Source organism: Neltuma alba, unplaced genomic scaffold (assembly GCF_004799145.2).
Source record: "Neltuma alba isolate B1F8T4 unplaced genomic scaffold, ASM479914v2 tig00003893_pilon, whole genome shotgun sequence".
Lineage (NCBI taxonomy): Eukaryota > Viridiplantae > Streptophyta > Magnoliopsida > Fabales > Fabaceae > Neltuma > Neltuma alba.
This window is the reverse complement of record NW_021633470.1, coordinates 599,714-853,197: the sequence shown is the minus strand read 5'-3', so window position 1 is coordinate 853,197 and position 253,484 is coordinate 599,714. Positions and strand designations below refer to the sequence as shown.

Below are 253,484 nucleotides of genomic sequence, written 5' to 3'. Positions count from 1 at the left end.
TTTCTTTATTTAAGGGCATAAGTTATCATCAAAGTTTCACTATTAGATCTTAATGTGTTTATTCTTAAATTTAATTTTTTAGAACAATTTTCCAAACATACTTTTGTATTTTTTTTCAAAACTTGTTTTGAAAAACAATTTTATAAAATGTTCTGAGAAAAAAATTAAAAAAAACAGAAACAAGCATGCCCAATATTTTTCTTGTTTCCCTTCTGTCTACTTCACCCGACAGGATTTATTTGGTGATTGCGGAACGTAAAATTAGCGCCAATAACTCGCGAGAGGAGCATGATTTTATTATTCAGTTAATGGGGAAAAAAAATAATGCGCGGATATTGGCGTGCTAGAAAATGAAGGGGTTGCCTAATATTGTGTATTTCTTATTGATCAAGACAGTATAGGAATTTACATAATTTAATTTGGCGGCCAATATGAGAAAGGAGGAGGGCGGAGGGGTTGGGCAGAGTCTGTATATATACGGTGGCCGGCATGGGCTTCAGCGTGCGGATGAACTGCGGCCGCCATCATCCTCACAACCAAAGACTTTCTAGCGTCACCTACCGACAGCCACGGCCCTGCCTGCTTCCCGCAGTTTGTGTCTATTGGTTTGTACTTGGAGGAGGAGGGTTGTGTTTCAAAAAATAGGAATTCTTGAAGAATGAAGTCGCGACTATATATTAATTTAAGATAACTAGAAAATGAGCTATATTTTAAATTTAATACCTTATCTATAATTATGGAAAAGTCATTTGTTAGGAATCTAGGTATCATGGAATTGATTTTTCAGAGTTGAGTGTCGTTGTTGGGGTAGCGGATAATGAAGAGAAGCGAAGAGTGAATAAATAGATATTTGAAGGGTGGGTGCCTCCTGCCTCGTCATGCAGACGTGGATTTTTAGATAGGAGTAGTAAAGAAGAAGATGAGGTGAGAGGTAAAGGTAAAGAAAGGCTCTCGTGATTGGCAGCTTTGGCCTTTATTGTCAGAGAAGACTCCTTGTCAGTTGCTCCCAAGTCCCAACCTTCCCGTGGTGGTTCCTCTGTTCTTTTCAGTTTTCACTCTCTCTCTCTCTAATTAAATATTGGCAAGATGCAGTGCAGTGCTGATTGTCGATGAGTTCGTGTTGAGGATAGTGCCGTCGTCAAGCATTACCTGAAATATATATATATATAATCCGAATTAGACGCACATATGTTGTGTTGATCCACTTGTTGATTATATTCAACTCATTAACCTTAGCTTGTTCGTACTTCAATCATTTGTATTCCACCAGCACTGTTTATGAGAGGCGCAAGTGCCTGGGCAGCATCCTTCTGCTCAGGCTTTTGAATACTGCGACCTCTACCTATGGATGCTTTATTTGTAGATTATATTGTAGAAGTAGAATGGGACGGGGCTTGCAGAGAAAGATGCAATGCAATGCAGTAATCAACACCGGGGCTTTGATTCTATGATCATCTGATTTATAAAACTGAACCCAACGATTTGGTGAACCTTGTGGGCCGGGCTCTGAACTGTACGTGTGGTGTGGAGTCACATGGGATTAATTCAAATTAAGCAGCGGATAAAAATATCTAGGCTTTTTTTCGGGGGTAGGGGTCTAGGGGACCGAGGTCAGGTCAGGTCAGGTAATGAAGGCGCGCACGTGATGTGGGCTAGGGACACGGCCTTTCTTCTTCTCGGAACTTTTTTTTTCCCATTACTAAAACAAAGTTAAAATCACGTGTTAGGCCAGCAGGAAGGAAGAGCTTGCCTTGCCCTGTCCTGGGAATTGGGATCAGAAACAAGCACAGCCTCAGGCATCTCTAGCATTCCCTCTATCTGGACTTCACTCCTTCGTGTATTCAAACACAAGCGCTTGCATTCTCTATTTCTCCATCAAGCTCCTCACACTATTGTCTCTGCCTACGTCAAAGGTTTCGAGCGCTACAATGCTTAATTAAGCAGAACCAAAACTTGAAACAATGGGCAGGTCCGCGTACGAATCAAGCAATGGGAAGCAAGATATATTATTTATGTTAAAGGGGGGAAAAACGGGGAAAGGTGGGGTGATTCTAAAGGTGTGTTTGGTTAGCCAAAAATACTTTTCAGAAACACCTTTTTGTAAATTGAGACAAATTTCTACACATATTTACTTCATATACTATAAAAGTACTTTTAAAAGTATGGTTTTCTTTCTATCCAAACCACTCCAAGTAATAAATGGAGAATACACATATATGTATGGATTTGGGGGGTGGGTGGGCTCATTGCAATAATATGGCAAGTAATTTGATATTTGATTGGGCAGAATAGACTTGTCTTGCACTCAAAGCGTGGCTGCCTCATACTCTGTTAGGAGCTGAGTTGGATTAGATTGGATGCCTCACCCCACCCATCCCACTGATTTTCACTTGCTCACAAATCAACTCTCACATGAGACAAAGTCACGTGATGTTAAATATCTCGAATCCAAGGTGCTCCCTCCCCTTTCTTTTCCTCACCATTCCCACATCCATCTGCTTCTCTCTCCGCGTTCCGTCTCCTCCTTTTCCAGATATTTTCCTGAGCAGTCTGATGAACAACCATTCTTTTTATATTTACTGCTGGGACAATCAAACCTCCCTGTCCCCGCACACACTCCTTTATTTCAGTCACTTAAGACGCAGAGCTTACAATCTCATCTACAAAAGATGGATGTATGTGTCGTGTGATTTGAGCTCTAAGCTGTTGGCGTGTCTGTCTGAATCACCCCTCAGGTTTAAATATCTTGTCATGCAGCAATACCCCGTATGAGTAAGTCTGATGCATGTCGTACGTTTTAAATAGTTAATTATAATGATGGCCTTATGGGACGGATGTAGAATACTTGTATAATTGAATGTTGACGTACACGTGTGTCTTGTAATACTGGTTTGATACGCAGATGGGCATCGCATGAGGCGTAAAGTTTAATTATATATAGAGGTGAGCAGATGAGAATGAAAAGCAGGTAGTGGATAAGTGAGAAATGATGTTGCGTTTAAGAAGAGGGGTCGATGGATAATGACAGTGAGTGATAAGGCAGTGTCATATTCAACCAGGTTTGCTGCGCTTCATTATCAACAGAGCTACCTTTTCCTTTATTTCTTATTTCTGGGAATCTGCAGGCATCCCATTTATGAGCCTCCCTTCCTCGTCAGTATATACAATTAATGGCTCCCATCCGTCCTCCCCCTCCCCCCCCCCCCAAACAAAAAAAAAAAGTCTTTAATGCGACCAAACAAATCATGCATCACAAAGGGCCTCCTCATCTACCCATCACGATATTAAAACGTGCGATATGTGGCCTGCCTGGCTATGACCCTAAAGGCCTAAGCCGCCTTGGGATACTATAAATAATGTCTACTCCGGAGCGCCAAACCCATCCAGATTAATAAACGGACGCGCGTTTGCTATCCTCGTAGTGATGGATGGGTTGGTGTTTGTCTACGTACTTTCAGCCTCTCTTGCACCCGTGGGTTGGCGGCTGATCCTTTTTCGTATTTCCCGGCCGGCGGGCACAACCAAAGCGTAATTAATCATTACTAAGCTCCTTCTTCATCATTTAAAAACACGTTCGTTGTGTTCTGGGGGAATCAAAACATACTGATAGAGGCAACATAACCACCACCTAGAAATCAGATATTCAAGCGCGACATCACACAACAACTTCAATTCACAAAGCAAACTACTATTAGTAAATAAGCTTGATTCTCACAAATCAATCAATCCGCCAACAGATATGGCAAGTAGTTTAAAAATGATACTGAACTGATAGAAGCAAATATCATACAGGACAAATATAACGGGAAAATATCGGGAAGAAAGCATTGCAGCACATGATAACATGAACACTAATCAGATTTACCTGTTTAAAAGAGCCATACAGTAGTGCAACCGTCCAAAGAGTATTTTGAATTGGTGAGTCAATAGCTCATTCCACACAGACATGGCCTCATCTCATAAAGGACGTGACCAAGTCCATTGTGAGGCTGACCATCGACCACAGGAGCTTCTTGTGTCACAAAGAAAATTGCTTTGACAATATGATACTCATCCGGTCCTTAATATAAGACCCATTTAACTAATTTGATTAGATTAAGGAAGTTAGGTAAGTTAGTTAATTATAAGAAAAGTAACACATTTTTCCTAAAACACCATAATCATTTTTCTTAATACCCCCTCTCCCTCTTCTACTTGATTATGGTTGAGGGAGTATCTATAGGGGTAATTTAGAGAAAATTGATAAATATGAGAAATGAGTCTTATATTTAGGACCAAAACCAACTCAATAATTAGATCCTATATTAAAGATCGGAAGAGTATTTTTTTTCAGATTTTTCTTTGTTAATTTAGCTACGTGCAAAGTTAACTCTGTTATACTATAGGTGAAAACGTTCTTCATAATTCCCCTGAATTTTATGTTTTCCACAATCCAGTAACAAATTAAGCTTTGGTTGGTTATGAGCAATACACGTTACGCGGGGCTGAGCCTCACGTATTAAATTCAATGGATTTATGAAAGAGTAGAAGGACACCAGCGGAAACAATGGCCACTGTATATTTAGGCCCGTTTTATTTACAGTTTTCCATAGATTTTTTCGGAAATTATTTTTTTATAATTTTTTAAAAATGATCAGAATATAAACAAATGTATTTTTAGTTATTTTGAAAAAACTACTTTAAGTAGCTTCTAAAAGTTCTCATAAGAGACAATATTTATAAAAATACATAAATATACAGAGATATCATATCAATTTAAAATTATTAGATAATAAATCACTGTTTATAATACAATATATGAAAATATCATAAAATCTGGCGATGATATATTATTAGAGTAAAATACATCAATCTCGCTTCTATTTAATCTAAATTACAGAGATTTCTCTTTGACTTTGAAAACTCATATGGATCTTTCTTAAAATCAAAATACATGTTGCATAAAGTTATAAACTTCTTTCACAAAAAAAAAAGGTTCTAAACCTCTCTTCTAATTTTAAGATTTAACTTTCATCCACTCAATCGTTAGTTGACTGTTAAATCATAATATTGGTCCATTATTTTGACCAAAATACCTCTCCATACATACAGATATTACTTAATACTTAATAATTATCATTTAATTAATTACATATGACATATCTTTATGTAAAATTAAAAAATATTTTTAATACATATTTAAAATTTTTTTGTTATACTATTAAATCGACTCCATATTACAAATTTAATTAATTTTATAAATACAAATTCTTATTTGACAGTAATTTTAAATGTTTAATTTCGTTTATTTATTAAAACTTACTTGCGATGCAATTTTTTAAAATATATATTTTACCTGCAATCGTATACATAGTTTTTCAATTAAATTATAAAGTTATATCTTAATTTAGTAAATTTAGTAAAAATATTAAATAGGTTATTAATCAATATTAATGTTAAAAAATAAATTAAAGGTTAATATAATGAAAAGTAAATTAGTAAACAATGTATTTTTCTGATATAGTTTTTAATTAAAAAAATGTATTTAAAGAATTTTCAAAATATTTTTTAACGGTAATAATAGTTTAGGCTAAAATATATATTTTCAAAATGAAGAGAGAACTATGTAATTAAAATAGAATAGAAGGGTGTTCGGAGTATTTTACTCAAATTATTATTTTTATAATTACAACTAAATACAAAATAATATACACTTATAAATTTTCTACACAATAGACCACTTTAACTAGCCTTTAAGTTTTCCTATTAGACATTAATGGATTTTTATAAAATCATTTCAAATTAAAGAAATTAATAATTATTTTAGAATTTTATCTTTTAAATGAGCACGTATTACTTGCTAAAGTATTTCCTTTTTCACACTCTCTCTTTTCGTGATTACCTTTTTTTTTTTACCTGACTTTTCGTGATTACTTGATAGAGTATGCATAATATAGGATTATAAGAGTATTAATAACTCTTCATCCTACGCTGAGTTTTCCCCCCATAAAAGAAGGAAAATCTTTGCGGGCGCAGAGAAAAGAATTTTCCTATAATATCATCTAAATATTTTTCTTATGAATTAGATAAACATTCTAATTCTAACCAAATTGTGGCTAGAGAAAATTATTTATTTATGTCATGTCAGTTTAAGATTAATTAATTCGTCCATCAAGTTATTTTATTCAGCGGGAATCCTATTTGATCATGATTGGTTTTGAGTTTTTTTTTTCGGTTTAGCCAAGCTATTTATTTCACTTAGATTGATCTAATCATATTTATTATTATGGTTATTATAACATAATATTACAATTACTATTTTTAATGTATTAGAGTTCTGTTGGAGAAAAAAATGTTACAATTTTCTACTATCACCGAGGGTGCGTCAGGTGAGCCGACTGTTGCGTGCCAGTGAAGGAATAAGGCCCCCTTAAGAATATAAATGCATCACGCCCTGAACATCTTATTCGGATTTCTTTCTTTTTATTTTCTCTTCTTTCTTTTTGTTTTTTTTTTTTGGCCAACGTTTTATTCGGATTTCGGATCATGCCTTACGGACACTTGGAGCTGACTAAACTTGCATCTAAAACGTTAAACAAGCGAAGTGGAAAGAGCAGAAGATACCTGCTTCTCGTCCTCTGTCAAAGAAGGGGCGAGAGAGTGACCTACTTCGAAAAAATTAGAACGTTGAAACCGATTCTCTGGAATTCCAGTGCATGATCATATCGCGAAATTTTGGGATTTTAATTTAATGGTGGACGATCAACAAAAATAGTCGCTTTCCTTTCTCAAGAATCAGACGGTCCAGACTTCGAAGCGCCAACAACTGGGAATTTATAAGATCATCCCTCCGATGAATTTTGAGGCCCCAGTCAGTCGCGGAAGAAGATCCAGCAAGAAGCCAAAATTGGTGGAGAATATGGCAATCCCTTTGATTGAAGCAGTGGACGTGGAAGCTTTCAATTGCACACCCATCTGGGATAAGGGCACAAGCAAATCCAATGCAATCTCTGTCGAGCAGTACACCCACGATCGAGACCTCCACCTCTCGATCACGGCTTCTCTAGGTAAAGCAAAGCCTTCCCTGAAAACCTTCATCGACCTTTCCGACGGCGATGACGATGACGAGGTGAGAATTCTTAGGTTTCAGCCTAAAAACACTCCTTTCGGGAAACGAAGGAAGTCCAGGGATCCAACTGTTCCCACTTTTGAAACAGGGGAATCTTCCAGTTCTCAACCATTTGTTTGCGAAATCTGTGCTGATGCCAAGACTGCCAACGAGTCGTTTAGCATCAGTGGTTGCTCTCACGCTTACTGTATAGGCTGTGTGATTATGTATGTCGCAACAAAGCTACAAGAAAATGTTGTGAACATAAGATGTCCAGTGCCAGCGTGTGGAGGACTGTTGGAGCCTGAGGATTGCCGCGGGATTCTTCCTCCGGAAGTGTTCAATAGGTGGGGTGATGCCTTGTGTGAGGCTGTCATACCGGCGGAAGAGAAGTTTTACTGCCCATATAAAGACTGTTCTGCGCTGCTCATTGATGATGGAGGAGAAAGGACTATCACAGAGTCGGAGTGTCCGAACTGTGGGAGACTCTTCTGTGCCAAGTGTATGGTGCCGTGGCATTCAGGAATTGATTGCGATGAGTTTCAGAAATTGGGCAAGGACGAGAGAGAGGAGGAAGATATAATGCTGATGCAACTTGCTCAGAACCATAAGTGGAGGAGGTGTCCCCACTGTAGGTTCTACGTCGAAAAGTCCTCTGGGTGTCTCTATATGAAATGCAGGTTAGCTTTTCTTTCGAGTAACCACGTTTCCTTGTTGTTCAATTCAGTTCTTGCGACTTCAGTTGTTGCAGATGAATGATGCAGGTTTCTTATAAATTTTATAATATATATAGATAGATATCGATGTACATATCATGCGGTTTGGAATCACTGCCCTCATTTCTTTATAAATATCTCGTTGCAGATCAGGATGTGTTTGTATCTTCATCTCTGTGACATAAACTGAATTCTTTTAGTTATGCTGTGATCTAGCGAGAAGCTGGTTCTGTTTTAAAGTTATAGACAGGGCAAGAAGGCTTTAGTTTACTCCATTATCATTTTAGCGTGGCCTAATTTGCCTGTCAGAAATTTCAGCTAGCGAGATCTCCTAAAAAAGCGTCTGTATTTACAAGTTAGATTATTACTTACCTCAATGCTTGGGAATCGGGGGGTTCTATTATTGTTATTATGGTTTCATATCTATGCCATACGAATTCCTCTATGACTCTTTTGTATATTTGTAAAATCGTGTTGCAGGTGTGGAATTGCCTTCTGCTATAACTGCGGGACGATTTCAAGAGATAATTCCCATTATTGCCATACTTGTAGACGCTAGCGACGCTTGGAGCAAGCTATGCTATGCAGTAATCTGTGATTTTGCCTGTGAGGAGTTCATATGTAAATATAGAAGACTGCTAGCTAGTTTACTACCTCCTCTCCCATCCTTCATGGATGGAATTTATGCCTGCTTTGACACCAAAATAGCTACTCTAATAACAGTTGAGGTGATCTTGGGTATAGTGTCTACAATGTTGTGGCTTAAGGTTGCTTGTTTCTATATACTTCTGTTCAACTGTTGCCCGCCACTTCTCCTAGGGAGAAAAAGGTAATCACACATTGACAGGCTAGGTTGGGTCAAACAGTATCTAACTCTGGCTGCGGTATGTTTTCTCATTGCTGGAACACTAGGTGAGGTTTGGGTGGTGGTGTTCTGTGATAAAGTTATTATATTTTTTTTAAAGGATTAAGTTGGAATTTTTGACAGTAAAGTTTACCTCTCAAGGGGATACTAAGTACCATAGAGTTTACTGGATACAAAAATATACATAAAGTTATCAAAAGGAATATTTGGCATAACGCAGTTAACATCTGTTATTTTACTGTTAAGGTTCACAAAGTCAGTTTTAAAATATATTTTTAACAACGAAATTTATATTAAAAGATACTAGACGTTGACTCTAATAATAGAGTAATGTGATGAATTTTCATGATCCCATTAAAATTTCATATTGAAATTCGGCCAAGAAAACTGAAATGCCATTAATATATTTTTTTTTCAGATAAAAGAATTCACAGCTTATTGTCAAGCTATCGATCCTGTTGAGGTGTCCTTGACAATACATATTAATATATTATTTTCTGTTTTTTATTATAAGAACTACCTAATATAAAAACTACCTAATTAATTTAAATTTAAATAGATTTAAAAAATTAGTAAATTTAGTTATTTGTAACAAATAGTAGAGTAATGTGATGAATTTTCATGATCTCAGTAAAATTTGATATTAAAATTGAGTCAAGAAAACTGAAATGACATTAATATATTTTTTTTTCAAGTAAAAGAATTCACATCTCTTCTTGTCAAGCTGCCAGTCCCATTGAGGTGTCCTTAACAATACATATTAATATATTTTTTTCTGTCTTTAACATGAGAACTACTTAACTAATTTAAATAGATTAAAAAAATTAGTAAATTTAGTTATCCGTAATAAATATAGTTGATTTTTCTAAATTATTTTTTTAATCATGATCATTGTGGATAAAAACTCTTTTAATATATGCAATCAATATTCAATAAGAATACTTTAAAGAATGAATTATATATTAGAGAGATAAAATAAATTGATACGTTATATTTAAGACCAGATCTACTTCCCTACTATTATGCCTTAACTACATGTTATTTGTATTTTTTGTTTAGCTATTCGTTGTACCTTTTTAATTATTTACGGTAAAAGTTAAACAAAAAGTATAAATAGGGCGAAGGAGAAGTTTCATTTGTTTTAATAAGTTTGAAATTTCAAAAATGTAATATCCTAAATTTTTTATTTTATGATTTGTGCAAAAAAAATATTTTAATAGTATTTTATTATTAAATAATTAAAAAAAATCCCACCCAACTTTTTCCACCGACCGTGGAAAAGGGGGGATTAAATGATGAAGAAGAAAATTGGGGAGAGAGGCGTATTAATTGCACAAGAAGAAAAAATGAGGAGGAGGCAGTTGAAGAAAAGTGTATAAATGAGGAGGGGATAGGATAAGAAAGAGAGCGAGGCAGAGAAAGAGAGAGGGAAAGAGAGGAAGAGAGCGAGAGAGGAAGAGAACGAGCAGAGCTGCGGTCCTTGTAAAGCAGAGGATAAGTTTTGGGAATCATTTAGGTACACAAAATTATTTCTTTTTATCAAACTTTCTTCATGAATATTTCCTATATATTCTAAGCTTTGTAATGATAGTACTACTATAGCAATTAGAGAAAATTTTAAGACTTATATATGGGATAAGTTTTGAGTTTTGATGAGTGTTAACCATAATATTATAGATCTATTATAGTAGATCATTTCTATCTGTTTAAATTTGTTCATTTGTCGGTTTTTAGTATTTAAATTAATTTATTTAGTTGAAAAATTTGTTATTTATGAGATATATCATATTTGTACAGATTAAAATTATGTTAAATAATTTATTTGAGTTGTTTGACATATTATTAAGATTTTAAGCGGTTTAATTTTATTTATTGGATGACTGGAGGTTTTAAAATAATTATTTCAGCTAAGAGAGTTTATTATTTGTGAAGAAAAAGAAATATAATAGTTATACTATTAGAAATTTTGAGTATATTATTTATTTATAAATATTTGAGTTACTATTGAATTTTTGATAATTTTATTTTGAGGTTTAAACTTTAAATAGAATTTTTTTGAATTTAAAATATAATAATTTCATATTTGAGAATTTGGAGAATTCTTTTTATTAAAGTGAATAATCTAGAGAATGGAAATGAATATTTTAGCTTGTTAGGAAAATTTATAAGTTAATTCTAAAATACTTAATTTTGGGTTACAATAGTTGTGGGATTTTAGAATAAAAATTATTAAATTAGAAATTTAACTATATATATAAGCTTAATTAATTAGCTTATATTAATATGTGATTATATTAATTTGTGGTTATATTAATTGTGTAAATTAATTATTGAATTATTGGTTTGAGCACGGGGTTGACCTTGTGGTAATTCTTTTTATAGCCTTGGCAAAAGATAACCACTTTCCACTTGTTATGTATGTTTGTATGATGTTTGTGAGTGATATCGAATTATATGAGATTCTTGAAATGCCATTTGATTATGATTTGAGCAGTGAAAGGCATTATTATTGAAATTGCCTTGAGATACTTTATGTTATTGAAAAATAGTTATGAAATTATGAATTTATAAATTTGTCATGTAGAATAAGAATTTATTGAGAAATGGTTTTCAAGGTTGATGTTGATTATTGAAATTTTGAAATCTCGATTTTGATAGATGTGAAAGTTATTATGTTATTAGTAAATGATTATTTTATAAATCTCATGAGTATAAATATGAAAGGGGATGTTGAACGTTGATTGGTGGGAGACATATTATAGGGAGGATAAGGGGGTGAATTTTGTACATATTATAGAGGTAATAAGGTAGGAGGACGCCAGATGTACACTGGTTGATCATTTGGCCCTTCATGCGTTGTAGGGCGTATGACACCCTGCCAGTGGACCAGAAGGGGAACCCATGGTCCGATCTTGTGCTTTGTGGATTTTGGCCTGTTCACATCACTTGATCGGTGAGCTTATTATGTTGAACTACCAGTTACATGGGACAGCACTAGCCCATGGGTTCAGTCAGAAGAAATAAGGTGTGAGAAAATAAGGTGGAATTGAGAGTGAGATATTATATTTTGATATGCATATATATATATATATATATATAACCATGTGACAATTATGAATGTTATGATTTTAGTAACTGTTCGACTTGACACTTCTCAAACACTTACTTGTATGCCTAATGAGTAGGATTGTTGGTTACTGAGACTTTTGTCTCACTCCGTGATTTAACATTTTCAGATAATAGCTCTAGGGTTGGTCCATCAAGGAAGGCAGCGAAGGCTTAACTATCAAGTTTATCTTGTATAGCCTCCTTTTTGTCATGTGATGAGTATTGTATATTGTCACATATAGCTCTTTTTGCATACTCTGATTTAATTGAGACTTATGGTCCTAGTTACTTTTGTTGCTGGGTTGCCTGGGTCTGTAAGTTGTGAACCCACAATAACTTTTGAAAGTAGTTGATTACTATTGGTTTGGACAAATTTTATTTAAAAAATATCATGTTATGGGCTTAGAGATGAATTGTGACGTGCTGGGCTTTGCAAAGCCCAAGGCCCAGTTATTATGAAATATTATTAATTACGGTTTTCATACAATCTGCTTAGTAAAACTCTTATAATCACGATAGACATTTTGAATAATTAGTTCAAGTCTTTTCTATCATGATTAACATTTTTGACGAATCAAATTTCTTTTTATAACCATGGTAGCCTTTTCAAATATTATACTAAGATTCTTTTCTACCATGGTTAGTATTATTAAATTTGGAGTTTAAAAATGTTACTAACAGGTTGGAAATAACTGATGTTACAAAAAACATAAGTATTGATAGTAAATTATTATAGCAAATAGTTAATAAAATCAGAAAAGGATGTCTTCGTTTAGCTTTCTCTCCACTCTCCTCCATTTATTAGCTCTACTATTGAATTAATATTCAATGGTTGAGATTTAATATATTACATTATAAAAATATTATTATGATATTAAACAATAAAATATATATAAATAACTTTAACCTATATATAAATAAATACTATGATATTATTATTATTATTGTTATTATTAAAAGGCACGAAATAAAAAATAACAAAATATAAAATATTTTAATAAAAATATATAGAAGTAATGCATGGATATTAATTTCTGACTACTTATACATATTTTTTATTTAATTAATATTATAATAATATTTTTATAATATATTAAATCTTAACCATTAGATGTTAATCTAATAGTAAAAAAAATAAATGGAGAAGAAATGAGGAAGGAATTAAATAGTGACATTCTTCTTCAAAATGAAATGTAATTAATAGATAAATAAAAGTGGTAAATAATCTGCAGTCAAAACTTAACTTATAGAGTGTTATAAATATTATAACATGTGGATGTCCATCTTCTCTTATTCCTCTTCCTCTTCCTCTCAAATTCATCATCAACTCCCACTACTTTCACTAGGCATTAATCTTCCACTACTCCATTACCTTTCCACCATGCCTTTAATCTTGTAACTCCTCCCACTCATATTCGTGTGGTTTATTGTCCACTATTTATCATTTAAGTACAAATGTAACTTATGTAAGACTATGCCTATAAATAAAGCATGCCATTGTATTGTGATGCAAGTAAAGCAAGTGAAAGCATACAATATCATTCTCTCATTTTCTTGTCTACTTCTCTTCTCCAATCTACTTTTATTGTTGGTTAATTTCATAACACGTTATTAGCACGATACTCTACCATCAGAGTTCATGGCTCCTAGTTGATACACGTTGAGGTTTTGTTCGTTGAATGAAGATAGTTTGATCTAAACAGTTTGGTAAGATTTCTCCAATTTATTTAGAGGAAATGGTGGTTTTGCATATTAACCGTATTGATTTATTGGTAGCCGAATATTTTATTTATCATATTTTTTTTATTTCTTACTTTTCTTATATTTGTATGATTCTACTATCCTTATACTCATTGATTTGCTATGAGGTTTATTTTCATCATATCATCTCTGATATTAGTTAATTGTTATCTTAGAAAGAAAATATTAAACATATAAATGAATGGCTAATAGCCATTATATTCTTGATTTTGTGATTAGATGGCCAGAAGCCACATCACGTTTTGATGATTATTTGATAACAGACCATCTTGTGGTTGTAACAGATGGCATGGCAAAATTGTCTCACAATTTGATAATCTATATCATTTGCTGTTAACTTATTGGTAAGATATAGTTATTCACCAAAGACATTGGAATAGAATTTTAGATTCTTTTCTGATTCACATAATGGTAATTCCAAATAGAGTATTTATCTCACAATATCCAAAAGATGATTAAATATATATCTAGCAAATTTGTTCAAATAAAAATCTAGCAGATTTGTTCACCAAGTCACTTCCTATTACAATATTTGAAAAGTTTGTTTATGATATCGGATGTCACAAACTCAGGGATATCAATTGATGTTATCAAGAGGGAGAGTTAATACACGATGTACTCTTTTTCCTATGGTTTTTTTTCCACTGGGTTTTCTAGCAAGGTTTTTAATGAGGCAGCATCGAATAGTCTATCAGTGAATGTGTACTCTTTTTCTTCAACTAGGTTTTTATCCCACAGGGTTTTTTCTAGTTGAAGTATTTTAATAATGCACATATCTTATATAATGGATATCCAAGGGGGAGTGTTATAAATATTATAACATGTGGATGTCCATCTCCTCTTCTTCCTCTTCCTCTCAACTTCATCATCAACTCCCACTACTTTCACTACGCATTAATCTTCCACTACTCCATTACCTTTCCACCATGCCTTTAATCTTGTAACTCCTCCCACTCATATTCGTGTGGTTTATTGTCCACTATCTATCATTTAAGTACAAATGTAACTTATGTGTAAGACTATGCCTATAAATAAGGCATGCCATTGTATTGTGATGCAAGTGAAGGAATACAATATCATTCTCTCATTTTCTTGTCTACTTCTCTTCTCCAATTTACTTTCATTGTTAGTTAATTTCATAACATAGAGTATATTATTTTGCATTATTTTATCAAGAAATATATGTTTGACTATGCAGTCAAAACTTTTTTGTGTTATTTTTTCTAAAGTATACAAATTTATCACATCATTATGTCATTCTTCAATTTTAAAGTCTTATTTTTTGGTTAAAAAAAAAGTTTAAAGTTTTATTTGACACTTTTCCTAAAATATAAGAACATTATTGCATTTTAATCTACTACCTCTGGTCCTTAATATAAAACCTTATTTGACTTTTATTTTGGTTCTAAATATAAGAACCCAATCTACTTTGTCTCTCATATTTACTCAATTTTTTCTAAGATAATCCTTCTAATAATTATAGTTCTAGTTAATATATTTGATTAGTAAGGATATTTTAGAAAAGATAACACCTATTTAGGATAAATAACTAACTCAACTTACTTTCTTAGTCTTTTCAAATTAATCAACTGGCTCTTATAATTAGGACCGGAGTAGTATTTAACTTTATTATATTTGACATGAATAAAGTTTATATGATGTCACAATAACATCAGTGTACTACCATTCTTTTTAATGTTTATTGTGCAATTATTTACAATTGAAGAAATTATTTATCTATACAACACTACTATATTAATTAATTAATAAGAACAAGAAGGGTAATAAAGATATAATTTTTTATTCTCATTAAAAAGGAAAACCCTAAAAAAAAAAAAAGGAAATAATTTAACCCACGAACGACGAAGAGCTTTTATATCTCCATCAATTGGCAGAACTGAAGGCAAGCTTCGGTTCCCGGCAGTCTCTACTCGTTTTCTGCGATCTGACTTCCGAGACGAGTGAGGTGATGGCTTCCTTTTCCTCAGATTCCTCTCTATTTTCTGAACTGCATGCAACCACCTCCATCTAACCTTACTGTTAATTCATAAGCGTTCTATTAGCTTTAGCTCTATAGAATGCTGATATTTCCTGACACCGAATTCTTGGCACAAATCTATTTATCTCCTTTGTACCGGCTTATTCGCAATTTCGCTCTTCACTGCTTTGTTTTGAGGGTTCTGATTTGGCATAATCTGGATCTCCTTTTCGGGTTTCATTGATTTATTTGAACTTCTTTCTGTTGAATTTTATGGTCTAAAAGTGATTGTGGTTCAGATTGTGTTGTGTTTGTCGTTCTTTGTGTATCTTCATGAAATTTTTTCGAAGTTTAATGAGGTCATGGCCTTCGTTGCTTCTGATTCTAACATTTTCTTCTGGCACAAATGAATGAAATTCCACGGTTGACTTTCTCAACCTTATGGCAAAAGGAATTGGTGGTGACATTTCGATTTAAAGTTGATGATTTTCTATTCTCTTTTACAATATTTTTTATATGTTTGCATGGAAACTGTTTTCCATTCCCATGGGGGACACCGGACACGGATTAAACATATACCCCTTACCCCTGCATCGAGAAAAGGGATACAATTCAAGTTCTTGCAATTCCTATTGCCACCATGTACAGGCGCATGGTGATTCCAATCCTCGTATTTCTTTATTTCATTATCCCACTCCAAATGTTAAAGCTTTTGATCTTTCAAGTGGATGATAAAAATCAGATTTAAAACACAACCTTCTAACAAGAGTATTCGTTGCAGGCCTAATAACTGTATACGAGTTGTTGAACTCAGAAGGTCGAAATGGCAGCATCAGAGGAGAACAGTGCATTGTTCCCAATATTCATATTGACAATAATGGCCCTTCCCATTGTGCCTTATACAATTACAAAGTTATGTCGTGCTGCTACTAAGAAATCAAAAAGTATCCACTGTCAGTGTTCTGAGTGCTCGCGATCAGGAAAATACCGGAGATCAATATTTAAGCGGGTGGGTTTATACTTTATGATTACATAATTTCCTGTGGTTTCAACAGTAATCTTAACAATGGTCCATCTTACTCTTCTTTCTTTACCCTTCAATTTTGCAGATTTCAAATGTCTCTACATGTAGTAACCTGACATTACTACTTCTCTGGGTGGTCATGATTGTTCTGGTTTATTACATAAAAAATATAAGTGGAGAGGTAAACAATTAACATTTGAGATGAAGTAGGCCACATTCTGGTCTGTTGCGTGATATAATATCATGGTCTATTATTTTTTATTCACAATATTGTTACTATTGAGTGAGTGTTCAAACGTTGCACACCCTGAGATTTCTCCCCTCTTTTATGGGTTTTTTTGGCAGATTCAAGTTTTTGATCCATTTAGTATTCTTGAATTAGAGCCTGGAGCCGCGGAGTCAGAAATAAAGAAAAAGTATAGGAGGCTTTCTATTCAGTATCACCCTGATAAAAACCCAGATCCAGGTTGAAGGTGTTTCAGTTGTTTAATACATGTTTCTGGCTTTAATGTTTGCAAGATAATGTACTTTTTGTTATTATTACCGCTGAGTTTTGTATTGCACTCCTTTTACTTCAGAGGCCCACAAGTACTTTGTAGAGTACATCGCCAAGGCTTATCAAGCTTTGACGGATCCTATAGCACGTGAAAATTATGAAAAATATGGCCATCCTGATGGCAGACAGGTAATGAAACCAGATGTCAGAGGTGAAATGCTTGGTGGTTTCCCTTGTTTGTTTCCTTGGTGGAATAGAATTATCTTGTAACCTTGCTCTGGAAATATGGATGATAATTTTGTTGCAGGGATTTCAAATGGGTATAGCTCTCCCTCAGTTCCTGCTAAATATTGATGGGGCATCTGGTGGAATACTGCTACTTTGGATTGTTGGTGTTTGCATTCTCTTGCCTTTGGTTATTGCTGTTATATACCTCTCTAGATCATCAAAATATACCGGAAACTATGTAATGCATCAGACACTGTCCACTTACTATTATCTTATGAAGCCTTCTTTGGCTCCAAGGTAGATTGATGGTTTATCTTTGTTCTAGCTGATTTTTTTTTCTTTTTTAATAATCTTTCCGCCCTTCCCTTGGTGATTCATTGAGGACATGTAAAGGACCAAGACACTTTCAGTTATCCTAAGAATATCGTGATTTAAAAGCATAGAATATTGGCGTATGTTTAACATGATCTTGTTTCAATTTGAAGTTCAATGAGGAAATTTACCATGTGATATTTAGGGAAATTGGGTTTATGCATCTCCAAATGGGATTTCGCACCCTCTTTATCCTAGACACATTTAATTTAGTCTTAAGAATGCAAGTGATGTCAACATTCTTGGGATTTAAATATTTTCTTGTTGGAATTAGAACGAGGTAAATAATCAATCATCTTATTATTTTATAGATCTTATAGATTACTGGTCAAAATGGCTTTATTAGGGGTGCCTTGCTGTATAGTGCAATAAATCAGATACCACTCCCCACACCCACCCAAAAAAAAAATAAAAAATAAAAAAATCATTTGATATCAACGTGGATCTAATATCCGAAAACTAATTTTAAATTCTTGTGGCTTCTATATCATACAGCAAAGTCATGGATGTCTTCATAAAGGCAGCTGAATATATGGAAATTCCAGTTCGTAGGACTGATGATGAACCGCTTCAGAAGCTTTTTATGTTGGTAAGAAGTGAGTTGAATCTCGACCTAAAGAACATTAAGCAGGAGCAGGCTAAGTTTTGGAAGCAGCATCCTGCACTGGTTAAGGTATTACCTTATATGGAAGCCATCCAGTTAAAGCATCCTATTCTAATTCGTTATGTACTCACAACTATGCCATTTTCTTTTTCGCAGACTGAGCTGTTGATTCAAGCTCAGTTGACTCGTGAATTTGCAATGTTGTCTCCATCTTTGCAAGGTGATTTCAGGCGAATTTTAGAAATGGCACCTCGTCTTCTTGAAGAGTTAATGAAGGTGACTTGGCTAACTAATTTTAATCTTTGAGAAGACCTAGAGCTCTCTTGCTTTATTTACCTTGCTTTTCACTTTGAATCTGAGCTTTCCTCGTTAATCATTATCCACTGGTTCCGTGACTAAAGAACTGTGGAAACATTAAATCCTTACTTGTTACATGGCGAATCAAGATCTTCTGCATAACATTTGTGCCCGGTGTCCAATGGTGCTTTCTTTAATATCTTTGTTAAGTCCAGGGCACATGTCAAACGTGCACTTATGCATTGTTTAAAATGGAAAATATAATAGAACCCGTCTTGCGGACCATAAAGCATATGAAAATCCAGCTTTTCTTATAGACTAGATATGGACTGTGGATATGTTTCCTGTGTGCAACTTCAGGAAAAATATGCAGTCATGCAAAAATGTTCGATTTTACATGAGCCAATCGTAATTAATAACTGAACTGATCCCAGTGGATTTCCTGGATGCTTGGTTTTAACATTAGCATACTTGAGTTAACTTGGAGCAAATTTTTGTTGTCTTGTTTGCATCATGCTGATTGCGATAGATTGATGCTAAATTGCAAATGTAAAGATTTTAGAGAACTAAGACAAGAGAATCTTAGATATTTACAATATAACACCTCTAATAAAAGGTGGAGTAATTCATATCGTATGTGTAAGTTGTGTAACATGTGTTAGACATCAGAAAGTTTTGATTGCCTGCCGCCATTCTCATATGAAGAATGTGATAATGACATCTTGCTGTTATTTTATTCATACTTGTGAACCTGTGATCTTTCCATTTAACACTACATTAATCAATGTTCTACTTTCTGTAAAAGATGGCAGTTATACCACGCAATGCTCAGGGGCATGGATGGCTGAGGCCTGCAATTGGTGTTGTTGAGCTTTCTCAAAGTATTATTCAGGTGATAAATCTAAGTTCAAGCTAATGATAATTACTATGGTGCCAGGATTTTTCTGCTAGCCTGGCACTGATTAGTCTCACTGTGGCTCATTGTGTGGGTTATTCTCAGGCTTAAATCCTATTGTTCTGTGGATGTGACCTTTCAATCTCTATTCCATGCTTATGTGTGCATGCTGACAAACTGATGACCTCTTCTAAACAACCTGTTCACATGGTCATGTTTCATGATTCCCTATTGGCAATATAATTTCTTGAGTTCCTGGTGAGAATGTTCGTCTGTCGCATTTGTCAGATGGATATAATGTTGTTCCCTTCAGAATGTGTGAATTCAACTTCTCTGTTATCTATTATCATGGATCTTGGATTACTGAACTCAACTTTGGACTCACTTATGCTGATGCCTATGGGCGTGATGGCTTCTCTTTAAAAGAGATGGCAGTGAAAAGCATTCTGGTTTTTCTTGAGAAGAGTTTGTACGTATTGATATGTCCTTGGCTGTGGATGTCTTTGTGGTTTAAACTTCTGATATAGGGGATAAAATTGTGCTCATTCTTGTTCTTGTGTAAGCTTTTAATTGTTTTCCCTGTTTGATGTATCATTTCAATATAGATATCCCCAATCCCCAATTATTATTTTCCTTCTCCTTTGTATATTTAAAAAGCCATTGAAATAAATAGTTCTTCCTGCCTTATGATCTCTTATGTAGGCTGTTCCCCTCAGTGCGAGAAAGGCTACTGGTGGATTCCCTGAAGGCATGGCACCCTTTCTGCAGTTGCCACATATAAGTGAGACTGTTATTAAGAAGGTAGCCCGCAAGGTAAGTCAAAATAATCTGCATGCCTTTTCAGCCTAATGCAGTTCCCAATTATCATTAGTTGCGCTCAATGACGTCCAAATTCTGAAAATTTTCCTGAGTGGAAATGAAAATTATTTGCATGGGTTTGGCTAGCCCTTATCAAGTATTGGATAGGGTTTTAATTGTTGAGTAGAGTGATCAATCTCATAAAATTACAGGAATATGCCTCCCACCACCAGAAAAACAAACGCAAAAAAAGAAGGAAAGAGGGGACTTAAAAAAAAAAGAGGGAGTAATAGAACTGTCTTTTGCTCTGGAAAAATGGCACGCAACTACACTAAATTTCCCATTCTACTGGATGAAAGAGTAGAAATGTTGTTGAAGAGTGACTATTGAACATTTTGAATTTCCCATTTGTTCCAGTTATCTTGTCCTAAACATTTTCCTTCCTGACCTGCAGAAGGTGAGAACATTTCAGGAACTTCGGGACATGAACTCACAGGAGCGAGCTGACCTGCTTATTCAGTCAGCTGGGTTAGCTTCTGCTGAAGTGCAGGACATTGAGGTGGTGTTGGGCATGATGCCTTACTTAACTATTGAGGCAACTTGTGAGACTGAAGGTGAAGAGGGTATACAAGAGGGTGACATTGTTACAATCCATGCATGGGTAAATATTAAACGGGGTAATGGTCTGATTGGTGCTCTCCCGCATGCCCCTTACTACCCATTCCACAAGGAGGAAAACTTCTGGTTTTTGCTTGCAGATTCTGTTTCAAATAATGTGTGGTTTTCTCAGAGGGTCAGTTTTATGGATGAAGTTGCAGCCATTACTGGTGCATCCAAGGCAATCGAGGAATCAATGGAGGGTTCGGGAGCAAATGTGAAGGAGACTAGTAGGGCGGTTTCAGAAGCTATTGAGAAGGTGAAGGGAGGGTCTAGATTGGTAATGGGCAAGTTCCAGGCCCCATCAGAGGGTAACTATGGTTTAACTTGCTATTGTTTGTGCGACTCTTGGTTAGGATGTGACAGAAGGACAAATATAAAGCTCAAAATTTTGAAACGAACTCGGGCTGGCACCAGGGGTTTGGCTGTGGCGGATGAAGGGCCTGCGGTGGAGGATGGGGTTGAGGAGGATGAGGAGGACCAGGATGGAGAATACGATGATGACTATGAGAGTGAGTATAGTGAAGATGAAGATGATCAAGACACAAAAAATAAGCATGGAACTGCAAATGGCACTGGCGATAAACATGGTCAAAGGGCATATAACTCAAACAGTGATGAAGAATGAGAACGTCAGGTTTATGTTGTTGATGCAACTGTATGCGGTCTTTTTCCCTCCTGATTGTTAGAGGAACAATCAACACAGTAATAAGCCATATATACTGCCCTCTTCAGTCTGTCCCAGATTGGAAGTTTTGATATTTAGGCTTCTGTGTTATCCTCAGTCCAACTCATGTCATGGTTAAATTGTCATTTTATAAATACTGAGAATCATTAACTTATTTATCCTGCGGCATTAATTTTGTTACGGGGCACGGGCAATGATAGCTTTCAAGTCACGGGGCCGTTCCGGAGGGATGATCACGGATAAACTACCAAGCGGTTGCGTGACCTGGTTTATGAGCGCTGGGTGCTTTACCCTTCCACCCGGAAATCTGAATGGGGCAATCTTTTATTTCTTCCATGTAAAATTAATCTACCTATTTCACACAACAAATTTCGTCTCTTTTATCTTTTTCTTAAAAAAAAGAAAGTAAAATGATGATTTATATTTCCTCAAAAAATATTATTATTTGTTGTCGTGGTGCTTTAAAAAGTATGATTTTTCACGCTTCACTTTTTTCGACTTCTCTCTCCTCTGTGAAATGAGATTTTGCAATGAACATTTATGATGGCATGCGATTTCAGTGAAAGTAGGTTATTTTCTCGTGACAAGAAGAGGAAAGTATAATCGCTATTGTAACACGGCGGATAAAAAATAAAACCATTTTGATGTTAATAGTAATCACAGAAGTCCAGATGTGGTGGTGAAACTGGTAGATTTACGGGTACTCGATGCGTGGCCATGGACAGTTCCCCTCATTTATCGCTCCAGAAATTAAATATATAACAAAATACTAATGGAAAAATATGCATAATGACCAGAATGATCGGGTATTTGCAGACCATGACATTATTATTTTTTTCCCAGATTATTATGCAGATCAATTTTTCTCCAAAAAGATTATAATGTGTAATAATTGAAATGTTCCTTTTTGACCAGATGATTGGAATGTTCCTGAGATAAATAGTTACTTCTTTAGTATATTACACACATGAAATTTAATAATCATACAAATAAAATTCAGCATTAAGACGAACACGATTATGTTTCCAAATAGAGCATTTTTTGAGAATTAAGTTTCAAATTCTCATCTATATAAAACTATTGAATATATCACTGTGAATGGTATAATAAGCGTGCGTGTTGTGGTTAAAAAAAATATTTATCTTATATTTTTTTTAAAAATTTTTTTAAGAAAATCTTGATCCAGCATAATAATTTTAAAAATGTAAGATCTTTACCTATATATAATTTATTATTTTAGTCTTTAACCGCAATCCTCCCAAACATAAATAGTTTGCAAACAAAGAAAATAAAAATAATGATAACATGAGGTGGGCAGTGTCGGATGAACACGTGATAAGGTGTGGCGCCAAGCAACACGAGATTTTTTTAATAAGGGCTCGCAGTGTATTTTATCATTCAAAATTATTATATTCTTGTTGTTATTATTGTGAGTGTGGGGGGTGAGGGGAGGTGGGAGATCTGGTTGCGGCTGTGTGTACTTGGGATTTGAGAATTAGAATTGACTGCTTATGCCTTGAAGTACTTTTCTTGTCATGCATGCTTTGAGCTTACGGTTAATTTGGTGTGAGGGGAATTCGGCGACGAGCTTCGGGTGAAGGCTCTGTGCTTCTATGGTTTGTGGGATCCTTTCTGGCATCTGACATCAAAAGAAAATTTTTACTCTCTTTCTGATTATGCTAGAAGTTGAGGCATTCAGCTCACTAAGACCACGCATACTGGGAGTTCTCTGAACTGAGTGGAGGTTTTTCCGCGGCGGTGGGCCGGTGGCCCCTGGCCTCTGGCCCGTGGTCCTATATTACATCTTCGAAGGCCCTTTGCGCTAATTGTAGTGATTGGAAGACAGGTATTCGAATAAATATTATCTGTTCATTTTGATTTCAGGTACTTTAAATCTTGGGTTTGATCAATTAAGGAAGTTCGGGGATTTGAATAATTCACGAAATCACCCGCCTGGGTTCCTAGCTATTTTCAGCTTCTCAGTTTCAAATGGTGCTGTCGTGGCTGCTCATTCTGAAGTTGCTGCTTGTCTATAAAAGTATAAAACTGCCATAGGAACATCACTTCAATGACTTTAATCGTTATATTTTGATTACCGTCACAATTTTCTTCGTGAACGTTAGATTTTGAGCTACTAGAGTTGGATATAGTAATATCAGTGCTACTATTAATTCAGCCTTAATTTGTGGTCTGGTTCTACATGAAGCATATTGACGTCTGTGAAGTGGTTATTCTTTCATTAAATTTTAGGGCTGCATCCGTTTTAGTATCAGGTGGAGGTTTCCCCTGCTTTTGAATTTCTGTAATAACAAAGTGTAATTTTATTGGTTCTTCTGCATATAAACAGCTTCTTGGCTCGAGATATATGGAGTTTTAGAAAAGAATGGGTGATGAGTAACTCAGGATGAATGGACTCGGGTGGAATCAGATTCAATGGGCACCCCTGACAAAAAAATATCTGAGCTTGTTGAAGTAGTGAGATCCTGGATCCCACGGAGGGCTGAGCCACCAAATGTGTCTAGGGACTTCTGGATGCCCGACCAGAGCTGTAGGGTATGCTATGAGTGTGATTCCCAGTTCACAATATTCAACCGCAGGCATCATTGCCGAATCTGTGGAAGAGTTTTCTGTGCAAAATGTACTGCTAATTTTATTCCTGCACCTTCAGATGAGCCAAAGACTGGCCGTGAAGATTGGGAGAGGATTAGAGTTTGTAACTATTGCTTTAAGCAGTGGGAACGGGGGGAAGCAACTGTTGATAATGTGACTCCTTCACCAACCCCTTGTCTTAGCCCATCACCGTCTGCAACAAGCTTAGTTAGCACCAAGTCCAGTTGCACCTGTCACAGCAGCAGTAGCACTGCTGGTTCAGTTCCTTATGCAACCGGTCCTTATCAGCGTGTGCCTTATAGTCCTCATCAACCTTCTCAAATGGATCTAATAGCAGATGACCAAGAAAACGTAACTTCTGGGAAGAGTATGAATCCTGGTAGTACTGTAGGGAATTTGGCGTCTAATCAGTATGGCTATTGCTTCAACAGGTACGTCTTGCTTTGGTGGTCTACTTATTGGGATTGAAAGTGATGTTTCATTTCCTAAATATGAAGTCTTTTTTTCTTGTGCTTGCATTTTAGATTCTGATGTGCTCATCAACATTAAGTAAATCTAAGTTAGAATAGAAAGTGATCTAGAATTCTTATCCGCTTGTATAATTCTGCTCCTCCAGTACAAAATGGGTCTTACATTTAGGACTTGAGGAGTAGTTCATCTGTACAGAATGGGTTTTACATCTAGGACCGGAGGAGTAGTTCATTAACTTTCAGATGGTATAAATGTCTTGTACTTCAAACAATGGTGGCTAAATCTTCAGTATATGATCAGATGCTTTATAAACTTTGTTCTTAATGTTATTTTATGTTTGTTCTTGTGAACCAGCAGGAGTGATGATGAGGATGAAGACTACCGTGACTATCACTCTGATACAGAATCAAGACATTTTTCTCATGTTAATGACTATGATGATTCTGTTAACGTTCATGGGATTGACCTTGTTTATGGACCACTTGAAATGCATCATTACAGAGATGACACTGAAGCAAAAAGTGTGAGTTCTTTAATGCCTGCTCAGAATGTTGATCTAGAAGGTGTAGATGGAATTCAAGCGCCTGTCAAAGATGCTGATGAGAATGATCATGTTGACAGATGTGACACATCTCATTACATTGAGGAAAGCACTAATTCTGAACCTGTGGATTTTGAGAATAATGGGCTACTGTGGCTCCCTCCTGAGCCAGAAGATGAGGAGGATGAAAGAGAAGCTGTTCTTTTTGATGAAGAAGATGATGATGAGGGTGCTGCTGGAGAGTGGGGATATCTTCGATCCTCTACCAGCTTTGGCTCTGGTGAATACCGTGGCAGGGAAAAAACAAGCAAGGAGCACCGGAAAGCCATGAAGGATGTAGTGGAAGGGCATTTTAGAGCTTTGGTAGCTCAACTTTTGCAGGTTGAGGGTTTAGCTGTTTGTGACGAAGATAAAAAAGAGAGTTGGTTGGATATAATTACAGCATTGTCCTGGGAAGCTGCCACCCTTTTGAAGCCTGATATGAGCAAGGGTGGAGGTATGGACCCTGGTGGGTATGTAAAGGTCAAATGCATAGCCTGTGGGCACCGAAGTGAAAGGTAATTTTACTGGATCTTTCATCCAAAGAAGTTATTGAACTGTTATATAACTAGGCGAGAGCATTCCCCCCCCCCCTCCGATACCCTGTATTCATGTTTCATTTTGAGCTCTCATGTGCATCTAGAACCTGTGATGATGGACATGCTTCAACGTTAGTTGACTTGTACATTTAATTTAACTTTTTCTGGTGTGTTGGCTTCTGCAGGAATGGTGTTTCTATCCGGTTTAATTAATAAAATTTGCATGACATCGCCTCTGGTCTTTAATTTGCTTTGCATTTGTTACATTTTAACAAATCATTTCATTCTAGTTACATTATCTGTTATCTGAAGTTTGAGTCAATTGTATTGTGTTGTAGTTGATCAACTTTTAAGTGCATAAATTTATTCCAAGAATTTGCTATCTGATACAACATTTTTGTTTTGGCTTTAGACAAAAACATTTATCTTACTCTTTTTGGGGTCAAATTGTGCACTTAATCTATTTTCCTTTCAATTTCTGAGACATAACAACTGATGCGTGTGAATTGCACTGATGATCACAATTACCTGCACAAAATCATTGGCATCTTTAACATAACATAGCTGTTTTTAGGAATATCACTAAGAAATTTCTGAAGTTTTTATTATAATTATTTTATGCCATCCACTACTGAACTACTTTACATCCAAAAGATGTGACTTTCTATTGTGTCAAAGGACTGTTGGTTGATTAATATGATCTTCTTCCAATCTTCTTCCAATCTTTCTTTTCTTTTCTGTTTGGGTATTAATTCTACTGGAAATGAGCTCAAGCTCTTCTTAGTTGTTCTTGCAGTGTGAGTGTTTGATTATATACATATTTTTCTACTGTCTGATTTCAAAGGGCTTGGTGGGGGAAGGGTCTGTTTTCTTGATGATAAAAGAATCAGCTTGGCAAAATAGGCTGGTAAATTCAATTATTTGGCACAGCTTTATATGTTTCTCTTGGGGAGGGCTTTATAAATTTATTCTTATGTCGTCTATGTCTGTATACTTCTGATATTTTAGTTTTCTTTTTCCAGCAAGGTGGTTAGAGGAGTTGTTTGTAAGAAGAATGTGGCTCATCGGCGAATGACATCAAAATACGATAAACCACGTTTCTTAATTCTTGGAGGAGCATTGGAGTATCACCGTGTTTCGAACCAGTTATCTAGTGTTGATACTTTGCTGCAGCAGGTTTCCCTTGCATTCCATGCAACCATCCCTTAATTTGATTGTTATACCTGAAGCTTGTGTTGTGATTAGTGGATACCACTGAAAAAATTTTCCGCAATTTATATTGCCATTACAATACTTCTCAATTTTATTATCTTTCACTCTTCTCTAGGAGATGGACCATTTGAAGATGGCAGTTGCAAAGATTGGTTCTCACTATCCCAATGTTCTCCTGGTAGAGAAATCAGTGTCTAGGTATGCTCAAGAATGCCTTCTCGCTAAAGACATATCACTTGTTCTGAATATCAAGAGGCCACTTTTAGAACGTATTGCCCGATGTACTGGTGCACAAATTGTCCCTTCAATAGATCATATGAACCCCCAAAAGCTGGGCACCTGTGAAACATTTCACGTGGATAAATGCTTTGAGGAGCATGGCAGTGCGGGGCAAGGTGGGAAGAAATTGACGAAGACACTGATGTTCTTTGAAGGTTGCCCAAGGCCTTTGGGTTTCACTGTAAGTCCTATAAACTTGCATGTTTTGGAAGTTCAAAAGCAATGTCATTAAGGATGCATGTTTATGGTCTCGGGTTTTTAATCTCTCCATGGGTCTGTTGGAGGGCTCTTATCTTCGATTCATTTCTTCTATTCTAGTCAACTATCTTGTGACTTGAAATTGCAATATGTAGGTTTGCTGTAATTTCTATTTTATATTGCCACTTTAAATTCAACATCATCAGTTTCAAGAAATCATTAGTGAACAGATTTGAAATTAATATGTTGCTCTGTTTTTTGTTCAATCTTTTCATCACTTATTTATCTGTTTTGTGTTTCAAGATCTTGCTTAAGGGTGCCAATGGAGATGAGTTGAAGAAGGTAAAACATGTGGTACAATATGGAGTTTTTGCAGCCTATCACCTGGCCCTTGAAACATCATTTCTGGCCGATGAGGGTGCTTCACTTCCAGAACTTCCCTTGAAATCTCCCATTACAGTTGCATTACCTGACAAACCATCTATCATTGAGAGGTCCATTTCCACTGTTCCCGGATTTTTGGTTGTGGGTGCTCAAGAGCATCAAGGAACTGAGCCTATTAAGGAATTGCTAAAATCTAATGATGGCCACAAGAAAGAAAGAAACTCAACCTGTTGCATTGACTCCATTGCTGAATCATTGGTGGGTAGCTTGGCCCACATGCAAGCACTCTCTAGAGATTTCATTCCATCAGGACAGGATGCATCATCTTCCCAAAACCAAGGCTTCCTCCCAAATGATGATTGTAAGGAGGACCATCAAAAAAGTCACAAGGAATTTTTTCAATGCACACGAGATGTGCAGAGAGAGTCTATGTTGAATAATGATCTCATTTCTGATTCTTTATACGCCTTGGAGCCTTCTAGACAAGTTGATAGTACTTGTGGTGCTGTGTTGTCTGCAAATCATGGAGAATGCCTTGAGCCACATGACGTAAAACACGAGAATAATAATATTCAAGCTGAGATCATAAATTCAAAAGAAGATTTTCCACCCTCAACTTCAGACCATCAAAGTATTTTGGTTTTCTTATCAACACGTTGTGTCTGGAAAGGGACTGTTTGTGAAAGATCCCACCTTGTACGAATTAAATATTATGGAAGTTCTGATAAGCCTTTAGGACGATTTTTGCGCGATCAACTATTTGATCAGGTACTTTTTTGTTCACTTGATAATTGTGGTTTTATTTAATTGATTTTATCACCAATGGTCGATGGCAATTTCATGAACCCAAAACTCAAACAAAATGGACTTTTCCTTACTAGAGTTACCGCTGCCACTCATGTGAGATGCCATCAGAAGCTCATGTTCATTGTTACACTCACCGGCAAGGGAGCCTTACAATTTCTGTTAAGAAATTACCTGAGTTTTTGCCAGGGGAACGAGAAGGTAAAATCTGGATGTGGCACCGGTGCCTGAAGTGTCCTCGTGTAACTGGTTTTCCTCCAGCCACTCGGAGAATAGTTATGTCTGATGCTGCCTGGGGCCTATCTTTTGGTAAATTTTTGGAGTTAAGCTTTTCAAATCATGCAGCGGCTAGCAGGGTTGCAAGCTGTGGACATTCTCTACACAGAGACTGTTTAAGATTCTATGGGTATGCTTTTTTCTTCTCATATTGAATTTAGAGTGAACATGTAAATGAGCTAAAGGAAAACTGAACATGGCATGAATATAGCATTGGTGCTTTTGTCTCATTGGCTATCTCTATTTCTGTAACAAAGCAGGAATTTATTTGTCTGACAAGTCTGGAAACATCATAAAGCTTGATTTGATAATCATTCCAGTTGACCTACTACTGCTGTGCTCAAATAAATTGGGTGATACCTGAAACTAAATATAGTTCAGATTGATATTTCTTTGAAGTTAGTTTATAATGAAGATATAACTCAAATGTTTTAAGATTTATGTGGTGCACACAAAATTGCAATATTTTTCCTTACTCTCCTTATTTGAACAACATTTGTGCAATGATGTAATGCTCTTTAGTTTGCGATATCCTGTGAAAGTAGAAACAAACAGCACTTAAGTAAGTTAGTAGTGCTACCATGAATTAAGATGATAGTAGAGCATCATACTCAACAATCGAATTCGTATGTAATAATTTTTTTCTTTTCTGATGCATGGTAACCAAGAAAAAGGCTGCCATGGTCTGCATCTGCAGAAATATTATCATCACTGTTTTCTACATGCAGCTTTGGGAAGATGGTTGCCTGTTTCCGCTATGCTTCAATTGATCTTCATTCTGTTTATCTTCCACCACCTAAACTTGAGTTCAACTATGATAATCAGGATTGGCTACAGAAAGAAGAAGATGAGGTTTATAACTGATCTTAGTGGAGATATACTGTCCAGTTTTGAGTGTTTTAGTATTTATGTGAATATGGATCTTATCCAACAGGTGCACAACAGGGCCAACATGCTCTTTGCTGAAGTTGGCAATGCTCTGAATCAAATGTCGGATAAGTTTGCCGGTTATGTACTGCAGGAGGGAGGAAATAAAGCATCTGATTTTAAGCACCTAATTGCTGAACTTGAAGAGATGCTGCAGAAAGAGAAAGAAGAATTCGGGGTAGGTTACTTGGAATTGATTTCTCCCTCTAAATTCTCTCCTCTCATCCTCCCCCTTCATGAGAAATAATTAAAGCATAATGTGCCCATATAATGAGTATAAATGAATATCAATTACATCTTAGCTTTCTCTTGAACATTTGGTCGTCTACTCACTTCCCAGGATAATGAATAATATATTAGGGTCACTTTAATTTTTGTTATTTGACTTTGCTTCAGGAGGTAGTACATTGTTTTTCGTTTGTGTAGGAATTGCTACGAAAAGCGCTGAATCGAGAGGTCAAATTTGGCCCTCCTGTGGTTGATATTCTAGAGCTCAATAAATTGCTCAGGCAGATCATGATTCATTCTTACGTCTGGGACCAACGCCTGATATTTGTCTCCAATCAAAGTAGAATTATTCTCAAAGAAGAATCGAGGACTTCGCTTCCAAATGTCAAGGAGAAGCCAATAGGCTCCAGGGAGAAGGTTGCTGAGGTGAACGTGGCCTCCAGACTGGGGAGAGACCATGGTAGTTGTGCTTCCTTTCTTTTGGAAGCAAATCCTGATGGAAGTCTTACTCAAGGAAGCTCTGAACTTAGCCAACCTGGCGAAGCACAGAAATGCGAAGACAAGGATATAAGCAAAAGTCATGGAAAGGCTGACCTTTCTCTCTCTGATGGTGCAAATATTGGTGATAAATGTGAACCTCTAGAGTTTGGAGGAGCTATTCAAGGGGCTCAGTCAGGTGGGGAGTCTCCCATTGTGGCTAATTTATCTGATACCCTTGATGCTGCTTGGACTGGTGAAAGTCACCCAACAAATTTGACGCCAAAAGAAAATAACTATGTGTCACCAGATTCATCTGCAACAGATCGTCCATCTATGGGAGATTTGGTTGCAGCAAAATCAGATTTTGGAAGTTATACTGGCAATATGGGTGGGGATGAGACGGGAAGTAAGCATGACTCTAAATTGACTCTCAAAGGCCTTGATACAAGATGGAGTGGGATGCCTTTTCCAAACTTATTTAGTTCATTAAAGAAAACATCGTCCTTGAATACTCAGAAACTTGGTGAGTACAATCCTGTCTACATTTCTTCATTTCGAGAATTGGAGCGCCACACTGGTGCCAGACTGCTTCTGCCTGCTGGTATTAACGATGTCGTAGTGCCTGTCTATGATGACGAGCCCACAAGTGCAATAGCATATGTGCTTATGTCATTGGATTATCATGTGCAGATGGCAGAATCTGAAAGAGCTAAAGACAGTGGAGATTGTTCAGTTTCATTTCCACTTTTTGATTCCGCAAGTCTACTTTCTCTTGGCTCTTTTGATGAGACAATTACTAATACATACAGAAGTTTTGGTTCTTCTGATGAGAGCATCTCTTCATCCTCTGCTTCTCGAAGTGCTCAGGGTGGGGATCCACACTTGGACACAAAGGATTTGCATGCAAGGGTTTCTTTTACAGATGATAGCTCCCTCGGAAAGGTCAAGTATACTGTGACTTGTTACTTTGCTAAGAGGTTTGAGGCTCTTAGAAGAATTTGTTGTCCTTCAGAGTTAGATTTTATGCGGTCTCTTAGTCGTTGTAAGAAGTGGGGGGCCCAGGGAGGAAAGAGCAATGTTTTCTTTGCTAAAACTTTGGACGATAGATTTATAATCAAACAAGTTACAAAGACAGAGCTTGAGTCATTCATCAAATTTGCACCAGCTTATTTTAAATATTTGTCTGAATCAATCAGCTCGGGAAGCCCTACATGTCTGGCTAAGATCTTGGGCATTTATCAGGTACTTAATGTAAATTCCAAAAGACCCATTTTTATATGTCTCATTCCTAGTGATGGAATGCCTGTCTAAGTGCATAACTGCCTTCACTTTTGGTTGTAAACAAACCTATATACTACCTCTACTCCTTAATATAAAAGCTAGTTGACTAATTTGAGTAGATTGAAAAAAATTAGTTAAGTTATTTGTAATAAATAGGTATTGTCTTTTCTAAAATACCTTTACTAATTGTATGTATTAGCTAGAATTACTATTTGATGGAACTTTTAACATGTGCAACTACTACAAGGAGTACCTTGGAAAAAATGAATAAATATGAGGGATGAAATATATTATGGTCTTATATTTAAGACCAAATTGAATGTCAAATTAGCTTTTATACTAAAAATTGGAATTAGTATTATATTTACCTATTTGGGATCAGAAGTTGGACTTAAGCACCCTTACTCTGTTAATGCAATGCTGAACACTACTGCCATGCATGCGCGCGCGCGTGTGCGTGTTTTTTTTTTTTTTTTTGGGCTAATATGCTGGCATATTAATTATCAAATATCAATATCTTGCTTATAAATAAGCGCTCTATTTTCCTCGTGCAAACTATGACATTTTAGTTCTCACTCTGACTCTATAATTTGAAGGTGACATCAAAACACCTCAAAGGGGGGAAGGAAACAAAGATGGACGTGTTGGTAATGGAAAATCTTCTGTTTAGGCGTAACATCAGACTGCTTTATGATCTCAAAGGGTCATCTCGATCACGTTATAACCCAGATACAAGTGGGAGTAATAAAGTTCTCCTGGATCAGAATCTCATAGAAGCAATGCCTACCTCTCCGATATTTGTTGGGAACAAGGCAAAGCGATTGCTTGAGAGGGCTGTGTGGAATGATACTTCATTTCTTGCTGTGAGTTGAATCTGACTGCCCTTCTTGATTCCATACTTAATTTCCTCATGTTTATGTTTTCATTTCTTGGTGATATGATGTTACTAATGTTGGTCCAGTCGATTTATGTGATGGACTATTCGCTGCTGGTTGGTGTGGATGAGGAAAAGCATGAGCTGGTTTTAGGGATAATTGATTTTATGAGGCAATACACATGGGATAAGCACCTTGAAACTTGGGTGAAGACGTCAGGTATCCTTGGCGGACCAAAAAACACTGCTCCAACGGTAATATCACCTCAACAGTACAAGAAACGGTTCAGGAAAGCTATGAGTGCATATTTTCTTATGGTGCCTGATCAGTGGTCTCCTCCAGTTTTACATCCTAGTGGCTCCCAGTCTGACCTCTGTGATGAACATTCATGATACTGTCTCTCCTGTCTTATAGTTAAAAAAACATTGTATTTTGTCGTCTCTCAATTTTTGCTTCTTTTTCCATAGTATGCAAGGGCTCCTCCAATTCCCGGAGATCCTTAAACGGAATGGAAGACGTTATCCCATGAAATGGTAAATGTACAGCCTATTATTTGTAATTATTTTTTTCCTTGTTGGTTGTAAAATAAATGTATTTCATCTTTTCCATGTGTTGATTTTCCTTCTCTTGGAAGGCAAATACTGATGATGATGTATCACGCTTTTGACTAAGCCTTTCGCGTGTATGGGGCAAAATGCATTTCGATTATCCAAAATGTGAGGTCAGGATCCAAATCTAATACAAAGCGAGAGTAACATTTTGTATGTAGTCTATGTTTAGGATTTCGAGAGCCTGAATAATGTAGGTACTAGGTAGGTTTATATTTCCTCTTATTTCTTACGAGCAAGGTGATTATTTTAATGAGTGAACTTACAGAGAAAGCATTATTTTGGGAAAGCAGACATTTGACGATTGCTTTTGTTGGCGGGAAAAAAAAAATAGTAACATAGGCGAATTGAATTTGGTTGGAACTTGCTGGGTAAAGGAGAAGGCAGGGTGGAAGAAGGACGTGGGTACCTGTTTTTGGGGAGCGCTCGCGGTGGCTAATAACATCAATACAGTGGGATGATGCATTGTTTGAAATCTTTTGTGGCCTTGCTTGCCAACCCGGTCGTGGGTGATTCATTCGCATGATCACGAAAAACCAGATATTGTGTGTTAGTTCTTGTTGGTGGCAATGGTCCTTTCAAACCACTGTTTTTGACTTGCGAGACACAGAATTGTTTAGGGTCTTAAAATGCCACTTTCAAATGAAGGCGTTGGTTCTGTTGAATGCGAATAAATGCCTTTTCCATGGTAGATTCTGACAACATCTTGAGAACCCAATTTCTTTTCCAATGTATGGGATAGTCTGGAAATGGAAAAGAGATGTTGCTAGCTCTTGAAAATGCCTTCTGGATTGAATGGACGATTTTGGGTGGAAGACATGGCATTCACTGGTTTCCCTGAAGATTGAGGACTGTTCGACACTCAACTAGAGTTTTCTGGTTTTTCTCCTTCTAACCGGCGTCGAGCCTTCTTGCTTTCAGGTTCATATCTTTCTGTTTCACATTCTTCTGAAATCCCACCTTCTGATGATCGTTACTCTTGATGACTTCGGTGGTTCGCTCGCTTCTTTATCAATTTCTAGATTGGCTAAGATCGAAAGACCCACGGTCATGAAATTTGTTCTGCTAATCGACTTATTTTTAGCCTGTTGATGTGGTTTAATGCTTGCATTGCCCTCAATCGTGGATGTGATCTGGGATGGAGATGCTTTTTGGAACTGGAGCATTTTTGCAAGTTTTGGTTTAACCCTGGAGAGAATGTCTCAATGAAATTCCGGAAATGTTCTATTTTGGGGATCTCTTTTCTGACGCCTTCAGATGTCTGACGGGGAAGACTTTTTCTTTTTCTTTTGTTTTTTTTAATGGTTGTCTGTTGTTAATTTTATGAGAAAATGACACTAGGATTTCATGAAACATAAAATACTACAAAAAGGTCTCAGAAAATTCAATAATAAATCTGAAGTCCCAAAGGGACCTAAGAGCAATTTAATGAAAGGTTGAAAAGACATCTCTACTCTTGTAAGAAGCACCTAAAGCTGCTGAAAATTTACTCTGTTTCAACCTGAAAATCGACACCTTGTTTGCAGAAGGGAAGAAGAAAAAATACTCAAACTTCATCATGTTTTTTCCTTACTCCATCTGAAAATCTTGCCCACTCTACCAACATCAACCATTAGCAAAAACTGCTTGTGTTTTTTGTTTGATATGTGTTAGTCATGAACAAGGATGAGCAGTCACATGAGGCAAAAGAAGAACATGGGCAAAAAGAAAGGCCTCTTTGAATTTTTTTTTTGTAAATGTCACTAATCAGCTGCCTCTATTAGTTTAAGGGAATTTGTAATATTATATGATGTTGTTTAGTAGTATGTAACTTAAAATCACATTTTTTTAAAACTTATATCAGCATATAAATTGACAACTGATAGTGCAACGAGTGATAAGTGATGAAAGGTGTATTGACAATGAAAGGTGCAGATAATGACAACTGATTATGCATCAAAATATAATATATAGCCAGCTTTCTTTCACAACTTCATATAAATGTAATTACACCAATTTTACAACTCATTGAAAATAAAACATAAAATTACATGTATCTAATATCAAATGAACTATTTGTGTATATCATGATATTTACCAAAAAAAAAAATCAAAGAGCTTTTCTTTTTGCCCATGTTCTTCTTTTGCGTCATGTGACTGCTCACCCTTGTTCATAGCCTCTTTTTCCTCCTTTTATAAACTTTGCCAATGAGCTAAGGGTATAGAAGCTCACCATCATTGTGTCAAAAGCGTGACAAAACCAATTAATATACACTTGCACGACACAGTGATCAGTGACAAGTTAAGGAGCTGTATTGATAACTGTCGCGGCCTCTATTGACAATTTATTCTCCTATTTTGCAGTAAGGGTTTCTACCCACATCAAACTTTATCTTTTTCATCAATTCCTGTTGAATCATACCGAAACAGAGCAAAATCATCTTCAACCAACCCACAATACATCTAGAAATAGAGCACCCATCATCATCCTACCCACCTATAATAAAACCCCAACTTAGATGACCAACATACATCAAATAAAAGAACACAAGTAGTTTTTGCCAATGGTTGATGTTAGTGGAGTGGGCAAGATTTTCAGATGGAAGTAAGGAAGAAACATGATGAATTTTGAGTATTTTTTCTTCTTCCCTTCTGCAAACAGGATGTCGATTTTCAAGTTAAAACAGAGCAAATTTTCAACAGCTTTGGGTGCTTCTTACAAGGACAAAGATGTCTTTTTAGCCTTTCATTAAATTACACTCAAGTCTCTTTGGGACTTCAGATTTATTACTGGATTTTCTAGGACTTTTTTGTAATATTTTATGTCCTATGGGACCCTAGTATCATTTTCCCTAATTTTCTACTCACGTGCTTTGCGTCATGATGTTTATGATAAAAGGCGAATTTTTTCACTTGAATATTTTGAAATATCCAAACACTAATATATTTTTTATGAAATCCAAGCACTAAAAAATTTAACATACTCCTTTCGGTTTTATTTATAAGTTTTCAAGTTCAAAAAGTAGTGTGATTTTTTTTATGAGTTTTAATTTGAGTTTGTAATTTATAAATTAGTTATTTAAAATTTATACTAAGAACTGTAAGTAGTATTAGTCTCTACTCATGTACAAAAGTCGAACGGTCGAAGACATTATTTAACACAATTTTGACACTAGATATTATGTTACGACTCCCTAGTCTCCAACTCATTTGTAACACACTTAATGCCTATTTTACAATCCTACTCTTATCTAATTTTTATTAGACAAGGAGAAAAAGGAGAGGAAGGCGTGAAAATGATTTATAAATATAAAAAATTAAGAAATATTGTTAATTTAATATATTTTTTGATATGCGATAATGTATTTTAAGTCACTTTTGTCAATCATGTAAGATGGCCCATAAAGTGGAAGAGGCTTTGATCTTGGACTGTACATGATTGTCTCTACGGTGTGATATTGAAAAATGGATCACATTGGACGCTTCAACTGGAGGACCAAGAACCAGCCAGAATTCACAAACTGGCTCTCCAGAAAGCCCGTCCAAAGATTGAACTAATCTAAATTATGTGCACCGTCCCAAGATGCTTTTGTCTTCACAGAAAATAGAAGGGTGAACGCTGATTGAAATGTACTACTTTTTGTTCTTAATATAAATTTCAAATATAAAATTTTAATTTATGTTATTTTTCATATTTATTTATTTATTTAAAATAGTTTTTATAATAATTATATATGTTAAAGTTTTCATCAAATAGTAGTTTTAACTAATACACATTATTAACAAAGATATTTTAAAAAATAATATTTATTTATTACAAATAGTTAATTTAGTAATTTTTTAATCCACGTTAGTGAATTAGTTGTTATATTAAGCAAAGAACACAGTACAATTTTGGGCAATCAGATGCGGTTTCCTCGAAATTTCTCCTCAGCCTCGAGGTCAGCAAGACCCACTCTTCTTCGCGCCTTCCTACCTCTTTTCAGATTGACCATTTTAAACTTTTTATTATGCATCCATATTATGATTTTCCTGGCACCTTTCTCAATTTCCAAATATAAAGGCATTATTCATAAATATCAATGATAGATTATATTGTCGAACATAAATATAATTTTTTCTTGAAAAAGAAATACTCCTCCTGTCCTAATTATAAGACCCAATTGATTTATTTGAGGAGATTAAAGAAGTAAATTAAGTTGGTTATTTATAATAAATAAGTGTTGTCATTCCTAAAATATCCTTGCTAATTAAGTATATTGGCTAAAACTATCATTATTAGAAGGATTATCTTAGAAAAAAATACATAAATATAAGAGACAAAATGAATTTGGATCTTATAATTAGGACCAAATAAAAAGTCAAATGAGATCTTATAATAAGGACCGGAGGAGTATATTTTTACTTTCTATTATATTATCACACACAAAATAAAAATATATTAAAATCGTCAATTGTGTAGAATTTTTTTTTTAAAAAAAAAAATACTACACCACACTATTTACGAGTTCGTTTTCTCGCGCTTTTACGGGAGAGAATTAAGATAAAAAAATGACAAAAAGCGAAGAGGATGCAAAGTCTGGGGCCCTGGTGGCGAATGTTACTGAGAGATATTTTGCAGGTGGAAAGTGAAGAATAATAGTAGGAGTAGTAGGCTACAACCAGATAGAGTTCGTAAATCGCATGGCTTGAGACAAGAGGAATGAAATTAAACCCCTAAGCCGGCGGTGTAAGTGACGCCCGTTGAAGGTAACCAAAGATTGCCCTCAATAAACTGAGCCACCGTGAAGTTGCTGGCCTGCCTCGAATCATTCAGCGCTCTGTACCCTCCCCATTTGACTCGCTTCTCCAGTGCCGCTCCTGCCCCGTAATTCTGGAACTCCGCGTAGAACAACGTGTCCAGCGCGAAGTCCCCGTTCCACTCCAGCCACCCTTCCGGCCTCAGCGCTTCACTCATGTACGATTGCATGAACACCGTTCTTGAGTAGGTCTTCCACGGCCTCCCCAGGTACGTCTGGGTCGAGTTCACTGAGGGTAGCAGGTCCCAATCTGCGGACACGTTGCAGAACTGGAACGAGAACCCTGAGGGCTCGTTGGGGTCTTTTCGACCTTGAGCCGTGATCGTGTTCTTCTGGCTCGCCAGGCCCTTCTTTGCCAGCAGCTGGCAGTTTTGGAAGACGGCGGTGGCGTCGCCGAATATGAAGTCCACTGTGCCGGTGATCTTGCATTCTCTGTAGAACTGGCGCATGGTGTGGGTGTAGAGGCTGTCTTGGTATCCATAGATGCCGCATCGGTAGTACACAGAGAGGTCGGAGTCGGATCTCAGTGCCACTGCCTGGTGCTTCTCGGGGCCTGCAGTGTTCTGGAACGCTATGTCTCGTGCTATAAACCCTCTCCCGCTGACAGCTGCACATGCCAAATTGGAAAATGGGTCAGATACTCATCCCCTGACATTCGTTTCCAGCCACGCTTCAATTCGTTTTTAAGTTTTCATTGCCAACCCTCCCATGCTCATTTATTTCTCTGGATCATTTTGTACTGCCTGTGTGTTCCATCAATCAGGCCCCATTTATGGTTGAAATTGCTTTCTTTGCCTCTTCTTTTGCGAGCCTCTGCTCCATGTTAGAGCTGCTTCACTCCATTTTCCATCCCTTTTGATCGTGCGTGTCCCCCCTTTCTAACAGTTCGGTAGCACTAATTTCATGGCACTTCCTGTCTTTGTCTCCTCATTTACGAAGCACGACACTCAGTACGCAAGCAGTTTACTTTAGCCCTCTCCCGGAACTCACCATGTCACATAGCCACTGTTTACCTTGACCCACCAAAGTCCGTATGTTCTTTCTTAACTCAAAACATCTTTTCCTTGTAATTAAACAAAGTACGTCATCATACGTCACTACATGGCTATATGCAGTCCATACATAATTACTCACCTTAAGAAACACACGATCCTATCCATAGACATGATTATCTGAATAAATTAAAGTTCCTATTCATTCGTGCTTTAATCAGACAGCTCCACTGTTTTTACTATATAATTAGGTCCAAGAAATTTTCCAGCTTGATGGCATGTGTTTTTAATAAAATCAGTCGACCCATTGCTAGTTAACACCAAGATAAACAAAGATTAGATTAGCATGAACGGAGAAGAAAAAGAGTATTGGAAAGTGCGGTGGTTACCAAAGGTAGCAGTGCGGAAGGTGGTCCAACCATCGACGAAACTACGGTTGCCGGAGATAATGGTGGCATCCATACCGTCACCAATCATCATGAGGTTCCACTTCTTCTTCTTGATCTCCACGTTCTCCGTGTACAAACCCCTCTTCACGTATATGACATAGCGTTTCATGCTATAGTCGGGAGCTGCAAGCACTGCATCCATCACCTTTGTGTAATTTCCAGTCCCATCCGCGGCCACCACCACGTCCACTGGCAACTGATTGGTCTGCAGGAGCTTGCGGTCCCCAGGTTTAATCCACGAAGGAAACCGGTTCTTGCCGCTCCAGGAACGGTCCGAAACAGGGTGCACCTGCGCCAGCAGATCCTGCAGCAGCGAGCTCACCTGTCCCAGCCCACTGGATATGAGACCGCTCACAATGCTGTTGGTGCCTTCAAAACCGTCCATGCATGTCTCTGGATTGGCCAGTGCGGCGCTCAACCATGTCCGCAAATCGGAGCTCAGGTTCCCGGTGCCGTTATGCTTGCCTGAAAGAATTGCGACCGTTATATTACTTTTGGTGCAAAGTGCTAAGTGATGTGCATTTTTGTGAAAATGAGTTACGGCTGTGATGAGTGAGTTATCATCAACTGGGGAATCGAAGGAAGATCCCCTGTTTTCAGTTATGAGGGGAAGTCAAATCGGAGCAAGTTAGGTCCACAATGGAGAAATAGGGAGCAGGTGGGGAACGATAGGGGAGGCGAGGAAGGGGAAGAGTACCTCGGGGAGATTGAGAAGCGGAGGCGGAGAAGGAAAGGTCGTCAGAAGACAAGTCGAGCAAGTCGAGGCAGTCGGAAATTGCATGGGAGAGGCGAGAATCTCCGGAGAAATCAGCGAAGCGGGACAGGATGGAGACGACCTGGTTCAAGACGCGGAGGACTTGGGAGACGGAGGAAACGAACTGGGAGGAGGAAGGCTGGAAGGTGGGGCGGGAAGAAACAGGAGAGAGATGCAGGAGGAGGAGAGAGATGAGGAAGAAAGAGAGGGCGGGGGCGGAAGAGGGAGCCATGAGAAGGGGAGAAGAGCCAGAGGAAGAGAGAATATATAAATAGGGAAGTGAGAGTGGAGAAATAAAAGAGGGAGAGGAGAGGGGTATTAAAGACGAGAATGAGGGGGTTGGATGGGGAGGCGAGGGAATTTAATGGGAGGGAGAGAGGCGGGAGGCAGTGACTGTGTTGCGGGTTGCCTAATGATGATTGCCCCAAAGCTGTTGCTAATTTGAGGAAGGGAGGGACCCATTAAGTGCAGGGCCACGTTGTTTGACTGTTTCCCGTTGTCATTGGCTGGGGCCGCCTCCTTTGATACGTATTGAATACCGAGTCATTCACAACCCAAGTTCATACGGTTGCTCAGTCGAGGAGGCAACCGCCCCTTGGACTCAAAGATCGTATGAAAGGAACACGCGTTGCATACGGGAGACGTGAGACCAGAATCAATGTGACCACAGTTTACTAAAGTCGGCATGTCTGTGAGTGACTCTAGTTTGCAAAATTGTATGCGGCAACCCGTCCGCTTCATGTTTTGAACTCACCATGCTACAATTGGTGGCTGACATGTGCTTCATATGCTGGTCATTATTCTACGCACTTACTTTTCCTAAAACGCTGTCCCCTCTTTGTAATCAACTGGCTTTTTCCTAATCTGTCCTGTAGTTTCTCTTTCATTTATCATTTATTTATTTGAATCTTAAATTTTAACTGGGAGTAAAGATTACCCGAAGAAAGACTCGATCAAGGAACCGGGCAAACCGGAAGCTAAGCCCAAGGGTTTCTTGTACAGGTTCAGAACGAACATTTTTTTTCCAAAAAAAGAAAAACATATTTTGTATTTGAGATCGAAAGAAGAACCTAAGACATATCAATCATTAAAAATTAACTTGCTTTTGACTTTTCACATGTGATAGTGCAACGTTGATGTAAATTTAGGTTTCATGTGATGGAGCAATTAATGCTAACCATTTTTATTTTGTTTCATCATAACGTTACTTATCATAAAATGGTTTAACTAAATGACGCATATGGTTAAAAAAAAAAAGTCAATTACATGGTTTAAATTGTTTAGAAGTAGCCAAACATTTTTTTTAAAGCAAAGACAAATATTTTCTTTTGGTCCCACTAATTAAATGAACAAAAACATATTCTAACATTTACGAAAGACTCAATAAATGGTACAAAATTTTTCCCCTTATAAATTTTTTTTAAAAACTTTTAGAGGATATGCCGTCAATAAAATAAGATGAGACACGAGCTGGTACTAACACTGCAATAACCGAATTCATGAACAGGTGGCACATTGTGTTATATGCGTTGGTGGCTATATTGGGAGGAGCCGAAAGGAGGAGAACATTGGATTGCGAGAGATTGGGAGAGTTGGGAGAGGGAGAGAGAGATGAATTTTACTAAGTAGAGATGAAGACAGGGGAAAACAAGCAGCGGGATGCCGATTGTAGGATAGGACACTGCAGAATCATTATCATTAATGAAGAATAAGCTCAATTTCCAAAAGCAGCATCTAACCTTCATCCTTCCTTTTCAAAGGCCAATCAGATTATTGCATCCTCATCAAAGTTACACCTCTCCAACTTTAAAGCTACCTTTCAACATCAACGCGCTTCCAGCTCCCTCTCCCTTTCCCCTTTTTTCTTTTTAATAACATCTTTTTCTTTGGGAGGGAAAAAAAAAGAATATATGTACACAAAATCAAATCTGAAAAAGATAAGAACGCGGAATCTGTCAAATCCTTCCGGCTGGCTTGATTTCCTTCATGTGATGTGCCCCCTGCTCCTCCCTTTATCCCCTGCCTCCGTCAACTTTTATTTATTCTTTTAAACTTTTTAAATTCATACATATTCCGGAACAACAAGAGGAAAAAAAAAAAAACGAAACGAAGGTTCGCTCATCTTATTGATCTTTTCGTGCTTCAGCATTATGCCTGAAATTTGGTTGCCAGCAGCTAATTAATGAATTGGCATATAATTAATATTTTTTGTTTACTGCGCACTTGTTCTTTTTCATTCCGTGGACATCTTAAAAAGCATCCATTCCTGAAACGAGTTTGGATATGCTTGTAAGAAGAAAGTTTGGCGAGAAATGGAAAGACTCCTAAAGGAAGCTTCATTTGAACAGTTAAATTCTTGGGCCGCGAGCAACAGACACCTCAACGTGAAATTTAATTGGGCTGGTTATAAACAGGAAACCAATGCATTGATTGCCTGCGATGTTGATACTATTATATACTAAAGGGTAGAGACAACTAGATTGAGTCTGTTTTCAGTTGTTGCAATTTCCTTGTTGCTGGTAACTTTATTACTATTAGTGCTGGTTCCGTTAGGGCCAATGAAAGGGAAGGTTTGGTGATAGAGTTGCTATACTTCAAATATTGGATTGCTGAGCATGGTGGCAGCTCTAAGACGTCGCCATCTCTGCTCATCCTTCACTTTTCATCATCAACTATCACGGCAGGTTTGACAACTTAGGATGTGATATGCTGAGAAAATATGTTGTCAAACCAGCCGTGACAGTTGTCAACCTCTGCACCTTAAGTTGTCAACCACTACTCTTTCAGTTGTCAATACAAACTTTAAAAAAAAAAAGATAATTTAATAATTAAACAAATAAAATTTATTACAAAAAAGTTCCTTGGGGCTTTAGAATAATTTTATGATTTCAAGAGACATTTTTGTATTTAATTTCCTTGAATGGGACCTAATTGCAATTTTCTCTAAAAAAACGAAAACCCAAAGGTTGTTGGGTGTCGTTTTACGATTTGGAGATCCTTGAATGAGATAAATGGGCTGTTTGGTGAGCTACGTAAGATGGTGATCATGTGGCTTCCTTGAGGAAGTTTAGACGCAAGAATGAGGATACATACTATGAAGCTAACAATGACACAAATTGCTGCTGCACTTGTTGCCAGTTAGTGACTCTGGTGATGAGGGGATGCCCATCAGCCACATCAGTGTTACACCAAGGATATGAATTCTGGTAATCAAAAAGCAGCACCCGAATTCCAGCTTCAGCGCACTCCACAGCATATCTTGGGTTGTCATCAATCAGAACCTTAGCCCCTAAACTCCTGCTCCTACCACTACTTGTGAGCCAAGTCATAGAAATGAAGCGAGTGAACCATGTTAGGAGGCAATGGCATACCTACAAATCTCTGACTTGGGTCTGGACAAGCCATCCAGAGCAAAATGATTCCCAAAGTGAATCTCCTGAAAGAGTCCCGGATAATACTCCTCTATCCACTCAATTGTGTGATCCTTGATTGCATTCTGCCGAGACCTAACATATATATAAACAGCCCCAGTTAGCTGCTGCCAACCGGATTGCATTACCTGCTAAATAAAACCCCACACCACAAGCATACGTTACAACTGAGAGGCTACAAGATGTTGATAACTCCTCAAGGGCCTTCCGAGCACCTGGGATAGGCTGGATTCCTGACATGAAATATTGCGTCTTAAAAAACTCATGAACACGGACATCCGCTGCACCACAACAATGTATTGACTTTCAATCACCATAACTGAGTCTAATTTGGCACAAACATACCATCTCTTTACTGTTAGTGAGCAGTTTCGAATTTTGTTACCAAGGAGTACATTCCCAAGTCACTGCGAGAATATGTTTCACATTTACTACCCTATAACCAAGAGATCTTTGACATGTTCACCCTCTAGCAAACTGCAGGGGGGGATTCTATTCCATGATTACCCTTCCTCCCCATTGGCATCATACTGTTTTGGGACTCTGAAAGCTAATTCACGGGGCACTTAATCTCAAGAATGTTAGCATCCGGATTTGAAAGCACAAGACACTTCATTGAATTCCATAAGGATTAATGAGAAGGAACAAAAATGAAAAGTAGACTCAGAAGTTACCTACCTTCATCTCGTGAACAGTTCCATATCTGTACCGGAAATAAAGGAGACATCAGATTCCACATAAAAACATTAAAAAATGATAATAAAAAAAATTGGTTGTTTTCAATACAACTCATTACCCAATCATTACTAAGGCGACATTCATTTTGTAGAAATAATGGGGGCAAAAAAATGCAGAAATGAACTTCGAAAAATAACATGCAAGTGATATCATCCAAATTGAAAATCAACAATTGTAAGCTCCAATCAATCATCACAAAAAATATAGAATTATTTAGCAATACCTTGAAAAACTCATACACGTGATACTCAGAAACTGAATAATTAGATGAGTATCGATCTGCAATGAACCGGTTGAGAGCTGACAGGAAGTTGCCTAATACTGCTTATGAAAAATGCAGGTGAAATGTATACGCATTAGAACACAATAGGGTTATACTGGTCTGCTAGACATTCAAGAAAGGCATAATTTATTCACAGTTCGTGCTATATGATCACACGCCAGCTGTGAACTGTAGGGCATTCTTCGTACATATAAAAATTTATTCACAAGTGTATTTAACATACAAGACGAATGTGTTACATTTTTAGCATGCTCTGAGGTCTGAGCAAGCTAAGCAGGGCGCAGATTGTCATCAACCATCACAACCAAATAAAAGGAGGGTTCTTATTTAAGTGATGCAATAAAATATGCTTTCCATAAATTCCATATAAGAACCCTCTACACATATATGCAAATCTTTAAGGCCGTTAAATTTAGAAGAACCAACGGAAGTTTTAAGAGCTCTCATCTCCCCAGTTGAAATACTACCTCGAAACCCATTCTACAGGTAAGGCAATTACGTTTCAGACTGGGCGCAGAATATTTGATCGTATTTAATCAGCACAGGGAGGGAATTTAATAATTTTTCTCTTCCATCTTTTTTTCTTGTGAAAGATAAAATCACAAGAAGAATACAGTCAACAGAGCATGACAGAGAGCGTAATCGAAATCGAAGTAAACGAAAAAAATTGCTAACAATACATGATGTGAGATTAAAAAATGATACAAAATCAAACATACCCTCATCAACGTCAACGGCAACAACAAATTTTTGGGACAAACGGTGATCCTGGAAACTAAGAGGTTTAGCAGGACTTGCAGACGACGATCTATTGTCAACATCAATAACAGCTGCGTCAAGACCATCACTCCGACTAGAAATATCCTCTAAATCAGCTAACAAAGGCGAGTGAGGGAGAGATGTGTAGCCGCGAGCTTTCGTCTTGAGGAAAACACTGTTACTGTACACATTGGAGTCGAAGCAACCTTTAACAGTGTAAATGCTTCTGTTAACTCGACAAACTTTAGAATAGACTAGCTTCTGAAGAAATGGGGATGAACTGTAGTCAGAGGAAAGACCCGGGATTTTAGAAAAGGCCTTGTTGAAGAAGGAGGAAGGTTCATAGCGCATCAAATAGGCCATGAGTTGACGATGGTGGTGGCGATTCAGAGCTTGCCAATACAAGAAGCCTGCAGGGCCTTGCCTATCCCTTAATTTAAGCATAATACTATCAACAGTAGACCCTTACTCTCACATTCCAGCATCACCATCAACCCAAAAAAGTGAATATATTTGATAGAGAAGTGATATTCGCTTCGAAAAGTGAAGAGCTTTCTTGTCTCTGTGGATAACTAATCAACCCAATCAAATCCTGAACCAGCTGCGTAGAAACAGCAAACACGGACTACCTTTCCTCAGAAAGTCTCAAAAGGAGACAATGAGGATCCTCCAGACAGAAACTTAATTGAAAGAAGCACTACAAATAAAATAAAGGACAATCCAATTCCACTAGGGGATAATGTCAAGTCTCCGATTTTAATACGATCATGTCCCTGTTGGGGGAAATCACCTCTTGTTAGTGGTCACACCTCAGATCCTATCAAGTAAGTACCCAGGCGAGGAAGGTTTCGTATGGAGCGTCCGCCTCCACCAATTTGACGGAAAAATCTGACAAAATGCGTTCAGCTTGAGAAGAATTTTCAGAAGAGCCCGTAAATCTAACCTAATATGCGTCAAAACAGAACAATCCAAACCAAAGAAGGGGCTTCGCACTTTTCTCATATCCAACAGTCATGCCTATGATTTACCGGGCAAAATTGTGAACTAGCGACTATTCCCCGGTTAGTTTTTGACTTTTTTGTTTTCGAGTATAGATCCGTCCGTAATATAGAATTTTACATGCGGCCACCGTATGCAAAGAATATATTGAGATGCAGATCTGGAAAATGGCTACGAAAGAAAAGATACCAACCTAGATTCCTATAATCTTGGTTTGACGAATTTTAAATAATAAATAAAAAAATCCGGGCTGTATTTTTCGACTGTCAGTTTCTCTCTCCTTCGAACTTTGCGGCACATTGTCTTTTCTGTGAATTACAATATTGCCATTCCAAAATGTCATGATTCGCAATTTCGCACCGCCGCACGCACAGTGCCGCCCGCATAATTTGCTTTTAAATGTTGGGCCCATCTCTACTCAATTACAAGGCAGTCCGGGAGTTGTTGATTTTTTGGGCCTGACACTATAAGAAGGTCGATTGATATTACTCCGGACATACTTAGAGAGCTAATATTAATTTTAAATATAAAATCTATTTTATATAATTATTAAAAAATTTAAAATTAATTCTATTGATATTTCCTCAACAATAGTCAAGTAAGAGAAAGAGGAATAGAATTAAAAAGATGTTCAGGGTATTTTTTTAAAAAAATTATATTAACTAATTCAACTAACATCTTTAATCTATTCGAATTTGCTAATTAGGTTTTATATTAAAAACTGGAGAAGTTTTTTTTTTGTTACATAAGAGGATCCATTGATACTGTTTGCTAGTCCCACTAATATGGTGAACCAAGATTCGAATGCTCATTGTGAGAGATGATCACATTTAGTGCCCAACAATGCCTTGAACAGTACTACCCTCCAATAGAAGGATATCTGTGCTTACAAAAAGAAAAGTAATTATTTTGCCAACAAATGCTGTGCATTTTTTTTTTTGCATAATTATACTCCTATTAGAACTAAATTTATTCGAGACACTGACGTGCATTACATGTCAATATTTCTCCTAATAAAAATTTGAATATGGATTCGCTTTGTTTTGAGAGAATAACTTATTTCATTGTATCCAAGCCCGTTGATATTGTTCATTAAGTTGAAATTGGGATTTAAGCATTTGATTTGAATAATTATGGAGACTCCATCAACACTGTAACAGGCATGCATCTCAGGCTGGTAGTAGTTTAAGGTGGCCAAGAGCCTTTGATTCGATCTTTTACAGGGGAACGATCCCCTCAGAGCCTCGCCTTGCTCGCCATATTTATGCACCATTTCTTTATATATGTGTGTGTGTGTTTAAACTAGAAACGGGGAACGATGCACATCCCATAAGTGTGAAGAATAAGTCTTATTATCTTTAAAATTTCATATAAACTCAAATGCATGACCAACAAAACCAAGTTTCGTCCTACTTACTGATCACCTCACATGTACGAGTATTTCAACTTTAAACTGCGGAATGAAGGGGAGATTGTGTGCATGACTTTTCGATGCGATACACATCTCAATACTCTCATGCATCATTCACAAATTATTATTCTTAAACACAAATAAAGAATTAAACCATCCCATTTCTTCACATAGTTTCATCCCAGATGGCGTTCAGAATCTAACTTAGAGAGCGCTATAACAGTAAACGATGAAGAGGATGAAGCCTGATGCCAGCACGAGCAAGGGCTGCTCTGTTGGTGCAGACGCAGGAGGGGAGCGAGAGGAGGGTGTGGTGGGGATGGTCCTATTTTGATGCTTCCTTGTGTCGATCATGATCTTGAATCTGCAGCTACCTTGGCGTGGCGAAGGATCTACATTGGTGATGATTCCCAGGTTGTTGAACCGACAAGCATCTCTACTTTGATTCATGGTCTGGAAATAGGAGTTGAATGCATATGAAGCGTTGGTCCTGGGGTCCAATCCTGCACAAGACGAGCCAGGAGCAAGACTGGTGCAATCAGCACGCGCACAGGCTTCGTTTATACTCTGTCCCAAACTGTTGGGGTCGGACACGCCTGCTTGAGGTGATAGCACGCACCATCTCTTTGGCAGATACCTCACTCCTTTGGCACCCACCAGTGCTTTCCCATTCCCCATTCTCAGCGGGTATTTTACGGATCCGTCGTAGTTGAATATGCCCCAGTGTCTCTCAAAATTGCCCGGATCAATACTCTTGGCATCCTCGTCAGCAAGTGCAAATATGTATATATCTGGCGGGGCAGCTCTCCTGGGACTTCCCTCCTTCTTCACTATGCGATCCACAAGGCCCTGATTGAACCTCTGCGCATTTCTTAAGTTGGCATTGGAGCTTCCGTCGCTGGGCCATCCCACCTCTCCGATCATGACTGGCATGGAACCAAAACCATTCTTCTCCAGAGCTGCAATGAGGGTGTCGAAGTTGGCATCCAACACATTGGTATAAGTAACGGAGCCATCCACCACGGGGGGAGCGGAGCCATCGAAGAAGGCGAATTCTTTGGGGAAGTTGGGATCGGCGTCGAGGCTGAGGAAGGGGTAGATGTTAATGGAAAGAGGAGAAGCGTTTTGGGAGAGAAACTTGATGATGGAGATCATGAGGCCGTGAATGTCAGGCCTGAAGTTGCCGCCGGAAGGAAGGCCAGAATCACTCTGATACACATCTGCGTTGAGAGGGATGGTGGCCTTCACTCGACGGCCTAACCCTGCATTTGTCAGAGCCGCCTGAATGTTTCGGAGTGCTGGGAAGGTGGAGTTGACGAACATGCCGTTGTAGCTTTTCAGGAATGGTTCATTGCCCACAGCAACATACCTGCAGCGCAATTGACTCGCAACTTTAACTTCCCCTACTACAACAGAAAGCATAATATGAATGGTTGGATTACACAAAGTTATACCTGATATCGACACGATATCTGGAAACGTAAGAGGAGACATTCTGGGAGACCCAGGCGGCGGCGGCGTTGGCGTCGCTTGCGAGGGATGCTAGGAGGTCATTGGGGATGCCGACCATAACTTGGATGCCAGAATTGCCGAGGGCCTTGAGAGGACCAGGATCAGCTTCAAACAGCTTCACCTTGTCGAATCCGTTGTCCTTCAACAGCCGCACAACTATGTTGGGGGGGAGGGGATGAGTTGAACGTGTTCCCCAGTTGCAGGCGAAGCCGTCCACCCCCTTCCCAAGTTCATTGCTCACTATGGTTACTGCTAATACCACCAAGTATAGGAATCCCATCTTTGCTTTTGCTTTCGGATGGGCCCCTGATCCTCCCCTACAAGTACGATCCGGGCGTCCAATCTCATGTCCCTTTATTCACAACAAAGCTACGTAAAGAATTGCATATTTTTTTTGAAAGAGAACTCGATTCCAAAGCTAACCGTAGGAAAGGGACAACAGCGTTGCAAAGAAAGGAAGAATCAGACGTAAGGAGCGTTGTAATGTTTTTATACTCGGCATTCATTATTCTATGTTACGGCAAATTCATGACCCGACAACCTTGTAGGCTTATACTGAAGCAACGCACTTCCCGCATTCTTCCTAGAGTGGCAACAAGTCCCCTTTTTCCATATTCCTTTCCCTGTTATTAATTAACAGAAATTAGGCTTCGACTCCGAAGCATTGCTCGATCTTGTTATGGGATTTCATAAACCACTGTAATATCAACAGAAAACTCCAAAACAATGATGTGTTCAAGAATTTCTTTCAAGAGCGCCAACAAAAAATTAAAAAAAGCCAGGGCGAAGTACAATTTTCAAGGCCCAACGAAAGCAGGAGGCGGAACAAGAACCCTGTATAACTCACCATTTGTGCTCAAAGGCGGCAAGGAACAGTTGGCTATACAGTCGAGACGTGGGGAGGGTGCATGGTCAATTGGTCAAGAATAATGAGACAATGCACTCAAACCCATCAACGGGGTTCTTCTCAACAAAATAATGGTGCCGCGCAGCTCGGCAAGTAAACAAAATAGAAATGAAAGGTTCCTATCCCTAATCCGTCAATATGGATATATATATATATATATATATATATATATTAATAAAAGAATATTAAATTCACATGAAAAGACATGATAAAAATAAACTCTTTCAACGAAAATATACTAATTTTTAAAGGTAATATTAGAATGGCTATTTTTTGTGTTTTTTTTTTGGGGAAATTATTAGCATGCTCGTCACCGGCCACGGCTGAAAAGCAACATTCATGTGGGATTGTGGGCTATAAAGCAAAATAGACGGATATGCAAGATCTTAAGAATGATTAGCATATAAAATCCATAATATATATTAGTATCATCAGTATTTAAAAGAAAACCGTGTCATATAAAGAACGAATTAAAAAGAGAAACGCTCAATGCTTAAATAACAATTGAAATTAAATCAAACATAAAAATATGCACAAGTCTTTTGAAAAAAGTTCTCTCCTTTTATTGTATGCATTATGGAACAACACCTTTCCTAATTCCCTTACACAGAAATTATCATACAAAAAATAAGATTTAATTGGTAATCATGAATTGGCCATATGCTGAATTTATATGGGAAAATTATACTCAGGTCCCATACAAGACAATTAATTCACAAAAAGTCCCTTGAAATCCCAAAATCACTCCCAAGTTCCCATGAACCTGTGTGTAATAAATTGTAATTATGAAATTACCTATTTATCCCCATTCATTTACAACCAGGGGCACTACCGAGGTTGTTAACCACTTCTCCTCGGGTTGTCAACAGCCACTGTTGAGGTTGTAAATAAATTACTGCAATAAAATTAATGGGGGTAAATAGGTAATTTCATAATTTCAATTTATTACACACAGGTCTCTAGGGGCTTAGGAATCATTTTAGAATTTTTAAGAATTTTTTATGAATTAATTATCTTGTATGGGACCTATGTGTAATTTTCCCAATTTATATAGCGCGAGAAACTGAAGAATTCCATCACGTTTCTATTTGGCCGGCCTTTAATGTTGGGGAAAGCACAAAATCGATCGCCGTAACAACTAACAAGGATGAAGAAGTTGATATTTAGAATACATAAATGATTCCTATTCCTATTATTATTTCAGGTGACTGAAAATGGCGATGGAAGAATGGCACCTCCAGTATCCAGAGATTATACGTACATGGGCGGGCTAGAAGGGTAAAAGTGCCGTCAACTGTTCTTGGAACACCTCACCCAGAGCTCCCCGAACGTCCATCTGATCCAAACCAAGGGATTATCATTTTAGCAAATCACAACTGTTTCGAAATATACAAGAAACTATCCGTACGTGCCACAGAAGAATGTGAGCATATTAAAGGCCCGTCAAGGGATTCCATTATTGTTCTAGGAAATATTTCGATTCTCTCTCTCTCTCATGCAAAAAGCGCATTTGTTTAAAGATTGAAATTCAATCCTCTTTTCCTTGCAAATATTTTCATCAAGAAAAAATTAATGTTTACAGGAGTAACTTCGGTTCATTGAAAAAGATAGTAATCTTTCCAGAGCTGTGATCTTTATATTATTTATAAATATAAAATAAATAAGTGTGTGCGTACGTACTTGCCTCGGCCTGCATGCATGCTGTCTTTTTAATTTTTTTTTTCAAAAGAGAAATTTATATCCTTTTTACTCTGAAATATGGGCATGCATAACTATAGTTTGGTCCCTAATCTGTAGAGCAGAAAGCTAGAAGAACAGTTCTCAATTACTGCAAAAACAAGAAATTACCTGGTCACAGCATACGAGTTTTGTTAGCAAGGGATAGAATTCTCTGATGTGACTTCTGAAGATATTCTTGTTCATAGAACACATGCTTCTAAGCACCTGAATGGACGGGGTTAACAGATTTATCTATATAAATGGAAAAGCAGCAGTATTCAACCTAAGTAGCTATTTAATCAATTCTGGCATTTCCAGAACGGTAGGTTATTAGCATTCTGAATCTGAATCGGGATACATTCATGTGTGTGTGTGTGCGTGTGTGCATATATTGCACTTACCATAACAATGAGGGGGGCACGCAGCTCCAAGACACGGTGAATATCCATGTTTGTGGCTTCTCCAGCACTAGACTGGAGATTTGTTGCATCCCCGAGTACCTGTTCTAAGAAAGCTACCATTTTTCCCTCAGCTATTTTTCCAAATTCAGTCTCTCGGTCCGAATGTGGAGAAACGGTTAAATCATTATCTGATATAGGATCAGAATTTTGAAACTCATAAGTTGATTTCTGTAAGATGTCCAAATATATGCTCATAGCTGCTGACTCCTGGCGGAGAAGATTCACTGGCGGCCTATCCAACATAAGTTTACCAATGACTGAATGCTATTCCATTTTGCATAATTAATTAATAAACGAAATGCCATGGATTTGCCACTACCTTTCACCCAGAACTTGGTGCATGCGAGTCCTAAGGTTAGTGGGTGAGTTATATGATGCAGCAAAATCTAACGAAGACAGCAGAATATCCATTATAGCAATCTTGTGTTGTGCCTTTAATCTGTCCCAATATTTCTTCTGCAAGTTGCAGCAAAAGCTTAAAGGGAGAATTATATTAGGCCACTGAATTGAAACTTTGCAGCCAACAGGCATTGTTATATGCTGTATTGTTAATTTGATGGTGTAGTCCGTCCACGGGTACATTACAAACCTGAATACCATCGATTGCACCAAGAAGCAATAGCTGAGTAACGCACTTGCTCCTAAGAGCTACTAGCCAAGGAGTCTCCAGAATCTTGTCTTCAGATTCTGCAGCATCAGCGACCTCAGCCTGAATGCCATATAAGAGACACGCTCACATGTTCGTCTAGACCAAAAACCAGAAAAAGGTTTGCAGGATTCACAATACCTACCTTATTTGGAGAAGATGGCTGAGAAGCATCTGACGTGGGGATTTTAGGTTTGGAAGAAAAATTTCTGAGGAACAGATTATCCATCATATTTTCCACAATCCGCTGACCCAATGTTTGACTTCGCTGGAGACCACCGGCATCAGCTGGTTTGGGAGTTTTACCAGATGGAGATGGCGGTGGAAGGCCTACAGTAACAAACAAATCATTCATCAGCATGAAACATGCATAAGCATGCAATCATAAGTTTTGAAAATCAAACCTTCAGAAGTATCGACATTCATTTGCGCCCCTAGACCTTCAACTCCAGGAAAAGTATTTGAGCGTGCCAGTGGGGATAACTTTCCACTGTCACTAGCACCAAGCTGATGCTGCGCCTCATGGTCATTATTATCACCTGCAATGGTGTCGGAATTTCTAACGATGCCGCCGTGGTTCCTCAGATTCTCATGATTTAAATCATTGAGCAGCTCTGCTGGTTGCGTTGCGTGTGAAGCATCACTGGAGGACCAAGGACAAAATTTGAATACATCTAAACGTCAGAGTAATTACATGGGATCTTCGTAAGATAAGATGAAATGAACCTTATGCTTTTAAGTAACTGGTCCCAGTCAGTGTCACTGAACTGATGGCCCCCAACTTCAATGAGATGCACCAAAGCTCCCAAAGATATCGAGACCACTGTTTGATCTGTCTTTTTGGCACAATCTAACAGCAAACCCAGCAGTGACGGCAACATAAAAGAGACCTCCTGGAAGGAAGTTTCGTCCCATTTGTTTTTTAAGATCGAGAAAGAATTTATTGATGAGAATAGACAATAATACAAACGGATCCAAAACCAGATGACATAAAAATTGTTGATGAGAATAGAAGGAAAAAATCTAATACTAGGCTTTACCTAATTACCTTGTAGAAAGTGTTGAAGAGGTTGCAAAGCAGCTGAAGCGAATGGATGTTTGTTTTACGAAACCAAGCATCATCGGTAGAAGCAAAGCCTTCCGTTCCAGCGTGTCTCACGAGATCAAAAATAGGAAACAGAACTCGATGGAAGATACTCTCCCAAAAGGACTCAGAGAATCTTCTACCTCTTTCATTCAGTAAATCAAATAAGACCTCAATTGCACAACTTCTGACCTCAGGTCTCTTAGCTGATGTTAGATCAGATAAGCCAGCCAGCATCGGGAACCAATATTGTTCAGCCTCCTCCAACTTTGCAACCCCCACATCAGCATCAATGGCCTTTAGATCACCTCCAGTAATAAGACCCTTGAGTTGGAAAACAGATGAGGACGTTTTCAGTAGAGGACTTGATACATTACCAGGCGGAGAAACGAATTCACGTTAGACCAAAAAAAAAAAAAAAAGATTCCTTTTGCCATAGTGGTATCATGACAACCGAGAGAGGCTGAGCTCGCAATCTATTATGAAAGAAGGATCAAGAGAATAAAGGCACTTATAATATAAAATTGCAATTCTCAACGGGCGGCACCCAACAAACCTCTGCCAAACGGTCTTCGCAAATACGAAGCAGTCCGATTGCCTTCAAACTTATACGATACAAACTTTTATTGTTGGCAAACCTGATCAGACAATTCACGCAATCCATGAAACAATCTCCCACTGCTTGATTAAAGTGTTCTAAGATGACTGCAAAATTTCCCAGTGTTAGATACAGTGAATTTCCCAGAAGATTGCATCGATAAGACCAAAGGACATTATTCCTACCCTGCTCAACATTTTCAAATGCACTCTCAACGATTGTTTCCAATTCATCATCCGCCACAGCTGTGAAAACCATGAATACACTATGCCACCCAGATTTTATGCTTCCAACCTTAGATTTTGTCATCTGAAATAAGCACCAGCACCTACTAATTCTCAGTAAATATGTCCAGTTGTTAACCAAAAAATGAAAATCTATGCACTAATTAAAGAGAATCAACTAAAGGAAGAAGGAAAAACCAAAGCTAAAGGGGATAGGTGTAGGCAGTGAAAAGACACCTGAACAATGCAGTCAAGGATTAATCTTCTTATTGATTCCTTTGGACTATTCCGCATTAGAACAACAAATGGCTTGAGAATGTCATTTTGGAAAGTGAAATTGGCCAGTTCAGAATGCTCCAAATACTTCATCGCAAGCTGCCTTAGAGAATCTATGACATACACAGCAATTTTCTCATCATGGTAACTCCCAACCGATATAAAATGATTTGCCAGAACAGACCATATCCTAGCCCATACCTGGAAGACATATCAACTATAACTTGTAAACTTCTGAGATAGCATCTCAAAGTATTTATAGCAGCATCAAAAGCAGTATCATAACATTGAGCATGCACAAGTTCAGATGGAGTAATAAAAATCTTCTTTATGTTGATGTTGCTCTTAACAGTCCTGATGAAGATCACCAAATATTTATAGCGGCATCAAAAACAGTATCATGAAAATGGGCATGCATAGATTCAAGTAGAGTGATAGAAAGCTTATTCATGTTGGTGTTACTTTTAACTGTACGGAGCCATAGCGCGTTTTCAGATTATTCCATTGTAGACAAGCATATGGACTTTTGCATATATGTGACATAAATGATTTCTCAAATGAAAACAATAGATTTGAATTGATTATTAAAAAAAAAATTATCGAGAAAAGAGAAGAACGGCTTGAAAAGCATACTAAGTGGAACATCCCCCCAGAAACCAACTTATAAAACTAAATATCAAAGGAAGCAAATATGAGAAATATTATTTGATCATAAATATGCCAGACGTCCTCTGGGGGGAAAAAGGATATACCAGACGTATACGAGCCATGTTGTAATAGCTGATCTCAACAAGCTTTTGCAAGCTAAAAACACGAGGTGGTGTTTGCTTTAGTTCTTCCGCAGATACACAACAGAGAGCAGTGAAAAATTCCACAACTGAATCACTAGGTAATTTAACACTATTTATGAAGACTTGCTCAGAAGGTTTGCCAGCCAATTCTTTCAGAGATTGAAGTACTGCCTCCCTGGAGATTTGGTTTGACCCCAACATGACGGTGTTGGAAATTTCAGGAGTCGTTGTTATAAATTCAAGGCGAGAAATACATTCCAGAACTGCAATCCATGAGTCTCGAAGGGCATCCATGTCTGAATCACAAAGAAACAACAGCGTCTGCAGAGCTTCCACATTCTTACTGCGCATTCCCTTTGGAGCATGCAAGAAAGTAAACCTGAGGTATCATTTAGAAATGTAATGAATATGGTAGATCGTCACAAATACTAAGCCATCAAACTGTGTATTTATGCTTCCCTCTTAGGTCAAAATAAAGGAATATAATATAATGGTCAGAGTAATAAAATAAATTCATTCGGGGTAAGGAGAACAGGACAGAAGGAAAAGATCATTACAATACGAGAGATGTCAAAAATGCACAGCGCATGGTATCCATTCCAAGCACATATGTAATGTGTATCCCAGCTCTAAAACCCTCCATACATAGAACAATGCGAGGCTTACTATCACCTTCCTCCATAATAACGGAAAAAGTTGCAAGCAGAGGCCATCCAACAGCTTCTACCATGGGCCTTATGAGTTCGAACTGGTGAGCAGAGTAGAAAACTCCCCTTTTCGCACCTTGATTTCTGATAATAGCTCGTGTTCTTTTTATGATGGCTTCACTCTCAGACTTGGCATCTCCTAATGAATTTCTTTTGGGAAGAGCCAGATTAAGAATATTGACAAGGCGTCCTTCTTCAACTTCTGGCTTTTGTCCGCTGCTTTCTCCATTAACAGAGTTGTCATCTTCCAGTTTAATCTCTTCTTTGACAATAGAATCATAAATCTCTTCCAGTATTTCTGTAGGAGCACATTCTTCAGCATCATTCATGGCATTCATGCGTTTAAAATCTGACTTGGACATTTTAGGCCACACCGTTGGGTCATGAGCATCAATATTTAGTACAATAACAGCATATGCAAGAACATATGCTGCATCTGCATTTTTAAATAGACCTGGATTATCTGCACAGTATCTGCCAAAGACGGGACGCACATGAAAATATCACTAACTAAGCCAATAAAAACGTGCATTAATTTAATATTTTGTATATCTGCATAATATATATGGGATATTATGATACAACATTAAATGAGTATGTTTGAGCTGAGCATATCATGTTATTTATGTTAGTTAATGATATAGAATACAAAAATGTTATAAAACCAACTTAGTATATTTATTAAAATTATATATCACAGAATCAGATAAAAACATATTATCACATATCTTTACATGCGTTAGGAGATATGCGACATCATACATATGAAGAATGGATGAAAACCAATAGTATTTTCTTATCACCTCATAATCAACAATTGAGTGGGCAACAAATGTTACAACTTACCTCTCTGCAAACTTTTCCATTATTCGATCAATCTTTTGGGCTTCCCCCGGAAGTCGGAACCCTCTAAGAAACTCACGGATTGCAATGTCAAACTTCATTCCAGAAAATTTCATGGAATCTACATACGCATGCATTACAGCTAGGGGAAACTCTTCATGCTGACCTAAATACTTGCCAATTGCAGACTGAAACCCAGAAACAATTATATAGTCCAGATCAAACTTTATTCTAATGACAGAATATAAACTAAATTGTACTAGATGAGGGTCACAACCTTGTTCACATTGGGACTGTTTTTCAAGAATTGAGCTACTGAAGCAGGCGAATTTACCACCAACTTATTTGATATTAAACGCTCAACTCCTGTTATTGGTTTCCTGTTAAACTGAAATGATTAAAACCACAAGTCAGTCCCCATCCGTGGTCTACGCATTGAACAGAAAAGCTTAGTAATTCCGCAAATGACCTAGGATTTTAACAGAAAATATGATCAGTTACCTCTGCAATGGCAGCCTCCAACGTGGTTTTATGAGCCTTTGCCCTCTCAAAATCACTAGCAGAATCTTCGTTGGATGTTATTTCAACCGAATCTTCAGCAAATGCCCCTTCGTAGTGGTTAGTCTTTCTGAACTTTTCTGATTCCCTATGTGACTTCTCCCAGTCAATCAGTGACTTCAGCACATTCACAACACTCTGGAAAGATAAAGAGAACTGGGATGAACCAGACACTCTTGTAGATATGGTTCTTCAATTAAATAACGACTTCCGGCAAGGAGAGCAACAACTAGACTCACTTGAAGTGATGAACCTTTAATTGAACCAGACAAAGCAACTGAATTTGGCTCAGCATTTTGAGTCTTTTGAGCTATTTTGGATAGCGCACTAACCTGTGAAGAAAATGGGAATATAATCAATATGTTCATAAAGATCATAGAGACATAAATATAACTAAGTACTGGTTATAAAATTAATGTCCAAGCCTATACCATTCGTTCAAACAAGTTTGCAGCCTCAAGATCACAGTCATAGTTCACAAAAATGTCAGCAAGCATCTGCGGATCCCTGCATATTTTATCTACCATCCTGTAGAGCCAAACTAAATCAAATTATTAATCAAGAAATAATATGGTGAATAGTACGTTGACAACGCAACATATCATGGAAGTTCATGAACACAAAATTATGGCACAGTACAATCAATTTCATATCAATAATGAAGTCGCACTATACCCAAGAACACTTATTTTTTGGTTGACTGGAAATTCTAAACCGTCCAACGGTCTTAGAACTATCAGGGGAAACAAAATGCCTATTTCACCCTGAAAAGAACAGAGTAGAGTGGAAAAATAAAAGACAAATGTCAAATTAAAAGCGTTGCTGAAGGTGACACGCTTTCATAAGATTTGCAAATGACATGCATACTTTGAGACTTTCTCTGAACCGCCATAGCAAAACTGAGAATATTCCAGTTGCGCACTGAAACAAAAGAAGAATATGATCACCAAGAAAGAAAAAAAGAACAGAAAAGAATTGCACATAGTTCCCTGAATGTGAGTGAATGAAGATAATATGATTAAACTAAACCTGAAATATGACAGGGGATTGTGAAACGGAAGCTCGCAATAAAGCATATGAGAGATATGCCTTCACTGAATCAATAAAATTGAAGTTCTTTGTGAATGAATGGCTAAGCCCCACCAATAAATCCTGAAAAACCAAAACAATAAAACAAGAAGAAACTTACAACAGCTGAGAGTCCTGCACATAAAAATGTAGAATGACTAAATTTGATAATATATCGCCCTTCTCGGATCCTGTTCACCTTGTACTTCATAGAGCTACCTGGAGTTCTATTTGCAAATTAATGCCATTTACTCGTGTGTTTTGTATTACTTCATATTGTGGTCTTGCGTTCAAGTCATCCATTATGAGATTAGGCCCATTCAGGCCGCTAACTTAAAGCTATTGTCTAGCTTCGCGAATCGCGATGGACATAGATGGAATGCAAATTAATCTAATCAGCCGCATGAAGTAATTCATGTTGAATATACTTGTTATCTTTCAACTTGTGATTTCAAATATATATTGCTAGGATTGACATATTTTCAAATTCTAGATTTTTGGAAGTTGTAATTCACGATCTCAAACTAAGAGGTTTTGAGTGGGTTAAAAGAAGTAACCCAAGGAAAACTATGAAATAAAAATGGACTTCCGAAGTCTAAATAGACATCAAGTCGTCTGCAAGGTATGAACAGTGGATTAGCGCAGTCCTGCAGTCTTGCAAGATGATCTTAGTTGGGGCGCATCAGTTCCTGTGACAGGACTTTTTTTTTTTTTTTGGAAACAATAATACAGAAGACAGAAGGAATTATTCTACGCCTTGCACCATATGGTTCTTGTGCAAGGCTTTTTGAGACCCTTCCCAGCTTTATAACTCCACTTATCATTCGTATTCTGCCGTGGAGCGTCCATCAAGTAACTAGCAGCAGGAGTTTGCTCCTACAGCAGCATTCTCGTAAATTTTTATAATTAGCTTACTCGTGTTATCTTATTTTCCAATCCTCATAATTTTCATGACAGAACTCTACGTTAAGCTTTTCCAATATGTATTATTTTCATCTGTCTTTCATTTCAATCATCTTTCTTTTGCTCTGCATTTAAAATTAAAATTATTTGAAAGAATACAATGGGAGAATAAACACACACATTCACAGAGCAAAGATCAATGGACAACCTGCAGAAGTTCAAGAGATAATATCCGCGTCCTGGTTGTCACCTCATCATTACCTTCCTTCATTCCCATCTGTCATATTTAAGGTCGAGTATGAGGGGTTGACAAAATGCAATGTCAATTCAAAAGTGAGGGAACCAACCTTGCAAATAGTGCGGAATACCAACAAAGCATCACGCTGCACTATTCTCATGCTTTCCAAATCAATCCCTCTAGTCAGAAATCAGAATAACAATTTGAGCAACTACCCTAAGAAAGAAATACACAAAAGAGAGAATCAATAGTACAATATAACTTCGTACCGTGTTATCTGTTTGCCATATTCAGTATGCACAGCCTTGTCAAGCACAGCCTCTAAGCCCTGTACAATATGATACAATCTTGTCAAAATAAATACACCATATAGTGATTAGACATACAGGTGCACAAGCTTGTTACCTTGATATCAGCACCACCAGCTAGTTTTTGAAGTTCCTCAAGAGTTTTTGCGGATGCATCCTTGACTTGGTTGAGAGCATCTCCTGAAGTAATTGGTTTCTCGTCTAAATGATCTGTGGAGGTTTCTTTAGATTTTGTGCCTAAATCCTCTGCTTCTGAAGCTGCCTCTGTATGTCCCCCAGAATCAAATGAGGTTTCATCCTGGATATTTTGACAGTCATTACTAGTGGACACACTACAAAAGCAATAAAACAAGAAAGCATAATATTAGGGGATTTAAATTTCTAACCAGATCAATTTCCATTCTCTTGAAAATAATACTGATCATCTGTGTCAACATTGCCTTTGATGTTCCTTGGTTTATAGGACTCTTGCTACAAATGAAATAATAACGTTGAGTTCTACAGCCGGTGACTACAGCTTGAAGACAAATTAGGCATAATTGTTACCTGTTCAGTGCAATATTGTAGCATACCCTGACAATTCCCAGCAAAGGTTCACCATGCACTGAATTAGGCATAGGCATTAGTACATTAACATGGATTCAAAACCCATTGAAAAGAAAAACAACGCGTTTCCTCCCCCCGTGGGGGACCCATGGCAGATATATACAACAAAATAAACTCAGCGTTTCTCACAATAAGCATACCTCTGAATTTTGTGGAAGCCACAGCAGTAAGAAGTACCTTCAGCACTTGGAGGATAGTACTGCAGGTTGATTCTTAAAATTGAATACGTATAATTAGGAGGAACATATATTTGGTCAGCATTGCCAGTGACCCATACCTGTCTGGAGATGAATTGTCAATGCAACTGCAAACCTTGTTTAGAATATTTGTGAACAGCATGGCATTTTTGGTGTCATCTAGTCCAGGATCCCCCTCCAAATGATCATAAGCAATAAGTTTCTGTGCTTATTACAATTATGAAGCAGCACAAGTTAACTAACTTCTGAAGATTTACATAAATATAAAGCATAAGAGTTATGTGTGTGGACTATGTTTTCCAATATATTTAGTTCTAGAAACGTTCAATAATGAGATGAAAGGGCTTCTCCCTTTCTTCAACCATGTGTAAGGGCCTCATAGTAGTAAAGCATGCACATACATGAAGACAGTCTAAAGCAGGTTCTAAGATTTTCAAGTTCTTCGTCTCAAATGCAAGTCGAAGGGGACTTAGAACGAGCTCTGCGTCAGCTTCTCCAAGACTTTGACCAGCATTAGCTAATACTGTACTAACATTTCTAATCTTGGGCCTGTTACCCTGCTCTGCCTCTTCAGAAACATGCTCAACCTTCTGTGATTGACTTCCTTCTGTTGTGGTTGCAGCCCCACCTTCAGTTTTGAGTGTACTAGCACAAACCAAAATGATTCAAATGTTAAAACTAAAGGGCTTAAGGTTCATTAATGGAAAGCTTGACTTAACTCTCACCAAATAAGGATGATTCAGCTTCCTGAAACTGATTTAATAAATACCTTGCATCAGTAAAATTGTACAACTATGATACTCATTGAACCAAAAGGTGTTCATATTGAATGTAGCGAAATATATTACGAGAACACCTCACTAGAAGACTCTGTAATGGAACCATCACAGTCAAGTATTTTTACTTTTCCGAGAGGGGTGACAGGTTAAAACTAGAGGCCAAAAAAACCTTTATGGGGAGACCTGAATTTCTGATTTCTAAGAGACTATCTTAAAATCATACCAGCCCAAGATATAGAACCTAGAAGTAAATGAAGTCAGGTAAGCCTCAGAGAATTGTAGTACCTTTAGCAATAACTATCAAAAATAAAACAGGTATGTTGTCCTCCATAAAATTTGTCCAAGGCATTTACCTCCCAGAGTCCGCTGAGGGTGATGCTTGATTGACCTCACTTGGAATGGCCTGCTGTCCTTGGTTAGCTTCTTTCGTGATATCTGAAATGAAAGCAGAGGGCACTAAAGTGACTAACGAAACAACTAGAATATCAGGAGACCGTAGCTTTGATAGCACGTGAGCTGACATGCGAGGCCGTCGGAAATAACGTGGGTAAGGGCCTAAGGGGGGAAATTGTGAACTGAAAAAATAAAATAATGTCGAAGGAAAAAAAAAACGAAAAGGAAATGAGAAATGATGTCTAAAGCTATAAATTGAACCGACCTATGTAAGTCCTAATAGCCTTCTGTAGATCAGAATGCTTCTTGCCGGAGCACTCTTTGAGCATTGACTCGAATGCTCGAGTTACGAAACCACCGGCTGCAGCTCCGACCATTTCTTCAGTCCCTCCAAACCAACTCCACTCTGCCTGACGGAAAAATTTTTCAAACGCCCCAGATCAGCATCATTTGAATTGGACAAAGAAAATGGATCCCATCGAAACAGCGTGCATTTTTTCATAAAGAAACGATAAAATTTGAGTGCTTTGTTAAAAAAAAAGTTTTTCTTGTCCAAGGAATGCGAGAGCCGTAAAGAGAAGGAAGTGGAAGATCAAAAAGAACAGAGCTTTAATTTGCGAAGCGAGAGAAAGATGCACCTCAGAAATGGTAACGGGGAGAGAGCATTCTGATGAAACGCAGATCTGAAAGAAGAAACGAAAGGGTGAACAATAACGGATCTGTTCGTATTTAAACGTCTGTTTTCACGTTCATGCGTCCTTTGTTCTGATCATGCATGTCCTCGGAGCGTTGCATGCAGGATTGCCGCGCGGCCGGTCCTATTCCCACACAAACACGAGTTCACTTTTTCTTTTTGGGTAAAAACACACGCCGACCATAACAAAGGGGAAATGTCTTGCTTCTTTTGGGCTTTGGCCCATTCCCCCTCGCGAAATAAAGGGATGCAATATTTTGGGCCTTGTCCGTCTATTTATGACCTTCTGATGTGAATTTTTATATTTTTATTTAATTATTATACTATAAGCTTTTACACAATTTAATGAGGGTTTAGTTGCACATTAGATAGAAACTACTAAAACAATGTTTTTGATAAAACTAAATACCCTTCAATTATTCATTCAAATAGATTGATGGTAAATTACGCATGAGCTTAATATCTATTATATTTGTTAAATTAGAATTTCACGCGAAGGCAGACTTTAGCTGTTGATTCTAAAAAAGTGTGTGAAGTGTTAAATATGGTGATGCCCAGAAATTTATTATACCATGCAGCCAGAATAATGAAGAAGAGTGACGCGATATCATGAGGGATATGCCCTCATTTAATTTATTATGGCTGTTGGCCTTTTGTTCGTTACCCTTTCTTTTTTTTTTCCCACTCTTTTCATATAAGTGGGAACACTGTGTCATAGTTGGCTGCTTCTCGCCACCGTTGCTTTCTATTCGCTTTTGGTCATCGTCCAAAATGACCAACTCGTGGGAAATGGGAATAATACTGCGAGCTTATTGTGTGGGATTTGACTAGGACTGTAGGAATGAACACATGCATTGAGGTCATTCTTTCGTGCTTTTGAACAAAGCAAGCTGACCTGGATTACTACCATGGTGAGTGGGATGATGATGAACCTCCTTTTCTCACCCAACAAATCTTGTTGCTTTTCGGCAAATGAATCCCAATTATTAGGTTAGAATGAGGAGGGGCCCACGGTAAAGTTCCAAGTGGCCTGCAGGTGGCCTCGGATTTATTTACTGATGTAATTGATCTGGCTAAAAAAGAAGCGCGACAACAGAATCCGAGTATTCATGATCAGCAGCCAACTGTCCATTTTGGCTTTAATCGATTTCTTCTATTTGATGCATACACGCGGAACAGGTTCAATGGCTAGTCGGTGCGACCCTTTATTCCTAATCACAAAAGGACGGTGGATAAACAAATAATTGGGTAAAGAAAGAAAGCAAAAGCACAGGAGATGGAAGTAAGACAGAAGAAAGCAAGAAGAACGGTAACTAGCTTCCACCGCCACCATCCCCATCCCTCTGCTTTATAAACAGACCATCGTGCACCTCTGAACTTCCCCCTTTCCCCTTCTTCCCTCCCAATTTCTCAGTTGTTATTACCTGCTTTCAATTTTGATGGGGTTCTGTGTTGAGGATTCAATCTCAGGCTTGACATTAGGCCAAGCAATATATGAGGCTGCTCTAATAATTGCGGTTCTGAGATGGGTGTTTTGCTGGGTTTCCAAGGTCATCAATGATCGGAGGAGCCAGGCCTCGTCAGAAAACTCTTCATCGTCATCATGGGTGTGCTGCCAGATGATAAGAGACAGTACTCTAACACTTAGGACCTTTGGCGAAATGGTGGAGAGAGTGCCGGAAACACAGGATACGTGTGCTGTGTGCTTGAACCAGCTGACAATGGAGGATGAGGTTCGAGAGCTCATGAATTGTGACCATGTCTTTCACAGAGAGTGCATAGACAGATGGTTGGATCATGATCACGACAATCACAACCCCACCTGCCCACTCTGCAGAGCTCCTCTGCTTACTTCCTATTCTTCATCTGATTCTGAAAGCTCCAGCTGTATGCCACCCTCTCACCCTAGCTGGGCTGTGGAGAGGCTTCTCTATCTCTTTGGGGACGATCTGCCCCTTTGCTAATAGCTGTATTGCCCCCTCATGGATTTGTGCAGAAACAGTTATAGGGCATTCCTTATTTCTACATTTTTCATCTTTGTGAATGAGATAGGTAGATGCCAGGGCGGGTTTTTTGTATAGACATATCTTCTAAATTTTGACGACATCTAGGCTATGCATTCTTTGAATCTCTATAATTATTTACAGGGCTCTCTGTATTACTGGAAGGAAAACAAGCATCCTTGTTGTAATTTCTCTAATTATCCACTATCTGTTTTAGAGCGATTCAAGCTATGCCCAAATTCCAATTGCTTTTTACCTTCTGCACAAGAGTTCTATTTGATGGGAAGGTAAAGGTGGTAATCTTCCCATCCGCTGAGCAAAATTTAGTTGACAGCCTCCCAAAATGATCAGTGTGTATTTTCTGTTACTTGAATGTAAGAAAAATCAAGATGCGTTATGGCTTTCAATTTTTTTTATTTTTATTTGATATCTCTTACAGCTCGCTGGACAGAGGTCACTTGAGTGATTTCTTGAGAAGCGAATTTCCTACCTGCCATGTTTGATTAGTGTGTGATTACAAGGTGTTTAGATGAAAACCAAATCTTCATGTGAGTTTTGTTTAGATTTGCATGAAAGCACTCTTCAATAAACCTAACACCCCCTGTCACAAACAATCATCTGAGGAGTGTGTTCATTATAAATATTCAACTATCTTTTAAGAATCTGGATCCATATGATACAAAATGCAGACGACTTGACATGTCCCAATGAAGATAATAGTACTAGCCATATGTTTGATCATGATACAAAATGCAGACAACTTGACATGTCCCAATGAAGATAATAGTACTAGCCATATGTTTGATCAAAGGCCTAAAAGAAGCTCAAACAGCCAGGCAATAGAACGTCCACACAGCGAAAACCCTTTTTATTAGCAGAGATAGATCTTTCATAAGACATCTTGTCCTTCCTTCAACGTTAATATTTCTAGTGCATGCTACGCATAATTCCATGCAAATACCCACCAGCCATTACAAGCGAAACGAGTGACACAATGCCTGCCGGAAAGACTTTCCCTGTTCTCTTAAAACGAGAAGCCATCACCCCAAGAAGTGCTCCAGAGATACCTGCATATCAGCAGAATTCAGTTGTAAACGCAGAGCATAGGATCGGGCATCTCTACATTAACAACTTAGAAGCATTGATCTACTTAAAAATTATCGATTGGAGATGACTCCTGGTATTTTGCAACTAGCTTGCATAATCTTATGGAGAACTTTGATAGAGTCGGGCATTTACTAGCAATTAAAAATAGAGCTATAAGTATTGTTTCTCAGTGACGATGGTTGTTACCACAGCCACCGGCCACCGTTATCCAATGGCAAGCCAGCTAAAAGCACCGTAGATAGATATAATGCATGCGAGAAAATGCGCCATCAAGGGAGCTACTAAGCATACGAAAATTTTTTAATATATTGTTATGGTTAAGAAATAATTATCTCCTATACTTTCTTAAAGCAAATTAATAAATCCGTCTTTACAACTTCTTGGTTCATATGAATGCCTAAAGAATTAGTGGAACTGCAATCAAATCTATTAACAGGTAATACAGATTCTCTTAGCTGGAATCCTAACCAACATTTCAACGGCTTATGCAGTGTACACGTTCCATACAAACTGATCACTTACCAAGACCCATAGATGATGCAAAAACCGGTCTTTCAGGCAGTTCTGTATAAACATAATACAGCAGAGAGGCAGATAATCCTCCTGCTAATAGTGACTTCTGGCTGCCACCTTTCACGTAGCCCATTACGCCACCAACTGCAGCAAAAAAAGAAAACAACATAAACAAGATTATTTTGCAGATCATCGCAGTCTAATCTTAGTCCAACAGCCATACTACTAGGTTGCGTTTGCGTCAGACTACAAATTACTCTGCACCAAACGCAAAAGCTATCTAAAGCGTTACAAATAGGAATATTAACAAGTTCTGAGATTAAAAGGAAGCCAATTGACGCTATTGATCACCCATATCAAAAAACAGTATCAACGAGATGTTTTTTTTTTTTTTTTTTAAGATCATGTACAGTCCAACATGCTTTTAATAGAACTCGAGAACTATCCGGAAAATGGTAAACAGACAACGTATCTATCTCATTCGGTTTTGTTTTGTTTTTGTTTTTGTTTTGTTTTTGTGTTTTTGTTTTTTTTTCAGTAGCAAAGAGTAGCTACAACCAGAAGGCCAGCAAAGCCATTACATGAGACAAGTTCCTGGAAAACCTATTTCCTAATCCTGAGGCATCCTGAGCTAATATAGCATCAGGACCTAAGAGTGGGAGGATGAAATGACCGAAGTTGCAGGCATTACCTCCAAGGAGCCCAGCATACGCTAAAGTAAATTTCTGAGACGTTAACATAGCCATCTCTGCGTCTCCCTCCGGTTCTCTTTTGCCCGCGCTATGATCCCTTCTTCCAACGTTACTATCACCTTCGCTGCGGGCGCGATTTTGGGCACCCAATCCGTTACCGGTACCGCCAGTGGTATATAGATAGGATCGATTAGCGTCAGCAGATTTGGCCGTGGAGGGCTGGGAAGCGGGTGAAGCAACGGAAGCGGACAGGTATTGGTTCTGCGTAAGAAGATGCGTCGGATAGAATCTGTCCCTCAAGTAATTCAGAGCTTGAAGTAACGGAGATGAGGGATCAGAAAAAGATCGTAGGCTTCCAGCAATGGGTATGGTAGATTGCAGTTCAAGGCGACGAGCACCGCATCCTGGAGGTTCCAAATGAGAGATATGACCATGAGAAGCAGTACTGGTTCTGGGCCCAACACCCGAATGGGGCTCTTCCACCATCACCGCTTCTGACGAAACTTCTCGTTAGCCCCTTTTTGACTATACACTTCTCGCCGCTCTCGGGGCTTTTGTTACGCAAGACTCAGCACTAGGGGTGAAAACAAGCCAGTCAGCCTGTCAAGAATCTATGGCCTGGTCTATATTTGGTCTGGTCTGGCCTGGCCTGTTTTTTAAAAAAGACAGACTCAGGCCTGTTTGAAAGCTTGTTTAGTTAAACAGGCTAGGTTTAGGTTTTTTAAAAAGCCTGTTAAGCCTGTTAGGCCGGCCTGAGTCTGTTAGGAATTTATAATCATAATATATGAAAAAATTAATTAATGCTATTATTGTTAATGTGCTCTTTTAATTTATTTTTTAATTTTAATATATAGTTAATAGCTTAATCTTTTCTTAGATCTTGAAGTTTAGATGACAAGTGATGATAAAAATATAATTTAAAATAATAATATTTTTAAATCTTAAAAATATAAAGAAAATAGAAAAGAAAAATTTTGTTCCAGGAATGATAAATTAACTAACTTACATATTATGTTAATTTAAGTATGATACCATCTTTATTCATTATAAAATTAGTATTTTTTTCCTCTTTATTTATTTGTCTTAACTTTAATTTTTTGTGTGTACTTAAACGTAGTCTTATTTCAAATTTTAACATATAATTACAATTAGTTTTCAATAATATTCTTATAAATTATAATTAAGATTTAAAATAGTACTTATGATACTAAAATTTAAATAAAAGACAAGACTAAAAATTTAATTATTATGTACTTTTTTTTTAATCTTAGCTTTTTTTTTAAAAAAATAATTATTATAATTTGAATTTTTTAAAAATACAAGCCTTTTAACAGGTTTCAGGCTAGGCCAGACCTTTATACAGGTCAGGCTTAGGCTGAAAAATAAGCCTGTAACAGGCCACAGGCCAGGCTCAGGCCAATAGGCTCCAAAACAGGCCTGGCCTGTTTCCACCCTTACTTAGCACCGAACCATTTTTCAGTACAGTTAGGTATATATCTAATATCTCAAGATATTTTTAAGATGCATTCAGTATTTTTAAAATTTTTTTTAACCTAGTACTCAATACACCAAAACATATTTTGAGTGCTGAACAAAATTTTAAAAAATAATTTAAAGTGTTAGATGTATTTAAAAATACTCCAAAATATTAAACGTGTTTAAAAAATGTTTTAGGTGCTAAATGCACCGTAAAATATTTTAGGATGTTTGGGAGTGTCAATCACCTTAACCCTTCTTTTTAATCAGTTCCCAATCTCAAACTTACGAGTTCTGGTCCTATTTATTTTTGGCCTCTGATTTCTAATATTGATTTTCATTCATCATTGATTAATCACCGTAAAAACTTATTTATCCATCATATTACTATCTCTTGTGATACTATCTATCCAAAAATATATTCATTTTCATATTAATATAATTAATTCAACTAAAAAATTTTATATTTCACCAACGGTGATATCATGAGGTTCAAGAGACTATCCTAAAAAATTCGAATGCAACGATTTTGTGAGTAGGAAAAATAATAGAGAATTATTTCATTGGGTTGAGAATGCTTGAATTTAGATATATAATATTAAATATCAAATAGCTGAATCAAAGAAAATTATTAAAATCGCTTATAAACACATTTTATATAAATTGAAATAAAAATCTTCTCACATATTTATCTCATATCTCATAAATTACGATTGAAAAAATGCTAATAAATTATTCCAGACCATCTCTCTCTATATATACACCCCTCTTTTGGGCAAGTAAAATTTTTCATATTCGCTCGTTTGTTGGGCGTCCAATATTAGCTGATTGACTGTGCGGGATAACAAGCACGATCAAACGCATGACAAATGGCAAACCTTGAAGTAGTCGACAAAGCTTGTTAATGTGCAATCATCGACATGCCTCTCCATTCAATTTTATTTATTTATTTATTTATTTTGATAAGTCGGAAAACTCCATTCAACTTTATATACGTATATAGACACATTTTTAACCCCGTTACGTGAAAGAGAAGTGAATAAGATTGTTCGTAATTTTTGAATAGTTTGACTTATTATACTACCTCCGGTCCTAATTATAAGACCCAGTTGATTTATTTGAGGAGATTAAGGAAGTAAGTTAAGTTAGTTATTTGTAATAAATAAGTGTTGTCATTCCTAAAATATCCTTGCTAATTAAGTGTATTGGCTAGAACTATCATTATTAGAAGGACTATCTTGGAAAAAAATGCATAAATATGAGAGAAAAAATGGATTGGGATCTTATAATTAGGACCAAACAAAAAGTCAAATGAGGTCTTATATTAAGGACCGGAGGTAGTATATTTCATTGTAGATTCAATTAACAAAAGCAATACTATAAGTCGAATTTCTTGATGTTGAACTTTGTATTTTCCTCCTGTTTTCAATTCACATATACAGCCTTTTACGGTTTTACCTGACCTTTAAGCACATGATTCATGTTTACATGTCTCTTAATTCTTGCCTCCATTTAATTATTTCTGTTGACAAACTATTCCCCCATGCGTTATTATCTATCCACTTCTAGTAGAAGTGTTACCATCAACAATAAGAATTACGTAACTTGTGCGATCAACGTGCATCCTTAAATAGAACTTTCCTCCTCCTTTTTTGCCCGTGAAAAGAACAATTCGCTTTTCCACAAAAATCAGATAAATAAAACTTTGACGCGTTTCCTTTTTTGGGTGAACAATTTTTTTTTTGAAAAATCTCCCTTCTGTATCACGCACAAATGCATCTCCCTTCACAAGCTGGAGTTGGCTCGTTAAAAAAGAGACAAGGCAAATGGGAGAAATCCAGAAACAATGGCTGCGAGCGAATGCAAAAGAACTACACGATAAATCTTGGTGTGTCTGGAACAGCCGGATAATCGGATACCTCCATCACCAAGGGATGAACATCTTTGGAAGGATTATATTGTTGAATCACCACCACTGATGCAGTGGTGGAGAAATCTGAGGATGCCAGGTAGCTTCCGATAGGACCTAACTCTTTGCAGTCACTGTTGTCTACCAACGGGGCCACGGGAGGCATTCTCCCCACCACCACTAGAGTGCTCTTATTCATTTCTTTTAGAGCTGTTATTACGCCTCCTTTGCTTTCCACTAATTTTTCTTCGTACCTCATCGATTCTTGGTTCGAGCTTTGAGCGCTCATGAACTCCGACCATATTTGATCGTCCTCCTGCTTGTCATAGTCTGAACTAACATCAGCTCCTTTGATAACCTTCTTGTCCTTGTCCGCTGTCACAGCCACTAAATTACCCCCAAATGTGAATGTCTTCCCGGGAGGAGCTGCGAACTTCACCACCGTTAGCAAAATTCCAGGGTGCTCCGCCATTCTCATCCCGTAGGCCAGTGCTTCTCGGTCATCTCTCCCTCCGAAGAAGGGTACCATTACTTTATAGGACACGTCGCTGGCTTGTACTTGGCTCGTCCCTCCGAGCCCACGATCCACCAAAATGCCCACGGAGCAAGGAGCATGGGTGAGCACATTTTGGTTTACCAGACGGAACGAATGTCCGAGGGACTCCATGGATCCATCAGCACGCTGGTGCTTGTGGAACGGGAGGATGATCATGGCTGCTCGCTTGTGGTGAGCACTGGTACATATGTCCTCGTGGATGGTGCTGAGAGCAGAGATGGCCGTCATGGGACGAACATTCACGCTACTCAGCTGACCGTAGGCTTCAAATGGGATCACCATTTGATCTCTGTCCTCCTGGATCTTGTTCCAAAAAGGAAGGCCGTTGTTGCGTGCCTTGTGGACCATTGAGATGGCTGAAGATCGCTCTGAGAGCTCCATCAAGTGCATTGCATATATGCAGAGCTTTCCTCGCTTTCGGGTTCCGCGAGAAGATTCTATTAGATTGATGAGAGTAGGAATATTGCGCGTGCTGTGGAAGCAAGCAAGCACTCGCAACTCTGTATCTCGGTCCTTACGTTGAATTGTTTTGTGCTTGTAAGGCGCTCCCCTGCGAGCCGGCTTATACACGGCCATCACTATCGGGGTTGTGATGAAGGTGGTGAACAGTGCCATTAGTACACATATGGCAAATGTCTGGTCATTCAGTACCTGCACGCAAGAGCGAGTTTCATTCATTAACGGGACGAGCTGAGCATTGTCAGATTGGGACAACAAGTTGCGAGGGAGATACCTTGCGATCCTTGCCAATGTTGAGAACAATGAGCTCCACCAAGCCTTTGGTGTTCATGAGAAAACCAAGAGCAAGGGCTTCTCGGAAGGGCATTTTGCATATAATAGCCACCACAACGGTGCCAACAATCTTTCCAAAGCAAGCAGTAAATATGACCAGAAATAATAACCCCCACGAAGTTCCGCCGCTTATGGTTGCCACATTTGTTTTCAACCCACTGGACACGAAATAAAGTGGCAGAAAAAGGCTAGAGATTATGTCCTCAATCTTCTCGATTAAGACCCCAGCAAAAGGACCATCTTTGGGCATGACGATGCCAATCACAAATGCCCCAAACAATGCATGGATGCCAATGGTGTCTGTGGCAAAACTAGCGGCCAAGACTATTGTCAGCGTGATACATATGTGGAGCTCCTTAACAGGCTCACCCTCGTGGGAACGCTTGGCCATCAGTGCCAGAACAGGCCTGACGGCGAAGACGCAAAAAAGGACAAAAGCAGCACCACAAAGCAAAACCCACAGGGAAATGAGAGGAGAAGTGTTGGAGCCGGAGAGGGCAATGGCGAGAGCGAGAAGAATCCAGGCGGCAACATCATTGACAGCAGCAGCAGACATGGCGATGCGACCAACGTCGGTGGTGAGGAGTTTGAGCTCGGCGAGGATGCGAGCGAGGACGGGAAAAGCGGTGATGGAGAGAGCAACACCCATGAAGACGAGGAAGGCGGTCGGTTCGACGCCTTTGGAGATGGTGGATCGAAGAACAAAAGAGGTACCAATGCCGAGAATGAAAGGGACGGAAATGCCGGCAAGGGCAATGCCCAAGGCCTTATGACCCGTTCGGCGTATGGAACGCATGTCCAGCTCCAGACCAACGAGGAACAAGAAGAACAAGAGGCCAATGTTAGCAAGGGTCTCGAGAACAGTGGAGCTTTTCTTGGGGAAAACGGTGTTGAGGAAAGTGTGGCTTCGCCCAATTGCAGAAGGTCCAAGCAGAATTCCTCCCTGCAGCATATATATGGAGGCATTTCATGCATGTTTGAAAAAGAGGGAGGGGGGGGGGGAGAGAGCGGGAGACTTACAATGATTTCGGCAATGACACGAGGTTGGCGGAGGGGACGTAAAAGGAAGGCAAGGAAGCGGGTGAAGGCAACGACGAGACATATCTGGAGGATCAAGAGGGGAAGAGCGTAGTCGAGGGGGTTTTCATGCTGGAAGGCGCCATTGGAGGTGGCCTTCATGGGGGCAGGGCATGTTGGAGGAGTGGGAGTGGCCATTTTATGAAGAAGAGATTAGATTAGGAGTTGGGGGGGGGGGGTGATAGAATTAATCAGGCCTGCGTTTTCAAGTGAGGGAGCATGTTGATGATGATGCATGCATGCATGAAGAAGAAGAATTGGGGGGCTTGCAGAAGAAATTAAAAAAGGGGAAAGGGGCGAAGAAACTGTGGTGGACAGCAAAAGATGCTAAGAATAGGAGTCATGGGGCGTTAGCTGTAGCGAGTGAGCGTTGCAGATCAGAGGAGGGCATGCAAGCACACATCTATGCATGCGCTGCTCTCCCAATGTGGATGTCCCCCCTCTTCCCTTTCCTTTCCTTTTATAGCTGTAGCTCTCGTTTTATGTTTTATTAAACTCAACTATTAACTCCGCCTCTCTACCTGTAATCCCAAACAAGCCAAACAAATATTCCACCAAACTTCTTATTTATTCAACCAACGTAACAGATTAAAATTAAAGGCTCTCCTACTGGAGATCAACCGACTCTTAACCTCATATTCTTTAATTATGTTTAACACTCTCTCCGACACCTACTGATTGCCATGTATGATCGATTAAATCCATAAACTAATTAACAAATCCTCCCAAGTTTAAGTGATCAGCTAATAATATAATTCAACATTTTGTTTCATAAGCGAAGATATTCAATAATCTATGCGCAGATAGTCATAAATCTTAGAAAACGAGCATTGTTCTCAGTGCCACGCATGAGATCAATATGGATTCGGCACAGTTAAATGAGAATTTGACACGGTAGAAGAGAAATAAATACAGTTAAGAGGGAAGAAAACATTTGAGGATGCATACAAATATCACCGTCATTATATGATAATCTACTACAATGAGAATGGTGCGAGAAATCAGACTCAAACCTATTTTTGGTAAATATGAGGTATGAGCATTCATCGCGCGATATGTGGTGCATCTAGACATTGTCACTACTCATGATATGTATATTTACCCCATGCCTGTTTGTGTATTTTTATCTCCTTCAGTGTGGCTTCGAAAGATTTTTTTTTTTTCAATAAACACTTGCAAAGGATATTCAACTGGCAAGGAGGTCAGGTTTGACCAAACCACGAACACTATTTTTAATTGAGATCGGTTTGTGTACAGGATAAATATAAATGGAGTGGATAATAAAATTTAAAAAAAATTTATAAACTTTTGTTGTGTTTTTCTTCCATCCTGTATATAGAAGCATTTAAAGTAATTCTCAATTAACTAGCCGTTATTCTGGGTTTGCTTGTTCAAACTAGAATCCGATCTAAACAAGCAAATGCGTTGACGGAATATCTCCAATGTGGGGATCGCTTTCTTCATTCTCAGGTCGCAGGTTAAATGGCTTGAATCAGAAAAACAGAGTATGATTGAACTACTTCATTTACACTCCTTTATGCTAAATGACACTACACTCGTCCTTTCCGTTTAAGCCACTCTTTGGAAAATATATCGTCTAGTTTGTGATCTTGACTGGTGCGTCTTAATTTCTTGATAGGTGATAGGATTATTCTGGCGAACAGTTTGAATGCTTCCTTTGTACTTGCGTCCAGTGAGAACCAAAGTATAATTAGGACTTCATTCTATCTTTTAGGGGTTAGATCAGGGTATATGGTTTCCTCAGAAGCATGAAATAGGCAGCTGCTAGCTGTAGAAGAGACCTTAAACCAGAGACAAGGCAAAATCTGGATAGCAGAGAAGGAGATGCGGAAGCCTAGAGAAAAGAATATGATCTAATTTCCATTAAAAATCTCGCCATGACTTTCCTTCGTCTGTCATGGGGATTCCCTATAAATGACATTAATTTCAACGTTCAAAACTCACAGAGTGAACCTCCCACCACCGTCTCAGGAGGTGAATCCACTGACCCAGTCCTACCAATCGCCTACATATGTATATCAAACTAGTTTTCATTTTCTACAGACACAATTACAATCATGCCGGATCCTAAAAGCCAGCCTGTGATTCCGAAATCATACGCTGATCCCAGTGGGGTGGGTCATGAAGAGGTTATATTGCAGGCCGTGGATTTGGACTTGTCCAAGATAGACCACATAACTTGAACATCTTCATAGCCACACGCCATGACTTCGCCTTGCAGATCCATTATTCTGTTATCTTGCCCTGCGCGTATGAGAACAATGAAATTGACACATGATCATCTGGGCCCATATATAACAGGTGAGGACATTGTGTAGAATTACAAACCTGGCTGAGACTTCTTATGATCCCTGGCGGGCTGGTTATTGAAGAAAGTGCAGGCTTTTCTGAAGGGGGAGGTGATGGTCTTCTTCCAAGAGGCCATGCGTGATTGAATGAGCTTGTTTGCGTATGTGTATATGGAGAGGCGTTGAATGTCAATGAGGGAGAAGACCAGGGCTTATATACAGAGGGCACAAGGACCCGAACGGAAGAGAATATAAAACAGAGGGAAGTGGGGGCCAAGAGAGGCAAGATCCGCGAGATGAGGTTGTGGAAGAAAGGAACATCTCTGCTTTTGATTTTGGGTTTGCTTATTAAACAAACAGTCCACCCACTGCACACAAGCACATGGTGCACGCTCTTTCACACATCTCTTCCTGCCACGTGATTTCTTTTTAATTCCAATCCTAATTCTCATCATACGTACCCTCATACGGTACACCCTCTTCCTCTTTTCTCATTTGAACCAAACCACCCCCTCTCATTCACCTCTCCCTCTGGGAATCATTCCCTGATGTTGACAGGGTTATGTAACTGGTATGTTTAGCTATTTCCATGTAACCAAACAAAAGAACTGAGCTATCTGCTTGGCCCCTGAATGTGGGTTTGAAGGGTCCCGCCAATATGGAAGTTGATAGTGACTGTGATGGACAGAGCCATACCCATAGCTCCCCGTTTCATGGCATGTGACGGCCACACGCTTTCAGCTGTGGGGCTGGGGTGGGCTCCCTCAACTACATCAATATTCTGAGTTGCATGCGATAGCCTCCCAACTTTGACCCACTTCTAGCTTTGGGAATGTGGTCTGAGGATAAACCCCGCATAGTTTAATCTCAACACAAACTGTGACGGTGGGTGCCGTTGATTCTAATCATGTCTTCACAGAGACATTCACTTGTATGCATCCAAGCTCTAACCCGTACGTTCCCATTGGCTTCATTTATAATTCTTTATTCGTTATTAATCATGTACTGTTACCTTCCCTTCAAAGCTTGTCTGATTTAATCAGTATATGTTAAGGCCATGATGGTGGTTGCATTCGAAGCAACAGTGTGAACGGAAAGGCGAGAATAATATTACGTTATCTCTGGGAATCTGAAACCCCATAAACAAGGCGATCTTCTGACAGTGACATATTTGTTTTTTTTTTTTTGGGGTATTTGTTTGACGATAAACATGGTCAGAAGTCAGAAGCAACCCCGATACTCGATAGACATATTCGATTTCGAAGGGCGCGTCGTAATAATGCAGAGGATAAATCAGTAGAACAGTGCATCCCCCTTTGATGTGGCATTTAGTAGTGGTGAGCAGAGACGTTGTTCAGCTAAATTTTATTCGCTTTCACATGCAGGGGCGACTGACAGGGGAATACTCATAAATTATTGCTTCAATTATTGTTTGTAAGGAAACTGAAAATGTTTAGCGTTTGATTGGCAATGAATTGAGTGAGATGATTACTGATTGGTGCCTGGGTCTGGCCTCACATGTATCCAGACTGCATGTTTCCACGTTCAATGGGATGGTCGGCCGCTCTTCGCTTTCTCTTTTTAAAACCCTCTCCCTCTCTCTCGCTGCTTTACCACACTTTGATTCCACCTCCTTCTTTCTAAAATCAACGCCTTTATTAATTCATGCCGTGCCGGTGGAAGTAGTAAGTTATTGACCATGGCACTTTGAGTTTGAATATTCTGAGGTTCCTTTGGATTAAGAGGAAAGATGAACCTCTTTTAGGCTCGAGTTTCGAGCCCATTTTAGTTTAATCCCCATTTTACACATTCATGAACCTCATCACCAAATCTTTGGTCAATTCAATTCAACTTTATATAATACTTTGCGTTTACTATAACCGACGACGACGAGAGGCCCTGCAGAAAATGATGCCGTTTTTTATGTGCAGCTTAAGTTTTGGCTTTAATTCGCTTCATAAATTAACAAGCAGTATCTTTTCCCCTCGTGTAATGAATAACACATTACTTCAAGTTTCTATTTGGTCGTCACTATTTTTGAATTTTCAAATCCTACTCAAATATGCAAGAAAAATTGCACAAAATACAATAACAACATATACAATATCCAACCAAAAAAAAAAACTTAAAGAAAATTACCCCATAGCCCAAAAGAACACGCATACTTCACATAGCTTATGATTAAGAAGACTGCTTATAAATTTCGTATCTTGTGTTGATCTGAACAGCCTTTGCATATTAAATTGGAGGTTTGACAAAATGTAAACATATAGTTTTTGATTTAATTTGTTTTAATTTAGTAATTAGATACGCGGAATGCATCTAAATAATCCTACCAAACAAAATGGAGAATATTTTGTAGTCTTTTTTTCCCGTTGAACATGCAGTGCGCGATGACAAAGAGGAAATGAGATAGAAAACAACAAGGGGGGTTTGGTGGGGGGGGGGGGGGGGGAGGGGGGGTGGGCATTGGGCAAAGTGGGCGGTGAGATCTGAAGGGGCAAACATCGTGCCCCTAATTAGTCAAGTAACAAAATCCGGGTGTTGTATTGGATTCCCTGTTTCAATATTGATGCTCCCACTTTTTCAGAGGAAAGTTTATCTGTGGGTCACAAGTGCACCAATTCTGTTGTCTTCTAAAGCAGCCGAATTTGGCCCCCCACTCAAAAGAGGGGGAAAAAAGAAAAAAAAAACTTTATTTATTCTTATTGCGCCCCCTTTTTTATTGCATTTTCTTCCCGTGCCTTCCATCAATTAGTCATGCTCCTTTTTTTTTCTGGGTAAAAATCAACTATCATGTAATATATATTACGAATTAACGGGTCTATTGTTATTTCAGCCGAAGTAAATGTTCACATGGTTTACATATCATGTGTACAAATAATTAATTACACCCTCTTCGTTCCAACTATAAAAGTTAACTAGTTTGAATTTAATCCTAAATATGCCATCTAAATTTTTATTCCCCGAATGAATCTAATACATATATATATTTTTAATATCACAGAGAAAATATTTTAGGGATATCAAGTCAATTTATCTAATTTTTTTTAAGAAAGAGTATATTGGAAGCAATCCTATTTCACAGGCTATGGGCCCTAAATATATTCAATATTCTCTGCAAACCTGCAGATGAGGGCCTCATCTCCTTACTGGGCCAAAATTGTGGTAAAGCCCATCCGATAACCCCACAAGAGAGAACTGAAAACCGCAGTTCGTCTTTTTGATCATGTGATCCGAAAAACCGTTTTCTTGTTGGTATGATTTTGTTTTAGTTTAGCGCAGCAAACGATCCCTGAGAACTTCTCCCATCGCATTCAACATTTTAAAAACTAAACCGGGCAACAACGGCGGTGAAGTATGATTGATTGGGTAATGGGTAGTATTATTATTACCAAAGGCTACAGTGAAAGCAGATCAGTACTTGGAAGCAGAACAGAGGCATTTGGATGTTAGCGAAGACGATGGTGAGATCATATGATCCCCGTACAATACAACGAACACTCCAAACTGCATTTAATATACTTGATACATGCACCCAATAAAGTTAGAGGCCGTACTTCGTACCTTGTTACAATTCCAAAGCGTGCCTTCCTTTCTATGTGTGATTGCTTTCCAGAGCAATATCTTGTGATTACCGGCCCCACTCTCACTCTTTTTTCGTATATATCAGCGATCGTCAATAAATAACACAGTATTTTCAGACACAAGCTCGCTGTTGTGATAATTAATTATAATAAATTCATAATGAAGATATAAACATCCAGCGTGGATGGACCCGGATGTACCCCCTCATATTTCCAGAACTCGTTAATTTTTATGCTTAACTGGCGTGATCCATGCTTCCGGTTTCTTTTAGTTTATTGAGTTTTGAATAAAAAACAAAAGTAAATTTTGATTAACTTTTAAAAATTGACATGGGAGCAGCTGATGTTGGGTGTTGACTCCCCTAAACAGGAGAGCCTCATGTTTCCGTGGCTGTGAATGATGGATGTGAAGTGAAATGATGAGCAGCATGATCTGCGACTGCCTTCGTACATTACGAAATCATTTGAAAACAACAAAAAGGCTTGAATTTTTTTATGGTTTCGTGCCCCATCAACGGTGTCTGGCCCTCCTCCCCCAAAACTTTCTCCACGTCAGTATCAATTTCAATCCCCTTTGTCCTTTTCCAACTTATATAACTCCCTTTTCTTTTTCGATAAGACGTTTTAATAGCTGCTTACTTGTCAGTTGTTATCGCCAAGAGATACATAAGAGATTTTCATTCTTATAAAAAAAAAAAAAAGAATCGCAATTTGCATTCAGCAGTTCTCTTTTTTAATTTTTTGGACCTGCTGAGAATGTGCCAAAATCATCCTCGCTTACTTTTTAAACTGAGTACTTTACCTAGTTTATATGATTTGATAATATAGTGAGATAACAACCATGAAATTACTCGACACTGCTCAATAATGAAATGAACCCAATCAATTCTATGCAACAACGTTGATTGCACGCTTACATCTTAATATTCTGGGGGAGCAGCGTTTAAGTTTTACATGGAAGGGTAGGCATCTGTGTGAGTTTTAAAAATCCAGGCTCCTTGATTACCTTAAGATAATATATGAATTTGACCTTTAATTAAAGGATAATTATAAAATGGTTAACATACAATGCATTGACTGTGTGAAGTGAAGCCTCATTGTTGTGGCCGGCTGGAAAGATCAGACCGTCCAGGATCCGTCGCGGGAGTTTCCCAGTAGAATTTTATTTTATTTTATTTACGAGAAAAAATGTTGTCGCCGTTTTTTGGTAATGGGCTTTTTTGGCCGCCGACATGCCCTTTTTGGCGAGTCGATGGGGCCGAAAAGGAACTCGGTCTCCCCTTCAACCCTCTTCATTTCTGCCAGTTTCGTGCCATTTTCACATTTCTAAGGCTACCTAACATCCATCATCAGCATGTGCCGTTCAGTTATCGCATCCCATACAAGAACAATTCACATGCTTATTCTTTTGTTTATTTCCCCGTCCTTCACCGCGTCCTCTCTTCTTCCTTCCCTCTCTCCCCTTTTTGCTTCATCCGGATACCTCATCAAGTTTCCTTAACTCTGTCCTTTTCCGGCAGCAGTCTCTCTTCCTTTAGTCATTCACATCCACGCATTCATGGAGGAAGCTAACGGTATGAGCCTTTCATCTCTGTCTCACTTTCTACAATTTCATTCTCATATCTTCCTGAATTCATGCGTCTCTTCTGATTTTGTTTTCTCTTTCTTCTGGAACACCCTCGATTCGGTTTTCTGATTACAAGTATTGGTCATTTGTGTGATTATGAGATCGTCTTTTTTCACCATTTTATTCGCTCTACATTAATATGAAATTCAAACAGTCCTGTTCTTGACCATTCTGAACGAAGTTTGGTGCTTTTCTAACTGTTCTGTGCAATATGTATGCCTGGGACACGTATTTTCTCACCCTCCTTCCAATTTGATTACCATGTGCTCTCTATGCCTCGGTACTTTTGCTTGGATTGTATTTACAGTTCTTCGAGAACTTGTTTTGGAAGCGATTAAGGTATATGAATTTAACACCGAGTACGGACTGGTGATGGACTTGTTCTGGGTCTATTGATCCTTGGAATTTCGGGCCAATTGAATACCTATTATGTAGAAGTCGATGTCCGATTTGGTTTATTGAACTCGTTCCTTCCCTTCCTTATTATGGCAGTGATCGAAGCTAAGGATGGAACTGTATCGGTAGCCTCTGCATTTCCTGGCCACCAGGAAGGTAATGCTAACCTACTCATGCATTTTAGTGTTTTATCCTATTCTGGTTGATATGGTCATTGCTTTTTAGCCTAGATATGCCATGCTGCTCGCTCCATATTGTTCTAGAATCTTAATACCTTTCTTTTGGCGTTGCATTTTGCTTCATTAGCTGTACAGGATCGGGACCACACTTTTTTAAGAAAGGCAGTTGAAGAAGCATATAAAGGTGTGGAATGTGGAGATGGCGGCCCTTTTGGTGCTGTTATAGTTTGCAATGGTGAAGTAGTTGTTAGTTGTCACAACATGGTCCTGAGGCACACAGACCCAACTGCCCATGCGGAGGTGACTGCAATAAGAGAGGTTAGACCATAAATAGAAGGAAGTGTTGCTGATGGTTTTTAGACATAATGCGTCCTTTTCTTTCAATTTTCACTTGTCTCAGAGTTGTGACATTCAGACTAAAATGGATGTGGTCAGAAATTGCATGCGTGATTTGACATGACTGCAGGAACTCTAATCGAATTGGTGGTGATATTCCAACTTACGTCTAAAGCTTGACATAACATTGCGACACTTTCATCATAGGAGGATATAACTTTCTTATTTATTCATGCAATCTTTTATTAAGCCTTATTTTTCCTTTTGTTCTTTTTCATTCTGTTCCATTTTAAGGTATTCCAAACTAATGTGCGGTTGTTCAATGCTACAACTTAGCACAATTTTTGTGGCATAAGCACCTTCTTTGAAAGCTAGCAGTCAAAAATTTGGTAACCTCTATTGCTCTGGTTTATTGGTAGCAACTGTGAAGCCTTTCAAGATTCTTCTTGTGATGGACAATTCTCACCTCATAGTGTTCTCTAGTCCTGTGGATGCAGTGGTAAATAATCAATTAGGTTTTGCTGGTGGTAAAAGATTGATATTTGAAATTTTTAATCGCTTCTAGTATTAGTTATTCTACAACCGGCATCTGATTGAACATTTACAGGAGTGGCTGCAATTCCATATGATTCCTGCTATAAAGTGGCTGCAATTCTTTTTTCCCCCCTTTTCTTTTTTGTCTTTTTTATGTGCTTACAGATGCTGCTGAAACCTCTTAACATTTAAGAGTCTCGAGACAATGCTTTAAGGCATTGGTAAATATTGAACTTTACGATCGTCATGGTGATTCAAATGATAATATTTTTTTTTAAGGGTAATTTAACGAAACGAATTTATCAGAAAGGAAAAAGAATGCAAAGAGAGAGTATTAGAGTGAGAAGACATTTTTCGAGAACATCAGTGAAAACAGTAGGAGGAGAAGAAGTCCTGAAAATATATTCTGCCAAACTTCATGAACTGTTGCCTCGCTTTCCTTATGTATCTAGCAGCAGGTGCATAATGGGACGAAAAAGTGATTCTTTGAGAGCTGGTCGAATCTTTTTCTTTCCAGAATACAAATAACTGATTGTATTACTCTATGCCTAATTTGATGTTTTACAGGCTTGTAAGAAGCTTAAGCGGGTAGAACTCTCAGAGTGTGAAATATATGCTTCCTGCGAACCTTGCCCCATGTGCTTTGGCGCCATCCATCTTTCACGAATCAAGGTTGGAATAACCTCCTTGTCTTATACCTGACAAGTCTCTGTTGTTTTGGAAACTTACGATGGAAATGTTAATTTTGCGGAACAGAGGCTAGTTTATGGAGCGAAAGCCGAGGCAGCTATTGCTATTGGATTTGACGATTTCATCGCCGACGCATTACGGGGTACTGGATTCTATCAGAAAGCTCAGCTGGAGATTAAAAGAGCCGATGGGAACGAGGCCATCATCGCAGAAGAAGTTTTCGAGAAAACAAAGGAAAAATTTAAGCTGTACTAAATCTCACGCATTCCTTCAACAACAACAACAACATTATTTTACTTCCACAGTAAATGTCTGTCCACGGCCGTCTTCATTTGAATTATTGAAAGTGAAAATAACATTTGACGTGTACAAGTTGTATTATGGTGCAATAAGGATTGTTTCGGCTGCTCTTGAGGTGCTAGTCCCCAAGCATCACTTTGTCTTAATTACAGTGTTTCTAAAGGTTTTCATGAGCGGTGGGAGCGAGGATCATTCCTTTTGAACAGTTGTCTCATAAAATAAAATGAGAAAATGGTTGATGGCATTTTAGGGAAGCGGGGGGTGCTCTTGGATTTCTGCTTGCTACGTCAGCCTAGTTGGGCTTGGGCCTTTCTCATTTTTGTGCTTGTGCACGAGTAAGTTGTTGATGTTAGGGGTAGGGGGGCAGGGTCAAGTCAAAAGGAATGGCGAACACCAACCGAAAACAAAGAAAGTCAACAATCGGTGGGTTCCCTTTCCTTCCTGGTATGGTTAAAAGTGCTACTTCCGGCGCCGATTTCCTTTACCACCTTTGTCCTTCTTTCTCTCAACCTCATGCGACTTTGTAGCCATGGCTTGCCTTCCTGTCAGTTTCACACCCCCTCTTTTTCCAACTTTGCTCACTCTCTGGACCCTGATCCCATTTGTCAAGTTGGATTTATCCTTACCGTTTACATATATTTCTATATTGCCCCTTTTGTTTCCTAACTAATCCCCTCATTGCATTCTGTTCAAAGCCAGATTCTTCCACAGGTGAACTCCACGCGCAGATATTATATTTTCAACTCCTCTCTCTACCACGTCATCGCTTATTTTATCACCGGTTTGATTAGTGAACTTAAATCCCACGCATCCATCGCAATTTCGAACGCTAACTTGGATTTATTTTAAAGGCTTGTGGAATTTTATACGAAATTGTAATGGCAGGGCCAGTTAATGCCGCAAGGTTTGAACAGTGCGTCCGGAGGAAGTTTCCGGGTTCCTTCCTGTGCAATACTACATATAAAGAAACAGTTGGGAGTCAATTAATTAAGCTTAAATAATGATTATGACGCGCTGCGATTGGTACTTTGTCCATTTTTGACCCTCTGTCAAAGCTCCTCCGCGGAGAAAAATATTCAGATTTTTTCATTATCATATATTTTCGCTGACTACAGCAAAACTAACCTCATATATACTATACCAAAATTTTCTTTCCCTCAGGCTCGGGTCTCATATATTTAATTGAATAATCAACGAGACCATATTATGTATTACCTTCTTAGAATTAACTACCTGCGAGTTCAACATTCCCAAATTGTAAAAGCCAAGCCAGAGGTGAAGCATTTATCCCTTTAATCTCGTCGATAAGAACAATGATGTTTTCTATGGTTGACTTCTCACACGAGAAGCAGCATTCTTCCTCAGAAATGGTTGGAAGCAATCTGTCACATAAATAGGCAACCTCATAAAATAAATGCGGAACATTTTAATCAGGGACAAGATCCTCTTTTTCTTTTCATTACAACCAACAATTAAGTTTGGAGCACATGTTTGTAAATTACAGCCTCATTTTTCGGACAGTAAATCCAAAAATTTTAAGCAAACCTTCTCTTCAAAATAATGATCTATTACATACAAGTGTGTGTGTGTGTGTGTGTTTTCCTTCCTTTAGTACTCCTTCCACGGAGAGATCCTAATATAGAGTAGTACTGATTAATTAGATTAACAATAGACTTTGTTAATATGGGAGAAAAGACTACTATCTAGAAAGCTAGGTAAGACTTAACCAAGACTAGACTAATTAATTTTGTGGACAAGCATCTCAGTTAGCAGATCTCATCAAGCTGCATAATCCATTATATAATTGTGCCCCCAAGTTATAACACCATATGAGCAGTGCATAAAAAATGGAAGGAAAAGTTGCAGCGGAAGAATTGGTGGAAGCTGAGGAAAAGCCACGGCACACATGTGATAATAATATTACAGATGCATCACAGAAGAATGATATTGTAAGTCTCCCTGCTGTGTTTCGATTTTCAAAAAACTTCAAATTCCCACTTTTGACGTTGTTTAATTGTATTGATGCGCAGTTGGGATCCAGTATTCTCAGTTTGAGTCTGAACAACCCAGAAGTGCATCGTCACAAAACTGATGAGCAGCCGGCAGCCCAAGTGAGCGATCTTTGATTAGTTAATCCTTGCTACACAGTAATCAGCAAGAATCTGTAATTCTAGTCATACTGTTTTTCGTTGGAATTCACGTGATGAATGATTTGTATTTGGTTATGTGCCTTTTAGTTGGGATTGCTGCGAGAAAAGCTGGAGGAAATGAAGAAAGAGAATCAGAATCTAAGAGCTATGCTGTGTCAGATCACTCAACGTTATGCTGTTCTTCAGAATCGCCTACTTATGACGACGCAGCATCAGCAAGAACAACCGCATCTAGAGTGTCATACTTTTCAGGTGAGTTTGACTCAACTTTTTCTGACATGAAATTTCTGAAACACAACTATCGTCTTCAATATGCTGTGGGTAGATATTTATATCTCCCTCTAAAGCTGTAATATTGTCACTATTTAGATAATGGCAACACCTAATCACGTAGACTTTCGTTTTCCTTTTTTTTAATTTCTAGTTTTCTACGATACTGTGTTAGATCTTCAGAAGCTAAAACTGAAACTAATTTCTGGAAATAGGCGTAGAGCTTTCTCATAATTGAGTGTGAGAGAATTCGCTCCAAAATCCATCAAGATTCAAATAATAGTCTGCTTCTTTGTATACACTGGAGGAGCTAAAAAGAAAATCGCAACGGAGAGAAAGCAGCAAAAATAACAACTTATTTTTCTAATAGCTTCTGCTGAAGGAATATTTTCTGACAATCACGCTCATTCCTTGGTGGTGAAATCAGCTAGCTAGCCATCTGGTTTCCTCCTGATCCTCTTAGGCTGTGCCTTTGTTTCCCCATGAGATACTGATCCCTTGACCATCAATTTAATTACGTAATATTGGGAAATCATTGGTGGTTGATTAAACTTTAATGCCTAACTTACGGACTATGTTTTGAACCCAAAGATATTCACAATGCTTAGCTTTCATTTACATAGAAAGACAATAAAGGAGATGTCGGGGAGGAAGCAGCGTTGCCCATCCGGCAGTTCTTGGATATCCATGAGCCTTCTCCTTCAGAAAGCAACAAATCAGAAGGATTTAGTTCTCACAGGAACAGCATCATGTGCAGCAAACCTGCATGTGAAGCGAACAGCAATAATGCCAAAAACATAGACGACGATCAAGCATCTTATCAGGCAAATTCTTGCAGAAAAGTTAGGGTGTCCATAAGGACTCGTTCGGATCTTTCTTTGGTATGAATTAATCGTAACCCATCATTTCATGCATTCAAGAACCAAATATATGTGCTGAAATTCCTAATTTCTTTTGTTTAGATCGGTGATGGGTGTCAATGGAGAAAGTATGGACAAAAGATAGCCAAGGGAAACCCATGTCCTCGGGCTTACTATCGTTGCAACATGGGAACTGCGTGTCCGGTCCGTAAGCAGGTTAGTGCTGTATTGTCATTACTTGAAAAGTTTTTTCTTGCATTAGTCAGAATCATCCAATATCTGTAGCTACAGACACACACACACACACACACATATTTGATGGTAGAGGATGGAATCCACTCGTAGTTATAGGAAGAAAGAGTTCGAGGCTAGATGCTTGTCCATAATTTCGAAGTAAATCTTTTGTTTCATCATAACGTAAGAGGAATGAAAGTTTAAGATTATATATGGGACTTAAATATGACAGGTGCAAAGGTGTGCTAAGGATAAGAGTATTGTGATTACAAGCTATGAAGGGAAGCATAATCACGCACTCCCTGCGGCAGCCGCACCCATGGCTGCGGCCACGTCAGCAGCATTGAGCATGTTCCTCTCTGGCTCAACCAGCAGTGCACAAGGAAGCAGGCAATCAAACTCAGGCCTCTTCTCTTCTGCCTTTGCTTCCTTGTCTACAACCTCACCATGTCCTACCATAACACTGGACTTGACCCATCCCTCCAATCAATTTATGCAATTCCAAACGTCTGCCGCATCAACCCACTCCCATCACCCATTTCCTTTTGCTTTGGATGGTTATGACACTCAACAATCTCACAAGCTTCCCACAACGAACGTGTCCTTGGTGGATGTCATCAGTGCGGCTTTAGTTAAAGATCCTTCATTCAAGGCGGCTTTAGCTGCGTCCATTTCTTCATTTGCCGGAGCCACCTCATTGCAGCGTTAATAAGCACAGCAGCAGAGCGGGCATGATTCTTCCCTTATGATATCCTTCATGCCTGTGCCAAATAAATTAAAAAGCTTGTGTGCCTTACCTGCTCGCAGCAGGGATTAACGTGTTACGTAAATGAATGATCTCAAAGGTTGGTTTTAATGGATATGTATATCTTCCATTCGAGGAAAACATCGATCTTGGCAAAGGTTCCTTTTTGTTGTTGCTTGTAATATAGGGTTTACAAGAAAAGTTTAGGTTTTAGGATCATGCCAAACTCGGCCTCAATGTTACATGAATGAAGATTGAAGGCAATCAATGGAATTGGCTTCATGAAGTTACCAAGTCAGTTCTGTTTTCTTCCTCTGTCTCGTTTACTTCTAGTCATTTTTTAACAGGGAACAATTATGCGTCGCAAGTTTATCTTCCGGCAAAAATAAAGTGAGAGTGAAGGGAAATAGTGCTTGGATTTGGCATTTCTCGTCACCTACGGGGCCGCGGTAATTAAGCCACCCAAGTTACAAGAAGCTCACAACACAATGATTTCGTGCTTCAGTTTCTTTTCAGGCATTTCAGCCCATTTCTTCCACAAATGGTCTTCAGCCATCTATTTTTGCCTTGTGTAGCTATGGAAATTTAAGGGAGGGCATTTGAATAATTGGATAGTTAAGAATTGAAACATCATAGATCTTATTGACAAGACATAGCAGGCACCATTTACAAGGGGATTTATTTATTTATTTGCTCTAAATTATGTGTATCTCTTCTCAGCTACCCTGTAAGCAATTTGGATTCATAACGACTATGTAGCTTTTGCAAATCCTATACGAAGATTGCCGAAGTCAAAGACAGAGTGATATGCTGCCAAGAATATATCTCCTAGCACCCTGCAAACATGTACCGCTATCTCACGCTACGATTCAGAGAATTATAAGGGAAAAAGTAGTATCGAGCACACAAATATGCATTACCATAGGGGACCTTGTGGAGGAGGCACATCTAGAGCAGTAAAACCCACATAGCACACAGCAGAGTGTCCTTGTGCAACTCTCAAAATATACTGTCAATACAAAGGGAGGATTCAAGTGGGTAAATGGTCCAGAAACAAATAATCAGATGGGTTTTTACTTTTCATTTGACCTTAAATGGGATCCTCTCTCACACAAAAGCATCACAAAACTGACCTGTTCCGGAGAGAGAGAGTAGGGCCTGTTTCCAATTGTGAACGTTATGGTTGGCATATCTGCAACATCGTTGCAGTTTATGAATGATTGTCCCCCCGGATTCGGGAGCCTCTCACACAGCTAGATGACAACAAATAAAAACAAATGATAGCATAGGTGATTAAATACTCAACATGTATATCCCATAGCAAAAAATACATAAATAAAGAAATAAGTTCTTCTTAAAACGAGTACCTCATCTATATACTCAAATATTCTTTCCTTTGCATTCTTTTGCTTAAGCTGAACTTGGATCCAAAACACGATCATCTCACAGAAAGTACAAAGTGGCTTTCCCCTGCTTGATGACGCATCCGAACTTTCATCATGCACTGCTGTTTCAATAACATTGCTGCAAGTCACAGTTGGGCTTTTGTTAGTATAACTGGAACAAGGCCATGAATCTTAAGAAAACTCGTGAAATAGAGGGGGGCTGATATGAGAGTGGGAAAATATCTTACTCCGCTATATGAGATTTATTGTGTGAACAGAGTCCTATTTCAACACATATGAATTCAGGTTTTAACTGCAGATATGAGAAGAATGGTTGGTATTCCAATAAATTGTGGATAATCATTGGAAATAAGGGGGAAAGGAAGAAGAGAACAGACCCCAGAGGTTAAGAATTCCCATAGCATATTTCCATAGTAATGGATCACATTTTTACATTCAAAACTCACATATCCTGATGCTCCAATGGCATGGTTGATTTGAGTCACCACAGCCTGCAAGCACGAACTCAATAGAAAATATCAATATCATCCAAAGAAAGGGGAACTAGAATATTGCATCAAGATTGAGATGATACCGTCGGACCAGCGATGAAGGATAGCCCTGAGTCTACAATGGCAGCACAGCCACCCCGGCATAACCCTATCAATTGTAGATATGAATATTAATAGGTAACATAAATGTATGAACTGAAAACAGCGACCTAAGTACCAAGAATGGCAATGGCGCATGCTGGCAGTTGACAATATTACAATACAATATGAACCATGAGGACAAGGTGAACCAAAAATAAACAGCATATGGTAGATATGTATTTAAAAAAAAAAAAAAAACCTGTTGAACTTTTCCCAACAAGAATATCTCCCACATCAATCTGGAGATGATTACACCAAATGTTAATATTGCCATATGGCAAGGGTAGCTATAAAGAGGCAAATGAATCTGCAAGCTTTGAATAGAAAGGACCTGCCAGTAACCCTTTTTGGTAACTGGTACATAAGTGTGGTCACCCCTAAAGCGCCTCCAGTCAACACCACCAAAGACAATCTCACCCCCTATCTTTGAAGTTGAATCTTTGTTCAGCCAAAGAGAGAAAAGTGGTTGACTTAAACGCCCTTGTTTAATCATGTTATACCTGTAATTATAGACATAATCACTGTGGTTTTTCTTTATTTTTAACCATCTAAGATAAATTAATCACCCAATAAATAAGAGAGAGTATGGTAAGATGAATAAGAAAGGGGAAATAGAATGATAAAGCGTGGGTGAGGTGGAAACGTGTACCACACTGGTGTGGCTTGTCCAACCGCAATATCCTTGAATCCAAGTCCAAGTATCCCGTCAAACTGATGAGCCAAAAATGCCAAATTTCCTTCTTTTGTTATCTCAACAAATTCCTGGAGGACGGGATGTAACTAGCCATCAGTGCAGCCAAAGAAGAAACGTATTTGAAGCATGTAAAATTGAATTAATCACAAATCAGACTTCCCTGACCTCAAAACAATTTTCTTCTTCGTTTTTTTCCTTAAAAAATTATCAAAACGCTGACCTGATGTTTGACGGTGATATCCCCAACTCTAACTCTGTCTTGGCTGAAGAAGCCTGAAATGGATCCATGGCCATAAGGAATTTTGCAAGGTGTTCCTGCATATTTCGCCAACAGCAATTTTAAGTATGATCATAACGAATAAAACAGCGGTAAAACTAGACATAATCAGTTCCCCAAAAAAAAAAAAAAAAATCAATATCACTGCCACGCTGATCCAAAGTTACCAATTTTGGTGTAAGTATTAGAAAGTCGCGCCCTATACTTGGAATGAAAATAGCAAGCAATCTGCATGTAGACATTTTTTGTTTTAAATGAATAGGCTCAGTCAACAAATGAAGGGAGCATCCAATTAAAGTGAATGATTCATAACTTACGGATAGGATACATTTAGAAGATGGGACCCAAAGGTTGGAGCTTCCAGTGTCGAACACAACATTGAAGCTTTGCGGAGGCGAACCAATACTAATTTCCCCAAAATATTGAGCATCAAGATAGTTTTTTAAATACACTACAGCTGCTTTTTCTAAGTTATTATTCTCATGGAAAGTCCCTGGAGTTCTGGGATGAAAAGCCCCCTGGATTCTTGCAGCACGAAGATTGTTAATGTCTAAGCTTCTTCTTTTCAGACTAATCCTCAGGAGACCATCATCAACAGTTGTAAAAGCCAACGATCCAGACCAGGTCCACAGACAGATCAATACCATAATATATTTGATACACATGGTTACAAGTCATCTGGTTCAGCAAGTAAAAGGCAGTTTCAGCAGAAACAACATCTCCACAAATGAGGTCACTATTATCACAGCATAAAGAAGTTTAAAAAGCTTTCAAACTCATCCATTTAGCTTAACACCATTAGTAAAACATAATGAAGTCCACAATGACTCACAAGCAACAAATTCAACTTAGGCTAATAATCAATAAGAGGTGAAGACTTGAAAATTAATACCTGAGGGCCCTCAGGGTAGGAAGTAGAGCAACTGAGACGCAAAGATTATAGCACAGGGGAATAACTTGCCTTTAATATACAAATTTGCATGGAAAAGCACGAACCAAGTCCCTTCCACGATACGGCTAATTCGATCCACCACGAACAATTTATCCTTCTCGCCTTCAATATCAAAGCTTTACGTGCTATTTTTTTTTTTTCTTCTTTTCTTTTGATGAAGCAAACAAACAATTAATACTTGCAAAGAAACAACTGCGCAACTTCGTGGAGGATGATGCAGCTTAAGGGTACGGCAAGGGAAGGAACTAAATCAATGAGAAGTATACAAGGAGGGTGTGTGTGTGGAGAGCTATGGAGCAAGCAGTTAACCGAACCAGTTTAGGAGAAGGTTCCGACTTGATTATTTCTTGTCCCCATCAATGGTGCTTGACTTCATTGTGTAATCCTGTCCGTCGGGTATTGGGTTTTGTGATTTCAGGTAACTACTCGTGCATATTTAATGCGCATGTTTAATTTACAAAATCAAATTTTCACCGCTAAGTCAAAAGCTTTTTTTTTTTTTTAATAACAGTCAAAAGCTATTTTATTGTTTTGATAATAATAACTTGTGGCTTGCCATGAGATCCAGTTAAAAATTTAATTTAGTTCAAAATATAAGTTGTCAGTTAACTTTATTTTTAATATTTATTTATTTTGCTTTAAATAATCCCCACAATAATTATTGATTACACATGTTTTATTAAAAAATATTTTCAATACACATAATTAGTAGAATATTTTAAGAAATACATTGTTTATTTATTATAAATAATTAATTTAATTATTTTTTAATATTTATAAATTAGTTATCTAAATGTTATCTTAAGGATAGGAGGTGGTATTAATATTAGCTTACTCGTATTACAAATTAAAAAAAGTATCTTCTTAAATGTGTAAAAACTATTTAAATATTTAAATTTAACTAAATTTATTTTAATAAAATAGGTGTGTGTAATTCTTTACCACCAAGTTAAATTGTAAACAGGTTTTATTTTTCTTTCGCGTTTTGTTTTCAGTAGCTTGCACACATAGTATTACTTCTTTTGTTTTTTGTAATGTTTTTTTGAATATTAATAAAAATGATTTTTTTCGGTAAAATTAAAAAGCTAGCCCTAATTGCTAGTGCTAAATTTCTACCTAAGCATCGGTAATGCAGTTTTTTTTTTAAAGTCTTGTGTGATACGTTGGCCTGCATGGATGTTTAAGAGATGCAATTTTATTTATAAAAATGAGGTCAAAATATTAGCAGATAAAGATTATTGTGTTTGTGGGCAAATTAAATAAGAAAATTCCATCAAAAGCAAGATTTTCTTAATAATTTTTTTAATGTGTTTAATATTACGAATGCTCTGAATTTTAGAAATATTACATGTTTTGGGTTGCAATTCACCTCGTAGAAACCCAAACTAGTCATTTTGCCATGTTAGGTAACTAGTGTTGCATCCATGCAATGCATGAGTGTTATAAAATTTAGGGAAAATTTCGTTCAAAGACCGCTGAAGGCAATTAATTTCTAAGAGCCCCTAAAACAATCTGAAAAGCCACTGCAGGACCATAGGGGTGAATTGAAATTAACTTCAAAACTAAAAATACAGTGTTGCCCCTCAAACTATTACTCTGAAATTTGAAGTCTTTTCTCTCTCTCTCTCTCTCTCTCTCACAACTCCCGATATCTGAAGCCCCTCTCACTCACTCTCTAAAAATTCCAGTTCATGCAGTGAAGGAGATCGTTCACCTCACCGTTGCTACTGTTGTGGTGAGGAAAGACTTTGCCATCGTCATTGCTCTGCTGCGGAGAGCCTTTGTTGTCGCCCTTGCTCTAGCAACGAGAGCCTCCATCGCCACTCCTGCAAGTGTTGGACGAGAGCCTTTTGTGTAGATATGAAGCTGGTTAAACTACAAAAGCTTGCAAGAACGCGAACTCTACATGACTTTATTGCTGAATATAATTTGTTTTAGTTTTAATAAACAGCTATTTTTGTGTATATATGAACCTCAATATGTATTTTTGGAATGGTTCACGAAGTGGCTATGACAATCCATGAGTTGAAATCTATTTTGTATGGCGCTATGAATAGATGGAGAATTTCATGCTGGTACTTAGAGGTAAACTGCCCCAAGTACTGAACTGAAACTAGCTAGCAACTATATAAACGTGTGAACAAATTAATCGACTTGCAAATAAACGTATTTTTATTGTTAATGCATGTATTCTTATTGCAAAGTTCCTAATTCCACTTGTAAACAGTCACTTCCAGATTTGTGAATTGACGTGTTCAACTTTTTAAATGAAATAAATCTACTTGCAAAAGGATGTATTTCTATTGTTAACAAGTGTATCCGTGTTGCAAATTTTCTAATTTCACTTGTGAACCCTCACTCCCAGACTTGTGATAAACTTTTTCAATTGAACTAGCTTATTTGTAAATGGATGTGTTATTCTTATTAATATACAAATCCTATTTGCAAATTTTCTAATTTCAGTTGTAAATGATCCCTCCCAATCTTGTGAGTAATTATGTTCAACTTATTGAATTCAACTAGCTCACTTATAAATGGAAAAATTCTTGCTGTTAATATACTTATCCTTCTTGCAAATTGCCTAGGAAGCACTAGTCACAATATCCCTTGTGTGATAGTCATTTTCTATTACTCATGAGTTCATTCATTATTTTGAGTTTGCATTGATGCGCCTGTCTTAATCTATTGACAGTACTTATTGTTGTGTCATAGGAATAATAGACTTCACTAAAGTCTGAGTCGTGGTGACTCATTACTCCAAAAGAAATACGCAATCAGCTGCTATTGCAAACTATTTCAACGGATAAAGACAATAAAAAACAAAACAATGACATAATGTGTTAAAATTTGTGTATGGAGAATTTGCACAATTTCTGTTTTAGGGAATATACTATGAGTAGGTTACATGTCAATTAATTACAATTTGATGTCTTTTCCCACTAACTTGCAAGTATGTGATGTACTATTGACAACTCGAATTAGAAAATTTACAATAAGAATATGTTGATTAACACTTTGATGTCATAGGTATTTGGTTGTCATATTGGCAATTAGAATTAGGAAATTTGCAACAAAGATACATTGATTCACAAGAGAAACTTGTCCATTTACAAATGGACTAATATAACTAAAAAAGTCATACATGATTATTCACAAGTCTGAGGAGCACTAATCACAAGTGGAATTAGGCAATTTGCAATATGAATATGCATATTAACAACAATAACCTGTCTATTTGCAAGTGATCTAGTTGAATTCTAGAAGTTGGACATGATAATTCATGTCTGGGAGGGACTATTTGCAACTACAGTCAGACAATTTGCAAGAAGGATAAGTATATTAACAATAAGAATTTGTTTATTTATAAGTGAGCTAGTTGAATTTAAGAAGTTGAACATGATTATTCACAAGTCTGGGAGCGATCATTTGCAACTGATATTAGAAAATTTACAAATAGGATATGTATATTAATAAGAATAACACATCCATTTGCAAGTGAGCTGGTTCAATTGAAAAAGTTTATCACAAGTTTTGGAATAAGGGTTCACAAGTGAAATTAGGAAATTTGCAACACGGATACACTCGTTAACAATAGAAATACGTCCTTTTGCAAGTAGATTTATTTCATTTAAAAAGTTGAACACGTCAATTCACAAATCTGGAAGTGACTGTTTACAAGTGGAATTAGGAACTTTACAATAATAATACATACATTAACAATAAAAATATGTCCATTTGCAAGTCTATTAATTTGTTCACACATTTATATAGTTGCTAGCTAGTTTCAGTTCAGTACTTAGGGCAGTTTACCTCTAAGTACCATCATGAAATTCTCCATCTATTCATAGCCATACAAAATAGACTTCAACTCACGGATTGTCATAGCCACTTCGTGAACCATTCCAAAAATACATATTGAGGTTCATATATACACAAAAAATAGCTGTTTATTAAAACAAAAACAAACTATATTCAGCAATAAAGTCATATAGAGTTTGCGTTCCTGCAAGCTTTTCTAGTTTAACCAACTTCATATCTATACAAAAGGCTCTCGTCCAACACTTGCAGGAGCGGTGATGGAGGCTCTCGTTGCTAGAGCAAGGTCGACAATGAAGGCTCTCCTTAGCAGAGCAATGACGATGGCAAAGTCTTTCCTCACCACAATAGTAGCGACAGTGAGGTGAACAATCTCCTTCATTGCATGAACTGGAATTTTTAGAGAGTGAGCGAGAGGGGCTTTAGATATCAAGAGTTGAGAGAGAGAGAGAGAGAAAAGACTTCATATTTCAGAGTAATAGTTTGAGAGGCAACACTGTCTTTTTAGTTTTGAAGTTAATTTCAATTCACCCCCATGGTCCTGCAGTGGCTTTTCAGATTGTTTTGGGGGTTCTTGGAAATTAATTGCCTTCAGCGGTCCTTGAATGAAATTTTTCCTAAAATTTATTCTCATCATGGATGTCCATAAATATCAAAAGAGAATTTTCCATAAAATGCAAACGAGATCAGGATATTTTAGTTTGCAATCAAATTGTGGATCTATTTTTTTAATATAATTTTTGGTATTTTAAATTTGTCCTCATTTTAGTTTTAATCGCTCAAGTTTTAAATAATAGGTTTTGGTCCTTTAAAGGATAAAATGATTTAAATTTTTATTGGATTATAGATATCAATACTTTAAATGAACAGAAATTTGAGAGATTAAAACTTAAGAAACCAAAATCAAAATAAGAACAAATTTGAAAGATAAAAATTGTATTAATTTTTTTCTTCCAGAATTTAGAATTTTCCTTTTCGTGATGTCGGAAGCGCTTCAGAATTATGAATTATCTCGTTGGCCCCGTCTACTTGTCTTGTGATGATTGAAGAATCTTTGGAGGATCACAGGAACTGACGAGGGCAATACGTCGTCGTAACGCTGAGACACTCTGTGGTTTTGACTTTTGGGCCTTTGTAAGCCCCACTCGTTCTCCGCGTTTGGGTCGGGCATGGGATGCGGATCAGGGGAGGAGGAAGACGACGACGACGACGACCGAGAAGAAAAAGTTTGATTACCTGCTTTTCTGTTTCACGCTGGCTTCTAGGTCAGTATCTTCATCATGCCCTGCTCAACCTCATAAGCTTTCTTTCTCTTCTCTATTGACCATCAAACTTGTTCTACATTAGGGCTTTCCTGCCCTTTGACGAATTGTATCTTTCTTCCCTCGCATAAGGCTTGCCTTTCATCCAGATTGCACATCTATTCTGCGCTTTTTGGTAAATAAAAAAAATAATGTTCTTTTATACTAATGTCTAGCATAAATTATGATACGGCTTAATTTAACATCTCTCACCGCCTTATATTATTCCTCGTCGCTGGATAATAGAGGCTTACACTTTGGATTACATTCATCTTTTTCTTCTCCTTGTTTTATTCCCCTTGATTATTACTTGCCATAGAAATTTTGGAGTTTTCATTGCAGAGCCCTTCACTGCTTGTCTCCTTTGAAATTGAGGTCTGATACCTGAGAGCCATGCTTACCTCACCTATACTTTTTTTGAAAAGATAAATTGCCAGGCTATGGCTACAAAGAAAGTTATAGCTATATGTCAGTCGGGAGGTGAGTTTGTAACGAGTACAGACGGATCACTGGCATACCAGGGGGGCGAGGCCTATGCAACAGACATTGATCTGCAGACAAAGTTGACTGATTTAAAATCGGAAGTGGCAGAAATGTTCGGTAAGACAGATCCAATGATTATCAAATACCTCCTTCCGAGCAATAAGAAAACTCTCATCACGATAGCGAAAGACAAGGACTTGCAGCGGATGATCAATTATCTTGGGGATGCGGCCACAGTTGATTTGTTCATTATCTATGACGAAGGAGCAGCTCAAAATCCATCTTCTGTGCCCAAGAGTAGGTAGTTATTCGCACCTTTTGCCCATCACTTGTGGACTGCCCTGAATAGAAAATGATTTGCCTCTTTACTTTGATCTATAACACAGAAAACACAGCTTAGCTTATGAGATTTGAGAGCTTCACTTGAAATTTTTGTTTTGATGTTTCCTCGTATTGTCCAATTGGAGAATATGCCTCTCCGTGGCCTGCATTATTGTGATACTGTGTTTATGATCAGAATGAATGGCTGTTGTGTATGCTAGAGTCATAAACATTGTATGTTCGCTTTAATAATCTTATAGAACCCTTTTTCATTGTAGGCCAAGCAAACAAACAGTGTCAGAAGCCCCAACTGGTCCCCCTGTCGATGTTCCTGTAGATACTGTCCATCCCACAAATCGACTTGATGTTTCTGTAGTTGCTAGAAAACGTGTGCCATATGTTCTCACTGGAACCGATGATGAGAAGCTTCGTAAAGCTGCCCAACAGTGGGAAAATACCATCACTGGTGTCAACCAACGGTTCCGTAGTTTAAGTGAATTCCGAGAAGCATTGCATAAATACTCTATTGCTCATGGGTTTGCTTACAAATGCAAAAAGAATGATGCTCATCGCATCACTGTCAAATGTAAATCTGAAGGTTGTCCCTGGAAGATATATGTCTCTAAGTTGGCCACCACCCAATTGATTTGCATTAAGAAAATGATTGCAGAGCATACCTGTGAAGGGGCTGCTAGGATAAAAGCTGGGTATCGGTCAACTAGAGGCTGGGTGGGGAATATCATAAAAGAGAAATTGAAAGTCTCCCCAAACTACAAGCCAAGGGATATTGCTGATGACATTAAGCGGGAGTATGGGGTTGAGTTAAATTATTCTCAAGCATGGCGTGCTAAAGAGATTGCTAAAGAGCTGCTCAAAGGCTCCTACAAACAGTCATATACGCAGTTACCCTCCTTCTGCGAGAACATAAAAGAGACTAATCCAGGGAGTTTTGCAACACTTACAACTAAAGAGGACTCTAGCTTCCATCGTCTCTTTGTATCGTTTCACGCCTCAATATCTGGTTTTCAGCGAGGTTGTCGCCCTCTGATTTTTCTTGCTAGTTCTTTCTTGAACACAAAATACCAGGGGGAATTGTTGACTGCAATGACAGCAGATGGAGAAGATGGCGTATTTCCTGTAGCCTTTGGTGTTGTAGATGCTGAGAATGAGGAAAACTGGCATTGGTTTCTGCAGGAGCTAAAATCAGCAATATCAACTTCTCAGCAAATTACATTTGTTGCAGATTTTCAGAATGGTTTAAAAAAATCATTAGCTGAGATATTTGAGAATTGCTACCATGGTTATTGCTTACGCCACCTTGCTGAGAAACTGAACAAGGACTTGAAGGGTCAGTTCTCTCATGAGCAAAGGCATCTCATAATAAATGAGTTTTATGCTGCTGCCTATGCAACTAAACCGGATGCTTTTGCACGTAGTATTGACAACATAAAGAATATGTCTCTTGAAGCTTATAATTGGGTCCTACAAAGTGAACCAAAGCACTGGTCCAATGCATTCTTTGGTGGAGCAAGGTATAACCACCTGACCTCCGATTTTGGACAGGAATTCTACAGTTGGGTGTCCGAGACACATGATTTGCCTATTATTCACATGGTTGATGTATTACGATGTAACATCATGGAAACAATTTACTCAAGACGGGTGGAGTCCAACCAATGGACTACGAAGTTGGTGCCGTCAAAGGAGGAAATGCTTCAAAAAGAAACTTCAGCTGCGCAGTCGCTTCAAGTGTTACTCTCACAAAGTGGCACATACGAGGTCTGTGGGGAATCTATAGAAATGGTTAATATTGATGCTTGGGAATGTGGTTGCAAGGGATGGCAGATTACCGGGTTGCCTTGCTGTCATGCTACAGCGGTTCTTGAGTGCATTGGTAGAAGTCCTTATGATTATTGCTCCAGATATTTCACCGTTGATAGCTACCGATTAACATATGCAGAATCAATACGCCCTGTGTCAAATGATGACGTGCTATTCCTGGGTGAATCAGGTCGATCAGTAACCGTAACGCCTCCATCAACTAAGAGGCCTCCGGGACGGCCAAAGTTGAAGCAGGTTGAATCGGAAGACGTAACGAAGCGTCCGTTTCAGTGCAGTAAGTGCAAGGGACAGGGCCACAACAGGAAGACGTGCAAATCGTTGTAACTGTCGAAGTTACAGTAAAATATTCATGTAATCTTTCCCCAGCACATAGGAGTCATTTAGACGCATACTAGAGTTTCAGAGCTTGCGTGAAGGGAACCCTTTGTAAAATTATTGTGACTTCTCGTATCATAGTGGAAGGTATCTATTTTGAGAATTCTGGAAGTGTCTTCTTCTGCACGTTGCAAGGAAAACTCAGGATCGGGATAGATGGCAATGTTTTCTTCAGCCAAACTCTGTGTATGTTGTAAGGTGATGCGGCTTTCGTTACCACACGGTGTGGTAATTGTCAGGCTGATAGTTGACATCGTTGCCTCATGTGGCGTGAACGTTGGTTTGCCAACGTTCATCTCGTTGGCTGTAGTACCTGCACGATCCGGTCTGTTTTTGCAGGATCCCACGATGGCATACGATATACCTTAGGCCTCCCTCTATTGTAAATTTGTAATTAGAATCTGGGCCAACCAGATCGGAGCGAAAAAAATGAGTAAATTAGTCACTGGCCCAATCCATCTAGACAGACATGGTTTGCTCCCTGAAAAGAGAACGGATGAAGACCCAGTCAAAGTAAAACTAGTGATTCAATCTATATCTTCTAACAAGTATTAGGAAAAGGGAGACTATTAGGCAAATTGACAATGTATATAAATTATAAAATGCATTATAGATATAGCTTGAAAGGGGCTCGGGGGCTCGACATTCACGTTAAATGCTAACGGTACATTTGAAGAGGGAAGGAGAAGAGGGGTGATTGGCTCTATACGTAATTATCATTATGGTCATTCACTACCGTATAAGCTGAGAACAAAGCCAAATCCTGCCTGCCAATACAGTTACTATTGCTTAGTTGATAAAGTGTGGTTTGAGGTTTAAATTTCGAACTGAAAAGAAAACCTGCGCATTTGTAGCAGAAGGATTCTCCGGAATTACTCAGCACGGAGTCAAGCTATCAGTGTCTTTGATTCGATTACATCATGGATATATAACAACGAGCATTCCAAAAGGGACATTGTCGGTTGGTTTTCGAGTTTTGAAGATTTCCTCCGCTGGTTACATGGGCTATTATCATCGTTACCTTTTATTTATTTTACAATAAATTGAATAAAATTTTATAATGACATTATATTATTATTTGCCATAAATCAGCACTCTTGAGAAAGAGACCGTGATATATAAAATAAAATAATTTGAAAAATATTTTTACTATTTATAAAATAAATATATAAAAAAATTTATCTTAATTTAATTTGCAGAGAAGTATTTTTTAGAACTACTTTTTAACAACCCAAGCACCCTTCAGTTCCAAAGTGTCCTGAACATGCGAAGCAGTCACAATAAACTACGGATTACTTATCCTCTTACTCATTCGGTGCATCTCTCTGTTCCATCCACTCCCCGACACGCATCCGTTCCGGAAACAGCCGTACTAAAACAAAGACATGAAAATGTGACACCTTGCTTCTTCAAAACTGCCACGTAGTTCTTCATCATTCTAACCACTCCACGTGGCGTAACCTCCTCATCGCCCCCACCATCTCCCTCCCTTATAAACCCGTTCGCCAACTGCATTTTCAGCGGACAGTTTTCAAATTAGGAGTCTCCAACGTTAGATCTTTGATTGTGTTATTTGGGTGATTCGAATAGGCATGGGCTCGAGGGTAGTTTTCCTGGTTCTGACGGTGTGGCTTCTCATGTTTGGCTTGCATTGCAACTCCTCCAGTGCGGGCCACATGCCATCCAACAATGAGGAAGCTCATGATTATAAGGAAGCCAAAGCCAAGACTATGAAAACTGGGGAGAAGGTGGCCGAGACGGCCAAAGAGGGAAAAGAAGCCACTGAGTCGTGGACTGAGTGGGCTAAAGAGAAAATCTCTGAAGGCCTTGGCTTCAAGCACGATGATCACACTAACAAAGTTTCTGATTATGCCACCGACGCTGCACACAAGACCAAAGATTACGCCGGTGACACTGCTCACAAGACCAGAGATTATGCCGGCGATTCTGCTCAGAAGACCAGAGATTACGCGGCGATTGCTACTCAGAAGACCAAGGAGTATGCCGGCGATGCTGCTCAGAAGACCAAAGAATACGCGGGCGATGCTGCTCAGAAGACCAAGGAATACGCTGGTGGTGGTGCTCAGAAGACAAAAGAATATGCCGGGGACGCTGCTCAGAAGGCCAAGGATTACGCCGGCGACGCTGCTCAGAAGTCCAGGGAATACGCCGGCGATGCTGCTCAGAAGGCCGGCGATTACGCCGGGACGCTGCTCAGAAGTCCAGAGAATACGCGGGCGATGCTGCTCAGAAGACCAAAGGATACGCGGGCGATGCTGCTCAGAAGACCAAAGGATACGCGGGCGATGCTGCTCAGAAGACCAAGGATACGCAGGAGGTGGTGCTCAGAAGACAAAAGAATATGCCGGGGATGCTGCTCAGAAGACCTATGAATATGCGGGCGATGCGGCTCAGAAGAGCAAAGATTATGCCACTGATGTTTCAGACAAGACGAAAGATTATGCGAGTGACGCTGCACAGAAGACCAAGCAATATGCCTCTGACGCTGCTCAGAAAACCAAGGACAAGGTCCAAGACGTCGCTTCTGGTCGGTAAACTCGTCTCTTTAACGCTCGATGTTGTTTCTAGAATGCTCGTGAAGAGAAAAATAGATATAATATTCAAGCTTTTGATGCATGGTAAATAGGCATAGTATGAAAAATATTCAGGGTGAACTGACACAGAGTCTGCTTGTTTGTGCGAGTCTGAGTACTTGGAATGCAAACTGATGATAAATCCGACTTGGCGCAAAATGGGCTTTTGATGAGCAGGGGCAGGTCAGTACGTGAAAGATGCGGCGACAGAGAGGATGAGGGACGTGAAGGAATACATAAAGAATGTAGCAACGGGCACTGGGGATTCTGCAAAAGACAAGGCCAGTTCAGCGGCTGAGAAGGCGCAAGAGGCTGCCAATAAATCATCAGAGAAAATGAACGAAGCAAAGGGAAAAGCGTATGAGATGGCACAAGAGGCGAAGGAAAGAGCGTCGGAGAGGGCAGAGGAAGCCAAGGAGGCTGCGAGGGAGAAGGGAGAGAGGACAATGGAGGAGAACAAGGAGAGGCAGGCAAAGACGGAGGAGAGGAGCAGCTGAAGTGGGCAAAGGAGAAATCTAAGGAGGGCTATGAGACGGCAAAAGACAAAGCAGAGGAGGCACTGGAGTCTGCTAAGGACAACATTGCCTCCAACTACGAGGCCGCCAAGAAAACTTCCCAGCAACTGAAGGATAAATTTGGCGGCAAAGGCCGTGATGCCGAGCTGTGAGCTGCTTGTGCCTCCAGAATTGTCCCATACCTCATAATCCTTCTTTTTTGTGCATACCAGTTGGTTAAGCTGTTTGCTTGGTGGGTTTGACGTCTTATTAGCTATACTATACTTCACTCGACACGTGCTTGTATCTTGTATCCGTTTGATATGTTGCATGGTTTCTAAAACATTTGAGGTAGCTGCAATAATCACCGACCTTTGCACTTCTCTTCCTCCTGCTCTCGTTACTGATCATCGGGGCAGCGTCTTGTGTTGCATAGCCAGATGGGGATTCAGAGCCAACTACGGTTCTCCAGTAATGGCATCGCAGCACAAAAAGGGCCAACCAATCCGTCAAAACCCCTGGCGGCAAAGGCCGTGATGCCGAGCTGTGAGCTGCTTGTGCCTCCAGAATTGTCCCATACCTCATAATCCTTCTTTTTTGTGCATACCAGTTGGTTAAGCTGTTTGCTTGGTGGGTTTGACGTCTTATTAGCTATACTATACTTCACTCGACACGTGCTTGTATCCGTTTGATATGTTGCATGGTTTCTAAAACATTTGAGGTAGCTGCAATAATCACCGACCTTTGCACTTCTCTTCCTCCTGCTCTCGTTACTGATCATCGGGGTAGCGTCTTGTGTTGCATAGCCAGATGGGGATTCAGAGCCCAACTACGGTTCTCCAGTAATGGCATCGCAGCACAAAAGGGCAACCAATCCGTCAAAACCCCGCAACAGGCCCCAGTCCAATAGCCCATTCTGAGCCCTACCCACCACTGGCTACTCCCGGTGATGTTGGCCCATATCAATATTTGTGGCAATATGCTGCAGTCATGGATGGATGGATCTTAGAAAGGAAGAGAGGAGCATAATAATAATAATAATAATAATAATAATAATAGGAAGCAGTACAGTTTGGTAAGATATTGAGAGACAGGGAGGTGTGAGAGTAATAAAGAAGGAAAGGAAAGAGGTAGGGTGAGAAAGAGGCAAGCATCCGGAAAGGAAGCTTGTGATGCAAGTGTGGGTGTGGTGGTGCATGCATGGGCCAGATGGAAGAGGCGTTCAAACCTGATCCTTCTATCAACAGTTACGTTTGTGGAGCTTGGCAAGTTGCAGTCACGAGCATTATATTATTGGACAAGAGCTGAGAGTATTTCATTTTCCAGCCCTGGCACTGCACCTGCCTCCTACACTCATTCTTGCCCATACACTTACGCTGCTTGTCATCTTCATCTCGCCTCCTTTCCCCTCAACATTTATTGTACTCCCCCGGCCCCTTCAACAAATCTTCGCCATATCTTTTTCGCTTTTCCTGCCTTCCAAACATTTTCATCAAATCAACATCATGCGCGTCGCTATATTCTATAATTTACCATATTTATTTGCTGGCCATCATGTAAATTTGATGAGTAAAATATTTTTCCTTAAACGAGAGATGTTAAGACTAGATGGCCGAAAATACACTTTATAGACTGAAACTGAACTACCAAATATATATTTTAATTAGTCTGCATGATATTACAAACTCGGTTGACAAACCAAATTTCAAGGTGTGCCTATTGGTTTCCCGCCCACGTGAGGAATCAAGATTTTCAAACTCTACATGAGATATAACAGCATGCTATAAATACAAGCCTCGACAAGAATGGTCATTTCACATTATCGATCGATTTTCATTTGGGGAGGTTCGGACGAAACTTGATTGCCTGGATTGGCAAGAACGATTTGGATTGCGTAGGGCATTCATATCTATAAGATGAGATTAGTGTAAATGACCATTGGTAAACTAATTATTTTTTAAAATCACTAAAGACGTGACACGATTCAATTAATTCCCTCACATCAGTTTTTTTTTTTTTCCTTTCTGGGTGAAAGCCAGTTCCATCAGATTCATTGTGCATTTTTTGACCGGGAGATTCATTTCGTATTAATGAATATATAATTAAGATTGCTTGTCAGCTATGTGCATCCAAATGTAGGATGACGAGTCACGCAATTAACAAACTTTTTAAAATTTTACCTAATCAGCTATTATTTGCGCAATTCTCTAACTATTTGCAAACGTCAAATAAAAATTTGGATAAAAAGTCAAATGGCAACTGTTGATTTGTTATGCGTTACTGCAAGTTAAATGCGCGTAATGGCTAAATCAACGAAAATATTAATTAATGAGAAAGATGGGGAAAAAATAGTACGTGGTTCAGTTTGATCTAATGAAAACCAGCGAAAATAAATCTGTCACAAGAAAAAATTCAACCAACCTAATTAATAATTAGTTTAAAATTATAAATATTAAAAATGCAATGTAAATATATTTTTATTCAATTTTAGTCAACATACGTATATTTGAATTTTTAGCCTTTCCTTACGTCTCACCTTATCCTTAGCACTTGAATTAACCTTAGATGAGCAGTCCTACTTTCGGTCTACGTACACTTTCAATACCAAATAGGAAAACCATGATAACGGTCCGGTGATGAAACGTCGTTCTAATTATTTATTAACATTCTAACCGGAAATCATTAAAATTTTATATTTTGAGCATTAAAAAACGAGAAATTTTACGTAGTTACAATTAAAAATATTAATGAAATTTAAGTAAGTAGAATCGTCAGCTATGAAAAGATGATTATTTGGGGGGTAGTTAAAAAAAAAGGGGGGGGATGCGGGGGGAGAGTGGAGACAAGTGCCCAGGAAAGAAGGGCCAGCGCGGCAAAATAAATAATAGTAGTATAATGGATCAAAAAACTGAGAATAAGTAAAAGCCACGATAGAAATTGGAGAATAGTAAAATTGTGGCCCTATGACTATATATGTAGAGAGGGAGGGAGGGAGCGAGGTGGTGTAGATTTGCTTGTTTGACGGAAATGTGGTGAAATAGGCAGGAGGCGTCACAGAGGAAGATAGCTGAATCAGCAATCACGACAATGGTCATCTTAAGACTGGGCAACACCCGCAAGGAGAAGGAAGAAGGAATGAGGCTTGCCAATTACGAAATCGGCACAACTCTGGGCAGTGGCAGCTTCGGAAAGGTGAAATTGGCCAAACACATCGATTCTCATAAACTCTTTGCCCTCAAGATCATCGACAAGACCAAGATCATTCACCTCAATATCGCTCATCAGGTCTCCTCCTCTCATTCTCTTCTCTTCTGCATGAGCCCCTTCTTCTGGGTTTTCATTCAAATTTTAATAACAAACACATGTTGCAGATAAAGAGGGAGATAGCCACCCTCAAGCTTCTGAAGCATCCCAACGTCGTCAGATTACACGAGTGGTACCGTCCTATCATCTTCCCACCCCCTCTTCTGATGACCATTAATTAATGCCTTCCTGTCATCCAAATCTTCCTTTTTCTTCTCATCCCACTCGGTTATCCTGTTCATGGACCGTGCAGAGATGTTGAGTAAAAGCTTTGCTCTAATCAGGCCACTAACTTGGATTATCCCAGTTCTTTTTTTTTCCCCCCCAAATAAGTTTTTGCCTCCTATATCTATGTTTGCGTGAATCTCTGCCTTGAGGAACATGATTTTTCTGATTTCTAGAGTCCAGGCAAAATCAAAGACAAAGCGGACTTTATGCTTTCCGTTTAATTTTCCGTTTATATTTGCGTCCCTCGGGAGATTAACATCCGGAATATCCCTTTTCACTGTCAAATTGATTCTTGATACTTATTTCCAGGCCTTCTTTACTGTATGCTCTGTATCAATATAAACAACGAAATAACTGCACATCATAATACTCAGCAAGTCATAAATGGGCTCTCTGTCCAAGGTCCAGATGTTAAGTTTTAACAATTAATGGTTTGTGGGAATAACTAATTGGTTATGGAAGGCTTACCGTGTGAGTTTCATGTGGCAGTTCTGCGAATGAGGTTATATGTCTATAACCCCTTTCCGGGAGTGTATTAATATCTATCCTTTATATTATGACCATATTTTAATTAAAAAAAAAAAAAAAGGCTGGTGGCCCCCGACAATTGATTTAGTTAGAACTATTTATATTTGCTCAGAAAAGATGAATGCATTAGTCTTTTGCTTAAGTTGCTACAAGCCCTCACGTAACTAGAAAGGGCAATAAGTGCCATGTCGCGTTTGCAGTTATCTTATCAAATATCGAAATCTTCTGACAATGATTTCTAACTGATTACGCAGGTTTTAGCTAGCAAAACGAACATTTACATGGTCTTGGAGTACGTTGCTGGAGGAGAGTTGTTTGACAGAATTGTAAGGGCCGTCTGCTTGATTATTTCTATGTTCACCGCATAGCATTGGATTAATTAACACGCTATTTGTGTTCGCAGGCATCCAAAGGTAGGCTTAAAGAAGCTGAAGGCAGGAAGCTTTTCCAACAGTTAATTGATGGTGTGAGCTACTGTCACAATAAAGGTGTCTTCCACAGGGATCTTAAGGTTCTTCCTCGTTTCTCAGTCCTCTAATTAGCAACATGATTGTGCAGCTTTAAACGTTTTCTCGGACTACATGGATAGCATTTTTAAGAAATACGATGCTTATGTTTTGTTGCAGCTGGAGAATGTACTGGTGGATGCCCAAGGCAACATAAAGATAACCGATTTTGGCCTCAGTGCTTTGCCCCAGCACATTAGGGTATATGAATTTGATATTCTTTCAACCCACAACTGAAGGAAAAGTCAAAGAGTATCATATCTTGTGTGAAACTTTCAGGCCGATGGGTTGCTGCACACAACCTGCGGAAGTCCCAGCTATGTTGCTCCCGAGGTCCTTGCTAATAGAGGCTATGAAGGTGCAACATCAGATACATGGTCATGTGGTATTATCTTGTTTGTAATTCTAACGGGATATCTTCCTTTTGAAGATCGGAACATGGCCGTTCTCTATCAAAAGGTATTCAAATTCTGCCCCTCCGGTTCTTCCGATGATATGGTTGCTTCAGTGGTCCTCAACTGACTTTTATATTTGGAGGGAATATAGATATCCAAAGGAGATGTCCGGATACCAAAATGGCTATCACCTGGTGCCCAAAACTTGCTAAGGAGGATTCTTGACCCCAATCCTCTTACCCGGATAACACTGGCCGGCGTCAAAGAAGATGAGTGGTTCAGGCACGAAAATGTTCCATCAAATCCTGAGGACGAAGAAGAGGGAGAGAAAAAGAATGCGTGCACCGACGATGAAGCCTTTTCAACCCGTGACGTGGTACACACTGTTAAATTATTTACTTGTCAATTTCTTCTTCCTGTTGTTGTTTGGCTGTATCTCAGAAATACTCCCTTTGTAATAGCCACGTGAAGCAGAACAGAAGAGTCCTGATTCATCAACCCTTATCAATGCATTTCAGTTGATAGCAATGTCTTCATGCTTAGATCTCTCAGGCTTCTTTGAGAAAGAGGTGAGGATCAAAGCTAATTGGTTAGATATTTGTTATGTTCTAAGCATTGCTTCCTTGTGTCATTTGATGCTTGAAAAACTTTGTGAGAAAATTTACACATCATCAATCCGCAATATGCTTTGAATCCCAGGATGTTTCTGAGAGGAAGATGAGATTTACATCCAATCATGCAGCAAAAGATCTGATCGCAAAGATTGAAGATATTGGAACAGGAATGGGATTTAGAGTCCAGAAGAAAAATGGAAAAGTAAGTATTATTGCCTATTTTTAGAATTTGATTCATCAAATCCCACATAATACGAAAGATAGACAAGAAATATCGTCCTTTTCATTCCGAATATAACGACAACTTGGGACTAGACATGCACGAAATATTATTATTTCCACCATAGGTAAAAATAGGGGAAATATTGGCTGAGCCAAATTGTTAATATAATGCCAATGTTTCAGTTGAAAGTGATACAAGAGAATAAGGCGCACAGAGGTCTGGGTGGCCTATCGGTGGCAGCAGAGGTAATGATTGTTTAGACTCGAGTATATAAACGTGCTAAACTAATGTTTATTAATCAATATCTGTTCAGTTTTTCCCACATACGAAACCATTCACATTTCAAACATGACAGGTTTTTGAAATAAATCCATCCTTGCACGTGGTAGAGTTAAGTAAATCGTACGGAGACTCTTCTGTGTATGGACAGGTGATTTTTTTTGCCCTCTCACCAAGTATTACTGTTTTTCATTTTTGACAAGTAGGCCTTCATCGCCGAAAAAAGGTCTAGTTAATTCAACCATAACTTGAAACAAGATTATGTGGTTTTTTCCCTAAAATAAAATAGGCTCCACGGCAAAATATCAATAACAAAAGTGATCAGTGCTAAAAAACTGTATTGAAAATGATTTCCCATGACAAAGCAAGTGTTGATGCCTATGTAAATTGGCCTATCGGTGGCAGCAGAGGTAATGATTGTTTAGACTCGAGTATATAAACGTGCTAAACTAATGTTTATTAATCAATATCTGTTCAGTTTTTCCCACATACGAAACCATTCACATTTCAACATGACAGGTTTTGAAATAAATCCATCCTTGCACGTGGTAGAGTTAAGTAAATCGTACGGAGACTCTTCTGTGTATGGACAGGTGATTTTTTTTGCCCTCTCACCAAGTATTACTGTTTTTCATTTTTGACAAGTAGGCCTTCATCGCCGAAAAAAGGTCTAGTTAATTCAACCATAACTTGAAACAAGATTATGTGGTTTTTTCCCTAAAATAAAATAGGCTCCACGGCAAAATATCAATAACAAAAGTGATCAGTGCTAAAAAACTGTATTGAAAATGATTTCCCATGACAAAGCAAGTGTTGATGCCTATGTAAATATCATATGCAGCTATGCAACAAACTATCAGATGATTTGGCAGTAGCCCCGAGACAGGCGCATGTAAAATCAGAAGCGAGAGACATCGGAGAGAAGACTTAACAAAGTCATATGATGAATGTATATATAAGGATTTTTTTCTAGGTCAGTTGTCTATGTACATAGTTGCATAACTCAGATGCGAATAACGAGCTGGTGGTCGACCCCTCGAAAAAACGAGGCAAGCTAGTCGTGTAAATGCAAGTTGCATAGCAAGAGTACCAACTCTGAAAATAGCGACCCTGCACTTGTTCTGTATACTTGAAGCAAAAATTTTGCACACAACTTCTGGATGCCAACCAATTAAAGAAAAATACGGCACCATCGAAGCTGAGGTTCATCCATGTATCAATGTATTGAAATACAGGCGATATTACGAATGAAGTGAAAAAATCTATAACACAACATGATGCGAGCCAAGTTCTCTCTTTACTGCAGTTATCCCATCATTGAAGCTTACTGGTGCTCGAACGACGCAATTCACTGACTCAGCAAGTTATCTATCAGATTCCCATTGTGACATCTTAAAACAATTTCTCTATCACACAGGAATTTCACTGTACAGTTAATTTTTATACATGAAAAATAGAGGACTTACAAATGGGCCACTCATCGTTCCCAGTTTCCAAGGATAGGAGGGTTCAATCACTGTAGATCATCCAAGCCCGAGCTCGAAAAGAAATAGCAGCCGAGGCAATAAATTGCTACATGAAGAAGGGGAGGGGAAGAGGAAGAGGCGGCACTAGCTGGCAAGCCTGTTGCCAAACTCCTTGCTGTATGCCTGAATCAAACCACTTTCATCCGCAGGATGAAGCCTCTCGCCTAACATTTTCTTGTATTCTTCGTCTTGAACCTCTAAACTCCGCACAATCTCAACCTACAAAAAATTTGGGCACTCATAATCCGGCGACAGACTCGTGATCAAGAAAGTACCTACAACTACGTAAAAGTTCTGACAAAAAGCACGTAGATGTACATAAATCAATCTGGAAAAAACTAAATAAAGAAAAAAACCCAAGAATGATTTATCCATGACAAAACTTCTAATCACCTGTTGTTGGAATTTATCGAATTCGTCAGAGCTCAGGGAACCGTCACTGTTTGAATCAAGGAGCAGCATCATCTCCCGGGCATCTTCCCCTGGGGCACCAAGCTCCTCCATTACCTCTGTAAGTTCCTCAATGCTAATTCTACCATCACCATTTTTGTCGAGAAGGTAAAATACTCTATTTCTCTGGTCCATCTCTATTCCCTTAAGATTTGCACTTGGAAGATCTCTAAGACGCAGAGCAGCCAGCTCAGCTGCGGCAAGCATAATGGTCTTTAAACGTTTTGCCTATCATCAACAACCAAATAACCAAAACTTGATTTACTTTTGTCTTCTCTTTAGATTCGATGGCATGTAATTTCCAGATACAATTATAACAGAGCATATTTATAAATAACCTAAAGAAGATAAGTGTACACTGACAAATGGACTGATATGACTGACTCTTCCCACACCCAAATTCAAATTTTATCTATGTAAAGAAGATATTGCTTCAAAAATTTTCTTATAAAGCCATAAGATAGGGGCCATCTCAATTCTAACCACAGCTGTCTTTTCATTGATATTCTTCAATTTTAATTCCAAAAGAACACTTACCTCTTCTGGATCAGTAACGCCCCCCTTGTATAATGAATGGGATGCTGTTCCGCCAACAGCTAAACTGTCCATTTGAGTTGTTCTTATTTGTATTTCCATTAGTGGCCTGGCCCTCCCGTTGTCACTCACATCCACTGCCATATGTAAGCTCCTATACCCGTTTTCTTTGGGCTTGGCAATATAATCTTTTGTCCTATGAGGAATTTCCTTCCATAAAGATTGGATGATTTGGCGAGTCCTGTAGCACGCTTGCTCTCCAACTTCCAGTGTATCATCTCCAGGCCTGGGATTTAATATCACTCGTAGTCCTAGCACATCGTTAGCATCTTCTGGTTTCCGACCATCTTTCAAAATCTTCTTCATTGTGCTATATCGACTCTTATAGCGACCCTTAACTGAGATATCATCCACCATGGCTGCAAGCAACGCATCAGCTTCTAAGTTTTGCAGCAACTCGTCCCTATATATATCAATTAGAGATCTACCCCCAGCCTCGTGACTTCGTAACCATGCATCCACATAAAGATAAGAATAAGGAAACAAATAGCGAAATGAGAGGTCTTCCAATTCCAGTGATAAGTACTTAGTTCCTACTGCATGAGCTAGTGGAGCATGTATTTTCATAACTTCTAGAGAATGGATCTGTTGCTGATATCTAGGAAGGTAGTCAAGATGTCTCATCATGTCAAGATTCAAAGCCAAGTCTAAAATTAAAGCCCTAATATCGTAATAAGTCAGGCAGAACTTTCTTAATGCTGCGGCGTTATCATCATCTAGAACATCTACGCTGGATGGAATGTTCCTCACACGTAAACTTTCATGCAACAGATGAGCAGTACCGGCACCGATCTGATTTCGTATTTCAATTATAGATACTGCGCCTGCCTCCCACACCTCTCTCAATATTCCAGCTGAGATCACTTCGGCATCCATCTGCAGTCACATTTACCATAAAGAAACAACAGATGGCAATGAAATAACAATGACAAGCAAAACAGTCTCAACAAGTGCGTTAAAGAACCAGGTCTCAATATAACTAGAAAAGAATTTATCCCTCCATCCCTTTTCATGATACCCTTTTAATGGCACAGATTAAGGTGTAATTAAATTTACTTGACGAGATTCTTGATTTATACCCCAAAAAAAATCATTAATTTTTCTTGTGAAAAAGAAAAAACGGTATTTGTAGCGCAAATTTATGAATGGGATTTTTTGAAAATGCTCATAAATACTTTATTATATTCTATATAAAAGAAAATATTTTGAAAAAGGTCTTGTGAAAATTTGACGGGAGGATAATAGATAGCATAATGAAGCTTTTGAAAGGTATACTGTCCAACTCTGGAATAGAAGAGATGCGACACATGTTAAGCTGGGAACAAATTTCCAGAGGTTTTAAGATAAAACGAGACTCTATCTGCTCCAACCCACAGCCAGGGAGTCGAAGCTGTAGAAATCCGAAAGGCTATATCAGACGAAAACAAATCACCAAAACATTATGTCATTTTTTATCTGGGGGCGGAACATCGGCACTATAGTACATATCCAGTAAAGCTAGTAAATTCTCATCTAGATGCACCTATAATTTGTATGAAGAAACGTATAGAAAGAGAAGAGGAGCACGGAAGAGTAGACCCAACAAATAGCAAAGGGAGCGATGAGCCAAAAACTAAAGAAGCCTCAGTAGCTAACATTTCAGGGAAAATCATAGAAGCAGAAGTAACGACAGCCAAGACCACCTGCAGATCAGCGAGAACCATAGCCACAGACAAGGCCTTGGAAAGTGGAGAACGACCATCCGGAGCAAGAGGCAAACTTTGCAAGATGGGAATTGACAGCTTGAGAGACTTGAAAAGAAGACGAGAGGAGCTGGTAGACAGGACATTCATCCTTTCCGTGAGCTCGTTGAAAGCACCCACGAGCTCCATCACCATCTTGCCGCCGGCGTGCTCCGGGGCAGTGATAGCGACGGGCACTGAGGCATCGGCCTCCACCACGCATGAAGTGGGAGGCGAGAATCGTAATCCGGAAATCGGATTCTTGATGCGTCTGCGACGGGGAAGAGGGAACAACAGGGTAAGGAGATGACGATGATGAATGGAGAAGGTGGGTGTGGATAGCGAGTGACGAAGTGGAGAGTCGGGAGGAAGGGAAAGCTCCATTAGCCTCTCAAATGAACCCAGGCGCTGCCTGTGGTCTGCGTTTGAGCTTAAGGCCTAGTGAATAGTGAGATCAGTGGCGTGCTTGCGGGGATATTTTTGTTTTTGTTTTTTTAAAAATAAGTTCTAACTAATTTTTCTGGCTGGAAACGTGGCCATTTCAATTACTAGTAATATTTGCTGCTCCTTTCTACTTTTGTGATTACCGTTGAGGCGCGCAGGGACTGGGGGTTCATGCTAAATCATTGGGATCCTTTTTTTTTTTTGGTTTTCGCCAACTAAGCTATTATGATCGAAGTACTCCGTCATTTTGACAAAAAAAAAAAAAACAAGAAGTACTCCGTCTTTTTTTATAAATGATAACTATCATTTTTTTTTGTTTTTAAAGGTATTTTAGAAAATGATTTTAATTTTTTTACATATTTATTCTCTTTAATCAATTTTAACAAATTTTTTAATCTATGTTTAAATTTGTTTATAAAAAAATGAAAAGGGTGTAATATCAAGGAGCTTCAGATTTAAGAATAGCCCCGCAATTTCCATTCATGAAAGTTATATCAGAATCGTGATTTTGGATCAACCTTAGGGGTATTTGAATTACTCAAAATCATTTTTAAAAAATACTTTTATAAATTAAGATAAAAAATTTTTCACATATTTATTTTATATACCATAAAATTACTTGTAAAATTATAGTTTAATAAAAAGTGCCATTAAAAGGGAATCATGAAAAGAGATGAAGGGATTACTTCTTTTATAGTAAAAAAATATTTTTTATTTAACTTTAAAATTGTTAATAAAAAGATAATCTTTGAGATTTTAAATGTTGATAGAATTTTCTCCAATGCGGATATATATTTTTATAGAAAATTATTATCTCTAAACCTAATTATAAGACCTCCACAGGTCTTATAATTATGACTGAAAGTAGCATTATCATTTAAGGTTAACAATTTTAGAGTTAAAAGATTAAAAATATAATTTTTAAAGTTAAGGGATCAAATTAAAATATTATATAAAATTTTTATTATAAAAAAATATATTTTCTACCTTGGATCCTTACTTTTTTGACATTTTTACTCAATAATTTTTTGTCTTTCCATTTTGCGGCATTTTAAATATCAAATTATTGAGAACCCCTTTAAAATTCCAATAATTCTTTTAATTTTATTCATATTTAATTCAATTTAATAAAATGTGTTTAATTTGGAGGGAAATAAACAATCTGTTATGTTCTATTATACTACCTCTTGTTTTATTTATAAAATTTTGTTTATAATTTATAAATAAAATCTTATAATTAGAAATTAACATGGCATAACCAAAGAGACTAAAAACCAAAAACGAAAAATCCGCTTTCCAGAGGTTAGAAGTTAAAACAATAAAATATTCGCGCGCTGTCCTGTGATGAGTTGGCATGGCATTTCCCGCGCTGTCAAGGTCAGTTGTGCTGTGATGACACATCCTTGGAATCTTAAAATCATTTTCTCCGATATTAATTAGGTTCTTATTCATTGATTGTGTTAGTTTACTGTAGTATTTTTTTTTTAATAAAAAAGGGTCATAAATTTGAGACAATGATGTCCATATTAAGCAATGAGCATCCGTGTCCTTTTTTTTTTTTTGGCGAGGTAAGCATCCGTGTCTTTAAACCAGCAAAAACTGTTTTTTCATTTCTTTTTCAAACGAGTTGCACAGGCTTAATCCTAAAGAAATGTGGGAACAACTAACAAAGCGCCCAACAATTGCTTATTGCCACCGGACACCATCCCCCCTTCTGTCCTTTTAACTCAACGTCTCTCTCCTCTTTCAATGTCGTTTCTAAATATTCCTTTTGGCACATTCTCATCTGCATTCTGATCCCAGCCATCTACTATCACCTTGCCTGGGAAAACAAGTATGTGCTCCGTGTAAAGTTTCGTTAAATCAACAACTTAGGGTTTCTGTCAGACATTAGAATCGGTTTTTGCCGGGATTTTGGTGGGAGACACAGTCTCTGGCAGCCATGGCCACTAGCTTGCCTATGAGTCCTCGGCTGGAGCAGATCCACGGTGAAATTCGAGATATTTTTCGAGCCCTCGCGTATGTATACCGAAAAATAACTCTTCTTCAAACTTATTTCGACTCCTCTGGACATTGCTGCTTTCTTTTGGTTCGGCGGGTTCCTAGTTGATGTTATATTTGTTGCAAGATGGGATCCCTTGTGATGAATGCAGCTTAGGAAGGATAAAACTTTTGGGGACATGTATCATATTCTTCACTTCGTAATACGAGTTATATGTCATGATTTCTAACATGGCGACTTTAGCATTGAAATATCTTGGATGTTCTTCAACTTTGGTCGATATGAGTTGTGGGTGGCTTGCTTATTTCTAGGAAAGTTCATCCTTGTAATTCACCAGTTACTTTCGACTGTGTCATACGGTTACATGAAGATTGTTTGGCTTGGTTTCTAAAGTCGCACCGTTACCTAATACCCCTCAATTGTAAACGGAGGTAGCTCGTTACACTTATATGGAAGACAGTGTTGATACAAGGCGAAATGAATGGGTTGTGTGCTTGCGGTGGAAGTAACATGGAGTATAATAGTTGCACTAGGCCACTAGATATCATGCTCATGGTGATGATGGAAACTGGAAACAGTGTATAGAAATTAAAAAGGAACCCAATTTTATGTCTACAAAAGCTCAGACAAAAAAGTTGGTCACTTAATTGTTAGCAGGATATACTTTAACGCTTAACTGTTGCAAATTTGTGTGTTGAAAATATTTATTTTGAATTGTTAGACTCAGCTGTTAGCATGGTTCAAATCCTTTTTCTTACCCAGCATTTGCCCCTATGAGTCAGGATAAAGATGTTTTTCAACTTCGTAAAGTTTGAGAGTGTCCCGCCTATGCAAATAACAGCAGTTGATTGCTCTGTTTTTCTGCATATTGATTATTTTGAAGAAAAAGAGTATTTTGCTGGAATAATCAGTTTGTATACTTTATTCACTTTAGATTTTTAAGTGTTTTGCAGATACATTTAGTTTCTTCATCCCTTTCATCGATTTTAAATGTTTTCATCCATTGAATACAGTAATGGCTTCCAGAAGCTCGATAAGATTAAAGATTCCAATAGACAAAGTAAGCAGCTGGAAGAACTCACAGGGAAGATGAGGGATTGCAAAAGGCAAGTCTGGCATCTGCTTAGAATTTAATTTTGACATCTTTTGGTGGCAAATTTAAATCTATTTGCATGAGAAGGAAAACTATAAGTTCTTTGCAACATGTCAACTGCCTAGTAATTTTTTTTCCTTGACCTTTTACTTGATTGGTACAAGACATTTTCTAGTTGCTGCATGGCATGGAGATTATAGAACAAGAAATGAAGTGTTATTGTGATTAATTGTTTCAGGTTGATAAAAGAATTCGACCGTGAACTTAAAGATGAAGAGGGCAGAAATACCCCGGAAGTGAACAAACAACTCAATGATGAAAAGCAATCCATGGTCAGCATCTAGGACCCTTGTATTTTTCTTGCATATATCAGGGGTCTAGTTTGCTGGGTTGGGAAGGATGCAAGATCTACTATAAACTGTGAAGGATTATCGGCTCATCCTGTATTCAACTTTTGACAACTTATCATATAATTTGCATGATTGAGTATCCAAGGCAAATTATGGCCACATTTGAGGGGTTAAAAAACATAAAATATTGTTTCGTTTTGGAATTCAGTAGTTCATGCCATAATATCTTAGCAGAAGGTAGAAGCACTGTGTATTTTAAGTTGGAAAATGCATGGGTCATAAAACGTGCCTCAAAAGTTAGAGTTTCTTTTTTTATCTGGTTCCTTGGCAGTGACAGATTCTTTTTGAGAGGTTTTGGTATATGGAGCACTCATGCAACAACTACCTGTCATTTTCTCATTGACCAATGTGATCTTGCGCTTGTTTGTAATATTGAAATCACTTGTTCTGAGAGATAAACAGTATGTCTCAATTAGCTGTACTGTTCCCTCGCTGTGACCGGAGTAAAAATGCATATATTGCTGATGGGTCTTAGAGTGATATTGGGCCTGATATGCCAGCCTGGGTTTATAAGAGAAAGAGAAAAAACAAATGAGAGATGTGAGCTGGCAGAGGGAAGGGAGGACCATGTAACAAATTCTGACACATAGTGGTGATGTGGGAATGTAGAGAGGCAGGACAGAATTGCGAGGAGAGTGCTGACCTCTCAAATGCTAGCATGAGGGCGAGACCAGCATGAGGTTTCCTTGTGTTTGTGTTCTTTTTTACCGTTTCAGAGTGGCAGGCAGCTAGGCTGTGAGACTTCGGTTAGGCTTGACAATCTCCCACTGAGGTTTTGGTTTAATCAGAATTTTGTTTCTAAACATAAGTATTTTACAGCCTAGAATAATATAACAGTCAAGTCCCATCAATTGCACTTAGGACTTGTTAGTTTGAGAATCTTAAATTTCATTTCTTGCATCATTGTCTCATCATTGTCTCATTTAGTATGTGGCATGGACACTTAATATGTATCTACAACGACAATTATGGTAAGTTTGACTCAGTTATTGGTATTTTGTGCTTTCTGATTGTATTTGTTTGTTGTTTGTTTCTTACATTAGTGTCCCTGTCAAGATCTTTTTTTTTTTTTTTGGCTCCTTATCAACCATGAAAGTCATGTCAATTGCTGTCATTTAATGGTCAAATAAGTTTTCTTCATGTAGTCTTGAAAAATATCTGCGGATGGTCCATAGGCTTTTGTATACATGTGTGTGCAATAACCAATAAGCAAACAGCCAATTCTTTATGCTTGCTTGTATTTCCTTGCAGATCAAGGAGCTAAACTCTTATGTGGCATTGAGAAAAACGTGAGCTCCTTCATATAATACTATTTCTGTAGCTGGAATACCTTTTTCCTTTCATTAAGTTGGTTCTTGTGAAAGCACTGGCAAAACTTGGATAATTTATACAAATTTATCCTATGAGCATGTTCAGCTTGCAACTTAATTGTAACAGTCTGCTGTCAGTGTTAGTAGAATCAATTATGGAGAGTTAAGTAAATGAAATTATATGTTTTTTGGACAATTGGCAGATACATGAGTACCATTGGTAATAAGAAGCTTGAACTTTTTGACATGGGAGCAGGAGCCAGCGAGCCTATTGGTGAAGAAAATGTTCAAATGGCATCAGGTAAGATGTATACATGTGTTACAGTTTACTGATCATTTTTCCATTATATGCTTAGATGATTTGTCATTTTTTTAGTACTCATCATATTCCTAGAATTCTGTGTTATTTTCCTTGCTGATGCAGGTGAGAGTTCCTGTAATTTTGATGTTTTCTATTGGATCCCTTAAATTTCTGCTGTTTTTTCCTTTTAATTTTGAATCACATTTTAATCCATTATTGCCTTAAAGCTTTGGGAGTTTGCTAATGCATCTGTATTCTTGGTCTGAAAAAATCATTACATAACATCATAATCAACACTGACAAAATTATAAATATGTTTATTATTAAAATGAAACTTTTGTCTGTTTTGTTTCAAGTTGTTTTAGAATTTTTATGTTTTTTTTTTTTTGTCAGTTTAAGTTTGATTGTGTTTCAAGGGCATGTCATTACAATTCTAAAATCCCATGTCATATTCCAGAAAAAATTTCAATATGTTTTTGTAACACTTTGAGATGTATAAAGCGTTTACTCAAACAAAAAAAAAAAAAGCATAGTGCGAAGGCGAATTGGGACTAAGGGTTTTTTTTTTTTTTTAAGTGATGTGCCGTTATTTGTGACAAGTAACGTATTTACCTCACCCAATGCTGGCTTGGCTTATATCACAGCAATGTCAAATCAAGAACTCATCAACGCTGGGATGAAAACAATGGATGAAACTGATCAGGCTATTGAAAGATCTAAGCAGGTGTCATTTGATTCTTTAATTGCCATATTGCTCTTATGCCTTTGTTCTCAACTCCAGGGATCAAATTGTAGGTTGTGCATCAAACAATTGAAGTGGGCACTCAAACTGCTACAACCTTGAAGGCCCAAGTAAGTGAACAATTGCTATACCTTTGTTCTTAACTCTTATGCAGCTTAGTCTTGTCACCCAGCTTGACATCTCTCCTCTTTTTTTTTTTTTTTTAATTGTGCAGACTGATCAAATGGGCCGTATTGTTAACGACCTGGATTCAATTCAGTTCTCAATTAAGAAGGCCTCCCAACTTGTGAAGGAGATTGGGAGACAGGTTGGTATATCTTTATGACCTAGCACCTATATGCGCCATTTACATTGCTTGTCACGGAACTGAAGCTCTCCCTCATTGTCAGGTGGCTACGGATAAATGCATCATGCTTTTTTTGTTTCTAATCGTCTGCGGTGTAATTGCCATAATTGTTGTGAAGGTATGTCCCTCCCAGTTAAGGTGATATGATAATACTCTAATTCAGAAAAATTATTTTACAAGGAATTTTTTTTTTTTTGGGGGAAGGGGGGATTCTTTATTTATGTTGTATTTTCCATAGCACACGCATAATCACATTGTGCACCAGAGTGCTTCACCGTACGCCTCTGTTTTAACGGCTGGGGGTCTCGTGCAGATTGTGCATCCAAGCAACAAAAATATCAAGGATATTCCTGGGTTGGCGCCTCCAGTTCCCTCTAGGAGGCTTTTGTATGCAAGGAATGGACAACATTTACGTTGATTAGTAGTTCTCAGTTTAATGTTTCTCTCCATCCTAACCCCCTGATTCTTGTTCTTATGGATGGGAAAGTCAAAGCTTTGTTCATTTATTGCTGTCTGGGGCCGTCATTCGGGTCTCTCCATTTAATTCAAATTTTTTTAAAAACAATTCTTGCCGGCCTGTGCATATCCTGTTTGTGATTTAGGTAAATCATACGAGAGCCTTTTGCTTTATTTTGAGTGGCTTGCTATTTTTATGTAACATTTCAGATTTGTTGTAGGGTTAGAAAAAATGTACCTTCCTGTGAGATTCCACCTTGTACATTTTCCATTCATTGATCTGTGGCCATTTTCCATTTTTGTTGATGACTGTACTTTTACCTGTAATCTACTGTGGGTTTTGCGCATCATTTGGCTTCATAACGTATTTTTATGTAATCTAATGGCAGAGCACATGTTTTGCTTCAACTGTAAACTGTAAAGGGATTAATTTTTTTAAATTTCAGTTTTTAAATATATATGTATTTACACTTGATTTTTTTTTTTTCCCAATTGAAACACATCCTGAAGATTTTGTAACTGCCGCGAGACGTTTCCGCACGCCAAATTCAAAGGGATAAATTCTAACATTTACGACGATCCAATTTACTCCTGGTAAAGAGAGACGCACGCATCATCAGTATCTGCAATATGAATTATAAAAATAAAACATAACACTCTTTATTTTTATTGCCGGAAAAAATAAGATATAACATTCACAAGCTATCAACAATACAATTTATTTATTGTTGGGAAAAAAAACAACACAATTTATTCTTGAAAATTATTAAATAAGAATTATATCGGAAGGCTGTTTGGCCCTCACCTCTGATAAACCGATAAACATGAGCCTGGAAAAGATGCGTTCTACTCCCAGGACGGCAATTGCAAAGGAACCGAATTCGGCTCTCGTTACGAGGTACGAACCCGCTGTTGCTTTTCTTGGGGCAAAAAGGTGATAAGGTGCATTTGGGTCAGCTTCCTCTTTCTTTTACTTTCCACCTACCGGTTGCATGGTTAATTGGTTGCGTTCGTCCAATATGAGATGACCTGGATGACATCAGAGGTGCTTCTTCATCAACGCTCATATCAGAGGTGAAGCCATTACCTCCGTTGTCCCCCTCGTCGTCACTAATGTTATCAGGTACCTTCATATCTGATGACTTCTCAAATTTCCAATCCTGTATGAGTTACGATACAAGGATTTCGGTAGGTCGTCGGTGGACAACATTTTGACAAGATCAGAATGGAGAAATCAACGTTGAGACAATGTCCAGGCTAGTTTTTTATTCTTGTGAGGAAAAAAATGATTCATCTACGACATATAAATTATTTGACTCTGAAGCATTAAATATGAAGATATCAATTTCGTCCCCCCCCCCCCAAAAAAAAAAAAAAAAAGGCATCAGGAGAAAGACCTTTATAGTTCGGTCTGCAGTAGTGTCCCGAGGCAATGGAGAGGCACGGACATCCTTAACCTTTATGTAGTTGTACATCACGACTCCAGATAGTGCTGCAGGTAGAAGATATCATGACGACATTGACGAGGCGGAAGAGAGAGACTGACATAAGCACTATGCTTTAAACAAAATCTTACCGATAGCATATCCAATTATATTCAACCCAGTTATTGTCGATTCTGGAAATAACACAGTTGACAGGGCTATTAATATCCAGTCTTTTAGCACGCCAGCCACTCGGATGGTCACAGCACCAGTTCTGCCAATTACTAAGAAAATGGAGAAGTTCAAGGCCAAAGCACATAGAGCATTTGAAAAGAAGATCCAAAAGTTGAACCGAATTTGTGGAACTTCCATCCCAGGCTTCTCGAGTAGGTACCAAGGTACAAAGAGGAACACAAAGCTGCACATAACAAAATACATGGAAGTTAGAACTCAAATGGCAGGCGGCATGTGCTGATACGCATGAACAGTTAATCCCAAATTCTGTGTGCTCCAGTTACATTCCCAAAATTAGGATCAGTGCATGTATTACTTATTCAGTGAAAATAGAGAGGAGCATATACACATGAATAGAATTTAAACTCAAGTCAAAACTAGTACAAAGAAATTGGACATTTATTTAATGAAAATAATGCCAGTCTTATTCAGCTTAACACGAATAGTTTAGATTCATTCGAATTTTCTAGATAAAACTTGTCGACAATAGTTTACCTGCATGGAGCTATGTAATACAAGCTTGTAATAGGATTTAAGGCCAGGCCCTTCTTCTGCAGAAGGGCTTGCGTCAAGACCAGTCTTAAAGCCTCTGCAAAGATGCCAGTGACTTGATAAACTGTACCAATTACATTAAAATGAATTTCCCCATAGGAGGATATGACAACTCCAACACTGACCAGCACCATGTTCATGAACACATCACACCTTGCTTTGTCAATGCCACACAAGACAGCCATGAGAAATGTTGCCACGGGCACTGAAACATGATGTTTTAAAACTATGTAAGTGTTGCCGAAGCAGTAGAAATCAGATAAGAAGTTCGTTAAAGCATACTTAGAGCTTTGAGCATCTGGATAAAGGCAACAGAGATGTGCAAGAAAGCAGTGTTACCAAACCTGTAGCAAGCAAAAATATAGTTCTTAGTTACTTGTTCCTTCTGAACTGCTGAGATTAAATGAACTTCATGCACGAGAAGAATAGGGCATATGTAAATAATAAACTACTCCTTAGAAGCGTCTAACTTTAAACAGTTTCAGATGATCAATTTCAAGTTCAAGTAGTGATGGACCAATAGTATATAGTAACTGTAGTACATGTGATTAAATGGAAAAAGTACAACTCGTTATAAATTTTATATGTGCTGTTCATGGCTTCAGACTAATGGTAATTTTTTACACCAAAATGAAAGCATATGCACTAAGCACGCATATACTAAATGGTCTACAGTTCCATACTTTACATTTTAGAGGTTACAGATTAAGTGGAAGAGTCTCGAGAGACTTCACTATATTGCAGTACTCACCAAAGACTAGAAGCAAAGAAGGCACTTATTGGTACCACACTTGTTGCATATCTGCCATGGAATGAATGTATTAGTAAGAAGTTGGACAAAAGAAGAAAAGGAAAGGTTAAGATGGCTTAAAATCGAATGGCAATAGAAAGACAAACTCACATTTTAAACGTCATTTTTACAGGAGTCACAACCTGCATGTACAGAACTAAGAATATCACTCGAGGTGGCATAACAAAATCTGCATACAGTCTGCCACCTTTCTTGGAAAAGTAAATGTTTAGCATGTGCATAATATTGAATATGAGAAGCGCTAAAAATGCCAGGACAACGAGATGTGGCTGCTTATTTCCACCTTATTATTATTATCTGAAACTAGCAGTATAGATCAGTGACAATAGCAGAAGTCATGACCCATCAGCTAGAGAAAGTAAACAAGCATGTCAAAGAATAAATTAGAAACAGACTGAGCAGATCAAAGAAGAAACAGGATGACATACCTTGAAGACCCGGACAAGAAAAAACGCCACGACCCCGGAAAAACCCATATGAATCATAGTGAGCGTCACAGGAAACGGAAAATTAAAATATTTGGGAGAAAGAACCCACTGCAGGGGGAAAACAAGAAAGATAATGTTACCACACAAACTTTGCAAGAGAAACACAAACCAGAAAACAAAGAAATGAGCTGCTACCTTGTTGTACAGTATGACTCCAGATGAAAGTAAGATGTATATTGACAGGCAGAGACAAGTGAGGAAAAGCGTCTTGTTGATCATTTTCACGGAATGCGATCCAGCAATGCAAATTCTCCCACTATCTGCAACATCTTTTAAGATAATTTAGTAATAGTAATCCACCCAAAAGCAGAAGGCGGATTCATTCTCTCCAGCAAAGTCAACACCTTCACAAAGGCGCGAAACAGAGTACGGAGAACCGCGTCCGAAGACAACAAGCAGGGGATGTACAAGCGGATATACCGGCTCCTGGGGTCGGAATCTGGAGAAGGACGAGGTTGTAGTCGCAGAGAGTGCGTGTGTGGGGGTAACACAGAGTTTGTCTCAATCGCAAAAATGGGGTCTGCCTTCGCAACTTGTCAGACCAGTGTCAGTAGTTACAGCTCAGGCGAAGCGAGTGGCCAATGGCAGGCTGTGTTTGGCCTGAAGCAGGCTCTATGGATTGGAGCATGTGCGGATTTAGTTACTTAGCTTAGCATTGTGCTACTAAATATCACGCGCCGCGCTAAACACTTTGAATTCCAAATCCATAAACATTACCTCCATTTCGTTGCGAATCATGTATTTGCATTTAGTAGTCGATAAAATCGGCATAAATATCGTCATTTGCTATAAAATATCTAATTTATATACTCTTCCGGTTCTTAATATAGGACCTAATTGTTGAGTTGATTTTGATACTAAATATAAATCATATTTATTATATTTATCATTTTTTTAAATTATCCCTAACCATAATCAAGTAGAAGAGATAGGAAGGATAATAAGAAAGATGATTATGGTATTTTAGAAAAAATATATCATATTTCTTATAATTAACTAACTTACCTAACTTTCTTAATCTAGTTAAATTAGTTAAATAAGTCTTATATTAAAGACCGGAGGGATATATATTTATATAGTGCCACAAATAGTGTGAGTTTTTTTTCCCTTAACATTGTATAATTTTTCAATTTTAATTTTATTATTCATTATTCATTAGTCATACAGATTGTAGCTTTTTTTTTTTAATTTTATTGTGTTTCATACAATTTTTTCCATTAATTTATGTCAGGCTAGTTTATTTTGTTCTGCTGTCTCGAGTAGTCAATTTATTTTTTATCAATATCAATATATAAAATGAAATGTATAGAAAATATTATATTGTTTGCCTCAAAACAAGCCAGATACCACAATTTAGGTTTTACCTCAAAATTAAATTAATAAAATATTTGGCATTCAATCCAAGGTCAGCAAGACACCTCCTCCTCTGACACCACATTATTTGTCTTTGCTCTCGCCCGTGTCCAAAGATAAGAGTCATTTCTAAGAAATCCTAAGCGCTCTAATTTATAATAATAAGGGCATACCTGGTCTTCAAGAAAATGCTTTTTTAATTTAAATCACCAAGGTAAATGAAACATAACATTAACACATAAAATCCATCCAGCACATTGGAAAGAGAGACAGCTTCGTATTCGATCATAAATAGGTAATATTCTCCTCGTCCAATCAGGACATTGTTTTCTGATTCAAAGTGGGAAAATTTCCAAAGAGATCCTAATCAAACTTTAAAAAAAGGGGGGGGGGAGTATGTAGATATTATTCCGTCATAAAAGGAATATAATCATTATCGTAATCAAAACAGGAGACTTTTCCAAAACGACATCTGAAGCCACCTTTGCTGGGGATGAAGTACGACATCTGAAACTGTATCGTGGGGAAATGGGAGTTGGGTCTGTTGTGGCAGTGAAGCCTCCTCGCCTCGGTTCCAAGAAACAGGCGCAAGCAGCTTCCTATGCACAGTACCGTATTGGTCTGTTGGTAACTTGTTGGTTCGGACGCTCAGAAAAGGCCAATCTGTGTCTGATATTGTCTCGTATATAAAATCACACTCTGTTGAGTCTAATTTCCCTTGTAATCTGGTAAATTAATATTTAAATTTTTATTGAGAAAAATACTCACGTTTAGTACTCAATAATTTTTTGAACAGAATTATTTATAATAAAAGAATATGTGCACTTATTTTGAGGGGAAAAAAGATCACACACCAAAGAATACAGTGAAAAAATGTGGCCCATACAAGAAAATAAAATAAAATGATGATAAAAAAAAAAAAAAGAGCCAAGGTCTTACTTACAGAAGAGGAAATGGGAGAAAGGTGGGGAGTAAAAGGCAAATAGAGGAGAAACGTTGCATTCTATCATAACCAGTATGGTTTTGCTTGAATGTAATCGGGAGATGCTGAAAGAGAAAGACGCAAGAGTTGCAATCCAGTGTGAGGTGAACATCATAGCCAGGACGTGCGTGCCTTTATTACTCCATATTATATTTCTGCGATAATATAATGTGATGTGCTTAATCTCACAGTTTGAATATAATGCCAGCAAGATTGTTTTACCAATGCCAGCCTGTAAAGGTCGCATCAGCAACTGTCGGCTCTTTTCTTTTTCTTCCATTAATATATACTTGTCCCTCCCATCGTGCCGCTGCTTTTAATTGTTTTTATTTATTTAATGTTTCCGTCGTACGGAAGAATTTGTCTCCCGCCTTTTTTACTTTTCCAGAATCTGATCTAACGCATACTAAAATAATGATAAGATAGAGTTCTTCAGAATTTGAAGGCCTCTGTCCGCCGTGCGAATCAACGCGGAACCTCTCCTCTCCCTCGTCGTCTTTTTATCGTCATCTTGTCCAATCCTCACTCTCCAATTCATTTTAGGATCATGAGATACTCAATATGAACATAACATTTTACTGTTTCATGTTAGAATGAAAAATTATTCTCGCATATTAAATTAAACTCGGGACAAGTTGTGTTACTCACATGGTTGTGTTGTAGAAGGTAGAGTATTTGGGAAAATGGGCTTTTTTTTTTAAAGAGAAAAAAAAGGTAGTGAGATTTAAAATTGAAGATTTACTGTCTTGATGATATTTTACTGCAAATCCCAATATTTTATTGAGTGTTGAGATAAAATGGAGAAGGAGGATCATAAATATTGTGGCATTGATGAGGTGTGTAATTGCAATGGAGACCAAAGGCAAAGCACGAGAGCGCACAAAAGTCAAATAATATGATGTGCTCACGTTAATAATTAATTAACAAGGGTGGGTTCCGTCACTTTTATGCTGCAGAGCATATGCCTATAAGCGGTCATCATCTCCTTTATTGAGCCACCTCTTGGAATTGGTCTGGTCAAACTCCTATATCTCCGACACACACATACACCCAACACATATTGGACGCCCTACTCTTTCTCCACTGGTTTATACATACGATCATAAGATCGATCGTCAGTGATGAAACAAGTATTCCTCTTTTCACATTAAATAATTGGAAAATTATTGGAATATATATATATATATATATGTGCACGATCCATCGGACCATCAGATCTCGATTTGTGAATAGGAGCACATAATTATTGGGTGGGACACTGATCACTGTATCAGAACAGTAAACAGGATGATGGGATGCAGCATGTGTATTTATTCGCCGGTTAAGAAAAAGAATCTGTTTCCTGAAGTGAAAGCAGAAAAGGGGATAATAGCGTTGAGAGATCATCACTGTTAATTTGGTCGTGACTCCGAGACATACATGCACAAGGCGAAACTACACACATCGCACACAGGCCACCCAAGCACAGTACAAAGAGCCGATCGAAATTAAAGAGAGAGAGAGAGAGAGAGAAAAACTAGTGATCACAAACAGTATGGTACATATCGATATAACGCGGGAAGATCGAAGTGGTTGTGCGTAAATATAAAATGATCGATAACTTAAGTATCACTGCTGGATCCAACAATTGAAAGAGGACTGAATTCTTAGTCTCAACGTAAGGAATAATGAAGCAACGTACTTGCAAGGAAGAGGGTGGCTTCCGGAGGCACTTATCCGTGTACCGCCTCAACTTTCTTCAACAATTGTAATTAACTAAGGCTCTGTTTAGGTGCTCCAAAACCGTGATTTCAGAAGCACTTTTCCGCAAAACGAGATAACCTCCTCCATATATTTACTTCGTAATCCGTAAAAACACTTCTGAAAACATAGTTTGGTTTTTATCCAAACACTCCCTAAATAATATTGGGTCGGCGTTGCAATATCTGCGCTCTCCGTACTTCGACCCAGCCATTACTTTACGCGGAGAGATGGGGTTAAACCACATCACAATAATTCTCCACGGGCATGCTTGGATAATTATTTCCACAGTAGGGGTATTATGGGGTATCAGAAAACTCTTGTGGTGCCCAGTCTTTTTCTTTGACTGTCCAGCCCATCGAAAATCAAGTCTCATTGAATGAAGTCCTTAATAAAATATGAAACCTAGCAATTTACGCCACTCAATACTATGGAAATTAACAAAAATGATGACTTTGGGCTCACTAGCTGCGCGCTCTGTTGTTCATTTGACCTTTCAACCTTTTCTCTCTTTCTTTCTTTTGTTTTTTTTTCCCCCTCCAAATAATTGAGAACGTTTGCATATTCCCGTTCCTACCCCTCGGGTTCTAAAAAGGACACATTCTAAAAACAATTTCCAATTTAAAACGGAGGACGTCTTGGTATTATTATTTTACCTCTTCTCGGTTAATTTTGCTCATGTTCATTACTCTTCATGTTCTTGTCAGGTCATAATAGCTTAATAATAAGACTATAGGCCCTAATTTGATTAAAAGTAAATAACTTATGTATATGAATTTTAAGTATAGCAGTTTTTTCCCCTTATCTTTTTTTATTACTATGCACTCCAGCGTATTTTTTAACAGCGCACTAATTTTCTCGCGCAGTCGCAGCAATAATGATAGGAAAATATAGAATTGATGTTTGACTTATAAAATGTGAAAGCTTTTTTTTTTTTCCTTAACCAGCAAAAATGTGAAAGCTCTAATGAAATATTCCAATAACAACCTAATAAATACAAATTTGTTAATGTAATAAATATATTAATCATGATTAGCTCAATATAATCGAAAGAAAAACAAAATCTAAAATCTAAAATCTAAAATCTAAAGTGATTAATTTATATTTTAATCATATTAATAATACTTAATTATAAAACGCAAATGGGATTTTAGCTTCGTACGTGTGATTATCTGTCACCTTCTGACCAAATTTCAGGAATAATAGAAAACAATTTTAAAAAAAAGGACGTAGACAGAGAAGGGGAGAAAGGGGGAAATTTGAAGAAACAGCAAAGAAGGTTTCCATTGTCATGCTTCACTTTTACTGGATGCATTGTCCGTTGTGAGCCGTGTCACTGCTCATCACCTACCGCTGATAATTCCGCGCCTTCTTCTTATTAACCCCACCATTCCCTCTTCTCAGAATTTGATGTCCTTCTTGTGCTCTCTAATTCTCTCCAGCTGCACAGCAGGGTTGGTGCCTTGCTGCAACCCCCAGTTGTTTAGCGAAGAAGGGGTGGATTGGTCTGCGAAGGGTAATTTTAGATTGGACACAAGGTTTCATTTATGGAATTGAGAAAACTTATTGAGGAAATATATATACATTGGAAGATTTCGACAATGGCGTCCAGCTGTAGTTTGTTGACATCCGAGAAGGTTGCTGGCACTGAATAGATTTAGTGTTTCAGTTGCTTCATTGCAGGATTACGCCATTAGGCTCGTCGAAAGGTATTAATTGTGACACTAAGATTTATTTTTCTCCCTTATACTAATACGCTCATTGTTTAATCTCTGCCCAGTTTCTGGGAATCTCAAGGAGACGTAAAGAAATGACGGTTCTCGTTATCAATCTTAACAACTTGGCCTTCTGGCTAATGTGAAACCAAATCCATCCGTACAAGCTTGTTTTCTTCATCTTGTTCAATCTCCCGAGGACAAAATGGACGAAGTTTCAGTCTTTCTTGCTTGTTGAGTTGTTATTTGTTCTATTTTGGCCAGAAAGATGTGCTTGATTTGTTTTGAATGTGAATTCTCGGACTGTTTACGCATTTTCTGGAGATAACCCGCTGTTTACCTCAATAGTACTTGCGGATTAAAGCAATCTTGCGGATTAAAACCCAGTCATTGTTACCCACTGCTTATGACCTTGTCATCTAGGCTCTTGTATATTGCGCGTTTTCTCGCTAGAAATTTGCACGGTGGGATGTGTGAGTTTCGTTCTCAAGCCTGGCGATGGGATGTAAGAAAGCCCTAGTGGTTTGATGTGAGGGACTTCGTTTTTGTTTATGGTTATTTCTTTTTCCTGTTTTCAGCAACCTCAGTTTTCAAATCTAACATCGAGTTCGTTCAATATTTCCTTGTTTTTAATAAATGTTTCATTAAATCCTTTATAAGCATATGTCGGTGGACTTTTGTTTTGAGATTCATAAAATGTGAGGATTTTTCTTCCCCTCCCCCTAGCTGATTCTACATCAATTTATGCCAACGCTTTATTTTAGACACAATTGCATTCTTAATTTTCAAATTTTAAATTGCAGATATTTGACATCAGCAAAATGGCATCGGGTCTAAATTCAGGACTGTCCAAGAAAACATTTGTTTTTGGTTTGAAATTGTGGGTGTTAATGGGGATAACAGTTGGTTTGTTCATTGTGATAATTCTTGTGGTGTTAGTATGTCTTACTTCACGAAAGCGATCCAAAAGTGTCAATGGCAAGATTCCCTTTAGCCACATGCTATCAATTTCGGAAGAGATCAAAGAGATTAGAGTTGATCAAGTTTCAGCTAATAACCATATGCAGAGTGGTGCTTTCATGAGTCTGAATGACAAATTTAGTGACAGGGATTCTGAGAAGGTTTTGATCCAAACAAAAAATGGGGATACTAGCAGTCAATCAGGTTCATTTAATCATATGGACAAAGATGCTGCTGGTTCTCAATCTGGCGAAGAAAGTGGTGCTATGACCATTTCTGCCTACAGGTCATCTTTGCATCCTATAACTGCACCATCACCATTGTCTGGTCTGCCTGAGTTCTCTCACCTTGGCTGGGGGTACTGGTTTACATTGAGGGACCTAGAACTTGCAACAAAAAGGTTTTCAAGAGACAATGTTATTGGTGAAGGTGGATATGGAATTGTTTATCGTGGTCAGCTAATTAATGGGAACCCAGTGGCTGTTAAGAAGCTGCTCAATAATTTGTAAGTTTTGGCAGGAACCTGCAGAACCACCCTCGCTGTTAATATTTTGAGCTCTATTTTCTTTTTCATTTTAATTTTTTTCAGACTATCTGCAGACTCAGCAAGTTTTCCTGATAAATGTTAATGTCCATCTTGCAGAGGACAAGCTGAAAAGGAATTTAGAGTGGAGGTTGAGGCTATTGGTCATGTGCGCCATAAAAACTTGGTTCGACTTCTGGGTTATTGCATTGAAGGGACTCACAGGTACCGCACATTTTTTTCTGCGGTTTGTTTGGGTAACAAGCTACATTTTTTGTTTTTTAACCTTCAAGATTACAAGCTACATTACTTTATGTCTTTGCTTTCATCCTCATTTAATGATTTGATTGACATGCCCCACAGGCTCATAATATTTACAATGTCTCCACCAGAACTATCTTATAAATCTGAACTGTCACAAAATTGTATTTGAAACTATTATTTATTCTTGATAAATCCATTATATAATTTCAGGTTGCTGGTTTATGAATACGTTAACAATGGCAATCTAGAGCAATGGCTTCATGGAGCTATGCGGCAATATGGGTATCTAACTTGGGATGCACGAATGAAAGTTTTGCTTGGCACTGCTAAAGCGTATGCTCGTTGTTGCCTAAATAAATTTACAGCATGACCTAAGTTTATCTTCGGCGATCTGAGATTTTATGTTGCAGGCTGGCCTACTTGCATGAAGCAATTGAACCTAAAGTGGTGCATCGGGACATTAAGTCAAGCAATATTCTAATTGATGATGACTTCAATGCCAAAATATCTGACTTTGGGCTCGCTAAGTTGCTTGGCGCTGGTAAAAGTCATATTACAACTAGAGTAATGGGTACTTTTGGGTGAGATGTTTTCTCTCTGATAAAATCGTATTAGAAACTCTCTACAAATTGGAACTCTCATTTCCACAGTAATTTTCCTTTTACATGTTCACTTGGGTAGCCACAGCGATGTTAAATTCTTGTTCTGCATTTTTAATCTAACACTCTCTAGGTTAACTCACCTCTTCATGGTCACCTCTTGCTCATAATTTAATATAAAATGAATTATAATATGTGCCTACCAAACAGAATATCAAGTGATTCATTTTGCTTGAACATCAATTTATCAAGTCTCTTTTGAAACTGAATACTACCTTAACAAATTACACGTACATATTGGCTTCTAAAATTGACACGGTCTTTGTTTTTGTTGATTAGGGTGGTAATATTGTACTTTGAGAAATTGTATCTTGTCCTTGTCAGTTAATTACATTCTCCTTTTTACATATGCTTTGTATTTTTCAGATACGTGGCTCCTGAATATGCCAATTCTGGCTTGCTAAATGAAAAGAGTGATGTTTATAGTTTTGGGGTATTACTTCTTGAAGCAATTACTGGTAGGGACCCAGTGGATTATGGTCGACCAGCAGCTGAGGTGGGTCATCAGTGGGATATTGACATGCATTTATTTCTTTTAAGTAAACTCATTGTTGAGCACCTGATAAGAGCTAAAGAACTTTTTTTCACTATTTCATGTATTAACTTGTAACTTAAAAATTAGAACTCGTGCATAGAAAATTTGTGTGGACTTTTTGCTTAGTTGGTTTCTGTAGCTCTTGTGCCATTTTTTCGCTGAAGACTTCCCTTAATATCATGTGAAAAATGGTCTTAGGTAAATTTGGTAGATTGGCTCAAAATGATGGTAGGGAGTAGGCGTTCAGAAGAGGTGGTGGACCCCAACATTGAGACTAGGCCATCAACAAGCGCCCTTAAACGAGCCCTCTTGACTGCTTTGAGGTGCGTTGATCCTGATGCTGAGAAAAGACCGAAGATGAGTCAAGTTGTCCGTATGCTTGAATCGGAAGAATATCCCATACCAAGAGAGGTTCGGTTTCTGATTCTCATATTGTGTGTTTGAAGTTCCCTACATGGCGTGGCAGTTTCTGAAAATTACATTTATCGTACCTGGTTCCTGGTAATGTAAATCATTGACGCCTGGTGAAGTGCTTGAAACTAAATGGTTGCAAATATTGTGGCTGAATTCAGGATCGAAGACGCCGAAGAAGTCAGGCAGGAAACTTAGAGGGGCAGGAGCAGAGGGAGACTTCTGATACAGAGAAGAGTGACAATCCAGATTACAGGTCCAATGGCAGAATGAAGCAACAGAGTTAGAGGCAGGCTGTGGTGTTCAAATTCCAGGATTGAAGGGCAATTTTCGCATTCTTTAGGCTTCTATGAGCTGTGATGCCAGCCACATTTAATGACAAAGACAGCAGAAAATAGTTGGTCTGTAGATTGTTAAAATACTTACGTGTTATAGCGTAGCTGTAGTGTAGTCTGTAGATGTCAGGACGTGGGATTTTGTACTCTCCTGCACTTTTGTGTACAGTCTCTTGCATGATTTCATTTGTTCCCATCACATATTAGGAGGACGAGACAGTTTGTGAAGCAAAAAGGAAAAAGCATGTGGTGACTGTCTTTTATTTTATTTTTGTTTTCAAAGGACTGTATTCTAATTACCGCAGTGAAGGGGGTTTTTTGTGGTGACATTTTCGAGAAGCTCGGCAAGCCTTAATTTGGAATTTAGACTGCCACGGAATGATAGTAAGGCATTCCCTACCCTCGCTCATACCCCAAAAATTCCCCCGGAATTTGGAATTTTGATCTTCTTGACGAGAGTAAATCGTACTCCAAACTTCTTTACCACTAACAAAGGATGCCACGTATAACTGCGACCCAAAAAGTGAAACAACAATAGGAGCGAGGGGCAAGGAAAATGACAGATCCTGGAGATTTCAATATCGGCATTTGGAATTGATGAGTCGAGTCGTCATCTCGCATGATTTATGGCGGGATCGTCAGAAATTTGCCTTCCATGCACCAAAATAATCCGTCCATGTGAACTTAGCAAGTCTGATATACCCTAACACCTTCGACCGCGCGTGAGAGAGGGGAAGTTTAACTCGATTTCTTACCTATATTTCGTCCCATCCTTGTGAACTGTGATGAACTAGCTCTAGATGACAGTGCCCTAGTTCTCGAACTCGCTCAAATGATGATGACGGTGATGAGTTCATGCATAGATGCATCTTAAGTTGAAAGGATGAAGCATGAGACTTGTTCGCTTATTGAGTTCAAGGGGGCTATGCCGTCTTAGAGGCCTACTAGCATAAAAGTCGTGGACACTGATGTAACGAGCGCATGCGTCAGTAGGAAGACATCACAATTCACAGTAACAAGCATCGGCGACGCAAAAGAATCCGATAGACATTTTTTAATTGCTATTTATAACCCATTGTTTCAGTTTCAAAGGCGCCGCCCTTCCAACATTTCCGTTGAAAATTAGAGCTATCTGCACTGTATTTCTCCGGTTTTTAATATAAAAACTATTTAACTAATTTAATTAGTTTAAAAAAATTAGGTAAGTTAGTTAATTATAAAAAAATATAATTTTTTTTATAAAACACTATAATCATCCTTCTTAATATTCTTTCTTCCTCACTTACTTGATTACAATTGATAAAGTATTTATATGGATAATTTAAAAAAATTGATAAATATGATAAATAAGTTTTATATTTAGAACCAAAATTAACTTAATAATTAGTTCCTATATTAAATACCGGAGGAGTATTACTTTCAGGGAAGTGCCATCCACAGAATATTATTATTTTGAAAATTCTGGATAATTATTGCCATCAATTTCCAATATTACACGCAAGGACTTCAACAACATTCACGCAAGCACTTCAGCATCTCTCCTAAAACAATTTTACAGCTCCAAAAGCGGGAAAAAAAAAAAGGAGGTGATATTAAAACGTACGGGTTAAACCCTCGGATGATTTTGCCTAAAAGTATGAAAAATTAGCTTAAATATTCGTCAGAGGAACTAGCAGACAATAACAAAGTTTTATTAAGCATTTAAAACCAGTAGCTTAACTATGATTGCATCTTTCCCACCTCCTACCTAGAATAGCACAATCTACAGAATGCTTCAGGAATACAGTACTTTGGGGCCAATGGAGCTGAACGCCACCGTCAATATTTAGTGGCACTAGTTACAAGGCAATTCGTTGCATGATAGATCAAAAGAATTTGGGAATTTAAAAGTTGGGAGGCCGCTTTGTGTGAACGGAAGACCGAGGATTAAGAAGAGGCTGTAGAGCTTTCACTACAATGCTCATATTTGGCCGAAACTCAGCTTCATATTGCACACACAGTGCAGCAACAGCAGCCATCTTTCACAAATAGATAATATTTGATTTTAAACCCTAACGTTCATCTCAAAAATATTTCATCTCCATAAATACAACATATATAGTCTCAAAAATATTTCATCTCCATAAATACAACATATATAGTTTACCTTTGCAACTGCCTTTGGAGGGTATTCTCCCTTTAATTTCACATCCACGCACTGCTTCACTTTGTCTTCACTCAGTTGTGGCGTTGCCTAATTCACACCAACGGACAAGAATCATTCAGTCCAAGTAAGTATCCTGGATACGTCCATGATGTCAAAATATAGTGTTTGTGTTTGAGCCTTATAATTTAAGATGTCTTTTTTCAAAGTATGAGTTTTGGAAATCACAAAGACATTATCATCATGTTTCATAAGTGGGGCTGTTTTATACCCAGGTGACAAGGCTCTGCTGCCCTCGCGGCAGTGTATGATCAACAGGTTTGCGTCCGGTTAAGAGTTCTAGAAGTATAACCCCAAAACTGTAGACGTCGCTTCTCGAAGTGAGCTGACCCGTCATGGCATATCTGTCATCCAAAATGTTAAATTCAATAAAAACTTTCATATCCAAAATGTTGTGATTTAGGCACAGAAAAAAAAAAAAAAATCAGCCTGATTACTCTGGAGCATAGTAACCGAAGGTTCCAAGAACACGAGTAGAATGGAGACGAGCAGCAGCATCAGGGGCTTGATTTGACAAATCAAAATCAGCAATCTTTGCAACATCATCTTCGAAAAGTAGTATGTTGCAAGACTTGATGTAACGATGGATGATGTTGGTCTCTGCTTTTTCATGTAGATATTCAAGTCCTCTAGCTGCCCCCACTGCAATTTTAACTCTTTGTGCCCATGACAGTGTTGGACCTGGTTGTGCATCCCTCACGCCTTTGCGTCCTATATATATTTCAAACAAATTTCTAAGTTGCAAGTTTTGATGACTTTGTTACTATAAACTTAAGATTTCACAACCGTATACATAAACTGAGTAAGAGAAAATACGTTTCTATAGGATTCAATTGAAGGGTTTTTTATTTGCTACTTGTTATTCTCTCAGTTGTCAAAAACAGGACAAATGTGTATGCCTTAAGGGCTAAGAAATAACAAATCACAGATTTTTAAGGACTTTTAAACCTGAATGAATGGTATAACTGACCATGTAGAATATCATGAAGAGTTCCTTTAGGAGCATACTCAAAGGCCAGGGCTCGGAAAGCACCATCGGCACAATAACCAAGAAGCTCAACAACATTTTCGTGCTTTAGCCTTGATACGATTGAGACCTGTGAAGTGACAAATCAAAGGTAATGGGATAATGATCCAAGAAATCACACCATAGAATTGTATTGCAAAGGTTATAACAATAACAGAGCACATTTGAACCAAACCTGAGCAAGGAATTCGCTCTCTGGTTGCCTGCTGGAATCTAACCTCTTAATCGCCACGTGACGCCCATTTTTCAATACACCGTGGTATACCTTACCGTATGCCCCCTCACCAATGTAAGATTTTGCGCCAAAATTATCAGTCAGGGACTTCATTTCATCAACTGAAATGGAAGGGACCGCAATGGGTTGAACATTAACGGTGTGTGGAGTGGTCGTTGAAAATTGTCTACCAGTATAACCACTGACCCCTGCATCGTTTAATAGGATTAAAACAACAAGAGGTATATAAATTTTATGCAGATGTTCTTTTAGGAAGAAAGGATCTGGGCGCTGTGGATTACCAGCGGGATAGGTTGGCTTTGGGACGAAGGGCCCATTATCAGGAGCCTGGTGATCGTCACCTTTTTTGCAACAGCCAAAGCAGCTCATGATCCTCTAATCTGGAAGAAAAGTCGACAACATCAATAATAAAAATTATGGCGATGATTTTCAACGGACCTAGGAACTTATTTTCGATACGAACCATCCTTACCTTCCCTGCAAAGATAAACAATACTACATAATAAAAGGAACAACCGAGAGTGAATATCAGTCCTAGAACCAGTAAAGGCGGTGAAATCAACACCGGAAGAAACTCAGATAAGAAATGCTCTCAGTTATGGCGTCTCCGTGACTTGACTGAAGGTTTTGAAAACATGTTTTTGATTGCTTAAAACCCAGATACCACTGACCAGTCAACCAAAGAAACGCTCAGAACAGGGTAACTAGTCAAATATGCACCGAAACCAACAATCTGAGGAGCCAAAACCGAGAGCAAAGGGGCAAAAGAAGAGAAAAGATTGGGTTTCGGAAATTAAAAATGTCACCTTTACGAAGACTCAGTGATTGCTCCTGTGTTGGATGGATAACAGAGCCGACCGAGTAAAGTGGGCAAAAATCAACGGATGAAGGAAGGGAAGGAGTGAGAATAAAGGCAAAAACAAAAGGAATCCTTTGAATTCGGTTGGTGTATTCTTTGCTTGGTTTGTTCTCAGAGCGATGGTGGAATAGGAAGGGCAGGGCCAGCCAGAATAAACGTTATTTTAGGCAAGGCCAGAAAGAACTGCGTTCGCTCTCGATCGTTAAAAAACAAGAAAGCGGGATACGCAATTATAATTATAATTTATGTTATTTTCTCTCCGTTTACTTTTGTTTTCAATAATGAAGTATAGGATTATGATGAGCATGAGTATGAAATAGACATGCTCCCCCCTCGTTATTAACGAGCAAGATCTCCAATTAGTATCCCAACTCCTCATTCTTCTTAATTTATTCCTCTGTCTGCGCGCCTTCCCTTTCCAGCGATCATATTCATAAACAGCAATCTTCAAGCTCTTCATAATTCTTTCCACGCTTCATTTGAAAGTATGCGTAAGTCCAATGAATTTCCAGAAATATCACCTCGAAAATTGTAATCCTTTAAATGCTTAAGAAAAAGAAAAAATCGGACGACAACAACGGTGTGGTCTTGCAAGAAAAATCTGCATGACAGATAATTAAAGTTATGCTTTAGTTAAAAGCTAAAAAAAAATTATGAGAATATTATCTTTTGGCTTATTAAAAAGACAGCTCCTAAAGTTACACGGCAACAATTAATTTATTTATGACACGCTAAATAATAGTGGACCGAAAGGAATACAACTCTGAAAAAAAAGTTCGAATTTACAATTTCTCTGTCTTTTTTTTTTTTTTGGTGGTCAGTAATTTATAATTTCTCTGTCAAGATATAGTAAAGTTGATTATTGATGATTAAGTATTTCTTTTTGCCTACTCTTCATCACAAACCTAATCCATCGATCTGTCTAATCAATGCTTCGTTGTTCGACTTAGCCAGCACGCAACTAGATTAGTTTATCCACGTAATTTGTCAAAGCCAAACAACCTGCATTAAAGATGAAATTTTCATGTAAATCTCTTAACTAGAACTTTTAGTAGATGAAATTTTTAAAAATATTAGTACTTTGATAAATAAATCAAACTATTGTTCAACAAAAAAAAAATAAATCAAACTATTTGTTAAAAACTTTTATAGTTTATATTAATAACGTTAACATAATTAAAATTTCCTAAATAAAGTTAGATGCATTTTTTAAACTCAACTTGAAATTTACGCCAATTGAAAATGAATATTACATATTTTGGTGCATGCAAGTGGAAATTAGAGTATATAGTTTTTTGTGTAACTCATTAGCATTAGGTTAAAAAAAAAAAAAACAAATACTACCCGATCTATATATTTCATATAGGCTTATCGCTTCAGCATCGTTCATAGGGATATCCGTGCATGCCTGGTTCGATTTTCAAAACGAGCACGTAGAGTGCTCACACGCTTGAGATGATAAGGCGATAATATAATGCGGTAAAAAAAACAAAAACAAAAACAAACAGACAGACACATATGGATTGGATTAGAGTTTTAGTTGGTGCTTAAATTTCAAGTGGACCTCGGTAGGACGAACAGTGTTGTTGGTGAACGGCCCAACATGCATTACATTAGTCTTAAAATTAAATAGGTCTTGTTTGGCAGAGCAGTGGAAATTCTTCATAAGCACGTTTTATGTAAATTGAAATAAAACTTTTCCTCGCATACTTACCTCGTATTCCATAAATTACTATTAAAAAATAACTTATAAGTTACTTATAAACTATTTTAAATGGGCTCATAATTAATACGCATTTGTTGAGACTTGAGGGAGAATGCAAGGGGTCATAACTCGTAACTGGTAAGCGATTGATCTGTCAACTTTTGGAATGGAGGGGAAGCTGGATTCAGCTGGCCTCTCTTGTTTGCCATCTGTCTCAAATATTCCCATCTACATTTTCTCAGTTCCTCTCCCCTATTTCTTTTCCTACTTTTTTTTTTTTTTAAATAAACCTGTCAAAATTTCACCAATTTATCAATGGGCTATATTGGTGGGCAGGTGTAGGGTATTCTTAAAGAGCAGACCCATTACATTGGGACTAATGTATCTCTTTGCAGTCCGATGTCCGTACTTCTGATTCGCGTTTTGTCAGCTCATATATCCGCTATCCGCAAGGAAAATTCTTTATCATCACATTCTCCTCCGGCCACCTCCACATTGCGTTGTTTTGTTAGTCTGTGGTTTTGCTGCTTGTGCCCAAAACAAATGTGCACCTGACCACTCAAATTCTATTTCATCGGATGATTGCTCAACTCGATGAACTTTAACAGTTAAAAAGCGTCTTCATAAAACCTTGCGTTGCTTGTTTTCTGCCTTTTTTCTTTCTTCAGTTAATTACAATTTGTCAGCCTTGAGTTGGTGCAAATAGAAATTGAATAGAAAAACGCATACAAATTCAGTGGAAAAAAAATCAGAAAAAATTGTATATTTTCTTCAACTTGAGATGATTATTACATATATTGAGCATATGTTGAGCATATGGTTAATGAGTATAGGGGCAAAAAAAAAAAGAAAAAAGAGAGTGCTGGACGAACACAATACAACTCCTCCGAGGGAGAGGGGGGGAAATCCGAAAAAGAAAAGGCCAGGGACAGGGGAGGTGAAAAATCAAATCAAACACCATGGAGGCATAGCACGCAAGGAAATCATTCAAGCCGTAGGCTTCTCCCATTTAAGGGGCTTGACCACCTCCCATGTGAAGTCAGCGTCATCTCTGCCGAAATGTCCATAGGCAGCAGTCTTCAAGAACCTGCCATTGCCGCCCCTCTTGAGATCAAGATTAATGGAGATCATGCCTGGCCTGAAATCGAAGTTCTCCTTCACAATCTTAAGGATCTCCTTGTCAGGAATCTTTCCGGTCCCATATGTGTCCACAAACACAGACAAAGGCTCGGGCACACCAATGGCGTACGACACTTGCACAATGCACCTCCTGGCAAGTCCATTGGCAACAATGCTCTTTGCAGCTTGCCTCACAATGTAAGCTCCGCTCCTGTCAACCTTGGTTGGGTCCTTCCCAGAGAAGGCACCGCCACCATGGGCACCCCATCCACCGTAAGTGTCAATGATGATCTTACGCCCAGTGAGACCAGCATCACCGTGAGGGCCACCGATCACAAAACGGCCCGAAGGGTTGAGGTGGAAAATTGTCTTCTCATCAAGGTACTTCTCAGGAATCACAGCCTTGATGACATGCTCTTTGAGATCAGCTGCTATCTCATCGTTAGTCACAGTCTCATCGTGCTGGGTAGAGATAAGAACAGTGTGGACACGAATGGGAACCATGGCACCCTTGTCATTGTAATACTCAACGGTGACTTGGGTCTTGCCATCAGGCCTCAACCAGGGGCACGTTCCATTCTTGCGCACCTCAGTTAGACGAGCACCGAGCTTGGTTGCGAGAACGTGGCTCAAGGGCATCAATTCAGGGGTCTCATCAGTAGCATAGCCGAACATGTGACCCTGGTCACCGGCGCCAATTTCCTCGGGTCTTTTGCTTAGATGGCCATGCACACCCTGAGCAATGTCGGGACTCTGCTGCTCAATGTTGACCAGGACCTTACAGTTGTCAGCATCAAGACCAACATCATCCGAAACAAACCCAATGTTCCTGCAGGTGTCACGAACAATTTTCTCGTAGTCTACATTGGCTTTAGTTGTGATCTCTCCGAAGACCATAACCATGTTGGTCTTGGTGCAAGTTTCACAGGCAACTTTGCTATCTGGGTCCTGTTCCAGACAGGCATCAAGCACTGCATCTGAGATCTGGTCACAGAGCTTGTCTGGGTGTCCCTCGTTCACTGATTCGGAGGTGAATAGAAAAGTCTCCATCCTTGTAGCTGCAGCAATACGTTAAATGGAAAAGGAAACAAATATTAGCGCAATCATTCACATAAGACATATAGCCATCATGCATAAACTTAGCAAACAGAACACTACGGCCGTGACATTATCAATTTACGGCTGAGTTCAACAAATAAGACAAAATTCTAATCACAAGATGCTAATTGAGTCCAAGGTCCAAAGTAAACATCCATTTACCAAATCTACCGGAAGTCTAGCACAATAGCTACACTGCCATGAATTTGCCCAAAAGACGTCTCACTCTTACAAGTTAGATGATAAAACAGAGCCACAAGAATAATCCATATTTTCGTCCCAAATCTTAACATGCTATTAAGAGAACTGCGATTAACATGCATATTTGGGCAGATCTGCAAGCACACAGTAAATCTCACCGCAAGTGCAGAGTAATCATCTTCCTACAGTGACAAGTCCACGAAATGGAATCCAGATTTCAATTTAACAGACCGAAAGGCGACTAATACAACTTAATTAGCACGAAATCGGTTCGAATAACTAAGATCGACCATGCTGAAGGAAAATAAGAACGAAACAACCCATATTGCAAAATCCCAAAGTGAATCGCAAGATCCGTCATAAGAATTTACTTAAAATATTCATATCAAGCTGCACATTACAAACTGAGAACTCTTCGAAGCATGGATGGACAAAACTTAAATGAGAGGAAAGACAAGCTACCTTGCGAGGAAGAAGCAGCAAAGAGACGGGAAGAAGCAAGTCCCCAGAAGAGAAACGAGGAGGCTGCCTGAACACTGAACAGAAGGGATTCTCTTGGGACTGCTCAAGCTGTGCGAGTCCAAATGAGGCAGAGGGCATGCATTTTATAGGCCAAAGATGGCGTGTTCTCGGACGCGCGAAATCCACCAAGCTGTAATCGGCCATTTCCGCCACGCGCGATCCGCATCGACGGCTGAGATTGGCTTTTCAAATTGATCTGGTCCGTCTGAGGATTAGGGGGAGTCGGTGAGAGGAGATATTTTTGCGTACACCGCGGGTAACGTACGGTTCGGCAGACCCACGCGGACTTCGATTGATATGGTTATGGGCTGCATAATAATTCCATAATGTGAAAGAAAAACTGGGGGAAAATATAGTTGCCAGAAAAAGAAAAATGTTATGGTGGTACATTACTTTTTTTTCTCTTTAATATATGAATTATTTAGCTAATTTGAGTAAAACAAGTAAACTAAATAAATTAATTACAATAAATACAATATGATCTTTTTTAAATATCCATATATAATATTAAGTTATATGTCCAGTTTCTAAGTCAGATAAGTTAATTTGAAAAAAATGATAAATAAAATAAATTAATGCCTTATAATTAAAATCAAAACTAATCCTTTAATTAGCTCATGCTGTTCTTTATATATTAAATCTCTTTGGTGGGAGAGGGAGGTGTACCCGCGCTTCTCTTGACTTTTTACCGGATGAATATTTTGCGCATATGGCCACCTTCTAACAGGCCTTCTAGTTTTGACTCTATAATTTACTTGGCTCTCGTTCGCGTTGACTATTTGTTTTTTCTTTCTGAGGGGGGAAAAAGGTGAATCGATGTGATTACATTTTTGTCTCTGTCGTCAATAAAATAAGTCCATAAGAAATGAGAGAGGTTGGCACTTGGCCGCAGAAAGAGAAGCTGTGTGCTCCGTGTTTGGGAGAATCATGATAAAAGCCAGGGATGTGGTGACACGCCGGATCTGAGATTTCACGCTTACTTATTAGGCACTGCCGCACTTTGTTAAAATGTGGTATGAAGCCAGATTTGACGCTTATTAATTACACTGATGTATGTATTTTTCACTTGAATTGAAATAGTATTCAAGTTTGTTTTAAAATGTTTGATTTCAAATTTCAGAGCATATATTTACACACGTGGGAAGCCTCCTAGAGGAAAATGTCAAAAGTTCAAATATTGTATGGATTGTAATAGGCAACAAAGGGACAAGTGTGAAGAAAGCATTAGAGGACACCAACCACAGCATGTAAAACTGAAACTTGGGGTGGGCACAATTGGCATGGGAGGGAGGGTAGGTGAATGTCGGTGTTGCATCATTATCGGCAACCAACCACGCCCATGAAAATTAAACGGACACATTACACATTTCTTTTATTCTTAATATGTTTGGAGTCAGCAGCCGGCGAAAATGACGTGGCCATCATTCCTCTCCCACTAAAACATTCTTTTATTGTTCTGTCAAATGCACTCAACGGTCAAACACGTATTTCCGACCCTTACAAGTAACTTACTTCCGCGCCTCCATTCAATATTTTATTTTCTAAATATGGCGTCACTACATCCGAGTCACTCTCAAGTCTCAACCTCACGACGCACACCATATTGGAACCTCACCATCATGCTCGCTTGGTCTTCTCTCTTTCTTTGTTTCTCTCCCCTGCCATTGCCAAAGCCTCTTCTGTCCTCATCTTAACACCTTGTTACCTGCCCAAAAGCAGATAAATCTTGCCATGGTTCCTGGCGCACACGCCCAATCATTGTCGCCAGGGTAAATCAAAAAGCCCTCGACTCCCTCCGTCATCCACAGTAGACTTCACTCCTTCACTAAATGGGCCGAGAGCCATGAGAGGGCCAACGAAAACAAGCCCATTTTGGGTTATTCATTGCTCTTTTTTTTTTTAAATTTAAAAAAAATGGAAAGGATAACTTCATTCATTCAAAGAACTAGGAGTATAACCAACAGCGTTAAGTCTAGCGGAAGGAATTAATTCCTCACAATGTGACGAATTAAGGTTCAAATCCCTACTGGGAGAAGTGTCCATATTTAGTACTCGCCAGTATCTCGAATAGAATTGTCTTTAATAGGAAAATGCCTATCCTTTAGTCCAAAACATAAAAAACTAGGAGCATACCTCAGGGTATTAGTAGAAACAAAAAGAGTGTAAAGGCTAACAAACAACTGAGAAAAATGACACAACTGGTAAATCCACGAGATTCATGGCTTTGTTGATGGTATGATTAACGACCACATCAGGAGCCACGATCAATTCTTGGGCTTTATAGATTCCCCCGCGAAGAGTCTTTTGTTTCGGGCTTGTAGTCCCAGGACACTTCCAAACAAGTTTCCAGCATCTTGATTCCTCATGCAGCGACTCCTCTTCCTTAGCCTTGTAAGCCAAAGAAACATAAAGCTAACCATTTGAGGCTAGGCTCCAGAAACATGAACCTGCACAGTCGGAGTCCTTAGGTGACGAAGTTGCAGCAATCAAAAGATTGATGGTCTTAGGGAGCTTGTCTTGGAACAAATCCCAGCGCCTTTGTGACTTTGTCTGTCATCATCAATGAAGTCTCGAACTGGTCCTACTAAACAAGAGTCATCTAGATCAGAGGAGGCGAGGTTTATTAAAGGGCCGAGGTCTCCAATCCAAGAGTCAGTCCAAAATCTCACGCTCATCCCATCTCCAGGTTTCTATTTAATTCCCAAAGAATTGTTCGGCTAAGCTTTAGCAATGCCTCTCCAAGTGTGGGAGCTTGTCTTCGAACTCAAAATTGGTTTCTTTGGGCCGCCCATATTCGGCTCTAAAGACCTTGACTAATGAGAATGGAGCCTAACTTTGAAAGGAAAGCACAATTTTGACTTTGCAGCTTCCTTGGCCCGCAGCCTGGCACATCTCATCCCAATTCAGTAGGTTTATACTTCGGTGATTGCTGTCATTGCCCCTAATGAAGTCCCTTGTCAGCTTTTCCAATCGGAGGTAGCAAGTAGAGGGTAGCATCGAAGTTTGCATGGCGTAGTAAGGGATGGTTGAAAGCACTGACTTTGCAAGTGTAACTCTTCCCGCCAGCCAGAGTGATTTTGCTTTTCAAGCTGAGTTTTTGCTGGACTTTTTCAATGATATAGAGATAGGTGTCTTTAGTGATTCTTGAATGTAGTGAAGGGACACCCTAGTACTTACCCAGGTGATCAGTTTTAGCATAGCCAAGCTGGCCGCAAATGTTGTCCGCTTCTTGTTTCCGCACATTTTTAGAGAAAAAGATGCGCGTTCTAAGTTGGCTTACTGAATGTCCAGAAGAGAGGCAAAAATCTAAGAGAACTCTTTTAGTGAGAGAATTCTTTTAGTGATGTTTGCTTGCCATGGGCTTGCAGTGCTAAAGAGTACAAGATCATCGGCAAAAATAGGTGTGAGAGGGGAGGTACTTCTTTTGACTTTTCCTATAGGAATGGTTTCCCACTTCCTCCTCCGCCTTTTGCTCATATGGGTTGTGAAGTGTTCCATGCGGAGTTATTAACCAACCAGCTTTTCATGATGCGTACTTTTTCTTTTTTTCCAATCATGACTCACACTTACTATGAAGTCCATAGATTTCAAACTAACAGCTTTAGGTTTAACAAACTGAATTGCAAGCCTCTAATGATACGTACTTAATTGGACATGAACAAGTTCAAGGAATGTCTAATTGAATCGATTGGAAGCAGCGATACGCTTTTCATCGTGTGGGGATAAACATTTTAGGTAGTCAGGTTATAAATAATAGGAATTAGTTTTCCATTTTCTTTTCTTTCTATATTTTCCTCCGTTAGCTTCTTTAGTTTTTTCATTGCAATCGCATATCCAATCAATTTTCGTTGATCTGTACAAAAAGTGAAAATTTGAAGGAAAAAAAATATACAGACCAAGGGAGTGGGGGATCTTTCCAAACAGTTCAAAATGTGGGGAAAATATAAATACAAGCAGCAGGGTAACAAACATAGCCAATATACTCGGAACCTTATGAGAATGGCTTTAGATCCTTTTAATAAGCATGCTCGGTACATCCTCATGGTGGAATTCTGCGGAGAAAACGAATGTAAGAGTCAACCTTGAAAGCCATAGGCATGGATGTACATTGCATGCTCTTGGGATCGAATTAGAGCGTGTACCTTTTTATCGGTTCCATGAATTGGCCCATCACTCGAGGGAGTTGGAACCCATTTTAGGAGATGAGAGAATAATATGTTAAAAAAAAAACAGCTTTACATAATGGTGCTTGCATCAACACAAACAGAAAGGATGCCTGCTAAGTCAGTTGAAACAAGCTGATTCATAAGGATATTTTGCAGTAACGAGTGAACGTAAGGGTTGGCTCTGCTTCTATGTTCTAAGCTGGTGGTCTAGCCGTGTGGTTATTGGCAGAAGATTTGCAATACTGGACAAGCTTGTCATTCTCATGAAAAAGAAGCCGTTCATATTGTGACAGCCTCCTTGTGATCTCAGCACTACCCAGTTTTTCAGAGCTCCTATTCTGTAAACGAGAAAACGGAGGGTGCATGAGTGTGAAGTGTGAACTGCGAAGTAACTGTTGCAGCATAAAAATAATAAGCAAGCATGCCTTAATCTTTGATGACTGTTGGAAAAGTTGGTTATCTCTTGTTGCAGAAAGAGTTTTAACCATGTCATCCAGTTCTGCGACCCTCTTCATGAGATTGGTCTTATCCATCTACAAGACAACGCAGCGAGAATTCAGATACGTTGCTTCATCGTGTGACATAAATTAATATTTATTATTGGGAACATATTACGATTAAAAAGTTTTGAAATAATTGATATTTCCTACCTTCAACATTTCACTCTGTGCTGAAAGCAACTGATCTCGCTCTTGGAGCCTCTGTATGGCTATTTGGGAAGCAATTATATCTGCATCTTTACTTCTCAACTTCAATTTGAAGCTGAATGACATGGTGAATGAATTGAGAATTATGGATAAGAAAGTTTGGAGCCATTATGACCTCTACTTGTGCTCTTAACTCATAGATAATAGAATGAACGCATAATTCAAACAGAAGGAAGCCTCTTTGATATTGATTTACAATTTGGAAGCATCTCTCAAGTGACTAATAGATGTCAAAGCTCCCTTTGGATGATCAGAGGAAACTTTCCCAAATCCCCCCATTCACGGCTGATAGTAGCTAACATATTTGACAAAGATATTCATACAATCATAACTAACCAGATAAAAGGAAATCAGGCCGCATCGCATAGGAGAAACGTATTATTAAAACATAAGCTCATTATACTAACCTCTCTCTTTCTTCAATGAGTTCATTAATCAGCAGACTTTGGTTGTGAACCTCTTTTTCCTAATGAAAGATAAACGAGAATTACGATAACATATGATAAAATAGACAGAACGTCATGGTTTTGGCATCAAGTACCTTAGCAAATAACTTCTCTCTTAAATTATGAGCCTCTTCCACTAATTTTAGAATCTGGTTCTGGTCCACCAAAGTCTAGAATATGCAAGAAGCAGGAGGATAAGAGAATGAGAAACTGCAAGCGAAAAACTCTCGTTTATAAAAGATGAAGCCGAAACTTACTGCGTAGTTCGTGATGTCCATTTTGACATCTAGGAGGTCCCGAATGACATCATGAGTCATGCTTTCAGTAGCAGCCAGCCTTGTTCGTAACAGGCATACCTGATAGATATGAAATATAATCAACACATAATGAGAATTTTCCTTTTAACCACGTTCAAAAATTCTATTTGAATCCAAATGATAGGCAACACATCCAAATTGAAAGTATTATAGAATCTGGATACATAACTACTTGACTACGAGCTAAAAAAATTTAACTACTTATGATTCAGGTGACCCTCAAGAGAACTTCAATGGAGTCATTAAGCTTTTGTATCAAAGCCTTCATTTTTCCTTTTTTACGTTGAATTATTTGTAGTTCTAATTCTCATCGTCTCCGTATGAAGATTATATGGAATAATGGAAATTTGGTCTTCAAGAATCTATGCAGTGATAGTGACAGAAGGGAGAAAAGATCAGACCTCCTTCTGCCGGCTAGCTGCTAGTGCTTCTAGTTCCTCCACTCGAAGTTTTGTCACAGACAATTCCTGATCTTTCTCCTGATTCATCTGATGAACAAGATTTGAAATGCATCTGAATGGTGAGCTTGAACCTCTTGCCCTCACTGAGCTTTTCTCGACCTTATCCAATGGTGCTGTTGATGTTAAATTTGACATTTCTTTTTTCACTTCACGAAACATGGACTCCAGGTTTTTGTACTATTAAGGATGCAGAAGCCAGAAAAAAGGGTTAGGCGAGCATACCGATTAGATGAAAACCACTGCTTAGATCAGAAAAACTACAGGTATTCTCAACAAAATTGGACCCAAGAAAGTTGTTGGAAGGATGTTTTTTCAATGTGCTTGTACCTTCTGTTGGTACTGCGAGGCCTGAGCTTCCGCGTGCAATACGACTTCAGATATGTACTCTTTGCACTGTTTGATCTTTCAAAATATGAACAATATCAAAATTCAAAACTCAGGAATATGATTCAATTGCCTTTTGTTTTGAGACAAAAAAAATTGCTTTACTGAAGATACCTGCTTATCTTGTTCGGCCTTTTCGTCTTCAAGAATTCTTATCCGATCAAGTGCCTCACGAAGTTCCGTTATTTTACGGGATGGTTTTCTGCATCAGAATTTTTTGTTGGACATTCAGAAATTTAAAGCCGACAAGCAATAATAGTGTTGGAGATCATGTTACGTAAGTGTCTTGTATTTTTTAATTAATTATTAAACCATGAATTTCTACAAAACTAAAGAAAAGAAAAGAACAGATCTGACCTAGATAGTTGATTTTCATGTGGTTGAACATTGGTGATATCTGAATCTGCATTTTGGGGTAAGCTGTCAACTGCTTGCAGTCTCTCTTCCAAAGCTTGGAGTTGCTTTTCTAGCGAATCCCTAATCAAATGATGTCTTCCCACCTCTTCATCCATTTCATAAACCTATAGCGATAACGGATTTTACTCGTTAGAAAGGTTATCTGATCCGGAATGAGTGCATCAGTAAAACACGAAGTATATTTATCTTGTGATGCCATGTTAAGGGTCAAGTATATGCGATCTTAAATATTCATAACACGCTATTGATCATTGTCCTAAAACTCAATCCATGCACAGTAATAATAAAAGCAACGAACCTTCTTCTCCAAAACATTTATAGTACCCTCGAGCTCCTCAACGGAATGTTCAAGAATCTTGACTTCCTCTTCCTTCTGTTCGGCATAGAGCTTACTAGCCTCAGACTCCTAAAAATGAGAATTAAGATTCACCAAAGGAAATTCCATCTATTCGTTTCATTCGACAAGAGAGGACCCCAAAAACAAAACAAAACAAAAGAATGGGGGAAAAGAAAACTACCTGACGGGCTTCTACGGCAATAGCTTCCTTTTCGTCAGCCAATGAATAAGCCATCTGAAGTTTGTCATTCAAGACAGAAACTTCCTCACGAAGTTGGTCTCTCTCTATGATCGCCTTTCTTAATTCATCCTCAATGCCTTCCAATAAGGAAAGATCGCTATTTTCCAGTGAAGAGGTCAAATTAACGATTTCTTTCTCCAAACCTTTGACCGCATCTTTCTGTTCATTCAACTGCTCCTCGGCTTCAGCCTTTTTTGAATAGAGTTCTTTCAAAATCTCCCTTAACTCTGCATTTTGGTCTGTAAGTTTGCCGATCAATTCTTGAGCAAGCTTAAGCTCATGATTTGAAGTGGATAAGGCCCTTTCAGTTTCAGCAAGAGAACCTTCAAGTTTTCTATTTTGAACCAGAGTGTCCCCAAGATGATTTGTTTTAATCTCCAGCTCATATCGAACTTGGCTCAGAGACGTTATTAACTCTTCAGTCTCTTCCTTGACGTCTTTTTCGTTGGAAGCCAATTCCTGCAACAGTCTTAAGTCAAAAAACAAACCGTCCAGTAACTCTTCTTTCCTCTCTAATTCCTTTTTAAGAGCCACATGTTCATGCATTAAATTACTATTGGGTAAGTCCTGCTTCTCCTGCAAAATTTGGGGTTCTGCACGTTGATCCCTTTTCCCCGAGCCTTCGTTTCTTGTAGCCAAGACAGACTCCGCACTTGAGAGAACTTCCGAAAACTTGTACAATTCCTCTTGTTTGGTTGATCGGTAATTATGGTTTACCCTGAAGAAGAGGAATTTACTGACCAGCTCTGTTACATAGCAATTGTTTAGTACGAAAGATGCAAATCTCTCCTCCATAACCCAAGAAAACATATCTTCAAGAGATGTTCTCAGGCTTTTTGTCAAGCATATCATCTCCTGCTGAATCAGCAAAACATCAGAAAAAACTGACATGAATTTCTTCTCCACATCTGTTTGCACTTGCAAGAAACACTCTTCAAGTATAGAAACTGAGTTTGCCATCTCTATCAAACTGGAATTGATGTGATCTGTCAGTAATTGGTTTTCTTCTTTATGATATGTTGAAGATTTAAGCTTCTTAATCTCGTCTGCCAAGCTTTCTTTCTCTGTCATCAGGTTTTCATTTGCCTGCTTCATTGTACAACTCAACTGTTTCGCATCTTCATATGCCTTTGTCAAGGCATGTAGCATAAAATCTGCTTCCTTAACTGTTTCATGAGCTTCCTCAAATTTGATCAAGCTATCATCAAGTCTGGTTGTCATACCACCAAATACCTGAAATATGGGTAAACAGCCAAAGAATATAAATTTGGTCGCCGAATAAGAGCAGTAACTAAGGATTAATAAATATTAGATCATACAACTGCTCTTCAGTCATTTTAGGAGAGTCTGGTTATTAAAATGAATGCCGGATACCTTTGGGTCAATTTGGTTGCCTGCTTCAACTTTTCGAGCCAACTCACAAAGAGCCTCCTTTCTTTGTTCTGTCATTCATCATAACATAATTAAGATCTTACTAGTAATTTCAGATGACTGGATGCAAGAGGAAGTTTCTTAGTCAACGACATTTATAAATGGAAAATGGAAGAAGTCGAGTGAATTGATACCTTTTAGGCATGAAGAGCTTCCATTATCCAATTCTTTAAGAAGTACAGAGAAATGAACATTCTGCTTATTGAAGGCTTTGTACGTAGCATATAATTCATTTCTAAGAAAGGATGCCGCTGCTTCACTTAGAATTGAACTCTTCACATGATGATCTGTATTTTCTAATTCTTGATTATCAGCTTGAATGACAAAGCCTCTTTCAGATTTTGGATTCGCTATCTGTTCAGTTATTTTTCCAGGAAACTCAACTCTGCAGGTACTTCTGGATGAATGCAATATGCTTACAGAAACGATGCTCTCAGTTTCAGTTGATGAATCAAAAACTGAAGAACTATCGGCACTCGATGCATCGAAATCCATGAGATCGTTATCTATTAATGAGCAATTAGACAGATCCATTTCTGTGCTAATATAATTCTGTATGATGCTCAGTTTTGTATTCATATCAACCAGTTCCTTTTGTATCTGATGCAGTATGTGATGCCAGTCTCCCAACTTCAAACATTTGTTTGTATCTGCTATCTGGGAGTCAGCAGCGCAACAGGCAGAACCCTTATGGTGCATTTTTAAATCCTTTTTTTCTATTTCCATGTCCTGATTTTGTTTAACGGCTCCAGAACCAGGTCCCTGTCAGCAGGAGAAAGGCTGGAAGCAACTGTTTGGAAATGGGCCACACGCATTTCTCTCTCTTCACAAAAAGCATCCGCAGTAGCATCTATCTCCATTACTTCTGGTATGGTCGACTCAACTTGAGCCTTGGGTTCATTTGGTATAAGATGATTCCTATCACCTTGATCCTCAAAAATGATCTGACTGTCCACCTTACTGTGCACCTCTTTTTCAGGGATGGAAATATCTCCTGCTACATCATTTATACGAACAACCTTTTGACTATCAGAAAGCCATCTCACTAATAGAAATGCAGCGTTAGCCCGTTTTTCTGCTTTTCTAAGCTGGTCATCTTTACATTTCACTTCATTTTCTAAAAACCTCAACATATTGGTCTTCTCATCCAACGACGTTCTTAACTGAACTGAGTCCTCATTGAGTTCATTGTGTGCTTGTTGATATGCACTTAAGGTTGTAGTTGCTTCCTTAAGGAACCTACCTTCAACTCCATGTCCAATACCATCTTCTGTGCGTCTTCCAAGCTACTTTCCAGCTTCTGAATTGTTTCCTCCTTCTCCATATAACTTTTGACAGCCATGCTTATGTGTTCAGCAATCCTAGTGTTTCCTTCAGGCAATGAACCGGTGATGCTTTCTACTTGGCCACAGGCATCTCTGAGAGATTTAGAGCCATCTAGAAGAAAGGTTGTTAGCTCAAAAATTGCCCTTTCCCACTCTAAACACAGTGTCCTAATTTCCTCCTCTTTAGTTGCTACCATATTCCTTAGCTCTGCATTTTCCCGAGCAATGGAACATAACCTCCCTTCTAAATCCGACTGAAGACCTGCAATCTCTTCTTGCAATTGCAAAATTGTTCTTGTTGTTTCCATCTCAACCTCGTCACAGACTGATTCAATCTGGTGTTTTTGGGATAACTGAAGTGCCCATTTTTCTTGGTATTGGTCGTTAAGCAACTTAACCTCCTCAAGATCCTTGCTCATTTTTTCCAATTTGGCTTCCAACGTTTTCTGCCTGTTATCTTCATTATCTTTAAGGAGCATTTCTGAGGAACCTAAAGGATACCCTTCAGCATCACCACCTGTCCAAGTATTGAATGGCATCTCATCCCCAGAATCACTCTTTAGAGATATGGTATCAACCTGTAAAATCTAATAGATTATGAACTTGATTATTAAAGAAAAAAGGGCGCATTTGTATATAGTTTGACAATTTTCACCAAACCCTAAATATAAGTACTTGCTTTTGATTAGTGAATAATAAATAATCTAAAAAAAGAAATTATTAAATATCCTCCGGTGGAAATACCGTCAACAAATAATATATGCACGATATTTCAGTGATTGCTCAATGCTTAAGACAAAATTGCTCGAGAAGAGAGTAAGGATCTCTTCTTCCCCCCCCCCCCCCTCAAATTCAAGATACTGAAATATCAATCATGTTCATCTTGAAAACGCAACGCATTCAGAAGCATATAGAAGCGATCAAGAAATGTGTGAAATATATTTCGGCGAAAAAAGAAAAAAAAGACTCCAATAAAAACCTAACTGCCTTGAAAAAATATGTTGAGCTGAGGATCATTCTATGTTTATTCTCACCAGCGAACATTTATCTGTCTTCATCAGTTCATTTGAAAGTTCGAAAGAAGAATTTAGAACCTACAAAGATGAAAAATGAATAAATACGAAGAACTCAGCCACACGCTGACAGAACTTTAGATATAACACAAGCAATTCTTACAGAATCAGATTGTGCCCGATCGCAGCTAATATATTTTACAAGTTCTGTTTGTAACCTATTTACATCGCTGCAAAATAAACAACAATTAAGGACAAAGGCAGAGATTAGAAAATGACAGCAAGTCCAGTTAGACTTTTCCGGGCTTGATTTAAACAGTGTCAGTTCTAGTAAGGAAACAAAACCATGGCATAAATGGCCGAAACAGTCGTTTGGAAGATAAAAAATAACGTGCTAAGGTTTCTAGAGGTACATTGCCTACCGAAGCAATTTAGAATTCATAATCTGGCAATCTTCCAGCTCCTGTTTAGCATCATTATCCTGAAATCAAAGAGAAAAAATAAGACATTTCGAAGAGCTAAACTAGAACTGCATAATTATTGATTAATAGATGATTTGACCTGGTTTTCATTTCTCATGGAGAATGTGCATTTTTCTTGAGGACTGACAATAAGCTGCACATGAAACACCGATTTCAGACATCCATAGTATTGATCATTAAGCAAGGTGAAATTTACAATTTTGGGAAAATTTCAACATCTGTTTAACCTGATCACATAATTGAGAAAGTTCAGTCAGCAATCTTTCCCGCTCTCCTTGCTCATAAAAGTTCTGGAACCTGGTCATTAATGCAAATTGAAAGTTGGCTTCCAGCAAGCAGATAAGAGCATAATTCTTCATTTAACTTACTGTCTCATTTGGTGTAAAAGTCTATCATTTTCCAAAGCAAGCCTGGTTGTTTCTGGGTTGTTCTCAATCCTCGCTTGAAGTTCCTTAATCTCCTTTTTCAAAGCCCTGTTTTCCTTCAAGATATACTCCTCAGGTGACAAGCCACCATCTACTAATAATTCAAGTTGATTAACTTTTTCCTCACAAAGCCTCAACTTAAATGCTGCATGCTGAGTATCCTCTTCCCTTTGCCGAGCCTGCAGAGGACAAGTCTATCTTAAGCTCATTAGATCAATCATCATAGGTGCATAATCGCATGACAAATCTAAATAAATTTGGGCAGTGACACCTCTATTATTATATTTTTTGTTTTGGTAGAAGGAGGAAATCTAAAACTTTGTTCACCAAAACTGGACATACCAAGCAGTTCAGGCGTTCAATTTCAGCATGTAAATTCTGAATTGTGATCTCAGCCAGCTTTTCTCTCTTCAATGCACCTAACAAAGCAGCTTTCATGCATTTTATCTGCCAGGTATAAAATAGCTGTGACATTATTGGGATAAAATCCCTTGAAAACTAATAAAGTTCTTAACACCAAGAGCCGACTAACTTGAGAATTTGACAAGAAAATCACCTCTTTGGTTTGAAGACATAGCTTTTGACCCATTGTTTCGTTCTCCATGACAGAGCTACATCCTTCTGACGATTCACTCAACCTACAAAGCTCAGGATATGCCTCCAAATTTGACATAAGACTCGGAAAATTGTTGTGCTTTATCAAAAAGGATAATTGACTCTGTTCAATTTCAGTCAACAACACAACTGAGTCAGCTCTGTGAAATGACATTCCTGTGGGAAATGTCTCACAACATGGCTATTAAAATCAATACCTTTAACTGTTGAATTTGCCACTGCAGTGCATTTATGTCACCTGAAGTGCCTTCATTCACTTTTACCTTTTTGGGAGAAGAGGAAGAGGCATCTCTCATCAAAGGAAAAGAAATTTCATAATGATATGCATGTACGTAAAATCACCTTGTAGAATGAGTAAAGAAGAAGAAGAAGAAGAATGAGTACATTGTTTTGAATCAGCTTGGCTCGCTGGGCAAACTTCAAAGTGCTTAGCGTTTCATTTGCAGCGCTGCATGGAAAGAAAAATATACAATAAGGATTTAAGGAAGCAACATTAATGGCAAAAGACCATCACTTCATTTCAAAAAACAAGTTTATACAAACCAAATGGATGGGCTGACATTGGAAATTATCATTGTTTTTGAGTTGCCCCCAAGAGAATCCTGCATATAAAATTTTTCAAACAGAACAATCGCACCCTTATAGAACAGTGTGTAAAGTAGTTGAATGTAGTTGCCAAGAAAAAAACAATCCTGACTTTCGAAGTTCTATGAATAACCTGAAGAAGAAATGTGAGCTTTGAATCTCGATAGGGAACATGTCGTGGTTTCCCATGCGTCAGATCCACCAAATTCATGATGACCAATCTATTTGGACCAAATAAAGGAATAACAAAGTTCAATCAATTGAATTTAGCGATTACTGTATTTGTGTTCTTTAACACATCACGACTGTATATCAACAAATAAAATGATAAGCAGGTCCTTAGTAAAAGTACCCTAATGTTGACAAGGATTTATTTATATTTGCTGCTTCTTTCAATCGTTCACTATCCGTGCCAGAGCTCTTCTGCCTGCATTAACGCGGAAGTTAAAACAGCTTCTGAACAGAGGATATTGACAGCATTGAACTGAACACCCTGATCATAAAAGTGCTTACCTTTCAGAACCGGCTAGATCTACTAAATTTAACCTTGCGAACCTAAAGTGAGTCACAGAATCTTTCTCCCAACGGCTTTCAATAATACAGGTGAAAACGCTGTGAGACCGACTGCTCTTACAATTCATATGAGTTGCAGCCACCTTTCTATTTGCGGTGCCCTACGTTAGAAATTATTTAGGATGATGAAGCCATGCCATACATGATCAAGCACTAACCTATGATGTTAAGCAAGGCTGTGATTATGCACGTAACACGTTTGAACAGGACCCACCTGTAACAAAAGCTTGAGAACATCACTCACAGTTCCCACACTATGTTCAGAAAGGTTTTCAACGTATACCCCCTTCTTTGTATCTTCTCTGAGCTACAGAAAGAATAGGATGTTATAGACTCGGTTATATAGAATGTGAACTAGATCTGAAACAAACCAAATACAAAATTTTGGATTACTTGCAGATTAGTTGATGAAGGCTCTAAAAGATCTGTTATTTGCTCATTGTATATCTCTAAAAAGGAACATTTGCAACTGTATCTGAGTTTTTCATCCCTTCTGCTCTCTTCTTCCTACATAATGGAATCTTTTTGATGAATTCAATCTCAAAACAACAATAATCGAAGAAACCACATTAAACTGGTATTAAAAATACAGAAACTTGTGCATTCTAAACACCTCACCAGTTTAATTCTCATAAACAAATAATCAAAAACTCTTGGTGTTATCCCACTGTCTTCAGTTAGGTGTCCTTCTTCCTCTTTTATCTCACCCATCATGGTATATGTCTTACCACTGCCCGTCTGCAGAAGAAGCTTTAAGTTCAATAGCAAGACAAATAACAAGAGGAAAAACACACTGCCCAAAATGCAGGTCCGTCGCTCATACCTGCCCATAAGCAAACATACAGCTATTATAACCAGACAAGCAATTCTCGACCATGGGCACTCCGGCAACTCTGAACAGATTTTCCTGTACCAATGTATGCAGTGAGCATATATGTGAAATAAACATTGAATATGCTCCTTCATTATTTTGATTTTACAGGACTCTTGAGCCACAATCGTGATATATCCCTTTGAACTACCACAATCATGATATATCCCTTGAAACAAAAAATTCCTGTCGATTAAGAATTTTTTCAATATATCGCACCTGAGATAATGTCTCACATGCTATATGATCAAAGGTGAATCTGGTTTCAGGATGACCAACCCAAACCAAAGTCTGCGCAGTTTCCTGTCTCAAGCACCGGTCATATCCTTGTGAAAATTTCTCAATACTATTTAAGGGTCGAATCCTTATCAGTACCTGAAGGCATCAACCACGACTCACACTCAAGAAACTTGATGGGATAAGATATCAGACACTAGGTATGACTAGAAAATCAAACAACGAAACCTGCACATTATGATCCATCCAGAAAGACGGGTCTTCTTTGAGCTCGAAATGCTGAACCTCCTTGGACATTTCTGAGTTTGCTACTGGAATACCCTTAAAAAAAGCACCGAAACTCCCTGCTTTTCCTCCGCCTGAGTATTGAAATCTGGTTCCAGGACAAATTCCTCCTGCTCCGCCAAGTGAGGTTCTAGAGGCATTTCTTGCCGGGGTGCTTTGCGCAGAGTTCGGCTCCGAATTTGACTTTGCATTACGACCCAAAACTCTCGGAGTCCCATTGTTCAAGCTGAGATTCCCAAACCCATCGGATGAAGCTTCACATCTTTTATCCGATGATCGACCCGGCCGAATAGCTTCTATTTTGTAATGAGAATTAACATCAGATTCTTGATATTCCTTTTGGCACTGAGACGGGTCTGGTATGGAGTTCAGAGGAGTTCTCGGAGGAGGGTAGTTATGTATGTTCTGTGAGGCTTCAAACTCATTCTCGTTTGCTTCAAGCTGAGGATTCCTCGATGTGTTCCGACCAAGAGTCCGGGTAGAGCTTTCTTTAAACATTCTGATACTCGAATTTTGCTGGTAGATTAAGGACTTGTAGTTTTCAGATGACCATCAGAACTTCCGAAGCTCGGAAACGGGTAGCGAGATGCAATGCTGGAGATGACGAACAAATAAAACAGGAGGCCCGCCTGTTTTCAAATCAAACTGTTAATTTACGGAGATACCCTCCTACAAATGTAATTATTGATATGACCCCAAACAGATTTGAAATTTAAAATCTGCCTCGTAAGCAAAGCAGAAAGCGCTGAGGTAATGGAGCCGAAGAGGAGCCGACTGAATAGTGATGATGTACTTTATTTCATCGATGTCATATTTGGGAGACGTGGGCCAGTTCCATAAATCTTCTTTTCTATATGATTCAAAATTTAGAGCTAAAAGTTCCACAGAAAAAAATGTACATAAAATAGTTAACTCGGTTGCTAGTAGAAGATTAATGATTGAAAAATTTCGATTCAACTATTGGTCAATATGCACAATAGCTGTTCAACATGACCTTCAAAAAAAAAAAAAAAGTTGGTCATATTCAACATGACCTTTTGAACTTCATGCGCTGGAGGGAGTGACCCTAAGAACCATCTTAAGGACTGACCTTGAAAATAATATTTATATTATTAATAAAAATCACTTGTTTTCAAAAAAAATGCGGTCTCTGTGTTGCTCGGCCATTTGGAATCATCACTTCCCCGGGGGAAAAATTACTGTCAAGCCTTACCAAGAGGAATTTTCATTGGTTTCGCTTGTTAATTAACTCTGGAAATCTTATTATTGTCATTAATAAAAATTTGCTCATTAAAAATAAGCTCCATAAAAAAAAATTCCCAGTCATTAATTGCTGAATCGAATAGAGGAGACTTAGTTCCTCTTCCAAATAGTTATATAAAAAATGTAACTCTGTTAAATTTTGCTGACTAATTTTCATACCGTTCCTATATTTTCAAAGCAAGATAAATTATAATTATTGATATTATTAATTAGTAAAGTTATGAAGATGAAATATTAAAATATTCCTAATTTAATCTGCATGCAGTACAAAAAAATCACGTATGCTTATGGTGCTGCCCCGTGCTAACATGACAAGAAAAATTATATAACTAATTTGGATAGATTAATGAAAATAGTTAAACTAATTATTTATCAAAAACATGTATCTATTTTTATAAAATACCTTGTTAAATTATTTACATTAGAATTATATTTTGATGTGAACTCTTTTAATATATACAATCAATTAGGGTTAGTTTGAATAAAAAAAAAAATCAAATCAATCGAATTTTATATTTAAAATCAAATTCAATCTCTTTACTGGCTTTTATTTATATTAATGAATGGATTTTTTTTTTTTTTTTCCCATCACCAGTAGCCGTGTGGATGCTGCTGTTTTTCTTCTTCATTTTTTTAAACAATGATAATTATATACGCAGCGACTTGAATATTGATCGCCGCCATTAGCTTTCAAATGCTCCTCGTTCAACCATCTTACGCAAATTGATACTTAATCCCATGAATTGAAATTTGAATTCGAAGTTCGCCAACATTTTGAAAGATTAAGAACTGACCTCCACAACGGAAAGGAGGTCTAGGAAGCAAGTTTGGGATCTAATAACAAAGCTCTTAACGATGCTTTCATAAAGGAGGGATTGAATTTCTTACGCAAAAAGCAAAATAAGTCAGTTATTAATTACTAATCAACGAAAGAAGAAACTAAATGCAATTCATTAGCTGGATATCACTGAAACCAGCGCGGTTAAGCAAGAATGTAGAGGGAACGGGCGTCACGGTGACCCAAGGCATAGATCGTTTTGAACAGGCGTGTGGAAATAAACGATAGAGGGTAACTGAACATTCTTTATATGGGAATGCCATTTGGATTCATAAGATTCGGGCTCCTAAAAATCCAGCCGAAGGGGTCCTATAACTATTCTCAATATTTGACACGCACAAAATAATTTTATATAAATTGAAGCAAAATTTTTTTTACATATTGATTTTATATGCTGTAAAATTACTATCAAAAAGCTAATATAAACACTTCTTCAAACGATCAACAATGTTCTAAACATGTCCTCGTTTAAGTAAAAAGCTCAACATCACCAAGCTTGGCAGGAGGACACACAAAAAGGGACCTATATATTCATGAATAATACGTATAATATTTGAGATAAGCTAGTCAATTCCTATTTTCCCTTGAAGCCGCATTATTTATTAACTACTTAACCATTGTGGCTCACTGAATGCTTCATGCAAAGCACAATTTCACAGTTCAGTGGTGTTTTATTTTCATAAATTTAACTAGTGTTCAATGCTTGATTATAACCGTTGTAATATTTCTGAACATAAAAATTTAATTAAAAATCGCTACAAAGCATATATTAATTGTTGCAACCAATCTCATTTAACATTTATTGGATGATCTCATTTTTTTCAGTTCTAAATATAAAAATTAGATCATTAGTTCACATAAATAAAAAAAAACTGTTAAAGATAGATATTTATGAAAAATACATGTTTACTTCCTTTGGATACTCATTATTTTAATTATCTATATTGAAAACTATTCCATTAATAGCAACGTTAAGATCAAAATAATAATGGGCGGTTTACAAAATAATATTTCTTCTGATCCTTAATATAAGAGTTAGTTTTACTTTCAAGTTGGTCTTAAATAAAAGACCCTAATCTATTTTGTCTCTCATATTTATTTATTTATTTTTTAAAAATAGTCATTGTAGTAATTCACATATTAAATATTCTATCAAACAATAATTTTAGTCATTACACATAATTAGCAGTGATGTTCTAGATAAGACAACACCTATTTATTATAAATAACTAATTTAACAAGCTTTTTTAATTTACTTAAATTAATTAACTAACTCTTATATTAAGGATAAAAAGCAATAATAAATACAAGAGATAAATGATATTCACGTTATATTCAAATCAAAACAAATTCTTAATTGCTAACAAAGATTAATTTAATTAGTAAGGAATTGACTCATAGGTTCTGTTTAGTGCGAAATATTAAAAATATGGAGTAAGAATTATAATTGAAATTGAAAAAATCTATTACAAGAATATTTACTTGAACTTCGGATTGAGCAAATAAGTGATATATCCTAATCTCATCTCCATGGGATTACTTGCTTTAATGTTACCAGTAATTACCCATACTAAGCACTCTTAATGGTTTGTTTCAATTTCAATTTCAACTCTTATCTCTCATTTTCAATGTTTCTCGCTAAACAGGACCATTAGATCATAGGATCTCGAGTTCAAAATCTTACTACCACTGTGAGCACCTCATTGTGCAACACGCCACACCAAGATGAATACTCCTGCATATGTGACCATTTTGGCAGTTTTTTCTCTGCCACACAAGAACTTGCCAACTCTATCACTGTCATTTTGGGTTCTCACTTCTAAAGGAAGCATATCAGAAACCGGTTAACACAGAAACTCTGCAAGCCTACTAACAATATATAAGAGCAGGAGATAATTAAAGCTCAAACCCTTAAATGAGCCTCGTTGCCACGCAAAGAAATGATCCAAGAAGCATTGCTAATTGGTAAGGCATCATTGGAGCATTGCTCCGTCCGCTTGCCATCATGCTACCTGTTCCTGCAGCTGATATGCAAAAACACACACTAAGCACCATGTCATTTAAATCAAAGCCCCTTAAAATCTAATACCAAGTCATTTAAATCAAAGCACCTTAAAATCTAATACCATGCTTGTTCACAGTTCAGACAGCTGCTTACCACATTCCAAAGTAGAATTGGCGGTGCTTGAGCAGAGGCAGAGCAGAGCTTCAGTATCAGTATCAAACCCACAGGCGCCACCAGATTTCCTGCATCTCTCGCAGCCAGTATCCGGCACACTAAAAGACAGCTTGATCCCATAAACCCAGTCCAAAGGGCCAACACCCCGCAAACCATTTATGTTAAACAACGAAGTATAATGTGTACAGTCCAATATGTTCATGCTCATGAATTTCACTGTGTTATAACTTGTAAAACAACAAGGTGGTGAGCTATTTGTCAATAGATGGAACACCCGAAAGGCATTGCAGGACCCATAAAGCTCGTCGCAGGAGTGACCTGAGAAGTTGAAGCAGAGGTACTTATAATGGTTGAGAACAGGGGAGTCAATAGAGCAATTAAGGAGTGCGAAAACAGTGTCCTGTGATGGGGGAATAATGGCTGATTGAACATCCGTCATAACGAAGTCATGGTGAGGCTGAAGAATGGAGCAAGTAGACATTGCAGGGTCATAGATCACCATAGTTTTCTTGTCGTAGTCAATGGACTGAACCTTGTAAGCACCTGAAGGCGTTTGAAAGAACAAGTCATTCGTGCAGTTAAACATGTGCCTAAACTGAGGTGCCCCACACCCATCGTCGAGGCCAAATGGGTAGTTTATGGGAATGTTACCACAGAAATTCCTGCAGGGAGAGAGACCAACAATGGGAATTGCTTGTAGTTGCAGAGTGATTAGGATAACCAAAGGTTTGAAGACGGAGAGTGGTTTTCTAAGGAGTTGAGGCTGCTGCATCTTTATGCTCTCTAAGGTTACGGCAGAAAGAGAGCAGGCAGGCAACAGTAGGAGCTAAAGTAGAAGACGAGTGAGCTTCTTGTGTTCCCAATTTTATTTGAATTTTTTACATAAAAAGGTGCAGAAAGGTCCGTAATTTACTCGCACAGTTTGAACAGCTTTCGAAATCTTGGACGCAGGCGGGTGCTTGCTGGGATCCACTTGCTGACAAAATGATGAAAAGCGACAGAATAACGAGTTCATTTTGTCAACAGTCATACAGCGCGTCGTCGTTGGGATGCGTGGGCTTTTATAGTTCTACGTGCTATGTCTTGAATTTCGATGCCTTCCGCACTGCAGTGCACAGACCCTCCATCATTTCCTTACAGTTGTTGCAGTGTACGTGAAACTCAGCTTTATCCACCACTTCATTATTTACTGGAAATACATGCTTAAATTATATTTGGTGTTTATATTTAGTTTTTGCATGTTCCCATTAACAGATGTTCCTGATTCGTTACTAAAACTGCTGATTAGTTAATCCCTAACGGTTAAAAAATGAGGGGTAAAATGGTAAAGCCCGTTTTACTTGTATGCTTCTCAAAAATCAGCGTTCTTTCTGTTTGGACCCACAATGTAAAGAATCCGAGAAGGGAGGTGGCCACCACCACGAGAGTCTCTCTCGTCTGGGTCCACCATGTTGAGCTGCTTGATGATCTCCCGCTTGGCCGCTTGGGATCTGCCATGATTGGATAGTTTACCTTGGCCCCTTGCTGTATGTGACAAGGGGAACAAGCTTAGATCCTCAAGAGCGATAATTTACCCCAAAATTTTTCCCGAATGTTGTTGGCTCACGTTGATATGTATGCATGGCTGACCCAACAGCTTTACTCCTCCCTGATAAAATTCCTGAGAACATTGAGCCCCCTTACCTAGCTCCGTGGTGCAAACCGGGTGAAGTCACCTAATATGTACAGAATGATGAAGAAAGGCGAACAAAAAAAGGGATATTTGAGAACACGAGAAAGAATAGAAAGCCGAAATTATGCAGATAGAGGTTGGAACAGAGATCCAGTGAACCATCAATTAAAGCCCATATCAAGCTGGATCCATAATTCGGCGCAGAATCGGTGGAGCTTGATTTTGCCATGGGTGGTCTCAACTTCATGGACGGGAATTATGTAACTGATGATAACGCCTGATATTGTCGAAGTGAATGCAGGATGACACGGAACGGTTCTGGTTTTCAGCTCTCTTTACGTTTTATCCTTTCATGAAGAGGACACGGCATGCCTAGTTGTTTGCATGCAGCTGGATTAGGAATTTCTTGTGTCTTTTTTGTTTTTGTTTTGACCAGATAGGAATTTATTGTGTCTGAACAATTATGCGTCAGGCTAACTTATATTACCTGTAATATTTTATTTTTCGGAAGTTTCTACCTTTTATCCGGATGCATTTCTTCATTCGTTTTGATGGAGGTCGAACCAAGTTGTATAAGAAATAATATTCATATATCTTAAACCGACTGTCGGGGGGGATGTAGCTCAAACGGTAGAGCGCTCGCTTTGCATGCGAGGGGTACGGGGTTCGATACCCCGCATCTCCACGTTATTTCGCCATATTGAATTTTTCCTCTTTCATCCCTTCAAAATTCTGTTGGTCATCAATATCTACCCGAAAGACGAGCCCAAACTCCAAACCTCCAAAAGGCTCCGTATAAATGTCTCCCGCGGGCTATTAATTTTCCCGCCAACTGCCTCTGAAGAAGACTTGAGGGTTTTCCCAGAAAGAGTTGCAGTGACAAATCCGAGAGCATGGAAGAGGCTACACAGATCGCTCAGCTGCTTAAGCAGACACTCAGTTCAGACGACAACGCCATTCGTGTCGCCACCGATTCTCTCGATCGGCTCTCTGTTAACCCAAACTTTCCATTCTACCTGCTCACCATTGCCTCAGGTTTTTTTTTTGGTTCATTTCTAAGATCTGAACGTGAAAATAATCTCAAGTTCTGAGCTGTGAAATTCGTAATTTAATTTTATCGCTCATTCAAACAATATGGCCCTTTAGTTCCATGTTTTAAAGAACCTTGGTCTATAGTCACTACTTTGAGCTACTGACCATGACTGGAGAAAGCAGAAAGATCCGTTAATGTAACTCTTCTATTAGAGCCTATGCATTATCAACTCATTCGTTCCCCGTCTCAATCTGCATTGGTTTTTGGTGCGTACTTATAGGAGGGGAAAGTCAAGGTCTGAATATTTCTGCTGCTACGTACCTAAAGAACTTCACTCGGCGGAATATTGAGAGTGACCGTGCATCTTCCAAGGTGAGCAAGGAGTTCAAGGGTCAGCTGATTCAAGCTTTGCTTCAAGTTGAGCCCTCTGTTCTGAAAATTTTAGTTGAAGTGGTATGTATACTTGATTTATACTGCTCATTCGTGTTTGCTTGTTGCATCTTTTCAGTAGGATTGCTAATATATCTGAGCATACTTTGGTGGCAGTTTCGGGTGATCGCTGTTGCTGAGTTTGTTAAGGAGAATTTGTGGCCAGATCTTGTACCTAATCTGCGTTCTGCTATTCAGAATAGTAACCTTGTTAACAATTTAAATTCTAAGTGGAACACCATCAATGCCCTTATCATTCTTCGTGCACTTCTTAGACCTTTCCAGGTACTCTATATTTGCTTACATGATTTTTTTGGATCTGGTTTTGCTTTCCGCCATTTTATTATTATAATATTGCATCCATTACAATAAAGTTGTTTATGAAGAAAATTATCTTTCGTTTTTCTGTAAAAGCTAATTTTATGATCTTAAATATTTGACGTTGCGGGTTTCTGACAATTATGTGATCTGAAATAGCATGTTGCATTTAACTTATTTTCAGTATATAAAAAATGTCTTTTGCAGTTTTAATTCACATCATGCATTTGCTTCCCATTGATTGTCTGTGCTCTGATGCTAATCTGTTTCTTGATGAACAGTCAACCTTCGTAGACTTAATTTAAAAGCTTTTATGTTGCGAGACCTGTGCAAAAAATTTGAAGAGTTTGGAATTGTGACAACATTTGTATAGGATATTCGTTTCATCTTTTGGCCTGAATTAAAATTCCAATATTTCAATTAGCAGTATTTTCTGAATCCTAAAGTTGCGAAGGAGCCAGTACCACCTCAGCTGGAGCTTATAGCCGCAGAAATTCTTGTGCCTTTGCTTGAATTTTTCCATCAATTTGTTAAAAAGGTATTCTGCGTTTCCTGTTTGCCCTGCTTTCACACCTTATGAGCTATGCATCTCTGTGATTTTATGGTGCATGGATCAGGCTTTAGCAACCCACGACAGAGCAGATATAGAAACAGAGAAAATCCTTCTCACTGTCTGCAAATGCCTACATTTTGCTGTAAGTGATGGTTTGATATCTGTATATGGGATGAACAAGAATCTATAAATCAATTAGTTTCTGCATGCATTTCATAGATATTCAATCAGAATGGATCTAAGTCTTACAAATTTTTTAATCTTCTAATGATATGTTCCATTGACCCTCTGCCTTCTGCCTTCTGCCTTCCTTGCAATAATGCTATTATGGGATAATCTATTTATGATAAGTCCTCTTTCCTTTGTGTTATAGTTGGTTCTAGACATAACTAGTTTTTGGCCCTCACTAGTCCCATTTGACGTTCTTCAGCCATAATGCCACTGATAGTCATTATGACACCAGACAACATATGCTTCCCTTAGGCGAGTAGATTCATAAGCTGAGAGCTAATTTGTAGCTTACTCTCAGTTAAAGAACTCAATGCTGATGAACGTCAACTGTAGCTTCTGTCTTTCTTATATATATTTTACCCAGTTTATGTAATTGTTATGAGTTGCTGATGGGCCATTGGTTTGCCCTGCATAGATTGTTATTAGCTCTTGTGATTCAGTTTTCTCTGTTGTTTCATGGTACTTGACCCTTGCTGTAGCTTTTTTTTTTTTGGAGGGGTTCATCCCTGTTATATATATATTTTTAAATATTCTCTTGACTTCCTTTCCTCACCTCTATTGTACATCATTTGAAACTTTTGTAGATAAGGTCGTATATGCCTTCTACTTTAGTCCCTCTACTGCCTTCATTCACTCGTGACCTGATTAGCATTTTGGGTTCTCTGAGATTTGATTGTGTGGTTGCTTTCGAAGACGGACACTTGTCAAGACTAAAGACTGGAAAAAGAAGTCTACTTATTTTCTCTTCCCTTGTCACCCGTCACCGGAAGCATTCTGATAAGTAATATAATGCTTAACAACTTTTGTTTATTGAATGTAATTATTTTTGCTGACATACATTGAATTAGAAATGCATTGCATCCATTTTCAGGTTGATGCCAGAAATCATTAACTGTGTTCTAAGCATTGTCAATTTTAGCAAGAATATCAGTGTAAGATAAGCTCTTTGATTCCTCCTGTTATTATTGTGGCAGTAGTTATCTTGAACCTTGAACAATGGCAATGCTTCTGTGTTTCAGTTTTTTGGCTGCTAGAGCTCTGATATTATCACTCATGAAAAAAGCTTACTTGATATAATATCAACTCTCTATCGTTTGATATGTGAACCACCAGTCTCCTGCTATATCTTGATGTTACTGCTTTTCATACTTTGACAAATTTTCTGTATGATTCTGGACTTGAGTTTTCCATAATGTTTATTATTATGGTTCCCGCATTTTCGGGAATGGCTAATTTAGGCAGTTACAATTCTTTTGCAGAAACTTGACTTCATGTCAGAGAGGATTTTGTCCTTAGGATTTGATGTAATTTCACACGTACTGGAGACTGGGCCAGTAAGTTTCATCATGGTTGTTTTTATATTAGCAAGTTCTAATTTAAGATAACAAATTATAGTTATTTTGAAAAACAATTTCAATTGTTAGGACCTGCCCTTTGATGGTCTATATCTTCACTGGGACATTCACCTTTTATATGGTTCATTTACAGGGATGGCGGCTGGTTTCACCACATTTTATGTCTCTGTTACACTCTGCAATCATCCCAGCATTGGTGATGAATGAGAAGGTGAGAAATCTTCTTCCCCGCTTCTTTTGGTAAAGGAAGGTTAGAAAGCTTTAAATGAAAGGGAAATTTGCGAACTTCATTGAGATTATTGCTAGTCAGTAATAGTGTTGCTTAATGAGAAAATTTTTGAGTTTATGATGCTTTTTTTTTTTTTTTTTTTGCATAGGATGTCTCCGAGTGGGAAGAAGATGCAGATGAGTATCTTCGAAAGAACCACCCATCAGAAATTGTATGAAAAGTAATTATCTTTCTTCCACTGTTTTACATTTTTCCTAGTTATTTCTGAACCTTTTTTTTTTTTTTAAATTCAGGGTGAAGTTTCTGGATGGAGAGAGGATTTATTCACGGCCAGAAAAAGTGCAATGAACTTACTTGGAGTTATTTCAATGTCAAAGGTCACCACTGATGAAAGTTCATTGGACTATGCCATTTTGCTAATACCATAGCTCATATTGTCATTAATTCTTACAGGGGCCTCCATTAGCAGCTTCCAGTGAGTGTTCATCAGCTTCAACAAAACGTAAAAAGGGTGAAAAGAACAAGAGAAGCAGTCATCTCCGCACCATGGGTGAATTATTGGTGCTTCCATTTTTGTCTAAATTTCCCATTCCTTCCAATTCCAATTGGTCTCGAGACAGCATCCTGAATGAGTGAGTTTCTGTAAATGGCTCATGTGTTTTATACATTAGATGATTGATTTTGCTTCCCCCTCCCCCAAATATATACTTTCAATAGCCCAAGTGTTGTTTGTATCAAATCTCATTATTGCTATGGCATGAACCGTGGCAGTTACTTTGGCGTTCTGATGGCATATGGTGGCTTACAGGATGTAAGGATATCTTACCATTTTTTCACCCAACGGCCAGTTTCTGGATTTGGATTCACAATAGAAAATTGAACTTCTCCTTTTGCTTACACAGTTTCTGAGGGAGCAAGAACCTCATTATATAATAAGTCTGGTTCAAACACGGATTCTACCATTGTATACTTTGGCCGTGTGCCTACCATATTTGGTTGCAAGTGCAAACTGGGTACTTGGAGAACTAGGTTCCTGTCTACCAGAAGTAAGACAGTACTATCATAAGCTTTTACAAATATATTGCAGCTTTATGCTTTCTTGTGACTGTTATGTTGTAATAATTTTCAACACACTTTGGATAAACCCTACTTAGTTTCTATGTTATTTCAGGAGATGAGTGCTGATGTATATTCTCAATTGCTCAAGGCATTGGTGATGCCAAATAAGCAGGACCTATCTTGCTATCCTGTGCGGGTTTCTGCAGCAGGGGCAATTATGACACTCATTGATGTGATTTTCTAGATCCATGTTTCATTTTGGGCTCTGTGTGTGTAGTATTGTTCTTATTTGTCACACACCTATCTCTTCTTTTCAGAATGACTACATGCCACCCGATTGGCTACCTCTTCTCCAAGTAGTAATTGGCAATATTGGAAATGACGATAGCGAGAGCTCCATCCTATATCAGCTTCTTTGTTCTGTGATAGAAGCTGGGGATGAGAAAATTGCAATTCATATCCCATTTCTTGTCTCGTCTCTAGTTGGTTCAGTCTCAAAATGCATAATCCCCAATCTGGAGCCATGGCCTCAGGTATTTACTGGTCATTATTTTTTTGTTGTTGCTTAATAATCACTTCATTATAACCGACTCAGTAAATTGAGAGCAGGGTATTAAAAATTCAAAGTTAATGGTAATGATTACCATGTTTAATCTGAGTATCTCTCCACAATAGGTGGTAGCACATGCGTTTGCGGCTCTGGCAGTGATGGCTAAGACTTGGGAAAGCTTTAAGTCTGAAGAGTTAAAATCAGAATCAAGCATCTCTCCAGAAAAATGGGCTTCTGGTCAGGCTGCAATTTGTAGAGCCTTTGCTGAACTCTTGCAGCAGGCTTGGCTTGCACCTCTATTCACAGTGGTTAGTTTAAGGTTCCTTCCAAGATTGGATTTGGCTTTTATTTTTCTGGGTTAATGCTCCAAACCTGAAATGACTGTTGATATCACTTAATGTTGCATGTTCATGAAAATCGTTAAATATTTTCATACAAGCCTTACAAGGTTCTCTCATGCGCTGCCGGATGCACTATCTCAAATGCAGAGTTTTTATAATTTTGTATGTGATATATTGTAAATTGATAATTGTTTGAGGTAGGCTTTATTGATGATGTCATCACAAATATGTTTCTGATGGATCATCTTTTAATAGAGAGCATCCTAGCCAGATGGTTTTTCTGTTGTCATATTCTTAGTGCTGACTTTTGTCTTAACAGTTTGATGGAAAGATGATGTATCAATCTCCAGGTATAAGCGGATTGGCAAAAGCATTGTGGCAATTATTTGGCCGAATCCTGTACAAACTCTATTATGTGTTAGTATAATGTACTAGGGTTGTTAGGCCCGGGCCCGGGCCCAGGCCCAGGCCCATAATGTCTCCATGCATTTGTATCAGAGCAGGCAAACTTTAGTTCAGTTCGCTGACTTTACATTGAGCTCATGCGCACTACATGAGACTGAATAAGACTGATCGAGTTTCTCTAAGTCAATGTATTGACATTATGTAGCTAAAATGTTAAGCTCTCAGGATACAAGTAACCTTTCTTCCCCCTCTTTATCTCAACAGCTACTTGGAGGTCTGCGTTATGTATTCTTTCGGGCTGTTGATTGTTATCAGTTGGTTGTTTTTAGGTCGTGCCATTCTGAATGAAAATTAGCCATATCATGTATTGTCAATTATTTTATATTATGATGAATTAATACATTTTGACATGAAATAAGGTGTGGAAGGATGAATATCTTTTTTTGGCCCTACCAAGGTTTCATCTCTTCAAAAATGATCCTTGTCTAATATGTGACTATCTTTTTTGTCCCAGTAGTATTTGATATATATTGAATTTAGTTTTGCTGGTTAGATTCTCTATTGTTGTCCAATAATGGAAAATTTTCCTTAATCCAATCCTTCGCATCATATTTTAACATTCTTAATCTTTCATTAAAATATGTCATATTGTGCTTGAATCTGAAAAGGATCAACAAGGGCAACGTTCTACCCCTTTATCATGCATAGAAGATCTGTCAACATTGCTCCGATTTGTTATGCTATCTATTACTGAAGATCATATGATCCAAGAACTTAAAGTAATGGAGTTGCTATCAGTTTGGGCTGATATGGTTGCAGAATGGAATGCTTGGGAAGAATCAGAGGATTTATCGATATTTGACTGCGTTAAGGAAGTTGTAAATCTAGATCAGAAGTATGGGCTGAAAAACTTTCTTGTGAAACATGTGCCATCCCCTCCAGCTCCTCCTGTGCCTGAACGTTCAGTTATAGAGAGCATTTCCGCTTTCATTAGTGAGGCTATTTTGCAATATCCATCTGCAACATGGAGAGCTTGCTCTTGCGTTCATTTACTATTACATTGTCCAACCTTCACACTTGAAACTGAAAGCATAAAGCAGTCATTGGCTGTTGTTTTTAGTCAGGCGGCCTTCACTCGTTTTAGAGAAGTTCAAAGCAAGCGATGCTCACTGTGGAAACCCTTATTGCTTTCAATTTCCTCATGCTACTTGTGTTATCCTGATACTGTGGAGGGTGTTCTGGAGAAGGGTGAAGAGGGAGGCGTCGCAATTTGGGCATCTGCTTTGTGTCATGTATCCAGGAGCTCTTCTGAGGCCTGTCTGACTGCGGAATCTGATATGAAGTTAATAGGTAAAGTAGTTTGCTTTCAGACTTTATTTTGATCTATTTGTTTGCTATAACTGAGCGGTCTCATAAAATGTCCAATGACTCCGTTGCATTGCTTCTGATTGTAGTTTTTGCTCCTTCATCCTGCCTAAGTCGTTCTATATGAAAGTTTAGCAGGGAGCAAAGAAAAAGTATCACTTGTTGGATAAGCTGTACTTGAAACAGAAGGCATGGCAATAACAGAACGAAGTAACAAATACCTGAGAAGACTTATAAATGTTAAAGAATTGGTCCGTCTGTCTGCTTATTCTTTTATAATGAATCCATTGAAAAACAATGCATAGAACACATCGACGAGAAGCAACACACGCAATTCTATCCCCTAACTTATGTAAGGGCAAAGATATGGCCTCAAAGAAATTTAATAGTAATTAGCTCTACTGTGAACTCATGTTTAATAGTAAACATAATGGAATGGTCTAATCTATTTGCATCTACTATGTGGTTTTTCTTTTTGGGAATTCTGAAATGAGGATGCTGCTGAATTATTCTGATCATTATTTATATTGCTGGTGAATTTAGTGATGACGCTGGCCAAGTTGATCGAGCAACTTTTGAGACAAGGGAACTCAGGCGCTGTTTCTATGCAGGACTGCTTCATTGCACTGTTGGATTTGTCTATGCGATTGAAGGAAGTGCAGCAGGAAGGGAAAGGAGAGGAAGAAGAACCTGAAGAATCTGAAAATGACGAGGATGATGAGGACAGTGACGGTGACTTTGAAGATGAAGATGATGAGGTTGGCTTTTCTAGTTTCTTCATTATCTCACATCTTTTAGAAGTATTGTCTATAGCACATCAGGATATTCTGAGGTTAGGGCCTTCTACCGTTCTACCAGGGCCTCCTACTTAGTGTATAGTTCTGGTGAAACTTGAAAGGAAACTAGAAAAGCAATGGACAAGGCGTGGTCTCAAGCTTTTGAGGAGTTCTGATAGGAAGTAGGGACAAAGAATGGTGAATAAGGAAAGGAAACCAAGAGATTTGGGCCAGTCAGATGTATTGAAGGGGGGAAAGTTTTATTACAAATGAAGATACTTGAGAAAGATGGGAGTGCTACTTCTATAAGCTTTTCAATGATGGATTAGGCCATGTCCAGTGTTTGTTTTCTTATTTACTCTTTCTTTCTTCTTGCTTGCTTTAGGACTCCGAGGCTGAGGAATATGAAGAAACAGAAGAAGAATTTCTTAATAGGTATGCTAAAGCTGCTGAGGAATTGGAAAATGGTTCAATCATTGAAGAGGGAGATGTGGAAGATCAAGAACCGGAGACGGAATTAGGTAGGGCTTTAATATGTACAGGAATATATTTTTATTTGTTTTTAGCATCATCATAATTAACTTGAATTCATTAATTGAATCAAAATATTCCCAGTAAAAAAAATTAATAAATATGATGTATGCTTAAAAATTGCTTTCAGAAAGTGATGAAGTCGACTAAATTACTTGTTATGTACTTATGTTTGGGATTATATGTTCACGACTTTTATGGGGAAAAAAACACGTTTTAAACCATCTGCCCGCTTTTTTGGTGGACATGCAGGTCGCTTGATAGACATTGACGAGCAAAAAGTTGTGTTGTCCTTGATAGACAAATATTCTCGTGTGCTCATAAACGGACGAGTTCTATCCTCGCATGTTGTGGTGAATTTTCTGAATGCTTTTCCTGAGCATGGTTCGTATTTCCAGCAATTCAGATAAGAGTGTTGAGATTTCAAATTTTCAATGGTGTTCGTTCATGAGAAATTTCATTTGGAAAACCGCTATTTAAAAATGTGTGTAAATCGAAAGAAAACATTTTTGTTTTTCAGAATTGAATTACAATTAGTTTCAGGCATTTTCACTTGTATCAGATATTGATCTTAATATTTTGGGTTGCGATGTTATTTATGGTTGATAGATTTGAGACATCATATTGTGAGAAGTGTAAATAAATGTGTTTTGTGTATCAAAAGCCTTTTTTAATACAATTGCTTAAAAATAGCTTAAAGAGATGTTTTGCTTTTAGATGCCTCCACACTTCCAGCCATGACGCGAGTCTTAGGGATTGTTTGGCTTAATGAGAGGAAGGGAAGGGAATAGATTTTAATGGAGGGAAGGGAAGGGAGGAGAGTGGAAGGATTTTAATATTATCTTGTTTGGATTTACAAAAAAAGAGGAGAGGGAGGAATTTTAATATTACCTTGTTTAGTTCATGAGAGGAGGGGAGGGAAAAATATTTTAACATAGGTAATTTTGTTTTATTTTATTTAAGATATGGGTATAATGGTCATAATATGACAAAATATGTGTATAATAGTCATAATATGACAAAATATTGCCTTTTCTTCTAAATCTTCTCAATTTTGGAGGGGAGGTTGAGGAGGGAAAATTTTTTTTCCTTCCCTCCTAAAATTTGTGTTGCCAAACAAAAAGAAATGATTAAAATATTTCTCCCTCTTTTTCTTCCTTTCCAAATCTCTCGTCCCAAACACATTTTTTACTTAATCGCATTTCATCTTGCATAGCTACATACATTGTGTATGCTGCTAGCTTTTCTTCTTCTTCTTTTTTCCCGCCAACTGTAAGGCGCTAGCTGTTCACTGGTAATTTCTCTTCTGTCATACCGAATATGCGATTGTTACATTTCAGTCTTTTTTCCCTAGAACAATTCAAAAGCAATTTCTAAGGAAAATCGGAAAGACTTGTGTTTTATGAATTATTGCACCTTGAAAATTTTTTGCCACGTGTTTAATTGCTTAAAGTAGTACAATAATTAGGTGACATTGACTAGGGGGTGCTTAGATTAACTTTTTGAAAGTGACTTTACAAATCCTGAGATAAGAATGTAAAAAGAGTTTTATCTCAATTTGTGTGAAAGTATTTTATTTAAATGTTTCTTGGTTTCAAATACTTCCTAAATCAACTTCCCACAATATACGGTTTTTTATGGCTTGTTTAATTTGTTCCCATTTTTTATTTTTAAAAACTATTTTGTAACCTAATTTTTAGAAATTATTTTTCAAAATATAACAGAAGGAAAAATTATTAATTAATGGATTGAATGACCCTCCTAAACCCTGAAAAGAAAACCAACTTTTGGAAGAATCGGTCCCATCTGAATTAATTGTAGCAAAATATTGATGGGTTAAGGGACCTAATGCAGTGGATTATGAGTTACCGACACTAATTAGAATAGATGTGCGCAGATACGTCCTGATTGGTCACTATGGAATGTTGAGGGTTTTGAGTTCAAATGATTCTATAAAATGATGCAGAAGGAAAGCATTTGTACTGTTTTCTCCTAAAAAAATTAGATTGACGCCATCGGATGAGGAACAGAAATAAAACAGACAGTGCTGTTGAGCGAATCATAATACACAATATGTGCAATGATGACAGAATGAATACACAATACAATTGCTTAAATCCTAGAACCCGATCTTGTAACATTTTCAGTCCAAGTTTCTACTAGGGCTTTTCTCTCTCTCCTTTTTGAACAATAATAAAGCATGTCAAAATCCGGCCGGCTGTCCCTTGAACGTCAAAATCCAACTAATTGGCCTTTTGATAACTCTACCAGCACACGATCCCGAATGCCACAAATTTCCTCCTGAAATGTGATAACTCTAGATCATTGTAAATTTCTCAAAATTAACACATTTTTAATAATAGAAGAAATGCACAAATTACATGAAGCCCAGGATGATCTGCACGAAACTCAATACGAACAGCAATGCTTACAGCTTGTCATCAATGCAAGTACTTTTTTTTAAGGGAAAATTGCAACAAAATCCCACATAAAAGAATTAAATTAAAAAAAGTCTTTTGAAATCATCAAATTATTCTAAAATCCCAAGAGACCTCGTTGCAAGAGAATTCATTTGTTTAATTACCAAATTGTTCTTTTTTTTTTTTTAAGTTTGTATTGACAATTAAAAGAGCGATCGCTGACAACTTAAAATGTAAGGATTAATAACTCCTGCATTACATTTTGTGATATATTGAGAAATGTTATGTTGCCAATATCTGCCGTATTTTTTGCAATGAAGTCTCTTGAAACTTAAAAACAATTTGATAATTTCAAAGGACATTTTTGTATTTAATTCTCTTGGATGGAACCTTATTGCAATTTTCCCTTTTTTTTCAAAACCAACATGCAATTCATTGTACTTTTATATGTTATATAGATTTATTAACAGTGTTCATGTTGGCTTACCGTAGAAAAAGGTACGATTGCCCCACACATAATAATGGAGGCCATATATGTCAGTACGAACACACCGCAATCATGGCTGCAGAATGGAGAGACAATTTCATAAAAACAAGATAAAGCAATAAATAACAACACTAATAGTCGACTTAGTAGTAAAAGACAATATGAAACTTGCCTCAATCAACATTGTAGTCAATCAGTGAGTGTGTGAGCGTGTGCGCGCAAAATCAAAATATGACAATACCCATTCACTTGCTGGGAAATATCCTTTGGATAAATAAAATCCCATGCTTGAACTTTAAGTTATCAACGCCTGTTTTTTTTAATTGTCAACGACAATTGAATAAAACAAAAAAGGGTAATTTGGTAATTAAACAAATAAATTTTTTGCAATGAAGTCTCTTGAAACTTAAAACAATTTTGATAATTTCAAAGAACATTTTTGTATTTAATTCTCTTGGATGGAACCTTATTCATTTTCCCTTTTTTTTTCAAAACCAACATGCAATTCATTGTACTTTTATATGTTATATAGATTTATTAACAGTGTTCATGTTGGCTTACGTAGAAAAAGGTACGATTGCCCCACACATAATAATGGAGGCCATATATGTCAGTACGAACACACCGCAATCATGGCTGCAGAATGGAGAGACAATTTCATAAAAACAAGATAAGCAATAAATAACAACACTAATAGTCGGCTTAGTAGTAAAAGACAATATGAAACTTGCCTCAATCAACATTGTAGTCAATCAGTGAGTGTGTGAGCGTGTGCGCGCAAAATCAAAATATGACAATACCCATTCACTTGCTGGGGAATATCCTTTGGATAAATAAAATCCCATGAGTGGGAATCCTCATAACCAAGTACAGTGGCACAAATCCACCGCAGCCAATTTCCCTGGGTAAATTAGATCCAATTCAACACATGATTTGGAAAGTTGTAAACCAAAAAGTATCATATCAAGTATATCATAGTTTCAGTGAGGACTCTTACCACTTTCACTACATCTTTTTTGTGCCTCCCGCTATTCATGGAATCATAAACAACCACTTTTCGCTTAAGACAATCAGCAACAGCCAATATGTAATGGTGGTTTATCACACACGGAAAAAATAACTGCCACACCAATTCCACAAACTGAGATGCCAATAGATAGAATGTGTGTGTGTTATATATGAATAAAAAATGAAACAAAATAATCATCGAACTATACACATTAAATACTTCATTTACATGACGACCAATGACAAACCTACTCGATTGTGGTGACCCTTCATCAATTTTTTCACCCAACAGAGGTCATCTCTATTGTTCAACCTTGCCAAAGCTATAACCTGTAATCCATGGAACTATTTTGATCACCGTTTCCTATTATTAACATAGTAACAAGGGTTTAAGAAACAATACCCCAGCATAAGGAGAGATAAGAAAATCAGTGTAGTCCTTATCAGGATAGCAGCAAGCCCATTTCATCAGTATTTCTCCATAACAATGAACAACCTGGGTACAAAGCTCAGAAAAGATTATGAGACTAATTTGCCCCCAAGTTAAAAAGTTTTTCATCATAATAGTCGCTTTCCATAACATGATAACCATACTTATATGAATAAAGAACAAGTTACCACGAACATTATTGTTGAGCCATAATTTATGCAAATTCCGATGACCTTTGTAAACAAGGCATTGAATATCCATGGCCAACAAACCAGAGTCTTCCATTGAAGTGTCACCAAATCTGCAATGTCATAAAAATAAGTGTGGGTTACAAATGACATCAAATGGACAAATGGTAACAGAAATTCATACCTTATATTATCTCCTTCGGTCGTACCAAATGAATGACATCTCCACCTTTCCACCATGTCAGACTCCTCTTGATTTAATCTATATGTGATGTGTCTTCGAACATCCTTTCATTCAAAACGATAAAAACTTAACATGCAAGTAACAAGTTCTTTGGCCACAAGTTGTCCTCAATGCAAACCTTTGAAATAAACCTAGTAATTGAGATTACCTCAACATCCAATGGCGGAGTCAATGTTTGGGTCTGATCTGATTTTTCCTGTGCGTGTCTTGATCTTAAATTGAACCATCTTGAAGGTTGAAACGGAGATTTTTTAATATGGCTAGACCTAGAACTAGAAGCAAGTCGTCTTGACTTGTTCCTTCGAACATACACGCTTTGTGGTGCTTTCATCTTGTTTGACTCAGCCATAACAGTGGAAACAAAAGACGTACTAACCTTATCAACTCTACGGCATCTATTTTCCCCCCACCTTCAGTTTCTAATTGAGCCTTCATATGTGCCAAGCTAATGAATTCTTTCGTTAGTTCCTCTATCTTACCACACTTCTCCTTGATTATCCTATCATGATGAACAATGCCGCAATTAACATTCTCAGCAGCAGTTCCCATCTGAGAATTGCCAACAAAATCAGTTCTGGTCAATCTAGTATCAGTTTTATAGCTAATGACATTTTTGTAAGAAGGCACACTTTTTTATCATGTTTGGATAATAGATTAAAAAAAAAAAAGGAATATAAGTAATGAGAATAAATTATGAATATAATGCAAATTTAAATAATATAAGTAATGAGACGGATATAAGTTCAACATATATTCCAAACCAAAATTGACCAGTATAACTAATCGGCCGAGGTGCTCCAGAAAAAGGGAAAAGGAGGGCGGTGGGATTTGCATTCGCTCCCTTCAACTTAGAGACATTTGCAAACACCTTACCAACTATTAGCCAACCAGTTTAGAAGCATCTATTTTTCCATTTACCACGTTACCAGGGGTGTGTTGTGCTATTTCAAGTTTCGCCATCTGTTGTTTCAAGAGGGCCCCGTGACAAAGAAGAGAGTCTAAGGGAGCATCTCTATTAGCAGGGAAATTAACATATCCTGACGAACGACAGCTGAAATAGGGTAATTTTCAGTTTTTCTTAAGTTACCAGGTGTTTGCAAAGACTCGAGATTGAGACATTACTTCTTAATTTTTTACCAATTAAAAAATATTAGTTATCCCCGATAAGCCGGCAACTACCACCAAGTCCAGAACTAATTATGCAGCTTCTCACTGAGAGCTCAAGTATATCCGACAAACTTCTACCACACACCAGCTGAATTAAGCCATCGGATAAAGCAAAAGGACGGCTAAAAAGGAAGTGGACGCGGAAGAAACAAAATGCCTAGAGAGGAGAAGATAAAGAGGGGTCCGGCGAAACAAACCTTCTAGGTCTCAGTGATAAAAGGGAGAGGAAAGTACGAAATTTTGACGAGAAAGAAAATCATACCTAGGGTCCTTCGACTTGGAAGCTTGAAGAACCTCGGCCAGCAGAGAAAAGAAGAATCAAACCCTACGCTCGACGTGATCTCTCATTCTCTCTCGTTTCGAAGCTATTAATGGTGGGAGTCAGGGACGGTGGTTGGAATTTGGCGGGGCCTTGCATTTGAATCAGGACCTCCCAATCAAATACCAGCCACCTGCTAGCAGCGCCAATTGCTGTTCTTCCCCGCGCCGGGTCCCGTAGAGGTGAAGGAACGCTGGAATTTGCACGCCTAATTATAATTTTTAAAAAAAACTTAAATTTAGTTTCTATGATGAATTTCTCTCCGTTCCTTTTCAATAAATAACTTTGGATTTCATCGTGTATATCAAAAAATTAGTTAAAAATAATAAATAAGTAAAAATCAGAAGTTATTTTTCTAAAATATTTTTATTTATGAGGGAGAGGGAGAGAGTATAAGAAAGAGAATAAGAAAATTATTACTCCCTCTGATCTTATATATAAGCTTCAAATAACCGAATCATGTTTAATGAATTAAAATTAGTTTAAAATAATAAATAGGTCATAAATATATTTTTATTTTTTAAATTTGCCTTTATTTATTAGGAGAGTAAATAAGAGATGCAATAAATAAATAAAAATGATTAAGAGAATATATAGAGGTAACATTAATGAGAGAGAGGGAGTATTAAATATAGTCAACTAAAAGCAAAATATAGAGGAAAAAAAGTAATAAATACTCAGACAAACTTAAAGATAAAGCTTATATTTTGAACCAGACCCTTCTTCAAAAATGAAGCTTATATATAGGATAAGAGTGAGAATAATAAATAAAATTATAAAGAAAGAGAATATAGATGAAGAAGATGATATTTTGAAAAATGAGAAAATAAATTTATTGGTATTAAAATAAGTAATTAATGGTGACAAAATAAGAAATTTGCTACAAAATTTTAAGAGAACTTGCAAATATTATTTATATTTAGGGACAAAAAAGAGAGAGAAAAAGGCACACAAATGACACTTAAGCTTGGAAATCCAAAATAGTCACTTAAATAAGTAAAATCCCAAATTAGGCCTAAGTGACCAATTGGAATTTGCAAATTTGTTAAAATGACTATATTGTTTTTTATTTTTTTTATTGTTTTTAAAAAAAACCAAATACCCTCATTGCCCGGCAAATCACTAGAGCTTTGGTACCAGCCAGGGTGGCAGCTGGAGCTTAGATGTCCACTGTCACCAGAGGTTTGGCGGCCGGCAAACAATCGGGAGCTGGAGTTTTGGCAGCAGCAACTATTTTTTTGAAAATTTTTTAACTTTAGTAACATAATTAACAAGTTTTATAATACTATTAATAAGTTTTATAGTAATTAACATGTTTTTTAGAAAATTCAAAAAAATAGTATTTTACAACTTCGGTAATGTTGATAATAAGTTCCATAACTCTATTAACAAATTTGATATAATATTTAATAACAGGTTTTTTAAAAAATTCAAAAAGTGACATTTATAAAATTTCAGTAATATAGTTAACAAGTCATATAATGGTATAAACAACCCACATAACCATAATGGCTGCGTAATAAGTAGAAAAATTTTGTTGTACAACCTTTATGATTGTTGAATTAAACTTGTTAATAGTGTTACCAAACTTGTTAACCGTGTTACTGAAATTGTAAAATTTTTTTAAAAAATAGTTATCGACCGCGGCTAGTGATGGTATTTGGTTTTTTAAAAAAAAAAAAAAAAGGTAATATGATTATTTCAGCTAATTTGTAAATTCCATATTGGTTACTTATGCCTAAATTGGGATTTTACTTGTTCAAGTAACCATTTTGGGATTTTTCAAATTTAAATGTCATTTTTCCATAAAGAGATAATAGTTTTTGCTTGTTAAAAAGGACGGAAGAATACATATGTAAAATATTAAAGTTATTAAGGGTCAAGGTGCATCTAGTACCCTAGATTGTTTGGGAGAACGTCTAGCATCATGAAATATTTTTTTCATATATCTAGCATTTTAAAATATTTTTTTAAGGTGTGTCTAACACCCAAAAAATTTTTTTTGATGCATCAACAACAAAACAAAAAAAACAAAAAACTTATGTCCCGAAAAAATATTTCGAGTTGTTGGGATATGCTTAACTCTATTTTAAAATAATAAAAATCACCCCTTTTAACCTTAAAAAGACCAATAACTTATAATCCTATAATCCTGCTTGATCTCTATCAAAAACACAGTAATTGAATACTTCAACAACCATTATTCAATTAGACCTAATTCATTTCAATAAAAAGCTAATACTACTATTAATATTAACAAATTCCAATTTGATTTCACCATATGGATTGACTAATTCATTGAGATTATCAGACAAATGGGCATGTGGGTTCTATGCATGAGGTATAAGGTATGCATCTTGTATAAAAAGCAACCAAAATCTGTTATATCAAGTGGCATGCAAATTAGCAGCCGTAAAAACTATGAAGTGCATTCATATGCAGAGAGCTCTCCCACTGTCTCGGGCTCACCATCTCTTAAGCAACTGATTGGAGGGATAGTCAAAGTCTCCTGCGTGCCATAAGCATTCCAGCAATAAGGGTCGTCCACAAGTTCCCCTTCGTGTGGGAAAAGCTCAACTTCTGAGAGGGTTATGTTAGTGCAGGCCACAGTGTCGCTGCAGGCAAAGTGTATGGGAGGGGTTCTCACATCGTAAGTGCCCTTTATGTTCCTGAACGACACATCTTTTACATGCACGGCTGAAGTCTGGTTGAGACATTCCTTTGATAAGCAGTAGTACTGGTCTATTATGATGCAGTTCCTCACGTTTTCCATTTGGATGTTCTCAAATTTTAAATCTGACACAGACCCCGTCCCACCCTGCCATGTCTTGATCCTCAGCCCGTTGTCTGATTCTTTTATGATGACGTTACGAACTGTTAAATTTGACACGCATGCCTGTGAATTGTGTACCCCAAGGCTCCCAATGCTGCAGGAAAAAAAAATCAGCAAGCTTGGTCAGGCGTTCTCAGGATAGCGATTCACAGTGAAATAAAATTTGACTTCACGTCAAAATTGTAGGCCAAATATGAAATTTTTGTGGTGTTTTTGTTCGGCATTTTAAATCACTGCAGCTACAAGAGCAAAGAAGATCTAAAATTAATGTCCAAGTATTGTGTTTCCTGGTGCAACTATTGATGGCTTCTTATCATGCTTTTAATCATGCTGCTGATAATATCTACAAGTGTCAGTGATTGCGACAATAATATATGAGAAACTGTCTGTGAAATGATAGTTACTTTGAACCATTTGAAAAAGTTTAAAAGCTGAAACTTTATCATAGATTTTGCCTTTTATTCAAGTTAATTTTCTTCCCCTCTCTTTTCAAAGCCATCTAAAAGTTGAATCCCAAGCCCAACTTTTCCATCCAACAGTAATTACTAACTAGAGACATGATACTGCAGTCAAAGTACATCATGATATCGGAAGAGGACAGCCGATATTCAAGTTAGGAGGAGATATATATACCTGATACCGTGGCTAGGACCACAAGTTACACCCTCTATGTCCACATTCGAGCATCCGGGTCCAATTGAAATGCAATCATCACCTGCTCAGATCATAGACATTGTTGTTCTCAATTATACAACTTCTAAGTCTAACAGACATAATGTTATAAGACGCGCAAGTCCTTAGCCTTTACCGTTGCTTATAATCGAGTTGTATATCCCAACGGACCTGCTGTTCCCGATGTGAATTCCATCAGTATTTGGGCTGAGTTTCGGCGAAGAAATGGACAGCTTGTTTACCAGTACTCCTTCGCAGCCATCGACCTTCATATGAAACTCAGGACTGTTCTGAATTCTGAGCCCACTCACCTCCAGATTTGAGCTCATGTAGAACTGTATCATCTACAAACGAGCTGAGAATCAATAACTAACAAACAAGCGTGTATAATAATATAACCTTGAATAGAATTTTGACTTGTTTACTTACTGTAGGGCTATTACATGGTCCTTTCGCCTTTTCTCCATCGGGACTCTGAAAATGAAATGCCGTTTCATTTACAATAGGAATTAGTTCCTTCAACACCAAATAGTTTCAGCAAGATGAGGTGAGATTAATAATGGGTCAAATCAAAGCATTTATGAATGGTTAAACCAGTTACCCTGTGAGGTTTGCAGGGGAGATCCCACCATTGTTCCCCATTGCCTTCTATAGTTCCAGTGCCATTCAAAGTCATTTGGCCAAGTCTGTAAAACACAAGCCAGTGATTGCGGCTATCTGCTTCTGGCCAGGAGTTTGGTCCATCTGGTGGCATGAGAGTACCATCCACCTGTTAACAATCGACCTTTCGACAATGAACTACACGGAAGGATAGAGTCTAATTCCATGTGAAAGTAGGCAATTCAACAAGCATAATTACTTGGAATACTAGCCCAGGCTTGCACGGGCCTGAAAACATAGTTGAAGTGATTTTAAAACTGTAATCGGCGGGAGCTAAGATGACTCCTGACTCCACTGCACAAGCTGCTTTCCATGCTGCTCTAAATGCCCGTGTGTCGTCAGCTGAACCATCTCCAACTGCCCCGAAGGATCTTACGTCGAAAATACCGTCTGAAGTGGAATCTCCAGGATCATTTGGGTATGGATCAGAAGGAACAGTAGGAGAATTTGAAGGAGGTGAAAGCTCTTCTGGCTCAGAAATATGAGAAACTTCCTTCTGCTTCCTGTGGTGGTGGTGTCTTCCTTCAACATTTCCCAAATAATCATGGAAGGAAAGCATCACAGCAATGCACAAGAATATAAAGCCACGAATGAGATCCATAAGGAGCCGAGTGTGTAAATTTTGTCACTGAACGGCTGAACCAACGACTGTATCAATATGGAACCACAAAAAATGCTCCTAAGGTCGTCTTTGTGCACGAACGAAAACTCCAGCTTCAGAAGGTTTTGCGTCAACTACAGACGACGGAGTTCCACTAAGGGAGAAGAATGACAAAGGCTTTAAAACAAATAAGCATTGCAATGACACTTACCAATCAGGCATTCTTATTTATATCCAGATCATATATAAATGGCTCAGAATCATTTCTCAAGCATAATGTTGACACGTGTCAGGTCCTAGTTAAAGAGTTTTTTTATGTCCTGTTAGAAAATACTTAGGTGAACGCAAATCCATTTTCATATTCCTAAACAATATGAGCCTATAATATCCACTGGCTAAACTCCTTGCAGTCGAGGATTATCAATTGATTCATTTACTTTAATGAATTTATATTTATAATTACGTGACACTTTATATGTATTAAATATTTTTTGGACGTTAATGTTTTGAAGTTGACTGTGGCAGGGTCTCTTTGTTCTTCAAGGGCATTTTCCTGATAAGCTTATTTCTTCAATCCAAACTGTTCAATGTATTGTGGTCCACCATATCTCATCTCACTATCTCATAGACTTATCTCACCATCTTCACGCCGTCTCAATATATTCTCTCTTCTGTGTTTGTGTGAACATTCAGAAAGAGCACTCTGAACAATTTTCAGCTGGGAGAATTACAATCAAGTTTTATAAAAGAGAAATAATTACAAAAAAGTCTCAATAACAACCTCAACAGCCTATAATGAGTGAGAATGACAACCTCTGGAACTTGTTTTTTAATTGTTTTTCTTGCTTAGAATCTCATTGTAATTCTCCCTTTCAGCTGTTCAGCTACTGTGAGGCTCCAGTTTCCAAATTATCACGCTGAAACCACGGTGCTTACTTTCATTGTCATTTTCTTCATCTTTTGGGGCCAAATTGTCCTTTTCATTTTTCAGTTCATTTCTATATATTCTAAAAGCATGCTGTTGCGGAAAAAAATTATTGTGAACGTCGAGTCACTATTGACATTATGACACTTCTGGGAGCTTGCAATTGCATCCCATGAATTAATTGAAGATGACTTGCCTATCGCTTACTTGCATATTAACTGGTGTCTTTTGATTAACTACTGAAAAGAGTTGGTTCCTATGGATACTTTTAAAAAAATAAAAATGAAATTGAAGACAGTCTTGAACTGAGACGAATTATATATGCATTCCACAAACCCAAAAAAAAAAAAACAAAAAAAGGAATCAGCGGCCACATATTTATTTTTCCAATAATGAAGAAAACGATCAGTTCAAAATTGTCGGCCATATATAGCTTCTCTTCGTCCAATCAACTGATGACATCTAGCTAGGTGGTTCACCTGAGAAAGACTAACCAACAAATGAAGCTTCTGAAAAATCATTATGTTAATATAGTATTACATATATGTGCCCTTGCACCTGTGAGCTGGAACTAGATCTGCAAATTATCGCATGGTGGCGGGAAAGAAATCACTAAACTCAAGTGGCCGTGGACAGATATACTATACAGAATACTTCATATTTATTCACAACATTAATCGGGGACGGACGAGCCTCGTACACAGAAAACGACAACTTTTCAATGAGGTGGATCACAAGTCACAAACAACTTCATGTGTGTGTGTGTGTTAAGCAACAATTAACTCTCGCTCGTACAGATATTTTAATTAGTTTTACATAGTCATTAGAATATTCTTGATTGGAGGTCAATTCATGAATCACGTATGGAGGCATTCGATGAATCACTACTACTCCTACTAATATATTATTTTTTCCGATTCATTCCCGATCTCTCGCTCATCGCAAGCCACAGGCGCAGTAGACGTAACCCACGCACACACAGGGGGAGAGAGAATTATCATTCATAAATAGTTTTGGCAATGTGGGGCTATGGGAGAGGAATATAAAATAGAGGTGTCAATTTTGGTGAATGTGGTCTTGATGCAAAAACAATCCATCTCGTGACTCTTTCTTGTTGTTTAGCTCTCTGTGGCCATCAAAGCAGCGAGCGCATATTAAGAGCGGGACAACTGAATAACAGCACATTCACGGGCGGAATCTTGCTAAACTGTTCCATTAAATGCAAACATAAAGAAAATGCTTGAGAGAGACCCTCTTGCATGCTTGTGCATGATATTATTTAATTCTCCGCCCCCTACCACGAAAATAAACCCATCACTTCTGCATTATTGTACGTGACCATTCAACCGAATCAAGAAGTTGAAAAGCCCTCAGCATCTAGTTCTCTTACCATGCAACCTGCAAGTTGAAGGCAATGAAAGTTACTTGCACTGTGTGACTTTAACTATCTTTATCTGAGCAAATTTTGGTGCAAAGATAATTTCACAGGGCCGTAAGAAGGCTTTTATATATAGAGGGTGCCTTTTAATTTGGCATAGAAAATTGAAATCGTTCGGTAAGCATGCAAGTGGTCCCAACCGGTCGCCTGTGTATTCTCAAGGTCGAGAGTTTTAAGCAATCGCAATCGTAAACTAAGAAAAGTCTGTGATTTCGACTTTTCGAAGGATTCTGCTGATCAGTTAAAAAGAGATATATAGTTTTCTTTTCATTAGCGCCCATGTTGCGCCTGATTCATCATTTACACAATTGGCTCCTGGAATTTAGAAAACTCTGTGATCTTTCTGCAGGTTGATATTGACCATGTTTAAGCAAATGCAATCGAGTGTGTTAAGTTTCTTGCCAACTAAGCATTCATGTTGGATTTGGGATTTCATTTCTCGTAGCGTAGCATCGATTGGCGGCCTTATTAATGGATTATCGCCAAAAGTTTTCCTAGACCCACTTTGTCTTTTAAGGCTCTTTAGCCTTCTCTTTCCACTTCCCACACAGAGAGAGAAAGAGAGAGGGGGGAGATTCTGTTGCACTTTTTTATGTCCTTGTGGTAGGATGCGATGGCAACACTTGTGGTTTTCAATCGGGACACGTGGCATGTGCTACGTGCACGCCTATCACGCGCGAAGTTACTGGTTTATTGCTTCACGAGTCGGTCCGGAAACACAAAAAGTGTATTGCAGTTCCAAGACGATACCGTCACAGTTTGATCCGAAAAAAGAAAAGGACAACATCATTATCACATGCGCCCCGGCCGAAGCTGATTTTGCTGGAACCCAAGGTAGTCCCCTCTTTAGATCTGTCTCTCTCTGGGCTCATAGTAAGCAGAAAAAAGGGAGTGTGTGGGGGAACACGTGGAAGCTGGGGCTTCACGGGATGATGTTTCTTGTGGGTCACGGGGCATGGAAATTAGGATTAAAAAGCTAATTGGATTATAAGTTGTAGACCTGTGGCTTTGTTTTTGGAGTCCTAGTGGCTGTTTCTATAAGACATAGATGTGGACAGCATATGAAGTTGAGCTAAACCAACAGAGCGGTTTTCGTGTCAGATTTCAATATCCTGTCAAAAGCCTATTAATCTGAGAAATATGTTGTTTGTCTTTGTCCTTGTGATCATTATAATTATAATTATAATCAAATGGAAACACCAGGAAAAAAAACAATAGGGACTGCGGATGGACCATTTTGAGGAAATGCCGCTGCCTGGTGTTTCAAGTTCGCTACTAACTACGCCATATTCCAAAGCATATCGTGGCGCATTTCGTATGTATTTAAAATCCATAACAACTTTGGATAAGTAAAAACTTTAGTTGGGCCTTAAAAATTGATAATAATTTGATATGCCCCCTTAGTTTGCAGGTGAGCCCAAGTCCAAGACTTGATGGGCTATTATAAGTCCGTACATGGTCTATTCCGATGGAGAAAAAAAGTCTGTCACCGCATCAATTTTACACAAATCTCAGTATTCTTGCACTACCAACAGTATTTAGGAGAAAAGGCCAGTCTCTACGAACTGAGATTCAAATCCCTACCAGAAAATATTTATGTTTTAGCAAAAAACAAAAAACAAATTCTTGCACTCCCTTCCTCGTTCGGTCGTTCTCGCTCGTACTTCATACTCTCTCAAGTATATGTTCATGTTTAATTAGTTCACGTTTAATGGGGATGCAAACCTTGTTTCAGTTAGAGCATGGACCACCAAGAAATGAGATATATTTGAAACTAGCATTTATTTCTCAGTGAGATACGCGAGTTGAAATCACCTTAATGCATTCAGTGGATCCTACGCATTCCAATCACCCACATGCATCAATTAAACTGCCTGAAAATCCATTTTCAAATAATGTTCACGAAACTAATCGTGTTTAAAATTATCCTCAAAATGTGTCTGCTAAATAAGGTGAAATTACAGGCGCCCGAGAAGATGAAATTCATTTTGTGGCAAGTTTTCCATAAGACACTTCCACAGATTTCCTTAGAGCTCCAAGAATAATTTCCACTGGGGAGAAATGTGCATTTGAATGCCAAAGAGGAAGATATTATTCATATCCTTCGTGACTGTAAGATATAGCAGTTTCAGTTTCTTTCGTTCTAACTAATGATCATTTCAGTTTCTTTCGTTCTAACTTGCACGTTTGGCCACGACTCAATAGGACAAAGTAACAGGGGTATGCGAGATTTAGCAGATGGCCGTGGTGAAAAGTGTTTTGCTTTGTATGCTGGTTACTTTGGGAAAACAGATGCCACGACATTATGGAGGGCACCAGAATTCAAGATTACGGAATTGTCCCGGCAAGTCTTTATCAGATGATGGCGTCCACTGAGCAATTGCAAATTCAGGCACAGAATCTTCAATCTCACTACGTATCCAGAAATGAAGTGGCACCCACCACTCAAAGATTATGTTCACCTCGATCCTGATGGTTCGGTGAACAGTCAACGACTTACTCAGAGACTCGAATAAGCAGCATAATTTCACAAAAATTCTTGCTTGCACCGACTCTTTGGAAGCCATACATTTGCTCATGACTGACAGAGGAACCAACCATCTATTGAGTTTGGAGATCAATGAGGTAAGGAGTATGATACTATCAGATGGGGACATCGAAATCAGATATGCACGACTACTTAACCAAGGAAGCTCATCATTCGACCGAGATTTACATTGTCATGCAGAACCCACCTTTTGGCTGTACTGTCGTTTCACTCTGACGTAGGAATGTCTAGGTTGATGTAAAGCGAATGTCTAGGTTGATGTAAAGCGTTTGTACTTGCCTTTCTAGTCGGGTGGGAAAAAAACTGAATCAGTAAGAAATCACCCCGATAGGGACTAACAGAGAGCCCGAAACAAGGGAGAACGAGAACGAGTGAAGAAGACAACAGGCTAGGGCTGCGAACGAGAGTTAAAAAGGACAAAAACACCTGCGATGACGGAGCACGAGAGGTGCGATGAGTTGAAGACTAGGAACGGGTGAATGGCTGATGGCCGAGATTCTTCCTTTCAGGGAGACTGAGCAATGAAGGAATTTCTCGCAATGAAGAGTGAAGATCGAAAGGAAATATGGTTTAATTAGTTAGGATGACGATGAGGTGGACGGCTAAGGTTCTTCTTCCTATTATTGGAACGGTGGTCCCTGCTGCATAAGGCTTACCTGGATTAGCAGGGCGTTGCCACATCAGCAAATTATTTTGCCTTTGTCATTGTCACGGTTGCTGGGGACGAGGATCTAAACATTTAACCATGGATTTAAAATTTTTAAGAATATATTTACTGACATTGATGTTTCATAACTTAATTGGCGGAAAAAAATGAGCGATGTTTCGCCGCGAGCTTCTCTGGTTCTTCCAGTGTTCGTTCGTTAATGAAACCCGAAAATTCCCACGGAAATTCCATTTCAGTTCCCTATGTAATCCTGTACTCACACCTGGATCGTCGTAAATCTGTGGACCACTTGGACAAACTTTGCTTGGAGTGTTCCCCGTACAAGTTTGATCTGGTTCCTCGCCATGTTCGAAAGCCACGTAAGGTTTCATCGAATTTCCGTAGTCATGGACTGGTTTGTAGAATTTATGATACTTTAATCGGCACCTTCGGATTGTTTTCACCCTTGAGTTGTTCTGACAACTAAGTAAAGCTTGCTTGGATTCCGGCCATGCTTGTGTAAATGATTTTATTCTCATTGCCACAAAATTCTTCGTTTCATTTCTAAACTTATGTACGCATGGGATGACTACGCCGCTGATATTTCGTGATCCTATTTGATAAACAAGCTTGCAAATAAAGAAGTTATCGTTGTTCCTTTCGTGACAGGTATTGCATTTGCTTCGAAGATATCTGGGCGAATACGTACATGGGCTGTCGACAGAGGCGTTAAGAATAAGTGTCTGGAAGGGTTTGTCATCAGGCGTCTTCTCAGTTTTAAGTCACATTTTACTGATTGCCTGCAATCATGTGCTGAGTTTGAGCATGAATTTATTTTCTTTTCTTTTTGCATGAGTCTTCTCCATGTGTCTATATAAATATGGTTCCATGTTCTCCTTTTCTATAATTTTCTTATTAGATTCTAGCAAGTGGCTTCTACTCATCCATCATCTGAGATGCCTTCAGTAGTCGTTACCTGAAACTTAATTTTGTTGCGAATTATGTAATAGTTTGAAACACTAGTTCCAATGCCCGAAATCTGGCGTTTCTGGTGTTGCGAAGTAGCTTGACGTCTATGTAATAAGTTTTTAAATTTTGCATAACTTGCCGATTGGGTAACTATTCACTCTATCATCATCATCATCATCATCATCATCATCATCATCATCATCATACTTTGACGCTCTGTGTGACCAAGTTTTCTCAACCTCGATTATCCATAATTTAATTAAATTCATACGTTATTATCATTTCATCGTAAACGCTATTTTCATAAGATACAGATGTACGATCAAATTTTGCTCATGAAACATGGTATAACGCCTTTCGTTTTTCATTGGCTACATTGACTTGTAATCCATGTAATTAAGCAAAATATGAAGTGCACGAATTTTCTTAGGGATGTCATATTGGCTATGAAGTATTAGGATTTCAAAGAAGGTGTTGTATTTGTCTTAGACTTGTGCTGAGCACTGGCACAAAATATGCAACTCAAACGAAATACTCTAACAAAAAATATCAAAATTTGAAACTTCATATTATTATATACTTTCGTACTTTTTCTAAGGACTTGAACATAGTGACGTTTCTAAGCCTCTTTATATTAGTTGAATATCTTTTTTTTGGGTGATAGCATGTTAGTTGAATTTGTTGGTTGAAGAAGAATTCATACATCAAAATTTCCGCTTACCAAAACATATCAATTTTATGCAAATACATAATATAAATCTTTGTTCTGTTACCCGTTTGCATCTCTGCCCTACATAACATACTGGTTTTTTACTTTACAAGTCTGGTAACATATATTTATATATATACACACATACATTTCTTGGGTTTTCCAACTACAGGTGACGTTGTCCTCAAAGATTTGAAGTTGAAGGCAGAGGCATTAAATGCACTAAAATTACCAGTTACTGTCAAAGCTGGCTTTGTTGGCGCCATTACTCTGAAGGTAGTGTTTATTATTACTGAATGTCTACTTCTGGTTATCGGGTCATTGCTTCAGAATCGTTGGTAATTTGCATAAATAAATACATCTCTTTGTTCGACATAATTTAAAGTATTTGAAAGGGATACATTCATGATTACTTGCGGCATACAAGTTAAACTGTAGATCTAATGCATACACTGAGGATTATATTACTTTCAAGCATCATTTTGACGGCATATATGTACCTTTTGTGTGCAATCTGCATTTTTGATAAATTTATCTTTTTCCACTCCATCTAGATTTGTATCATGTTCTTTCAGGCGTATTTTTATGTTACTTCTTTACTTAAATTCATTTCCTGATATGGTAAAGGTTCCTTGGAAAAGTTTGGGCAAAGCACCTGTGGTCGTTTTGATTGATCGTGTGTTTATTCTTGCTAATCCTGCTCTTGATGGACGGACAATAAAGGTGTTACTAATATTATACGTTTGATTCATGAACTATTAGATATTTGTGTCTTTTTACTGAGCCGAGCTTGCTTCGTTACAGGAGGAGGATGTGGAAAAACTTTTCCAAGCCAAGCTCCAGGAGATTAAGGTGAGGTCCTTGCAAATTTGGGTTGTATATCTTATTTATTTTTCTTTTATAATTCATTTTGAGGTGATATATGGGTATCTATTATTGTTAAGTTGGTTGTGTTATTTATGATATATTTTCTTCTCAGAAAATAGTTTTTATTACATTAATCCTGTTATTCACAAGTCTTTCTATGCTTATGTCTATCACATGAACACACACTGAGATTTCTCTATGAGATGGGAATGTAATTGTAAGTACAGAAAAAACGGTGTGCTTAAAACGTGTTTTCAGACCAATTTTCCCATTCCATATCAGTGTGATATTGTATGCCTGGTTTGTTTTGTTTGATGTTTTACACTGCTATGAAAACAAATTTTTATTCTTTTATATCTTCAACTCGCTGGGTCCTGTGCAGGCACTAACGTGCACAATTAGCTAATTGACTACTAACATTACTTCAAAATACATGATAAGAACGTGGTCTTTGACATTCATATATAAATTCTCTTCCTACAATAAATTCATTTTTCTGCAAAAAAGAGGAAACAAAGGAAAGGAAGGTTTAAGAAGGAGAGGGAAAATTATTTTCCGTTTTCTAACAGCTGTTTACAAAAGAGTACAATGAGGAATCCTAAATAAGTAAAATAGAAAAAAAATCTTGCTACAGCGAGAAAGCCAAACTAAAAACTTTAAAAGAGAGATACAACGGACCTCTCTGTATATGAACAGTCAATGAATTTTCGCACTTCTTAGTCTCTTTTTCATACGTCTCTTTATTTATCTATCTATGGAGTATGATAACATTCATTTAATCTCTCAAATTACTTTCATATTATCTTTTTCAGTATTTTTAACTTTTTTCATTACACAGGAAGCAGAGTCAGCCACGCTTGATGCAATATCCAAGTCAAACTTCAGAAGTGTGCGTGTTCAATATGATTTTTGGATTAGTATTGCTTGGGGAAGTAGGTCCTCTCCTCTCTTCAAACTGCGCTGCCTTCTCCTGTTTGATATCAGCGCCTAGGAGAGGATTTGGTCTAATGGCACCGTTTTTATCCACACATGTAATGTACTGCACAGTGTCATTGTTGCATTTTCTCTCCCAGCTATTGAATCAAACCAACTTACTGGATTTCAAACAAGAGAACAACGTGATTTCAGGACAGGAGAGAATCTGCTTCCATCGTTTGGTTGTATTAATCTGCTAACATTTCTGCTTGATCCATTTTATTAGAGTTGGAATAACAAGAGAAGGCATGTGCTATTAATATGCGATTTAACATTTTTGTTTTTTTCTTTTGTTAATCACTTTTTCAACTATTGGGCTATTGAGAGTTCCTGTCTTACATGTAGTTTTGTACATTTGAAATAATATGACTAACTCCTGATTGTTTTACAGCCACCTTCTGGAAATTCATGGTTGAGCTCTCTAATTGCAACTATTATTGGAAATCTTAAGATCACTATTAGCAATGTACATATCAGATACGAAGATTCAATAAGGTTAGTAGATAAGTACAATTTAAACTTACCTGAAGGGTAAGATAATGTTTGCTAACTCTCATTTATTTTGAACTTTTTTCCCCCCCCCTAATTGCATGTGATTGCCTTTTCGCTTGCAGCATTTTGGCTTCTTATGTGTATAAGTGTTGATTGCAGTAATCCTGGCCATCCGTTTTGCTCGGGTGTTACTTTGGCTAAACTTGCTGCTGTTACAATGGATGAGCAGGGAAAGGAAACCTTTGATACTAGTGGTGCTTTGGATAAATTGCGAAAGGTGAGCATAACTTCTGAAGGAAGCAGTCCAATCTTGACATAGTAAACAACTTGAAAAATGCTAGGATCCTTTCTAATGAAATAAAGCTTTCCTCTTGAATCTTGATGATTGTCTAGGTTCAGTAGTTTGCCCTTTACTTTTGTGTTAGAATTAGTGATACAGTGGACATTAGAATTATATCTATAACCGTATAATTATGTTAATATTTCATTATATTTGAGCAAGGACCATGAGATAGAATATGTCAAAAATTGGTGGAATAATAATTCTTTAAGCATCAATCATTTAACTTTCATTCACGAGCAGTTTAGAATAAATGGGGTTACTGTGTTTCTTTCAAGTTTTGGCTGCATAAGAATTTGTATATCATGCCAATAATTACTTATCTTCTTGCTTAGTGAATTAGAATTTTATAAGCATGCATGTAGAAAAATCTGAAGTGTTCATATTAGATATTGTTTGGAAGTGTCAGAGGTAGCTGTGACATGTTGGAGAAGTTTCTTATATCAAATATAATTTTTTATTCTAACAAATATAGATCTTATATCCACTGGTGTCGCAGCGCCAGGTAGGTCTTCAGTGATAGAGATTAGGAATTATTCTGTAGTTATTTTAATGTAATTATCTTTGATCCCCTCTGGTAAGCAATAAAATGGAAATAATGTAAAATCTTGGCCTGATAATATTTTATTCTCGTTGCAGTCATTAAAACTTCAGAGGCTAGCTCTTTATCATGATTCTGACTGCCCTCCTTGGGAGATTGACAAGAGATGGGAGGATGTCAGTCCACAAGAATGGATTGAGGTTTACTCTCATTTGGAAAAAAGCATTCTTTTAGTCTTTTTGGTTCCATGTGCCCTAATATCAGTTTCACTCCTGAGTGCAATTTTTCTCTACAATGGTATGTAAATCTTACTCCCCTTTCACCTGTTCTTCATCCTTCTTGTTTATTAGATATTTGAAGATGGCATAAATGAGCCTTCTGATGACTGTAGACCGGTTTCTAAATGGGCCATGAAACGTACATATTTGGTTTTTCCCATTAATGCAATCCTACAATATCACCGTCTTGGAAAGCAAGAACAGCATAATCCGGAAATTCCATTCGAAAAAGCTTCCCTTGTCCTCAGTGATGTCTGTGTCACTCTGACTGAGGTATTTTATTTTATTTTCACGGTTTACTTTTGGAAACTCCCTTTTTTCCCTTAAATGTTAAAAGAAGAGCATGTAAATCAAGAAAAAGTCACAAGAGAGTATTATCAATCTTATGCAAAATAAAACAGATGACATTTATGTAGTGTGAAATTTGGAGCTTTGGGCAAGCATTGCGCTTGCTTAATTACCTTGAAACGCTTCCTCTGTTTTCTAATTTTTGTTGGTTTGGGAGGAGAAAATTAAAGTTTACTTCATATGTTCTATGTTGGGGCCTCAGGTTAAAGTGAACTACTATGAATTATAATTGAATCTTTTCTCCCCAGTCTTCTTGAAATTCATTTTATCCGTGATGGAGCCCATTATATGTGATTCGCATGCAACAAAAAAAGTGAAAAAAAAAAGAAAAAGAAAAAGAAAGAAGTTCCACCCAGACCTGTAATTACTTGTAGAATTGAAGACTTATAGTCGGAAAAGATGAAAAGAAAAGAAAAGTGAAAATGACTCCCTAGCTTTTGAGAGGCTAGAGTCTCTCCCGATACAAAGTAGAATTTTCCTTCTCTCTATGCTCCCAACCTTACAAGATAGTCTCCTCTAATAAGTTAATCTTTCACCTACACGTGATTCCTGATGTCACCTGAACAATTTGGATAGTGAATTTCTTGATTTCTATTCACCAAGAAACAGTACAACTTATAGGAGCAGGATAGCAATATTCCTGCTATTGAATCCCGATAAATTAGCACCTATAAATGCTGGAAATTATGAGAATAAAAATCCCACAAAATCAAGGATAATGAAATCAGAATATTTACAGGGAAATAATCACAAAATTAATGTCTAGGAATATTCTATATTCCGCCAACATCACCTGTTCACTTACAACACCATATTCTCTTTTTTCCTTTCCCTCTAGCCACCTCATGATTAGGTAACCTAGACATGGGACTTGTCATGCCTTTTGTACTACCCGTTTAATTAGCGTCATCATACTGTTAACCTGAATGTATATGACTAGTTAAATCTTCACTATCAGGGTCCTCTCAGTAGACCACTTATGTTCTTGGATCAACCGCATCCTTGCATCGTGAAAAGTAGTTGCCCTCGTGTCCTCATCACCATTAGCTCTTCCATCTTCTTTCACCATTTTAAATCAGTGTTGGAGATTTTCTAATAGCTTCCCTTGCTAGGTTTCTTTGTTCTTGACTGTGCAGAGATCAGCTAGAGGATTCTCAAACAGACCTATAATGAGCTGCTCAATCATAAGTCTCTTCACAATATCGTTGATATACTCCATTGGAATGCTGTTGTTCTTTATTGCCAGTATACAGTCTTGAGTGAACTCCAATTATTAGCTGGGAACCATTATTATATTAATGCCAACTTTCATGGTGACCTGGCCAGACCATGAGTATGTAAGGGTAGATAATTAGGTAGATGAGTTTCTACGTTAGTTCTTGAAACATAGTACTACTAAGATCACTACCTCTAGTGTGGAATGCAATGTAATACCTTTCTTTCTTCTTCGAATTCCATCATGGTATTGGTGTGGGGAAGATTCATGGAGATTAATTTTTAAATGACAAGCAGCTCAGAGGTGACCTTTGCTAGAAGTCTATACCGCAGGGCTTCTCAAACACTATATCAGTTAAGTTAGATGACTGTAACTTCCTCATTTGGACGAAACAGTTAATGGTCTCAAGGTTTTTTTTACAGAGGCTGAGCATCAGAGTCTTGCTAATGTTGTGGTTGAGCTGATGTGGATTCAATCTCTAATGTCAGAACTTCAGATGTTCATTGTCACAACTCAAGTACATTATTTTGAATTGCCTGTCCCATTTTGCATTCTTGAACTAAGAGTTGGACTTCCATTTTGTATGCAAGAATGTTCAAAGAAGCAACTGCAGCGGCTCTCATTTTATCTAAAGAGTGGCTACGGATGTCTTATCAAAGCGTATTGCACATTTTCAGTTTGCCTATCTCTGATCCAAACTTCATGCTGCCTCTAGTCCAGCCTAAGTTTGAGGGGCATGTGAGGGTAGATGAGTTAAGCGGCTGAGCTGTTATGTTAGTTACTGAAGCAGAATACGTATCAGATCACTTGTATTGATATCTCTAGTCTACACTCTAGAGGAATGCAACGTAATACATATTGTTGTTCTTAGAATTCCATCAGAATAGTTTGTATCTAGTTTTTGCCAATACCATCCCAATCAATGATTAAAAATCCTTTAGACTTATGGCACCCTTGGGGGAAGCATTAAAAGTATAAAATTCAAGCTCATAACTAAGATTAATTAAAAATTAAAATCATGATTGTGTTACGTAATCTCTAACATTTATTTTATTTGATTTTTCTATGAATTTTCAGGGTCAATATTATGATTGGATTAAACTTTTGGAAGCTGCTTCAAGATACAAGACGTATGTGGAAGTCTCTCATTTAAGACCTGTCGTTCCAGTTTCAGAGGCTCCTGATCTGTGGTGGAAGTATGCTGCTCAAGCTGGACTGCAACAGAGGATGATGTGGTAACTTTAATGTTACTATATATATAAACTCATTAACCAAAACTGCAATGAGTATCATAATATGAGAACGTGCTCATTAATATTGATACTCTGCTAAACGCATGCATTTCTAGTTTTATCTCATTCTATAGTTGCTGTGCTAAATCAGCTATCGCTTATCATGGGATCAAATTCGGAATCTTTGTCGGTGTCGTCGTCAGTACATTCAATTGTACATGGCTTCTCTTCAACATTCATCACATGTTAACCATGAAGAAATCAGAGAAATAGAAAAAGATCTTGATCCTAAAGTGATTCTTCTATGGAGGTCAGTAAATCACTTTCCCTGTCCATTGTGCAGATGGTGATAGAAATTGGCCATGATTGTTATGAAGGATATTCATGTTAAACTGTTATTCCTCGATGAATATTCTTAAGCTTAAATATTCTTTTTTTTCCCCTTGTAACTAATCACCATAACACACAATCAGTTTGAGTTGTGTCTTTAATGTGATCATTTTTTATTTTTCCTATTTTTTCTAGAAATTTGTTTCCTCTATTTTCATGAGATTAGATTTGAGGTCATTAAACATCTTTTCCTCTTTAATATGGAAAGGTTTGTGATATTTTGCAGTGGTTCAGTTATACCATAGCTTATTTGGCGCATTTCTTGACTTTCCCTGTGAATTGATTGTGAGTGATGTATTTTTCTTGCTTTCCCTATTGTCCTTTCACCTTTCTGGATGTTTTATGATCTACCAGAGCATGCTGTCCTTACATCTTATCTTACCATTATTTCATGCGTTTCCTTAGTTGTGCATTGCTCCCATTGCTCTACCAGCCGTGTATCAAATGAACGACGGCTCTCTCCAATTGCACATCATTACAGCAACTTCTCTGCTGTGCATTATGCTCGTGTGTGTATTGTTCACCAGCTTTTAGCAATGCTGTTTTTCATTTTCTTTCTTTTGTCCCATGAAATGGCATCATTTTGGGCTCTGTGCCTTTTACCTTTGTCTATTGGTTTTCACCTGTTTGGTATCCTTGGTGATATTCCGGAATGGTTCTCACTTTTTGCGCCTTTCTTGATTTTATATTCTAGGCTCTTCTGTGTTTGCATTCTCTGTTTCTGGCCATCTCTTGTGGGCTTAAAAGGTCACCGTGATGGTCAGAAATTTGAGGAATGATTAAGGCTTCCATAATTTTTAGCTTTTAGACCTGAGGTTTGACCACCTCTTCCGAAATGCTCTAGCCTCTTTCTTCTCCAATGCAGCTTTACTTTTCTTATTCGAATCTTTTCATAGTGATTGATTTTTTTTTTTTTAACAAGTTCTTTTGGTGTGGCTCTATATTTCAGTCTTTTCATGTTCTTGCAAGCTTTCTTACTGTATTTCTTGATTTTGACTGGTATTACTGCGTCTTGTGCTTCAATAGTTGAATATGATGCTGTGAGGAGGTTCTGGTATCCAGTTTGTAATCCTAGTTAAAAGAGAACAACAAAAAGGTTAAATTACTTTGTTATCCTCTAGAGCTTCACTTAAATTTTAATTTGGTCCTTATAGATTGAAAGTTTGTAACTGCGTTCCTATTCTTTTATCCACCCCTTATAATTGAACCATCATCTAGTTGTTAAATTCTATTTAGGCATTTATTTGTATTTAATTTCTGTTTTTGATGTATAATAAATAAGAGAGGCATGGGGGCTACCATAAGTTTTGGAGGTTCTAGGTGCGTGTAATCACACCCCACACGTCATATTTTAATTTTTAACCGGAGTTTAACTGTTACATTAATAGATCTTCCTCTTAAGAGGAAAACCGTATCTGTGAGCCAATTTTTGCATGGTTCATGTTGTTAGGTTACTAGCTCATGCAAAGGTTACATCTGCAAAATCGAAGGTAGCAGCTGAACAAAGGAGGCTTAGGAATAAAAGCTGGTTTTCATTTACATGGTATTTGACTACTTTATTTCTTTATGTCGTTCTATCACCTGAGATTTATTTGCTCCAGATTGCTTGTCATTGTTTAAGTTTGATCAAAACCTTTGAACATTACTAAACTTCTTCCATAGATTTTGTTTGTATGAAAATTTACTGCATTTTTTTTCTTGATAAAGGAGTGCTGAAACAGAAGAAGCCTCTGTGAAGAATTCTTCTGGGTTAACAGATGAAAGGCTGACCAAAGAAGAATGGGAGGCAATCAACAAATTGCTTAGTTACCAGCCTGATGAGGAGCTTATGCTACCTTCACCAAAGGACATGTCAAAAATGATCCAGTTTCTAGTAACCGTATCTGTTTATCAGGCTGCTGCACGGATTGTCAATGTGAATCGGATGGAAATTGTTTGCGGTCGATTTGAGCAGCTCAATGTGTCAACAAAGTTCAAGCATCGGAGTATTTACTGCAACGTGCTACTAAAATTTTGTGGTTTATCTGCTCCTGAAGGTTCACTTGCGCAGGTTTTCTTTCTTTCTTTCTTTCTTTTTTTTTGGGAACTATCTTTTAGACTGAACTTTTAATTAACTAGTTTACTTCCTTTATTTATTTATTCTTCTATTTTTCCTGGCGTTATTGCTGTAAATTTTAAAAAATCCTAGTGTCCCAGTTGATAGTTTAATTGAAGTCTAAGAATTCAGGTTTAGATTAAATTCTTTTCTAGCTCATACTTCTTGGCAACTTGATGTGCAGAGTGTCTGTAGTGGGCAGAAGGTTAATGCGTTAACTGCTAGTTTTGTGCATTTACCAATCGGGGAGAACATTGACTGGAGGCTGTCAGCTACAATCTCTCCTTGCCATATTACGGTGATCTCTCAGTCTTTGGGAGAGTGAAAGAGGAGTGATAATTGTATAAATATACGGACACACACACACACACACACAAATGGTTTTCTTGCGCTCCTTTTCTCAAATGGATATTTACAATCAAATGCAATCTAGATTGACAAAAGGGGTTGAGTTCCAAGAAACTTCCATCAATTTAGTTTGATGTCAAGAATGTACTCTTTCTCATATTAGTCTTCAACAATGCTTTCAAGACGTTGTACTCTGTAATTTAAGCTTAAGCCAAACTTCCAGTGACCTGGAATTACTGGTGAGGTAGACTTGTCTACTAGTAGGTTCTAAGTGTTAGTAGTTCTTCTTTCTTAGTTTTTTGTTGACTTATTAACCTATTGCTAAGTGGTTCTTCAGATAGCTTTTTTTCACATTTACTTCAATATATTTCACTTAAACAATAAATTTTCAAAAACAGAAATCGAGCAAACCCACATTAATAACAAGTTGGGAAAAAAATTTGCACCATTTAATTGCTTGGAGAAGAGAAATAAAAAAATTCAAATTTTCAGCATCCTTACCTTTACAATTTTTCTGACTCTGTTTGTAGGTTTTGATGGAAAGTATTGATCGCATCGTTGAATTTTTTAAAAGAAGCAATTCAGTCAGTCCCACTGTTGCATCAGAGACAGCTACTGCCTTGCAGGTAGTGATATACAAGTGCAGTGTCCTGTCATTTTTTATCATCTCAATTTTTGTTTTGTTTTTGTTTAAACTTTTGATAACTTCAGATATATATATGTTAAGTGCTGGTGTCTACAGGTTAAGCTGAGGCCTCAAGATTGTTGGTTATATGGATTAAGGATTAAATATTATGTATTACATGTCTATAAAAGATTGCTATGGTAGTAGAGGAAGAGATTGGAAAATGATGTTTAACTCAGAAATTATGGAATGCCTTTTGATTTTTTATGCTCTGTAAAATATTGTGAAATAATTTTAAACTTTTTTAAATAAAAAATGCGTCTGGCTACTTTGTTGTATGAACAAATTTTAAATTAAAAATATGCTAAATTTATCTATTACTTTGTGCCTTTGGATACTACCTTAATCCCTTGGCATGAATTCTCTCTGTTACGGAGATGATAGTGATGGCTTTAAAAGCTTGATTCTCATGCACCGTGCTTTGATATTGCAAAAGTCCTAAAGATGGGTCAGCTGCCATTTGATCTCTTTAATTTGAACATAGGTGTATGCACGGGTCTAGATCACAACCCAATCGGGTTGTGACCTGGTTTTGGGCCATTAAAAATTTATGTAAATCTTAATCTCAACTTTGAGAAAAAAGTGGTTTGGCTGAAATTTTATGCATACCATATTCTTTGACATAGTATTCTTGCTTTGATTTCTTATTTCTTTTTCCTGGCACTGATAGAATAGGACCTAGCTTTTGAGCCCCTCCGGACTAATGTATTCTCACCTACTAAATGCAAGAGCAGATTAAGTTTGAGAAAGTAACTCGTAGAGCACAGGAGCAATTTTACATGGTTCTAGAGGAACAAAGCAGGTTATTACATATTTTCTTTCATCAATATATTCTCTCGTTTTTATATGTCTGGTTTCTTTGTGTTATTACATATTATTGTTTTGGACCTCTTTGCTCCCTGCTTTTGTGTATCTGGAAGGGACTATAGATGCCATCAATCCTCTGAGCCATTTTATAGAAGTTTTGGGCATGCTAGTGATATGTTGCTGGGTTAAACTTCTTGAAGGATAATACAATAGTTTTCCTAAATGAGTATTACTCTTTCCTTTACGTAGACCAATGGAGTTTTACTTCTGCTTCCAGATACTTCTGGAATACTAGATACGTTAATGTATAGTTTCTTTGTGGCGTCTCCTTGGCAGCCATGAAAAAGGGTTACCAGACTTCTCTGTGATTATGTTTTCGTTGGGTCTTGTTTTGATTGTTTTTATGAAATCTGTGTTAATGACTCTGCAGATTTGCGTTTGATATTGATCTTGATGCTCCCAAAGTTAGAGTTCCTCTCAGAACTAGTGGTTCAACCAGATGCTGTAGTCATTTTCTTCTAGATTTTGGTCATTTTACACTGCATACTGCGGTATGCTTCTTGAAATTTTAGGTTTTGTTGTAATTGTCTAGCTTGGTCTTATCATAAATGATTGACTATTTTGACAGGCCAGTCAGTTAAGTGAGCAGAGTCAGAATCTTTATTCTCGATTTTATATCTCTGGGCGAGATATAGCTGCTTTTTTTACAAATTGTGGCTCTGACTTGGAGAGTTGCAGTTTGGTGAAATTAAATTGTAGCAGCCAACTAATGATGTCACTTGCTGCAGAAAAAGTTGAAAATCTCTATTCTCTCATTGATAGGTGCGGAGTGACAGTTCTTGTTGATCTGGTATGTTTGTCTGATTTATCATTGCATGCTTTTTAACAGCGTTTTATGTCTACTTTTTGTATGATTATCTTGTGTTCATAATTTATTCTAATCATGGTTATGCCTCTGTTTATTTAAGATTAAAGTGCCTCATCCAACTTATCCATCAACTCGTATTTTGGTTCAAGTACCAAATGTTGGCATTCACTTCTCACCAACAAGATATTTGAAAATTGTGGAGTTGATGAACATAATTTACGGGGCATTAGAAACCTGCAGTGAGCCAGCTGCTGGTAGTTTCCAAGATAAACTTGGGCCTTGGAGTCCTGGAGCTCTGGCCACTAATTGCAGAATCCTTGTTTGGAAGGTATATTCTTAAATCTGTGCAAATCATTCTTGCTTAGTCGGTCTAAACCATCCTAAAATAGATTTCATTTTACAGGGAATTGGCAATTCTGTGGCTTCATGGCAACCTTGTTTTCTTGTTCTTTCTGGGTCGTATATTTATGTATATGAATCTGCAAGCTCTCACAGTTACCAGCGATGTCTAAGGTCTTGTTTGTAATTTTTCCGAATCATACATTCTTTTTTTTGTTTTTTTTTTAATTAACAAAAGATACATTTATTAAGAGAAGTACAAAGAAGTTTAGGAAATCCTACTAGAACAACCAAATAACTAACAAAACCAAAACCGAGTGTGTTTCATTTCATGTTGAAAACCATCAAAATCATAGTTAACCTACTTCCACCAAAACGGTGATGTTGGTGGTTTCCAACATGAAACCAAGCTCGCGCTGACTCAGCTATGGTTGGAAAGGAATTATGCTGGTGGATTAAATCACAGACACGTAGGCTGAAAAATTGTCACATTTTTCATTTTGGTTAGCAGTTGGATGGCGCAAAGACAGTGATTTATGAAGGGTAATGTTCTTTAGATTGAAATAGGAATAGTGTACTTTTGATGATACAATATGAACCAAAAGTGTATATAGGATCAAATTTATATTCACGTGAAACTTACTCTTCGAGTTCTGCAGCATGGCTGGTAAGCAAGTCCTTGAGGTTCCTCCTACGAGTGTTGGTGGCTCGCCATTTTGTATTGCTGTTTACTTAAGGGGAACAGACGTTCAGAAGGTAAGCTAAATTAATGCACTTCTGAAGAGAGGGGATAGTCTGAACCACACTAATTTCATTGACTGAACAATGAATAAATACAGCTAGGGCCATTAACTAGGCTGGGAACGGAGGGAGATGGGAGATGCACATAATCAGACTAAATCGAAGAAAATCAAATCCTATCTGATAATTACATACATTACATAATGAGTACATGGATTTTCCACACTCCCTCTCAAGTTGGATCATAGATGTTAATCATGTCCAACTTACCAACAAAATACTCAAACTGGTCCCAGGCTAGTCCTTTGGTGAGAACATCTGCTGTTTGTTCTTTGGTAGGAACGTAAGTCAGTCAGATGATACTATCATCTATCTTTTCCCGTATAAAGTGACTGTCTATTTCAACATGTTTGGATCTGTCATGTTATACTGGGTTATGTGAGATATTGATTGCTGCCATGCTGTTCGAGTAGAGTGGAATAGGTAAGTTTGCATTCTTCTTCAATTCTTCCAATACTCGGTTGATCCATAGACTTTAAGAGCAACTGCTTCTTGCAACAGCACTCTTTTTCTTACTTGATCTCCTTCCCAATTTGCATCTATGAAATATATCTAGATTCTGTTTCTCAGATTTTTTAAATATAAGGCCATGGTGAGAAAATAGGCTGGATATTAATGCCTGCATCTCTTTCATTCAGGAAGGTATTGTTAACATCGGGTTGATGTAGAGACCAGTCTATTTTCCTGCCCAGTCAGTAGAGAGGCCAGTCTGCTTTCAATTAGGAGATCCTGGGTTATTTTCAAAGAAAAAAGAATACAGATAAGAGCCAAGAGAATAGGCTGAATATTGATGTCTGCTTATTTTGTTAGATGTTGTGCACCTATATGGGGATCCGGAAGTCTGCCACACAAGAAAAATAGCAATGTTCTAAATATACAAAGGAATACAATGAAGCCTAATCTGACTTATTACAGAGATTTTTGTTTGACTGAGATTAAAAAGGAAGTGATTTATTAGGCTTTGAGTGGGATGAAATGGGCGTTGGCAAAAAAAAGAAAAAAAAAAAAAGAAGAAAAAGAAAAAAACAGAGAGGGATGAAAGGGGATGAAATCTTGCATTAGTGGCCTGATCTGATGTGAAGGGTCTGGTGGCTGCGGTTTTATGTCTCACTGGCAAAGATTCCTTAGAGGGATAGGAATTTCCGACAATTTGTATTTATTTTTACTATTGTTTGGGGAAGATCTTTATTCCTATATTTTGTACCTTTCTATGTTATTCTTTTTTTATTAATATATTCATTAACCTAATAAATTTTGGGATTATATCATTTAAAGTTTAGGAAAAAACTTAGGCCTAGTACTTTATATCCATTAAGTTCTCTAATCATATATGGCCGTGTGTCTTTTTTTTGTTTCATGTAGATTTATAATTAAATGCTATTAAATGCTAATATTTCAAAAATAAGATACATGGTCATGTGTGATTGGAAAACTTGATATAATATACATAGACTTGATGTAAGTGTGTTATCCGTAAGTTTATCAAAGATCTTGAAAATTATTTTGGGTTATATGTTAGGATAACCTATTTTGTTGGTTGTTAGCTTTTGTTTGATTTCGAAAATATGCGAATTACCTTGCAGGCCTTAGAATCTTCAAGCACCTGGATCTTAGATTTTCGAGAGGAAGAGAAGGTTATCTGGTTTAAAGGCCTTATAAAAGCTACCTATCAAGCTTCTGTATGGAATCCATAATATGCTTTTATTTTCTCCTCATATATGTTTTGTTAAATTTTGATTTGCTAGATCATTGTTGGTGAAGATAATTATGCTCATTACATTTAGGCTCCTCCATCAGTTGATGTGCTCGGTGAATCTAAAGATGACACAGCTTCATACAGTATGCTCAGTACCACAGATCCTAAAAGAGCTGACGTTGTGATTAATGCGGTATTGGTGGAATCAAAGCTGTTTATTTACGGAAAGGTTTGATTAATTACTTTAAGGCATTGTTTGGCAGAGGCCAAGGTGTAAACAATATGCCATGTTATGAAGTCGTATATGTTGTCCTTATTCATATTTTCAGTCCACTCATCAAATATTCTGCCTTCCCAACTTCTGAAAAATGCTCGACATTTATTAGGCGGTTTAAAATATCTTGTTTAACTCATTTTCTGGCATTTCTAATATGTTCTACATTCTTCCTAAATTAATTCTTTTAGGGTTCACAGGCTACCATTGAGATGTTTGTTTTTGTTTGAAATTGTTTAAATAGCGTAATTGTTTAGGGACATCTGTATATCCTTGCTAGGTGTAGTCTCTTCTATCACTCCATTGAACACACAAGAATCCCAGACTTCTTGTCAATGATCTTGTGGTATCAGAACCTTATAATCTCTTTTAAAATATCCATTCCTTCATTGACAATTTTCATTTCTATTTAGATCGGGGGAACTTTATTATCACCCTGCTCCATCTATTTGGATTTTTGGCTCCTAATTAATTTAAGCACCTCACCCTAAATCCTAAAGGAATGACAAGGCATTTTCTTTCTCTATCAGCAGCCTATTGCTATTGGGAGATAACTTTTTGGCTATTTCCTCTTGACTTGAACGGCTTAGGAACCGCCATGAGCATGATTGACTGTCATTTTTTGGCTGACTAGACTTCATGGGTCACCATCAAATGATGCATGTTTTCTAGACCATACCCTTATGGCCGAGAGTGAGAGCCAACGATACTAAGGTAGACTTACCATCAATATAATGGCTTTAGGCTTAGCATGTATTCAATGACGCTTTGCAATGTTCTTCATAGGTATAGGGCTGACATATTTGTTGCCTAGTGTCTTTGAACACAAGTTGCATTTGAAGCTATTAGGTCAAGGGCATGTCTATCTAAGCACCACATTTTAGGCAGATGGATGGGACCACTATTTTTACTATTTCTAACAGCTCTTAAGTTTTTCAGGCTGGAGATATTGTTGATGAAAAGCTGGATGAGTCACTAATTATTGAGATTCTTGCTAGTACTGGAAAGGTTTGTATATCATGTTTGTTTAATTTTGTTTTCAATAACAATCTTGAATCGGGTTGGTGGCTAGCACGATTATTTTATTTCTTTTGCTAATTAGTTTAGGGAAAATTGCAATAAGGTCCCACCTAAGAGAAATAAATATAAAAATGTCCCTTGAAATCATCAAATTATTCTGAAGTCCCAAGGAACTTCATTACAAGAGATTCCATTTGTTTATTGACAACTCATGCATTTCAATTTTGTGATGTGTTAAGAAAATGTGTTGTTAATATCTGCTACAATAGTTGTTAATCATCACACCTCAAGTTGTTAACGACTGCTCTTTCAGTTGTCAATGCATACTTAAAAAAAAAGGCAGTTTGGTAATTAAACAAATGGAATTTCTTGCAATAAAGTCCTTGGAGATTTCAGAATAATTTGATGATTTTAAGGGATTTTTTTGTATTTAATTCTCTTGGATGGGACAGTATTGCAATTTTCCTATTAGTTTATGTACTTTTTATCATCTTTAGTTGTGTGGAGATTGGAGCATAATTTTCTTTCGTATTTGCCCTTCATCTTTTTTTTGGGGGGGGGGGGTTTATCTCTTTGGATAGGGATTATGGGTGTAGAAAAAAATAAAAGGAGAATAGATGAATATTTTGCCCTACTCGTATTCAATTGAGCAACTGCTGGGTGCATTTATAATAAGTTTATTTTGGAAAGAGTCTGCTCTAATTTAAAAATAAAAACTAGATCTCTCAAACAATAAAAATAAAATAAAATCTAATATAAACTAGGGAAGATTCTAATAACAAATTATTTAATAAAAATAGCAAAGAGTACCTGAAAATAATATATACCAAATAATATACTCCTCCGGTCCTTAATATAGGACTCAATTCTTGAGTTGATTTTGGTTCTAAATATAAGACCCATTTCTCATATTTATCAATTTTCTCTAAATTACCCCTATAGATACTCTCTCACCTATAATCAAGTAGAAGAGGGAGAGGGGGTATTAAGAAAGATGATTATGGTATTTTGGAAAAAATGTGTCACTTTTCTTATAATTAACTAACTTACCTAACTTCCTTAACCTAATCAAATTAGTTAAATGGGTCTTATATTAAGGACCGGAGGAGTATCTAAGATTGTAAGATCTCTAATTGCTATATTCAACGAAGATAAAGAGCTACCAGCAGGATTTTGATCTAGTAAAAGAGGCTAGTCTCTTAGAAAGTAGTGAATCAAGGTTCGAATTTCTGTCGGGAGAGGTGTTCACATTTAATGCCCAACAATACTTCGAATAGGATTGCCTCTGATAGCAGGAATATCTATATGTAGCCAAAAAAAAAAAGCCCATTTAGTTCATCTCTATTGTAACCTTGAATTTCACTCGTGGTAGTCTTGATTGCATTATTCCCATGCACTGCCATGTTGTCAAACTTGCCCTCAAAAGGTCAAAATTCCTAAAAATTATTCCATCTGCAGTCAACATATTCTGTGATGCCCTACCTCACTCTGACACCGACGGCCATGGCGACGAAGCCCAAGCAAGCTCATCCTTAGCAGCTAGGGCCCACCTTCATTGCGACCCAACCTCTATCTTGCACCAACTTCCATCGTTGTCCTCCTTACTCCTTCCCCTCAATATCACACCTCCTTAATGCTTGTCCATCTTCTTCGATCTCAAGATTCAACTGCCCATTAGATGTAAACCTTCTTCGACTATGATGGAGTAATCTTCTTGGACCTCGATAACTCTAGTTGCAGTTTTCCTTACACTGGTGAAGCATAACAAGGTTCGTTGTTGACAGTCCCTCCTCCGTTGCAACCCCATCTTTGTCCCCCACCTACTTCTACCGTCATTCGCACTTGTCATTGTGAATTGTCTACGTCTGTGCCACCATATTTGTGTTCCAAATCTAAGTTCCAAAGTGTGTTTCAGATTGTTTGGCAAAAGAATAAAAAGTTTGCTTCAAATGATCCGAAAGCTCTTCTTTGTGGTTATAATGCCAAAATCTCGAGTCGTCTTTATTTTGATCGTTACTAGCCTCTTTCAACTTTAATGTTGTTGTGCATTGCCTTCGGTTGTTGGAGAAAGAAATAGTATCATTTTGTGTGGGGGACTTGTGTCTGGCATAGGACATTGTTGAAGGAGGAAGGAGGATGGAGAAAGGAGGAAACGAGGAATTGCATGGGGACATGGTGGTCTTTTCATTCTTTTTTCAAAATTAAAGATATATTAAGAAACAAAAACGAGTTCATCTCATGAAAAAAAGAAAAAGGGGAAAGAGTCCATCTCATGTATAGGTGTAAAACAAAGCAATAATACTGCTTACTGGGTAGAAGCTTTCTAATTAATTTAGCACAACAAAGTAATGAGGGAAAATTGCTTTTGATGATTTATCACCAAGGTTAGCTGATTTTATATAAGAGGAGAATATTGCCGATAAATGCTGGAACATAAAATCCTAATAGTTATGCAATGAAAACCCTATTAATTACAAAAATTTGCACCGTTTAATACATTTCCTCAAGCTCGTGAGTGGTGTTATTCATTCCTAGCTTGATGATTAAGTTCTAAAAATGAATGCCACACAATCCTTTCATAAGGATACCTTCCCGCTGGTCACCAATAGCCAGTAGGAACAAAAGGAATGTAGATTAAACCGCATTCTAGTTTCTCTAATAAAATGCTGGCCATCCTCAGTGTACTTTGCCCAGTCGTGCTCAACCGGGTTGTGGGCAATGTTGATTAGTTGACTTGTTGCCGTGATAAAGTTTCATTGGACCTTTCCATTTGACCTTCAAGTCTATTAAGATTATCTTTATCCACGATAGCTCACAAATCCCAAATGTTGTGGCTTTAAACTCAGCCCCGACTGTGGATCTGGCCTCCAAATTCTACTTCTTGTTTCTTTAGGTGATGAGATTTGTGAGCTAGCAGAGTCAGTGTGGGAGATGTATGGATATATTGACTATTAAACGAGGTCGGCCTCAAATCCTCATTGCTTGCAAAGTTATGGTGTGACAACCAGGCAACTCTGTACATCGCCTCAAATCCGTATTTCATGGTCAAACCAAGCAGATTGAGATTGATGGCCACTTCATTTGTGAAAAGCTTCGAGAATCAGTCATTTCTACGTGCTATGTGAAGATTGGAGAACCGTCCTTGATATTTTCTCCAAGGCTTATAGTAGATGTTGTGAGGAATGTATTTGCAGTAAGTTGGACATGATTTACATATGTGCACCAACTTGAGAAGCATTAGAGATGTAAAAAAACATTTTATGTAATTTGTAATTACTATAGGTTTATAAATAGCATATAATCAGGACAGTAACTAGCACAGGATCATTTGTAATTAATAGCATTTATGTTGAAGGAGCCTACCTTGTTATAAATAGGCTTCAAACCTTTATGATGAAATGCAAGAAATTGTTCTCATACTCTATTTCACAATTACGATTGTTTCATCGGATTAGGGCAAATTACAAAGTCAAAGCTAAGACTAGATTTGGTATATGGGATAGACAATGGGCCTTTAGGCCTCCAGCAGCCACCATAGTTTCCCCGTTGAATAGTGAGCTTAGCACATGCTTTTTGTGATTAATTACCCTTGATATTTTAGCATTTTGGTTTCTTAGGTGCATGTCATTCAAGCAGATGGTGACCTGACGGTCAAGATGAAGCTGCATTCTTTGAGAATCAAGGATGAACTTCAGGGTTGTCTATCTGTGGTTCCTCATTATCTAGCTATTTCTGTGCTAAAAGATGAAGCATTATCTATTTCCTCTGGCTTACGTGATTCTTATGGGAAGGATGTGTCTGTTAGATATGCTGAGGATGATCATAGTTTTAAAGATGCATTGTCTGACTTCATCTATCAGACAGATGCAGATAATTACTTGCAAAATATGAATGTGGACCAGCGAGGATTGAAGGGGATTACATCTGATTTGGAGTCTCTCAAAACCATGGTTCTTGAAAAAGAATTTGAGAAGGGAAAGGATACTCCCCTGGAGGTGTGTTATGAGGCAGAAGGAAGTGATCATTCAGATTTCATATCTGTCACTTTTTTGATGAGGAGTTCACTATCACCTGATTATGACGGTATAGACACTCAGGTAATCAACTTGAGGGTTAACGTGGAATTACACTATGGTCAACTTTTATAATCAAGTCGTTGTATTTTAATTTCTAAGTGATATTCTTCAGATGAGTGTTCACATGTCCAAACTGGAGTTCTACTGCAACAGGCCCACCATTGTGGCATTAATTAATTTTGGCTTGGATATAAGCTCTGTACGTTATGTCACAATTCCTAATGACAAGGCACCAGCATCTGAGGAGCACAAGTTTATAAAAAAAGAAAAGGCAGATGAAAAAGGGCGTGTTACAGAATTGTTGGGCTTTAGTAAGGAACGTGCAATATTTCATTTACATTTGGATGTAGACAGTGTAGCGGTTTTTCTTAATAACGAGGATGGATCTCAGCTTGCTATGCTGGTACAAGAAAGTTTCCTATTGGATCTAAAGGTAATGGCGTTCTTTTCAATAGGTTTCCTAGAGCCATACTCCCTCTCTGCATGCCGGTTTTATATATGCTATGTTTCTATGATGATACAAGATTAGACCTTTTCACTTTCTTTTGTTGCCAATATGCTTGTGTAATTAATTATTTTTATTATGTAGGTTCACTTAAGTTCTCTATCCATCCATGGCACATTAGGAAATTTCAGACTTTGTGATAGGTCATTCGGTGCAGATCACTACTGGGCCTGGCTCTGTGATATACGCCATCCAGGCAGTGACTCCCTTATAAAGGTGCGATATCTTTTTCTACCAGCCAACCTTGTTTTGAATGTTATTATGATTTTATTTTTATTAATATTAGTTTTTTTAATGAATATTGTTACTCTCTAATATCCTTTTTCAGTTAAAATTTCATTCCTATAGTGCTGAAGATGATGATTATGAAGGATATGACTACAGCTTGCAAGGTCAACTTTCTGCTGTTCGCATTGTTTTCCTCTACAGATTTGTGCAGGAGGTATTTTGGGAAACTCAGTATGCTTGGTATTTCATGCTTGTCACTGTATCCAATTTATCATCTCAGATTCAGTTTATCATTTTGTCTTACCTATTGCAAATGGTCTCTATGAGTCCATATATCATTAGATTGGCTATCATTTTTTCTTTCCTACAACTGGTGCTTGAACTAATTAATGATTTTTTGCAAAATTTGATGGGGTCATGTTTGTTCAGATAACAGTATACTTTATGGAACTTGCCTCCCCACATACTGAAGAAGCAATCAAACTTGTTGATAAAGTTGGAGGGTTTGAATGGTTGATTCAAAAATATGAAATTGATGGAGCTACTGCACTCAAGCTGGATCTGACACTCGACACTCCAATTATCATTGTTCCAAAAAATTCAACAAGCAAAGAGTCAGTACATGTACTTTGTTCTTGTTGGTCTATATGGACTTCTATGGAGAATTAATGCTAGTCTTCTCAATAGATGTGCTACATATACCTCTTTCTTACTGGACTATCATCAATATATACTGAAGCTGCATTGTTAAAATCTGATGTGTGGGGCAGAAGAATGAGGAAAAAATAGGAAGAGAGGGGGGGGGGGGAGAGACGAAAGAGGATAAGTCTGAATAGTACACTGAATAATTCTTAATAGGCATAATCCATATTTACAGTTCCGCACTCCTTTTATAGGCAAAACCTCTAACAGTTAACTCCTTAACGCCCTCCCATAACTATGTTTCCTCTAACTAACTTCCCTGGCTATTATTAATAACACATCATGATCCTAGAACGGTACAACTCATCCTCAAACTCCATGCAAATGCATGGGACCCTCTCTTATTGTAATAGTTTATGAGGCAGACTGATAAATCCGCATCTCATTAATTTCTTTCACTTTCTGCATATATTTTATGGGATATGATAGTATTTAATTGCATAATTTTGGTTCTTGGGTTACGGATTTTCTATGAGTGTCACTTCTCTGATATGTAGAGATATTGGTCAGCTTTGTCTTCTTTTTAAGTCTTATTGGGCATTTTTCGTTTCTTTCTTTCTTTTTGTATTGTACAATATCTTATTCCTCAGATTAAGTTGTTTTCTTCCTCCCTTTTTCCCATAATTCTGTTTCTTCTTTTAACCGAATAAAAAATGTTTATATCTTAACTTAGGAAAAGAATAAAAAGTACATATGCCAAGTGTGGCATCTCTAAGCTTTATGCTATGAAATGTGGGCAAAGTATCTGGTTAATCTTTATTTAGGTCCCCATCATCCCTGGTTCGTTTATGATTTGAAGTGTCTTACTTTCCCTTACTTAGGTCACCCTAATATTTATTTAGGTCTCCTCCCGTATTTTCCCTTTTCCCTTCCTCATATTTTTTGAAGTGTCTGATGATATATAACTATATTCATTTGATTATGATTAAAATATGGATCTTATTGATATTCTTCATTTGCAGTTTCCTTCAACTTGATTTGGGGAGGCTACAGATTACAAATGAGTTGAGTTGGCATGGCTCTCAAGAGAAAGATCCTTCTGCTGTCCATATCGATCTTCTTCATGCTCAGGTACATATATCGTGCTAACTGGGCTGACATAATCAATATCTTTGAAACATTGCTGACTCTATTTCAATTCTAGATTATAGGTATCAACATGTCAGTTGGAATAGATGGTATTCTTGGAAAACCAATGATAAGGGAAGGTCAAGGGATTGATATATTTGTTCGTCGAAGCTTGAGGGATGTTTTCAGGATTGTGCCAACATTTTCGCTTGAAGTGAAGGTAATTCAAATAATTAGGATTTTCTATTATTTTCTTAAAATTGCGTTTTCACTTGGTGTGAACCAATTTCGTTGCTTAAGGATTTGGTATGAAACGTTGATCCAAGTCTACTTTACTTCCACCAAACAGATGGAAACATGAATGCTTTCTATATGTACCAATTCAATCTACCTTTTTGAGGGAAACTATGGCATTCTATTTTCTGATTCCAAATTCAGAAAATAGTATCGTAGTGGCCAGATGAGCTTTCCCTTGCTCTGTTCCTTGTTTAGGCTTACTTTGACGTTTTTAATGTGACGTTTTCAACACTTCCTCTCGGTTTGAGGAGCTTTGTTGCATTAGATGCACCACAAGAGTCTTTGTTAAATTGCTTAGGTCGCTCAACTTCACCACTGTTTCCATATGGTCAAAGCTTAACGTTTTATCAACACAGAGCCTTCCACTGGTTAGGTTTCCACCATCACATCCCGCTGTCCTTCTCCTTCTTGAACAATAGCAATGGTCTCTACCACGGTTGGCAACTCTTTCCAAGTATTTGAATTCTCACAAGTCACAATGTCAAACTCCACATTCAACCGTGCACGACGCCGAAAATTCTTTTTTCCACAAAGCATTTCAAGGTTAGTGTGTCTTCACTGCACTTCATCACGATGCTCTAGTAACAATTTAGTACCTGCCACAAACTCCTCACTATATTGAGTTATTCAATAGAAGACTTACTGTCCTATTTCGTATTGGAGATTTTGGTCTTAGGGGGTGTGTGGGTGAAAACCAAACCATGGTTTTAAAAGTAATTTTACAGTTTACAAAATAATTATGTGAGAAGAATTTTGTCTTGACTTGCATGAAAGTACTTTTGAAATGCGCTTTTTTGAATAACCAAACACCCCTTTAATCTCATTAGACCTGAGCAGCATCTTTCACTTCAGACTAGGTTTGATGTGTAATATCCTGTATCTCCTTAGCTGAACTCCGGAAGAAACACATAGGACTGACTTTTAGGGATCATGGAATTCAGCCATGAGACAATCGTCAAGCTTTTATCATCCCAAGAGTCAAAATTTGGATTGCCTGTCTTAGGACATGCATGTAGCAATTGAACTTTTAAAACCCTTCAAAAGCGTATGAACGAGCTGAGATCAGGCCAAAACAATTCTTCCCCTTCAATATGTAACAGGCTGGATTGACTAGCAACTTGCCATATGCGCTAATTAATACAAGATACAGTACAATGGCAGGTAGCAGATGACTTTAACCTGGATGGAACAGGTTGATATGAACAATGTGATCTGGATCGACTGGTGGTTGAACAAAGCTCTCACACACCCTCATGCATCTGCATATGAGCTGTGGCAGAAAATTGAGCTTCATTTACCAAGGGTTGGCTGATCTAACATTTTTTAGGCAGCTGGTAAGGTATTGGGTGGCTAAAAAATGACATTCAGCTGGGAAAAGTGCCACTTACAAAAGGAAATAGGTCTGGGAAACAGAGAAAGCAATGGCAGCAAAAATAAAGGCCATGATCAGGAACGAACGAGGGCAATATGCTCTAATGCCATGACAGGATTTAGGGAAAAATTTTTATGAGATTCACATCAGAAAGGTTGTGCAGTGTTTATATACAAGGAGGGAAGAACTTTCCTAGGAAAGGTGATAAATACACAAGGAACAAATATCAAAACTTAAGGGATTGACATCCCAAGATTATTCTGGGGTCAAATTATAAATACGATGATTACAAATGATCCATAATAATTACAAATAAAAACATAGTCCGTGAAAATTGACTCAAATCCTTGCTTGCTAACTCACGGTCAAGTATTTCTTGAGTACTTTGTTGCCCATAAATATATATATATTTTTTGGAACCTACGTCACTAAATTCTCTTGTTAGCATAATGATCTCTTGAGCAGGTGGATCTGTTGCATGGCATAATGTATGCTAAAGAATATAAAGTGATTTTGGATTGTACATACATGAATTTATCTGAGGAATCAAGGCTTCCTCCAAGCTTTCGTGGTGGAAATTCTGCTTCAAAAGATACTATTAGGCTTCTGGTTGATAAGGTTAACATGAACAGTCAGCTTTTGCTGTCACAGACTGTTACAATTATGGCTGTTTTTGTCAACCATGCATTGCTAGAGTTGTGTAATGGGATTGATGAAGCTTCACCATTGGCTCATATTGTTGTGAGTATTTTTTCTATAAACTCACAATAGAGGTGTCTGCTTGTCTACTCAAATTTGTTAGCCTGATATTTCAACTTCGTGTTTATTTATTTTTTTCTGACTACATTTTAGAACCTTTTTCTTTCCACTTGATGTTAGTCATCTAAGAATTCTTGTTTAATTTTCATTTTTATTTCTGATATTGTGGTGCTTTGCCAGCTGGAAGGCCTTTGGGTTTCATACCGTATGACTTCTTTGTCAGAAGCAGATCTTTATGTGACAATTCCCAAATTCTTTGTGTTAGATGTTCGCCCAGACACAAATTCTGAAATGCGTTTGATGCTTGGAACATCAACTGATGCGTTGAAGCAAGCAGTTACTGGAAACTTTCCCTTTAATAGAAGCATCTCTAGAAGGATAAGCAGTGAAGCTGGAATGGACATTGATTTGCCCATTTTAACAATGTTCTTGATGGATTACAGATGGCGGAGGTCATCCCAATCAATTGTGATTCGTATTCAGCAACCCCGGGTTCTTGTGGTGCTAGATTTTCTTCTTGCTCTGGCTGAGTTTTTTGTACCTTCGTTGGGTTCATTAATTGGAAGAGAGGAAAGTATGGATCCAAAGAATGATCCTATTAGCAATGACAACATAGTGCTGATGAAGCCTGTTTACAAGCAGACAGAAGATGTGGTTCACCTCTCTCCATGCAAACAGTTAGTTGCTGACTGTGCTGGCATCAATGAGTATACATATGACGGTTGTGGAAAGCTTATCTGTTTAGGTCTTGAAACAGATGCTACGGAACTTCACAACAGAAGGTTTCGACCAATTATACTCATCGGTCATGGGAAGAGATTGCGATTTGTTAATGTAAAGATTGAGGTAGTATGTTTCTTATCAAACTGTTACCATGTAAATTTTGTCTTAGTTTCTAATACATTTAAGAAGTTTATTTTCTTTTCTACGAAATGTTCAATGAAAAATAGTATGTGTTTGAATGATGAGTATGTGGTGTTTAGGTTAAAAGAAATGTATTAATTACTAAGAACCTAAGGTCGTACTTCATGTACTACCATTTGTGCCTAAGCTAATTTGCAATTTTAAATATACACACACTATAAGTTGGTTATTTCTTTCTGGTTATTGTTCTTTTCACTATATAGAGGTTCTTTTTAGAGGAGCACATGGAGGCTGTTTTTAGAATATTAAGGTATTTAAAAGTGATGATTGGAAAGGGTCTTTTTTATCTAGAAAGGGACGCATAGAGGTGTTAAAGTATTCTCAGATGCAGAGTGGACATGATCCATCTTCGTTCTGTTTATTTGTTAGTCTCTGATGGAAAAGGAGTACTATAGGACGCCCACTCTTTATTAAGCACCATAGACTACTTTATGGGATTTTTAAACCAAGTTTAGTTAGCTTTTGGGACAGGGTTCTTCATCCCACTTGAGTGACAATCAGTCTCTCTTCCATGAAAATCTTCATGACCTCTTAAACAACAGCCTATCACAAATGAAATTTGAAGAAGTAATCAAGCTTAAACAACAGCCTATCACAAATGAAATTTGAAGAAGTAATCCAGACAGGCATGTTGGATATCTTATCTTAAGGAGGTGTGTTGATCTTGCAGAACCTTGGCCTTGTCTTGTGGTTATAATTCCTTGATTTTCTGCTATTAAATCAACTATTTCTTGGCTGAAAAAACAACTAGTTAAATTTAAGTTTTCCCTCCTCAATTTGTTTCACAGATAATATATTTTATAAACCTTTTTTTTTCTGTTGCTGCTTTAATGGAATTCTTGTGGCAAACTTGTTTCCATAATCCCCATATATACACAAAATTTTCTGTGATAAGATTTAGATCAGAGTATCATTCTCAAGTATGAAATTTGGCCTAGATTTCAGAAGAAATTTTATCACCAAAGGAAAAAATCTACAACTCACTGGAGGACAAGAATTCCTCATACCGGGCCTAATAATGTTCAAAGTTGAAGCAGAAACAGAATTCCTATCAGGCCTAATAATGTAAAAGAGTTGTCCAAACATCACTGTATCATGACCAAATGCCAGGCACCATCAAAGCTTAAATGAATAAAGACAGCCTATCTAAGCTTGGTGACTTGGTTCAACATTCTTGGTACCTTGATTTCAACAAAATTAGTGAACTTCAGATTTAGGGGTTTCTGTTGTCCAGAGTTAGAGAATTCAACTGGGTGGATTAAATGGAGACATGCTACCGAAGTTATTTGTGACCATTAGGCAAAAAGAACCATATATTGTGCTTGTAGGGAGTAAGGGGATGAGTTTATGTGAGAAAGAGTAAGATGGTACAAATGTGATGAGGTGGGAAATGTGGCATGGAAGTAAATGATCCATGTGCTGGAGGAGGGAGAAGTGAGACGTTAGGGTGAATATATGGGGAGGTTGAGAGTCAGAGAAGGCACGATTTCAATCTGGATTGGGAGAGTCTCTGGCCTCTCAAGTGTTAGGAGGCTTTGTTTATTGGCCCTTATTTTGTTATTCCGTATTGCATTACAGTTGCTTTCCTTTGCTGCCATAGGTATTTGTTTTTGCTAGCGTTGAGGATCCTACGTTGCTTCTCTGAGTGGATATATAAAGGAGGAATCTGTTTTTTGTCCCTGTTTTTCAATGATATATAGAAATTATTTTCAGTAGTTATGGAGTTTCATCATTTTGTTTCATGAAAAGTACAAAAGTTGCTTTCTATCGTTTTGAAACTTACAACTTTGATATTGATTGATCCATCAGAACGGTTCTCTTCTAAGGAAGTATACATACCTTAGTAATGATAGCAGCTACTCAGTCTCTATAGATGATGGTGTTGAAATAGTACAGCTGGACAAGCCCTCGTTTAGTGGCAAGAAGAACCTGGAGCGTATGGCTAAATCATTTGACACTTCGAGTTCTGTATATTCCCAAAGTGAATATAGTGGAATTCAAAGTTTCACCTTTGACACCCAGGTAGATGATCTATGATTTTTCCAACAGTTATATGCATACAGTTGAAATAGACATTACTAGCATGTTTGGTCTCACATTAGCGAGCATCAAACATGCACAACATTATATGTTTCCTTATTATTATATTCATCTGCGCAAGAAACTCACTCAAGAATTTCTTAATAACCAAGGAATATCTCCCAATTACAATAAATCTCATTGTATCCTACTTCAACCAGCTGCTGTCCTATTTGTGTTGTGAAGATAATTATTGTCCTATTTAGTAGTAAGGGAACTGGAAACTAAGTAGCCTGTACTAGAGGCCCATATCTTTGTAATTGTCATTAAAGAAAGGATGTGATCACCTCTAATAAATTTCCAGTTAGATGATCTTTGATTTTTCTGACAGTTACATGTTCACCATTTTGGTCATTTGAACTCACTAGACTACTAATAATGCAATCAGACACAATTTTCTCCCTATTGAAATGATAATCAATCTCTGTATGCTTAGTCCTGTAACAAGATTGAAGACTGTATATAAGTAAGCTTAATTGTCACAAATCAGCTGCATCGGATATGCAACCCATGGCATACCTTCCTTTATCTGCCTGCAAACAAGATGTTCTAGATCAACTACATACACCATAATATCTTATTGCAACAGATTTTGAAAGGATCCTGAAATTTCATTGTGTTTTCTGGTGTTTCACTAAATAGGGAGAAAGTGAAAACAAAATTTATACATGATATTCCTTCAATACTCAAAAGAAAACGTTCTCTTATTAAATGTCTGTTTCTTTTTCCTGATCACTAGTGAATCTGCATTGAAAAAAAAGAACCTTCCTTTCTTTGGTTCATTAACAGTTCTAAAATGCATTAAAGAAGCTTCACTTATGTGCTAATTTGAGTTGCTTTTGATTCATTTGAGATAGTATCCCAGGTTTGCTTCTTCTTTTTTTCCCCCCAGAAGGGGGAAAAATGAAAGAATTGACACAGAGAGGTCTGAAAGTATTCTCGAATTATTTCTATTAAACAGATTACATGGGTATATATAGACATATGAGGGAGCAATCCTAGGTGTTATTTTAGGAAGGAAATAAATAAAAAATATTTGCAACGAATGTGGGGATTATTATCCCTTAATCCTAGGAATATAACAGATACAGATAATATTTCCTAATTAATTACAATATATTGTATCAGAAATTGTCTTACTTTTTTTATAAATTTTTTGCAAGAAATTTGTTTCCCTTGAAAAGGTTGGAAATTTTATTTTCCATGTAGATTATTTCTGACGGCTATTTAACTTTGGTATGAAGGTTATCTCTTCAGAATTCACCTTCTATTGTGATACAAAGTCATCTTTGGATGATTCATGGTATGGAGAAAAGCTTATTCGAGCTAAGTTGGACTTAAGCTTCATGTGAGTGTTTCCCTTTTCTTGTGTTGTTGTTTGCATATGATTCAAGCCTTCAGTTTTTTTGGGCAAACTCGAGTAGTGTTTTATGCATTTATTTTATATTCTCAGCGCGCGCGCGCACAGACAGATATATTTCATACTTTATTTTAAAAGATAAAATAAGAAATGGTATTATAGAGAAAGATGTGAGAGAAAAGGATATGATGCCCTCCACAAGAGATAAGACCAAAATGAATAGAGAAAAATAAAATAGAATTTTAAACATGAGATAGTAATCCTGATGAAAAACAACTAATTAAGGCTCTTGTAAAGGCAAACTCTTTTGGTTGGACGGCAATTCTTGATAGAATTAATACTAATTAGTTTATCTAGAATTTGAAGGTCCAGTATGGTTGCATCTCCATGTGTTTGTGTGATCCGTTTTTGAGATTCAAACAAACATTCACTATCACTGCTTTCTAGAGTGCCATGGCAGATTTGGATTTTTTATTTTTGGGTGCTTTTCAGGAGCCATGGGTTTGTTAGCTAATCTATATGTTTTCTATCCTTCAGGCATGTTAGAATATTATCAATTTGTGATAGATTAGGACAAGTATTTTGGTTGATGTGGAATTCCTAACATTTCCTTTTCTGTCATGTATTTAGGAGTTTATTGTAAATAACCTTTCTCTTTTGGACATTTTTATTGATTCTCTCTAGTTCTAGGCCTAGATGTAGTTGAGTCCATAACTTGTAAATGGATTTGAAAGAAATACAAAGACTTATTTAATTCATCATCTCTTCTAATTTCTTTAGCTCTTTCTCTTTCATTAATTACTAGTATGATGGATTTGAATCAGTTGTACTACTTTCATTCTTCACCTTATTTATAATTAGTGCAGTGCCCCTGAGTGTAACCTTGAGTTTTCACAACAACAGAAAACCTTTCAAATTCCTCACAGAGAATGCTTAAGGCCATGTAAAGATTTGTTGAGTTTGCACACCTTTCCTTATAGTCTTTAAAACCTAGCTAATGTAAAATATAATTCCTAATAAATTCTATCCTGATTCAAAACTGAAAATGAATTAAATTTAAACTTTTGAAATAAAGATAATTGTGAATCTGGGTCTATACTCCCATCATAAACTTAGTCATACCTGAAAATCTTTTTTGGTAGTTAATTCCATGGAGTTGAGTGAAGCCATTTGTCCCTAACCTTGCCTTGTGTTTTTTGCCCCTAACCTTGCCTTGTGTTTTTTGCCCCCAACCTTGCCTTGTATTTTTTGCCTAGGATCATGTCAGAGTTGGTGTGACATCTGATGAGGGAAAAATGATAGAAAATCATTTAAGATAGTTTGGTCATATACAAGAGGGGTGAGTAGATAGTCTTTAGCCCTATGAAGAAACGTAAAGGGAGAATAAGGACACTTGATCTCTTAGTTAATGGCTATCAGGAAGAATTGGTCTTGGGCAGAGCACAATGACAACAAATGATCCATGTATAGCCAACCCTATTTAGTGGGATAAGGTTTTTGTTGTTATTGTTGCTTCTGCTACTCATGTCAGAGTTGTATTTGATGTTGATTATCAATTTTCACTTTACAATCTCTTTCCCTTTAAGGTTTCACAAGCTTTAGCATTCCATTATTTCTTGATTAGCAACTTTTGTACAGGCTTCTCATTTCTAGGCTTCATAAATATAGTGAGATGAAAGCTTCATAAATACAGCTAGGTATCTTTGCATGAGAAATATTAGCAGAAAAAGCCATAGATAGGATGGAGATAATTTAGCAGAGGACACATTTTACCAATAGGATGTTTACTGCAAGTGCGAATTCCTTTGCTTCTGCACCTACTTCCTTTTGACATCAAAACATGGGTTCCCTTTGGGGCACATCATGGCTCTTGGTACATTAGGTTTAATTATGGGAGTAGTTTCAGGTTCTTGGATGGTTTGGGCTTCTTGACCAAGTTCCAGTTCATCAAGAGTAATCCCTAAATCAATTTAATAATTAAAATTTAGATCAAGTACTAGGGTTATCAATAATCATTAATGCGACACGAACTATTCTAACAGAAATCAAATACCCTTTTGAGGATTTTTTCATCTAGACTATAGTGCATTACAGGATCAGGGCATGATGCACTGGTTTCCTACCATATCTTATGGGAAATACCTTTTATTTTTAATTTATTTAGTGTTCTCATATGTCCTTTGTATTTGGGGGAGAGGGGATCTTACTGATTGGCAAAAGTAACTGTTCTTGCAGCTAAGGTATGTGACAAACAAGCTTTTGACCTTAACTTTATTCTCTCAATATGAGCAGGTATGCCTCCAAGGAAAAAGACACTTGGATTAGAGGCTTGGTGAAAGATTTTACTGTTGAGGCTGGTTCTGGTCTTGTCATCCTGGATCCAGTGGATATTTCCGGTGGATATACTTCAGTAAAGAACAAGAGAAATATTTCTTTACTATCAACAGACATATGTATCCATCTTTCACTTAGTGTTGTTTCTCTTATACTCAATCTGCAAAGTCAGGCATCAGCTGCATTGAATTTTGGAAATACAACACCCCTGGTTCCATGTACCAACTTTGACCGCATTTGGGTGTCTCAAAAAGGTTTCTGTTTTATTTTGAATTAGTTTGATACCCTAAAGTTATGAGATTTCAGACTTCTCTGTTTAGGTTATTTCAATCACTTTGTGAATCTCTGTTTTACATTAATAAGAACAGAGATCAAAGAACTGGACAACCTTTTCAAAAAACGAAGATAAAAAATTTATATCTATTTTTCCATTTTTGGTTCATGGTTGTTGTGTGTTGTGTCTCATATAGCCAAGAGAATGCAATATTTGATTCTTTATGAACTTTTTGGTCATTTGTACTTCGCAGAGGTTGACTCTCAAAACAGTATCACCTTTTGGAGGGCTCGACCACCGGCAAATTATGTTGTGTTAGGAGATTGTGTGACATCAAGGTAGTTTCTATTTTTCATCCATGTTGTACTTGGTGTGACAATTGAAGCTCTAGTTCCTTATACTTTCTAAGACAAAATGTGTAGTATTTGCTTTGTATAAAAATAATTATTGATAAGAAGAAAGAATAATAACAAAAGGCATGAAACAGAGGGCATGAAATCGTGTCTGAAGATAAGAAAGACAATGGAAAAACAACTATCTCTTTAACTAAAAGAGCCCTCCCATCCCTCTGAAGATCATCAAGGGAAGCTGAAGAATAAGCATCCCTGGGAAAAATGGGTGCAACACTATTTATGGGTCTAGAGCTAAGAGAATTTCCAATGGCTTCCCCTAGAATAAGGCCATACACAATAAAGTCCAAAAATAATGAAAAAAGTGGAAAAAATTGGAATTCCTCTTAGACTACCTTTTAAAAAAAAAAAAAACTATAGTATAATCCTCTACCAAGGATGTGGCATATGAAATCTTTTATAAAGAATTAAAGCATTAAGAGCCAAACCAGCCAGTCAGATTAGAAAACCAATGAACTTGTCACTGAGCTAGTGTGGAGAGTAGGGTAAACTGCACTAATAGAAAACCAGTCAAAAATCAATCGAGACTGAAAAAACAAATTATTCAACCAGTTTAAGCCGGTCACCCCCCCGGCCCCCCCAATGTTATGATATACCTAATAAGCATTAGGAATTTAGTGAATAAATATAATATGCACGTGCTAGAAAATAAGTATGCACATCATGGGTATCCTACAACTCATAATAATTTCATTTTTTTAATATCAAATATCTATTAACTTTTTTAGATTATAGTTACTTCTTATCGTCACTCACTATTTTTCTTTATTTTGTTATTGTTTGTTGGTTTGAAAACAAATTGTGTTTTTTTTTTTTCATTTTTCATTTTTCATCTTTCTTATTTAAAATAATCGATATATAATTAAAAATACAGTATTAATCATGGTTGGTCTGACCAAACAATTGTGAACGACTGCTTCAACCAGTTTAATTGCTAACCTGGCTTTTAACGCCGTATTAGAAATTTTTGCATTCTATTCTAACTAGAACACCACAAACCTGCAAAAGCTGCATGCTGCAGAATTTAGTGGCCAAGAAAGATCACTTAGAGGAACCCATCTCTCATTAAGTATCTTATTGTTGAGATTGAGGTGTAGTTTGTTTTGTTGGAGGAAATAGGTTTTTTTTCCAAAGCTTATGTTCTGTGTCTTGCATTTCTTTTTTGATGTTTGATAGAATGGGTTATGAATAACTTTGGATGCTTTGCTAAAATAATTCCTAATGCAATTTCCTGTCAGGGCAATTCCTCCTTCACAGGCGGTAATGGCAGTAAGCAACATATATGGTCGTGTAAGGAAGCCTATTGGTTTCCACCTTATCGGATCATTTATGAGTATTCAGGGCCTCCACTCTGTTTCTGGCAGTGATTGCTTTCTCTGGATGCCTATTGCACCCACAGGCTACATAGCATTAGGTTGTGTAGCTCATGTAGGGAGACACCCACCCACAACTCATGTTGTTCATTGCTTACGTTCAGATCTTGTAACATCAACATTAGTTTCAGATTGCATATTTAATATTCCTCCGAACATTCACTTTACTTCTGGATTTAGCATATGGCGTCTTGATAATGTTATTGGGTCGTTTTTTGCACATTCTTCAATTGAATGTCCCCGTGAAGATAGATGTTACGGCCTTAATCATCTGCTACTCTGGAACTCAAATCAAGTGTCGTCTTATCTAGTAGATCCAGTTGCAGATTTTAATTCTGATCATGATGATGAATATCAGGGGTTAGACCAAAGTATGAATACCTCTGAATGGGATATTCTCAGCTCCATTTCAAGAGGAGCTAGCTTCTATATGTCAACGCCTAATTTTGAGAGAATTTGGTGGGACAAAGGCACTGATCTTCATCATTCAGTCTCCATTTGGCGACCTATTGCTCATCTTGGTTATGCTGCCTTGGCTGATTGCATCACTGAAGGGTTAGACCTGGTCATTTTTATACTTTCTTTTCCATTTTTAGTCATTATTTGTGTTTTGGGTGACCTACTTTGAACTTTTGTTTGTTCAATTGTTCTAATATCTTGTCTCTTTTGCGGTCTTTTCAGCCTGGAGCCTCCTACACTTGGAATAATCTTTAAGAATGACAATCCTGATATTTCAGCAAAACCTGTTCAATTTACCAAAGTCGCCCATATTGTAGGCAAAGGAATTGAGGAAGTTTTTTTCTGGTATCCTACAGCTCCTCCTGGTTATGTTTCTCTAGGATGTATTGGCTCCAGAACAGACGAACCACCAAGTGTAGATTTGTTATGCTGCCCAAGGATTGATCTTGTTAGTCAAGCAGATGTTCATGAGGTGCCACTTTCAAGATCTTCAAGAGCACCTCAATGCTGGAGTATATGGAAAGTTGAAAATCAGGTTACTCTTAACTTTCAGTGCTCTCTGTCCTTCAAAAAGTGTTCCGCTTGTAGCATAAGAAGTTTGATTTTAATTAATGGGTTTATGAGTGTTATATTTTACTCAAATATTATCAAACTTTAAGGGGGGGGAGGGGAAAGGTTAAACGTGTATCCTCTCTGCAGGCCTGCAGTTTTCTGGCTCGTTCTGATCTTAGAAAGCCATCCAACCGATTGGCCTACATAATTGGTGATTCAGTGAAGCCCAAGACTCGTGATAACATAACCACTGAGCTGAAACTCAAACGGCTTTCTTTGGCAATTTTGGACAGCTTCTGTGGAATGGTGTGTTTTCTATGCCTACTGTGGAAACATCGCTCTACCATTATATTATACCAACAATATCACTTTTACTTGTTGAGAGCCACCATTTTCTTGTAAACTTCAATTATAATTTCGACTACCCTTCCAGATGACACCCCTATTTGACACGACCATTACCAACATCAAACTTGCAACACATGGTGGACTAGAAGGATTGAATGCAGTGCTGATTTCTTCAATTGCCGCATCAACCTTTAATGCACAATTAGAGGCATGGGAGCCACTTGTGGAGCCATTTGATGGAATATTTAAGTAATATATTAATTTTAACAATTTTCAAAAAGAATTAAATTGTGAAATTTTCAAATCTTCTGACATTCTCATTAATCATCAAAAAGTCCTAGTGGGAATATTCTATCAATTAAATTTTTCCCATTCGACTTGTTTAGGTTTGAAATTTATGATACCAATGCACACTCACCATCAGGGCTTGGAAAGAGAGTTCGTGTTGCTGCTACCAGTATCCTGAATGTGAATATCAGTGCAGCAAATCTTGAAACCTTTGTGGAAGGCATTCTTTCATGGAGAAGACAATTAGATCTTGAACAGAAAGCAATGAAGCTAAATGAGGTCAAATTTATAAACAGTCATACATATATCACGTTGAATGAAATGTCTTATATAAGCTTTACCAGCTCATCGGCTTTGCAGGAGATTGGTGGTCAACCAAGAAATGGAGAAGACACAACTTTTTCTGCGTTGGATGTGGATGACTTGCAGACTGTGGTTGTAGAAAATAAACTTGGTTGCAATATCTTTGTCAAAAAGTCTGAGCAAGATATAGATACTGTTGACAAGCTACATCACGGTGACTCTGCCTTGGTGTGGATTTCACCTCCAAGGTTTTCAGATAGGTTAAATGTTGCGGACAAATTTTTGGCACCGCGATACTATATTTCTGTACAGATACTTGGAGCCAGGGTGATACTATGTTAAATGGTTTATCTAGAAATTCAATCGCAATTCCCCGTACATGAAGTATTGAATTGATTTATTCTAATATATGTAGGGTTTACCCGTCATTGATGATGGAAACAGCCATAACTTCTTCTGTGCTTTGCGTCTGGTTGTTGAGAGCCAACCAACAGAACAGCAAAAGCATTTTCCCCAGACTGCAAGGACAAGATGTGTGAAGCCTTTAATTTCAAGTAGTGATGGGGATGAAGGCATGGTAAAATGGAATGAACTCTTCATTTTTGAACTTCCTCAAAAGGTATTTCATTGGCTAGTTCCATACTTCTGCTCTGATCTGGTCCTATATATTTGTTGTCCTGATTAAGACTATTTAGATAGACCTTAAGCAAATATTATGCTCTCTTCGTATGAAGTTGATGGGATATGAGCAAACCCAGATTGAGTTTCCTTATTCCATTCACATAGAAAACCATTACTGGAGAATAAATTACAGAGTGAGATGGATAGAGAAGGTTGATGCTCATGCCTCAAATCAAGGAAAGAAACCACGGCAAATAGAATATAATAATAATATTCAAAAAACACATTAATGAAACTACAAGATATCAACTAATAATGAAAATAATAATCAACTATGCCAATGCTTGAAGGCTAATGAGCAAGAATGAGAAAATCTCAATCTCCATCTTTATGATAAAATCCAACTATCTTAATAGATCTCCTTGGTATGTGTCTTCATAGACTTCCCCTTTTTTCACTTGTCTTTTTAAAATAATTGTTTTGTCAGAAATTTATCTGATAACTCTATTATGGATTCCAATCAGATTTTTTTTCCTGCATAGACCACACTCGTAAACTTCAGATTGTTATCATACTAATGGATTTTTTTGTACGTACTATTCCATTGAGAAACTTGTTACAGACCCCTGCTAAGTTGGAAATAGAGGTTACAAATCTTGCTGCGAAAGCTGGAAAAGGTATCTCTATGCTGCCCTCTTAAGTGGGCTTTTTCCAAGCAAAGTCTATAAGATCCATAGACTCAATTTCTCTGATCAATAGTTCACTTCATTTTGAGTGATATTTTAGTGAGAATGATGAAACAAAAAACTCGGCTTTCTTTTGCCTTTCCCTTAAAATTTGTTTACTCGTTGTGCAGGTGATGTTGTGGGTGAGCTTTCTGTTTCCGTTGGACATAGTGCACATACTTTAAGGAAGGTGGCTTCTGTGAGAATGTGTCATCAAGCACATGATGTCCCGAATATTACATCATATCCACTCAGGAGAATGGTGATTTACTATATTTTGCATTCTTACATCACGTGTCCTTTACCTAGATATTAATTTTCAATTGTTTCTTTCTTTTTCACTTTTTCAGGTTCAACAGAACAATGAGGAAGACATTAATGAGGGGTGCCTCTTACTTTCAACTTCTTATTTTGAAAAAAATTCAATTGCAAACCTTGAAAAAGATACAGAAAATAAGAATGATATTGATAGAGATGTAGGTTTCTGGGTAGGGCTTGACCCTAGGGGTGAATGGGCAAGTGTTCGATCTTTGCTTCCACTTTTAGTGGTTCCCAAATTATTACAAAATGAATTTATTGCAATGGAAGTTGTCATGAAAAATGGCAAGAAACATGTAATTTTCAGGGGTCTTGTCACAACAGTGAATGACTCGGACATTCCAATCAATATTTCTACATGTGAGGCATCTATAAGCTATGCTACAGATCACTCACTTGGAGCAAGCGGTCCTGAGATTTTACTGGAAGAGGTCTTTCAAAATCAGTATTATCATCCAACGTCTGGTTGGGTTAATGAATCACTAGGTTTGAATCATGAAAATATCTACCACTGGAGCACAAGGGACTTCTCATACTCATCAAAGGTTAGTATGTTTCCAGTATGTTCTTGTGAATTAACTTCAATATCTGCTATGAGCATAGTTAATCCATTGGTCATGTGTTTTGAAGGACTTCTTTGAACCTCCACTTCCTCACGGTTGGAAATGGTCATCAGCGTGGATGATAGACAGATGTCAATTTTCTGACAATGATGGCTGGGTATATGGGCCTGATCTTAAAAGCTTGAAATGGCCTCTTAACTCTTTAAAGTTTTCAGCAAAATCAGCCTGTGATGTTTTCCGACGGAGGCGTTGGATTAGACAAAAGTTTTCTGAGGAAGGCAGAGAATGCACAGGGAGTGGAACATCTCTAGTATATCCTGGCGCTTCAACTGTTTTATCTTGGGCAAGCACCTCCAAGGACTGTGATAAATGTTTGCAGGTTCAACCGATTGTTGACAGTCCTCAGCTCTTCTATTCATCAGGTCTTGCAGTTGCTGTTGGTAAAAGTTATATGTATGGTGGTAAAGATCAGCTCCTATTAGATCAAGGTTCTAGACAGAATTTACTAATGTCCTATTGTCCGTTGAAGCTAAATCAGCTTCAGAAGAAGGATGTACTTCTGTGCTGTAACCCTAGCAGCGGAAGCAAACTATTTTGGTTAAGTGTTGGAATTGATGCCGCAGTTCTTAATACTGAAGTATATGCACCTGTGTATGATTGGAGAATATCAATTAACTCTCCTATAAAATTGGAGAACTGGCTTCCTTGCTCTGCTGAATTTACAATTTGGGAGAAAACCAAGGAAGGGAATCGAGTTGAGCAGCATCATGGTACCATATTGTCTCGTCAGAATGTGCATATATATTCTGTGGATATTCAGAAACCTGTGTATCTAACTTTATTTCTGGAGGAAGGCTGGGTTATGGAAAAGGTAATGGCAAAGTTAGGTCTTCCTGGACATAATCTTATTCAATAAATATCTTAGTTGAATTGGTTGCATGTGTAGTTATTGTGTATTCTTCGTATCATTTTCTTGCTTTCTTGGTTCAGGACGCTATTTTGGTGCTGGATTCTTCTTTTTCTGGTCATGTCTCATCATTCCGAATGGTTCACCAAAAAAGTAGTAGGTTTGTGATCACAACTTTAAAATATAAAAGTTAATTTCCTAAAGTACCTTGTATTCACACCATAATGCGCATCTTTCCAAATCAAATATGAATATTCCTTTTCAAAATTGTTAAACATTTCTGGTAACCTTTTGAGGATTATTCTTTTGCCATGCTATTCATTCTAAACAGGCTCTTTTTCATATCTCAATCTGTGATACTGACATGAAAACTTGCAACAAATTATACACTGCTGCACATTGAATTTCTTTTATAATCCAGTGTAATCTTTATTTTAGCATCTGCCATCGCCATAGCTATATCGTTCTTGCAGGAAATTGCGTGTGAGCATTGAACACGACATGGGTGGGACCACTGCTGCACCTAAAACGTTGAGATTTTTTGTTCCATATTGGATTGTCAATGAGTCATCTCTTGCTCTAGCATACCGTGTGGTGGGAGTGGAATATTTAGAAAGTGCAGATATGGATTCTCTTCCACTTTCTAGAGGCATCAAGTCTTCCAAAACAGTCGACAAAAAAAGTTCTGGTTCAAGGAGAAATCTTCAAGTGTTTGAAGCAATTGAAGACAGTGGTCATTTTCCTAGCATGCTCTCACCACAAGACTATGCCAGTCGTAGTGGAGTTACATTCTTTCAATCCCATAAAGATACGTACCAGTCACCACAAGTGGGCATTGCCATTGCTATGTGCCATTCTGAAGTATACAGCTCTGGGATTTCTCTGCTTGAACTAGAAAACAAGGTTATACGAAAAAGACATAAAATTACCTGCTTCACATCGCTGTTTCAGATATATGTAAATTTCTTTTTTTTTTTTTTTTTTAGGTGTTGACGCATCAGTAATGTCAGGTTTCTCTTACATTATATAATGTTCATTTAGAATTCATTTGTCTTTCAGGAACGGATTGATGTCAAGGTTCTAAGTTTAAATGGATCTTACTACAGGCTTTCAGCATTATTAAACATGACGTCAGACAGAACAAAGGTTAGAGAACCTACATTGTACTTACCTTTCAGTTGGAAAGTTTTATTTGCAATGTTATCTCATGTTCCCTCAGACTCTATGAGACATTCTCAGGATGCCCATCTCCCACATGTCTAGCTAGAGCGTTAAAGACATTGGGTATTGTGCGAGTAATTTCACACTGCTCATTGCTTTGAAATCCATTCTTCTTATAAGGATACGAAACAAAAGATAACGCCAATGATAGTGGGGGTGTGTGTGTGTGTGTGAAACATATATATATATATATATATATATAATCCCCTTAATAATTAATGTCAAATTTTGTATAAATGTGATAGAATAATTAGACGTTAATATAACTGACTTGATATATTTCATACTTTAAATTACAAATTATTATGATTGTTACCTAACTTTTATGGTAGATAAGTTTCACTAATAATTGCCTGGGTCTTTTAGAATAATGATAATAACGACAAACTTTTAGAACAATGTTTTACAGGAAGTTTAAAAAATTTAGAAGGGATAAGATATTCTTTTTAATCTCTAATGTTAATAGACTAATATATCAAAGAGTAAATATCATCATTTTCTCTTGATCTTTTTTATTATTTTATTTTTGTCTCCTCACTTTCATTTATTTGATTTTCATTCTTTCTATTTTTTCTTTTAAATGTTGTCCTTTGTTTGGATTCAACTTGCCATTTCTATTTACATTGTCTCTGGCGCTCCAGTTCTTCTTACCTATATGTTCGATAAAATTCCTTTCTTGTAAAGTCAGTATTTTTCTCTCAGAAAATTTTATACATTACTTGCAATCGCAGCACACCTAAGAAAGTTTCTACCTCTGCCTTTGGAGGTCAGGTCTGAAATCCAACTTAAAGAAAAATGCTAGATTTCAATTTTCTTTCTCAACAATGAGATTGTATTACGGCTTATTACTTTGACCACTGGTTGAAAGATTAATATTTGATTTGGACCTTTGTGGATATATAATTCTTGTTTATCCCATATAACACTAACAAATTTCTGTTTGGCCTCATGTTATCTTTCAAATTAGAAATCAAATCACTAGATGCTGACTTCTACTTAGAAGCAATCTTTTGATCTTTAGAATTGGATCTCTATAAGTAACTACGCTGTCAATGTATTGATACCCAGGCAGTTCATATTCAGCCACACACAACATTCAGTAATCGAGCAGGTTGTAGTATCTGCCTGAAGCAATGTGATTCTTCAGCAGCTGTATGGATTCATCCCACTGATTCTCCAAAACTCTTTGAGTGGCAGTCATCCACCAAAATTGGACTGTTGAAGGTGTACAGTCTTAATTCAGTTTTTCTTCCTTTTTGAGTAAGTCAATGTTTTTAGCATATCTTTCTAAAGTAATCTATATGCATTCAGTTGCGCATTGAAGGCTACAAATGGAGCACTCCATTTAGTGTTTGCAATGAAGGCACAATGCGCATTAGCTTGAAAAAAGATGTCAGTGATGATCAAATACAGTTAAGGGTGGCAGTGAGAAGTGGTGCCAAAAGATCCCGTTTTGAAGTTATTTTTCGTCCAAATTCTTTGTCGAGTTCTTACAGGTTTCTTATCTCTTTACATCTCACCTTTTTTTTTTTTGGGTGAAGAGAAGAATTATTCTCTGATATTTTTCATGGTAGTGAGATAATTAAAGGATTCAAGTGGAAGGATTTCTCTGAAAGGAGTGGAGTGGTCAGGAAGGGCCTCCAAGACCATATTAACATTAATAAATCCACTTTTGCTAAGGCCTAAAATTGGAGGGGGTCAAGGATGGAATCGCTTGAAGTTAATAACACAATTACAAAATTGTTCTTCATAATCCTGTACTCCTCCTTTGAGCTCCTCCTTAGTCATCACTTCTCCCTCCTCTCCTCCTTGCCACCCTTTGCCTCCCCCTCCTTGTCATCCTCTATAAACTAATAGTAATGCACCTTAGTAGATATAAATGTGGACAGAAACCTAGTTATTTTGTTTATTTTTCATTTATATTTTATTAGCTATGAATTTTAATTTATTATTTAATTTATTTTCTATTTGATAAATATTTTAATGTTTTTTATCTAATTATTTTAAAACAATTATGACTATTAACTATTAGTTACATTTACAATTATTAATTTGAACACAAAAGGGCATTTATTAATACAAAAAAATATATATGAATAAATTTTATGTATCATAGAATATCCTTATCATTATTATTATCCGAAGATGTTGTAATCAAGCTATCCTAGAGGACAAGGAAGTTAAAACATAAATAATTTATACTTAAGTTATCATCTACATTGACCTCGAAGTCTAACATTGGGAAGGAAAAAGGGTTATAATCCACTCTACTGTATTAGTTTTATAATAACTCCCAAACAATGATCAAACGAGACCATACCTTCCTCTTATAAAATTCCCAAACAATGAAATTTTCCGCTCCACTCCATTCCATCCCATCCCAAATTCTCAAATGTACCTTAAGGTATCAAAGAATATGCTGCATGTAATAGGGATTAGTAAGAGGCAGGCAATAATTGAGTTTGTGTGTGGAGATTCTCTAGTCTGTTCAATACTAGAGGGTAGCGTTTTGTGTGTGCTTGTTCTCCTGTTTTCTTCTTGTTTTCAGTATTTGAATACCATTTTTGCTTTGGGGTCCTTCAATCTACCTTGTATTATGTAAAGTATATGGCCGTATTATTTTCATCCTTCTTATGAGTTGATTTATTTCAGAAAAATAGTCCCACCTGCAGGTATTTCCTACATTCTCCGGTTTAATTAATTTAGTTCATGCTGACAGGATTGAGAATCGTTCCATGTCCTTGCCTATTCACTTCTGTCAAGTTGATGGCATTGGTGATTCTTGGCAGATGCTTCCTCCTAACTCAGCTGCTTCATTGCTGTGGGAAGATCTTGGTAGAAGACGTTTATTGGAACTATTAGTCGATGGAGCTGACCCAATGGAATCACTAAAGTACGAAATCGAAGAAATGTCTGACTGCCAGCCTATCCATGTAAAGGATGGATCAACCAGATATTTGCATGTTACTATTGTGAAAGAGGAGAAAATCAAAGTTGTAAAAATTATCGATTATATGCCAAAAACTGAACCTACAGTGGTCCTGAACAGAAAATATTTATCATCTATGCCCCAGATCTTAAAAAGTGACTTTCAAAAGCAACAACCTGTAGCAGAAATAGATTGTGAATTTCACATCACGTTTGAGCTTGCTGAACTTGGGATATCTTTTATCGATCATATACCTGAAGAAATATTGTACCTGTCTGTTCAAAATCTTGTTCTAGCATATTCAACTGGTTTGGGATCAGGAATTAGTAGGTAGGATTTCCACCAACAATCACATCTTTGAATACAGCCCAATAAGTTGCTTTTTTTTTTTTTTTGTGTTTACTACATGAGGCCTATGCATTGCACGGAGCCCCATAAAGCTAGTCATGCTATTCACAACTTATGAATGATGCAACTTCCTTTAAATTTATGAGATATGTGGATTTTTGTTGGTGATATGCATACTAATTGGTATGTTATCATCAGCATTAGTTGTTGCGAAAGATGCCTTATTTGTTTTGATAATTTCATCTATTTTCAGTTGTTTCATCTCTTACTTTTGTAAAATTTAGACTTCAACTTTACCTTTTGTTTGGTTGGGATAAGTATTTCCTATTTTAAATATGGCTTAGTTGCTTCCATTGTAAGCTGGGACGCTGCCTTTGGAATGACTCTTCCCTATATATCCGTATCCTCACTTTAGAATAATATGAGGAGAATTATCAATTCTCCCTGTTCTGTTTCAATTTTTATAAGGTGATCAAGAGTTTAATTTTGATAGTACAATATATTTTTTGTTTCAGATTTAACCTCAGCATGAGCGGGCTGCAGGTTGACGACCAATTGCCATTAACTCCAATGCCTGTTCTCTTAAGACCGCAGAGAGTACTGTCTGAAACTGATTATATCCTGAAAATTTCCATGACAATGCAATCAAATGGGTCATTGGATCTTCGTGTCTATCCATATATTGGTCTCCATGTGAGCATCTCCAATTTGCTTATTCTTCAGCAACAATGATGTCAATATTGAAATTATTTATGGGTTTTGAGTACTAGAATTCTGATTTTTTTATGATTATCTTGTCAATATTTACTGGTTTCTTGTGAACAGGGACCAGAAAGTTCTTCTGCCTTCTTAATAAACATCCATGAACCTTTTGTTTGGCGCCTTCATGAAATGTTCCAGCAGGCTAAACTTAATAGGTTGTATAATTCTCCAACCACTGCTGCTTCAGTTGATCCAATCATTCAAATTGGGTATAACCTATGTTTCAGAATGGATTGGTTTTATATGTTGAGTTCTTTGTGTTTTATATATAACATCCTTGAATTACAGTGTCCTTAATGTCTCGGAAGTTCGATTCAAAGTGTCAATGGCTATGTCACCTAGTCAAAGGCCAAGAGGCGTGCTTGGGTTCTGGGCATCCTTAATGACTGCATTGGGGAACATGGAAAATATGCCTGTAAGCATTTTAGTTTTAAGTGCTTTTAAGAGTTCCCTGTTTTGAAGAATTATTATTATGCTCATGTAGTCTTTTTTTTCCTATCAAAAAATCAGTCAAAAAAGAAATTAGCGGAACAAAAATTATCTACCCTAGCTCTTGTTTCGTTTCTGACTGGATGATCACGATGAAAGCCTCACAAAACCATGGAATTTTTAAAACAAAATTGCAATCGATTCTTAGGCTTTAATAATATTATAATTATTTCAAACACATCCCCTTCAGGGTAGTCCAAGTACTATGTTTCTTCCCTCGTTCATTGGGCTGTTGTGTCATGTGCTTTAGGAAATTTTGCTTTGATGAAATGTTGACGTAGGAATAGTCCCTTACAATTAGATTCTGAAATTTGATAGGCTGAAGAGAGAAAGGATTTTATAGTGATTTTCTCTCTTTGTTGCTTTATTTTGCACTTTCCTGCTGTAGGATGCTTGCATTTTCAAGAATTATGTTCGCTCTTCAGATTTATTACTGGATATGATTGTACTTGTTGCTTTTTTCTGGTGCTTTGCCAATGATTTCTCGAATGGAACCTTTTAGCAGAAAAGGAGAGACTGGGGAGCTTAATTGAATTATTGAGCTATTCTGCCTTTGTAAACGAGGATATGTAACACTTTCTGAAAATGTGCTTCCATCTTCAAACAAATTCTTTATTACCCAAAATAACACAACCGGATAAAATAACGATTTCGTTATTACGGTGAGGACAGAAAATACTGGAAGAGGAGGGTTGCTACATAGGAAACTCCACAATGAAGATAGAGAATAAAGTCTAAGACTCTAGATTATAAACTCAAATTCTAGAATAAGGTTGACATGACTTGATAGAAGTGAGAATAGCAAAAGAGAGATGACAATGGGAGCAGTTACTTGAAGCTTGAATTACTACAGGTATGATACCTGTAACTAACTTAGCAAAATAACTTCGTAACTGTCTCTACTAACTAAACAGTCCAACAGCTTACTATGTCCCTTGGAAAAATAAACACCTAATCCACCTTTTATGAACCGAGTGTTTGACTTCAGTCACATGATAAAAGTAAAACGGGTGCAAATACCAATTAATGTTTACTCCTCAAGCAGGTCAAGATAAATCAGAGATTTCACGAGAATGTGTGCATGAGACGAAGTTCTATGGTTAGTATGGCTATTTCAAATATCCAGAAGGATCTACTAAGCCAGCCACTTCAGCTGCTCTCGGGTGTTGATATATTGGGTAATGCAAGTAGTGCACTTGGGCATATGAGTAAAAGTATGGCTGCATTATCAATGGATAAGAAGTTTATTCAAAGTCGGCAGAGACAGGTTTGTCTAAAAGATTGTTCTTCTGGGTCATCTATCCCGGATTTTTATGTATAAATCATATTGCTTATTATTATGATCCATCATTATCACGTCCATTCCTAAAAAATAAAAGATTTTGGGATCTTCTTTCACTGGCAAGAGGAATGTACTTATTTTATCTTATAATCAGCTGAATATGCGTGATAGGTTTTATGATGTCTATACAGTGTATAGAATAGATTTAAGGCTGTACATTCAGCAGTGTAAAGGGTGTAGAGGGTGTAGCACACTACTTGTACATTTAATAAACCATTTCAGCCTGACTACAGCTATTATGCACATTTGATTCTAACTATTAAATAGAAGGAAAAACCTATGTGTAGTTTCTAAAAGGATTTCACTCTGAAATTCCTCATTTATTTTGAACACAATGGTTGCAGTTTACGGGAGAACGTGGGAAACAAAAATGAACATGAGTAAAAATAAAGATTTATCTGGTAGCAAAGTATTTGAGAGGAAAAAACGATCAACCTATTAACCAATAAAACCCATGTGATTCCTGTTGGAATATTCGACATAACGTCATCTAGATGCATTGTAGTGTCTAAGTTCGTTCTACTTGAATATTTACAACCCTTCTACGACATTTATATTTGCCTAATAAGACACCATATAAGGGTTGTAAACTCCTTGCAACCTATTTACTCATTTTCTTCTCTCTAATTTACAAATTCTTATGATGAATTTACCCACTAATACCCAAGAATGATGACCTGTTATCCAACAACAAGAAGGAAAAGAACAAAGGCACTAAAGTCTCAGAATAAGGAAACAAATGAGAAGCCAGAGAATAGTCTCATGAAGAGGCAAACTATTTGAGGAAAAGACAGAATTTAACACATGGCTTCATATTAAAGGACACTGAGCTGTTCATTTGTGGACAGAGCAGGAATTCGATACTCATTCTAGATTTCTGATAGAATTGAATCATATTACGTTGCTTTCATGGATAATGCTTTCCCTGTTTTTGTTTCTATTTTCATTTGGAATAAATTATCCTATCATCTGTAGTGGTCTAATAGGATGGTGATCCACATGATTAATATATATTGGGCACAACAGGAAAACAAAGGCATAGAGGACTTTGGTGATGTTATAAGAGAGGGAGGTGGAGCATTAGCTAAAGGTTTATTCCGAGGAGTAACTGGAATTTTGACAAAGCCTCTTGAAGGAGCAAAGACTTCTGGTGTAGAGGGTTTTGTTCAGGGCTTTGGGAAGGGAATCATCGGTGTAGCAGCACAACCAGTGAGTGGAGTTCTAGATCTATTGTCAAAAACCACTGAAGGTGCTAATGCTATGCGAATGAAAATTGCATCAGCTATAACATCTGATGAGCAACTTCTCAGGAGGAGATTGCCTCGGGTGATTAGTGGTGATAATCTGCTTACTCTATATGATGAGTACAAAGCCCAAGGGCAGGTATCATTGATTCAAATTGCAACACATTACTCTTCGAAAATGCCTTTTTAATATTTAAATTTTTGAATTGAATAAAGCAAGCTTTTCTCGGAAAATTCATAGGCAATGGATAAATTTAATCAAATGCATTTGAAGAAAACAATGTTTTAAAGTCCTCATCTAACATTTCTGACGGATGCTATGTGAATGGACTGAAAACTAAGCTTGTACAGTATTAAATGAATGCGGTTAGACATAACACCCCCCACCCCAGGGGCAGGCCGGAGACTGGTACTTGTTACTCATTTAGGTTCCAATTGCTGCTCCTTATGGCATAGTTTGCTGAACATTTCTGATGTTTGACGAGGACTGTGGAACCAACTATATTATCATTTTTTATATCTTTGCACTAGTCACAGACTATAAGATTTTGTTAAGGAAGGGGGGCATAAGTAATGAATGCATGGTGATGGAGCCAAATCCCGAAGCTGAAATTGTACAGAGAGGCCTTAGCGCTGAGGATGGTTTGTGTTGTGAGAACCTCACAATAGCTTCCTACTTTATAAGGAGGTAGCAAGTTGATTAAAATAAGAGTGTTAATCAATTTATTAAAAAACTATAAAATTTTGCTGGGCCTAGAGCAGTCTTGATCATGTAGGACAGCAGAAGAAATTGTTTTAATTTGTATAGAAAAACAGAAGTGGGATAATCAGTAGAAAATAGTTGAACTCCAGTTCAATGTGGGAGGACAAATTGTAGGCAATAGGAGTGGGCTTTGAGGTCACATTTGTGGCTGTTTGAGGGTTGTGACATAATAGCCTGTTGCTTTTAAAATTCCTCACAGATCAACGTTGCCATCAATAACAGTTCTAATTAGCTTCCTCTCGTGCACTCTTGGACCCCTGTTTTAGTTACTCAAGGACCCGTTTCAGGTAAATAATGGGTTGCAACCGTTTTTATTGCCATCATCTTCCCCCTGTTTTAATTTAAACATTAATGTCTGCCATAAATTAGTAAAGAGAATGCTAACTTAATTGTTTCACCTGTTTTAGGCTTTTTGAATTTCAAATGCTTTAAAACATATTGAGTAGCTGCAGGGAGTGAATCCCCAGTTGTGAGTATTGGTTCTGCTGCACAGTGGATTTCGCCTGAAAAGTTCATGCTTCCAGAAGGCCAAATAGTTTTTATCTCTATTACTTCCCTTCACACAAAAGCCTATTACGCTTGGAATCATGCCTTGTGCTGAAATAAATTTTATGAAAAAAGAAGATAGCGCAAATCAAATTCCAGAGTATTTAGTCATAAAAATTAGATTATTCCATAAAATATTTCAACCTTAAAAGCCTAAATTGTTGGGGAAAGGCTCAAGAATTTTTATTTTTTTTTAATCAGAAAGAAAAGTAACCACCATTGCCATACTTTTGTATTGAAGGTCATATTGCAGCTGGCAGAATCAGGCTCATTTTTTAGCCAGGTTGATCTTTTTAAAATTGGTGGGAACTTTGCCTCATCAGATGCTTATGAAGATCACTTTCTTCTACCAAAAGGGAAAATCCTTATGGTTACTCATCGAAGAGTCGTACTAATGCAGGTGTGTATATGTGGTTGAGAATGATTAAGACAAACTGTAGCCGTAGTCTATAGTCCGCTGTTACTTGACAGTTATCTTGCAAATGTCAGCAACCATCCCATATTATTGCTCAGAAGAAGTTCAGCCCTGCCAAGGATCCTTGTTCGGTAATCTGGGATATAGTGTGGAATGACCTTAGGACCATGGAGCTGACACATGGAAAGAAAGATAAACCAAAAGCTCCTCCTTCGCGGGTCATTTTACATTTACGGTCTAGATCATTGAATTCAAAAGAATATGTTCGCATTATAAAATGCAGCCCTGAATCCCATCAAGCTCTTGAAGTTTACTCATCAATTGAACATGCAATGAACACCTACGGCCAAAATGAATCGAAGGTACATTTCCTTTTCTTGTGTTTCAGTAACCATTGATGTATATAGGCTCTACATTGTAGCTCTTTATTCGAAGTATTCAGTAATTCGTTATCACTGGGCAATGTTATGCTAAAGCATGAAGTTTACTGATGTCTTCATTGTTCCTAGCAAGCTATCAGTCTTTTGAGTAAAGAATATGTACCTTTGAACTTTAATTTGAACATTCTTCTCTTTAGTTTCCCCCTATTTTTCATTGTTAAAACACAGGGTTTTCTTTTGTATTTGCTGAGGAGCTTTATTTGGTTTTGGATTAAGCAGATTATCTGACTCAGTTGGAATCTTCCTGTATGATTAAATTGGTTTACAATGATGTGCAGGAAACACTGAAAAATAAAGTGACAAAGCCATATTCCCCGCTAGGTGATGGCTCTGGCGTGGATTTAATACAAAAATAAGGAATACACCCCTGGACTCCCCAAAAGATGCCTCGATCAATTTCGGAAACTGAGTTTTAGATTTCCTTCACCCAACACAAGGTTTCACGATAGAAGAACTCGTAAAGCGTAGATATTGCGGACTCTGTTAGATATGCCACATATATTTTGATGAAATTCATTCTATTTGCGAGTTTCAAAGGTTTGGTTTTAGACTTTTAGGCATCATTTTTGTCTTTCAACAATGAGTGATATCGTTAAACACCATGTTTTAAAAAAAATAAAATAAAATAAAATAAAATATCCTGTGTTTATTAAATCCGAAGATGCTGCCTCGGGATTAATGGTAAGAAAGAAGCACATTATGTAAATGCTAAGAGGTCTTATGTTGTGATGCTAAATGTGGAGTGTGCTGGGGAACGAAAGATCTGAAGTATCCACACAATTCGTATTAGCATTTTGTGCTTAGCTTCACCAACTTAATTTAGCCTTCAAGTTTCAAATGATTTCAACCCCGGCGCCATGGGGCTATGCTTTGAAGGAGTTTCATAAAACACCAGCCTCCAACAACTTGCCCCTGGTATACGAGAAATGATGCCAAGGGCTTTCTGGAAAAACACTATTCGCTTATGGATACTGGATAGCGTAATTTCATAGATTTTATATTGCATTTAGATTTAGATTGAGATATGTAGATTTGTCCGTTAGATTTTGAAAATTGAGATAATAATATACTATTAATTGATTGATAGGAATCTAGCAGGGGAAATTCTGAACAAGTGCAATGTAATCACAGGGTAACTATTCAATTCAATAGAATAGTTATACATTTTGATTACTAGAAGGATATTATAGCTCCATGTAGGATATCTTCTCGTTTGCTCTGTTTAGGTCATCTCCATCGGCCCCCCCCAAAAGACGCGCGCGCGCGCGCACGGACGCACGCACGCACGCAGAGAGACAGAGACAGAGAGACATAGTATAATGGATATTGAACAATAGTGACTGCACAATATTTGTAAGAGTTTTGACACGTGCTCACTAGGCTAGTGGATTACAATACGTCATAACTTGACATTACTAACTACTGAACCACAATATCACTATCATGTGTAATATACTTTGACTCATTGTAAAACCTGCAGAAAACTGCTCAATGGAATTAACTAAATCCCACCCTTTCCCTCTTCCCTGAATAGTATTTGGCTAACTCCATTGATCTCTGTATCCCAAAAAAAAAAAAAAAAACTATTGATCTTGCTGATAGCCCCCAAAAACAAAAAAAACAAAACTATTGAATCTAGCCTGGGATCTTGGATTTAGAAGGGTGATTCTCGAATCCGATGCCAAAAATTTTTTAAGTATGTTGCGGGATAGCCAAAGTTACAGAGGGGCTAGTTTACTCTCTTTTCAGATCCACAGCCTGGGAGCTATAAAGTCACAAGTTGTTTCGAATGCTTTGGCAAAAGAGCCGTTTCCTCTGCTAGTTAGTTTTGCTGTGATATGGGATTTGCCCTGGGAAAAAAGGCAAAAAAATATCCTCAAATATATAAAATTCCAAATCCGTGTTAGTAAAAAACAAAATCTCACATCAAGACAGGAGTACTGATTTGATATTTTTAAATGTTGATAAAAGACAAGCTTGTCCTTAATAAATTGACAAAAAGAAAGACACCGTACCCTCTAATTAATTCTTTTCCTTTCTGTTCTTTTTTAGATTTCTCTGTCCCCTCCTTACTCTTTCTCTCTCCCTTCCCCACAACAACCTCACCATCAGTTTTATACCCGCCGAATTAACTTTCTCCCCTCCTCACTCTCTCTCTCTCCTTTTCTCACCTTCCTTTCATTGTTCATTCACCCATAGCTGGTAATGGTTCAGATCCAAAGAAGACGATCTAGACCTCATTAGCATCGGAACTTCAAAGTCCATATTGTCGGAAATAAAAGTAGAAGTAGAATGACGATGAGCTCTTTCGATTCCCTAATGGTGGAGCTTATTCATATCAGTGTAAGGGTCTTGAAGCTACATATAATAGCCAATCATAGCTTGAGCTTGCTGCTTATGGGTACTCTCAAACATGGCTTCATTTGGTCAAAATCCATGACGTTCTGCTTATGGGTACTGAATGTCTTATTGAAGATGGTGTAGCTTGATTGATAAAGACTTTGACTCATTTTTTGTGACCAAAAGAAATTAAGGTTGAAGCTTTGAAACTGTTTAAACATGAAGAAAAAGACAATAAAGTAGTAGCACTTGTCCAAATAGTGAATTATATAATATTTATTGGTCAACAACACTTGCACATGTATTTAGTATAAGTAATGTGAAAAATTTATAACAGGGCACACTAATTGCTATCACATAAATATATTAACAACTTTAATAGGCTCGTTGATGACTTTTTCAAATAGATTTGTAACACTTTTATATGTATTAAAAACAAGTAATCAAGAAAATTTATTACAATTTTGTCAGGTGCATTAACAACTCTTACAAATGGATCAACAACACTTTTATATGTATTAACAATGACTAATCAGAAAGATTCATTACAATTTTGTTAGACACGTTGTCAACTTTTTCAAATAGATTAACAATACTTTTATATATATATTGACAACAACTAATCAGAAAAACTTATTATAAGGCAAACCAAGCATGTTGCTGACAGCTCTTCCAAATATATTAACAACAATTTTATATATATTGATAATAAGTAATCAACAAAATTCATTACAGGCCAAACCAACTGAGAAACTTAGGCAAATTAGATATTGTCTCATTGTTAGGTGTGTTGACAATACTTTCAAATTAACTGACAACATGTTTATATGAATAGACTACACTAACTTATTTTCCACATTGTCTTTCTTTCTATCAATTTATCAAGGGCAAACTTGTCTTTTATCAACATTTGAAAATGCCAAATTAGTATCCCTATCCTGATGTGAGATTTTGCTTTTCACTAACACTGATTTGGAATTTTTTATATTTGAGGGTATTTTTTTGTCTTTTTTCCTTTGCCCTTTCTTGTATAAAATAAATAAATAAATATGGAAGCATGTCATTATGAAACGAAGCAGCATTTCATTTTGTAGTCTTCGTTTGCTTGATAGTCGCCAACAAGAAAAATAAATTTTTAGTAAAGAAGAAAAATATTACAACCGTTAAAGGGCAATATTGAATATTATTTTCCCTCAACAGTATTGAATATTGATTTTTTCCAAATATTTATTTATTTTTTGGGCCATGTCCAAATATTGAATGTTGATTCGGTTCAATAGTATTTGGTGTTATGCCCCGGGGTTGGGCGGGATCTTCTTGCTTATGCATGTTTTGCGTCAACCTAGTAATATTTTACCAGCTTTTTTGTGACTTTGTTAATATTAATTTCATCTTTTCCCAATTAAACCAATATTAAATTAAGATACATGATTTTAATTGAAAAAATAGATTTTTTTCCCCCCTCACGCTATACACTGATGGAAGATAAACATTTCTGGAATGCATCCACGCACACAGAAGTACATGCACACTTTCTTTCTGTGATATTTATAAGTAGAAATTTATAAATTTACAACTTATGCTATATGTTTTTGTACAAATTCTCCAAATAATTTATTAATAATTAGTCAAATTTAGAGGATTCATTAAGAATTTTTTTTCTTGCTTAAATGCTTATCACTCATTTGTAAGTTTCTCTTCTTCGATGCGATATTTTTCCTAGTATGCACGCAAGCCGACAACTTGATAGAAACCACCTCAAATTCAAAGCATATTATTGAACAATTAGCTGTGTTTGTGCAAACTAATACTGGGTTTAACAACAGATGAATTTCTATTTCCTGCAAGCAACTTCACACCACATCATACTAACAAGGACCCCTCTTTTATTACAAAAGGGATTATATATTAAAAAAGAAAAAGAAAAAAGAGCCACTAATGTGGATTTTACACTTCATTCCATAAATTATCTTGATTGCTCCAAGTTTCCTTTCATTGCTCTACTGGGATCTGACCAGCGTCTAGATGAGTTGATGGATCACCCTTATTTCCTACACATCACAGCATTCACGTAGCGGTGTACTGAACTTACCACTTCTGAGGTTTTTGGGCTCCCATTTGAAGATTGGGCTTATAATTCCCTCTTACATATTGGAGAATAAACTCAGCGACTCCATAGAAACGACTCTTTGTTCAAATTAATATAAAAGGCTTTTTAATAATTGATCAATTTACTCGCAGTTAACATCCAAATGTGACCGTCATACAATATTGTGCCATAAGGACTAGTTAATTAATTTTTTTAATCTATTTGAATTAGTTAACTAATTTTTATACTAACGAATAGACGGATGTAATATAATTTAGTGAAATATTCAAATCTCCCGTTCCGTCCTTTATCGAACACACGTAGCACAACATCCTCGATTTCACGAGTTTATATTTACCTAGAAAATTCACTGGTTCCAACCATGCTTTCTGGACGATATTTGAGGATTCCAATTCCAAGCAACTACAAAACAACTTTAGACAACATCCCATTTTTAAAATCTCGAAACAAACATGATTTGTTTCAAGATTTTGTTTGGCGTTCCACTCCCTACTCCAAAAGAAAAGAATGTCAAGCCCTAAATATAAATTATAAATATCCATCTCACACGTTCTTAGAAAGCTCATCAGAATTAGTTGTGTTTCAAATTTACCATCCATGATTAATATTTCTCACTGTTTAATTGTTTGTCGAGTTTTGGGGACCTGTTGGAAAATTGAAATAATTTATAGGGGCATTCAGTTCAATTTTTCCCAAGAAAAGAATAATGAAACTATGAAAGTTCTTCCCGTGACGTGGACGACGCCGACGGCGGAACAGGGGCGCCCGCCCTTCATTGCAAGAGTTGAGGGATTAAGGAATGAATATATACTACTTCCGGTCCTTAATAATTAGGACCGGAGGTAGTATTACTTTGGCCAAAACAAGAAAAAAAAAAAAAAAGCAGGAATATGCACACATATATATAGCCACTGTTGTGTGTTCCCCATCAAGTGGACTTCCTCCTCCCCAACACGGGCTCGCTGGGAAAGTGAGAGAAAGATCGGAAAACTTCTCCGTGAACCATATTAATACAGTACATAAATTTCAATTTCCCTTAAAAAATTATTTTTCCCTAATCATATTCATATTCATAAACATATATTGTATTCCAAATCGCCTACCTCGCATGGAAGTTGCTTCACAGCTCCTTCGATTCTAGGGCAACTTTTATTTCTCCAAGCATTTTCCTTTTTACTCAAGCTAGCTGTCATTGAAAATTCAACAGCGCTGCGTGCTACGATTTTAATTATTATGTGAATTAGGGCGTGAGTTGGCCAAGCTCGCATAGTAGAAAAATGTTCTTCTCCGGCGATCCATCCACTAGGAAGCGGGTTGATTTGGGAGGCCGCAGCTCAAAGGAAAGGGATAGGCAAAAGCTCCTAGAGCAGACGAGATTAGAGCGGAACCGGCGCTTATGGTTGCGCCAGCAAAACTCTTCCGCGGTGAAAATCCAGGTTTTGTTTTGAATGCATTTAAATGTTCAATCTGGCAATCGGTGTACTTCACGTTTCTTGTAGTTGTTTATCGAAATACTAAATTTTATGTCAAGTCTGGTAGCTAGTGGAAGTTACTACATTCTTCACATCGCCGGGGCTAAGTGCTAGTCAGTGGCATCTGCACCGTATAGAATTGTAAATTGTTTGTGCTATTTGATGTTATCTTTCTCCAATTGAAGCCCTCAGCACAATCAAGTAGGTCAGTTGTTTGCTGGATGGACTAGGGGAACGAAAACGATACTTAGACATGATAAAAGTAATTGATTTTGTGTCTCTTATTGATTCATCATGCTTCAGTAATGTAAAATTGTAATTTCGTAATAGTTGGCTTTGTCAATGTAGATCGATGTGGTCCATACTCCATTAAAGCGTCTTTTGTAGTTGTTTTGTTTTGTATTTTATTGATTGACAAAAGTTCAGAAACCCGGAATAGCATGTATGCTGCTTCACCAATGTGAGATGCCCCCTTATATAAGAAATTATGCAAAAATGATTATTGGTGTTTAGGTTTCCATGAAGCCAACGAAGATATTCGGTGGACTTGACAATATCAGCTAGAAAGATGTGGCTGGATAAATTACCATTAGTATCCTACTTCCCCTACGTTTTCATCTGCAGTCAGATTGTAGTATTACAATTCAAGCCGTGGCAAAAGTCACTTGAATCTACCCTGCCCTTCCCCCACACACACCGGGAGAAAAAAAAAAAAAATCACTTGAATCCAATTTCTGTTTCTCTGAAAAAAGAGTTCACGCAATTTCAGGTGCTATTGATTTTTGTAGGTTCCGTTCATTTTGAATGTTTAGCCATGTTGAATTAAGACCGTACGTTATATTACTTGGCTTCAGAGTTTAGCTACCTGGATTCTGGTTTGATGTCTATTGTAATTAATGTATGTTTGCTGCTGGTAAGGTGCATAAATCTGGATTGGTAATCATTATTGCTTCATGAATATCTTGCAAAGATTAACTGGTTCTTGTTACAGAAATGCTTCAGAGGGCGAAAAGCTGTCTTAGCTGAACAGTCTAAGGTGCGAGAGCAGTTCCATAAAACCTATGGCAAGCACTGCCAAAATGTAGACAGGTGGTGTTTGAGTATAATTTTGAATTGTTATTTTAAAAAAATGAAAATTGTTCATTTCTTTCTCTCCTGAATCTTCTTTAGACGTTGATCAGTCAGTTAATTCTAATATTATCTTACTTTGCCATTGCACCATTACTACTCTGATTGGGTTCTTTATTTACCTCATTAGATTTTGTAGACTAATACTACCTATTGTGCATTCAGGAATGCTTTTGGTCCAGATTCTGATTTCCTTCGCCAGTTGCTCTACTTCTTTAATGCAGAAAACCTGGATGACTTCTCGATTCTTGTGAAAGCGTGCCAACTACTTCAACAGTTTGCTCAAGATAGTGGTAATTGTTAATTTATATTTTCACTGTTCCCGTTTTTTTCAGTCTTCGTTATTATTCTGTAGATTTTATGAAGTTACACCTCTCTTTCCCCTTACCTTTGATATTTCCACTCACCAATAAAGATGTTAAGCAAAAAACTTATGTAACTATTTTCTTTTTCTCTAGTTAACTTATCATACACTTTCCAGGCATAATTTGCGCTCTTTGCGGCAACCATACAGTATGTAGTTAATGAGAGAAAGAATCTGGGTTGTGGAACACACTGCTTGTTTCCTTCTCTTAGTAACTGCACGATCCGTTGTACTGTCAAATTTCTGGGCCTTCTATGCAACAGTGAGGATATTTGTGGAATGATCTTTTTTCGCTTTCCACGATTTTTTTAAAAAAAGAATTATTGTGTAATTTGGATGATTCAAATACCTCTTACAACCTTTTTTCTAAGTTGCATAATTGTCTGAGAATAAATTTATTGTGTTAACAAAAAAAAATTGGTCAGTAAGAAGTTTGCAAATTTTGTCATTGTTTAATGAATTCAACCACTGAAGAACAATTGAGGAAGCCTCTTCCCTTTTTGTGGTTTGCAGTGGAAAAGCAATCTGAAATTTTTGTAAATACCTGTCTTCATGCTTAAGTATTCTCATGAAACTTATGGGTGGACCATGTGCAACAGGGGATACTGTTAAGCTTCTTGCTGGTTTGGATTACTCATCCACATGTGCTGTAGTGAACTACCGGGTGAAGAGGTTGATATATATGTGTATTCGTGCCATACACCATCACAGGTTGGCTTTATTGCTTTATTTTGGTTTCTTTATGCTCTGGCCTATGGAATCTCTTATCATTTTATTTCTTTTCATCTTCTTTTGGAAATTTACTTGAACATTGTGTGTGGATAACACTGCCCTGCTCCTGAGTGGTGCTTTTGATTCAATGCCATCACATGAGACCTAATATATTACATGCTATAGCTATTTTGTTCTTTCTTGGTTTGGCATATGTTGTGACTGTGAGTTCTGTGCTACTGCTTCATTAATATCCTGCCCCTGCCTTAGGTTTTGATGATACTTCTTTATTACTTGTTAATATATGGGGAATACTTTTGAAGATCATTTTGTTTTTAAGTTTTTTATTTTAATTGCTCGCTTGCTTAGCTAGTGTTTGACTGGACAGATATCAGTTGAAAGATCAGCTTTTGTTGACTTCCAAGGAATCTAACGCCTCAGCTCTCCCGTTATTGGAAGTATTAGTTTTGTTGATCGATCCCAAACTCCCATGGAGCTGTAAAATAGTAGGATATCTCTTTCAAAAAAATGCATTTGCCCTACTTAGAGAGATTATTCTCACTGCAAAGGTAACACTCTATTTATTACAGTCCAATTCTTCTTTATTGCTTTTTGTGATATCGGGCAAAATTAATTGTCCTCTTGTCCTCTTGATATGGGTACTTGGTAGGAGTTTGTTGTTCCTGGAGTAAGGCTCATCATGTTTTCTTGATGACAAAAAATTACATCTTTCTAATGTCGATATTTCATCTGGAGATTGTATATATGTTGCTTTAGTTGTGAATTATGTTTTTATTCAATTCTCATTCATATTGGGATCTGATATTTATTGTGCCAATGTTCATTTTGTTAAACTAATCTAGGGCTTTAATGTTATGCAATAAAAAATTTAAACAATTATTTTGATTATTTTGTGTCTCAAAAATTCAGAAGAAATTTATTTGTTTTGTTTATTATATATTTGAGAAATATGGAAATCATTGAGGTCTAGAAGATGTAGCTTAAGTATTGTTTCATTACTGATTATTTGTGTTGAGCATCGCTTGTCAAAGTATATTGATCTTGAGATGAAAGCGATTAAATTATTTCTGGCTTCGTTCCTGTGTTTCTTCTCTGATTTCCTTATTTCGTTTTTTTATTTTCCTTTTTTAAAAAATAAATTAATGATGTGGGGATGCAATTCATTTCAAGATACGTGCTTTCTGAGAGAAACGTCAAATATTTGCTTTCAAGTTCCCTGAAACTTATACAGTCTTACTATCTATATATTGGTAGTCAAAATTTCTCAACATCTTTCTATCCACGAAAAAGACATCTACTTCAACTAATACTTTTTGCTAAAAGCTGAAAAGCCATTATGGAGTTAGGAGAAAATCACAGTCAGAATATGCCAGTATGCCAATGAAGTTACTTACTCCATATTTGTCATTAACACACAGCCACACTCTCACAGGATGACAAAAGTCCTTGTTATATTGTTTATGTGATGATTCCTGGCTTTTTTTTTTTTAATCTATCTATTATTTATTCTTTTTTGCAAAAAGACTTGTTTAATCTATAGTACAAGTCATCACACGGAAGTACTTAAATGATATGTAGGATAATGTGGAAGATTTTTTCCCCAGTGGAAAAGGATCATCATTGGAGCGTGTACTCACTGTTTTAATTTCTCACATCGGTCAGAAGCCATGTATCTGCACAGATTTTGAGACAAGATTTAGTTTCTCATCTCAGATTCTTACGATTCCTTTCTTATGGCATCTTTTCCCATACTTAAGACAGGTATTCCTATTAATTCCACTTGATGTGGCTTCTTTTTTAGCTTTTAACAAGTAAAATTGAAGAAGTTTCAAACTGGTTCTAATTATTAAGAACGTGCTTCTGCTTTATAAAGTAAGGAACAAACCAGTATTCGTTTGGTCAAGTGGATAGAACCCATCCTTGTGTTAGGAAATTATGTTGGGAGAGCTACACCTTGTTTGGATCAAATGTTGCTCAAATCTAAATTAGTTGTGGTGGTACTGGAACTCAGATATTTAAACAAAAAAGGAAAGAAAGAAAAAGAAACTGTTATGAAATTCAAAGATTTTTGAAAACCAACGAGAAACTTCGTAATTGTTAAGAATATAATTTATGAAAGAACAAACAATGAAAAGAGTCTTTATGTACTGTCTCTGCAATTCGCTTTGTGAGTTTTGAGCCTTTTGAATTTCTTTGTATCTTTTATGTTCAGATGCATGATATAACTTGGTGCATATCCCTTTATCATCCAATCTTCCTTCACTCTAAAATCTAAATAGCTATCCAATGGGAAATAATAAAAAGAATATCAGCACACTTACACAAATAACTCATAAGTAACTGGATGCTGAAAAAAGATGTGTTGCGTTGTCACTAGATGTGCCCAGGCACCACTGCAGGAACTAATACACAAGCCTCCTGTTGGATGGACTTACAACTGATCAAGAGTGACTGATTATTTTCACTCCTTGTATTGCTTATGTTTGCCATATGTAGTAGGTCTTCTTTATATCCTTATCCTTCTTGCTAGTGAATCTTTTGTATGTTTTAGTTTGTTACCGCTGTTTTAGAACTATCTTTTCTTTCAATATTTGTAAGGTTTTTAGGTTTGTTTATTTTTGGTATTTAGGCTTTTGCAACACAGGGCCGGAGCCAGCATTATATTCATCAAATGGCTAAATGTGTGCAAAACCAGATTAATTTACTACCTAAGGATATATCAGATGAATTCCCTAGCTATGCTTGTCTGCTGGGGAATATACTAGAAACTGCTGGAACTGCCTTGTCTCAGCCTGACTGTTCATTTGATATGGTAAGCGGGGAGCTTATTTGCAAAAATATGCATTCTATTTTTTTATATTACCCCTTGATCTAAAATCTCTACAGCAATTCGGGTAAAACCTTTAGAAGTTTGATACTTTCTCTTAACTCAGCATGACATTGTTGTTAATCTTTATGTCCATATTCAGGCCATAGATGTTGCTGCTGTTACCACGTATTTACTGGAGGCACTCCCATCTGTAAAAACATCAAATAAAGGGACTAAAGAAAGTAGGGTATTCAATCTTATGCTCATTTGTTTCCGTTTGATTGTTGCAAAATCTGTCTGTCGAAGAGTTTAGTCCTTAATTACTTAAATGAAAAAATCAATTTGTTCTTGTAGCATTTTAGATTTCTGTTTTTAATCAAAACCAACTGGTTCTCCTACTTTATGATTTCCTCCTAAGCTGATCGATCATATAAGTCAGGTTCTATGATTGCTGAGGATGATATGAGTGGAAATGATGAAGTTATGGAAGTAGCCATGGATAGGAAATTGGAGCAGCAAATTTGCAATGCCATAGATTCGCAATTTCTTCTGCAACTGGTATGCCATCATGGGAAATGATATTCATATTTAGAGCGTCATTTGAATGAAAACATACCTCAGCATATACTTTGAAAGTTTTGATGAAATTGTGACTTCTTGTGCAGACAAATATTCTATTTAGAGAGATGCCGTTTGTAAATGGTTGGGATCATGGACCAGATGATAGGGAAGTGGCAGCTGTTGGCGCAGTTTGTGGGTTTCTTCATGTTACTTTCAGCACACTCCCACTTGAACGGATCATGACTGTACTTGCCTACAGAACTGAAGTTGTTCCTAAGCTTTGGAGTTTTATGAAGCGGTGCCATGAGAATAAAAATTGGTCATCTTTGTCTGAGCAGCTAGCATACCTCTCTGGAGACGCACCTGGTTGGCTGTTACCTCTGGCTGTATTCTGCCCTGTCTATAAGTAAGACTCTATGTTCTGTTTTTTTTTTTTTTTATATAGTTTCCTAATTGAATGAACAATCTTCTATGTGTTGCAGGACCTTTTTTTCTGAATTGTAAATAAATTCCTCTTTGAGCTTTATGATACTGGTGTTCCCTAATGGCGTTCTTTTTATTAGGCACATGCTTATGATAGTTGATAATGAAGAATTCTATGAGCAGGAGAAACCATTATCATTGAAGGATATCAGAAGTCTTATTATTATATTGAGACAGGTACATACTACTACCTCCTGTTCTTAATATAATAGTTAGATAACTAATTTGGAGATTAAGGAAATTAGTTAAGTTAGTTATTTGTAATATGTTGTCTTCTCTAAACTATCCTCTTTAATCATGTGAAATAGCATTACCTCTTAATAAGAACCCTTACAATCAATAGGACATTTTAGAGAAAAAATTATTGGATTGAAGTCTTATAATTTGGACCAAATTCAACATCCCAACTAATTCTTATATTAAGAACCGGAAGTAGTATTTTTTTTATGTGTGAGAATAAGAAAATTGATTCTGAACTTGTTAGGGGGGGAAGTGAATTGATTGTATTGTGTAAGATGGTTTAGTTACTTGTATGTCCAAGTCCAGAGAACTTGAATATGTTACTTATTCGAGATGTGTTGCTCTTAATTGCAACTGTTGCAAGGCTGCCAAGAATTTTTGCAAAAAATGCTGAAATACTATGCTGCCGCTCAACACTTGCTGTTATTAATTCCATGCAAGTTTGCTGTTTCTGCAGGCTCTGTGGCAGCTACTGTGGGTGAACCATAACACATCTGCTTACTCAGTGAAATCTGTCCCAGTCAACTCTGCCAATAAGAGGCAGTCCATTGAAATCATTCAACAGAGGGTTAGCATTGTAATATCTGAGCTCCTCTCCCAGGTAAGAGTAACCATATTATCATAAATCTAATCTCATTTTCTTTTGGCTGCTTCTAATTTGCTCTGAATTTGCTTGATAGCTGCAAGATTGGAACAATAGGCGACAGTTTACATACCCCAGTGACTTCCATGCTGATGGAGTGAATGACTTCTTCATCTCTCAGGTATTTTCTCTGTAGAAATTCAGGTTTACTTTTATTTTGAATTTATTCTGTTGAATAGCATGGGATTACATTTATAGAAGATAAGATAGAGACACTCAAGCTCTGTAGCTTATTAATGAAACCGAGCTAAACAGAAGAAAATAAATGGGCAAAGCAATGGAGATGAACACAAGCTAATCCTATCCAAACAACCTGAACAGACTTTTAAAAAATTCCAAAATATGATTAATCTTATCATGACTGAAAACAAATTACAAAACTGAATGAAATCAAACTACACAAAATAAATAAATATATAAAAAGACAAATGATGATGATGATGATGATGAAATGAAAATGTCACATCTTCTTCGACAGTCTAATGGTGTTTCCCCATAATCCTCAACTTGGGACAGCTTGTAGAGATGGTTTTGCCAGCAATTTTAGTTC

The 253,484-nt window shown here is 37.4% G+C and overlaps 29 protein-coding genes, 1 long non-coding RNA gene and 1 other non-coding gene across 51 annotated transcripts in view; 15 read left to right on the top strand and 16 right to left on the bottom strand.

The window, feature by feature from the left end:
- Positions 1-6,569: 6,569 nt before the first annotated feature.
- On the top strand, positions 6,570-8,569 carry LOC114742870 (E3 ubiquitin-protein ligase RNF144A-like). The gene is made up of 2 exons (XM_028931099.1): positions 6,570-7,767; positions 8,284-8,569. The coding sequence occupies exons 1-2, from the start codon at positions 6,833-6,835 to the stop codon at positions 8,360-8,362; spliced, it is 1,014 nt and encodes a 337-aa protein (XP_028786932.1). The 5' UTR covers positions 6,570-6,832; the 3' UTR covers positions 8,363-8,569.
- Positions 8,570-15,420: 6,851 nt separating this feature from the next.
- Positions 15,421-21,754, top strand: LOC114742869 (dnaJ protein ERDJ2A). Its single transcript, XM_028931098.1, has 11 exons — positions 15,421-15,503; positions 16,297-16,524; positions 16,625-16,720; positions 16,885-17,005; positions 17,118-17,224; positions 17,343-17,560; positions 18,131-18,308; positions 18,396-18,515; positions 19,342-19,428; positions 20,134-20,244; positions 20,684-21,754. The coding sequence occupies exons 2-11, from the start codon at positions 16,339-16,341 to the stop codon at positions 21,512-21,514; spliced, it is 2,055 nt and encodes a 684-aa protein (XP_028786931.1). The 5' UTR covers positions 15,421-15,503; positions 16,297-16,338; the 3' UTR covers positions 21,515-21,754.
- Positions 21,755-23,005: 1,251 nt separating this feature from the next.
- LOC114742864 (1-phosphatidylinositol-3-phosphate 5-kinase FAB1B) lies at positions 23,006-33,403 on the top strand. Of its 5 annotated transcripts, none has more exons than XM_028931091.1 (12): positions 23,006-23,420; positions 23,922-24,615; positions 25,013-25,753; positions 26,797-26,950; positions 27,102-27,446; positions 27,767-28,615; positions 28,729-29,057; positions 29,656-29,779; positions 29,859-30,032; positions 30,281-31,804; positions 32,440-32,706; positions 32,805-33,403. In XM_028931091.1, exons 2-12 carry the CDS (start codon positions 24,008-24,010, stop codon positions 33,108-33,110), a joined length of 5,421 nt encoding a protein of 1,806 aa, XP_028786924.1. In that variant the 5' UTR covers positions 23,006-23,420; positions 23,922-24,007; the 3' UTR covers positions 33,111-33,403. The 5 variants fall into 5 exon arrangements, with proteins under 5 accessions (XP_028786924.1, XP_028786923.1, XP_028786921.1 ...); XM_028931090.1 differs by having other exon boundaries at positions 25,010-25,753; positions 29,862-30,032; XM_028931088.1 differs by having other exon boundaries at positions 25,010-25,753.
- Positions 33,404-37,896: 4,493 nt separating this feature from the next.
- Positions 37,897-40,622, bottom strand: LOC114742962 (pectinesterase/pectinesterase inhibitor PPE8B). Its single transcript, XM_028931192.1, has 3 exons — positions 40,243-40,622; positions 39,486-40,010; positions 37,897-38,711 (listed from the first exon to the last, which is right to left on the bottom strand). The coding sequence occupies exons 1-3, from the start codon at positions 40,529-40,531 to the stop codon at positions 38,014-38,016; spliced, it is 1,512 nt and encodes a 503-aa protein (XP_028787025.1). The 5' UTR covers positions 40,532-40,622; the 3' UTR covers positions 37,897-38,013.
- A 2,653-nt stretch (positions 40,623-43,275) lies between these two features.
- On the bottom strand, positions 43,276-46,512 carry LOC114742851 (uncharacterized). Of its 4 annotated transcripts, none has more exons than XM_028931064.1 (6): positions 45,471-46,512; positions 44,692-44,789; positions 44,409-44,433; positions 43,891-44,011; positions 43,671-43,805; positions 43,276-43,602 (listed from the first exon to the last, which is right to left on the bottom strand). In XM_028931064.1, exons 1-6 carry the CDS (start codon positions 45,952-45,954, stop codon positions 43,392-43,394), a joined length of 1,074 nt encoding a protein of 357 aa, XP_028786897.1. In that variant the 5' UTR covers positions 45,955-46,512; the 3' UTR covers positions 43,276-43,391. The 4 variants fall into 4 exon arrangements, with proteins under 4 accessions (XP_028786897.1, XP_028786898.1, XP_028786899.1 ...); XM_028931065.1 differs by having other exon boundaries at positions 43,276-43,596; XM_028931066.1 differs by having other exon boundaries at positions 43,891-43,963.
- Positions 46,513-47,839: 1,327 nt separating this feature from the next.
- On the bottom strand, positions 47,840-49,712 carry LOC114742833 (glucan endo-1,3-beta-glucosidase 5-like). Its single transcript, XM_028931046.1, has 2 exons — positions 49,375-49,712; positions 47,840-49,289 (listed from the first exon to the last, which is right to left on the bottom strand). Exons 1-2 carry the CDS (start codon positions 49,710-49,712, stop codon positions 48,125-48,127), a joined length of 1,503 nt encoding a protein of 500 aa, XP_028786879.1. The 3' UTR covers positions 47,840-48,124.
- Positions 49,713-51,511: 1,799 nt separating this feature from the next.
- LOC114742832 (brefeldin A-inhibited guanine nucleotide-exchange protein 5-like) lies at positions 51,512-63,115 on the bottom strand. Its single transcript, XM_028931045.1, has 33 exons — positions 63,004-63,115; positions 62,699-62,780; positions 61,968-62,211; positions 61,647-61,768; positions 61,510-61,568; positions 61,310-61,367; positions 61,150-61,234; positions 60,861-61,061; positions 60,725-60,783; positions 60,565-60,634; positions 60,426-60,494; positions 59,276-59,398; positions 59,114-59,167; positions 58,922-59,010; positions 58,678-58,774; positions 58,486-58,578; positions 58,190-58,384; positions 57,966-58,076; positions 57,692-57,876; positions 56,696-57,319; positions 56,100-56,517; positions 55,309-55,548; positions 55,033-55,156; positions 54,806-54,954; positions 54,214-54,573; positions 53,892-54,058; positions 53,570-53,808; positions 53,311-53,495; positions 53,109-53,222; positions 52,839-52,975; positions 52,460-52,751; positions 52,188-52,283; positions 51,512-51,675 (listed from the first exon to the last, which is right to left on the bottom strand). Exons 1-33 carry the CDS (start codon positions 63,113-63,115, stop codon positions 51,610-51,612), a joined length of 5,319 nt encoding a protein of 1,772 aa, XP_028786878.1. The 3' UTR covers positions 51,512-51,609.
- Positions 63,116-64,745: 1,630 nt separating this feature from the next.
- LOC114742969 (RING-H2 finger protein ATL64) lies at positions 64,746-65,839 on the top strand. Its single transcript, XM_028931200.1, has one exon. It carries the CDS (start codon positions 64,872-64,874, stop codon positions 65,394-65,396), a length of 525 nt encoding a protein of 174 aa, XP_028787033.1. The 5' UTR covers positions 64,746-64,871; the 3' UTR covers positions 65,397-65,839.
- Positions 65,840-65,978: 139 nt separating this feature from the next.
- LOC114742968 (protein FATTY ACID EXPORT 2, chloroplastic) lies at positions 65,979-68,270 on the bottom strand. The gene is made up of 3 exons (XM_028931199.1): positions 67,747-68,270; positions 67,065-67,199; positions 65,979-66,502 (listed from the first exon to the last, which is right to left on the bottom strand). Exons 1-3 carry the CDS (start codon positions 68,231-68,233, stop codon positions 66,363-66,365), a joined length of 762 nt encoding a protein of 253 aa, XP_028787032.1. The 5' UTR covers positions 68,234-68,270; the 3' UTR covers positions 65,979-66,362.
- Positions 68,271-71,094: 2,824 nt separating this feature from the next.
- LOC114742831 (cation/H(+) antiporter 19) lies at positions 71,095-73,695 on the bottom strand. The gene is made up of 3 exons (XM_028931044.1): positions 73,501-73,695; positions 72,422-73,423; positions 71,095-72,339 (listed from the first exon to the last, which is right to left on the bottom strand). The coding sequence occupies exons 1-3, from the start codon at positions 73,693-73,695 to the stop codon at positions 71,095-71,097; spliced, it is 2,442 nt and encodes an 813-aa protein (XP_028786877.1).
- A 7,043-nt stretch (positions 73,696-80,738) lies between these two features.
- On the top strand, positions 80,739-83,661 carry LOC114742857 (guanosine deaminase). Its single transcript, XM_028931077.1, has 5 exons — positions 80,739-81,027; positions 81,573-81,632; positions 81,783-81,973; positions 83,093-83,197; positions 83,282-83,661. The coding sequence occupies exons 1-5, from the start codon at positions 81,012-81,014 to the stop codon at positions 83,468-83,470; spliced, it is 561 nt and encodes a 186-aa protein (XP_028786910.1). The 5' UTR covers positions 80,739-81,011; the 3' UTR covers positions 83,471-83,661.
- Positions 83,662-85,113: 1,452 nt separating this feature from the next.
- On the top strand, positions 85,114-88,082 carry LOC114742856 (probable WRKY transcription factor 31). Of its 2 annotated transcripts, XM_028931074.1 has the most exons (6): positions 85,114-85,464; positions 85,546-85,626; positions 85,753-85,917; positions 86,559-86,816; positions 86,898-87,011; positions 87,262-88,082. In XM_028931074.1, exons 1-6 carry the CDS (start codon positions 85,363-85,365, stop codon positions 87,736-87,738), a joined length of 1,197 nt encoding a protein of 398 aa, XP_028786907.1. In that variant the 5' UTR covers positions 85,114-85,362; the 3' UTR covers positions 87,739-88,082. The 2 variants fall into 2 exon arrangements, with proteins under 2 accessions (XP_028786907.1, XP_028786908.1); XM_028931075.1 differs by lacking the exon at positions 85,114-85,464 and having other exon boundaries at positions 85,578-85,662.
- Positions 88,083-88,358: 276 nt separating this feature from the next.
- LOC114742854 (cyprosin) lies at positions 88,359-92,088 on the bottom strand. Of its 2 annotated transcripts, none has more exons than XM_028931072.1 (14): positions 91,676-92,088; positions 91,101-91,461; positions 90,951-91,011; positions 90,727-90,821; positions 90,462-90,574; positions 90,144-90,312; positions 90,012-90,051; positions 89,755-89,819; positions 89,558-89,671; positions 89,408-89,472; positions 89,142-89,298; positions 88,908-89,027; positions 88,695-88,783; positions 88,359-88,610 (listed from the first exon to the last, which is right to left on the bottom strand). In XM_028931072.1, the coding sequence occupies exons 2-14, from the start codon at positions 91,446-91,448 to the stop codon at positions 88,526-88,528; spliced, it is 1,521 nt and encodes a 506-aa protein (XP_028786905.1). In that variant the 5' UTR covers positions 91,449-91,461; positions 91,676-92,088; the 3' UTR covers positions 88,359-88,525. The 2 variants fall into 2 exon arrangements, with proteins under 2 accessions (XP_028786905.1, XP_028786906.1); XM_028931073.1 differs by having other exon boundaries at positions 91,745-92,088.
- A 4,624-nt stretch (positions 92,089-96,712) lies between these two features.
- LOC114742935 (uncharacterized) lies at positions 96,713-99,984 on the top strand. Of its 4 annotated transcripts, none has more exons than XM_028931164.1 (3): positions 96,713-96,816; positions 97,290-97,636; positions 97,935-99,984. In XM_028931164.1, the coding sequence occupies exons 2-3, from the start codon at positions 97,293-97,295 to the stop codon at positions 99,820-99,822; spliced, it is 2,232 nt and encodes a 743-aa protein (XP_028786997.1). In that variant the 5' UTR covers positions 96,713-96,816; positions 97,290-97,292; the 3' UTR covers positions 99,823-99,984. The 4 variants fall into 4 exon arrangements, with proteins under 4 accessions (XP_028786997.1, XP_028786995.1, XP_028786998.1 ...); XM_028931162.1 differs by having other exon boundaries at positions 97,278-97,636; XM_028931165.1 differs by lacking the exon at positions 96,713-96,816 and adding an exon at positions 96,839-96,988.
- Positions 99,985-101,414: 1,430 nt separating this feature from the next.
- Positions 101,415-103,255, top strand: LOC114742948 (late embryogenesis abundant protein D-29-like). The gene is given in 5 exon segments (XM_028931178.1): positions 101,415-102,080; positions 102,083-102,197; positions 102,200-102,421; positions 102,645-102,902; positions 102,905-103,255. Coding segments are annotated over 5 exon segments (1,440 nt in total). The 5' UTR covers positions 101,415-101,465; the 3' UTR covers positions 103,135-103,255.
- Positions 103,256-105,895: 2,640 nt separating this feature from the next.
- LOC114742913 (CBL-interacting serine/threonine-protein kinase 1) lies at positions 105,896-110,287 on the top strand. Of its 3 annotated transcripts, none has more exons than XM_028931137.1 (12): positions 105,896-106,246; positions 106,333-106,393; positions 107,273-107,346; positions 107,424-107,531; positions 107,647-107,727; positions 107,806-107,985; positions 108,073-108,297; positions 108,440-108,490; positions 108,621-108,737; positions 108,941-109,003; positions 109,114-109,188; positions 109,879-110,287. In XM_028931137.1, exons 1-12 carry the CDS (start codon positions 106,049-106,051, stop codon positions 109,966-109,968), a joined length of 1,323 nt encoding a protein of 440 aa, XP_028786970.1. In that variant the 5' UTR covers positions 105,896-106,048; the 3' UTR covers positions 109,969-110,287. The 3 variants fall into 3 exon arrangements, with proteins under 3 accessions (XP_028786970.1, XP_028786969.1, XP_028786971.1); XM_028931136.1 differs by having other exon boundaries at positions 105,898-106,246; positions 106,333-106,395; positions 107,275-107,346; positions 108,383-108,490; XM_028931138.1 differs by lacking the exons at positions 108,941-109,003; positions 109,114-109,188; positions 109,879-110,287 and having other exon boundaries at positions 105,898-106,246; positions 108,383-108,490; positions 108,621-108,934.
- Positions 110,129-113,747, bottom strand: LOC114742910 (probable GTP diphosphokinase CRSH, chloroplastic). 2 transcript variants are annotated; one of them, XR_003739924.1, is made up of 5 exons: positions 113,290-113,747; positions 111,551-112,483; positions 110,957-111,241; positions 110,504-110,782; positions 110,129-110,405 (listed from the first exon to the last, which is right to left on the bottom strand). XR_003739924.1 is itself a non-coding variant. In XM_028931134.1 (4 exons), exons 1-4 carry the CDS (start codon positions 113,710-113,712, stop codon positions 110,648-110,650), a joined length of 1,776 nt encoding a protein of 591 aa, XP_028786967.1. In that variant the 5' UTR covers positions 113,713-113,747; the 3' UTR covers positions 110,132-110,647. The 2 variants fall into 2 exon arrangements, 1 of the variants encoding a protein (XP_028786967.1); XM_028931134.1 differs by having other exon boundaries at positions 110,132-110,782.
- Positions 113,748-115,472: 1,725 nt separating this feature from the next.
- LOC114742916 (novel plant SNARE 12) lies at positions 115,473-120,782 on the top strand. 2 transcript variants are annotated; one of them, XM_028931142.1, is made up of 10 exons: positions 115,473-115,791; positions 116,788-116,880; positions 117,106-117,199; positions 118,529-118,566; positions 118,791-118,888; positions 119,533-119,612; positions 119,684-119,740; positions 119,845-119,937; positions 120,020-120,094; positions 120,290-120,782. In XM_028931142.1, exons 1-10 carry the CDS (start codon positions 115,715-115,717, stop codon positions 120,392-120,394), a joined length of 810 nt encoding a protein of 269 aa, XP_028786975.1. In that variant the 5' UTR covers positions 115,473-115,714; the 3' UTR covers positions 120,395-120,782. The 2 variants fall into 2 exon arrangements, with proteins under 2 accessions (XP_028786975.1, XP_028786976.1); XM_028931143.1 differs by having other exon boundaries at positions 115,705-115,954.
- A 426-nt stretch (positions 120,783-121,208) lies between these two features.
- On the bottom strand, positions 121,209-124,446 carry LOC114742914 (probable sugar phosphate/phosphate translocator At1g48230). Its single transcript, XM_028931139.1, has 9 exons — positions 124,077-124,446; positions 123,882-123,989; positions 123,544-123,575; positions 123,394-123,444; positions 122,925-122,986; positions 122,586-122,847; positions 122,009-122,274; positions 121,830-121,924; positions 121,209-121,592 (listed from the first exon to the last, which is right to left on the bottom strand). The coding sequence occupies exons 1-9, from the start codon at positions 124,158-124,160 to the stop codon at positions 121,386-121,388; spliced, it is 1,167 nt and encodes a 388-aa protein (XP_028786972.1). The 5' UTR covers positions 124,161-124,446; the 3' UTR covers positions 121,209-121,385.
- Positions 124,447-129,389: 4,943 nt separating this feature from the next.
- LOC114742912 (probable receptor-like protein kinase At5g18500) lies at positions 129,390-133,798 on the top strand. Its single transcript, XM_028931135.1, has 8 exons — positions 129,390-129,725; positions 130,535-131,196; positions 131,335-131,439; positions 131,689-131,811; positions 131,889-132,059; positions 132,504-132,633; positions 132,871-133,083; positions 133,245-133,798. Exons 2-8 carry the CDS (start codon positions 130,553-130,555, stop codon positions 133,368-133,370), a joined length of 1,512 nt encoding a protein of 503 aa, XP_028786968.1. The 5' UTR covers positions 129,390-129,725; positions 130,535-130,552; the 3' UTR covers positions 133,371-133,798.
- Positions 133,799-134,923: 1,125 nt separating this feature from the next.
- LOC114742915 (pto-interacting protein 1) lies at positions 134,924-138,148 on the bottom strand. Of its 2 annotated transcripts, XM_028931141.1 has the most exons (9): positions 137,690-138,148; positions 137,347-137,378; positions 137,165-137,263; positions 136,824-137,071; positions 136,592-136,718; positions 136,059-136,332; positions 135,833-135,965; positions 135,565-135,651; positions 134,924-135,436 (listed from the first exon to the last, which is right to left on the bottom strand). In XM_028931141.1, the coding sequence occupies exons 3-9, from the start codon at positions 137,250-137,252 to the stop codon at positions 135,302-135,304; spliced, it is 1,092 nt and encodes a 363-aa protein (XP_028786974.1). In that variant the 5' UTR covers positions 137,253-137,263; positions 137,347-137,378; positions 137,690-138,148; the 3' UTR covers positions 134,924-135,301. The 2 variants fall into 2 exon arrangements, with proteins under 2 accessions (XP_028786974.1, XP_028786973.1); XM_028931140.1 differs by lacking the exon at positions 137,347-137,378 and having other exon boundaries at positions 137,690-138,145.
- A 2,031-nt stretch (positions 138,149-140,179) lies between these two features.
- On the bottom strand, positions 140,180-142,453 carry LOC114742878 (S-adenosylmethionine synthase 2). The gene is made up of 2 exons (XM_028931104.1): positions 142,328-142,453; positions 140,180-141,624 (listed from the first exon to the last, which is right to left on the bottom strand). The coding sequence occupies exon 2, from the start codon at positions 141,614-141,616 to the stop codon at positions 140,435-140,437; it is 1,182 nt and encodes a 393-aa protein (XP_028786937.1). The 5' UTR covers positions 141,617-141,624; positions 142,328-142,453; the 3' UTR covers positions 140,180-140,434.
- Positions 142,454-146,293: 3,840 nt separating this feature from the next.
- Positions 146,294-158,249, bottom strand: LOC114742829 (kinesin-like protein KIN-12C). Its single transcript, XM_028931043.1, is given in 38 exon segments — positions 146,294-146,439; positions 146,530-146,891; positions 146,979-147,086; positions 147,204-147,315; positions 147,668-147,726; positions 147,802-147,876; positions 147,964-148,062; positions 148,425-148,661; positions 148,812-148,886; positions 148,983-149,070; positions 149,226-149,389; positions 149,584-149,691; positions 149,804-151,096; positions 151,238-151,305; positions 151,429-152,059; positions 152,158-152,531; positions 152,534-153,197; positions 153,654-153,713; positions 153,796-153,862; positions 154,055-154,113; positions 154,194-154,247; positions 154,342-154,411; positions 154,483-154,718; positions 154,882-154,986; positions 155,096-155,257; positions 155,352-155,417; positions 155,539-155,602; positions 155,698-155,756; positions 155,873-155,960; positions 156,092-156,166; positions 156,253-156,413; positions 156,527-156,619; positions 156,706-156,819; positions 156,931-157,050; positions 157,136-157,219; positions 157,403-157,489; positions 157,491-157,547; positions 157,649-158,249. Coding segments are annotated over 37 exon segments (6,735 nt in total). The 5' UTR covers positions 158,204-158,249; the 3' UTR covers positions 146,294-146,439; positions 146,530-146,747.
- A 3,474-nt stretch (positions 158,250-161,723) lies between these two features.
- Positions 161,724-162,837, bottom strand: LOC114742848 (uncharacterized). Its single transcript, XM_028931063.1, is given in 3 exon segments — positions 161,724-161,830; positions 161,965-162,129; positions 162,131-162,837. Coding segments are annotated over 3 exon segments (813 nt in total). The 5' UTR covers positions 162,758-162,837; the 3' UTR covers positions 161,724-161,809.
- Positions 162,838-164,269: 1,432 nt separating this feature from the next.
- TRNAA-UGC (transfer RNA alanine (anticodon UGC)) lies at positions 164,270-164,342 on the top strand. Its single transcript has one exon. It is a non-coding gene; the product is annotated as a tRNA-Ala (tRNA).
- A 108-nt stretch (positions 164,343-164,450) lies between these two features.
- Positions 164,451-173,531, top strand: LOC114742845 (importin beta-like SAD2 homolog). 2 transcript variants are annotated; one of them, XM_028931058.1, is made up of 21 exons: positions 164,451-164,692; positions 164,971-165,143; positions 165,237-165,404; positions 165,865-165,975; positions 166,055-166,132; positions 166,806-167,002; positions 167,093-167,153; positions 167,481-167,555; positions 167,710-167,787; positions 167,954-168,016; positions 168,099-168,182; positions 168,259-168,437; positions 168,577-168,616; positions 168,708-168,851; positions 168,977-169,096; positions 169,182-169,397; positions 169,540-169,722; positions 170,829-171,510; positions 172,069-172,283; positions 172,687-172,822; positions 173,085-173,531. In XM_028931058.1, exons 1-21 carry the CDS (start codon positions 164,551-164,553, stop codon positions 173,240-173,242), a joined length of 3,303 nt encoding a protein of 1,100 aa, XP_028786891.1. In that variant the 5' UTR covers positions 164,451-164,550; the 3' UTR covers positions 173,243-173,531. The 2 variants fall into 2 exon arrangements, with proteins under 2 accessions (XP_028786891.1, XP_028786890.1); XM_028931057.1 differs by having other exon boundaries at positions 164,451-164,725.
- Positions 173,532-174,936: 1,405 nt separating this feature from the next.
- On the bottom strand, positions 174,937-176,025 carry LOC114742849 (uncharacterized). The gene is made up of 3 exons (XR_003739907.1): positions 175,981-176,025; positions 175,740-175,815; positions 174,937-175,133 (listed from the first exon to the last, which is right to left on the bottom strand). It is a non-coding gene; the product is annotated as an uncharacterized LOC114742849 (long non-coding RNA).
- Positions 176,026-176,296: 271 nt separating this feature from the next.
- LOC114742828 (uncharacterized) lies at positions 176,297-179,273 on the bottom strand. The gene is made up of 9 exons (XM_028931042.1): positions 179,039-179,273; positions 177,758-178,158; positions 177,550-177,653; positions 177,373-177,478; positions 177,151-177,243; positions 177,000-177,077; positions 176,737-176,859; positions 176,540-176,640; positions 176,297-176,375 (listed from the first exon to the last, which is right to left on the bottom strand). The coding sequence occupies exons 2-9, from the start codon at positions 177,956-177,958 to the stop codon at positions 176,297-176,299; spliced, it is 885 nt and encodes a 294-aa protein (XP_028786875.1). The 5' UTR covers positions 177,959-178,158; positions 179,039-179,273.
- A 2,044-nt stretch (positions 179,274-181,317) lies between these two features.
- On the bottom strand, positions 181,318-203,671 carry LOC114742847 (polygalacturonase At1g48100-like). 3 transcript variants are annotated; one of them, XM_028931061.1, is made up of 8 exons: positions 203,661-203,671; positions 192,328-192,337; positions 183,460-183,896; positions 183,202-183,369; positions 183,030-183,116; positions 182,737-182,944; positions 182,562-182,643; positions 181,318-182,022 (listed from the first exon to the last, which is right to left on the bottom strand). In XM_028931061.1, exons 3-8 carry the CDS (start codon positions 183,859-183,861, stop codon positions 181,515-181,517), a joined length of 1,455 nt encoding a protein of 484 aa, XP_028786894.1. In that variant the 5' UTR covers positions 183,862-183,896; positions 192,328-192,337; positions 203,661-203,671; the 3' UTR covers positions 181,318-181,514. The 3 variants fall into 3 exon arrangements, with proteins under 3 accessions (XP_028786894.1, XP_028786893.1, XP_028786895.1); XM_028931060.1 differs by lacking the exons at positions 192,328-192,337; positions 203,661-203,671 and having other exon boundaries at positions 183,460-184,035; XM_028931062.1 differs by lacking the exons at positions 192,328-192,337; positions 203,661-203,671 and having other exon boundaries at positions 183,030-183,074; positions 183,460-184,035.
- On the top strand, positions 188,258-240,706 carry LOC114742843 (uncharacterized). The gene is made up of 63 exons (XM_028931056.1): positions 188,258-189,798; positions 190,088-190,169; positions 191,269-191,372; positions 191,724-191,819; positions 191,901-191,948; positions 192,802-192,852; positions 193,330-193,433; positions 193,590-193,707; positions 194,410-194,511; positions 194,662-194,862; positions 197,231-197,388; positions 197,537-197,695; positions 199,226-199,318; positions 199,483-199,825; positions 200,055-200,168; positions 200,749-200,844; positions 201,638-201,705; positions 202,141-202,261; positions 202,339-202,560; positions 202,679-202,906; positions 202,982-203,091; positions 203,577-203,673; positions 205,302-205,397; positions 205,503-205,643; positions 206,628-206,696; positions 210,326-210,805; positions 210,897-211,217; positions 211,374-211,505; positions 211,618-211,731; positions 211,947-212,131; positions 213,182-213,290; positions 213,364-213,507; positions 215,422-215,697; positions 215,896-216,561; positions 218,449-218,661; positions 219,963-220,066; positions 222,371-222,666; positions 222,940-223,024; positions 224,335-225,024; positions 225,151-225,463; positions 225,628-225,786; positions 225,914-226,077; positions 226,215-226,395; positions 226,477-226,746; positions 226,835-227,038; positions 227,663-227,717; positions 227,897-228,027; positions 228,116-228,628; positions 228,714-229,517; positions 229,637-229,713; positions 230,027-230,456; positions 230,613-230,699; positions 231,843-231,998; positions 232,086-232,270; positions 233,494-234,033; positions 234,567-234,744; positions 234,877-235,022; positions 235,102-235,228; positions 236,348-236,569; positions 237,671-238,027; positions 239,439-239,597; positions 239,687-239,974; positions 240,331-240,706. The coding sequence occupies exons 1-63, from the start codon at positions 189,784-189,786 to the stop codon at positions 240,406-240,408; spliced, it is 12,675 nt and encodes a 4,224-aa protein (XP_028786889.1). The 5' UTR covers positions 188,258-189,783; the 3' UTR covers positions 240,409-240,706.
- A 4,675-nt stretch (positions 240,707-245,381) lies between these two features.
- Positions 245,382-253,484, top strand: part of LOC114742846 (E3 ubiquitin-protein ligase UPL6) — a 14,134-nt gene continuing 6,031 nt past the window's right edge. Inside the window, exons 1-14 of the mRNA XM_028931059.1 lie at positions 245,382-245,517; positions 245,747-245,938; positions 246,966-247,063; positions 247,268-247,395; positions 248,066-248,177; positions 248,566-248,746; positions 249,777-249,959; positions 250,828-251,010; positions 251,168-251,249; positions 251,447-251,565; positions 251,673-251,974; positions 252,132-252,228; positions 252,749-252,892; positions 252,972-253,055. Coding sequence (XP_028786892.1) covers positions 245,780-245,938; positions 246,966-247,063; positions 247,268-247,395; positions 248,066-248,177; positions 248,566-248,746; positions 249,777-249,959; positions 250,828-251,010; positions 251,168-251,249; positions 251,447-251,565; positions 251,673-251,974; positions 252,132-252,228; positions 252,749-252,892; positions 252,972-253,055 — 1,872 coding nt within the window. The 5' untranslated portion in view covers positions 245,382-245,517; positions 245,747-245,779. The remainder of the gene's footprint in view (positions 245,518-245,746; positions 245,939-246,965; positions 247,064-247,267; positions 247,396-248,065; positions 248,178-248,565; positions 248,747-249,776; positions 249,960-250,827; positions 251,011-251,167; positions 251,250-251,446; positions 251,566-251,672; positions 251,975-252,131; positions 252,229-252,748; positions 252,893-252,971; positions 253,056-253,484) is intronic.

Bases quoted from the DNA above. Each gene is read 5' to 3' on its own strand.
- LOC114742851 (XM_028931064.1), bottom strand. From the start codon at position 45,954: ATGCTTAAATTAAGGGATAGGCAAGGCCCTGCAGGCTTCTTGTATTGG. The intron at 44,434-44,691 runs GTATTGCTAAAT...TTTCCGGTACAG, and splicing joins ACGTGTATGAGTTTTTCAAG to ATATGGAACTGTTCACGAGA. The intron at 44,012-44,408 runs GTAGGTAACTTC...GTTGTGGTGCAG, and splicing joins GAACTGTTCACGAGATGAAG to CGGATGTCCGTGTTCATGAG.
- LOC114742912 (XM_028931135.1), top strand. From the start codon at position 130,553: ATGGCATCGGGTCTAAATTCAGGACTGTCCAAGAAAACATTTGTTTTT. The intron at 131,197-131,334 runs GTAAGTTTTGGC...TCCATCTTGCAG, and splicing joins AAGAAGCTGCTCAATAATTT to AGGACAAGCTGAAAAGGAAT. The intron at 132,634-132,870 runs GTGGGTCATCAG...AAATGGTCTTAG, and splicing joins ATGGTCGACCAGCAGCTGAG to GTAAATTTGGTAGATTGGCT.
- LOC114742962 (XM_028931192.1), bottom strand. From the start codon at position 40,531: ATGGCTCCCTCTTCCGCCCCCGCCCTCTCTTTCTTCCTCATCTCTCTC. The intron at 40,011-40,242 runs GTACTCTTCCCC...CAATTCTTTCAG, and splicing joins CGCTTCTCAATCTCCCCGAG to GCAAGCATAACGGCACCGGG. The intron at 38,712-39,485 runs GTAACCACCGCA...TGGCATGTGCAG, and splicing joins CTTCCGCACTGCTACCTTTG to CTGTCAGCGGGAGAGGGTTT.
- LOC114742870 (XM_028931099.1), top strand. From the start codon at position 6,833: ATGAATTTTGAGGCCCCAGTCAGTCGCGGAAGAAGATCCAGCAAGAAG. The intron at 7,768-8,283 runs GTTAGCTTTTCT...ATCGTGTTGCAG, and splicing joins TGTCTCTATATGAAATGCAG to GTGTGGAATTGCCTTCTGCT.
- LOC114742968 (XM_028931199.1), bottom strand. From the start codon at position 68,233: ATGGTGGAAGAGCCCCATTCGGGTGTTGGGCCCAGAACCAGTACTGCT. The intron at 67,200-67,746 runs GTAATGCCTGCA...TTTTTGCTGCAG, and splicing joins GTATGCTGGGCTCCTTGGAG to TTGGTGGCGTAATGGGCTAC. The intron at 66,503-67,064 runs GTAAGTGATCAG...GCTGATATGCAG, and splicing joins TGCATCATCTATGGGTCTTG to GTATCTCTGGAGCACTTCTT.
- LOC114742843 (XM_028931056.1), top strand. The intron at 191,373-191,723 runs GTAGTGTTTATT...GATATGGTAAAG, and splicing joins TTGGCGCCATTACTCTGAAG to GTTCCTTGGAAAAGTTTGGG. The intron at 199,319-199,482 runs GTATTTGACTAC...TTCTTGATAAAG, and splicing joins AGCTGGTTTTCATTTACATG to GAGTGCTGAAACAGAAGAAG.
- LOC114742833 (XM_028931046.1), bottom strand. From the start codon at position 49,712: ATGGGATTCCTATACTTGGTGGTATTAGCAGTAACCATAGTGAGCAAT. The intron at 49,290-49,374 runs GTATAACTTTGT...ATTGCGCTGCAG, and splicing joins AGATATCGTGTCGATATCAG to GTATGTTGCTGTGGGCAATG.
- LOC114742869 (XM_028931098.1), top strand. From the start codon at position 16,339: ATGGCAGCATCAGAGGAGAACAGTGCATTGTTCCCAATATTCATATTG. The intron at 17,006-17,117 runs GTTGAAGGTGTT...CTTTTACTTCAG, and splicing joins TGATAAAAACCCAGATCCAG to AGGCCCACAAGTACTTTGTA. The intron at 17,225-17,342 runs GTAATGAAACCA...ATTTTGTTGCAG, and splicing joins GCCATCCTGATGGCAGACAG to GGATTTCAAATGGGTATAGC.
- LOC114742828 (XM_028931042.1), bottom strand. From the start codon at position 177,958: ATGGCTGAGTCAAACAAGATGAAAGCACCACAAAGCGTGTATGTTCGA. The intron at 177,244-177,372 runs GTTCGTGGTAAC...CTTTGTACCCAG, and splicing joins AATTATGGCTCAACAATAAT to GTTGTTCATTGTTATGGAGA. The intron at 176,376-176,539 runs GTATTGTCATAT...TCCATTCTGCAG, and splicing joins ATTCCCCAGCAAGTGAATGG to CCATGATTGCGGTGTGTTCG.
- LOC114742914 (XM_028931139.1), bottom strand. From the start codon at position 124,160: ATGATCAACAAGACGCTTTTCCTCACTTGTCTCTGCCTGTCAATATAC. The intron at 123,445-123,543 runs GTGAGTTTGTCT...ATTCCATGGCAG, and splicing joins GTAAAAATGACGTTTAAAAT to ATATGCAACAAGTGTGGTAC. The intron at 122,848-122,924 runs GTATGCTTTAAC...ATCATGTTTCAG, and splicing joins CCAGATGCTCAAAGCTCTAA to TGCCCGTGGCAACATTTCTC.
- LOC114742913 (XM_028931136.1), top strand. From the start codon at position 106,049: ATGGTCATCTTAAGACTGGGCAACACCCGCAAGGAGAAGGAAGAAGGA. The intron at 107,347-107,423 runs GTAAGGGCCGTC...TTGTGTTCGCAG, and splicing joins GAGAGTTGTTTGACAGAATT to GCATCCAAAGGTAGGCTTAA. The intron at 109,004-109,113 runs GTAATGATTGTT...CAAACATGACAG, and splicing joins GCCTATCGGTGGCAGCAGAG to GTTTTTGAAATAAATCCATC.
- LOC114742831 (XM_028931044.1), bottom strand. From the start codon at position 73,695: ATGGCCACTCCCACTCCTCCAACATGCCCTGCCCCCATGAAGGCCACC. The intron at 73,424-73,500 runs GTAAGTCTCCCG...TATATGCTGCAG, and splicing joins GTGTCATTGCCGAAATCATT to GGAGGAATTCTGCTTGGACC. The intron at 72,340-72,421 runs GTATCTCCCTCG...TCTTGCGTGCAG, and splicing joins ACATTGGCAAGGATCGCAAG to GTACTGAATGACCAGACATT.
- LOC114742935 (XM_028931164.1), top strand. From the start codon at position 97,293: ATGGCTACAAAGAAAGTTATAGCTATATGTCAGTCGGGAGGTGAGTTT. The intron at 97,637-97,934 runs GTAGTTATTCGC...TTTTCATTGTAG, and splicing joins TCTTCTGTGCCCAAGAGTAG to GCCAAGCAAACAAACAGTGT.
- LOC114742969 (XM_028931200.1), top strand. From the start codon at position 64,872: ATGGGGTTCTGTGTTGAGGATTCAATCTCAGGCTTGACATTAGGCCAA.
- LOC114742854 (XM_028931072.1), bottom strand. From the start codon at position 91,448: ATGTGTATCAAATATATTATGGTATTGATCTGTCTGTGGACCTGGTCT. The intron at 89,473-89,557 runs GTCTGTTCTCTT...TCATATCTGCAG, and splicing joins GGGAATTCTTAACCTCTGGG to TTAAAACCTGAATTCATATG. The intron at 89,299-89,407 runs GTAAGATATTTT...TGTGACTTGCAG, and splicing joins AATAAATCTCATATAGCGGA to CAATGTTATTGAAACAGCAG.
- LOC114742847 (XM_028931061.1), bottom strand. From the start codon at position 183,861: ATGGATCTCATTCGTGGCTTTATATTCTTGTGCATTGCTGTGATGCTT. The intron at 183,370-183,459 runs GTAATTATGCTT...GATTGTTAACAG, and splicing joins AGCCTGGGCTAGTATTCCAA to GTGGATGGTACTCTCATGCC. The intron at 182,945-183,029 runs GTAAGTAAACAA...GCTCGTTTGTAG, and splicing joins GACCATGTAATAGCCCTACA to ATGATACAGTTCTACATGAG.
- LOC114742845 (XM_028931057.1), top strand. From the start codon at position 164,551: ATGGAAGAGGCTACACAGATCGCTCAGCTGCTTAAGCAGACACTCAGT. The intron at 168,183-168,258 runs GTCACCACTGAT...TAATTCTTACAG, and splicing joins GAGTTATTTCAATGTCAAAG to GGGCCTCCATTAGCAGCTTC. The intron at 168,617-168,707 runs GTAAGGATATCT...TTGCTTACACAG, and splicing joins CATATGGTGGCTTACAGGAT to TTTCTGAGGGAGCAAGAACC.
- LOC114742856 (XM_028931074.1), top strand. From the start codon at position 85,363: ATGGAAGGAAAAGTTGCAGCGGAAGAATTGGTGGAAGCTGAGGAAAAG. The intron at 85,627-85,752 runs GTGAGCGATCTT...TGTGCCTTTTAG, and splicing joins ATGAGCAGCCGGCAGCCCAA to TTGGGATTGCTGCGAGAAAA. The intron at 86,817-86,897 runs GTATGAATTAAT...TCTTTTGTTTAG, and splicing joins CTCGTTCGGATCTTTCTTTG to ATCGGTGATGGGTGTCAATG.
- LOC114742857 (XM_028931077.1), top strand. The intron at 81,974-83,092 runs GTTAGACCATAA...GATGTTTTACAG, and splicing joins AGGTGACTGCAATAAGAGAG to GCTTGTAAGAAGCTTAAGCG. The intron at 83,198-83,281 runs GTTGGAATAACC...TTTGCGGAACAG, and splicing joins TCCATCTTTCACGAATCAAG to AGGCTAGTTTATGGAGCGAA.
- LOC114742915 (XM_028931141.1), bottom strand. From the start codon at position 137,252: ATGAGCTGCTTTGGCTGTTGCAAAAAAGGTGACGATCACCAGGCTCCT. The intron at 136,333-136,591 runs GTCAGTTATACC...AAATATATATAG, and splicing joins TCTTCATGATATTCTACATG to GACGCAAAGGCGTGAGGGAT. The intron at 135,652-135,832 runs GTATAAAACAGC...GGTGTGAATTAG, and splicing joins AGCAGAGCCTTGTCACCTGG to GCAACGCCACAACTGAGTGA.
- LOC114742864 (XM_028931088.1), top strand. From the start codon at position 24,008: ATGGGCACCCCTGACAAAAAAATATCTGAGCTTGTTGAAGTAGTGAGA. The intron at 24,616-25,009 runs GTACGTCTTGCT...CTTGTGAACCAG, and splicing joins TATGGCTATTGCTTCAACAG to CAGGAGTGATGATGAGGATG. The intron at 31,805-32,439 runs GTACTTAATGTA...TATAATTTGAAG, and splicing joins AGATCTTGGGCATTTATCAG to GTGACATCAAAACACCTCAA.
- LOC114742832 (XM_028931045.1), bottom strand. From the start codon at position 63,115: ATGGTCGGAGCTGCAGCCGGTGGTTTCGTAACTCGAGCATTCGAGTCA. The intron at 60,635-60,724 runs GTACGAAGTTAT...ATTTCTGACTAG, and splicing joins TATGGCAAACAGATAACACG to AGGGATTGATTTGGAAAGCA. The intron at 51,676-52,187 runs GTAATTTCTTGT...GGTTTGGATCAG, and splicing joins AACTCGTATGCTGTGACCAG to ATGGACGTTCGGGGAGCTCT.
- LOC114742878 (XM_028931104.1), bottom strand. From the start codon at position 141,616: ATGGAGACTTTTCTATTCACCTCCGAATCAGTGAACGAGGGACACCCA.
- LOC114742910 (XM_028931134.1), bottom strand. From the start codon at position 113,712: ATGGAGCTTTCCCTTCCTCCCGACTCTCCACTTCGTCACTCGCTATCC. The intron at 112,484-113,289 runs GTGGTCTTGGCT...ATGTGACTGCAG, and splicing joins TGGTTCTCGCTGATCTGCAG to ATGGATGCCGAAGTGATCTC. The intron at 110,783-110,956 runs GTGATTAGAAGT...AATTTTTTGTAG, and splicing joins TCGATAAATTCCAACAACAG to GTTGAGATTGTGCGGAGTTT.
- LOC114742916 (XM_028931142.1), top strand. From the start codon at position 115,715: ATGGCCACTAGCTTGCCTATGAGTCCTCGGCTGGAGCAGATCCACGGT. The intron at 116,881-117,105 runs GCAAGTCTGGCA...TAATTGTTTCAG, and splicing joins AAGATGAGGGATTGCAAAAG to GTTGATAAAAGAATTCGACC. The intron at 120,095-120,289 runs GTATGTCCCTCC...GGTCTCGTGCAG, and splicing joins TTGCCATAATTGTTGTGAAG to ATTGTGCATCCAAGCAACAA.